The sequence below is a fragment of the Sebastes fasciatus genome, chromosome 6 (genome assembly GCF_043250625.1).
Source record: "Sebastes fasciatus isolate fSebFas1 chromosome 6, fSebFas1.pri, whole genome shotgun sequence".
In the NCBI taxonomy this organism is placed as follows: Eukaryota; Metazoa; Chordata; class Actinopteri; order Perciformes; family Sebastidae; genus Sebastes; species Sebastes fasciatus.
In genome coordinates, this window is record NC_133800.1 from 28710207 (window position 1) to 28998564 (window position 288358).

The following is a 288358-nucleotide window of genomic DNA, read 5'->3' on the forward strand; positions in this document are numbered from 1 at the left end:
AAACAGCCCAGTTAACATCATAGTTTTCCTCCACATCTATGTTTGATCTTAAGCAAATTTGAAGTGTTATCAAGTTGTTTTTGAAAGACAACTGACTGAATATAGAATAATCAAAATATAGCATGCCTTGGTACAATGGTCAGTAACAATGTTAACTATGCTCCTTTAACTCTACAAGTGTTAAAATAGACATGGCCTGTGTTTATGCAAGTCCAATCGAACACTTAACACTCTGCTATGCACAAGCCATATCTCAAAAAGGGCATTAATGCATTGTCGTTACACCATTTTTGCATTAGTAAGTGTCTGGAATTAATTTTATAAATTCCACCCACAGCACTAAGCTGTCGGAGCCGCATTGTCAAGTCCAAGGCTGTTGAAGTAATAGAGGCTCTTTGCTGAGAGATGGAAATTTGAATTTCAATGTTATCAAAGATGTTTTTTTCCTCACAGCAGCATAATTTCTGATACATAGAAAATTGCAATAAGCAAAGAGAAATTCAGTAGACAACCACCAAACACGCCTTGGATAATGGGACTCTGATGCATTGCAACAGGCGTACTGTAATAATATCAGTTACACTAAGCCCCATCTCTCATACAAACGCACGCACAAAACCGACAAGCTGGTAGACAATCCCTTCTATATGAAAAGATGATGTTGACGACTTGTGGGACCTGGCCATTGGCTTGTTAATGCCTCCGATGAGCAAGCATGTCGTGAGCAAAAGAGTCCTCAAAATAAATCACACAAACTTCTTATCAGCTTAAATCAGCTCGTATGGATTTTTTACTGCATATTACTCAATACCTCTGAGGATGTAATGCAAGAAATATCATAATCTGCAGTAATGCCGCGCATCAGTCAGATCCAGATTCATGCGCGGGCTTTTCCACGGCCTCGCCTCCAGTTTGCTCGGCCATCATTCTGCCATCTCTCCCGGTTGTCCGAGACCAACGCTGGGACTTTCCTGGTGAATATGACCAGCCTGTAAACCAACGCATCCATCTCTCTGTGGCAATCCAGCTGAGAACTGTCACCTAAGAATGCATTATGAATTGGAATTCATAAATAATTGGCGAGAAAACACTGTGAGGCAATCCGCAGGAGGATTCAGACGGAAAGTGCCAGAAAACCGACGGAAAATATCTCACCCGTGGGGTCTATAAATATTGTGGTGAAACAGCTTTCCAGGAATGTATATTCAGGAACTATTGAGCGAGCTGATATCCAACCAGTCATTTGAAGTAATTGTTTGTTGATGACAACAGATTTTTAAACTGGAAGCCAAACGCTGCACATAAATTAACAGCTAATCCTGGCACATTACAGCATGCAAACATCTCCTTGTAGTGTAACACCGCCGGCGTCACACAGCCCGCCGTCTCGTAAACAACGGCGTGATGCATACCCCCGCCATATGCTGGCAGAGCTGATGGCTGAGCCAGTGAGGGGAAGGGTAATGGATGTGTCAGACAGAGGTGAAGCAGAGATTCAGGTCAGGGTGTCTGTGCAGAGAGACACATCAGGGCCAGCGCCTTGCAGCATCTCAGCCGTGGTGGAATATATTAGCTTAATGAAATAGCAAGGCATAGACTGGCACTGACTGTAAATTCATCCAGCAGTGCCCACCAGCCCTGCGCGTGCTGCAAGGTGATAAAGTGGCGTCTCGCCGGCAGTACGAGGGTCACATAAAAGGGTCTCAGTTTGTGTAATCGACATCATATATCCAATCTCACACTTCTAGGACACGGGCCTTAAATTACTCAGAGGAGCCTTTTTCTTTTTCCTTTTTTTCCCTGGCTCCCACAAAAGATGATCATGACAGGGTGAAGCACTTATCCACCACAGTTGATTCCCTTATTCTAAAGCATTTTGTGCTAATGGTGGGACATACTGAAAGAGCCTTGGGTAAATGGTTATAGAATGTTTAGTAAGTGGTTTAAACTGTCTGCAATTTGGCTTTGTAAGGAATCCAGAGGAAAAAAAACAGTTACACTTTCCTTGAACTCTCTATCATTGCCTCAGATGCCTGCCAAGCTGTCTTCACATTTTTACAACCTCTATATAATGTATATAAAGAGTAATGAAAGTTTGACTACGCCGTAAAAAGAGAAGCATTATTTTTGGCCGTTTTACACAATGTGCCTTTAATAGGGCCTATTCCTTTTTTTGTGTCCGGAGAAACGATTAAGTGTCATTGGTGTCTAAAAACATCCATTTCTTCCACAGTAATCCTTTCGGAGGAAAGTGTGTGACATTTATATATTTCAAACTCACAGCTTTGAGGGAAAGCAACAGTATAACGCATTGCTTGGCCGATACAGCTTGACATTGCAATCCCCTTGCCGTCGAGTCCTAAATTCACCCGGCAAAGTTTTCCCAAACCGAGAAGTAGAGCATTTTTTTTTATTAGACAGCGCGTCTGCACTTTGATCCTCAAAACTTACAGGGTTCAAAAGCTGCATAAAAGAGGGTTGTATTCCCTTTGAAGTGGCATCTATTTTTAGGCAACATTTGACATCTCACGTTTGAAAAACATCCAATGTCCAGTTTCAAAGGTAAAGTCATTCTGTTTAAGAAATGTTGATGATTAAGTTTTGTGTGTTTAAAGCTGCAGTAGGCAGAACGTTTTTGGCATCATTGGGCAAAAATTCCATTATCACTTTTCAGCATATTGTTATTCAATGTTCTGAGAGAAAACTAAACCTCTGCATCTCCTCATTGCTCTGTTTTCAGGCTTTAAAAAAATCGAGATTTCAGCCAATCACAGCTAATTTCAGAGAGAGCATTCCTATTGGCTGTGCTCCAGCTGGTGGGCGGTGCTTGGTATTTTTTCAAATGATCTCAACATGGGTCACAAACGTTCTCATTTCACAGCTAAACAGTAAACTAAAAGATATTTATGAAAACATTTTATGCGAGAAATAGGCATTACAGTAACAGAATATTGATTCATATTTGATCAGCGCTGTCTAGTTTGACCGTTTGATCGGAGTTTGAGAGTGATTGACAGCTGCTCAGAGACGGCAGGCTCCAGATCGGCTCTGATTGGTTGTTTTCCTCCGGTCTGTGAGACCTTGCAGATGCCAGTAGGAGCACCGGAGGACACAGAGGCACATGATTTTTTTTCAAATCACCTGTCTCATGCACTACTGTCAGGATATAGTGACCGTTTTATAAACTAACTTTTTTATATATTTGCTTCAATCTTGCCTCCTGCATATTGTCAAGGTTTACTCATCTGAGAGCGTGATAAAAATAGTCATGGCGACAAAGATATTTTTATCGTAAGGTGTCGGAACAAAAAGTCATGTTTTGTCACTGGAGTGCCAAACAAGCTTGTACTTGTAAATGAATGTCCCCGACCATGTGACTAAGAGTTGCAGAACATATCAAATAATCTCTCGCCCAACAGAGGAAGCTGGGCAACGTAAGACATAATTCCCAAGTGTTCCCAAGTAAATGTGTTTAATTTCCTCTTTGAATACTGCAGTGTTTGCCACAATGAGGAGAAGGCTGGGATCAATAGCCCTGCCGTTTCATGCAATTTCCTGAATGCTTGCCTTGGTGCCAGTTCATTTTCTTAATGAGCATCAGAATGACTAATTCTGATGCTCATTAACAAAAGCATCCTCACAATTAACCCTTGAATCCCATAGGGGTCCTCAGGAGAAACATGAAATCCTCTGCATATTGTGACTGTGATTGTTAAAGCTGCAGTGGGTAGAAATGGAGCAAATATGATTTAAAAAAAGTTATTTTTATAAACTATAAATCTCTATATCCTGACGGTAGTGGGATGAGACAGGTAGTCTGAAAAAAATCATGTGCCTCTGTGTCCTCCGGTGTCCTCCGCTGCTCCAAATGGCATCTGCAAGATTTCACAGACAGGAAAATAAACATACAGAGCCGAACTGGAGCCTGCCGTCTATGAGCAGCTGTCAATCACTCGCAAACTTCGACCAAACGGTCAAACTAGGCAGCGCTGATCAAATATGAATCAATATTCTGTTACTGTAATGCCTATTTCTGGTGTAAAATGTTTTCAGAAACATCTTGTAGTGTACTGTTTAGCTGTAAAATGAGAAAGTGTGTGACCCGGCAGCCATGTTGAGATCAGTTGAGGAAATACCAAGCCTCGCCCACCAGCCGGAGCACAGCCAATAGGAACGCTCTCTCTCTGAAACCACCTGTGATTGGTCAAAGTCTCCTGTCATGGGCTACATCTTTTTAAAGCATGAAAACAGAGCAATGAGGTGGTGCAGAAGTCTAGTTTTCTCTCAGAACACTTGAATTACAATATGCTGAAAGGTTATTATGGAATTTTTAGCCCAATGATGCCACAAATATTCAGCCTACTGCCACTTTAAGTAGACAAACTGGGTTGGTTTGATAAGAACTAGGGGGCTTTGTCACTCCACTGAAACGTCAAATAAATCACATTATGATGGAGAAGGAGGCTTCAAGCTGAATGCTAAAGTCTATTTAGAGCTTGTGAAGCATATATGTCTTTGCATAAAACAACCAAACTACATAGAAATTGTAAATGCAAATATCATTTCTATCTGTACAATATTGCAGATTTCAGCTGCTAGCAATGTAAACAAAAGGAATCCTTGGGGGGACAAAAACTAGGACATTTAAGGCAGCTGTCATCCCAACGACATATTGCTGCTGTCATACGAAGACCTTTCAGAATGATGGATGAACTCAGACAGAACAGCGAGATGGTCAAGATGAAAACAAGACTGTTTTCCACAGATCCTGATAAAATGGCACCGGAGATATGAGGTCTTCACACGACAGCAGTTGATCATCAGTTTAAGATTCGTCTTGAGCAGCTAATTGTCGCTCTTGATCATCTGACGCTGAAATGATAAATTAAGATTGCTCACATGATTGGTGGCGGGACAGCAGCTCTCATTTAGAGCTCATGTTATTCCTTTGGTTATCCCTTTGGTTTGAGCAGGGATTTCTCTTATTCAGCAGGGAGCGTGTCCTTCACCAGGCAGCAAGTCTCTAATGATCTCTCAGTGGAGCCGGCAGTCACACTTCTCATTATGAAATAGCAGCGCCTGCCCACTAGTACTTCACTTCCACACTTTAAAGACATACAGTACAGTTTTCTTGGAATTCTTCTCTGTAAAACCTGAATATAAAAAGAGTAAACACAAGGTTATATATAGGAATTAATACCACGTTGAAATTGAAGCTACAGTGTGTTTTTCAATGATGTATTTTTGTCAGTAAGAGTAAGTGGGCTAGGGGACCTTTGTCGTCATGGTTACAATAATGACCACATAGGGACCAGCATGTGGTCATGAGTAACCGACGACATCTACTGTCAGTAAGAAACACACAGCAGCCTCTGGTGTTAAAGTACAACCTTACCTTGTTTTAAAGGGGACATATCATGCTCATTTTCAGGTTCATATGGATTTTAGGGTTTCTACTAAAACATTTTTACATCATTTAATGTTCAAAAAACACATTATTTTTCTAATACTGTCTGTCAGAATATACCTGTATTCACCCTCTGTCTGAAACGCTCCATTTTAGCGCCTGTCTCTTTAAAAACCCCTTCTGAAAAAGCCCAGTCTGCTCTGATTGGCTTGTGAGAAAAATATAGTGCAGCTTTACCGGAGTCTTCTACATGCTACTAGCTTGACATCTGTGAGTACTAACTATAGCCATGTTTTAACGTTCATAATGATCATTTTGTGGAGTGGTTTTGGAGGGAGGCCTGAAGCGACAGACTGTCAGTGTTGCCGACTTGGCAACTTTGTCGCTAAATTCAGGGACTTTTGGAGCTAATGCTGCTAGCTACTTGATTTAACATACACTTGCTAGTTTCTTAATATTACCAATCCTAGCTTTAACCTAGCATCTGTGTTTCCAGGTAATCACTCTGGCACTCAGCGTTTAGTAATATCACCATAAAAAAGTAGATACACGTGTTTTTTTTCAGGTAAAACATACGCATGTTTGGGATTTTACTTGGCGATGGTAATTTGTTATTGTCAGTGTATTAAAAGGTAATAACTAAGTATTGCCTTGACCTGTGGATCAGCATCCAAAACTATGTTGAGACCATTCATCTTTTGTCAGATTTGCCCAATTCCAAGCCACATATTTTGTTAACTTCTTCTAAGTAAAGTTACTTCGTTTGCCAGAGGTACACCAAAAGTACAAGGCCAGAGAGTGCGCTCTTTACACATCAGATCGAACAGAGCTACGGCACATTTATTAATTCTTAAAATGTGTATTTATGATGGAAAACTGTTTGCGGCAGAATGTTGTCTCTCATTTTTTTTCCGTGTATTCATTGGGGCCAGTTACCCTTGACATGCATTTGAAACACTAGAAGAGAGCGTAGCTGCAGGTTTGCTGTGGCCAGCATCCCTGAGCAAAACAACTTAATGGTCTATTCACAAGCTGATGCGTGACCTTGTCTTCTATGTCCTCAGAAGTTCCAAATACAGCTGGAATCGCCCCTAAAAGCCAAAGGGATTGCTTTTCCATTAAAAGTGGAGTGACACTGGTTTTATGTTTTTCTCTCTCCTTTGTTACAACCTCTGCAAGGGCACGGTGCATCTCTAGAGTTGTTTATGAATGTTACAAGTGGATTTAAAATAAATCTTTTTGTGAGCACTTCCCACATACTGTATCTGTGTGAGTCACTATGTTATTCCACACTGCAGCTGTTTTTTATTTCAGTCCTGCAACATGGGTTACTGTTTGATTCATGGATTGGTTTTAGAAAAACCTCCCTGACTCCTCTTTGCTTCGCATTCCTGTCTTCGTGACATTTTGTGATCCTGCCGTCTTTCACATCTCCCAGTAGACCCTGTAATATCTCCAACATTTTATTTGCTAATGTTTAACTTGTGTACGCTCTAAGTGCTGTCATGTCCACCCACGCGCTAATCCTAAAGTAACATGTAGCATTAAGACAGAACAATAAAGAAAATATGCCACCTCCCTTCATCTCTTTCCCCACCAGGCAACTTAACGGTTTAAACATAAACAGTTTATAATAATTGTGTGCTGCTCCCAAATACAAACTAGCTTTCTGTTTTAAAGCTTCTCATGCAGGTGTTTGCTGCAGTAATTTGCCTGCTTGCAGAAATGCCACAGCGTACTGCGGCTCATTATAATGTACAAAAATACCTGGGGAAAGAGATGCAGATGTTCTATAAGAAGCAGCAGCAGGAGTAGGAATAGCACCGGTACAGTATCTGATGACTTCAAAGCCAAAATAACAGACTGAGGAGGATACAGGTGTGTGTGTGTGTGTGTGTGAGTGTGATATGAAATGGATGAAACGATTTAGAAACACTGTAACCTCAAACGGTATCTGGACATTGGGACTTTTATTTTCTCAAAATGCCTTCTGGATTCCAGAGGGGGAAAAAAGCTTCAGATCAAATTCAGCCGGGTTACACTTCATCAATCTCTGTTGTGCAGTGTGTTTCAGAAGATATATTGTGATTAACTGTTGTAATTTACTTTCTGGTACACTCACTTTCTGCTTTGTCTTTACTTCCTCAACACCACTTCTTCCACACCTCCCTCAATTCCCACAGTGACTTTTGATGACCTCCAGAGAGCAGATTTGAACTTGTTGCGCTAAGCTGTGGGGTTGTACAAAAAAAAAGCAAGTCTGTAATTTTCTTGTCGGGATAAAGTAAATTGTGTCCTTAACACAACCTCTTCAGGGGCTGCATTGCATGCTGGTCTACTGGGGCCTCTGTGTGGAGAGAAATTAGTATCTCTGACTCTACTACAAAGGATTTCTCCTGATTATTGAACAGCGGTCCAACACAGTGTGTTTCGAAAACAAAAAGGCTGTGCCTTTTGAAAAGGTTTCTGCTATCAACTTGGGTTGTAGCGGCACAGTTGCACCAACGTGACATTATGTCATGTAAATTTGGCGAGTGATCCACAGTACTAAGAAAAATACTGCATGTTATAATGACAAAATATGTCTTGAGCCCAGGTTTTATTTAAATCACTAAAAACAAATAGCTCTAAGAACAAAACCTCTTTGTCTTTAAAGTATTTATCTTGAATATTTTCATTTAAATAACAGTCCAGTGTGTAGGATTTAGTGACATCTAGTGGTGTGGTTGCAGATTGCAACTAATTGAATAATGTAATGTAAATAGGGATGTCGTAAATGTGTAATGAGAAGTAATACATATATACAGAGATGTAAACAGGTGTAAAAACAGTAATTAAAAGTATAGAAAGGTAAAGTTGCAATATAATGGTAAAGTGACAGTGTCAAAGTGATGAGCTCAGGAGATGAAAAGTCCTATGTCCTATGGGACAAAGCTGTCCCTGAGCCTGTCTGGTGGTGCGGGACCGGATGCTGTGGTCCCATCTGCCAGACGGCAGCAGGCAGAACAGTTTGAGGCTGGGGTGGTCGGGGTCTCTGATAATTCTTTTGGCCGTCTTCCTGCATCGCCAGGTGAGGTCCTCCTTAAAGTGCCATAGAGACATTTTAGTTCCCAAAATGAGCAAAAATTGAGTTATTGACAGAGCAACTGTTAAACTTTTGATGTTATTTTCAGCAGCTCTTCCAGCCAATTATAGACAATTATATCGTCTATGACACTGAGAACAGCACCACCAGCTTTGGTCTGCTAAGTCACTGTAATGTGGAATTAAATAAATGAACCAATGAATAAAAGTAAACAGCTGACACATAAATGTGTGGTATCCAGCAGAAGGCAATTTGTTAAATTCTAACAGGGGTGACGGGGCTGGTTTGTTTTGTCCCCACCCCCAGAAAAAAGTCACAATTACAAATCAGTCTGCTACTTCAGCGACACGGATTCAACAATACACAGCACAGGGACAGCTGTGAACACTTCTGTTAATGTGCTGCATATCATTGTAGACCAGTTTGTGTTTGTTGTTTGAATGTGTGCATTGACCAATATTAACAACCGAGAAGTAAATAGACGGGAGCAGGTAAAAACAGGATGTTCGGAGAGAGGGAGGTAATGGAGGTTATTTTGTCAGGGACCTAATTGTAATAGATAATGAAAAGGTCAAAATGTCAGTGGAGGAACTGCAGCTGGGTTTATAATACTATGTTAACCATTGCTATCTGAGGAAATTGATTCAATTACCCACTTAACTTAAGTGTGAACCCAGTCAGAAGGGAACACATCCCTACCATTAGCCTCCATTCAACAAATTACAGCTTTGGCTCTTTGCACCAATACATTAATTTGAGTCTCCGTGCCGTGGCAGAGATCTGTCTGAAAACGTGTTTGTGAAAAGACAGCAAGCCACCAAGTGCCACGAGATATGCAACCAAACTGAAGTCATTAATAACACAGAATCTGTCATGCTGAGGTGGACTGAGAATCTCCAGAACTGCTCACATTTCAGATCCCATTTTTGCCACCTCACAGCAAGAATTTGCCGCCACATTCAATCCTACCTCCAAGAGAAATAAACCAATTAAGGCGGTCCAATTAAAACACAATTCCAGCTGAGACCAGCATGCCTTATGCCTAATTGTTGTGTTGTAATTAGCTCCAGAGAGATAGGCCTCCGGGATGCACTTTTCTGGACTGTTACACATACACACACACATGCTCCATCACTTATTCTGGGCATATGCTATTACACCTTGAAGGGTATTGATCTGGAGGAAAAAGTTTTCAGCAAACAGTGGCTTTCTTGCAATGTCATGGTGGAAAAGCTGTCATATTGTCAGAGCTGTAACACTGTAATTGGCTTTCTCATATACACCCACATCCTTTTAAGACATGAGAATATCTGTATAGTATTTGCACACACAAAACCGCCTTCAGTCACAATTCAAAAGAGATAGAAATCAAAAGAAAGCGAACCGGGCTTCATATTTCCAGCGTGGCTCTTTATGAGAACAGATGACTTTAATGGCTGCTGTATATGTGGTCTGGTCACACTCAAGGCTGTTAGTCGGCAGCTGCCAAACGGAGGCGAAAATTACATTTTCACCTTTCACATATGTGTTCCGCTAAATGATCAGTATTGATTGGGCGCTTCATGTAGCAATACCTGCATGATAATAAATTCCCCTCAGGGCCGTCACCACGATATTACTCTCATATTCGCCCGTGACCTCGCGGAGGGGTCAGGTTTAGACGAGCAGGGGTAATAATTGAGATAATTACAGTCAAATGCAGGCAAAAACCAAACAACACATGCATCATACAGTAGGTGTGTGGAGCGATTGTGAGAATTCATTGTGCGGTGGCGTGCGCCACACGATCAGTTATGATTTATTGATTGCCCCTCGTGTAATGCGTAATGCAATTGCTTTTTATTGCTTTACATAGGCCGGGGCTAATAAAACATCCTGACAGTCAACACAACGTGACACGTGAAAAGGTCTGGGAAAGTGCTGTGAGATTAAGAACAAAGAAAGAGTTTGTGAGAGCTCACAGAGAGAAGAAACTGTTGTTTGAATTTTATTGATTACTATTGAAGTTCATATTGAATCCTGGATTCCTTAGGTTTTTTAGTTTCATATGATACCAGTACCTTCAATCTAGCTTTAAAACTGAGTCCGTAAGTTGCGTTAATGCGTTAAAGAAATTATTGGTGTTAAAACTAAGTTGCATTAACGCTTTATTATCGCATTAACTTTAACAGCCCTAAGTTTTACACAAATCCAATTTCAATTGTATAAAGTGATTCCTCAGCCACAGCGCTATTTACTTTGTGTCCAAACAAGAAGACAAAATCTACTTTCTTTATATTTATTTGATGCATACTACGAAATGACAAGCAGGCCCAAGAGTCAAACTACAAATCTGAATTTCACCCCATTTTGACTTATTTTTTAGATTGCATTCTTCAACTAAAAAGGAACTGTCATAAAATCCTAGTTTCCTGTGGTCAGTTCTTCTAATGGCTACTGCAAGCTCATATGGAGCCATTGTGGTTACATGCTGCATACCCAGGATTAAATAAACATGTTTCCATCTTCAATTGACTCAAACTAAACAGCCTTAAGTTTGACTAAACTCTTCCAAACATGATCGTTATGAACACGCTGTGGGAGATTCTGCCGAGAAAATAAAAGGAGAGGTTTGTTGGTTTTGGCTCGCTGATAGTCCCTCTGGTTCCCCTTTTCATTTCTTAAAAAAATGCTAATGCGTCTGTGTCTGGGTTTGTATGGAAGATCAAGAGGAGGATGAGGAGGATGGGGGCGGCTGAGGAGCGGGAGAGTGAGGAATGCGTCGGTGTAGGCTCCTTTCATTTCGCAGGGAGCCGACGTGGGAGACACACAGCCGTCAGGCTTGGGAAGTTGAGCTTGGAAAAGGCTTGACAGCAGAGCCCTGGGCAACAGAGAGGAGTGTATCCTCTGCTATGGTGCCATGAGAGAGACAAAAGAGTGCGAGTACAGATAGAGGAGTGAGAAGAGATGAAAAAAGGGAGATGGAAGAGTGCTGGTAGGGGGGCTTAAAAAGAACGGTGGTGTGAGAAGTCGTGGAGGGAAGGAGGGAGGAAAGAAGGGGAGAGAGAGAGGGGACTGTGTTCTGCAGCCATCTGGCCCATTCACTGATCCAGAACGTTGACACTGGCAGCTGAAGAAGAGGAGAGGAAGGGAAGTCAGGGAGCTGAGGAGTCCTCGCTTCTGTGTCTGAAGAGAGAAGTCTGTTTGTATTACTTTAATCTTATTCAGAGGGCTACACACACAAATACATGTATATAGTGCACTGTATAATATTAGGTGGCTTTTTTTAATCTCAGACTTTGCCAGACAGACAAGTGACACCTCCGTCATCATAACGACAACGAGCCGATCCGTTCTCTCGGCTCGCAAGAAACTTACAACTAACCACACAGGTGAAGATAACACCTTTGGCTGAGGCATAAGCTCGTCTTTTGTGTGTGAGTTTGAATTAATTCTAAGAGAGAGCAGCGGTGCGGTGAGGCTGAATTGCAAAGATATGTTAACCAGAGTCAATAAAAACTTGCAGAGCACATGTATATCACACCGCACAGCAGGTAGTTTTCCTGTTGAAAAGGCGCCACAGTAGTATCAAGGGAACCTTTTGTGAAGGAGGAAAAAGGCAAAACAGTCTACTTTCTCTACACATTGTGAGCAATAGCGCGAGTTATCGTTATTTGCCTCCGCCTGGCGACAAGTTGAATATTCATGATTTATAATTCCATAATGGAAAATTAGGATTTATCCTCCGCTTGACATTTTGAAATGAGATAAGACTGGCAATTAGGTTTTTGTTTGGTAAGATAGCCCCGGTCGTCCACATCAGTCAGCGCTTAGCCGAGGCTGGATTCAGTCGAGGGTTGTTCACACACAGGATCGGTAAAAAGGTGGCCTATCTAGACCAAACAGATGGCCTGCGTGTGTGTGCATGAATGAACACACACAAGCATATACAGCCACCCTACACATAAACACAAACACACACACAAGTAGAGGCAGTACGAGGAGATAAACAAGGTGTAGTGTCCAAAACCAATCGAAGAGTATATGCAGCCAAATGTGAACAGAAAGATTGGAAGGAAAACAGAGTAAATGTAATCTCCTACAATGTTTACATGGAAGAATAAACCGAATGAACCTAACAGGATGTCACAAGATATTACACGAAGATTAGTAAACTGAATATAACCAGTGAAAAATAATGACGGTCATAAAGAGAGTGCTCAGCTGTGAGAGAAAGTCATCACTACAGTCGACCTAATTGGAAAATTCTGGCAGGGCTAATTGTCGAATTATTTCCTCATCTTGCGGAATGATGAGCGAATATATGGATGGCTGCTAATCTGATCGCACCTGCTTATCTTCTTAATCATATTTCACGGCTGAGCTCTCTTTCTTTCTACCTGGATTTATCCGGTATAACCCCTGAGATGAATCCAGTACCATCTAGAACGCAACGGTGCCAAATTTAATTGCTCCTATGGTTTCAAATCTGGGATAATATCTTGATAAATGTCACGGGAGCAATTAACGGCTGCATTGTATTGGTGGCCGAAAGCTCAAAGAAAAACTAATAAATTCAATGGGCTGTTTCGAAAGCTACTAATGCAAATTGAGCTAACAGGTTTTTGCCATGCAAGACCACGACCGAAGGTCTCGGTGGTGTTAAAATATCTGAAGAGTTGCAAAACATTTAATTTCATTCATTAATTGGCCGCAGTGTCCTTCAAATTCACTAAAAAATGCATGACTAAAATTCGTATAACCTTCTGCTCACAAGCTAGGAGCTCCTGTTCTGTGAGTTGTGCTGGACTCAAGGCTGTTTAGAAGGTCTCTGCCTCAAACAATGTCTAACTGGGAAAGAGCCAGAGTGTTGTGGTGTGTCTGTATTCTCATTAACAGGCTATGGCTAAGTAACAACTCATGGGACCCAGAGGAAAATGTTTTTCTATTCTGGAAAAACTCTTAAGGCTCAATTAAAATACAATCTACCAAAAATATTATGACTAATACGCACAAGTTCAAGTCAAAGCAACAACTGTGATTGAAGACTAGAAAAGTCTTTCATGTGGATGAGATGCGAGGAGTCAATACTAATTAAGCTTTTACAGTTGGTTTAGTGGCGATCAATCTTCAAATAACCATAGAAATAATGTCTCTCTGTGAGCTTTTGATGCAGTTTGCAGAGGGGAAAAAAAAGGATAATTCGCATTTGTCGAAGCCACATCTGTTCCGACTACAGAACTAGACCTACACTGCTCGTATGACCTTTCAGTTCTGACATGGCGCTGTACTACGCTCACTGTCACTATTCACTGCTCTGCTTTTCCTCTCATTTTTGTCTCTTCTGCTCATGTGGGATCAGTCTGTCTTTGTGCATGAAGGCTGGCAGCTCTCAGCCATGTTCACCACCCCTGAAGGAGACGCAAGCCTGTCCCAAAGTCGCTGAGGCGGATTAGTCCGTCCTCTCTCTCTCTCTCTCTAAACATTTTGGAGGGGCTAGGGCTGTGGAACAACAACAAGCTTATAGGGTTGCCAAAAGTTTATGCATTTGTTGAGGTGACTGAGGGCCTCTGTGTCTTTCATAACACATAAGAAATCTGAAATACTTGTATAGATTTGGATTCTTGATATTTCCTAGTTATAAACTAATAAGACACAGTTGTAAGTGTATCTGAATGAAACACTAATTGGCTGCGATTGCTGGCCTGACAATATCGTAGGAGTCAAGAAATACAGCCATCACATCCAAACAGCATTCTCAAGATGCAAAGCATTATGGTACTGTGAATTGTTGGTAGATATACAATAACAGATAGCATTCGTAGATCATCCAAAGGTAGCCAAAATGACCTGGCCCAGCTTTGGACCAAACCCAGCATGCCAGAAGAAATAAGTCGTCTGGTTTGCAACTCAGTTGACACTCAGGATGAATGACACCCCAGAATCGGGCCAAATAAACTGGCCCGATTCCGGCTGCTGACACTGCCATCATTGGGCCATTATCAAAAATAACTTGGCCCAGCATCGGCCCAAACTTGGCACGCCAGACGAAATAAGTTGGGCCGCGTCTGGTTTGCGACTCAGCTGAAACTCGGGATGGATGACACCACAGAATCGGGCCAAACATATTTGGTATATTTGGCCCGATTCCAGCTGCCGACACTGCCATCATTGGGCCATTATCAAAAATAACCTGGCCTTAGCATTGGCCCAAACTCGGCACGCCAGAAGATATAAGTCAGGCCACGTCCGGTTTGTGACTCAGCTGGAACTCGGAATGAATGATGCCCCAGAGTTGGGCCAAATATATTTGGTATACGTGGCCCGATTACGGCTGCTGACACTGCCATCATTGGGTATTTATTATTATTTTGCTATCAGTAATAACGTAAAGGTTCCCTATACGGAATTCAGAGCAGATCTATTGCCTCTACACAGCTCTCAACATGGTGATGGCTGAGCCGGTGGATTGCAACTAATAGTGCTAACAGTGCAAACAATGGCAAAAGTGCTGGTAAAGCTAACAGTGTTTACCTGGGGTTTAACCTGAGGGTGAGTGCTATGCTTCCACGAGAGCCGTGGGTCGAGATGGCGTTATCAGCTATAAACGCCATACAAGAGCAGTGCACTAAAAGGCATGCGTGGCCGGCCCGGCGATGTCAACAAAGCAAGGAGAAGCTCAAATTACAACACACACAGAGGGAGAGTGACTTCATTCTCTGCTCAGGTGGACATTACTCCTATATATTTTTAAATAGCAAACAGTTGTTTGCTGCTATATTAATGCTCTGGATATCAATTTTAGCACCTTTTAATGAAAGCTATATTTGTCAGAGGGGAAAATTCCCCTCATCTATGTCTATGGGATTGCAACTGGCTACTGTAAGAGCTGGACTATCTGTATTCCTCATGCGTGAATTCCTCAGCCGATATGAGAATGGCAGGGGAGCAGGTGAGAGGGCCCGGTCTGTGTTCATGGAACCATGGTTACAATATGCAAGGCGGTATCCTTTAAGCCATAGGTCAGCAACAACCCACTCAGGCCTGATTGACTGATGGACACACCTTATCCATCCTAGCTGACATGTAGAAGATGGTGTTGAACAGATGTCTAACACAAGGTTGGTCTCGGTGCATCACATTAAACGACCACGGTAAGGTGGGGAAACACATGTGGGTCGTATACACCCACAGCTGCTACTCAGTATTAATGACCTGAACACATGACACTCACTATCAAAGACGTGAAACTTGGTAGTTTAAGTCACACAGAGCAGGTGTCAGCGAACACTTAAGACACAAGCATCTGTCTCTTACCCCGTCACGTCTCTTCCTTGAGCAAAACACAGACCCTTAGAGAGACAAAATCATGTTGGGTATCTTCAACATCCAACATCTGACAGCAGGTGATCAATAACAAAAGGCTTAAAGATGCAACCAGTTTCTTTCCTGGATCTTCCTGCTAATAAGAGTGGCAGTAAAGTCCAGGTGGCAACCTCCGGGTCTGAAAAGTGAAGCCAATGCTGAAGTGCCTTAAACTTGAATTATTTCTAACAGCCAGCAGGGGGCGACTCCTCTGGTTGCAAAAAGAAGTCCAATTGTATAGAAGTCTATGACAAAATGAGCCTACTTCTCACTTGATTTATTACCTCAGTGAACATTGTAAACATGAGTTTATGATCTCAATCGCTAGTTTCAAGTCTTCTTCAATACAGCACGATGTTCATTTAGTAAATTATGGTCCTATTTAGAGTCAAATAGACCATAAAGCAGGGGATGCTTTAGGGCGTGGCTACCTGGTGATTGACAGGTCGCTACCATGGCGTTGTCCGGTCTGGGAGTTGTCTATGTTTTTGTCTTACAACTTTAACCCTTTCACAGTGTGTTTTCAGTTCATGAAAGTTAATTGTAACACTTTAGTCACCTAAAACTGTCTTATTCAGCGTTCGGTTGTACTTTGCTCCACCCTCTCGTATCACTTCTGGTACCAAAAACCCAAGATGGCAATGACCAAAAACCAAGATGGTGACGGCGAAAATGCCGTACTCGAGGCTTCAAAACCGTAGTCCACAAACCAATGAGTCATGTCATGGTGACTACATTTACTTGTTACATACACCCTATGGGTAAGTCGCCAAAATTGGTCACCTCTACCCTACTGGTCTGGATGAAACTGAAAAAGAAGGGGACCCCCTTACTGATAAGGGGAGACCTGACTCTCCGGCACCATTGACATTGTTGGACGCCAAAGTAGACCAGAAACCGTGCTCAAGAATAGGTTATTTTTGAGGCAGCCATAGTCATGAAAGACACCGTCAGAGGGCAGGAAGACTGATTTTGCCATTTTAGGTAGAAATGTTGCTCTTTTGTGACAGGCTGCCACTGTCATCCCATCTCCCAGAGGACAAGGATAGAGGGCTGGCCTTTGGAGGAACTTTGCTCTTTAATCCCAGAGAGGCAGAGGGACAATCACTTCCCTGCTGTCTCAGGAGACATGGGCAGACAGCCAGCAGCCAACCTAACACTCTTTACTACCTTTGGGTCGTGACTCACTGACAAGAAGGGTGGGACTGACAAAGCTGAATGGATGACAAACCCTCCTAATCACCTCCAAGCGGCATTTCCTCCATGTCATCATCCTTATGGGGTTGGAGAGATGGGTTGAGCGGGCTTCAATGCCAATGGCAGTGGCCCTCAAGCCGAGGTGACAGAGTTTGCGGACGCAAACTTCCCCAACTGTCTTAGTCATCGTTGCTGAAAAAAAAAATTGTCTGACGAGGTTTGATTAATTGGTTGAGCATGCACATAATGTAAATGTGAACATGGGAAAGGAATGAATTTTCTTGCCAGAAAATGTATTTTCTCACCATTGAGTGTCAATCAAGTGTCAATTCCAGGAACTAATTAGAAAACATCTCAATCTGCTACAGTGAGCTAACCGCAGCTCGCAAGTAGAGTCACACTAATTACGAGACACAGCCAGACTGTGAGTCATCATCCACTTTGTATTTCAGATCACAGTTACCACTGACCTTAGCTGCTCCTTGATCAAGCCCGATTAGTCATCATTCAACATCTAAGTAGAACTTATTATAGAACAGATTACTTTTTAGTCTGTTATTTCTATGAAGTGTCTTTTAGCTAATATTTGGTGCCACGGATCTCTTTGGAGAAACGCCGTTGCTTGTTAGACTTGTCAAACTTTTAATCAAAAGCCAAATGAAAGATCATGTTGGATTGTAAAGTTTTCAGATAACGTAGGTAAAGGTCTGCTTGAGTTTACCACTCTGTTGAAATTGCAGGAAGGTTCGGTTGAATTGAGGTCTTCTGAATGCCTCCTTTCATGTATTCGTCTGACAGGATAAAGATTGCTTTTCCGTCAAAGATTCTGCCGTCATTATTTCAGTCAATTAACTGTTTTTTCCTGCCAATGCAAACAACTGTAATTAAAAGAATCGAGGGGTAAAAGTAAATAACATCCGTGCTCAAATGTTAACAAATAGAGAGAAAAGTCTCCACCACACACACCGGTAGGTGGATAAATATTCCACTGCTCCGAACATCTATTAGCTTAGCCTTATGCCTGTGAGGCTGGCCTCGAGTTAGTGAGCAGAATACAAATGTAGAAATGATATTGTGACCTCAGTTGTCATTAGCTCAGCTCTGGTCAGTTGGACATGGTGTGGCATCACCACCAAGCATATCCAGAATTAATGACAGGGCCACTATGCAAGAGCACACGCAGCCAATCTGCGGTGTTTTTCAGACAGCCCACCAAATGAAGACACTAAGTCGAGTTATCTGTGTACACAGCCTCCCAAAGTGGTAGCCAGTTATTCCTATGCATGTCCTCAATTTGATTTAATTCACAAGTCTCATTTGAAGAGATGAGTGGTGCCCCGAAACCCATCTCCCCTCTAACACATCATTTGGCCCGCCACCAATCACATAAATTGGTCAGCAAAAAGTTTCATTTTGTCCTTGTGAAGTTAATCAACTCATTGGAGCACCCATAACCCGGGAAGCAGCCCATTCATTGCCTCTGAAAGGGAGATTTTTCTTTCCCTGGCCTCCATGGCAAATAGGCGGAATCGCACATTAGTTTTCTCTCCGGGTGGACTGCCCGTTTTGTTGTGGGCTGGAGCCTGGAGTGATTGAATAGCTCCCCGAGGAGGAGGCAATTTTCACAATGCAACCATCTCACCACTGAGAAGTGCCAGGGAGGCTGGGAGTGGACGTGTCCGTATCAGGGGGGTGACAGGTGCTGTGTGATTGTGTGTTTAGTGACGGTGGTGGCGCTATCCAACTGGGGAAGCTTCGGCCCCTGACCTGAGATGCTCCCAAAGGGAAACAGGGTTAAGCCTCCCTTCAGATTTGTAGAGGGACTAGAATAGAACACCTTAAGTTGGGAGGGGTGGCATGTGTTCAGGTTGAGTGTTTTTTTCGGGCAGAAAAGCGCTGGCTTTCTGAAAAGTCAGAGATTTTCAACCAGAAGCCCTTGCAGTGACCGCACAAAAATGTCGGTGCGCTCTGAAAAAAGACCCAGGGTGCACCGCTTTTTCTTTTTTTGTGCGATTAATTTGCACGTCAATATATTTTTTAAAACTGTTGTTTTCGTCATGAATACTTTCACACAACATGAATATTAGGTGGCGAAAGAGCAACATTTTGGGGAACAAGGTTGAGTTTTTTCTGCTTTCGTATTGTGAATAAAGACATCAACCAATTACGTTGTGCAGAGTTGTGCCTATATACTGTATATGAAACATGGAGGCAACATGGATGTCCTGCTATATCCGGTCGCATTTTGCAGTATGCCAGCCAGCATGCTTTTCTGGCTATTCTGACCCACAATCCTCAGCGCAGCAGATATAGTTCAAGGCAAATGTTATGAAGTAGCATGTCCCAATTGTATACATACTGCATGCAACAGTGAATACTTTGTATTGGCAGCTGCAGTATGTACTAAAAGTAAAAAGAAAAAGTATGCAATTTGGAAAATCACCATGTCATTCATACGTCATTTTTGTGAGACCGGGCTGTGATGCCAGTAGATTGTGGAGGGGTGAATGCACATTTCCATTTTGCTTGGTTTGCTTTGATATTGTTTGCTTATTTTGTAGTGACCTCAATTAACAGTGTACACCCAGTGTTCTTGAAACGTGCTTTTCCAACTGCTACCACTGGAGCTTATGTAATTACTTTGTAGGACTACTGAGGATAAACTTGTGGTGTTGATATTCAATGTTCCTTCTCTACCTCCCAGTTGGACCCACCCACCACCAATGACCAGCTCCAAGCCAGCCAGTTCGTTTGGATATAGAAACAAAACTCTCGGGACTCTTTCATTTAAATAGTGCAATCTTTAAATTTTTGTTTGTTTGTTTGTTTCGAAACATTCTGTACCCAATAAATGAGTTTTAAACTTATTACATTAGTTTGGGTGTTGTTTGGGCCAGAATGCTGCCTTGCAGTAAGTGTTTCTCCTCCTGCAGAGGCCCAGCACACTTACACAGGTGTTTTCAATTAGCCAGCCTTATTAGAACTCTAGTCAGGTGGGAGTTGAGCAGAGCTGCTTGGGAACTCTGTGTGCTAATAAAAATAATGAAGGTTGTAAGTTGTCCCACCCTAACAAACCCAACATAAGGGTGAGAGAGATGTCAATCAAGCACAGTTTTAACATGCCTTCACCGTCCTGAGAAGAGGTCTAATCATGCAACAGAAGTTAATGAAAATGATCTCCGTCCAGACAAGTGTTTTAGGGCATTTCAGAATTAATCTCCATCCATACTACAACACCTGAAAACGCATATCACATGACTATTCATGTACACTGGGCATGCCGGTGTAAACAGGAAGCAGCACTCTAATAATAGATTGCCTCCCCCACATGTAGGCAGTAGTAGCACTATAAAATGCAGAATTTAACTGCACAACAGCTTCTAGCAGAGACAACAAGGTCAGCAACGCTTGTACCTTGTTATCCATGTTGAAATAACCACTAGTGGTCGAGGGTGATGTCGTCTGTTTTCTTCCGGAAATGGTTCACGTGATGGGGCGTGACGAATCAGGAAAGGACACATAGTGACTGATGAGACCCAAACGAGAAGCTAACGTGGGTGTCTGCGACATCATTTTCAAAGGTCTACGTTTCTGTCTGTCCAGACTAAAACACAACCCTGGAGCTTTAAAACTAAAACGGGGTCAGCAGCGTTTTCAAACGTCTTTGTTTTAGGGGCTCAAAAATGACGGAGTAGTGCGGACGCTAGGCATAAACATAGAAAAGGTAATGCGTTTTAAAACGAAAATGTATTAGTGTGGATGTAGCTTTAGTTTATTCCCTGTTTCCTCCATTCTTTTGTTCCTTTTTACCAGGCTGCCAGACGCTCATAGTTTCGATTCAATTTATGGTATTATTTCGAATAAAATGTTTTTGCATTTTTAACTAACTCTCGGGTATGGTGTCCTCTGCATATGTTGCTGGTCACGATGTTGAGCCAAATATTTTCCTGTATTGGCCGTAACAGCACGGCAAAAAGAAACCCCAATTTGAAACCACCCTGTTGATAAATTGCCCACGAGCTCTGATGTTTGCTGTGGTGTTAACCCTATTATAGGGTCATCAGTACATTCCAGCATAAAAGTGAAAATTGAAAGAAATATTTTTTTCCTCCTGACCCTGTCTAAACTCTGATACATCTAGACTTCAGAATGTTCCACCTTTTTATATGAAATATACCTTTTATGTTGAAGAATAAATGGTAAGAGACGTATGCAATATCACCTCTGGCTTCTTTTGAAAGGAATGGAAACTGTGGTTGTTTCCTTTCGCCCTCTGCTCAGACACCGGTTTCCTTTTCACAAATCAACATTTAACCAAGTACACAAAATGAAGAGTCTTTTAAATATTTAACAGGTCTCGAAATAACAGATCATTGGGTGACAAATGTCTATGTGGCTAATTAAAACAACAAAGCACACTATTAAACTTCCGTGTCATTATGAATGTACATAGCTAGAGCTCGCTACCACAAGATCTGAAGATCTCTTGGTACTTGAAGTGCTTTCTACCCAGCGTTGTGACAGATCTTTAATTCAGTCTAAGTAAACTCCTCAGGCTGCGTGTTCTGCCTCTATTTTGAAACAAACTCATTTTGACCTTTTTGTTTGCTAACCTCCGACTTTTGTTCTCTCTTCCACCTCACCCCGTAGCTCAGAGACAGTTGTGCAGATGTGGGTAGACAGCTCTTTGTACATCGTGCTTTTTATTCCCCCGGAGGTGCAGAAGAAAACACAGCTCCCAACAACGCTCATGAGTAAGATTTGGTGTACTTTTAAATGGCCTCTGTGACGTTGCTAAACGGGAAACATTTTACTGAAATAACTTTGAAAGCATGAAAACTTTCTGAGGAGAAAATAAGTGTCTGGCCCTGTTTTGCCACTGTCAGGATATTTAGTGGTATTCTTTATGTAATTTATTACCTTTTAATGGGTGACTCCCGACAGCACTGACAGAACTGATCACCCCCTGAGTTATCGTTTCCTGTAATGACATTAAACAAACATTAAAGTCACAATTCCTCAGCAGATATGACTAAGCAACTGCTGCACATAAGCGAGCTAATTAGAGAGGAAACCCAACAAAAATGTCTAACGAAGGGATAATGCAGTGTATCTCAAAAAATATTCCATAATAACTCTGCTTTGCTGTTTCAGCTTTAAATGTGTTGTGACTAACCATCATTAAGTTCTCAGAAATGGGTGTTGTGTAGGAGGGTTCAACACATTCTCACTTCCAACTCATCAAATACTGCCGCTTGGTCAGCGCCCCTCAGCATCGGAGACCGACGCACGGGGTACCACTCATTACTTTTGGACACGTCAGGGACAATGTGTGAATACACACTCGTTATATGCATAGTGTCCTTTCAAAATAGTTTAATAGTTTTCACAGGAAGTTTAGGCAACACCAGTATTTCAATTCAGCATGTTTCCTTAATCTCTGATGACATGTAATGGTCATTTTATGATTTATTACAGTAATGTATTACATATTGGTCCTTCAAGCAAATTGCAATCCCACGACTGCAATTAAATTGAATTAAAAGCTGTAATAATATTTTTTATTTTTATTTTTTGTAGAACAACAAGAACATTTACATTAGGGATTCAGCGATCCAACTTTTTCAGTCCCGATAGCGATACCTGGGCTTTGGGTATTGGCCGATGCCGAGTATCAATCTGATAGCATAAGATGTATGTGATTGGGATCATTCTTTTATGTGTTATGCAACATCAGGCTTGATTTAAACATTGCTCTCTAACAAATAAATACATAGATATACATTTGCTGAATTGTTATTTATTATTAAAATAATAAATCGTACACCAGCAACTTGGTTCAGATGTAAACCTTTTTAATGCAGCAAAAAATTGGTCAAAACTGTTTCCCGTTTAAAAGGAATTGAAATTCCAGTATAAAATGTATATAGTATATAAAGTATATAAAATAATTTAATTGAATAGATAGGCCCCATTGTCACCGATACCAGATGCAGCTATTTCATTCAGTATCGGCCCATCCCTAATTTACATAATATCCCCTTATGTAAAGGTGAACATATTAAATGTTTAACATTCACACTCCTTTAAGCTCTGTTTTGGTCTACACCAAACCCTGAGGGAAATATCTGGCATTTTAACTTTAAAGATGCTCCACTATATGTTAACTGTCGTTTGGTACTGGCCAGGTTGCACAAAATGACTTTGTCCAGGTGATAGGAAACGGTTGTGGTTGACATTAGCTTCACTGACTAGCGATATACGTGACTCACGTGACTGACAATACCGACGAGTCACGTGACTGATGACCGACGAGACAGAATAAGTCAACGTTTGCTCCGACTGCCGAATAACGCTGCGGGTGGGTTTACATTGGAGTTAATTGAAAGCAAAGTTTGTCACATACTGTCACTAAAGGGTGCCTCCATGCGTTTGTTTCTGATGCCGAGGGGCGCTGTCCAATCAGCGGTATTTGATGAGTTGGGAGTGAGAACGGGTTGGAGAGTTTGGCCAAAAATGTCAGCAAACTAAACATTAACTCACAGTCAATGATCAACTACCCATCAAACGCCTGCAGACATAATATCATTTTGTTCTACGGGGTAGTAAAAATCACCAAAAACCTGCTTCTGGGTGACAAACAGGACATTTCATTGCTTCGTGGTCAGGGAGAGATGAGCAAAGGGTCAACACAGGACACTTTATTGCCCTGCGTGTTTCTCAATGGAGTGCAAATGTCACCCTCCATGCTTGGGGGGATTGTTTACAAGACTCATAGTTCAAATATGAAACTGAAAGCTGTTACTGTTCCCCTCACCTCTTTTTACCTCTGGTCCCCTGCTGAGAGCAGCAGTAGTTTCGCAGAATGGTTCAATGGCAAGTAAAAAGCTTACAACTTCATGCCGCCGCTAAGCTTTCGCAGTAACTCAGCCTCTGTGGAATCTGAAAGGCTCAGGCGGAGAATACAAAGCCGCACCTGAGCTGCTCTGAAAACAGACAATGATGCAATTGATCCAAACTTTTTCAGATCTGTGCAGAGATTTGCATCGGAATCGCATTAAACCAGGGAGGTGTAAATTTCGCGGGTGAATATCTATCAAGTACACACACTGTCTGTTTGCCTTCCTGATAAAGGATATGAGACAGATGAAGACAAAAGACTTGTTTGAATACTCGGTAATGACAAAAGGAAGATGTGATACGTGCGTAATCTGAAATTGAATTTTCCTGCAAGAAGATATTTGCAGTAGATTTTCATTTTAATTTTGCCCTGTAGAAGTACAAACCTCACCAGAATCTTTTCCTATTTAAAGGGAGAGTCTGGAAAGCCTCTTTGATGTCGCTGACAACTTAGGAGTAATGAGGAGATTGCTTTTCTCAGCGAAGCACAGCAAATCAAGTAATCAGGGGGTCAGTTTCTATCCTCAATCAGCAGTCACTTCTCTGAGAGTGTGGAATGGACAGCAGCGGCCACTGGATGAATTCAAATGGTTTTCAGGCCAATTAATCATCCTTCAAGTGACAATGAAGAGCAAAACTCTCAGATATGTTAGCATGGAAGGGGGAAAAGAAGCAGAAGACTTAATAATAATTCTATTTAAGCTCCCATGGATGCAATTAAATTGCAGTTACATCTGCAATAATGGATTTTTTTTGTGAAACAACAACATTTACATAATATCACCTAAAGGTGAATACATTAGTTGCCAATGTTTCTGGCCACCAGATGAATGTAAGTTCAAAATTCACCCTTGTTTTAAAGCGGCAGTAGGCAGAATGTTTTTGGCATCATTGGGCAAAAATTCCATAATAACCTTTCAGCATATTGTAATTCAAGTGAGAAAACTGGACATCTGCACCTCCTCATGGCTCAGTTTTCAGGCTTTAAAAAGTCTAGCCCGTGACAGGAGACTTTGGCCAATCACAGGTCATTTCAGAGAGAGAGTGTTCCTACTGGCTGTTCATTCAACGGAGGTAGCTGTCAATCACTCGCAAACTCCGATCAAACGGTCAAACTAGGCAGCGCTGATAAAATATGAATCAATATTCTGCTAATGTAATGTTTATTTCTTGCCTCAAATGTTTGCTCCGGCTGGTGGGTGGTGCTTGGTATTTCCTCAACCTATCTCAACATGGTGGACGGGTCACAAACTTTCTCATACGTCTCCTAGATATCATACGAACTGTTCTATGAGGATACGCTGTCTATATCTACTGGATGTGTATGTAAATGAACCATCAAGTTCACCATATCAACTTAAAAGGTGACAATATGTCAGCTTGTTTCTGTTGCCCCCAAAATGGCCCAAGAATCTCTATTGCAAGTTTAAATCACTTTTCTTCTTCAGAAACATGCAAAGTGTGAGCGTTTTTAAATGTCTGTGAAATCTTGCAGATGCATGATTTTTTTCAGATTACCTGTCTCATGCACTACTGTCGGGATATAGTGATCATTTTATATAAATAAACTTTTTTTAATCATATTTGCTCCAACCATGCATACTGCTGCTTTAATCTCTGTTTTGATCTACACCAAACCCTGAGGGAAATATCTGATATTTAAGCTTCAAAGATGCTCCACTATATGTTAACCATAGCTGTAAACTGTCCTTTGGTACTGGCCAGGTTGCACACAATGACTTTAGCAGCAGCAGGCATGTTTCAAGTGAAAAAGCCTGGATAGAGACGAGGCTGTTAGGAATTTTAAAGCTCTTAATTTTGAGTCTGGGCCAGAAAAGCAAAACAATGATAAAAAGAAAAATAGACGAAAAGGCTCCCGTAGAGCAGAGAAACGCAGAGTTGGGTGATAATACTCTGTGGTCTGTTGATGTGGAAAATGTTGCAGCTTTGAACTGTTTAAAGTCTGAATTGAAACTTCACAAATCTGACAAAGCAGCATTTGAGCAAATTAAAGTCTTGACTATGTAATTTACTGTAGCATCCCATCAGGACTAATACTCAGCCCATGTATTTTTTAAACAAATCAGGCTTCATAAAATCAATTCATTGAGCTCCATATTCTTCTGTAGTGACCAAAGGTGCTTTTAAAATACTTTGTCTCAAACAAAATGCTTCTAAATGCTAATCAGCAAGAATATTCGCAGATGAATTGATCAAATGGGATCTGATGACAGCCGCCTCTGAGAGCCTCCGGCTTGGCACATGGCATGCATTTTTTTTTTTTTTTACAGATGTATAATAGCGGATTATTCTCAGCGAGACGGGTACAGCAAGAGAGGGCACAAGAGCACGCTTGCTATTTACTTGAGGTTAGTTAACAGAACAACCTTCTGGTGGGTCAACAGACCAGAAAAACCCAAGCACCCCTCATACAGCCGAGCTTCTTTATCACAACACCCCAGAACCTTGTGGAAGAAACACTGCCACAGAGTGTGAGTCAATACAGAGTATGAAGAATAAGAGAGTGGAACTACCAGGAGGAACCAGTCATTTACATTTTGACATGCAAATAAATAAGCATACTGTTCATTTTCTATTCCTGCAGTATCACTTCAACTGTAATACTTCAATAAAGCCAATGAGCTCTGACTAGTCTTGCCCAGTGCCTGTGTTACTCTTATGTATAAAAATGGACTAATAATGAGGTTATTATTAACTGTATCACATTACCCTGTGACTTTGTGCGGGGCATTTATGCTCCTGCGCTACAGCGCCATAAAACACAAATGTCATTCAGTCACACTTTGATTCATAGTTTCAATTAGTTTGCTGCTCTTACATGACACAAGATCATGTTATTATGTTGCCTTTGTAAACACCAATAGTCTTTTCAAAAATTTTCTCTAAAAAGGGGCTTATGATGGGAGTTAATTTACATTTAAATTGAAACAACAGTGCCAGAAGAGCATGTGGTTTCACACTTACTGTGAATTCTGGGAAGTACAAAACACTGTGCCAAACAAATATGCCACATAAATACTAACATTTTTGTATTTGCAAAACAAAAAAAAGAAAAAGTTAAGCTAATACAGGGCTGTAACAGAAAAAACAACAACATTGACATCATGTCCATGGTTAAATCAAGCCAACTTGCTTTTTTACAGCTGCTATAATCAATATTTTATGGATCAAATGTATGTGAAAGGGGTTGCTCATTGTGACAAACCAACAGATAAGTATCACTTCAGTCTGCAGCTCCTCTTTATCTCTAGTATTATAGAGTCTTTCAGTTTATTGTTTTGATTTTCCGGCCTCAACTTAAAAGCTTTAAAATGTAAGTCATTTTAGCGAATAAACCCACTCTACGCTACCTGACCATCACCAAACGACAGACAGACTAAGTTAGCAATTAGCTGGTGAACATAGTGGAGCATTTAGCAGCTAAAGAAGCACTTATTTCCCTCAGGAGTTGGTGAAGGGCTAAAAGGAGAGTGAATATTGGATTTATATCCATCAGGTGGCCAGAAACACAACTCCAAATTGCACGTTGCTGGACGTTTGTAGGAAAACTAATGAAAAATGAGGAATAACTTTTCTTAAGATATTATGCAAACTGTTATATAAGGACACGCTGTCAATATCTACTGGATGTGTGCGTAAATATACAAATTAACAAGTTCACCATATCAACTTAAAAGGTGGCAATATGTCAGTTTTGTTTCTAACGTCCCCAAGTGGCCCAAAAATCTGTACCGCAAGTTAAAATTACTTTTTTCTTTAAAAACATGCAAAGAGTGAGCATTTTTATATGTCACCTTGAAGTGTCGTCACCTCGCACTCTGTCAGAAATCACATTAGTGGAGCTCTGCGGTGCATTGTACTGTTAAAGCATAAGGTGCTGAACTTCTTGCTGAATGGTGAATATGTAGTGAATATTTGTAAACTGCAGAATTCCCATGAATAAAACCCTGGTGTCCCTGTGCCAACATGTATTTCTGCACCTCTGTGACTTTGTTGTTATGTTTTGCCCGAGACTCATTGAGAGAAAACCGCTTCACATTCATTGCACTCTGTGAATTATTTGGCTCTGATTCAGGATTCTAAGCAGTTAGGATTTGTGTCACGCTTTACCGGTACATTTTTCTCCAATATTTCCTGTGCCTCCCACTTCTTTTCAAAAAAGCTTAAACTGACCTGTCAGGTAACAATTTATCAGTCAGTTCCTGTGCACAATGTGCATTTGTTAATAATGTCAAGAACTCAGCCCTTTCTTTCTCTAGGCACTAAATACTGCGCTCCGAGGGGAAATCAATGCTCTGTGGTTTAATAACTCAAAAAGAGGGATCAGTTGAAAAGAGAAAAATCTCAGTGCCCAGATTTCTTTCTACATGTTTAATCCATGAAATGCTTGTAAACCAGTTAATAAATTATAAGGTTCAATGTTTATGGAGACAAACTATATTGAGCTGATTCACTGCTGTGAGATCAGATCTCAGACCTGCTAATCTGTAATTAGAACAACAGAGTGTCATATGAGCATGAAAAAACATCTAAATATGTGACATTACCAACATACCTAATGGAAATACACAATAAAACAGCAAACGCCAACCATGTATCAATGGCGGTGCATTTGATCCAATTTAGGTTAAACTATGCATCTCAGCACTACAACAAAAAGCATTATTCAGATATAACTTAAAGAACAAATGTCTTAGCTTTCCAACTCATCCAAGTGCAACTATTTATCATTTCTGTATTTAGTAGTGATGTGTCGGTCGCGAACAAGCCGGCTCCGGCTCTTTTAAGTGAACGATGGTAGCCGGCTCCCGTCCGAGAGACGTTTTTTTTTTCACGGGCACTCCATGCACTGACTGTGACTGAATGTTGTGTTAATGACGTCTTTGCCACCAATCAGGTGATGACAGACAGGCGGGAGTGTGCGGCAGGCTGACGGTCTACAGGTACAGAGCAGGAGGGAGAGGAGGAGAGAAAGAGAGAGGAGTGTGGTGCGCGAATAGCAGACAAGATGAGTGACAGTCGGAAACGAAGCAGCATTGAAATTTTAAGGTTTAGTATAATTTATATTTAGTAATTTAAGTGATAACTGTGCACACATACTAATCATAGGTCAAAACAGCGCTTAATTTGGCTGAATTATAAAAGGCAGAAGCGGTAAAACGAAGAGCCGTTTGTGAGCCAAAAGAGCCGGCTCTTCTTTGTGAGCTGAGCCAAATGATCTGGCTCACTAAAAAGAGCCGTAATTCCCATCACTAGTATTTAGACTACATTCATGTTTAAAGAGTGGGTTTTAGCCCCATAACTTTATTATTGTTGCCATAACTACACTGCAAATGTCCATAACATGTGTTTTACCAAATGCAGCCTGGGCATCACTATAGGTTATGATCTCTCTTAGTTTGGGGTGTGACATTTATTGTAACATAGGTGTACAAAGTAAATGTCAATCTTGGTGCACATCATCAAGAGTTCACATGTATCACAACCTGATCTCCTAGAAATTGCATTCCAATATTACTAAAGTGCAGTCCAGTGTGAAACCAAATTAACCCAAACCATGATCTTTTATAAACCTAACCAAGTACTTTTATTGCCTAAACCTACACGTAATTGAGAATGCAGTGAAATGCCAAAAGTGCCACGAGCGATTAAAACATTATAATGATATACACATACGTAGAAATGTTGATGTGAAACTTATTTTTGGTTCAGAAATGTCAAGATTCAACGTATTCGTGGTTTGCAGAAACGTACAATGCCAACGTTTTATTTTGGCGACTGGGTTGTGGAAAAGCAGAAATTTGATCACATGCTCTCTGAAGCAGCACATCATGCATCAGATAATGCGACACTACGTAATGTGGTTTATTTGTGTTGCGTTTAAGGCTTCTTTTTGACAGACAATTAGCTAGGCTTAAAAACGCATAACTCGTTTAATAGATATCAACTAATGCATATCTTAGTCATTAGTCATGTGATTTTGATTCATCTTTTGACGCAATCTGTTTAGACTTTTCTCAAACTTTGAAAATGCTGTGGCTGCTAGAAGAGACTGTCCTTACCAGAAGCACTGGCCGCTTGTTCAAACGTTTGAAATAACATGTCTTGACAAGCGACCTTTTGTCGATTTTGTTCTCTCATTAGTAGCATGGCATTGTTATGGTTCCGCAGAAACTCTTACGGAGGTGTTTGGGGTTGATGGTCGGTTGTGTGTTAAGCATGTCAATTTGACACTGGAGGCTGCGGTTCATGTTCTGTCTCTTTATTTAGTCCCTGAAGGTACTAAATTCAAGGCTATTCTTAACCATTTGAGCAATAGATCAGGAAAAAAAAAAGGCACACTGAATTGTTTCGTCCTATAGGTATGAGGACTTGCTGGCTGTATTAAACTTTGAGGGATGATGCCTCTCGGTTCTGATTGGTGCACAGGGTGCATTATGTGCAGGTGATGGTATGTTTACTTGTAATATGCGAAGCAACCTTCCAGAGAGAGACTTTGAATGTTTCTCATTCAGTTTCAATGGCTATAATTTCTCCATTGTTCCAAGCTCAGTGATCTGTAAACGGTAGCACAAAGTGACTCCCTTCAGCTGGTAGCAGCTCCATTGAATCTCTTTTGGAGTTTGGTAATAACATCTTTAGAATGGAGAAAAGTGGTTTAAGAGGAGGGAGAAATGAACTGGAAAGTGAAGTACACAGTTAATAAGAGGATACAAAGAGGGAGTCAACGATGCCTGAAGACTGAGAAGACATTTATTTAGGCAATTGTAGGCACTCAATTCCACTTGATCGACAGCACGGTTCAAACTCAAACACTCCTTTAGATTGGCCAAAACCATCAAATATGTGCTTGCAAAGAAAGAACCGGCAGACCTTTTTTTTTGCACCTGATGATTGAATGACCCCTGTTGGTGTCCGTCTGTTGATCTGAAGTAAAGCGTTGAATGCCTGTTAGGGATCCGGTGGAAGAGAGAGATGTGTGAAAGGTGGAAAAAGGTAATACTTTCCTGATAATAAAGAATCTGACTCCTGACACCTCCATTCATTTACGAGCTTGACGTTTGATGGGGTTTGATTTGATGTGACTCATCTCGCTGGAGCCGGAGACAGCAGGGTGCGAATGAAAAGTCGATGCGTCGCGCTATTAGGACCGGAGAGAGGATTCGGTGGGAGATTAGCTATGATTGTGTCTCTGTTGGGGGGAAGACAATTTATATATTTTTTTAAATAATAATTTGTGGTAGCTGAGTTCCATACTTTAGACTGTTGAGTAGCATCAAGCGTAGCGGTGATGCATTTAGTATTTTTTATGACTTACACGGACGATTGACTCTTGTTTTTCAATCTCTGTATGAGGCTCCATCAAACCAGTAGAAGATGAAACAACAGAGGCAGATATGGCAGCACAGAAAAAGCTTCAAAGGACAACACATTCAGTACAAGACCGCACATCCAAGAACTACTGATACACTCACACAATTCAAACATGACTCGATTACAATGACAAGCGACGAAGAATAATGGTGGATAATAATGGATATAATTATAGCCATAATTTGTTTGGCAACACTTTATCAGTCACTTTATCACTTCACACATTTGGTATTTCATGGCTATTAATTCCTCATTACTTACTTTTTTACCCTTTTTACATGCTGTTCCTTATTTAATCTTCATTTACTTACTTGCCATCCAATCAAAAATATCTGGAAACCTTTACCGGCAACAGTTAAATCCTCTTATTTTTAACTCTCACAGTTCATCACCATACCAGAGTATACAGTATGTGTATTTGTTCTTTTTGTTATACTGTACCTTTATTAAGTCTTTCCTCTTGATTTGTGAAACGGGGAGCGCTGAAAATAAAATATGTATTTTCTAGGGCTGTAAATCAATTAAAATATTTAATCACTATTAATGACATGATTGTTCATAGTTAATCGCAATTAATCACAAATTAATTGCATATTTTTTTTATCTGTTTTAATAATTTAATACTCTTATCAACATGGGAGTGGGCAAATATGCTTGCTTTATGCAAATTTATGTATATATTTACTATTGGGAATCAATTAACAAAACAAACCAATGTATTCCTTTGGTACCAATGGATTCCTTGGGTTTTTCTAGTTTCATATGATTATGAGTATCTTCACTCTAGCTTTAAAACTAAGCCCGCTACAGCCTAAAAATTGCAAGTTGGATTAAAGAAATGAATGGCGTTAAAACTAATTTTCATTTTTATCACTTTAACATTGACAAGTCTATTTTCTAGGGATGGCCAATGTCAGACTTGGTTGATCTATCACTGTCAGCTGCTTTAAAAATCAATGGATAACATGCTCATGTGTTGTTATTTTAAAGTATTCCTTTCTTGTGCAAAAGCAGCTGTAAAATAAAGTTGTTTATTATTTTCTCGTTCTCATCATTAGCGGTAGGGGTGGTGGCATTAGTAGCATTAGTGTTACTATTATGGTAATTACTCTCTGAGAAGCCAGCGCACACACACCTGTATTTGGGTGGGTAGTGCATTTGTGTAATGCAGTCGACGATAAAATTCACACATTGTGGAAGCACTGCGGGTGTTCTCAAAATATCTTATCATACTGTACGCACACCGTGAAATGAAATAATTGTTTTCCTTTGAAATATGGTATGCTATTCTGTTGACTCACAACTAGAGAGCCTCGCAGGTAACATCAAAAACACATATACAGTATTTCTTGCCTGTTTAGTACACATGCAGGCATTTGTTGCAAACATAAAATCACCATAATATGCAGTGGAAACACAAAACTAATTTAATGTCACATTTACGGTGTTCAAAATGAGTAGTAGCCCGTGTGGTTTGGAAATTTTTTTTACTGAAATGACCTCAGGATAATACACTACATTTGTTATTCCAGAAAACTAGTAAACAGTGCACATTCTCTAAGGTCTAAAAGAAAGGCAGAGGTTTCTTTTTGTTTCTCCTTGTCTTTTTTTGTGATTTTTTGAGGGATTTAGCAAGCAAGAATCCAACAGCTAATCAGTGATGATATCACTTTTTGAATATATTCTGCAATCAGTAAATTTTATATTATAAATTAGCTGATACTAAAGATATAAAATCTTGAAGTCAGAGGTCAAGGGATCCCTTTGAAAATCGCCATGCCAGTTTTTCTTTGTAACATTATTTAGCGTTCTTGCCGATAAGCTTCAGTATTACATGATATCAGTATCTTCACCTTATAGCTTGAAAACTCAGCCCACAACAACCTCTGAAAGACATAATAGCAGCCAATCAGAGTGTTAAACATCATCTATACACAAAATGTACGTGCCAGCATATTGGCTTGTGCATACAGTTTGCTGGCGCTACACATCGTCCTCATCACATAGATCATTCCTGATGATGTGACCCAAATATCTCACTTTGTTCACCACATTTAGCGCTTGGTCTGCCAGTTAAAATTAAGGAACATATTGCTTCTGATCTTCCTTGGTTTTAGCATAACACTCTTTTTAGAGTTGAATTTAATATCATAACTTGAGCAGACTGTGAGCAGTTGCTGTAAGCCAGCACTAGTGAATATCAAGTGTCAATTAGTCCAGTTATAAAGTGGATTATGGCTGCTGAACATTTCTTTGAGTTGACTTTATTCAGGTGAAATACAAATAACACGGGTGATAAATGCATAAAGCAGACTTTGTGCCGGTCTGTCTAGTCTGAAAGTGAAGTTAAGCCAGCTTCTATTTTTCATGTGAAAATTGGTTGTCATGACAGGACTAAAACTTAATAAACGAACTTGAACTTGAACTTAAATGACAGATGATGCAACACACAGCTCCTCAAAGTATAAGTATAGATTGTTTTTTAAACTCTAGCTATTAATGTTTTCCACTTCACTGGCAACAGGTCCCTGCTTTATTAAAACTGATCATTGAAGATGAGAAGGTGAGACACTCAACTGGTGGTAGACATAAACAGTAAGAGGCTCTATTATATATAAAATCTAATTTACCTCTGGTGTATTGTTGAAGAAGTTTCACGCTGACTCTTTTAGAAAATTGCATTATGCCTGGGTGCATGTAAAATGACTGTGTGTTCATATGCTTTTAAAATATCCTCCATCAAGCAGTTAAAAAAAACACAATTGCTCAAATGCATCCCAAAACCATCTTGCAGCATTTGAACCGACACTTTCCTTCACTCAGCAGGTTTGCCTCATTTGAATGAGACAAGCTGGTGTTTTGTGCCAGTCAGGGTCCATTATTGTGACAGTTCTGCCTGTGAAGACTTCCTTTCAAAAGACAGACTTTTAACTAAACAACAGTTATTTGCAAAACATCATGTGGAAGATACAGGGGTGGACACACCATCATGACCGCCTGTCCAACTCAATGCAATCCAACACAACAGCTCTGTGACAAATGGTACCTTTTATGAATTTGTAGTGTTTTTCTCGACTGTATTCTGTAAAGGTGTAACTGTGCTACAATTCTGGTGAAGGGAAGAAAGAGGGCTGATATGTCCTGTTGCCAGTTTTGGGCAAGTTACCTGGAAAATGTAGTCAATTACTCATCTCTCAGCCACCAAACTGACCCAAAATGTTGGATTAACCAATGAAGTAAGTTCTATATGATTCTGCATTTTTGTCAGCATTGCTTCGCAGCATCTTCCCACCTTTCTCATTCATTGTTACATTATAGTTGGAGATTCTTCAACAAGTGAATCAAGCAAGATGAAAAGCTGTCCTTCTGGGAACTAATTTGTCTCGTAGAATGTACTTTATCCTGTATTTTATCGAAAAACTACTAAACAAATACAGCTCTAAATGTGACATACAACTGGGACTGTTATATATATTCAAAGTATAATTGTAGGTACAATTTAAAGGTGCTAAATTTGATATCAAGAGCATTAACATAGCAGCAAACAACTATTTGCTATGTAAAGATATAGAGGTGTAATGAGTACCTGAGCAGAGAATGAAGTCGCTCTCCCTCTGTGTGTGTTGTAATCAGAGCTTCTCTGTGCTTTGTTGACATAGCCGGGCCGGCCACACATGCCTTTTAGTACATGTTAGAGCATGTGATTCCCAAAGTGGGAAAGTATAACATCTGAAAGCAAAAATCCAATCAGATGGGGGACCCTGGGACAAAATCTTATCAGATGCGGGTCCATGGTCTAATTTGTGTCAGTTTAAGGGTCCATGACTTGAAGAAGTTAAGGAACCACTGTGTTTGTGCATGTGAGCGTGCCCCATTGGCTCTGCACTGCTTTCATACGGCGATTACAGCTGATGACGCCGTCCCGACCGACGGCGTCATCGTAGAAGCGTAGCGCCCATCCTCTGGTTTCCCCTTCAGGTTAATACTGTTATCTCTGTCTGCACTGTTGTCGTTGTTTTCACTGTTAGCGCTGCTAGCCACGTTAGCTGCTCAGCCGTCTCCATGTTGAGAGCCGTGGGGAGGCAATAGATCTGCTCAGAGTTGCGTACGGAGAACCTTTAAAGTCACCGTGCTGCACACTGAAGCTTCCTATAGTATTATAAGTAGGCCTAGTGAACCATAAGGTAGAGTCTCAGAAGGGATGAGGCCAGTGATTTATTTTAAACTCTCCCTCCAGAGATGTACAGGTGGCCTCTAAAGGTATGCTGAGGTGTCATTATTGCCCTCATTAGCATACTCCCGGAGACTGCTGCTGACACCTGCAATGCCCAAAGAAAAGCAAGTCTCTCAGTGAATGAATTACATTTGACTCTTTGACCAACAGAGGTTCACAATCTCCCCCCTGAAGGAATTACGAATTTCACTTCCTATTCAGTCTCCTGTTTCTGAGGACTAAGCTCTCCTGAGCAGCCTGATGAAGCAAGCACTGTGTGATTGAAGCGTCAGCATCTGTTTGAAGTATTGTCAAAAGTTTGCTCGTTAGCTGTAAAGCAAACTTATCTATTAATTCTATTAGCTGCAGATGTGTTTTCAACACTTTGGCAGCTTTGTGAAAATGCTGCGTGGTTCTCTCGAGAATCAAATGTAGATATTTTCACAGCCACATATTGTATTTTTTTTTTTTTTCGTGACTCTTAATCCAACAGTCGACCCATCTGGGGAGTTTTGTTGTTTATGTGACATCATCACCACGTTCCATTAAAACTGTGACTCATCAGTGTCTGAATGTTTAATGCAACAGGAACCTAATTAGTGCCTGAAATCCAATCCACCATAGACTGATTCATGACCTGCTGAACCAGGGACAGATTTAAGACACACGCTTGTGTTTTTGTTTACTTTAGCAGCAGCACGCCTTGAATGTAATTCTAAACTCACATTAAACTGTCACTCTGACACAAGCAACTGATCCAAAGTTACAGCTAATATTTGTCCCTTTTATCATAAACATGATTGATTGTGCTTCTGGGAGGCCGAATCAAATGGGAGAAGTATTTCAAATAGCTTTATAACTTTAATAAATGTGACTTAACCTTGGCCTCATACCAGCAGTGAATATGCCCACACATAATGTGCACACACAAATTGCACCAACACACGGTGAATAACCAATTACTACACTGGTGTTAAATGGAAAATTTGCTTAATCTGTGTCCTTTGTAGTTAGTTTCTTCTCAGTTAATTTCTTTTTTTTGTGGTGGAAGGACTCAGTGATGACTCACTCTCCATCATGGTGCCTCGGGCATCACAGCAGTGACCACCCAATGACGACAATGACTTTATTTTCATCCGTTAAAAGTAATGGTTCACCCAAATTATGAGGACATATTTCCTCACTCATCTAGTCACATTTGGACACGCAGGTAGTTTTTATTTGCCAGAGTTTTTATATATTCTTACACATAAAGGGCAGACTATCAGAAAAACGTATTTCACACGACTGTACTTGTATAACCGGTGTGATAATAAACATCTTGAATCTTGAATTTATTTTATTTATATTCTTCTATTGGGGCGGTTGAGGCTCAGGAGGTAAGAAGATCGGCGGCTCCCCCAGTCCGCTTGTCAAAGTGTCCTTAGGGAAGATGCCAAACACCAAATTGCTCCTGAAGGCTGTGCCATCGGTGTGTGAATGAACATTTAGATTAAATGCTGATGGACAGGTTGGCACCTTGCATGGCAGCCTCTGCCATCAGTGTATGAATGTGTGTGTGAACGAGTGAATGATGACATGAAGTGTAAAGCGTTTTGAGTGGTCGGGTTGAGTTGCCATACTTCCTGCGTTCCAGACTGAGCCATGCAGATAGTTTTCACTTCAGAGATTGCTGCCTCCAACCCATGTAGTTCACTGGCAAGGGCCACACCACAGTGAAGTCATTTTATAAAGGTTTAATAAGATGAGGAAGTATAGGATGTTGATGGATGAATGAATGAACGTGGGGGAGGAAGTTGTCCGTTCAGGCCGAGTTGGGACAGATGGGCCAGGGAGGAGGAGACTCACTGTGGGGGGATCTGTTTCTGGACAGGCTGTTCACTATTAGACTTAGTAGCTAAACCTACAAAAAGTAATGCACTTTAATTCGTATATACTGTGTATCCCACAAATTAATTTTGTTTTTAAGCAATGCAATTGTGAACCAGGAATAAAGGGCGACAAACACAGTGTAGGGTGGATGTTTGGATCCAAAAAACAAGACAGTATGCATATAATGAGCGGAGATTGACACGTGTTGCTGAACATTCATAGGAGAACACACACAAAATTAGAAATAACTTTTCGTAAGATATCATACAAACCGTTGTATGAGGATATGCTACATTGCTCTAGAGTAGTGTCACCGAGCCAGTTAGGGGCCCCAGTCAAACAATACTTGTAAAAAGAGGTATGCACAGGACTGAATAAAAGGGGATGAAGGGAAGGAAGAGAGGGTGGATGGATTGGAATAGGGATGGGCAGAGGGAGGGATGGGGTCAAGAAATCTGAGACAGAAACAGTGCAGGATGATTAGAGGTGTGGTTGAGGTGAGGCCCTGCTCCCAAACCTAAGTTAGCTTCATGTTTATTGAAATTTGTTTGTGGTACTCACATCAATAAAAAATAGTCTTTTCAGAAATTGTGTCCCCAATACGCTGGATAGTTCGCAAAACACACAGTTTAAAGACATTTTCTCTAAAGCTGGGTTAATAATTTAGGTTAACTGACCCTTAAAATTGTTCGTAGGTGTGCAGGACGAGTTGCTTTCTAACATGGATGCACAGACATTAAATCTCAAGTCAATAGAAGGCCGCTGACTTCTCTGCTCCGGTCTATAGCAGAAGCTCGGCAGGTAGGAGTATCCTGCAAAGCCCGTGAGGCTTTCACCGTGTCGATGTTTTCGCTGCACCTCGGGGCACGGAGGAAACTGTGCTGTACAGTACATCTGCGGTGACTGCCAGGTTCTGCGGGGTCACAGCGACAACAACAATCAATAATCCAACTGACACGTGTCACCGGTGGGACTCATGCACACTCACACTTATGAATGTGCATATTTTTTCCCCACCATATATCACACACGACCTGGTATCTTCCTCCTCCCTCTGATTCTCTCTCCTCCCCCCTCCCCCTCCTCGACTCTCTTTCTCTCACACAACACGTTGTTTCCCCTCACATGACCATCCCGCTCTGAGTCCTCATTACCAGCTTATTGATCGCCCCCATTGCTTTTCTTCCTCGTCCTCCCCTGCCTGCTCTGTCGCAGCGGTGTCTGTATACGATAGCGCCTGTCGATATCTTCGCTTTTCATGTAGGAGCAAGAAATGATGTGTAGGTGCTGCTATCTCCTTAGCAATGAAAAAGCACATAAAATAAAAAAAGCGAATGAAGGTAGAACGTGTGTTTGTGTGTGTGTGTTATTGGGGATGTGTCGAGGAAACAGTTGGCAAGCCGCAGATAAGCAGATGAAATACAAACAAAAGCAATATTCATCCATCAAAAACAAAGACGAGATGCTGTCAAGTCTTGCCGTACCTCGCTCTGTGCGTGCGCTTGTTTGCTCACGACCGAATCCTCAAAACCTTGTCACTCCACCGCCGTTTCTCCACATCACTGAAACTCAGGTGTGTATCCAGCTGACTTACCTCTGCCACAAGAATACACGCATTAGAGGGGGGGGATGAAGGGGGAAATAAGGATCAATACCCCGCCCCCCATTCCCCTCTCAGTTTATTTCAACCACCCCCAGCTGAAGCGTCTTCACAACATATGACAGGGATAGTGATCCACAAAGGACCTAAGCCTCTCATTCCATCCATGACAGAGAGTGCAGGAGAGGTGGGCGTTGAAGAGAGGGCTTTGTGAATACCTGATGAGTTCAACCAAGGAGATTCAATCAGGCCTAGGTGAGGAGAAGGAGAGGAGAAGGAGAGGAAGCAGTGGTGGTGGTGGGGGGGGACAAGGCCGTCTCATCCTGAAAGGTTTCCTCCTTCCTACCTCTCCTGTTCTCTCCTCTGTGGATATCTCTTTTTTCTCATTCCTTTCTTCCATTTTTTCTCATTTATCCATCTGTGCAGCCTCACGCTCGGCCTCCCTCTGTCGCTCCATCACTCTCCGTCTCCTCATCCCCTGCTCGCCGCAGTCCCGAGAGGGCCACTTAAGCTAAACAAGGGATTTGAAGATCAGAGGCCAATCTGCCGAGATAGGTAAACACAGGAGACTTTTTTCTGTCCTTAGAATAGACGCGACGACTGAGGACGAAAGGTATCGACTGGGCATATTCAGTCAATTACATGTAAGCGGTATTGCGGCCGATATGAGTCATTGGCAGTTCTTAAATTTGAAAGCAGCATGAGGGAAAATGAATGAGAGATGGCGGCGTGTGGATTCACAGTTCTGTGCTCTCGCTGTTCACTTTGTTCATTCGAGTCATGAAACTCGAGCAATATAATTGAAAGCGAGAACGAAAGAGGATTAAACTGAGGCTTTCATACATGGTGTTGTGCAATAGACAGAGTACGATTCCTTAAATAGACATATTTTTTAGTACAATTTAATACAGATTAGTACAAAAACAATTAATCCAGAAAATGATCGATTCATCTTGAGCGTGAAGGTTCATTCTTGACCTTTTGAAATCGTAGCTTAGCTTTGAACCCCATCTCACAGTCATTATCAACAGTCAGACCCCATTTACACTTAGTCGCCTCGCCTCATGAATCTTCTCTAATCAAAGAAGTTAAGTGTAAAATCCAACTGCACTCCAGCCAAATATCGAAAAGGTTTAAATGCATCCGTCTTTCCAACAAGACACACAAGTTTTTACTCCTTCCAAGTGTAACTACGCACTAAGTGCTTTGTGGAAATAACCACTCGCAGGGTTTATCTTTTGTGGTCACGCCAGCTGAATTACAGTAACATCACAGTTGAATTAGCTGTCGTTCTCCCTATTTCATTAAAGTGACCGGAAAAGGCAGCTCCAGCTATTTCAACACCTACGATCAACTGAAACATGCTGTTACAACATTTATCTGATTCCTGATCAGTTCAACCACTAAATGATCTGAGTAAGTGAGAGAGTGATATCAATAGACCAATAAGAGCCCGTGAAGGGGATAAAACTCGTCTATAGCAACGAAAAATCCCCCTCCGGTACAAAAAGCATTTTCCCCATCGACCACCATTGTTGACAGGACACCTCCAACTGAAACAAGGTCAATTATGACTCTTTCTATTATGAATTGTTTGATCCATGGAGGTTTTTTATTTGTAAAACTTTTCTTGAGCCAAGGAAAGCGATTTAAAAATCTTTGACATCATCACAATGTAAAGTCTATAGGCCGAGCGGGAACTCGCAGGTGGGGCCAGCGGGAGAAACACTACTGCACATATTCAGTGACCCGTGTACCCCGGAAGGAAACTCAGAAGCTAGAAATCTTTTTTGGCGTATGCGTCAGGCAATTCTTATTGGACCGAATAGGCGGCATCTTGGGGTCCGGTAGTTCTTATTATACATGCATGAGCTAAACTGCTAAAGTGCACATTCTTCTTCTGGCAGTTTTGGCAGTTACTAAATAGCCTCTTTATTTGCATGTAGTCTGGGACCTGGCCTGACCATCGAAGATGCATGTGTAAATTAAAGTTTATTAAATCTCATCAGGATTTTATCCGGGTACCCGCCCTACTCTGCCTCTGGTTGGCTTACCCTGATATTCTTACCATAGACCTAACTAATCTTACTCCTCATGCCTAAACCTAACCAACCAACCATACCAACGAATGCATTCAAGGCAACGAGATGGGAAGGTCCGATGACGTCATTTTGCATAATAATTATCCACGTGCTTCTTTATGTTGCACGGATAGTGTGTATTTTTGGAGCAATGGGACGTCAGAAACGGCAGGTACAGCTCCGGAAAAACGCATATATAGCAAGGTGAAACACCATGTGGACAAAGCTCGTTCCAGAGTGAATCTGGCGTTAGCTTTCTCTCTCGCTGTTGTATGTGATGCTAAAGGTGGTACACTAGGCTGTGTTTTGGCAACCGGGGTCAGGGGGCGCGCACTTTTAGTGTTGTTGAGCCGCGGAGGAGAGGTCAACTTTGAATGTTGATGATTCTTGCATACTACGCCTGTACTACTACCTGCAATACTTTACTATGACTCAGTTGAGATGAGGTTGAAAGCTCCAGAAAAAGCAAAAAAGTGGACCTTATGTCAGGATTGTTTTATCAGACTAATCAATTAATACCTTAAGTTATCTTTCAAGGAAAATACCAGCTTCCCAAATGTGAGGATTTGAGGCTTTTCTCTTATTTATATCATTGTAATTAGAATGTATTTGGGTCTTACACTGTTGGCTTGACAAAACCAGCACTATAAAGACATCCTCTGGACTCTGGGAATCAGATGGACATTTTTCACTATTTCCTGACATCTTGACAGGCTAAAAGATGAATTGAGCAATTGGAAATATAATGGATAGATTAATCCATCCATCCATCCATCTGCAACCGCTTATCCCGTTAGGGGTCGCGGGGGGGCTGGAGCCGATCCCAGCCGATAGATTAATCATTAATGTAAATATCAGTAATTCCATACCTCATACTTGTGCAAAACGACCTTGCCACAGGTCACATTAAATATTGAGAATTATATGTCATGATATTCACTAAACAATGTTGTTTTCCCCTTCGACTTCAAATATAAGTGTTGTGTACCAAACAGATGTAAATTGTTTCTGAGTCAGTCGTGTGAAGATTAAAAAGCAAAGACCAACGAAACCACATTTTCCGCCGCTTCATTAAGAAGATGTGCCTTGACATTCTCAGTGATCCAAGATAACAACAAAAGGAGCACGGAGCCCTTTTGTTGCAGTTACGTAAGAGCGCTCTACTGTAAAAGGTTTGCCGTCGGTAAAGGAACCGCGACCGCCGACGTGCCAATGCCACTGTGTCGTAGCGGAGCACATGAGAGGCAACGTGATGCAAACGATGTCTGATGTACTGAAAGTTGTCTGTTCACCTGAGGCTTTCTTCATAGAAGAAAAATGATGTTATTTCAATTTGATGTGAGACAAAGATCTAGAGTAAAACGCTTTTTTTATGTAGTGCACTAATGAGGTGAATCCAGCAAAAACATCATCCGGTATTGATTTTTCTCATTGAAGGAGGTTGACGTAAAGTGAAGCAGACATTTCTGATAAGAATGATTGATTCAAAAGGGGCTCAGCATCAGGGATCTACTGTACATTCAGCATATGTCACACCAGAACTGCATATTGTGAGCTATTATAAGTATTTAACACTGCGTTAGCTAGAAAAAGATGGTGTCACAAAGAATAAACTTGCTAATGAAAGATGATTCCTGAAATACCCACTGAGGAGATCCCCACCCACGCAAAGGGTTCTATCCCCTCTGTATTTATTCCTAGGCCCACGTGAACCCATGATGCACCGCAGCACACCTATCCCCAAATCCACCAAGATAACTAAACCCTTCAGCTGAGGGTCGGCCAGAAATGGGAGAGGTGTTGGCGAGTTGCAGATGAGATCGGAGATGGAATATGCAAAGGGGGGAGATGTGAGAGCGTGACGGAGATAAAGGCGGCGAACCATCAGAGCAGGTGTTAATTGGATACATCTGTGTACTGCTTTTCCACCCTCTTGAGTGTTAGAGCAAGGGAGCCGCTGCCGCAGGAGGAGCAGTGGCGATGTGATGGCTGTGGACCGCAGCGGGGCATTGATTATGCATCGTCTGATCCTGGGGGAGACAGCGGCTGCAGCAGGAAGAGGCTGTGTTTAAAGAAATGCTTCAAATGCAGACCCAGCCTGTTTTTATATGTGGGCGTGCAGTGCGGTGCGGTGCTGTGTTTGTGTGCGTGCACGGCGTTCACAGTTTTTTCCTCTAACCCCCGAGGGATCAGTCTCGGGACTGAAAGGTGTTTTTTGGGAAAGACTCATTATGATGGAGGCTTGTGAAGCAGCTACTGCGTCTCCACTGATGTCTGCTAGTCCTCCGGCAACTAATTTTTATCAGTTACCTGTCCAAATCACCATCTTCTCTGTTCGGCGTGTAAACACAGCCTGTAATGACATACAGTAGCAGCCATAACATCTCTCCCAAAGCAACCATTATTTCTCTTTAACAGCAGCGCTCTCTTTCTCGGATGGCTATGGCATTTGTCTGCTGTGCTGTGAGCGAAAAGTCACGACGAGTTGTAGGGACGTAATCGATACTCATCGCTCGCTATAACATGCAGGGGACAGCGATTCAAGCATTCATTTAGCTCTGTTAATCAGCGGGAGTTTGCGCGACAGACGAGGCAACAACCATCAGAGGCCCCAGTTGCCACATGTCATCGTTCAGCCTGCAGGAAATGGATGTGCTTCATTTCGCCGACCCATAATATCTGCAGGGGTAACCACACAACTCCCCAGAGGGCATGTGCTGCTGTATTAAAACTGTCCATCGTCTTGGCGGTCATGTCTCTTGCCTTTTCCCGACCGAGAGCCGAGGGAGTTAAAGGTTCACGCCGAAGAGCAAGCCGTCTCTCAGCTCGAATATTGCTCGTCTCGCACAGCAGCAGTGGCGGTTTGAGTCAGTCGCCTGCCGAATGAAGTCGCAGAAACTTGCGGTGAAACGGGCGATGACACGCCAAGGGATTGAAGTCAAAACATGTCAGAGTAAGATGCGAGAATTAGTTGCTTTTCTTAAGAGAAATGGCGCTTTTTTTCTCTCTCTCCCTCTGGGTTTTGGACTTTATTGAAGTTCATGTTTGAGCATGAATATTATACTGATATTGCTGTGCTGCATCTCTGTATCGGTGACAGGTGATTTGCTGCAAACAACCGAGAACGCAAAACTGTTTGAGCAGCCTAGGTCTGAGGGATAGAAAATATTAATCTGCGTAACTCACACATGCCACACCGATTCTGCGCAAAGTTTAGTTTGCGAAACACCCGGTGATTATGACAGCCACGAGCAGGTCACTCTCCGGCACTAATACACATTAAGAAGTGAAAATGGGTCTCATATCCCTGAGTCATACAATAACACCACGGGTGAAAGCACATTATCAGTCTGCATGTGAGGCGGGAGCTGCAGAGGAGGTTATGCACTGAAGAGTGTTTAGGGTGAAAGAGCATGCAGCGCACAAACAAGACATCCCACCTGGCTCTGCATTCATTTTCAACTGTTAAGCAGCAGGGTGCTACGAAAATGTTTGCTCGTTCACCTCTATTGTTTATTCATGCAGGAGACCGAGTCTCATGGATGCACACTTTAATAGGCATCTCTATCAAAAAGTAAGCACAACTACACAACTACTACCTTTCTGTAGGCCTATAAGGCAAGAATACTTAATTATACTTTTCTTAAGTTTATCTTGATCAAAAGATTAAGTACAAGTAGGTCTATAAGCCAGGTATACCTAGACTTTTCTGTATACTTGTCAATATGAGCCAAGTATACTTAGACTTTTCTGTATACTCGTCAGTATGAGCCAAGTATACTTAGACTTTTCTGTATACTTGTCAGTATGAGCCAAGTATACTTAGACCTTTCTGTATACTTGTCTATATGAGCCAAGTATACTTAGACCTTTCTGTATACTTGTAAATATAAGCCAAGTATACTTTTCTGTATACTTGTCAGTATAAGCCAAGTATACTTAGACTTTTCTGTATACAGTACTTGTCAGTATGAGCCAAGTATACTTAGACTTTTCTGTATACTTGTCAGTATAAGCCAAGTATACTTAGACTTTTCTGTATACTTGTCAGTATGAGCCAAGTATACTTAGACCTTTCTGTATACTTGTCTATATGAGCCAAGTATACTTAGACCTTTCTGTATACTTGTCTATATGAGCCAAGTATACTTAGACCTTTCTGTATACTTGTAAATATAAGCCAAGTATACTTTTCTGTATACTTGTCAGTATAAGCCAAGTATACTTAGACTTTTCTGTATACAGTACTTGTCAGTATGAGCCAAGTATACTTAGACTTTTCTGTATACTTGTCAGTATAAGCCAAGTAAACTTAAACCTTTCTGTATGCTTGTAAATATAAACCAAGTATACTTTTCTGTATACTTGTCAGTATAAGCCAAGTATACTTAGACTTTTCTGTATTCTGTATACTTGTCAGTATGAGCCAAGTATACTTAGACTTTTCTGTATACTTGTAAATATAAGCCAAGTATACTTTTCTGTATACTTGTCAGTATAAGCCAAGTATACTTAGACTTTTCTGTATACTTGTCAGTATAAGCCAAGTAAACTTAGACTTTTCTGTATACTTGTCAGCCAAGTATACTTAGACATCTGTATACTTGTCAATATGAACCAGGTATACTTATGTATACTTTTGTTAAGTATATCTGATAGGTACATAAAAAGTAAACTGAGAGTATAGTCTCTTGTTTTAAGTTTAAAAGAAGTATACTAATAGCACAACAACAATAAGACATAAAGACAGTGAAGAGTAAAGAGCAGTGTCATTACATTCAGCGGTGAATATGTATTTTTTTGTCATTTTATTAACAGATTTATCTTGATTACAATCACACACATAATTGCAGAGCAGCCTCAGCCACACATAGAGTGAGCAGCACCCATGTTGATTGTACTCAATATTTTGATCCTTGATTAAATCTCTTCTTTGATTAGATCCTTCCTCTTATTCCTACATTGTCCTTTGTTGTTGTGTTTTTTTGGTTTCATCAATTTTTTTCCCAGGGAGTAATGGATAACATCTGATACTCATCTATAACTCTCACAGCTGCCCTAAAAATGTCATCGCGGCACCACCATGTCTCCCCGAGGGCCAGTATCTTTCCCCACGCTGCACTAGCGAGAGCCTCATCTTCGCTGTGCCCTCTCTCTCTCACTCTCACTCTCGTCTCTTCCTCGCCTTCTCCGCCCTTTCAACTCTGGCTGGCTGGGAGCTGAGGCCCTCTAATGCTTTTCTTTTTTTTTTTTTTAAAAGCGCATCACGCATGATCAGACTGTTTTTTAAACAAAAGGCTTCAAAAATGATGTAACTTAAGGTCTTTGACTCGATGTCGCCTTTGTTGTTGACGCGGAGGCCACGGCTTTGTGTTTCTTGTTAGTGATGCATCACAGCCCGAGTAAAAAGAGGGTAGAAGTTGCGATCAGGGTTTCAGCAGCAGTGAAGCAACTTTGGGGAACGCCCACAAACACATCACAGTGACATCCAAACTGAAAATGTTCATACAAACGTTACAGCTGCCGACAGCCTTTTTATTTCCACGCTGCGCCATCGCTGTCTTTTTCGAAGTGACCTGATCGTATCAGTCAAGGTCACGAACCGTTTGCTAACAGTGTCTTCCATCTTATTGTTTGCTCAGCTTCCCCGTCCCTGCGCCACCAGCTCCTGTTCTGATTACTGACAACTGCAGCATATCATCCTCTGCAGAGGGAGAGGACGCCTCGGAGTGAACAATCTAATTCCTTTTGCGGTGGCATCAGGATAGATTAACTGCTGCGAGTTTAGCTTTCATCAGCTTCAATTCTACGACACGTTTGTATCGTTTTTTTTAATTCTGTGAAGTAAAAGCGCCACGTAGCTACACGATTCCCTGAGGTGATGAAGTGTATTTTTAGCAGCAACTACGCCTAACTATTGTTCCCAGAATAGGTCTGTGATGGACATACCCTAACGAGATACCGGCCTAGTTGTAAGGTTGTGTGATTTATTTTTTTCCGAACACTGTGTGAGCTGGTCTCCAGCACAGACCCAGTAGGATTCCAATTTATCCGGCACAGCTTGATGCCATTGTTCGATCAGCTCTGTGAGGAATGCGCCAAGGCTGACTGATTCTGCCCTTCATCAAGATATGCAGGAATAAAGTTGCAGCAATACCCGGAGTTGTAGGTATGTCATGAATAGTGATTCTGTGCATATACAAGCGAGTTCTGTTAATTCCAGTCACAGCCGGCGTAGCAGGAATATAGCGCCGTTAGATGTCCGTGGCTAGAGGAGAGAGAAGGAGTGCAGCTGCAGAATCACCTCTATGGCCCTGATTTGTCTTCCAACCCATCTCTGGGGCTCCCTCAGGAGTAGCTTGTGCTGCAGTCTCTACCCCGGTGTTTGCTCTTGCTTTGTTCCCTTTCTTTACCTTCCTTAGCTCCTTTACACTTTGTTCTCACCTCTCCCTCATTCTGCCTGTCTTCCTGTAACTCGTAAGGTTCATCTTGTACCCTATAGGCTTCATACAGTGTTGGAAATGTAAGCTTTGTGTGCTTCTTAATTGTGCATATATATGTAGTATATGTATACCACCGTCTGCAGTAGCCCATATTGCTTCTCTTTGATCTTTCCCTGTGTCCGCCTCCCAGGCATAGACTGCATATATAAGAAGTAGACGTAGTCACCGTGACGTCACCCGTTGGTTTGTGGATTACTGTTTTGAAGCTTTGATTTCAGTATTTCGGGCCGTCGCCATCTTGGTTTTTTGCAACCAGATGTGACACAAAAGGGTGGAGCTAAGTACAACTGAACACTGAATAACACATTTTTAGGCGACCAAAATGTTAAAAGTAACTTTCATGAACTGAAAACACACTGTGAAAGGGTTAAAGTTGTAAGACGAAAACACAGACAACACCCAGACCGGACGATGCCATGGTAGCGACATGTCAATCACAAGGTCGCCACGCCCTAAAGCATACCCTGCTTTATGGTCTATTCTACCGGTCTTACTCAAACAAACACAAAACTTTCAACCAGAAGACCGCTGTTCGTGTCCCGTGTGAAACTAAAAGTAACGTTGACTTATTTGGCACGTCAGTCGTTAGTCACGTGACTCGTTGGTATCGTCAGTCTCGTGAGTCACGTGGTTTGGAAACGGTTGTGGTTGACGTTAACTTCACTGACTAAGTTGTTGTGTTGCCTAAACCTAACTTCCTGTGAAAGTGGAAGTTTATTTTGAAATGACACTACGCATGTAACGAGCGTGTATTGACACGCCGTCCCTGATATGTCCAAAAGTAACGCAAGAGGGGTATCCTGTGCATCGGTCTCCGATGCCAAGGAACAAGCGGCGGAATCTGACGATTTGAGAGTGAGAATGTTTCTAAATGGGACCATAATTTACTAAATGAACATCATGCTGTATTGAAGAAGACTTGAAACTAGCGATTGAGACCATAAACTCATGTTTACAATGTTTACTGAGGTAATAAATCAAGTGAGAAGTAGAGTTATTACTCATAGACTTCTATATAATCAGACTTCTTTTTGCAACCAGAGGAGTCGCCCCCTGCTGGCTATTGGAAAGAATGCAGGTCTAAGGCACTTCTGCATTGACTTTCCTCCTCAGAGACGGAGGTTGCCACCTGTTCCCAGGTCAGAGAAGACGTCATGTTGTAACCCCGGAGAGTGAGTGCTGTTGTTTCAGACTTGTTCAATCAATCAAATGAAGGCTTTGCTAATTAGATTTCAAGAAAGAGGCAAGAGAAAGTACTGATTTTCAATTACTTCCAATATGAATCATTAGTCATCTAATTTGCTAATATTGGATTAATGCTGCTACGGAAAATGAATGCCTCCAGAGGTTTTCCCCACTAGAAGGGCATTCGCATCAAGTGCTGCAGTGCTGAGCTTTCGCCTCCCTTATGGTGCATTTCAGGGGTCAATGGAAACCTGAAGAGGGCATCTGCTGCTCTGAACATGAAAAAGATAAATGAGATGTTCAGCGGGTTATTTATTTCTTTGTTTGGTTGTTTGCTTATTCAAACAAGCGTGCATATGGGCTGCGAGACTCAGTGTCCTTTTGTTGTTCAGAGCACATGACAAATTTCCACTTGCCGCCTTCCTGCGATGTATAAAGAGCCGATCATTGTGACCCAGATAGATGGTCGACAAGCGTTGCAGATGTTGGGCTTGTTTAATTCCACTGAGTCATGGCCCGCTAAAGAAAAATGCAGACATTATAAAGAGATAGATCAGGCTCACAAGACTTCTGGCTCCCCGGAGAACTCACTGATAGTTGAGGGGAATCCTGTTAAGATCCTGGCAAATTACAGTTGCAGCTATATAGCCTTGAGGAATGCGCTGCTCCAAAATAAGAAACGCCTTCCTTAGCGCTCGTCGAGGATGCATGATTCAGTGGCGATACAGCATAATGACTCTCACTCCGGGGGACTGAAAAATGCTTTGACTATGATGCTAACCTGTCCTAATAGATTTCGGTGCGAGGAGCCTCTCGGAGCGCGCAGCGGAGATGAATGGAGTTTAGTGCAAACTTTGCTTAAGGGAAGTAACACTCCAGCAGTCGGGTATGTTGTGCTGTCGTCTCAGTTTGCTGTTACGTGAAGTGAAGAGAGTGTTCCTTTCTTTGACTCGAGGGCAAATAACCGCTGACACTAATGACGTTATTACTGAAACACTACAAAAGAAATGGGGCAAGCCCAGACTTCTCATCTGTGTACCCAAACTCCGACTGTTTGATAGTAACCCCGACTCATATTATAGAGCAGCGACTGCATCTCTGACTGATCTGTTAGCAACACCTGACTGTCTCTGGCAAACTCCAAATAGAGGTGATGGAAAAATCCCATGACTTTTTGTTGAAGGAACCCAGTGCGATGCTAACTTCCTGGTTGGCCTACAAAAAATATGTCATCCCTGGAGCACTCTATTGTCAATATAAGAATATTCATTAGTGCACCTTTAAGTACATTTTCCTGATAAAACATTTCTCCTACTGCTATTACCACACTGGTCTACAAATGTCCAGGCTGATAAATCTCAGTAAATCTGCATCCCAGCTCCTAAGACCTGTGGACAGCCAAAGTGGGATCTATATATAGAGAGACCCCCACAGGAGGGATGACAGGCGATGCGGCACAGTGCATTATACTCTCTGATTAGGTTAGAACCGCAGACTACAGGAGGCAGTTAATTTTCAGCAGAGCTGCAGCGTCTTCTGCCTCAGCTGCACATTTATTTGAGTAAGCCAACACCGCTGAGCGGCACACGGCAAACACCAGCGATGGAGGTGTGATAATGAAAGTAAAACAGTGGCGGATAATTCCTGTAAATTGTGCCTGATCGGACCGGCGCCTCCCTACTCCCCGGCTCATCAAGACTAATGTAATGTACCGAGCAGGGAGGAACTCAACCTGTGACAGGATTGTTAGCGCTGTTCTCTGCAGTACGTGGTAAATATCTCCTGCTACTTCTCAGAGGAAAGCGGAGAGGTTTGAGCTGCACTCCTCTGGTGACACCATAGATGCAGCTGTTTGAGAGCAAAATAGTAGTTTATTCAAAGCTCTATTAAACTGACTACATAAGAGAGTGTTTGTATGATCAGTATTTTATATAATTCAACATGGGGGTCATATGATTTCATTATAAATTCATCCTTCAAATGTGTGATCAGTGTGAAATAAAAGTGAAAGGTGCACGCTTAGAGCCAGCTAACAGGCTTTCAATAGCTTTCACAGGTTTGTCTGAATATGCAACGATGCACAAACATGCATGATAAACTCTACTTGTGCTACCCGAGTCTTCAGAACAACATGATTAATTAATCAAAGTGAAAGTAGCATTTTGCAATCTGCATAAATAAACCTGTCAACACATTTTAGTGTCATACAACCTTGTAACGTGTGACGTCTCTGTGCTAGCAGGAAATTAATTCGACATCAATGTGTGCTCTGAAAAAGGATTTGGTATCATTAAGGGGCAGTGACATTCATTTTCAGCTGTGAAACATCTCTTTCTCTTCTGCTTTTACTGCAATCCAGTGTCAATGAGAGTATTGATCTGAGATTTGAAACAACCCTGAGTGTTTATTCAAGTGTCTCTTTCATCTATTTTTATGTTGAACGAGTAGCGTTTGAACTGGTGAACCACAAGGTGCTATTCTTTTCTTGATTTTGGTGACAACTGTGGTGCGAAACAGTAATTTCTGTGATGTTTTCTTCTCACTTGGCAAAGTGTGATATGTTGTGCATGGATTTTCAGTCAATAAAGTTTGACATTCTGTATATTTGGCACTTTTCCTGTTCTTTCCACGGTATCACTACTTATGCATAGAGCTGCAAATAAACTCCTTTTGCTACTGCAGGAAACATAAAATGCATAATTTTTGGTGCACTGGAGAATCTTTCCCAGGAAAGATCTCCTCAGCACCGGGTATTTCAACGCTTAGAGACCCACATAGACCTCTTTTTTAGGGGAGGGAGGTATCAGGTCAACAGGATATGCCACATAGAAGTGGTGTACAGTACATCATCTGAAAGCTGGGAACCTGAAGATTAATTTGAAACAATGTGTTTTTTGGTTAGGCACCTATTCAAATGTTAAAAGTATAGAGTGTATAAGGATTTAGGACATTTCGATAGAAGTATATGATGGTCATCCCCATGCTCTATTATGTCTCATAAGTTGATACAATTTGTTACACAAATTTAGTGCAAAATATAACCATTGTTGACTCCTCAAATTAATAAAAATGATCAATAATCCCTCCAATACCACATTAAGACACCAAGACCTTGAAAAAGCCATGCTGTGATTTGGTATCAAAAACTTTTGACATTTTGAGATTTCTGCAGGACTTGCAGTTTACAGGGATTGGATGGTGAGCACTCCTGTTCTGGAAACTGCTCAGAAACCCTTATCGTCAATCTACCAAGGAAAACCATCCATCCTCTGAATACTCCATGTCTGTAGTTTATGGTTGTAAAGTTTCATGAGGCTGTGATTATCCTAGAGGTCACCATGGGTCATTTTATACAGTGAGGTCAAATTTAAAAAAATGGTCTCACTATATGAAATGGCTACTATGGAGACTAACATCATCACACATGAATACAATTGGGCTCATTGGATCCACAATAGTCTCAGCTTCACAGTGATACCCAATGTATATAATTACAAAACTGTTTAGGGACCCCAGTATGCAGAAATATTCAAACACACCATTTTTAGAATAGGCGAAAATAACACATTTATAATGCATACAAAAAACTGCATGGTTTTTGCCCGAAACTGCATGTGATTATCATAGAGAGGGCATGTCTGTAAAGGGGAGACTTGTGGGTACCCATAGAACCCATTTTCATTCAGATATCTTGAGGTCAGAGGTCAAGGAACCCCTGTGTATATGGCCATGCCAGTTTTTCCTTGTCAAAATGTAGCCTAACTGTGGAGCGTTATTTAACATCCTACAGCCTCTTAAAGACAGTAATGTCGGCTGGAAACACCAATAAAGTGGCTTTCTTGAACTATACTCTATTACAGCATTATTATTCAGATTAAGCTATTGGGAATTATTGCTGTGAATTGTTAAAATCACTATAAATTGCCCAAATGTTCAAACTAATAAACGACAGAGCTACCACAGGAAGCAAAGTGCTGAATTTGGGTTACCTCTGTGAGTTTCCAGCTTAACACTATTAGTTTCCTGCTACCTCGCAAAAGTGATGTTGCCAGTCTGACAGCAATTATCAGACACAGTCGTGTCGCATCTGAAAGTTGCAGTGGCTCAGCACCCTATGTCCTAGTTGGCACCCTATGTCCTAGTTGGCGAGATAGATTTTCCAGTTTTTAGCTTTTACACACGTTCTGTCACATGAAAGGAGACATGGTAATTGAGAACATCGGGAAGATGAAGAATCATTGGTTTGTGCTTCATGTTTGTATTCATAATAAGCCTTATTTTTCTATAGTTGGTCTTAATAATGGTCATGGGGAAGTGTGGTCTCACCATCTATCTGTGGGCCACTGTGTGCATGAGAGAGACAGAGAGAGACAGATATCACAGGTGTGGATGCTGGGAATGAAAGGGATCCGGTCTGATAATGGGTTGAGAATGACACCTCGACTCTCCAGAGAGCCTGTCACTATGGCCGTTTTATACTCAGACTTCCCCACACGCACCTACACACACACACACACCGTCACCCTCGCTCACTGCTGATACATTGAGCACTGGAAGGGAGTCATTAAAACGGCAATCAGTGTTTCTTAATTACTAGGCATTGCAGAAAGATATTTGGTCTGGGGGGCCAAACTCCTCTCCAGTCCATTATGCGGGTCGAGTGTTAAAGACTTGCTCCTCTATTTCCATTCTGTTCAAAAACAGACTTAATGAAAATGCCCGGGTATCCCAAAGCCTGGGCCTTGTTAGAAGTCAAAATGCAATCAACGATAGACCCTAACTTTAATTTGTGTCGGGCCTTGCTTTAATCGCCTCCCACTAAATTACCATCAACAATAGTCCAGGGAGTCTAAGCACTACTCCGGGCCGGCTTTTGAAATAAGCTTTGAATGCAGGTAAATACCTTTTAAGCTTCATATGATAAAGATGCTCTATACATGCAATCAGCATTGCATTCTTGCAAAAGAAGAGAAATAACTTCACTTGCAATTCAATGAGCCAATTTGATGGAATATGGCCTGAAGGATAGCTGCATAATTAGCAGACATGTCTTAAAAATGGGGAGTCTGCAGTGTTGCCTCACTCCTCGCAGCTACTGATAAACAGAAAGTTTCTCCTCACACGGCCACAAAAGAAGCACATATGTGCTCACAGGGACAGCATGCGCTGCTAGTCAAGGACACGTTCGCATAGAAACTGTGTCCGTGTCCCCATCGTATCACATTCTCACACTCTGCATCAACAGGCGCAGCGGGAAGTGTGCCCGTCCACACAGCGCTCGTATCCTGATTAGTGGTGGCAGCTTCTGTGAGTGCCAGAGAAGACAGCTTGGAGGGCTTGTTTGGAATAAATGCTCCTCTCCAGGTCCAGAGGTTAAAAATCCATTCGGATAGTCACAAACATTGTCAGAGGAGATTTAGAGCGCCGTCACATCGAGCCTCGAGGGCGTGGGAGGCAAGGGTGACCTCATCATCATTTTAAGAGCCAATCAGGCAGTTCAAAGGCAATAAGTATATTTAATCTTTAAGTGGGCAATCTCTGGGTCTGAAAAGTGAAGCCAATAAACCTGCATTCTTTCTAATAGCCAGCAGGGGGCGACTCCTCTGGTTGCAAGAAGAAGTCTGATTGTATAGAAATCTATGAGAAAATGAGCCTACTTCTAACTTGATTTATTACCTCAGTAAACATTGTAAACATGAGTTTATGGTCTCAATCGCTAGTTTCAAGTCTTCTTCAATACAGCGTGACGTTCATTTAGTAAATTATGGTCCCATTTAGAGTCAACTAGACCATAAATCAGGGTATGCTTTAGGGCGTGGCTACCTTATGATTGACAGGTCGCTACCACGGCGTTGTCCGGTCTGGGTGTCAACTTTAACCCTTTCACAGTGTGTTTTCAGTTCATGAAGATTAAAGGTGCTATTGATAACATTCATCTACTAGATGTCACATTTTGTCTCCCACGTTCCATTGAATTTACTTCACAACAAGCTGTTGCCAGACACTTACCATCAATCTCAGCTATTTATCTGTTTTTTTCTGCACTAACTGACAACCCAGAGATACCTCGTGATACCAACGTTGTTTTACTGTTGCCTCAAAAGCCTTGTTAGAAGTGGGAACCAAACATCAGATATCTTGCAGAGATAAACAAAACATTCATTTTTGACCCGCCAATTTTTTAAAAATGATTAATTCACAATCATGATAATTTTTTTCATGAAAAGCCATTCTTTTTATCGGCACCTTTCTAAAGGCTCTGTAAATGTATTATTGTTTTAAAATATTCGTCTCCATAAAAATACTATCAATAAAACCTTTAAGCAAACCAGTGTTTGACGACATGGTGACTACATCCACTCCTTATAGTAAATACCTTGAACACGTTACTTCTTTTTTTATCTGATGCCCAATGAATTTTTAAACTAAATGTTATTTAACAATGTTAATTTTATGATAGCGGATATAGTTACAACAATCTGTTCATACAACTGAACTGTCAGAGTTCATTTTGGTCAAATCTGTACGACCACTTGTAGTGCCAGAAGCTGGACATTTCAACCATTTATCCATTACTTTTAGTTTACTATTTCAATTCATTAATTATAAACTTAGTTGAGCTGCTCTACAATCTGTCCAACTGGCAAACGGTAGAAGTAACCCTGGGGTACAGCTACTCCTGCTTAGGAATCACTGCTTTGCAGCACCATAGCTGTAGAGAAATATATTTGATTTACTGAAGCAAAAAGTCACACTTTAAAAGAAAAGTTGACCCGAGGAAAGCTCAAAACATCTTTTGAACCTCTCAGTTCAGCCTCGGCTTTGGTGCCTGTTGTTTTCTGACTTGTGTTAGAAGTAGCCCTTGTCTCATTGGGCTCTTTCTGTCCGCTTGTTTACTCTCCTTTTGGTTGCTTTGTATTAGAATGGGCACTAGTAGCCGGCCTCTGTCTGTTCCCAGCGTGAAGCAAAAGATCCCAGCATCTCAGCGTCTCAACTCCTCTGGAGATGAATACATGAATGTCCAAACACACTGCTCTGAAAATTCCTGGGAGTCAGCTCTGTTTTCTTGCACATTAGACAAGGTCAAGGTGTAGTCTCATGAGGAAGAGGGGCGGGGGTGAGTTCCACAACTTTATGAAACTCAACACGAACGCTAATAAGGCGAGAGCTCAACCCAAGGAGACGGAGGGCTTCTTGGAAAAAAAAAATGATAAACGCCTATCAAGAAGTTGCTGAATTATTTATCACCTCTGCTCTGCTGTCAATTTGTTCCTGCCATTTGGTTGTGCTGTACATGAAATCTTTCTGAGCCGCAGATGGAATTCAGACGAATGGCCCGCAGTATAAGAAGAGGGGGATTATGCCTTTCTTTTGTTTGACTGGGAGTTTGTGCAACATTACCAAAGCCTCTCTGCAAATAGAATCATCTCCCAATGAGCAATTGGCAAACAGCATAGGCTTTACGAGATTTAATTACGTCTAATTGTATCCGTTTCACTGTGGTCCCATCAATCAGTCTGAGCCGTTTTATGCATATTTAAATAGACGGGATCCTGATTCTTTGATAACGATGAGAGGATGGGAGGAGAAAGAAAAGAAGCCACGCTTATATAAGATGCAGCTTCTATACTGAACATATCAAGGCTTTGGGTGAGTGCACCATTGATGTTGTTGTGTTTGATCAGCCGCTGCCATCGCTGGGATTCTGTATGATGCAACCACAGAGAAAGCGTACAACGTTCCAGCCCGTGGCGTTAAAGAGTGGCACGCCACCAACAACAAATGTCACGGCATCTGCCCTCCAGACTGTTATCTGCAAACCTGTTCCACAGCCTCTGCTCTCCACGCGCTTCTGTGACCGCCTGTAAATGATGTCCCCTCAGACTGAGCCCCTGACCGCAGGATTAGTTCCACCTCCTCTCACTCCCTGAAGTGTTCCCTCTAAAGGGCTTGAGCTTCTTTATCTCCCTTGCGTTTATAATGTACCAGTATATATTTGTGATGCTTTGGGAAGTGCTGACCCCTTCTGCACTTGTTATTAAATTCCTGCAGGTGTTGGAGAATCTCCAGGATGTTGTCATCCCCGATGAAACGGCTGCTAAAGTGGCACTAATAGATGTAAGATCCGTGACAAATAAGACTTTTATTCTACATGATTTTACAGTCTCTCAGAGGCTGGACATGCTGCTTTTAACTGAGACTAATACTTTTAACTTAGCCAAAGCCTGGTGAGACCAGTCAGCTCGCTAAACTGTGGAAACTGGGATCCAACTCCCAGCCACAACTGGGGGGCCCAGTTTTTTTTTTAGCTCCATGGCTTCGGAGCCAAGATGTGAGTCTTTGTGTGGGTCGCTAAAGGGCTGCAACCAATGATTCATTACATTAGTCAATTCATTATTTAGTTTATAAAATGTGAGAAAATAAGAACAAATCGTAAGTTCCCAGAGCCATAGATGTTGTCTTTTAATTGATTATTTTCTCTTAACGACAAAACAAGACTCAAAGGCAAACTCACAAAAGATTTGTGCAGCTTTTGCGGCCGCTAAACCTGCACGAATAAGACAAAAAAATAAAATAAAAACATCATTCTCAAAGCACCTGCAAAGGGTGAAATGCATCCCTAACTGCGCTGCCAAGCAAATAGCATTTTAGTGCTCCTGTGCTATATTTGCACATATTTAAATGAGGTAATATGAATTCATTTGGCACAAAATTGGCCCCTTTCTATGCAAATTAGCCTAATTGCGAAATCAATCCAATTCACAAAGATCAGCGGTAATAGCCACACTCAGTTACAGTGGAATTATTAGCGTCCTCAGAGAGTTGGTGGTAACTGAAACACATTTATAAGGGGTGTCCGCTCAAACTCATTTATTTTGGGATTGCAGTGACATGTGTGTCATGAAAAATGTAAGAAAATATTAAAAAATAATAAGGAATAATAATTTTTGAAAATACATGAAAAATAAGTTTATTATTTAATTGAATAAACTAATTATTTCTTCCTTCTCCCTCCTTTCTCTAAATCACAGGCTTACATGTCTCCCTTTTCTCTCTCTTAAATGCCTTCAGGGAGGTTTGGATCTGGCAAGCCCCGCTCAGGCTGACTCTCACAACCGACAAATGGCCTCAAGCACATTTGTATTTTGCCACACAGATAATTGCAATCGGACACAAAAAGAAGTCAAATTCCACTCGGCTGTAAAACTTTGTGGGCTTGTTTACGCTGTAATATCATTAGCGCAGTAGCTTTTGTGAATCGGATCTTGAGACGGGGTTTAGTATTCGCAGATGATGTGCAATTCATGGTGCCATCAACATGACATGATAGTGACCCTGTGAGGCTGAATTCATCCAGTAGAAGTTGAAATATCTCACTGGACATGAGAAAATTAATGACGTCAGGGGATCACCAAAGTTATTAGGATTCATCCTCAGGGGAACCATGGATATTTGTGCCAATCTTATTTTATGATCCATCCAATGGTTGTTGAGATATTTCACTTAACACTATAGAAATGTCAACCTAGGAACAACCAGGTGAACATCAAAGTCAGTAGGATGTATCCTCTGGGGACCATGACTGGCGATTAAATGTATTTGATTTACTTTTTTGTGCCTGTTACATTGTGTTTGTTTGATATTTTGTGCTTTATCAGTTTTATTATACAACGTTCCTGTTTGTAAAGTAAGTCTTTACTTACTCTCTCCTGTTGTCTGTCAGTGGAAGCCTCAGCTAATGGTAAGATGTCTCCTTATGGTTTGTTTTGCCCCCCGTGAGCACATTTCAGTTTATTACACCCTGCGTAAAACCAACAAACAATTACAGACATGCAGGCAGCTCAGCTCCCTATCAACCCCATGTAACTCTACTCAACAGTGAAAATGAAATGAGTTGTCATTCTTTCATCTTTTTTTTTTTTTTTTTTTTTTCAACAGGGCCTCTAAATGAAATGTGCCTTTCCGCAGAATTGTTTCAACTTCTGCATATTAAATGATCTGCTGTCATGTCAGCCGGTGTCATGTGGAGGTGGCATGTTAAATGTACTACTTTTATGATTACAGCAGCAGTACTTGTCATTGGACCCCCTAGCAGCTCCCGCAGCCTAATGATACTGGCATACTTATCCTGTCATATTCCGAGTTACTGACATTAGAAAAAGAGACGGCCGGGTATTTTCAAAGATGACTTATGCAGCCATTACTTTCATGTTCCACGTGTGTAGGGGGGGAAATGATCTGCTCCGGAAACTGATGGCCAGTGTGATATTTCAAAAGGTTACGCTGCATCTTGCTCAGCAATTGTTTTCTGCGGATTTATATTTGTTTAAAGGGGGGGTTTGCGGTTGTCAGCAATAACAAATGCACTGACAAATAACTGGGCAGTGTGCCATTTGGAATTCATTTAGCGAGACAAGGTAGAGATAAAGGCGCCACCCCGACTGTCTGCCGGCGACACTTCGTAAATCAGAGAGCGGCGTGGATGAATTACACTGGTGAGAAAGTCTCTCTTCCGAAGGACAACAGCAGTGTGTCTATTTACAAGCAGCTGGCCTACAGCATAGGTCAGCGCTCACTCCTCCTCCTCTCTCTGTCCTTTGGAAAATGTTACACCAGGCCGAGACGCGGGGAGCGATGAAGGGAGGAATACAAATTCAGAGTGTCACTTTAAGGCTGGCCCACACTGAAAGAGATCTCACATATAACGACATGTTATGTTAAATTTGACAGTTTATTCAAGTGGTTCAGGCTATTCAAGTGTTTACTGGGAAGTTGATTCACCTAAAAAAAAAATGATCCGCTGAGTTAGAGACGTCTCTTTCCCAATGTAAGTCTATGGGAAAAAGTATTTTTGGGTCCAATGTCATCACATGACGGACACAGAAGTTGTAGTACCGCCGTTTAGCCACTGCGACGACCGGCGCTCTTCCTGGGGGCTTGCCGCGGCCGCAATGACAGCGGTGGTTGTCCTTCTTTCTTCAGTCAGCTTGGTTCTCAACTGGCCTTAGTTCTTTGCCACATGACTGCGTCATCGGCTGTCCTCGGCTGTCCCCACACACAACAGGATATCTGATCGTAATTATTGAACAAGTTCGGAATCGGCGCAGCAAGGATGGACTTCCTAGTCAATCAGGGGATGTAAAAAGCACTCTTAAGATACCTCACACCACAGGAATATCTGGAAAGACAATCTTTAGATCACCAATCTTTTTGAAATATAGAACTTCTACTTAATTGTAATAATGATAGCTTGACATTTTGATCTTGTTGTTTGAGTTGCTGTTAGTAAATTAACCAAGCAGTGTTTTTAATGTGCAACTTTATATACTTATGATCATGTGCCCTGATCATTTATGGTAAGATTATGAGTGTTTTCCTTCAATAGTGATGTATGTTTGATGTTCTTTGTTTGACATGTATTTTTCTTCTCCTCTCTTCCTGTTTTTTTTTTCATGGTGCAATGGATATGTGATGATATCACTTCCTCAACCAAAAGGGATGGCGGACACTTCCAATCATCCAATCACATTGATTTGGTGGTGTTTAAAAGAACACACACCACCATTTTATCTTCTTAATGTCCTGATGAAGGTCCTTGTTGACCGAAACATTGACTAATAAAGCAGAGAAAAGTGTGTGCGGGAGCAAGTCATTTTTTTTTTAAATATAATCTTTAGAACCATTAAAAAATCAGGGCTTTGCTGATGATTGTCGGGAGGGGGAATCGGGCCCAAAATCGGCTTGATTCTCATGTAGGGTGTACCAGGCATTAGCTGCTTTATAAAGGCATTTTTTGCTGGCTTTGTCTGTGTCTTATCACTCATTACTGCCCTGCGATCAGTGTGCAAGATCTCTTAAATTACACAAGCAATAAACTAGCAACCGTATATCTCTTAGTGATGGATACCTGAAATCAAATCAAGATTTATTATGTACTCGGGAGTTATACGACACCTTCTTGTGGTAAAAATGGATTGCAGTATTGTGGTATTGTTTTACAACAGTGATATGGATGAGTAATTATAAATGGATCTATCCTAAATCCATTCAAATAATCATATTACGGGGCGAGACAGTGATATTTAAATGCATTATCTGTATTGGAGAAAAAGTCAGTTTTTCCATTAGTATAGAAGAGAAAACAAACAGCTCGTTTTGACATCAAGCTCAGTTTTTCATAAATCACTCCGCCGCTTTGATTTCCTGCTGAATACAAAATATGTTTAAAAGCCTTTTATAAAATAATTTCCCATGAATAATACAAGCCACTATATGCAAATTGGAGTATTTTCGGGGCCAAGCAAACACTCATCAAACAGAGTGCATTGCGCACAGATACAATGAGGACTCTTCTGCCCGTTGAGCAATTTTAATCGTGATTGGAGAAGCGCCTTCCGACGAGATGGAGCAGACTTCCTTTTTGTGAGCTCGGGCCAACGTCCGAGCCAAATGGTCTGTAATAAAACGACGTGATTTCAATAAACTTTGTTGGACCAAGAGTGGAAATGGAAAGTTATCTCGACCTACAGAATTCAGTGGAAAACTATCAATATGTTAAAGGGTAAAGACTTCTGCTTTATAGCCATTATCTCAACCTTTCTTGGCCCAGTCTCCTCCTGTGTATACCAAACATCAGGACTGCTTTCTAGTTTGGTCAACAAGCCTAGGAGGGAAAAATCTGTTACACAAATTAGCATAAATTAAAGTCACTATGTGCAGAATTTTTATGTGATTGCATCCTTGAAATTATTCTGTTGGCATACGTTTCTGTTTGTAGAAAAATGCTGGTGAAATGTGTTGCTTTCAGTCCATTCAGCTCCGTGTCCCCGGGTCAGATCCATTGTGGAAGGTGTACCAAGGTCTTTTTTTTATATTATACCACTGGGGGGTAAAATCCTATTCATATTCAGCCTGATGATCAGACTGAACTGTCATTTGATTAATTCAGCACCATGTCGTGTTCAGGGTAGCTGATTTATATTTTGGGGGGTTTGTTGGTAGAGGCATTAATTGGGTGTTTTTCAGGACCAGGTTTATTATTGTAAACTAAAACTGAAAAATATTGTTAGTAAACTGAAACTAAATAAAAAAGATGTCCTTTAAAGAAAAACTAGAAGTAAACTGAAATGTTATTGCCTGAGTAAAAAATGAATACAAATGAAGGTAAATTAATTTCCGATTTAGTCTTTTTAGCTGTAATATAACTCAAGCGGAAAAAGGCGACAGTAAGAATTTCCGTCAAATCTCGTGACATCGAACCACAGAAACTGAACGGACTTCACCTTCCAGGAGAAGGCACTATGCTGCAATTGCTTCACATCGGACACTAAAGTAGCTCAAAGATTAAAGGTGCAGTGTGTAGGATTTGGCAGCATCTAGCGGTTAGGTTGCAGATTGCAACCAACTGAAACTTCTCCTGTATGCCAAGCATGTAGGAGAACCAGGGTGGCCAACGCAAAAACACAAAAACGTGAATGTCCCTCTCTAGAGCCAGTGTTTGGTTTGTCCCTCGGGGGCTACTGTAGAAACATGGTCGTATCAAGAAGGTAACCTGCAAATTGTGAAAACTTGCAAAAACTTGCAAAACTGTCTTGTGAGACTCGCTGCCCAATGACGTATCATAACCATAACTATTTGAGGTCAATGCCTAACCTTAACCATCTCACGAGAGGTTCGCAATTTGCGTCTTACCTTCTAGCCATGAAAGTGAAGAGGACTCGCTCTGTAGATATAAACATCTCATTCTAAGCCAACGAAAACACGATTCTTATTTTTATACACTAAAATAAAGCTACTTATTAATATTATATTACATTTCTGCCAATAGACTAACATTAAACATTATGGCCATTCCTACACAGTTCTCCAACCATGTATTTTGTATGTACTATATATATAGCTACACACTTGTGAGACATTATGGCTGGCCCTAACAAAAACAAACAAAAACGTAACTTAAACTAAATATATAAAAACTAAAATGAAACCTTTCTGAAAAACTGAACCTAAACTAAAACTAGCAAACGCACTCTGAAAACTAACTAAAACTAAACTAAAATGAAATCTAAAAAAAACTAAAATTAAATAAAAAACTAATTGAAAATTAAAAACTATAACCTTCTTCAGTATGATTAAAGAAACAACTTACAACAACTTGTACTGCTGCAATAATCTCATCCGTCAGGACTATTCATGGATATCTACGTTCAGCAAATTGCTAATTGGCTTCCACAGCGCAGTATGTGTATTACATTTTACAAAAGTCTAATTAAAAATGTAGAATAAACATCAGTCTACCTCAGTGATTAATTTATTTTGATGAGGAGTGTACAGTATATTTGCTGTACAGGGCAGATGATGTGTCCATGAAGTTCAGGGAAGCTCAATCAATCCCTAATAAATACACAAATAAGTAAATTAATGAATGAGTGTGTGATTACATGTTTGGAATATGAACATTTAATATTAATGTATTTTTTCCTGCATTAAATATTACATGTATTACAGCCACATTTATACAGATTTCACACAACATATTCTGTTGTAAAAGCAAATCCAATTCCCATACTGTATTACCATAAACAAGTCACAGTCCTGCTGTAAGTGAAATACAGTCAGACGTAAATACTACTGTAATACAGATAGCTGTGGTAACATTGATTGGGACTGCTTGTTTGGAAAATAAAACTTCAACTGATGCAGGCTCAGATAAAATATACGCTCATTCTCAGTGGTATTCAGTTCCATGGGCAGACAATCTGTCAGCTGAGAAGCAGTGAAAGACTGAATACAGACTGATCCATATTTCTCTCCACTGTGTGTCTATATTATGCATGCAGAGTCCAATATTTAACCATACCAGAAACAAGCTGGAATCTGCTGAGATACACAAAAACTGCAGTGCAGCTTGTAATACTTGTGGCATGATTTATTTAAACAGATATCTTTAGAAGAGAGACATGAGGAGAAAAAAAATGCTTTTTTTTCATCCATAAGATAAATGATAGTGTGATGGAGATTTTTTTTTATAATTTTTTCCGCCACTTCATACCCTATCTCGAGCGTTGTTAGTGGACAGACCATGTTGTGATGTATTATTCAAAGTCACCTTACCCTCTGCTGTTTATAGAAGCTGATTCAGTTTGACACAGTTGTGCTATCGGTAACACAACTTTGTCAGTGCATCATTGTAAATCATTGCAGCTGATTTAGTCTCAGGGGATGTTTCCTGGTCCTTTTTGTGTCTTTGATAATCGCTGGCAAGTTCCCAGACATGCAGCGTTCAATTTGCTCAGTAGAAACCTCGTAATTGGTGTTGGAAATCTTTAACTTTATCTAATAAAAGATTGAGGTCAGGAAGTACTTGGCGTAGACTGCCAGCTGAAATAAAATAGCATTTATCTGGCTGTAAGGTCTCAAACAATGCTGGCATTATTATGTATTTTTCATCATGAAAAGACCAGAACCAACAACGTGTTAACTGCCTCTCAATACCTTTTGACATCTCTAACCTGTTAGTGGCACTCAGCCCCGAGCTGATATACCTTCACCTTTAAAAAAGGCTACGCAATTTCCTCAAACGGCTAGGCATTGTAGTTTTTAAACTCCCCCAGGAGTCGAATGGTATTTCAGCCTGGTCTCACTCCCAAGGCATCAAATACAGACACTTGGGCAGTGGCCCAGGGCATCTTGATACCGACGCACAAGGAACCCTTTAGCGCCTGTATGAGACGCACCAATTAACTTCAATGTAAACTATGTAATTTGGAAAAAATGCAATATTCCAACTAAGCTGTTTACATGGCTAATGAAAAATGAATATTCCACTAATATTCCTGTTTACATGCAAAGTTTTCCAACGTTGGCCAACTTGTTCGAACGCAGCCTCCCTCTTTCATTCCTTCAACCACCTTCTTGAAAACGTCGGCGTTGCAATATTTGCAAAGCCAAATTGTAAAAGATACTTGAGATAAATGGAAATGATGCCAAATGTGGCCAGTTTTCCATTTATGAATCAGGTCAGTCATGAAGTCAGTTTATAACAACACACTCTTTGAAGGTTACCCTAAGTATTTCATGTAGGGCAGGGAAAGTGCCCGGCTTTATTTCCTGAGCTGAGTGGCAGATACAGTACAACGCTCCATTGCGCTCAGAGCACTTTACTCTGGGCCCAAGCATGTGGCCTTGATTTAGGTGAATGAGCACATCCCATTTATATTCAAGCAATCAACAATCGCTCACAGAGACACATGCGCGCATTGACTCTCTCTCACTCTTTCTCTGTCCTCTGCTAGCGGTGCTCATTACGCAGCTGAGACGGGTGAGAGAAAGCAAAGCAGAGACAGAGAGACCCCAGTCACGGGGGTGATCTACTCCCACACCAGGTTGTTCACTCCACGCCAGCAGTCAGAGAGCCAGTGATCCTGGCACCAGCTGCATCATGGTGCTCGCTCGCCCTGCTCTTTCTCCTCTCTACCAGGGAGGTCTGGACTGACAGGCCCCCTGACTCCAGACCTCCAAGCCCTACAGCCCCCTGCTCATGCAGTGCAGACCAGGTGCTGAGTGTTCCTGCAAAAGGGCTTCAAAGGAGCAGGATGGAGGCAGCATCAGGAATAGTAGGGTGCACAGGTTACATAAGGACAGGCCCAAACTGACAAGTGAGGCTTCATCTGGCCTCAAGGTTCACATTGTGCTTGTACACATGGAAATAGATGTAGCAACAGTGAAATATATTATAGGGAGGAGGCATACACTAATGAGGCTATATCAGACTGATGGAAACATACCTCCTGTATAGACTAACAAACAGGAGGATGGAAGACAACCCGATACCTCAGCCCTGCTGCAAATAATGTGAAGCTTATTTAAGGATGAGTCCATCTGTGTTTGTTTCCGGTTTTCTTTTTTAGTTTTTTTCTCAAATGGAAACTCCCGCTCTATCGTTAGCAAAAAGTAATGACGTAGGTTACCAAAGTAAGCTAATCATGAAGCTAATCAATAAGGTTATGAATAATGTGAACCCTAGCTCTAGCTGAGTCAACGTTAGCGGTTTGTTCGTTTGGATTTTTGGAAGTGAGGTTGAATGTATACTTTTTCTGCGAGGTAAAATTACTGTTTCTGTCAATGGAGTCTGGTGGCTTTGAAGAGAGCAATATAACAGCTTCAGTTCCCCGTAAGAAAGCGCTGCATGAAAAAAAGGCTCACCTAAAAAGATAAATATCTGTTTAAGTGTAAGCTATATTTTGAATATTTTCACTGCTTTATCCTACCGTCAGACAGCCCTTTACGATGGGGAAACTGAAGCCATTATATCGTTGGCTTCAAAGCCACCAGACTCCATTCACAAAAACAGTAATTTTACCTTTTCCTTGCTTAGCTTCCGTGCTGGTACTCCGTTTCTCTAAACTGGCAGCATGCCGACAGCCAACCAAGTTACTGTAGGTCATACACATTGAAAGGATAAGGGTATATATGTATATATAAAACATAAGAAACACCACTAAGAAGCTACAGAATGATATAAAACCTAAAAAACAAAATTTAAAAAAAAAAATGGATATAGCCTTTAACTCTATGGTCATTTTAACAACCTTAAAGCAGCTATAAATCAATATTTTTTGGATCGCATTGACTAGTTTTATGTGAAAGGGGTCCGTTGTAGTGATGAACCCATCACCCAACTCTGCACTTCCTCCGTATAGCCTCTTTTAGCCGATTGTTTTGGCTTTAAGGTTTTGGTTCAGTCTCACTGCTCTCATTGCTGTTGTTGTCACCCGAGTGGGCAGCTGTTTTCAACAAAAAAGCTTTAAAAGCCCAGTGCATGCCACCTCCCCAGCACCAAACAGCAGACAGACAAAGTAAGCATCTAGCTGGTGAACAGAGTTGAGGATTTAGCAGCTAAAGAACCACATATTTCCCTCAGGAAACCAGAGCTAAAAGGAGAGAGAGTATTTGACTTGCATTCATCATGTTTAAACACACACAGAGAACTTTTAATGAATGCTAATATTGTTCCGTATCTGCTGGGTATTTGCTAACAAGTTCACCGATATCTGCTTAAAAGGTGATAAATTATGTCAGTGCTATGTTCACACTTTGTTCTGTCTGTAGGTTTGAATCTGAACAATTCTAATGTTAGACTACCGCCATCGCACACATGAAGCAATGTTATAATTGAGTGTGAAAGTTCAATCTTGAGCTTAGAAACAGAAAGATTTTTTTGTCAAACAACATTAACATTAATTTTGAATCATGTTTCTGGAAAAAGTTTGAATGAAAGTCCAATATTGCCTGTAATTATAGCTCTGTTTTGGTGTTTTGGACATGCCAGCAAGGGGCAAAATGCCTGTTGTGACTGTGCTTTATCCTCCTGCTTTTCTTCTCTCTTCCTCCTGTTTTCTCTCCAGGTGCTAACAACATGATTGGTTTCCACCTGTGCAGTCCGGCCGTGCTGCTCATTGGTTCCCTCAGACTTCAAGCTGGCCAATGGTCCTTCAGGGCTGTCAATAAAAAGGAACACTCTGTGTTTTGCGCTGTTTGAGCAACCTTGTTAATTAAGTATTTCACTGCTGGAAAAATGGTCTTTTCATTAAACTGGGCTGTCTATGCAGTAAAAATGTGCAAATCTTTTTTTTTTTTAATTGGTAATTGGCTTTGGTGATGTCCTTTTTTTAGATAAGCAAGTTAGGTCATTTGTTTGCGTTTTTGTTTTCAGTGGTAGGGATTGGTCAGGCCTAGTTTTGTTGTATTGATTTCTATTTGTTTGACACGACCTTTGTCCTGTCCTCCCCCACATTTTGTGAACCTTGTTATGTTTGCAACTATCAAGATGAGCTGAAAATAAATAAATACAATTTTCACTTATACTGGAACTCCTTCAAATTCTTTGGGTGTTGTTATTGTCCCCCTATTTTATAAAAGGGGACAAAACAGTCTCCAATATCTGGCTGTGCAGCTGCTAAATGTTTGACTTTATTCATCACCTATCACTAATTTCTTGTCATTTGGTAGAACGAGTGTAGGAACATTTTGCTGAACGCTGCCTGCTGGAAATGGGGTTGATAAGAGTTGAGCCTCTCGGCAACCTCCGGGTCTGAGAAGTGAAGCCAATGAGGAAGTGCCTTAAACTTGCATTCTTTCTTTCAACAGCCAGCAGGGGGCGACTCCTCTGGTTGCAAAAAGAAGTCTGATTGTATAGAAGTCTATGAGAAAATGACCCTACTTCTCACTTGATTTATTACCTCAGTAAACATTGTAAACATGAGTTTATGGTCTCAGTCGCTAGTTTCAAGTCTTCTTCAATACAGCATGATGTTCATTTAGTAAATTATGGTCCCATTTAGAGTCAAATAGACCATAAAGCAGGGTATGCTTTAAGGCGGGGCTACCTTGTGATTGACAGGTCGTTACCACGACATTGTCCGGGGTTTTCGTCTTATAACTATAACCCTTTCACCGTGTGTTTTCAGTTCATGAAAGTTAATTGTAACACTTTAGTCGCCTAAAAATGTCTTATTCAGCGTTCGGTTGTACTTAGCTCCACCCTCTTGTGTCACTTCTGGTTCCAAAAAAAAAAATTTGGCGACGGTCAAAATGCCAAACTCAAAGCTTCAAAAGGGCAGTCCACAAACCAATGGGTGACATCACGGTGACTACGTCCACTCCTCATTGTATATACATGATGTATTCTATACCTGTGGGTCATAAAACTGGAAAAAAGAGGTTAAAAACCCAGAGTTGGGGGACAGTTAATCTCCACTTGTTCATCATGTGCGATTTCTTTTCCCATTTCTTATTAGAGTAATAATTGTATCCATTGAATTCAGAAAATAATTAGTGGAGCTTAAGTATACAAATGATACAAATATAGTGGTGTTGTTTGTATAAATACACAGTAGGAGGCAGGCAAAATTAAAAACCTCACACCTCAGTGAATTCCATCAGAACACTAACCTCAGCTTGACTAATCAACACCTCTTTGCAGTCTCAATATTCAAATTGTAAGCTTCACAGAGGTGGTTTTTATTGCGCTGCTGCTGTATTGCATCGCATTAAACTGAGCAGGTGTTCAAGACCAAGATGGTTGTTTTGCCCAGATGTCGTGAGTCATGTGGTTTTCAATTACAGATGTTGCAAAACATGGATGTAACGCAGCTTTTTCGACAGGCGTGCTATGCTGGTGGCATTTTAACGAGAGTAAGGAAGGTAGACACAATGTCATATCAGCTCCGTTGGAAAACCACAGGAATTAAAAGCCTCGGTGCTTCTGCAGAGTCATTGCTGTAATTATTTTTGGGTTAAAATTTGATAGCAGCGGGATTAGAAGTCATTCTTTTTTTTTTCCTTTTCTTTTGGCAAAACTCGCTCCAATTCCTGCAGCTGTCTCCCTAGATACGCACTTCACTCACATACACAGGATTATTATAGGGAGCTGTCAGCGTGGAGGATTATGTTAACAGCTTAATTAGACCATTGCTTTGCTTGCAGTGTTGATAATAGTCATTATTGTGTGTATGTAATTGTAGCCAATGATCAATTAAATCATCTATTATGTTGTGAAATTGAATTACATTTTACAATCTGTATTTATTAGGAATTATGATTCTTCTAATCGTAGGTGTGTTACACTGATATCAATTACATTACATCATGATATGATATGATGATGACTGCAGTACATGACGCCTTCCTTTTCCAACAGTTAAACAAATGAAAGCAACATGGAGGATTTCTAGACAGGTGGAGATGGAGAGATTGGCTGAGATGACAGGCTCAACACTGAGGCTTGCAAGTGAAGCTCGATCTCGCCTCGGGGTCGTATCTAACCATCAATCTGGGCTTGTCCACGCTGACATACAAAAGAAGACAACAGCACAATACCTGACAACAGTGCAGTTAATAATAAATGACGCACTAAGTGAACAACGGTTCAATGTGCGATATGATCCTCTCAGTGAGCAACACATTTAGAATTCAGCTTCAGGTAGAAATTGTGTGATTCTTCTACTAAGAATATATAACTATATATACAGTATTAGCCCGGTCTCACCAAATGGCGAATGAGTGACACGGTAATTTATGTCATTTTGCATGCAATAACCACACCTTTGTTGCTTTAGGCATGTCATACTCTGTATTTACTGCAATTCAAACACATCTGCGTGAATATGCTACGCTCAGAGCTAATGACGTAGAATAAAAAGTAAAGAGAGACTGCTTTTGGAGGACGGGAGGTGGATGGGTCCAACAAACACAGGACTTTCAACCAGGAGATCGTGTCCCAAAGAGTTGTTTTGAAGTTACGTTAATGACGTGTTTTCTGTATTTATGTTACGTTGTCTATGTATGTATTTTACCTAGTTTACATAGTTATTTTAAGCCCAACCGTGATGTTGTTGCCTAAACCTAACTGCTGCTGTTACCGTAGTATTATTACCCAAATATAACCGTGACCATTTCACGTTAACGACATGGCATGAAATGACATGTGAAAAGCCGAAAATGGGCTATTTATACGCCTTCCCATGAGATTGGGTTGATATATATTGTATAAATTATAGGGCTGTCGAGTTTACACGATAAGAATGCGTTAATGCAAATTTGCTTTAACGCCACTAATTTCGCATTAACACAGCTTGTGATTTTTAATTAACCTCTTACAAATCTGATGGGACACTGATCTTTCAGAGTTTGTAACAGGCTCAGTTTTAAAGCTAGAGCGAGGACACTGGCATCATATGAAGCTAGAAAACCAAAGGAATGTCATACTAGCTTTGACGCAAAGGAGGCTAAATAATGCTCCAAACTTGAGCAAAACTTTGGCGAGGAAAACCTGGCATGGCCATTTCATAGGGATCCCTTGACCTCTGACCTCAAGATATGTGAATAAAATTGGGTTCTACGGGTACCCACGAGTCTCCCCTTTACAGACATGCCCACTTTATAATATGCTGTTGTTGCCTGTTAGGCCTGTGTTTGCAATGTTGTGATTTGTGCATATTTTTTATGCTAAATGCAGTACCTGTGAGGGTTTCTGGACAATATTTGTAATTGTTTTGTGTTGTTAATTTCCAATAATAAATATATACATACATTTGCATAAAGCAAGCATATTTGACAAATCTCCCTTTAAGGTCCATTTGGAACAGATACAAAATTTGCAATTAATTTGCGATTTATCGTGATTAACTATGAACAATCATGCGATTAATCGCAATTCAATATTTTAATCGATTGACAGCCCTAGTTATCACTGAAGTGGCTATTGCATAAAAATGGAGACCATAAATAGTATCAAAAATGAGATATGATTTCATGAAAATCTCAAGGGTTAAGGCAAATAAATAATTTATCCAATTGACAGCCCTAATATATATATATATATAATATATATATATATATTATATATATATAATATGATTCTCCATTCATGCCATGTGAGAAGAGGAGGAAGAACTTTCTTGTTGCTACAGAAAGCTTTGGTTATTTAATGTGAACACTCAATATGGGGACAGTGAGGTCATTTGTTGTTGACAAACTAGATTAAAATCAGCTGCAACAGAGAGCAGTCGATTTCAATACGTGCACTTGATTGCATTAACAGATTATTTAGATTTTTATTGCCTTGGATGGCTGCCATCAATGAGATGCATCTGCAAAAGTACATTATGCAAATATACAAATGAAGGATAAAGACACATGAGCATTGATTGATGAAGGTGCAGAGGACACTAAAGAAGACCACACACACACATCTTGTGAAAACACCCCATTACACATACTGTATAGGTCATGTTAAATCCATCACGTCGAGAGAAAACATATCGAAAAGCATGTATCTTCCACACATTTTGGTCCCAGCAGTGTTCCCGCTGTGGATCATACAGGCATGCTAGAGATGCTTGGACCCCCACAGAGGATAGATGGAGCAAATGACATTTACTGTCAACACCGCAATACATGTCACAGTGTCAGTAAAGGATGTCAGCAGCGATACTACAGTCTCGGGGTGCTCTGATGAGTGCCAGAGGAATTGCAAAATATTGTCAAGGGTTTACTCACTCTCCGCATGCCTTAACAACCAGCAGCACACCGAGATAACAACGCTATAAAGAGTCGTATTTTTTTCACTCCCATGCAGGAGCCTTCTTAAATGGAAATAAGACTCATTTTGAGAATTCGTGTGTGTTATTCGTTTGGCCCTGGAAAGTTCATGCAAGGTTTTTGTAAAAACTTTTCCTCCAAAGCTTCAAAACGGGAGTGCTGAAACTCTAATCTGCATTGTCACATCGATGTACAGCCTGGAGCTGCTCCATTAACTATGATAACAGGGAGGAACAAACTCTTTTCTCTTGTTTCAGTCTGTGGCAGACAGCACTCACTGTTCACTAATACAGGCTGAACTCTCCTAGGGCAACGAGATGACACATTTCAAACCTCAATGCAGTGGTTCTCCTCTTTCTATTCCCACCACCTCGGAGGCTTTAACACTTTCACCGTGGAATTTACTTATTTTAAGAACAAGGCTGAGTCTTCCGGGGCAAGAAATTGTAGTAAATGCTTGATTTATTTTTATTTTTTAGCGTGATTCTTTAATGAGCATGATTCAAAGTAAACTCCCCCCACCCAGAGAGCCTCGCTGGGAGCTTCCACAGTAAGATCTTGTATCTAATGTTTATTGAAATTCTCCGTCCCGGTGGCTCCTCGGAGAGAGCGACTCAGCAATGCAACCCTTTCCTCAACTCTCCCCTAATTTCTTTTGTCTACCGTCACAGGCACGCAGGCATTAGTCAAAGCTGTCTGTCACTTTATTTGAATTTCTGTTTTATTATTAACAGCAAGGGAATACGGTGCAATATTGTATTTAAAAAGTCTGTCATTTTAAAGATTAGATATTTATAGAAGTAACACAAGTCTATACATACATTGTGATATAAAAACCCATTTCCCCAAGTGCCACTAAAAAAAGATATAAATGGTGAACATGTTACAAACTGTGTGAAACTTGAATCAAGTGAAAGTAGCAATAGATCTGAACCATATAGACTGTATATAAGAAGTGGACGTAGTCACCGTGACGTCACCCATTGGTTTGTGGACTGCTGTTTTGAAGCCTCAAGTTCGGCATTTTGGCCGTCACCATCTTGGTTTTTGGCCGTCGCCATCATTTGTAACCAGAAGTGACACAGGACAACCCGGTCTCACTCCCAACTCGTCAAACACCGCTGTTTGTTCAGAGCCCCTCGGCATTGGAAACCGAGGCACAGAGGCACCCTTTAGCAACAGTTTGTGACAAACCGGGCTTTTAACTAACTACAATGTAAGCCCACCTGCAGCGTTATTCAACGGTCTGAGCCAGTGACGTAGTATTAATAGCATGAAAGTCCGTTCAGGGCGGGCGTGAGGGTCAAACAAACACAAGACTTTCAACCAGGAGACCACTGTTGACTTATTTTGTCACGTCAGCCTTTAGTCATGTGACTCGTTTAATATCGTCAGTCCCGTGAGTCCCATGAGGTTTTAGTCAGTGAAGACAACGTCAACCACAACCGTTTCCTAACTCTAAGTGGATGTGTTGCCTAAACCTAACTTCCTGTGAAAACAGAAGTTTATTTTGAAAGGACGCTATGCATGTAACGAGCGTATATCGACACGCCATCCCTGGTCCGTCCAAAAGTAACGCAAGAGTGGTAACCCGTGCGTCAGTATCCGATGCCGAGGGACACTGACCAAGCGGCGGTATGTGACGAGTTGGGAGTGAGAAAGAGTTAGTTTACAATGTTTACTGAGGTAATAAGGCTCATTTTCTCATAGACTTCTATACAATCAGACTTCTTTTTGGAACCAGAGGAGTCGCTAGCTTCTGGCTATCAGAAAGAATGCAAGTTTAAGACACTTCCATTTTGGCTTCACTTTTCAGACCTGAGAGTTGCCCTCTGATCTGAACGTATGAGAATCATGTCTTCACTAAAATCCTCTGTCTTCAAACAGCTTAAACATGCTCCATGTGTCTGGCTATTTCCTTTCTACTCAGCCTCTTTCTCCATCACATCTCCTCTTTTCCCATAAATCTATCTCTCCTGGCTTGTTTTGGTGTTCCCCACTGCTCAAGCCTGCTCTCCATCTTTCTGTCTCTCTTTGGTCCCTTATCTTCCTCTGTCTCCTCCCCTTTCCCTTCACCTCTTCCGCTCCAGTCTATCTCTCCCTCGATCCCTCCCTCTTTAAGTCTTAAGCAAAAATCCTGGCTCCCATCTTATCTCCAGCCTCCATGTAGCGATGCCAACCATGACCAAATAACAGTGAGGACTTACATTTCCTTGGCTGGCTGCCATCTTCTCTGCCTCTCTCCTTCCCCCACGGCTTCGGCGGGGTCATGTATCTGCCTGCCAGCGAGCGGAGTGGATAAAAAAAGAAAAAAACAGGCAAAGTGTCTGCTTTACCTCGCCTTGAGTTGGCAGATTAGCACCTTCAACACCTTATCTCTTCCGAAGTTTAAGCAGTCGGCTCGGCTATCACGCATGTGTACGTGCCTGTATACAGCGTGTGAAGATTTGTATAGAAAGGCAAAACTCAGTTTTTGAGTGACCTGAGGACAGATTCCCAAGAAGTATTTCATGTTGCCCTCAAGATTTCTTCAAAACGGCACTAAAACTTTATGAGAGAGAGGTTTCTCTTATTTATAGCACTGCTTATAATATGCAATATGCCCAGAGTAACTGGTTGATAGGGGGACCAGTCTGTATCAGGGGATTTATCAGACAAACGCAATAGTAGATTAAATTAAAGAGTCTACAGCCACGTTCGCGGCTGTCTCAGGCTATAAGGTAGGGGTATGCTCAAAATGAACTAGTTTGTGCAAATTGTCATTCAACCACATCTGAAGGTTTTTTGCACTTGGTTGTACTTACTCAAAGTGACAGAAGTAATTGTGTGAAGAATGAAAAAGGAGAGCTTGAGAAAGATCAAACTCTGTCTACTTTCTCACCTCACAACATCTCGCCAATCACTGTGACAAGCGGGTGTGAGTGGTGGTTTCGGAAGAAACCTGTGAAAGCAGCCTCCTCAATTACCACGTATTCCCAAATTAAGAATTATGCAGTTTCAGATGCTTTTCGACCGTCCGACGAGCAATTTGGCATGCTGAAACCTTTGGGTACTGAGTTGCCTCGACCTAAATGCTAATGCCAGTGTGTAACGGCGAATTCACACTAGAGCAACGGCGAAGTGCATCCTGTGGCGAGCCGCCATGCAATGTCTATAAGAAGCTTCAGCAGCCGTTCTAGAGCTCTGCAAGCTGCAGCCGTTTGATTCTGATGCAAAGTTCATCGAAACTAAAAGTTGGGAAAAATTTAACTTTCAGCGACAAAGCTGAGGTTGATGGGGTCAAGTTTTTCATCATAAACTAAAGTACTGGAAAAAAATAATTTGACAAAGAGTTGTCCTGATAGTGGTGTTAGATAAAAAGTCAATAAGAATTCATCCTTTGGGGACCTTGAATATTTGTACCAAATTTGATGGTACTGCATCCAAAAGTTGAAACCAAAAACCTCAACCTCATGGTGGCGCTAGTGGAAAAATCAGAGAATCACTGAAGTCAGTAGGATTTATCCTCTGGGGACCATGAATACCTGTACGAAATAATGCAATCCATTCAGTAATTATTGAGTTCAGTCAGGACCAAAGTGATGGAGCAACCAACCAACATTGCCATCCCTAGAGCAACGTCGCTAGCAGGGCTAAGAAGAAAAGCTAAGTGAACATTCAAAACAAAACAATAGCCCAAAATTGTGAAAGTTTGCATTTCATCTTCATATAACTGATGTTTTAAATTACAAAATAACATTAAATAGTAACTACTTGGCCAAAGTTTGAAACACTTTCCCAGCAGTAGCCACATTTGGGAAAGGATATGCGTCAATCTCAGTTTTTCTTGGCTGCCCTTGACTTTTCACAGATTAAGAAACTAGACATGGGGCACTGGAAATACTCCCAGACCAAAAACGCAGGAGTCTGAACTGACTGATTTTCTTCAACATCGACCTGTTGGAAGCTGTACTGTAAGCTTTTAAGAATTTCACCTAAAAAAATAAGTTCCTAACTAGACTAAAAAGCTAACACAAAGCCTCTTACAGCTCCGACGATGGCTCCTAAGGTGAAAAACTTGTTAAGAAGGATCCTTATGGAGCTTTAGAGTTTTTTAAGCAAAATGTCTACAGGCAGCAGAGACGGGAGAAAAGTACTACAAAACTCTTTAACAACTGCAAGTTAGAAATGTCATTAGAGATGTATTTGGGTTACTTTGTCGCCGTAGTAATCCTATCTTGTCACGAATGTTATTTCAGCCTCGGTTTCACCTGATGTGTGCGAGTCGACAAATGAGTATTAATGGATAGACGCTACATCCCTGCTGTGCTGTTATGTTGAGGGGGTCACTGATGGGACACATTTGCATCAACGCTAGTCTGCTTTCATTTATGAAACCCTGTTCACAACGGCGGAGAACCGTGTTCACTACATTCCAAGTATTTAATCATACTAAATATTTGATGAAGAAAGATTTTCATTTGTGAGGGAATCACAAAACCACAATTCAATATAGCCTAAATTGTGTTATAATGGATTCATGTGAGCGCTCATGAAGGGAGGCGTGCAGAGATTTCTTGATCAACAGAGACTGGAAAAGAACAAAACGCCTACTCAATTAAACAGATTTTGTCGTTTCCTTGCTCCGAGTCAGTGTGAGAGTGCTCCTAAATCACTCCTACGCTGAGACACCTTGCTAGGATTTGCTTTTAGGCAATGTCGTGAGCATGAATATGAATATTGCCCCCTCCAAAAAAAAAGTCCTAATCACATTCATGACGGTGAGAAACATTCCTCATGTTGTGTTTGGAAAGCATCATAAATCGCTGCGTGTGCCCTGAAGATCCACGGTGGGCTGCGATGATCGATAAATGCATTTACCATGGGTGCTGAGTGACTCATGAATTTTACATAGATAGAAAGTCTCTTTCCCGAAAGTCAATATGTCATTATGAATAATTATTTGTTTGGGAAACCTTCCTCGTAGAAAAAAATCATGAATGGAGAAAACAAAATGACTCTGGTAGCCTGGTGGACTGTGGGAACGCATTGGATGATATATTGACAGATATCTATTCCAGCCCACAGACTGATATAGTATTTGAAAATCATGTTATTGGTGAAATAATGCTGTCTGCAGACGCCGGCTATCAGTGCCAAGGCACAAACGAAATGTGTCTTGACTCGGCAGCACTGGGTACTGCAACACACGGCCAATACCTTCTTCCTGTGTGTTTGTAGCAGAACATAATTATGACACCCACGCAGTGACATTATTGCTACCCGGCTTTCTATTCTACCCAAACATGGTGAGCCTCAGCATAATAAATAATAAACAAAACTGGGAGGAAAAAAAAAAAAAGAAGAGACATAGAAAAGCCAAACCATATTTGCACTGGAAATGATGAATAATTGAATCTGGGAGGCATACACACAGATGCAGACACAGACTGTGTGCACACACATATTCACATGCACACACACACACACACACATGCGGGGAAATAGTCCACTGGGTCTCCAGTGCCATCTAGAGTTGGTTTGCAGAGATGTGCATAAGAAATGCTAATATTAGGATTAGGATTTTAAGAGGTTTTGTGGTTATGGTGGCTCAAAGCAAGAAAGAAGGAGTTTGCATGCTTTCAACAAGTTCATATGTTTTTCTTCCCATAACTCAAAGGCATGCAATTACCATTAGGTGACAATCCCTCCCATTATGAATATGAGTGATTGTCAGTTGAAGGATCACTCTGATATCAAAGAGGCAGGTACAGAAGAGTAAATGCTGATCTCTTTTGGGCTGGATGTCATTAAAGCTTGTTAAGGAGGAATTAAGACTTTTTCATTACACCTACAGTGAGTGTTCATGCTCTTTGCTCACCAACAGCAGAGGGCTCGCCGGAGGCCAGCATGCACCGGTCCATGTGTGTATGTGGCAGCTGTGTGGTCTCCCCATATGTTCCCCCACCGCAATAATGAGTAGATGTGTCGCTCTTCCGGCTGGCCGCTCCTGACAAAGCGAGAAGTCATGCGTGAAGTTTTTTTTATCAACTTGTCGACACCAGCAGAGTGATTATCCCTCAGTGCATCGCTGTTGTTACATGGATTGACTCTTTCAGTGCATTTTTTGAAGACGTTAACAGCTTCCGCCATCGGTTGACACTGACTACGGGGGTTCTCCTCTCACTTCTCTCTCTGTACAGAAACCTTTCTCTTTCTCCTGACTGTTTGTCTTATCAAAAGAGGTTTTGTCTGGTAGAGACATATCCTATTTTCTGTCAAACTCAACTTCAAATGTTATTTCACTGTAAGACAATACAGATCAAATTCTTGTTGTTTTATGTTGTGCCTACTACAGTCATGGGTCAAGTACATTTACTCAAGTACTGTACCTTGAGTTTTTCCATTTTATGCTATTAAATCTACCACATTTCTGAGGGTAATATTACATATTTTACTCCACTACATTTATTTTACAGCTACAGTTTGCTTAACATTTTTAAAGGTGCTCTATACAATATCCAGAGCATGAATATAGCTGCAAACAACTATTTGCTATGTAAAGATGTAGAGGAGTAATGTCTACCTGAGCAGAGAATGAAGTCTCTCTCCCTCCCCTGGGTGTTGTAATCCAAGTGTATCTGTGCTTTGTTTACATAGCCGGGCTGGCCGCGTAGGCTTTTAGTGCATGTTCGTGTATCTGAGCATGCTCCACTGGCTAGCTCACGGGCGCTGCTCTGCACAGCTGATAACGCCATCTCGACCCATGGCACCATTGCGGAAGGGTAGCGCGCCCTAATTGCTACACACTGTGCCTAAAGAACCCAACAATATATAACTTATATAATCAGCTCCACTTTGAGTACAACATGGAAACGCTGCATTGCTTTTTTTGTAACAATCCAATGATATAATAGAATAACACAAAACTTTGAATTCTGCCTAATGACCACTTTTACTTGATACTTGACTATATTTTGCCAATGATATATTTTTGCTCAAGTACATTTTTGAATGCAGCACTTTAGTGGTACCCGTCTACCACTGCTGTTTTGTTATTTTCTGCAGCCAGCAGTCAATAGGAGCACAAACAAACACATACATTCCAGGAACTTTAAGAAGCACACATCATATCTGCCAACCGTTTTCCCTATGGGCGCTGGCACAGGAACACACAACATAAGCATCTGTTGTTCTCTCCACCGCTATAGACGTTAATGTCGAGTTTCCCGTTGGCAGTACTTCAGATGCCACTGGCAGAACCTGTGCTCTGAACATGGCACCGCTCCAGAGGCTTTCCATCCCTTTGCCATTTAGTGTCTCTGCCTGCACTCACAGGTCGGGGTCATTTTTCCCTCACAGGAGATCGACTACGCTGGGTACGAGTGGAAAAAGGTACGGCAGGGCAATTTTAGTTAGTTATAAAAAATCACTGATGCTGAGCTTTGGACGCTCTCCTCTCCTCTCCTCTCCTCTTCTCTCTCTTTTCCTTGCACAGCAGAGATGAAACTGAAAAAGAAGAGCCAATACTGAGAGGCAAAGGGGAACTTTTAATTGGCTACACAGAGCACAGCTGTGGTTTGTTGTCCCCCCCTCCCAAATTCCATTTGTCAGAAGTGCAGAGCACTGTAATAGGGAGGCAGCACCTGAAACTAATACTTACTGTAAACAATGGTGACAGGATTTACGGAGGGGCGGTCACCTTCCAGAGCCATCCATCCGATTTCCTGTGTAAGCTAACTAACCAATACAACACTGAAGTTGTAAGCTATCCTATTTGTGAAAATGACGGGGGGGATATGTAGCTACTGAATGTTTGAAGGAGGCTGCGTCTGACCCAAAATATCTGCACAGGCAGCATTCCAGCGTAACATTTACTTTGATATGTTTTATTCATTCTCCTTGACTCCAGAGAGGGGAGGAGGGGAGGCGGTGTTGGGAATCAGACCGTGTTTCCAATCAACGACAGCATTGCCTCATTTCACTAATCATCATTCAAATGAGATTGATTTGCTTCCCCACCCCTGCGCCGAGTTTCAGTGTAGAACAGTTTGCAGTGGAGGGATTTGTGTCGTACCCCACTCTCCGCTGAATTGCAGCTGAATGGTCCCCAAGTTCCCAACAATAAGCTCATGAATACTGAAGTAGTGTTTTATTTTGCTGTGCCTGGCTCGATTCTATTCACTGTCACAAAAAAGAGAAAAGAAATCCACTTGAAAAGGAGGCGTTTTGGATCATTTGCATGCAAGCTCAGCCCAGTAATGGAATGAAATATGACACACCAATTTAATTACCGCTTCGGAATTGTCTCGCCTCACAGTATAAATATTGATTCAGGCCTCTCTCTCTCTCCTCGGATTCACTTCTTCCTCTGCTGCTACTGCTTCCATCTTTCTCATAAAGTATTCCAGTCTTTTTAAAACGCTCCCTCTCTTTCTCTCTGTGACACACACTCAGTGCTGCTGCCTCCTCCTCAATTTTCCTCTCTTAGCCCATCCACCTCTCATCTCCCTTCCCCAGCTGCCCGCTCCCCAGTCTGTCCATCCCTTATTCTGCTAGCATCAGTTGATGCATGTCATGTTGTAGGGGGCGAAGACTGGCAACGAATATGAGATTCTGCCCTCGGTGCTCTTCTGCTCCAGTGTGATGATAGTAGCGCTCTATATGCATGCCTGCACCCTCACCGTTAACGGCCCCTGAAATTACACGCAATTTTCATAGTGATAGGCTTTATAGAAGGAAAATGTGTGCCCGAGGGGGGCCCGGCCACGCCTTTACAGCGCGGGACAGAGCAGGGGAAAAAAGAAGATAGGCAGCGTGTGCAAAAGCACAGAGGAGGAGTATTCCCTCCCCCAGGCATCTCCCATGCGGACTTCTATAAACTCTTTGGCCCCACCGCTTCTCCTCGAGTGTGTGATGGGTCAGCCTCATGGCAAACCTCAGCTCTTAGTGGGAGGGGATAGCGGCCCAGAGATGTGGCCCTGACTGCGAATTCGTCGGCTGTGTTTGTGGCTGTCTGCCCAGCCAGCTCTGCCACAAGGCAGCAGAAGAAAAGAGGTAGAAAATGCTGGTGAAGTCAAACAAACAGAAAAGCTGTAAGGAATGAAACGCACTGAGCTAAAGATGCCCTTTTAAGCATTTAAATGGAGAAGATCAGAGAGCGGTGCTCTTAGCTCCTTGGACCTTTTTTCCCCCCAAAGCTTTTCTGAGTCAAAGGGAGAAAAAAAAAACACATGCAGCATCCGTAAAAGCCCAGGCATTTTGTAAACAACAGATCCGTCCTCTCAAGGACTAAGTGTTTCTCATGTTTTCACAGAGCTCTTAACAGGCTGAATGCCTAACAGGGGTGTCCAAACAAGAGACGGAGAATTGAAGCCTTGTCTGTCGGTTTATCCATGAAAAGTGTAGCATCAACAGCCTCCTCACAGCTCTTAAATGGGTTTTATAAGTCACACAAGATGCTAACTTTTTAATAAGTTTTAATGAAGCCAAAAAAAACAATTAAGAAGATGGATCTGTCAAAGTGTTTGTGCACCACATAGAGATGGTATGTGGGCTATTAGGCCGCCTGCCTCTCAGAAAGCCCTGCACTTTCAACCCACTCGCTTTCCTCCTCACAGGGTCATGAAAACATCCAATTGCCTAATGGCTCACTCATGCGAATCATCGCAATGTAGCCTAAAGAAATGGTGACAGCGCTGCTCGGGCTGACGCATCGTTAACGCTGTGTAGCTGGAGCAAAGAGGGAAGGCAGAGACATGACCTGCCGGCAGATTAATCCACCAAACAATGAATGTAAGGTCAGCGCTTCAGCCGCGGACACCAGCGCAATACAGCAGTAATCACCAACGCTGTGAGGCAGACAGAAATAATGTGACTAAACTTTTTTGCTTATGTGGAAGGAAAACAGTGTTGGGATTGCTGGAAACAGAGAGAAGAACGTGGAGGGAAAGCAGATGTTGTGTTCCTGTGATTAAACATCTCAGTATGCAGGGATCTCACCGGCTACGATTATGCGACAACTGCAGTCTCTGCTTTTTGTCTTCGGCCTATTAAAGTACTGGAAGTAGTTTGTTTGCAATGCTAGTGACAAAACAAAACAAAGTTTCACTCATACCTGCCAGCAACGTTGAGATTTTTAGCTTGACAGAAACGACTTCCAGCTCACGACAAAACAGAGTGACTCATTAGAGACCCCCAACTATCCCTTTAAGGGGGCAATAACTGTTTTTTACTGCCCCATAGCACAAAACAAGCCAATGCGGAAGTGCCTCAAACTTGCATTCTTTCTACCAGCCAGCAGGGGGCGACTCCTCTAGTTGCAAAAAGAAGTCTGATTGTATAGAAGTCTATGAGAAAATGAGCCTACTTCTCACTTGATTTATTACCTCAGTAAACATTGTAAACATGAGTTTATGGTCTCAATCGCTAGTTTCAAGTCTTCTTCAATACAGCATGATGTTCATTTAGTAAATAATGGTCCCATTTAGAGTCAAATAGACCATAAAGCAGGGTATGCTTTAGGGCGTGGCTACCTTGTGATTGACAGGTCGCTACAGCGGCATCGTCCGGTCTGGGAGTTGTCTGTGTTTTGGTCGTAGAACTTTAACCTTTTCACAGTATGTTTTCAGTTTAGTTGAAAGTTGATTGTAATATTTTAGTCACCTAAAGATTCAGCAATCGGTTGTACTTAGCTCCACCCTTTCGTGTCACTTCTGGTTGCAAAAAAACAATATGGCGACAGCCAAAATGCCAAACTGGAGGCTTCAAAACTGTTGCCCACAAACCAATGGGTAACATCACGATGACTGCGTCCACCTCTTACACACCAAGCAATGAATGTAAGGTCAGTGCTTCAGCCACGGACACAAGCACAATACAGCAGTAATCACCAATGCTGTGAGGCAGACAGAAAAAATGTGACTAAACTTTTTTGCTTATGTGGAAGGAAAACAGTGTCGGGATTGCTGGAAACAGAGAGAAGAACGTGGAGGGAAAGCAGATGTTGTGTTCCTGTGATTAAACATCTCAGTATGCAGGGATCTCACCAGCTACAAGTATGCGACAACCGCAGTCTCTGCTTTTTGTCTTGGTGTCAGCTTACAAGGTCTCCCGTTGAAATGTTGCGTTTGATCCTTCAATTAGCTTTTGCAGATCGGTTTCTTGTAATTTGTACATAAAAAAAAAGGGAATTCAAGGATAATTTTAGGGAGAGATCTGCATTTTGGGAGGCAAATCTGATCAATCACAGACAGTCACAGACAGTCTCTGCAGTCCAATTAAAAAGCACTTATGCCTCTTAAAGTAGAGGAAGTAGTTTGTTTGCAATAGTGACAAAACAAAACAAAGTTTCACTCATCTGAACCAGTGCCATTGAGATTTTTGGCTGGACAGAAAAGACTTCCAGCTCACGACAAAACAGGGCAACTCATTAGAGACCCCAACTATCCCTTTAAGGGGGCAATAACTGTTTTTTACTGCCCCATAGCACAAAACGACCATAATATATCTACAGAGGGTTGATAGGGTTATGCTTTAAAAACTCATTTTCTGCCTCATACTCAAAACTTTCAAAGTCCACGGGCATTTCAAGATATTGAAGACATTATATTGAGGTTTATTTTTTATTCTAGCTGTCAATGACAAAGCACTGTTTATATTAGTTATTAATGCAATTTCCATCGGGATATATTACACATCCACGTGCTGTTTCTGTGGGATCTCTGCTTTAATTACTTAACTTACTTATCTCTAATGGTTTGTCTATTCCAGTCGACGGTCCCTACAGAGTTTGAGATGGGTTTAGCGCGGGGTCGGCTGTGCTGCAGTGATTTGTCAGCGATGCTGTAACTCCCACTGCTCGTCTCCAGAGGTGGATTTAAGTCATTGAGTACCAGATACACCTTTAAGTTCTTAAGCAGCTTTTGGGGTCTGATGAAAATCATGTTTGGAGAAGGAAGCCAATCAAAGCTCCATCAACCTGCAACTTTGCTAGTAACACTTGTTTTGCATGTGCAAGCACAGATGGAAAGAGTTCACTGCAAATGCTGCCCCAGAGATCTCATCAATGCGTGTGTGAGGAAATGTTAAAATTTAACAGAACCATTAGATTGTGCACCAAACCTTCTGTGACTCCACTTTTGAAAAACAACTGCATGAACAGGAGTCTTGTAAATCTGCTGGCCAGCGATTAGTCGGACCATTAGAAATGTTTGGGTCCCTGTGCATCTACTGCGCTCTATTATGTTAGCTGCTGCACAATGTAAAACCTAAATAAAGGCAATTATATGATAATTGAACGTGTGTAATTGGGCAATAAAGTTGAGGGTCTCTGCCCGTTTGTAGAGAGAGAGAATGCTAATGTATGTGCTTTCCATACGTGTTGGGATGAAATTAATCAAGATGCGTTTGATCATTTAAATGTTAATAGAGCGTAGGTGGCAGCTTGGGTCATTTTGTTTACAAGAGCTGAAAGAGCAGAGAGCAAACATTTTGAGCCCATAAACTGGAACAAATTTAATTCTCTGGCATTCTCACATTGAGACATAGGGCCCCTTAACCTTGATGAATATTTCATTTTTCTATTCAGATAAACTGGCGAACTCAGTGCACTACAAGTTGCCCTTGCGTGGTCGCAAAATATAGAAAACATGTTTATCTGATATGGGTTGGAGATAGAGAGAGACGAACAGTTAAGAGATCTTTTTTATCAGTATTTTAATATGCATTCTGATCATTATGCAGCAACTTGTAGGTGGAATGAATAATAAGTTGCACGGGCATTTGTAGTAACTTCATACACATAGGAAATAAATATTGCAGTATGTGGAATATCAGGTCTTTTCTTTTTTTTACTTATCATAAGACTATATTTCATATTTAATAGAGCAGGGTCTCTTGCTGCTGGTGTGAATAAAGACAGAACGACCGATCCACTTGGACAGCAAATCCTCATCTTGATAGACTGTGTATCTCAGCCATACCCGTAAAAACTATTAAATATTAAAGGGGACTTATCATGAAAAACTCACTTTTTCAGTGCTTGTGCACACACATTGTATCTGGAGGGCCTACCAACCCACAAGCTGTGAAATAAGACAACCCAGTCAGTTTTTTGTGGGCTGCCTAGATCAGAAAACATGTGATTCAACAAGCCATTCTGATTTGTCACCCTGTCCTATGTCACATGCAGGCTCATTAGAATATATCGCCCCCCATTTGAATACCTCCACCCACAGCTTGAGAACTACTTTTGCAACAGGCGGCAACCTCCGGGTCTGAAAAGTGAAGCCAATGCTGACCAATAGACCATAAAGCAGGGTATGCTTTAGGGCGTGGCTACCTTGTGATTGACAGGTCGCTACCACGATGTTGTCCAGTTCGTACTTAGCTCCACCCCCTTGTGTTACTTCTGGTTGCAAAAAACCAAGATGGCAACAGCCAAAAGCCAAAATGCTGAACTCAAGGCTTCAAAACCGTAGTCCACAAACCAATGGGTGATGTCACGGTGCCTACTTTCACTTCTTATATACAATCCATGCTTTGCAAAGGTGCGCCATGCCAATCAGAGCAGACTGGGCTTTTTCGGAAGGAGGATCTTAAAGAGACAGGCGCTAAAACGGAGCATTTCAGACAGAGGTATATTCAGACAGACCGTATGAGAGAAATAATGTTTTGTTTTTTTACATTAAAGCATGTAAACATGTTCCAGTAGAAACCCAAAATACAAGTATGAATCTGCAAATCAGCACGATATGTCCCCTTTAATTAAAGGTCACCATGTTGACTTTGTAGTAGTTGGGTATTGTATGTATGTATGTATTCATTCCTAAATTTTGACGAGGCATCCCAACAAAACTTGTTTGACATTTAGGGGAAAGTTTTTTTCCATATTCCAGGTCACCAAAGCTTCAATTTATTGGAATCCCTGTTAGTTCACAGCTGGTCTTTCCAAGGTCAACCCAGCTAGTCAAATTTTGTGGGTCTAGTAAGTTTTCACACCTGGCCAAACCAACTCTCTATCTCCATCCCTTTAAATACGCGTGGGCAGCGGGCAGAAAATATGTTTTGGCTAGCAAGTCAGAAAGCTTGTCTGGGACATAATGAAGCAGGCAACATCCTTAAGCCTCCCAGTTACCAGTGCAGAGCATTTCTCTCTATCTGAGCAGCATGTTGTCCCACGCAGGCTAATGTCAACTCAGCTGTTACATCTGCCCAGGCTCTCCAAATCTCCTCCTTAATTCCTCCAGCAGGCAGCTGGAGGCAGCCGAGGGGACACACCAGAGATGGAGAAGCAGGTGGCAGCCTTGCAGCCACTCACAACTCTTTATGTATTTTCAGAAAGTTACCACTCTGAAAATAAAACCTTTTCTGTCATTCCTTTTTCATAAAGTGTTCTCTTCAGAGCAGTAACATATCGCTATCAGTGATTTTAATGGTTACTGCATATCTATGCAATAATGTGTGCTTGATATGCCTGCATTTACATTTGCTCTGCCAGGGGACTAACCAGTGTTGGAAAGTACATCAGTGAGTGGAACATTTAAGAGATTTCAGGCAGAGCTGTGAAGATAAGTAGAATGGCTGTAATAGTATACTAATCCAATTACAGCTATTCCATTACATTAAATTACAAAATTTCACTTTAATAAGGTATTATCACGGGAGGGGTCACTGTGCGGCTGGGGTTTCCATGGCTACAGTCAGAAGCACAGTTGAATTAGATATAGAGTGGAATATAACACCCACGCACACTACACGGCTTCGAGACTTCAAAATATTTCCCCCATCGACTGCCGAGTATTTGTCAGGCAGAGAAAACAGATGGAGTCCCACTATAAACCCATACAGTACCACTTCATGTAGCTGATGGACACGTGGAGGATGATACTTGTCTGCAGGCAGGCAGTAAATGTACAAGTAAGATCAAAGAAATGAGAGCACGTTTTTATGCCTCCGTGTCGGAGACAGCCGTGGCCAGAGGCATTATGTTTTCGGGTTGTCCGTCTGAACGTACGTACATCTGTTCAGTCCATTCTTTTGAACATGATATCTCAGAAACGCCTTGAGGGAATGTCTTCAAATTTGGCAAAAACTTCCACTTGGACTCAAGGATGCACTGATTCGATTTTGGTGATCAAAGGTTACTGTGACCTTACATCTGGACCATTCTCATGATATCTCAGGATCGCCTTGAGCAAATTTCTTCAAATTTGGCACAAACGTCCACTTGGACTCAAGGATAAACTAATCGAGCGTAGCGTTAGTTCAGGCAGGCCATGATGTCAAGCTATGCTCATACGACAGCTATCAGCTGATAGCAGCCGATCTTAAGCCAGCCCAATCAGCTGATGCATCAGCTGACGGATCAGCTGATTCCCCTCTATGCATTCATTGGCAAATTTCATACAGGGCGCCTTATTTAAGCTGCTTCAGCCTGCCTACCTTTGCTGCTTCCTCTACAAGCCACTCGCAACCCACCTCCACCCCACCAGCTCCTTTTAATACTGTATCTGACTTAATCAATGTCATTTCTGTTGTCATTGATGCCGGCTCTATTCTGCACCCGGTGGGGGGCTATGCTGCTGCTCTCCCTGCCTTTGGCTTTTCATGTATGCACGGAGGCAAGGAGAGTACACATCCTTGCCTTATGCTACCACGTAGGCACGTGGATCCACGTATGCGTGTGGATGGGCAGGAAGGTCCCAGTGCAGAGCCATACCGCCAAATATACTGTATATATTACTGCAAATGGAATAAGTTTCTTTGCTCCTGACTGAAATTAGGTTTTGGTGGTCAAAGGCCAAGGTCCCTGTGACCTTACGTCCGTCCCATTTTCGTGATATCTCAGGAAAGCCTGGGCAAATTTCTTCACATTTGGCACAAACGTCCACTGGGACTCAAGGATGAACTTATTAGATTTTGGTGGTCAAAGGTCAATATGATCTCACGTCCGTCCCATTCTTGTGATATCTCAGGAACGCCTTGAACAAATTTCCTCAAATTTGGCACAAACGTCCACTTGGACTCAAAGATCAACTGATTCGATTTCGGTGGTCAGAGTTCAAAGTTCACTGTGATCTTACGTCCGTCCCATTCTCGTGATATCTTAGGAACGGCTTGAGTGAATTTCCTCAAATTAGGCACAAACATCCACTTGGACTCAAGGAAGACCTGATTTGATTTTGGTTGTCAAAGGTCAAAGGAAGGTCAAAGTAACTGTGACCTCACACAAATGTCTAATAGGATAAAATGATGAGGTGGTGATATTTTGGACAGACATGGATGTAACTTGGTTGGCGGAGGGATACATCCGCTAGGCGGTAATTCTAGTTTTTGTGATTTTCTGGCGGAGGGAGGACTGCAGGAAGAGAAAGGGAGATGGGGAAAGATCCATACTGATACGCCAGATGAGACCGTCTGCTGGGGAAAATCATATTTCCCATGACCTGCACTGTCAAAAATGGACCCAATGGAATGACACTGACAAACAAGTCAGACACCTAGAGCGTAAAAACAAAGACCAGATTTATTTTCTTAATTTCCTGTAACTTGAATGACTTCCATTTCATTTCAACCACATTGTTCTTTGAGACCAATTATATTAGACAGTTTGCAAACATTGAGTTTATTACATTATTAATTTTGACAAGTGGCCCAAAGAGGGTTTAATTTTATTATTATTTATATGGTTTTTTTTTATATCTGCGGTATTTTGGAGGGTAATCGTGGCCAAAAGCAACAATTTTAATTCCGAATACCAATTAAATGTAGTAATGTTGGCAATTTCTCATCTTGACATATGGCTGAGTTATAATAATAACACCAGTGATTCTTAAATTAAGATTCGAAATGTTTCCCACTAATTGATTCAATTGTGTCATTAATTTCCATTTAGCTTGGCAAAAAGGTGTCTTCTCCAGAAATCTGTGCGGAAAGATAAAAACCCAGGAAAGAAGCAGGACTGCATTCTGAGCTGTCAAATGAAAAAGAATAAGATATCCTAAAAGTGTTGTTTACCTCTCAGGCAAGCCCCTCGAGAGGCCTTGAAGTAAACATCAAGTTTGTCCAAAAAAAACAAATCAAGGGGAGGTGGCGATGTGTGGAATGACACCTGCTGAATAAGCTTCTTTTTTTTTCTGCTGCAGGTTTGACAAAATATTATGATGCCTTCTCTTCCCGGCTGAAACCTTTTTGGATGCGCGCTAGAATGAACTTTGTTAGCTTGAGATGTGTCAACAGTTTTGCTTAAGCAGCATGAAGCTGATCTGAGGACACGGTGAGCCGGCGCTGGCAAACAATCCTCGGTACCGCTCCGTAACGAGCCTGAAATCAGCTGCAACTTCCTGACAACACGGCGGGTACAGGCGGCAAACCTCCACGCTGATGCTGACACCTCAGAAAACGGGTCCTCGCTCAAACGATGACTCAAAAGTATCATCACACTTAGAAGTGTGCCAGTACATGTATTGTCTTTTTTTTACACAAGCCTAATCATTGTAAAGATTGAGGGCCACTGAATTACAGGATACAAGCATCATCAATCTGTCACTGTCTCTGAACTCCTGCTCTCCTGGCACACATTCAGGCAGTGAATTAATCAAAGGAACCGTTATTGCCAAATTACTGACATGGGTTCAAAGATAAATGTCTCCTGGCTGACGCCGACTGACAGCCCCGAGAGTGATTAATTCCTCTCCACTTCGGTGATTGGCAAGAGACTCAAACTGAGGATGGTGCATCCTAATCGTGCCTCGCATCATCTCATGTCGAGTCTGGATTACAGCAGCAATCCCTATTAGTCTGCGAGCCGGGGCAGTGGCGAGGTGGACAACACATTCTTGGGTGTTTTTAGCTGAAGAGGCACTGAGTGAAGCCCAAGGGGTCAATGGCACAGCACTTTCTCAAAGGCCTCAATTTGAGCTGGTGACAGGGTTGAGTTATGTGGTCCCTGTCCTGTCAAATGCAATAAGGAAAGCAAGGCAGTGAAAAGCCCAAGGTTTTTCTTCCTTGGTGCTGGAGCTTCATAACACAGAGCCGATAGCTGCTGCAGGCAATAATGCAGCCATGCTTTCATAATATATGGAAGGACAGGTGTGCAACTTTCCCTGAGAAAGAGATTAACCTGGATATTAGCATGAATGTGACCTCCCTGCAAAAGGTCCTCGTTGTAATGCACATTCAATACAACATGACAGCCAGCTTAAAGTGGCAGTAGGCAGAATGTTTTTGTCATCATTGGGCAAAAAATCCCATAACAACCTTTCAGCATATTGTAATTCAAGTTGTCTGGTAGATAACTAGACTTTTTACACCTCGTCATGGCTCTGTTTTCAGGCTTTAAAAAATCTAGTCGGTGACGGGAGACTTTGATCAATCACAGGTCATTTCAGAGAGAGAGCGTTCCTATTGGCTGTGCTCCAGCTGGTGGGCGGTGCTTGGTATTTCCTCAACAGATCTCAACATGGCTGCCGGGCCACAAACTTTCTAATTTTACAGCTAAACAGTACACTACAAGATGTTTCTGAAAACATGTGAGGAGAGAAATAGGCTCAAAACAGAATATTGATTCATATTTGATCAGCGCTGCCTAGTTTGAGTGATTGACAGCTGCTCAGAGACGGCAGGCTTCAGCTCGGCTCTGATTGATTGTTTTCCTCCGGTCTCTGGACACCGGAGGACACCGAGGCACATGATTTTTTTTCAGATTACCTGTCTCAGGCACTACTATCAAGATATCGTGACCGTTTTATAAAACTATTTTTTTTTTAATCATATTTGCTCCATTTCTACCCACTGCAGCTTTAAGAAATGCAGTCATAATTCCAACACACTGTTCAGACATATTCAACTGCGGCAAATTTGTAAGTGGAGCAAAAAAACATTATCACCTTTTGATCTTTGCCTGTTAGCCTAAACACCCCTATCAGTCTTGATATCAATCCCGTGGAGAGAAGCGAGATCAATCAAATCCCTTCTGGCTTTTGCGTTTATCACGCTTTAAAGTTGCAGCAGGGGCTGGCGTTGTCATAGAAACAGCTGCAGTAGGAAAAGGTTAGCTTGTTGTTGAACTTGGTAGGATGCATGGAGTAACGAGAGTCATCATTATGTGAGATATCAGCAGCACAGGCAGTGAGGGCACTGCGTCTTTTGTTTGCTTGAAAAGCAAGGCCTTACAAATTAATGTGCGCCAGTGACGGCAAATTCTCTTCCCCCCCTATATGAAAATGCAGGAGAATATGGTGTCAAGGCAATATACTGCCACAGGTGCAGGGATTTGGCTGAATTCCTGCATAGTAATAAATCTCAATGAAAGAATTTTGTTTTCAGAGCTCAGAATTGTTTTTTTACTTGCACCACATTGCAATCATCTCGTCTGGCCTTCCTTCTGAAATGAATCCTGTCTGGCCTACCTGCAGTAAAGCTGAGGCACGATGTGATATCTCTTTGCTTTACACATTAGCATTCACGCCAACCGGTGAGCTTGCTGAGCGTCCCCAATACTGCTTACAATCTCCAACACGTTGGGCTGTTTGTTGCGCCTCGATTCAATTTTACAAAGTGAAGAGAGTTACAAATGTGACAGCGAAATATCTGCGAGTCATTTTCACACATGGGAACCACATTATTGCCTGGTACGTTTATCCAGGTAGGGGAGGACATTTTGTATTTGATGCAATATCATCTCCAAAGTCTTGTTTCCATATCAATTTCATGTAGTAAATTGACAGGTCTAGCGTTTTTTGGGGTTAAAGCTGCTATAGTCAATATTTTGGTAATAACAACGGATCAAACAATGATGCGTAAGTGAGAGGAGACACTTATTATCACTTGACTCTGTGATTTGCTTCAGCTTTATGGAGCATTTTAGTGTCTTTCAGCTCATTGATTTTGTTTTACAGCTTGCAATTTCACTGTTTCACCCTCACCGCTCTCTTCATCGTCACTTTCAGCCAAAGCAGGCAGCTGATTTCAGTAACAAAAACTCTATAAATTCACTGTACCATAACTGTTTTGGTACACCCTAGTAACAAGGTGCACATTTTAAAGTATCGCATTAAAAAGCTGTTTAACAACGGCAAAATTCTATAAAATTTCCTCAATTTCCCCAAAAGGTTTTATCAAAAAATAGTTCATGTGCTAAATGGATTATGGAAACACTTTTGCCGAATAAGTTCTGACGTAGCGAACATTTAAAGGCCCTGACATACCAAGCAGACGGTTGGCCGTTGGACAGTTTGGGGCCGTTGGTGAGCGTCTGTCGGCCTTTTTGCGGTGTGTTCCGCACCGTTGGCTCTAGTCTGCCCGTGTCAGAGGGTTTTCGGCCGATTCAGCATCTGACGTCACTACGCTGTAGCCGAGTTTATTTCCTCCAAACCAGTTGATGGAAATGCGCCTAATTTGCATTTTTTCAAAAGTTTGCTTAAAATTTGCTTGACAATTGAATGTAAACTGTACAGCTATAGACAGACATCTAAAAAAATTCACGATACAGGGGCATCATGACAAAAAGTTCCTCTGTTTCTTCTTTCCGAATCACATTTTACGCTTGGTGTTGATGGCTGCTCTAACTGTGACAAGAAGATGTACTAAAAAGTGGTGCAGGGTGTATTAAGTTAGTTTTCGGAGCTTTGTAAAAGTTTTTTTGCCTTAAGCCATTTAAGTTCATGAGGTCAGAGTGGAATCAGAGCGGAATTCAATGATTCAATGCTGTGCAAGGTATTCAGATGAGATGAGAAACCATCAGGCCAGATCTGAAACGTGGACAATGTGATTGCTGTGAGATAGGCAGCGGGAAGGATCCGCGGCACAGGAGAGGAGAAAGGTGAGGAGAGCGGTCTCACCAGAGGCGAGTGGTTTGCACTCAACTGAGCTGAAAGTGAATGACTGATCTGTTTCCACACGCATACATCTTGTTTAAAATCACTGGTTCTTCGCCTTCAAAGTCTTCCCAAACTCAAGAACCACAAAGGGGTCTTTTGAAGCGATATCTCCTGGTGTTTCAGTGGGACAGCCGAGCGCCCAAAAATCCCTCTTAACTTGCAGATCCACCTGCAACCTGCTGCTTCAGAGATGTTTAATTAAAACCGGACCCCTCTTTTTCCTTGGGGATTATACCCCCCGGAGCTGGGGAAATGTTGTAAACGTTTCACATATTTGACTTTGTAGATGAAAACAACATATCAATTTGCATTCACTGGGTCTCCTGTTTTTTGCATAGCCACACCTCCAGGTGAAAAGACTGCAGCTGTAAAATGTGGAGTATCAAGACCTTGCTCAGTTTGAAATAAGTTTCTTGTACAAGCACTGGAATATAAAGTTTGGTTTGTTTGAACACCTTGCCATCCTTGAAAATTCAGTGGAGAAAGTTTGAGTTACATTAGTGAACCCATTATTAGGAATGTATGCCATAGAATAATATGCTGACATCTACAAGCAATACAGGCTTTTGCACAGCCATAACCCAACCCGATCTCACAGGAAGGGGTATAAATAGCACTGCATTACAGTACAAGGACATTCCTTGTGTCATGAACACACATTTTAGGCTTTTTGCGTGTCATTTGTACACCACGCATCAATATTACGGTAACGTCTGCAGTTAGGTTTAGGCAAAAAAAAAACATTCACTTGTTTTTAGGAAAAACGTCATGGGCTTCAAAAAAGTACATAAACTAAGTAAAACACGTACCGAAACAACATAAGATAAGTACGGAAAACACGTCACAAACGTCACTAAAAAACATATCACAAACATAACTCACACAATAAAACACCAGTCTCAAACACGGGTCTCCTGGATGAAAGTCCTATGTTTGTTGGACCTATCGACTTCCCCTTTCATTCCCGTTTTATTCTACGTCCAGCCCAGTCGCACAGCATTTGAAAAAAGCGAACTAAGTAGTTTTTGTCACATAAAGTAGTTTTGTTGCCTGAACCTAACCAAGTTGATCTATTCCTAAACCTTTCTAAGTAGTTTTAATTTGAAAATACTGGAATGGAAATTGACATGTGTGTCACATGTTGCTGGACATTCATAGGAAAACGCACTAAAAATCCGTTGTTGAAAGTCATGCTGAGCGTCAATAAATTAAAAGGGGGAAATTTGTGTCTACGTACACGAATCAAATAGACTAGATTTAATTTTGTGACTATTTCACAAACTGCCGTGAGACTGTGTTGCTACGTTACCAGCTCTTAGCGTAGCATATTTGATGCGTTTACAAAGCAGCCAGTACAGACTACATAGCATACACATGACACACCAAAAGCAAGAATGCCGTTCTTATTGCATGCTAAATGCCTTGCGAATTATTGTGTCATTCAAAAGCCTTTTCATGCGACCGGGCTGTGTAACCAGTAGCTGGATCATGAGTTTGTTTTGTCAGCAAACAAGAGAAACCTACTATGCACCACTTGGCAAATCTGACTGATCTGAATTATGAAAAGAGATAACTAAAAAAACTGCCACCTTCTGTTAATCCTGTAATATACGGTAACATCAGTGAGCTGCTAGACATGACTGGTGCAGTGTACCACATCAAATCCAATATAATTTGGAGGAATACATGTGACAAGAGGTTCAGGAAAAGACAATTGATAAGGGGATTACTTAACAACTGCTTTTTTTTGTGGGCCGATTACCCATTCTGGGAAGTCAGAGGGATTTGGAAGATACGGCGGCTCTCGATTCAGGTCTGCACAAACACACAAACATGCCACGTCCAAATGCACCGTCCTTTTGCCTCATATTGCTGAGCAGAGCAGAGATTCCCCCAGAAATCTCTCTCTGTAGGGCCTATATCAAAAGCTTAGAGGAGCGGCTCGGCTGCTGCAGCGAGGATCACCTCTGGGAATTCTCCCCGCAAACATGTAGCCGAGAAGAAAGGCGGTTATTGTCAAAGCGTGTTCTGATTTGACTTATAATTATACTCGATGATGAAAAAAAAAACAAAGCAATCTGGAGTGTTTGAGATATCGCATCCAGAGTCTTAATGAACTGATCCCTCTTTTAAAATTGAGATATAAGATGTTAACATTAAGCAAAAAATGGAGGCAATAGTCAGAGAAAATAGATGAATGCTTCCCCGCATGTTTAAAGCGCAGAAGAAAAAGAAAATAGTATGATGCCAGCTTCTTTTTTTCCCCAATATGTTTGCTAGTATAATATCACATTAGGAGACATACAGTATGAGACATGCCAGGTGTTGTGTTGTTGTCACCAACAGCAGACAGTGTAAATAGCAGATTGCTACTGTGCTCTTGATCTTTGTGAAGACTGTCACATCCCTCTGTCGACATGAATCAGTGTCACCAAGTCAAGCAATGAGTGGGTTCAGACAGAAAAATCAAGAATATGCACACTCAAAACTAAGCAAAGAAAAGGCAAACAAAAATCAGAGAGCACATTTGTAGAGTAACAGGTTTCAAAGTGGGCTGTATAGTTCAGGAGCTTTGAGGGGAGGCAAAGACACGGCTTGATAAAGATGTGAGGCAAACAACATAAAAACACGGATTAAGGCCGGGAAGAAAGCCTAATAGCGGTAGATTATAACGGCATTACTACCCGGTGAGACACAAGTACACACAGCAGGCTTGAGGTATCTGTGGGATGATGGGACTGACACTCACCGGCTGAGTCACACAGAGGCTGAGCGGAGGGGCGAGGATCATAAAGACTGCCGGCTCGGCAGCGCTCAGCTCCAGTGAGTCATCCTCCGTTGACTTTTGTCAATCAGACCTTTCATTTGCTGCTGTTTGTATCCATAGTTGAAGGTTTCTCTATAGATCAGTGGTGTTTGAACGCCACCATCAAAAGACAAATAGTCTATAATGAGGAATTTTTCCATTAGGTTTCTGTGAAGAGTACTGCGTTTGTGTGTCAGCGGCCCACCAACGTTTCAGTCTTAATGTGATTAAGAGAACATTATGATTAAGACATGGGTCACGAGAACACATTAATCTTATTATGATATTTACGTTAAGGCCATATGGAGATGATTAATACTACAATTAGGACATGCACTATTAGTCACGTTGTTGGAGGCTTATTTAGACACTTTATTCCAGGTAAAACTGCTCTCCAGTGATTTCACAAGTTACAACACTTGCCCAATATGCCTCTAATCATTTTTCACAGGTGCTACAGCTGGTGAAATGCAGTCATGAAATGAGACTCAATTTGGGTCGCAAGAAAATAACATCCCTAATACAAAGGTTTGTGATGGTATCAAAACTGAAATACAAAATAAGCCTCACCTATTCTGTTTTTCCACATCAATGAAAGGAGATATTTAGTATTAATGCAGGTAGACAGTCTCATTATTACTTCCACAGTGTTAAAGGAATGGTTTGAAATTTTGGGAAACACATGTATTTGCTTTGTTACTGAGAGTTATACAAGAAAACTGATATCACTCTCATATCTGTCTGTTAAATATTGAGCCACAGCAAGCAGCTTGTTAGCTTAGCTTATCATAAAGACTGGAAACAAGAGGGCACAGCTAGCTTGGGTCTGTTCAGGTAAAAAAAAAAAACACACATAACCAGCAGCACATAACCCTCTGTTAAAATGCAAATTGATGTTTTTGCACTGTGGTTTTAATATGGATTAAACAAATGAGATATAAAGTAAGGAGATTAAAGGGGACATATAATAAAACACTTTTTCAGTGCACATACATTTGGGTATTTGGGCCTACCAACGCACAAACTGTGAAATAAGAAGGGCTGTCAATTGATTAAAATAGTTAATCGTGATTTATCACAAATCAATCTCACATTTTTCATCTGTTCAAAATGCACCTTAAAGGGAGATTTTTCAAGTGTTTAATACTCAATCAACATGGGAGTGGGCAAATATGCTGCTTTATGCAAATGTATGTATATATTTATTATTGTAAATCAATGAACAACAACAAATATTGTCCAGAAACCCTCACAGGTACTGCATTTAGCATAAAAATATATGCTCAAATCATAACATGGCAAAATGCAGCCCAACAGGCAACAACACTTGTCAGTGGGCTGACTTGACTATGACTTACCTCACACTGCATCTGATTATCATAAAGTGGGTATGTCTGTAAAGGGGAGACTCGTGGGTACCCATAGAACCCATTTTCATTCACATATGTTAAGGTCAGAGGTCAAAGAACCCCTTTGAAAATGGCCATGCCAGAAAATTTAGCACAAATTTGGAGCGTTATTTAGCCTCCTTCGCGACAAGCTAGTATGACATGGTTGGTACCATATTTTTCTTGCAAGCCAATCAGAGCAGACTGGGCTTTTCAGGAGGAGGTCTTAAAGAGACAGGCACTAAAACGGAGCGTTTCCGACAGAGGGTGAATACAGGTATATTCAGACAGACAGTATGAGAAACATGTGTTTTTGAACATATAAGTATGAACCTGAAGATGAGCATGATTATGTCCCCTTTAATATTTGGTGGATGGACAAGAGTGGACTATAAGAATATCTATCTTCTCATCCAACTCTCAATAAGAAATTTAATAAGCTAATTCCCTAGAAATGTCAAACTGGCGCAATAACTACCCTAATAGGAATTCTATTAACTGGGTCACGTAGGCCTTTACAGAATGTTTGAACTAACCCAGTGCACCGTGACCAGTGCATGGTGGTCGCATCTACCTACAGTAGCTCGTTTTTCCATCCAAGTCAATTTCACAGCCCAGCTGTTTTTTTCCCCTCTTTCGTCTCTTTCAAACTCAATTTTAAAGAGTTGTGGGAGACAGCAGTGGCCTCAGTGTTGGTCGATCAGATTTTCTCATTAATTCAAAGGCGCCGTAGATGCCTTCCGATTACGACATGAATAATAAATAGGCCTGTTAGTCTCCTTGTGGTGGGAGAAGCCCTGTTTAATTCAATGTCTATCCATGTGTATTAGGGAAACTGCTTCTCCAAGGTAAAAAAACGAAAACCGCCTCAGACACATGACATTGTTGTTCCAGCCTTAATAAACAACCAGTCAGGATGTGTTACAGTGGGATGGTGTGGGGCACAGGAAAAACAGTGTCAGTGTAGCACCACTAATACACAGAAAATGGTTTAAGTTGTGATGCTAGTGTGTCTCAAATAACATTTTTCATATGATACGTGATCTGATGGTTCACTGCCTGCCATCAGATTAAGTGGCGACTCCCCTTATTTCAGCGTGATTACACCTGTATCAGTTTCTCGGATCAAAAGCCACAACGTGACGGGAGCTCCAATTTGCAAAGTAATTACAGATTATGACTCTATGGTGTTGAAAAAAACAACGTAAATGAGGGAGAAGATGGGTAAATTTACATTTTGATGCACCTATCAGTGTGCTGCAGGTGTACAGGGTCAAAGTTACATCAATTTATGAGCTAGAACTTTACACAGATCTTTGGCTCATCGAGTAATCGTCATTCAGTGGGGTCTTCCAGGATCATAGCATTAATGCGGAGCCACCATAAATAATTCAATAGCTTGTCTATCCCAATAAAGGACTTCCTTCTGGTCTCATATCCAGTTTGTACAGCATGTACTGCTCCTCTGCATGATGCTTGTCAAGGTGTTATGTCTCCACCTAAAGGTGCCCTGAGGAACTGACCGAGAGTCCCGTTTCTGTGTGCTGAACTGATAGGCAGGATAATCATATAAACACTCTGAGCAGCACATTTAATCAGAGCCAATTACAGATCTCTGTCATATTTAATGATACATTAGGTACAAGTGGATGTGATTAGGCTCGTGAAATTGGTGGGATTCAAGGGTGATACTGTATGCATCCAATTACACTCTCATATCTGTACAGTTTTTAATCAAAACACAGCAAATTAAGCACAAATCACCATTAATCCAGTTGTGTATGATGCATTACAAGCTGTTTTATTATTCAACGTGAACAATAGATTTACATAATCCCGAGACAAAAGTAGAATAATTTCTGTGCTTCTGTGCAAAACTTTTTTAAGTAGCTAAAAATATGAAATAAAGTGACACTAGTAGTGGGGGGAAAATTACATGAATTCAGAAAGTTTTTCCTTCACTTTCTCTTCAATGTTTGCGTAGTATTTCATTTGGGCGAGCAAGGCTTTGGCGGCTTGAAGCTCTCCTGATAAAAAAAAGAAAAGAGAGAGAGTGCATAAGAAAGTTCAATCACTGACTCACTCAGTGACTTAAAGGAAAGCTTCAGCATAGATTACAAAACAAACAAAGGAATGAGTGGGAGGAACAGAAAATGTTTCAATGATGCGACGTGTGAATGTAATACCTTTAAGAAGGACAGCGTCTATCTTCTCTGTCAACACCGCCAGCTGCCCTGCAAATGTGAGAAGGAGACGAGATCCAGTTCTGCACGTGTTAACAAGACATGGCACATATGGTGCTTTCTATTCCTAGAAGCTCAAAATCACACTCGCCTCGGAGACTAATTGTAGTTCTAATCCTTGATATTTTCATGAAATCGTATCCCATTTCTGATACTATTTATGGTCTGCATTTTTGTATGTATTAGCCATTTCAGTGATTCTATAATTACCTTTCTATATAGCAGTTTTCATCGTTGGTGAAAACCATTCCTGTCCTGGATTCGAATTGCCTCAAATCCCCCCCCCTTAATTCACAGAGTCAGATATTAAAGTATGCCGGCTCTACACATTGTTTTCCCCCCGCTGTATCTCTGGCCCTGAGTGACCACTTGTGATCCAATCTCACGTTCCTGCTCTATATGCAAATAAACATGCAGTAAACACATGGAAATACAGCAGACGTTGCGATGTAAGCCAACAAGAATGTCTGTAGTAATATCCTAAATATTTGTGAATTTGTTGTGTACTGCCGACACCGAACTCCCCGTGCCTAGTCTGATAGTCTGTAGATATATATAACCTCTCTCTCTGCCCACTGAGCAGCGGCGGAGCTGCTCTCGATCTTCGGAGGCAGATCATTAAATTAGCAAAATAAAATGACAAACATTGCCCAAAAAAGTGCTCAAAAAAGCCATCCGGCGATGTATTCAACCAATTGCTGATAGCCAATACATTTGTCCAATTGCCATACCCTATATCAAACCCATAGAAATAGAATAGGAGTAGAACGGACATTGAAGTGCTTGCTGTGGTTATTTGACTAGTTCAAAAGAAAATGGCGATTGTTGTTAGTTGTTATGGTGACAACACACATCAGTAAATTGTGTCACACATTGCTGCTCCGCCGCTAAACCGCCCGTCTGTGTGCACGAGTGAGTCCCGGTGAGTCGATTCATACAGAAGTTTATGTAGAATAGCCGGCTACGTTCTTTGCAATGGTACAGCTAAAAAAATGTCCACCGCTCTGACCATCCTGCTACGTTGATTTGAAAGGGAATGTCCGTTTTACTCCTATTCTATTTCTATGATGAAACCACACTTGCTGTTACCATGGTAATCACAGGTGTCACCAAATCAAACAGAACTGAAACCTCAAGGATTACAACTTTAACCCTTAAAACAAAGAATGTCTCAGCCAGTGAGCAGTTCAGCCCCAAAGGGATTTTCATTGTTTGTATTATTTCACTTTAATAATAATAACTAATCAAAGATTTGAAATAGCTATATGTCTGTTAGGACTAAATAGCCACGTAGATGTACTCGTCCACCTGTGCTTATTCGGCTCAAATCACTAAACCAGACTTTCACTCCATTAACTAAACTGGCATATTTATTTACCTTTTGTGTCTTGGCCGATCTTATTGGCTTCCTCTGGAGTCTGTGCTTCATCAAGGGCTTCATTGATCTCCATCAGCTCCATTAGGAACTCCGAATCAGCCCCGGACTCGGTGCCCTCTTCTATACTCATCCCCTTCAGCTCCAGCTGAAACACAGGACGAGAGTTCACCCAAACTAAACTGCTCCTTTAAATCCGCGTTACTACTTTTGACTGACAGATGGTGAAGACGTTTCTCTTGAACAGGCGATCAGACAGACTGAGCTCGCAGTTATGAAAATAAACTATTCATTAGAAGTTAAGTCAGGGATTTCAAACTCACCATATAAAGACCGCGACTCAAAGGCTTAAGCAGAGTCTGGTACGCTTTGTTCACAAGAGCCGAGTGGCTTTCTGAATACTCCTGTTCTTTCTGCAAAAAGAGGATTCAGTCAGGTTTGCTTCTAATGATGTTCAGTCCATATTCATTCATTAAAAAAGGAAAAGGACGATCTCTGTTATTGTGACTATTAACTAACATGCATTTGGAACAAGACATTATCCACAGTTTCACATCAAACTGTCACAAAAGGGAATTCCATCTGAGCTATTTTACACCTTGTCATCCCAATCTATACCGCTGTCATTTTTTTAAACACCAAATCCTCGGTGATACTGACAATTAGATGTATGACATACAGCTCCTCTTTTGTAGTCGAGCAGTTTGGGACCCTTCAAGGGATCCAGGTGTAAGTTTGACACGACAGACGCGTGGAAACAAGACGGAGAGGAAAATATCTTGGAAATGGTTGGCAGATCCGAGTACCTATCAGGTCTGTCAGCTCTCGTGAAAATCAATAGTCTCGAGCTCTGGCCCATGGGCCCATCGTGTGGAGCTGTTTCTGTAATAACAACCAGTGCAGTAGGTGGCTGCCTTGTAGCCTTGTATAAGTAATGAGTTTTCTATATATGATGACGACCCCCCGGGGCTGGAAGATGTCTAATTAAGAAAAAATGGCCAGAGGTGCTGATAAATAAAACAGACTCTGTACAATGTTGGACAGGTTGTGTGTGAAGAAACCATTTAGGATACCTCTCCTCTCTCGCATTCTGCTGAATATGAGTTAAAGCTTTCATATCATATCATGACAACATTATGCATTATGCTTTTGCACCTGGGTGTACAAAATAAATTACGTGCGAAGCAACACACCTCTTCTCCTCCTTGTGCTCATAATGCTTATTCTTCTAAACTGCCAGGCAATTTTTATAATGATCCGCGAGGGGGGGGGAAACGAGTCAACTATCTTATAAAACAACCTATAAACACATTCGACTTTGGACATTTTGGACACGTCTTATTTCAATCTGTGACATTTTTAAAGCTGCTCTAGTCAAGGTTTTTATGTAAAATATAAGCCTATCTGTCTCATCAGCCTAACTGTGCTTCGGGCTGAATGTGATTCATCAAACCTATTTTCCTTCGCAAGATTCTGGTGATGGAAATGTAGTCGTTATAGTGGTTGAAAAGTAGTTGTCTGCTTAAAAGAAGTGACAAATCAAAAGTGAAGAGGACGAGAAGCGCAAATGTCCTCAACAGCAGTGAGTGAGTGCTCCATTCAAAGACAAGTGGACAAACCAAAATCTTTCCTGTCGTTTCCCTTTTAGTGTCTTTCAGTATGAAGCATCCCCGTGAGTTTGCTGTGTGCATTTTATTAGCATTCTATATAATTACTTAAAGGAGTACTCAAAGCAGCAGAGGCTGAGATATCCTTACTTTTAGTCCTTAGTAAGATAAGATAAGATAAGATAAGATAATCCTTTATTAGTCCCACAGTGGGGAAATTTGTAGTATGGGCCAGGCGCCAAAAAAACTGCAGCCTTTATTTCCCATGATGCAACTTGGTACCACCTCTCATTAGACCCTCCATGCTAGCGACAAGTATAGAAGCAAAGAGACGAAACTCTGGTGCTTTTTTGACGACAGCACCTAGATGGCGCTGCGGTAGCGCTGCCGCCATTTTGGACTGAAAAACGCCAATGAGTCTGTGGTTGTGGGTTTTGAGGTAAATCAACTTCCCAGTACGAACACCTGAATAGCCCTCATTTAAATAACTTGGATGTACATTCTATTGTATGTTGTGCTTTTATGTAAATGTGTTTTTAATGTGTCCTGTCTGGATGTGATATGATAATGTACCGTTTTTAATAGCAGATTTTGCACATGCAAACTGAAGACAAATTGCTGCCTGACAATAAAGTACTTTCTATTTCTATTCTTACCCATGTTTTCTTCCTTTTAGATTCTTACATAGATTATGTAATAGACCTTTTTTTCACAGTGGACATCTTAACATGTCATAGCAAGAAGAGCACAGGTGTATTAATAGCAGTAATAAAGGGTTAGATAAACTACAATCCTGGTATTGTGCATGTTGACTTACTGGAATCGCCTCCTGGGATACTTAATGGAACTGAGCCACCACTAATGTCATTAGATACGTCTGTGCTTTTCCTGATACAAGTCAAAATAGCATTGATCATATTATACATTTTTAAATTTCCTTTTTTGCAAGTTTTCCTCCTCTCTGTCTTAAAGCACTGCTATCGTCTTCTTGGTTGTTTTGCTTTTGATTCCTTGAACTTGCTTGCCTTGCCTTGCCTTGCCTTGACCTTGTTTTCCTGGTAGCTAAATAAGCTGCCTTATGAGGGCCTAAATTTGTCAGTGTCTTTTAAAAACCCATCTCCAACTTTGCCCAGAGTTTCTGTTTCCGTTGACCAAATCACAATGAATCACACTAACAAAACAAAAATGCACAGCCAAAGTGGCCTAATAGGAACAAAGGGTCAAAACCCATTTCCTGTGTCACACTAATAGATAGGACAGCCTCAGCTGACTCATGAACCATGTTACTAAACTGATCTCTAGTGAGATTCCCCTCACATCCTCCCCGCCCCCTCCCTGCATACCACAGATTTCTGGCTGAAGTTGTCTGGATGTAGAGACCGCTGGAGCTGCAAGTATCTTTTCTGCAGCTTGTGTGTGTTCAGTGTGAATGAGTAGTCACTGAAAAGAGGCAACACATGGTGACATGGCATTTTTTTGCACACAGACAGACTTAATAAAATGTAGGGATGCACCGATCTGACTTTTTCAGGCCCGATACCGATAGCGATACCTGGGCTTTGGGTATCAACCGATACCGAGTATACCGATCCAATACTAGTGTTTAATTAATGAGCTGTATGCCTCACTGTGTGGGAGTGACTGGGATCATTCTTTTATGTGTAAGGCAACATCAGGCTTGACTTAAACATTACTTTCTTAAAGCTGCAGTAGGCAGAATATTTTTGGCATCATTGGGCCACAATTCCATAATAACCTTTCAGCATATTGTAATTCAAGTGTTCTGAGAGAAAACTAGATTTCTGCTCCTCCTCATGGCTCTGTTTTCAGGCTTTAGAAAATCTAGCCCGTGACGGGAGACTTTCACCAATCACAGGTCATTTCATTGAGAGAGCGTTCCTATTGGCTGTGCTCCGGTCATGTGACCCAAACTTGGCGTTCCTTAACCAGATTTCACAATGGCGGCGGCGTCACAAACTTTCTAATTTTACAGCTAAACCGTGCACTACAAGATGATTCTGAAAACATTTGAGGAGAGAAATAGGCATTAACGTAAAATGATATTGATTCATATTCGATCAGCGGTGCCTAGTTTGACCGGTTGGTCGAAGTTCACGAGTGATTGACAGCCGGCTCTTATAAACAGCAGATGGACAGCGGACCTCAGGTCAGCTCTTACTGCTTGTTTTCCTCCGGTGTGTGAAATCTTGCAAATGCCGTTAGGAGCACCGGAGGACACGGAGGCACATGATTTTTTTCAGGTTACCTGTTTCATGCACTACTGTCACGTTTTATAAAATAACTGTTTTTAATCATATTTGCTCCAATCTCGCCTACTTCAGCTTTAACTTTGTAAAACAAAATGTAACAAATAAATATAAATTTACTGAATTGATATTTATTATTAACATAATGAATCGTACACCAGCAAATTGGTAAAAAAATCTTCAAATTTAACAGGAATTACAATTCAAGTGTAAACCTTTTTAATGCAGCAACAAATGACTCAAAGCGTTAACAGGAATTAAAATACCAGTATATAATGTATATGGTATATAAACATAGAATTGAACTGAATAGATCAGCCCCATTGACACCGATACCAGCTATTTGAGTCAGTATCGTCCCGATATCTGATCCAGTATCAGTATCGGTGCATCCCTAATAAAATGTCCATGAGTAATAGACAGATGATAGTGGGTAATGATGAATAAAACACTCACCAATCCATGATTTTAAAGAAGGATATCCCTTCTTCTGGGGGCTGGATTACTTTGCATGCCATGCAGAAGAATCCAGATGTTTTGTCAAGAGGCTGTTTGCAGTTCCAGCAGTTTAGCTTGACTTGACCTGTGCAGTAATTCTTCCTGTGTGAACTGACTGCATTAGTACAGTAGAGGAGCTTTCTTTCCTTTCCCAGTGCTTTGAGGTTCCTGTTGCTGCTGCACCATTTGTCCTTCTGGAGGAAGCTGGCAGACACACAATGAGCTGAACATGTAACAGTTTTATAAGCACACTGTTGTCGGTTCTTCATCAGCAGTAAAGCCCGGGATGAGCACACAATCCGCAAAGACAACATTTCCAGTATTAAAATACACTATTCAGAGTTGTTGAGCAGTCAATCACAACATAAGATCCTCTCTCCTTGCTGTCAAAACATGAACATCTCTCTACTACTAGAAACAGACAGGAAGGGAGTTCTTCTTCTACGTTTTGTTAAACGCGCCACACTGCCACTCCTCATCCTGGCGGCGGAAGTGGAGAACTTTTTTTTAATTTTTTTTATTGAGAAATTTACTTTACAATATGGCATCGTACACAACAGTCCACAACTACAAGGGAACAGACAAGCCTGGAAATTGGTGCACAGTTCATAAGAGTGTGGATGAAGAGAGAGAGAAAAAAAAAAAGTAGGGAATGTGGATATAGTGTTAATAGTGCTAGGGCAGGGGTCACCAACCTGCGGCTCCAGGGCCACATGCGGTCATAATACTACAAGAATAAAGTCATAATATTACGAGAATAAAGTCATAATATTATGAGAATAAAGTCATAATATTATAAAGTAGTAATTTAACGTGTTATTTAGTTTTTTTTCTCCTAATATTACGACTTTAGTCTCGTAAATTTATGACTTTATTCTCGTAATATTACGACCTTTTTCTCGTGAAGTTATGAATTTATTCTCGTAAACTACGACTTTTTTTTCTCATTAAGTTATGACTTTATTCTCGTAATATTACGACTTTTTTTCTTGTAAAGTTATGACTTCTCGTAACATTACGACTTTTTTTCTCGTAATATTATGAATTTATTCCGGAAATCTTTGATTTTTCCGTCTTTTTTTAAATTGTATTTATTTATTTGTATTTTCTTCCTTTTCCTCATAACAAAATTAAATTAAATTAAATATGGAAAAAAGACAAAATGGAGAGAAAAATAAATTAAAGAAAGAAAAAAAAAAAAATAAATAATAAATTAATTAATTAATTTAAAAAAAGAAACAACTTTAAAAAAGCCAACATAACTGGGCAAGATCAATATCATGTGACTGTGTGTGTTCACCTGAGAAAGGTGTGGGTGGCTGGCTGTCAGTCAGGGTGCAAATCAAATTAAGGCAAGATTAAAAATAATAAGATAAAATAAATTTAAAAAATAAATATATAAATAGGTAGATAGATAGTGTCACTTTAATCATAGCAACCAAATATAATATTTCTATAGTACCTCCTTCGCTTTTGGTTCAAATAGGAAATTTAAAGAATGTGGATCTTACCGGAACCGGAACCGGAAGCTGTCCCGGAGGTTCCTGGAAAAGACAACAGCTAGCCAGCGGAGCTGCAATGTGTTAGCAACTACTGCTATTTAAAGTAGCGTTGTGATCGCAGCACACCAAACAAGTAGTAAGTTGGGCTTTATAGTAGCTGTAATACATGTTAGCAACGTGTCACTGTGATATATGAACAACAGAGTTTGTAAACTTTCCGAGAGACAGAGAGCCGGCTGTAGCGAGCTAGATTAGCTCACCAGCTAGCAGCAGGCTAGCTCAGTTTGCTAACGTGTTTTTTAACAGCATGCTTGTTTGTGGTCGGTGCTGAGAAGTCGCTTGTTGTCAGATACGTATACTCACACATATTGTGTCACAGTATTTAATTGTATATATAAAAATAAATCAGCCAGCTTCAACTTTCTTTCTGTTAAGAAGTGCTTGCTCAGCTGCCTTAGCCAGATGACAAAGACAGCTTCATGCTAACGTTACAGAGTGGTGACAGATGGATGGACAGTACTCCCATCTAATGTTAAATTAATATATGTATCTGATGATGCAAACATATCTGGCGCGATCCTCGTTAATAAGAGCAATAACCCGTAAAAGAACAGACTGTTTATTGTAAATTAGTGTTGTTTAAACATAGAATATAAAGCTTTATTGTCATTATTGTATTAAATACAACGAGATTCACAGTTGCCACTTCTGGTCAGTGCTTTAAAACAAATACTTGACAAGACTAAACGAGGCAGATAAAGCATATAAAACAGGTAAAGTAGATGTAATAAATAAATATAAACTACACTAGAAGTATAAAATATAGAAATAGATGTAATGTAAACAGAGGTAATTGCACTTGTAAAATAGGTAGGGTATAGATGTAATAAATAAAATGTAAACTAAGGTAGTTGCACTACAAAGGTAGTTGCATAACTTTCTTTACGCTTTTTGCTAAAGTGTGTCACTACCAAGTGTGTTAGAAAACAGCTGGAACCACATAAACATCTCCTTTTATCTTTTTCAGGTATTTATATTTAACCCCATGGCGTTGAGAGAGGCAATGGTCCATGAAGAGTTTTGGTTTCACAGGGAGTGGCTGGTCCACCAGGGTCATCATCAGTCACTGGAGCACAGATAACACCTCTAAACTGGTCAGTATTTGATTTACCGGAGTGTGCTTGTTGTGCTAAATCATCTACCCATACCAGACTATACTGGAATAGTTGTGTGTGCAAAGGTTTCTCCGAACCGGGGCCAGTGTAAATACTGTACGCTTATTTGGCCAAGGATCAGACTAGGCGTCTTGACTCCTCGTCTTTACAGTTTCCTAACAAAGTAAAAGCTCTGATGAATGCCAACTCCCTACTCTTGTTGTGTGTGTGTGTGTGTGTGTGTGTGTGTGTGTTTTGGGGCCGATAAGGGTTGCAAAAGGTGACGGTAGAGTATTCCAGAGAGACACTGGTTGGAGACAGCAGCTTCTATAAGGTAAACAGGATCTTGTCCTGAAGGTTAAGGGAGGTACTTCTCAAGGCCCTCACAGACAATACTCTGGGTATTATTAACGGAAATGGCTAAGAATAGAGATCAGGGGAGCAAGGTGGCTCCGCTGGCGGCCGTGTTGTTTGGGTTAAACAAGCCAAAACGGAATATCATCTTTAGAAGAGAGATTTCTCAAGCTTACATGCTGGGTGTGTCACACTCACACAAGGCTAAGGGTTGATTTGGAGGGCTCTATCTTGTTCTGATGTGCAGCAACGACAAAGGAGTAGTTGTGGATCACTCTTGACCGTTTACGTATGGAGTTATTGTGCTTTACGTTTTGGATTTGTAAGTAGAACTATTTTTCAAGTGTGTTCAGAGCCTTTTTATATATCTTTACACACAAAATATGTTGTTCACAAATGTGCTTTTTTTTTAAAAGTTGTATTATATTTCATACCAACAACTTGGAGTAGTAACTTTAATGTGTCTTGCTGCTGCTTGTGTATCAAGTGTAGATGTGAGGTTGCGTGGACACATATACGACTTAATCTTAATTAGGGGATCACAGTGTATGTATTTTATTTCACAATATCAGTATCATGACAAAATGCATTTTCTGGAACATAAATTCAACTTTGTTAATGGATAAAATAACCACACAGTAATATCATTATTTTGCCCACTTCTAGCTAGGGCTGGGCAGGTTGGCCAAAATCTTCTATCACGACATAGCTTAGGTCATTTCATATCTCGATAACGATAGATATCACAATATAGCATGTTTTCTGGTAATTCAATAAATAAATAGAAGTCTATATGAAATAACTTCATGGTAAAGCCTATTTTTGTATACTCCTTTGTGAATTAAATACTTGTCAAATGAAAAGAGAGTATTTTCTAATTTTATTAAGATTTTTAGTGAAAAACAAACATAACTGTTTCAAGTGAAAAAAATATATTTCCAGCTATACACTGAAATGTTTACATGCATGCACACATATACAGAGTAATCAGATTAATTAACTACCCTGGGGTATTCCCATAAACATAGTTTTTTATAAATTCAGATTTTTTGAGAAATTTGAGTTAGTATTGGCTTATTACCAATGTAGGCGGCTACATAATTGTGATATCTTGATATATGATTTCATCACATTATGATTCCATTGAAAGACGATAAATTATCCTATTGAATTATCGCCCAGCCCTACCTCTAGCCCTAGTTGGTTGTGATGCATCTATGCAGTACTCTGGATCAGTATCAGCACCATTACTGACACATTTGCCAGTTGTGACTGAACTGTATCTATATTCCTGTTTTGTGACTTTTTTCAAATTTTCCTAATTTTTAAAATACTTTACTGAGTATCAGTGTACTTTATACAGTTTGAAGCACTTAGTTTATAGGTGTCATAATTTAATGTAATTTAATCTAATTTATTTTTTCAACCTTTATTCAACCAGGAGTAAAGACTACACGGTTGCAGACATAATACAAACATAATTTAAAACAAAGAGCAAATTACAGAATCAGAAGGTATTGAAAAAACATTCATCTGCATTCAAAACATCTACAGCTAGACGTGCTTGACAGCCAGATGGGCTTGATAATCAGCATCAGAAAAGGAAAAGTGGGCTCAATGCATCCATGCTAATTAGGGATGCCCTCCCAATGAAAATCAGGCGCATTGGTTTTTCTTGATTAATCCAATCTGAAATGATTGTTCTGTTAATTTACTCATTTATTATAGGCTATGTATAGCCTGCATACACTGCCTGTGTGATATTTGTATTATTTGTTCTTCTTCATGGAGACAACCCATTAATTCTCCACCTAAATCTTGTAGGAAATGAAAATGCAGACAAATTGACTTCATATTTTATCAAAGGCTGGTTTGCCATTTTAAATGCTATGTCCAGTATGACACCCCTTTTTGAAAGTGAGATTAATTGTGTCTGTTTAACAATAGTTAAATCAATAACATGGTAGCCCAGTCAGTAAAGTCAATCAGGCAAATCTTTATCACAACAAGCGTGAATCTCTATTTCATTACTCCTGGCAGCCTTCAAATTAACCGTCTGGGATGTACTGATGTATGACCTTTTTAGTTGGCATCGTAGGATTGATTTTTTGGGCTTGGTATTGTGTTGTGGTTCAGGTGAAGGCTGTTCTGGTACTAGAGGGAAAGCACTTTTCTTTTTAATTTTGAAGAAAGCAATATCTGTAGTGTATTGCTGTTTGGCAAGGCCGTATAATTCCGTATATCACTGTACTCCATTATGAATATGTCCTCAACTCTTTTTTTCCCCACAGATAAACCATGATCCCCATCACTGAGCTGCGGTACTTTGTGGACACACAGCCGGCATACCGCATCCTGAAACCATGGTGGGATGTGTTCACCGACTACATCTCCATTGTTATGCTCATGATCTCCGTGTTTGGGGGCACACTGCAGGTCACACAGGACAAAATGATCTGCCTGCCCTGCAAATGGGTGGTCAACGAGACCTGCAAGAAGAACTTCAATTCCACCCTCGCCGCATCAATGTTCATGGAGCCCAAAGGGATCCAGTATGATCTGGACCGTCACCAGTACAACTATGTGGATGCTGTGTGCTATGAAAATAGATTGCACTGGTTTGCCAAGTATTTTCCTTACCTAGTATTACTCCACACCCTTATTTTCCTAGCTTGCAGCAACTTTTGGTTTAAATTCCCACGGACTAGTTCCAAACTAGAGCACTTTGTATCCATCTTGCTGAAATGCTTCGACTCCCCATGGACGACTAGGGCGCTCTCAGAGACAGTGGTTGAAGAGAGCGACCCAAAACCGATGAAAATGAACGGCTCAATGGACCACAAGGAGTCGGTTATCAGTGAGGACGTTGAAGCGAGTGTTCCTATGCTCCAAAGGACAAAGACGCGCTTTGAGCAGGGCATTGTAGATAGAACAGAAACAGGGGTTTTGGACAAGAAAGAGGGTGAACAGGCGAAAGCCCTGTTTGAAAAAGTCAAGAAGTTCCGTATACACGTTGAAGAAGGTGACATCGTGTACAGACTGTACATCCGTCAGACTATCATCAAAGTCATCAAGTTTATTTTGATAATCTGCTATACAGGGTATTACGTGCATGATATTAAATTCAGCGTTGACTGTTCGGTGGATATAAAAACCCTGACAGGTTACAGCGTGTACCGCTGTGCTCACCCGTTGGCTACACTTTTTAAAATCTTAGCCTGTTTCTACATTAGCTTAGTAGTGGTGTATGGGTTGATCTGCATGTACACACTTTGCTGGATGCTTCGGCGCTCTCTAAAGAGGTACTCTTTCGAGTCGATACGGGAAGAGAGCAGCTACAGCGACATACCCGATGTTAAGAACGACTTTGCATTCATGATGCACATGATCGATCAGTATGACCCTCTGTACTCCAAACGCTTCGCCGTGTTCCTCTCAGAAGTGAGCGAAAACAAGCTGAGGCAGCTCAACCTCAACAACGAGTGGACGCTGGACAAGCTCCGGCAGAGGATTACCAATAACTCTCAGGAGAAGTTGGAGTTGCACCTTTTCATGCTGAGTGGCATTCCAGACACAGTATTCGACCTGATGGAGCTGGAGGTTCTTAAACTGGAGCTCATCCCCGACGTCACCATCCCGCCGATCATCGCCCAGCTGGTCAACCTGCGAGAGATGTGGCTTTACCACACGCCGGCCAAAATCGAAGCTCCTGCGTTGGCTTTTTTGCGCGAGAACCTGAAGTCTCTGCACATCAAGTTCACTGACATCAAAGAGATTCCCTTATGGATCTACAGTCTGAAGAATCTCAGCGAGCTTCATCTAACGGGGAATCTCAGCGCGGAGAACAACCGTTACATCGTCATCGACGGGCTCCGGGAGCTCAAGAGGCTCAAAGTTCTTCGTCTGAAGAGCAATCTCACCAAGCTACCTCAGGTGGTGACCGATGTGGGCATGCACCTCCAGAAGCTCTCCGTCAACAATGAAGGCACCAAGCTGATGGTGCTCAACAGCCTGAAGAAGATGATGAACCTGACGGAGCTGGAGCTCATTCGCTGCGATCTAGAACGCATACCGCACTCGATCTTCAGCTTGCACAACTTGCAGGAGATCGATCTGAAGGACAACAACCTGAAGACCATCGAGGAGATCATCAGCTTCCAGCACCTTCATCGGCTGGTATGCCTTAAGCTCTGGTACAACCAGATTGCCTATATTCCCATCCAGATTGGCACACTGACCAACCTGGAGAAACTGTATCTGAACAGGAACAAGATCGAGAAGATCCCCAGCCAGTTGTTTTATTGCCGCAAGCTGCGCTTCTTGGACCTGAGCCATAACAACCTAACCTACATCCCGACAGACATTGGCTTCCTCCAGAATCTTCAGTACCTGGCAGTTACAGCCAACAGGGTGAGTACTCGAATAAGGTTTTCCATCATTTTAATATTTTTTTTATCCGTTATGTTTTATTTGCTGAGAAATGTTTAAGTTACAAATTCTAATTCCTCTCCATTTCTCCCATCATGACACCCTCCCCACCTTGAAATAAAGATCGAGAGCCTGCCCAATGAGCTGTTCCAGTGCAAGAAGCTTCGCACTTTGAACTTGGGGAACAATTGCCTGCAGTCTCTGCCATCGCGCTTTGGAGAGCTGACTGGGCTTACACAGCTAGAGCTGAGAGGAAACCGTCTGGAGTGTCTGCCCGTGGAGCTGGGCGAGTGCCGACAGCTGAAGAGAACCGGCCTCGTGGTGGAGGAGGACCTCTTCAACACCCTGCCCACGGAGGTCAAGGAGCAGTTCTGGAAAACTGACAAAGAGCAGGCTTGAACAGGTCTGTGGCTGTGAGTGAAAACAGATACTGACCAACTGGCCCCTGACACAAGAGGAACGCCTGTACTGTCTCAGAAGCAGGCAGTATAGTCCTGCTGCAGTGTACTGCCAGTAAGGTTGGGTATCGATAACCAGTGCCAGTTGGGCAAAACCAAAATACTGATAGCTTCTGGTTGTTCTCTTTGATTTTCCTTCCTCTACAAACAGCTTCTCAAGCCTTTCCCTTATAACCCAGTAATGCTTTTTTAGCATTGCTATTGTAATCTGCAGCGTGTGTCAACTCTGCTAAAGATGTTCAATTACTATAACATCGGGTTCTTGTCTAATCAAGATAGAATACATTATTAAAATAACCTATCCAGTATTGATATTTTCACAAATGAGATAGCAAGGTGGTCTCTTAAGACCTCAGCCTCATAACATGCAAAGTAATTAATCATGATAGGCTAGAGGCTGTAACTCTTTTTTTTTTTTTTTTTTTGAGGAAAGATTATACAGATGTTTGCTTACAATTAGGGCTGTCAATCGATTAAAATATTTAATATTAAATATTAAAATATGAATCCCACAATTGTCCATAGTAATTGTGATTCATTTATTTTCTGTTCAAAATGTACCTTAAAGGGAAATTTGTCACGTATTTAATACTCTCATGGGAGTGGGCACATATGCTTGCAATGACAAATGTTGTCCAGAAACCCTCACAGGTACTGCATTTTAGCAACCTAAAAATCACAATTTGTGTTAAAGCAATTAGTGGCGTTTATCTGCTGTTTTTCTGGCCCTCAGATACCTCCATATTTGCTTAGTTTGAAATTAATCGGAAAATTGTCAATGTATGGCACAAAATAACAAATCAGGGATAATTAATGATGAGTCATGTAAAGAAAGGTTATTGATTCTGAGATCCTTGTGTCTGAGAGGATGTTGCATAATGTGGAAGGGTCACTGAGGAGACTGTTAGTTGTGCAAGTGCTGTAGAGAGTGATGAGTTGTCTTTGGTTGAGTCTTGGTAGCACTACAACATGTGGTATTGAGTGTGATCCTTACATGGAGCCAGTTTGGCAGAGCGGAGGGGGTTGATGGCCTCTTTCTGGGGAAAAGATGTGGAGTGTGTTTGACCGAGTGCTTGAGGAAAAGCAATTATTCTACTGAATGCTACCCAGCGGACTAGTATTCCAAAACATCACCCCCATACACAGCGGAGCATCTTATCAGCAAGCGGATACCCAGCCCTTACTGCCAGTATACTCCTCAGTGGGAATTGAGCAAAATCTGTGTCACGGTCATGCTGCATCCACATTGTTTGTTTGTAATGAATTGCACAAAACGAAATGAACAAATCTGGGGGAAATGCTGATAAGGTTTTGAATGAGATGAGTCATGTCTGCATCAAAAGAATTAAAAGGAAGCTTATACAGGATAACACAATGTTGACATTGAAATGGAGCCTCCCAATATTAGTAATATGTGTCAAACCAACACAGAAGCTTACCTGAATGGTTTATTACTCTTTCTTTGGGGGGTATGAAGTAAACACTGGTCTACTTTTGTGCTCTGATAGCTGAGTGTTATCATCTGCAAATAACAAGTAAAAGAACCAGACATGTTCTCAAATGTGTTTTTAAACACCTGGCCTTGTGTTCATTTCAGTTTGTTATTATAACATTATAGGATTAATATGATTCTTATTCTTGCTGAACTGCATTAGTCAAAATATGGTGCAATGTTCAGTGTAGATGTTCAACTGTGTGAGATTACAGCCATCTTTAATCTATTTCAATTGCTATATTGGATTCATTTAGATGAGGTTAATATAATTTTTTTATGTGAAAGAACAATGCAATAAGGTCCAAAATGGCCATTTATGAAACTTGATCGTAGTGAAATTTAAAATTTAAGCTGTTACTTCAAAAAGAGTAAAGCTTTTAAAAAAACAAGCTACATTCCACTTTATGTACAGACACGTTGTAATTCCTACAAATTAATTTGTCATCTGCAACAAAGATTAAAAGCCAGGGCTTTCAGGTCAGTTGCCTTAACTTTAATTCACTCCTGTGTTATGTACTGTTTCTGTTATTTTTGTTGAGGCAAACAAATGACTCTTGACCATGTTTTGATGCAGATAATTGTCTTTAGAGCTGCACTAGACCATCCACGCCCAAATGATAATGGGAGTAACAGGACAGTTTTCCTGTTTGTTTTATATTTTTGCTCTAATGTTTCATTTCATCACTTCCTGTTGACTCTTCACAAGTGACCATACTTGACACAAGTAATTAATTTGGGCAAATAAAAGATACATATGATGTCTCAAATGTGATTAATGAGACATTCTTTGTAGCCTCACCTCGTCACATGTCTGTGCTAACTTTATTTCTACTGCTGACAACTACTATAGAGTGTAAAAGTCAGAAGGGCATTAATGATTTAAATTATCCAGTAACATTTCTACCAGTCTTATTTGCAATAGTGATCAAGAAATTTAGCATTTTAGATTTTTATTTTATTAATTATTGACGGGCTGATTTTGGTCATTTTTTTAAATTATGTAATGGATTTTCTGTTTGTGTGGTTTTTCTTTGTGCCAGGTATACTCACCTTATGGAAACCCATCCTTGTCAGAGAGATAAAGAAAGACAGAAAGCTAGAAATGATTTTAATTTTAATTAAAAATCTAAGTCTAAATTATAAAGTAATATCTTATAATTTCGTTTTACTAAACTGGAGCTATGGGAGAGTTAAAAATGTTGTCTTAGTTTCTCATAATTTTGACTTGGTGTCATATTATACTGATTTATTTTATTCATAATTGTGGGAGATGTTTATTTTTATCATTCTTGTTTTTCTTTTTTTTTTCTTGTCGTAAATGGGCCTCCATACTTCAGGTCAGATCATCTAACTGTTGTCATTTATTTCTCTGGTTTCAACGTGTGTTCATTTGTAGAGAAATGTTCGATACTTTTTGCCTGAGAGTGACTTTTCTGCACTTGTGTTTTTGCCACAGTAAGTTCCAGTAATAAAATATGGAATTCGAGGTCAATGCACAGCTCTGACACAGCACAACACATAATAGGGGTTCTTGTGTTTACCCCGAGAACAAATAAAAACATCAGTTTATGTTTTAATAAACCTAACTGCAAAGAAAACTTGGACAGTAGCAATATACACTACAGCAACTGGGTTTAAAAGCATAGGAATAGTTTAAGCTATGTGCATTTACTTCAGTAACATGTTTAACTATGCTACATTGTGCAATATTGCCTTTATTTAAACTATGTAAAGGTCAGTAGTGATGTTTTCTAATGTGCATGGGCATTCTTTTTGTCACGATCATTTTACTAAGGTGACGATGAGGATTTTTGGTCTCAGAAAATGCTTGCGCACTATAGCACCTCTCCCACAAGTTACATTTAGGTAAATGCAAATAATGGTATACAACTTCATGTATCAAGCTCATGTTTTTTTTATGTATTTGGTGTGGGAAGGTTCGACTGAATGGCTGCCAGCCATGAGATTGAATTAGATATCAGGTATTAGATAAGTATTTCAGCTTTTTTTTTTTTTTCAACTACATAGAAAAACCAATTATTTACCATTACATCCCAAGTTGAGCATTTTAAATGAACACCTCAGCAATACACCACAGATCAAGACAATCAACTACTATAATTAAGACTGAAGGCAGAGAACCTTTTGTCAAATGTAAAGTGTTTCAGTGAGCACTGCAAGTAAATGGTCAGTACATTAAAGATGCATTGTGCAGGTTGCTAGTAAAGTGGTATCGATAAATAGATTAGCTTTTATCTCATAGTTATTATTAATCTTTTTGTTCTGTGTTTTCCCTCCTTTTTTTTTATAATTTTGACTAATTTTAGTTTGACTGCTATTAGTGTTATTACAATATAACTAAATTTCTCAGGAAACCAGCTAGTACTCACTTCTTGTTTGAGTTGATTGCCTATTTTTTTTTTTATTACACCTGGTATTTTTTATTAAGTTAAACAATTGTTTTATACAGTTAGTTTTATATGCATTTCTATACATTTCCTTTTTCTAGTTTGGTGTATTTAATATTGACTGCTGGTTTAAAACAAAATGTGTTTTGTGTTTTTAAAAGAACCACTTAGTTTAACTGCGTTTTTCCTCATTGACCACGTACAAATTGAGCTGTGTTGTTTCAGAATTATTGTGTCCTCGTCGTGATTAGCACAGATGAAGAGAGTGTGAGAGTGTTATCCGTGTGTTGGTATGTTGGTGTGATGAGACTTTCTCACCCCATGATGTTCATCTTTGTTCTTTCTCCTCTTCAAATCATTAAGTTTGGGTACAAAATCTTTTTTTTTTTTCAAATGTTTCCCAACTCAAATCCAATCATAGGTGATGTACACATTTGGCTTCATGCAATGTTGGGTTGCCAAACGTTTTTCATTAATAAGGAAATCATCAGTGCATCAGTATTGACATGAATGATGTGACAGTGAGTATTTTGTTTGAACATGTGTCCCATCTTCTCCTGCACACCATCCACTAGAGGTAAAATAAAAAATAAACTTGGTTGACCTAATTTGTTTTGGTGTCTGTTGGGTGTTTGAATGTTGCAAATGACTCAATTCTCTGTTGTATTTTTGGTGATGGTAGAAAATCTGCCCAGGTATCATATTAGATATTGGGATAGTCATATTATTATTAAGAAGTAACAGAGAACACCTGTACAGGATATATGTCATGTTTGATGACCACTTAATTGCTGAAGAATGCAAAACCAGGGGCTGTCTGGTTATAGGACAGTCTCTCAAAACACAAGCCCACTTACTGTTAAACTATAGTAGCCATTTTCAAAGTCTATATTAACTCACATATGGATAATCTCCTGAAAATGTGCATTGGAATAGGACTGGGTGATATGGACAAAATCTTCGATCACAATATAGATCATTTCCATATCTCGATAACTATATATCCCAAGCATGTTTTTTTGTAATTCAATAAATAAATAGTCTATATGAAATAACCACACAGAGCCTATGTACTCCTGTGAATGAAATACTTGACAAATGAATAGAACTGAGCATTTTTTCATTTTAAGAACTTGAGTGCAAAATGAACATAACAGTTTTAAGTGAAATAATAGCGAAAAATATAAATAAATACAGGCCTAGCCTATATCATGATAGAAACGATATAGAGAAATATATACGATACACATTTTTATATTGTTTTGACGATATATATATCGTCATATTGCCTAGCTAAAGCATCAGTTTACATGATCAGGGCTCTAAGCTGCATCCTGCTTTACTAGCTGATGTTGAGGCCCTGTCTTGAAGAAGGTCCCAGTATCAAAATCTAGTTTTAATAGAAATTAATTATCTTGGTTTTGTGCCTGTATTTTGCATGTTCCTAAACTAATGTAAAATGACCCAAAAACAAATCTGGTTATAGTCAAGCAGAGAAACCATAGAAAAATGCTATAAATTTAACAGAGAATGGGGAAAATTGGGGGGCTATAATGGTCCAGAATATTTGTTCAGGGGCCGTATGTAGCAGGTTCATTTGGCCATATCCTAACAGCATCACAAGTGTTAATACCCTGCAGAGACTGGATTGTTCTAGCTTCTTTGTTCTAGCTGTTTCTATTGAGCTTTAAGGCTTTAACAGCACCGTTCACAGCTCCATAATATCTGTAAATAGCTCAATGAATGGCACAGTATAATAGTAACTACGCCACTTTCATTTTGCCATGTGTGTGCCACATTTTTAAATGACCATGCGGAACCATTCATTACTGGGCTACTGTACCTAGACGGACTTGTTTCTCTGAGACACTTGTTCAGAGACGCAGCGTTTGAAATGGTGAGTTTTTATTGTGAACATTTCCTCCAGATATATCTGTCTAAACTAAAATAACAAACCCGTTTAAGAAGCTATGGACTAATGATATGTTTTAACGTGTATGAGTCTGTTATGAGTCAGTTCAGAAATCTCCTTTATTATAATGAGATCTTTCTTATAGTAGTTTGGCTAACAGGCTAAGCTAACAGTGATGAATGGCTCTTCCTCTTAAAGTTTACATTTAGTGATTGTGTTTGTTTTGTTAATGTGTTTCAGGCTGTTACCCTTCAGACAGATCTGGGAGAAATTAAAATAGAATTGTTTTGTGAGCGGGCACCGAGAACATGTGAGGTGAGTCAACGACAGTAACTTCACAGTTAATGTTACATTTGTTTGTTTGTTTGTTTGTTTATTTGTTTATTTGTTTTGCACAATTTAAAACTATACAACATAACAAAAAAATAAATGAATAATATGCAGTGCAGGAAGAGGCAAAAAACCCACTGGGCTTATCTGAAGCCTCCACCTAGAGACAAGATTAATATAAAGAAATAATATGAATACATAATAGTGATAACAAACAATTAGGACAAGATATATATATATAATAACAACAATAGCAATACAGTAAATAAATATATATATATATATAAAGACATGCTCCATCTCTTTGGCTGCTGGTTTCTGTTCATTTCACAACAGGTACGAAAGTCGCCTTTCAGAACCTTGAGACTCCTAGAGATACAGCAATGCATTTAAGTTGTGCTATTATTATATTCTTAGAAATTCAACAGTCTCAGTGGTGAAAGAAGTACTTTCCCAAATTTGAAACAGCATGTCCTGTTTTATGTTTTTGTTCTGATGTATTTTAGGATGCCTTCTGTAACACCTTGGCCTGGGACAATAGATGACAAATATATGTGTATTTATTATTTTGCACTGTCCCTTTACAAACTAAAATTAAACTCGAGATATAAAATATTAGCATAAACATATACTTAAAGCCAAAAGTTGAAGTACCCATTATGCAGAATGGCCCATTTCAGAATAATGTATATTATACAGTATGTTCATCACTTATTTTAACTACTTTATGTGCAGCAGGGTGGCTTAATCTATTCAAATACATAATCATTTTTTACTTTATGTTTGTATAAATAATCTGACTCTGCAAAGTAGAAAGCAATCAAAGATGTCAAAATTACGATGTGAAAAGTACAATATTTGCCTCCAAAATGTAGTGGAGTAGAAGTATAACGTAAACCTGGCTTTTGTATGATATATTATCACAGACTAGTGTTGTCACCTCAATACAATACCTTAAAAAATATCAATATTTGATACCACAAGGAAAAATGTACACAGCATTGAAGGCAAACAATTTTATATTTTTATGAAAAAGAAATAGTGGTGTGTGTGTGTGTGTGTGTGTGTGTGTGTCAACTTTACCTGTCGAGAGAGAGAAGAGAGCAGAAAGCGAAGCTGGTACCCGTGTTTTGATTCTGTGGAACATGAGTATTGAAATCGTTTCAAACATTCAATATAGGTTTGCTTCACAGTTTTCATGTTTGATTGGTTTCAGTAGAAAAATGCATTGCAGACACTATTTTGATTGGATAATAATGCTAATGTAGTTTTTAAAAGCCTGACCTGAACAGATATTTAAACATATTTTCCCCAACGGAGTCATGAATATCCTAACATCTTTTCACTGTTTCCAGAACTTTCTTGCGTTGTGTGGCAGTGGGTTCTACAACGGCTGTGTCTTCCACCGAAATATCAAAGGTTTCATGGTTCAAACTGGAGATCCTACAGGTAACGGGATTGTTGTTGCATCTGCTGCATTTCAACACTGAAATGTCAGATTTCACATCCTCACTTCATGTCCGTTATTCTTTGTATTTTGATTAAACCATTCAGGCACAGGCAAAGGAGGAACAAGTATATGGGGTCGCAAATATGAGGATGAGTACAGTGAACACCTAAAAGTGAGTACCTACTGACTCTAGCTTGTTTGCCTATGTCAGCGAGAAGGTCTACCTAATATTTCATCAGGGGTCAGTCTTTATTGTAACTTTTGCGTTCTGCTTTCTTTTATTTCAGCATAATGTGAGAGGAGTGGTCTCAATGGCGAACAATGGCCCCAACACAAATGGCTCCCAGTTTTTCTTCACATACGCCAAACAGCCCCATCTGGACATGAAGTACACAGTGTTTGGAAAGTAAGCAACCTCTATACAGATAAACAGGTGTTATGTGAGATGGATATAATGATTGTTGAAATTGTTTTGGCTCTTTAGACAGCCGGTTGGTGTACTTGACAGTTACTGATTGATTAGAATATAATTTATAATTGCAGCTGACATCTTACTCTCTTCCACACGTAGGATTATCGATGGCCTGGAAACACTGGATGAACTGGAGAAACTGCCTGTCAATGAAAAGACGTTCCGACCACTGACTGAAACCCGGATAAAGGATGTGACGATTCATGCCAACCCTTTTGCTGGATAGACCGTTATCTCTTCAAATACGCAGATCGGCCTTTAACACAAACTTGGCCTCTGATATGCCCAAGCCTATTGATACAGTGTATAGTACCTTGCCAAAGTTAAAATTGAATAACTTGTCAGAGGCTAGAAATTATAGGGAAAGTTCCCAGACATCGACAATGAACTAGACACTGAATCTTGCGGGGCAGCGCAGCAGGCTGACATGTTCTTCTGTCTGTCTGTCTGTCCCCATCTACCCCCTTTCAGTTCCCGGGACAGTGCCACTGCCGCACTACTGTACACACATGCATCTCTACACATAAACAGCGATATCTGTCTGAGAATAACTAACAATGTTGAATATGAATAATGTTGTGGGATTATTCCTTATTCCATGGGCTTATTTGGGATATATACATGATTAATAGAGATGTTAAAAAAAATTAAGCATTCGAATACTGATTACCACGACAAAGATCGAAGGTTTGAAGCATTCGGGTCAGATCTACTGTCTTAACAAAATCACATTTTTATACAAGCATTTTCTAATAAGTATGACCCAGAATTTAAATGGCATTTGGCATGGCATTTTAATAAGTTAACACCTTAGTCACTGTCCACGGAGTAGTGCCAGATTTTGTATCTTGAAGCAAATTCAGGAGTATACTCTCTCCAGTTTCTAGCCAGGTGTGATTATTATTTTTTAAGAAATGGTGTGCATCCCCTTCAGACCCATCTTGATTTGAAAAAGCCTTTGTAATGAGTAATTACAGGCTATTCTACTTATCTTCGTTCATTCACAATTCAGTACAAAAAGAAAACACACCCTACTTTGTACAGCTCTGCCTTACAGATTCTGATCCTTTTTTCCCCCTGACAGGCTATGTAAATAAATTGTCAATGTTTTGTACCAAATAAAACTGTTGCTTCAAAACATTTTCTGGGTGTTCAATAATGAATATTTTCAATCAAATTTCACAAAAGACAAGATGCTGAAGGCTTTGTTGGAGGTCTAGAAAAGGAGCAGTGTCATATGTATGTGTATATATATATATAGATGTATTAATTTTTCATACTTTATTTTAAAAGTTCAATACAGTGGTTACACAAAGCACGTTAAGATTTTTTCAATACAAAAAACACAATCAGGGTCTGTTAAACAAATGTATAAAAAATCTGCCAATTTAGAGTTTTTGAGTTTTAAATTTCAATCATAGTCAAATAAAAAAAAATCATTATCTTTAAAATAAAAATATAAAAGGAGGGCATTCTTTTAAGCCATATATTTGTATGTATATAACATTTTGCTAAGATAGTAAATTAATTATGTATATTCCATCTGCCGAAAAACTAATTGTTAAACTTGATTACAAAATCAATGAGCACCTATTACGTCATCACTAGTCGACGCAGCCTGTCGTGCTGGCTCTAACCTAACAAGTTCATGCCAACTACATAAATACAATAAAAAACCCGCAGAAATCATGGCTTCAGACGATGCATTTAAAGTAAGTATAACTTGTTTGCTTTGCCGTTGTGTCCACGTATTTTTATCATTACTTTAAAGAACTAAATTACAGTTATATTATTAACGTACTGTGATTCGTGTGTTTGTATGTGTGCTCCAGGTGTCCTCCCTGAAAGGTAAAGTAGCTCTGGTAACAGGAGCCAGCTCAGGTATCGGAGCAGGAACCAGCATCCTGTTCGCTAAACTCGGAGCTCTGCTGGCTCTGAACGGCCGAGACGTGGAAAACCTCCAGAAAGTAGCCAAACAGTGCACCGACTGTGGAGCTGCTGAGGTAACTAACTCTCACACTGAGCTGTACACTAGTATGTCACTTAACATAACTAGAGTACAAACACTACTGGACTATCTGCACTACCTTAAACTTAAAACACGCACTATCTGGACTATCTGCATCTATCTGCAACCACCTCTCCTAACCACTTGTGCACTTTAAACTTTAAACTTACTTTACACTATATCCCATATACCATTTTATAGACTGCACATACTGTCAGTTTGAAAGGTTGAGGAGATAACCATGGAGGAAGTGAAACCTACGATCACAATAGTCACTCTCATGACTCTTACTCACATTTGGCTCACTTATATAGTGAATTAAATAGTGAAAATAAACTATTCCCCATGTTTCTCCACTATTTTCCACCCCTGGTTGAGAACCACCACTCTGTGACTCGGGGTGATTTAACTGCCCAGTATTACCAAAAAGCATAGAAAGAATCCGAATATAGAGAGGACAAATAACACGTGAAATCTACTTAGATTTTCTCATTTGCTTTGGCTCAATTCTTGAGAATTATTTTATTAAGTTCAAATCTCCGAACGATTAGTTTGTTGTTCACAACAGATTTGTATTTCTCATTCATTCAAGCAAATTGAATGTGTTTTGGCACATGTGTGCAAAAGAGTCAGTACAATTGTCTACAATTTGCACAATAACCACTTGCTGATCAAAACTGATGAGTTAATTCTCCGTGAAATTTTCATACTCTTCACAGCTTCTTAACATTCTTTCATCATTTGAGCCGTCACATGCAAAATGATCCATTCAATTATAAACATCTGTCAATCCATTAACATTTTGTGGCAAATCTTCTGTTCACTGTATGTCTTTACATGAAAGACCAAAGGTGAAGTTTCTGTTTACAGTACATGTAACACATGGCTACACAAATACATTTACTGTGTACATACACATGTGCATATCTTCTGTCTGCGTACCACAGTATTCTACAGTATTGACTTTTTTCCAGTAAACTTTGACCTACTGTTGAAATGGGAATCTTTTAAAAGCTCAGTGCGATACACAGCAGCATTCAGCTAGACAGAACTGATATTATTGTGTAGTACAATAAGCAGTCAGTGTCAACAAAACAGAGATTTGTACATAAGAAACCAGGGTTGACTGCCATGGTGACAAAACGTCTATAAACATTTTGACCAGTACGGCTCACACGATGACAAAACAACTTTTCATTTTGGTGGTATCGGCCAGTTTACTGAAACCATAACTCGGTTTTTCCCATCAAACATTTGTATATCATATCATAAAAAAATTTATTGTTATAAGGATAAATAGCATGTAAAGGAAACTGATAGAGCTATGTGACCACGCCAACTCGCTTGAATATTATAAAAAAAAGCTCAGTATAATATCATAGACAGAATATCATGAATAAATTACAAGAATAAATTAATCTACACAATCTAAATATAGTGGAGGATCCCGATAGAATATTAGAATAAATTCTAAGAAGCAACCCAACAGCAGTTCTTCATTCAACACCTCAGGACTCAGTTTGTAATGTGTGAATCCACTGTGCTTCCCTCTGTTAGTAGAAGTCTGTCCTTATCACCACCCCTCTTTAAAGGATGCATTCACATATGGATCCTATTATGTAACTATGTATTCTCTTTCCCGATTGGTGTTTGTGCCTCACCTGTGTGTATGAAATTGCCATTACTGCTAGAGTGATTACGCTGATGATGATGATGATGATGATGATGATGATGGCTTCTAGCTGAAACGTAGCGTTCGTTTTTTGCCCACAGTAAACAAAAAAAAGACCCTTTATCTGTGAGTGCCGGTGCTTTGTTTCTTCTGTCCCTGCCACTACCGAGCTACATTCCACTGCTATCATTGAGCCCCTATGCATTGTGGGAGGAGTACATAGCTTATTTTAAGCATGTTTTTAAATTTAAGCATATTTAGAAACACTTTACCTTTTAGGGTAAAAATACATTTAATTTGTTTCATGTCAAATGGTCATATGCCACATGGATGTAAATAGATGGAGATAATATAAAGTGCCCATTTTTGATAGTGACATACATGTTAACACATACAATTACATTTCAAAACATGCAAACAATCTTACTTTATCATCCAAACATTACTGCCTTTAATAAAGTGATTTGTTCAGTACTGCCTGAAAACGTTTTTGAAACCTGAAAATGTCTTTAAAGTCAGCACATGAAACCATTGAGTGTCTGTTTGTTTTATTAGCCTCTGCTTGTTCCTGGAGACCTGACTGATGAGGAGACGGTGAAGAAGACCGTGGAGCAAACCATCGCTCACTTCGGCAGGCTGGATATCCTCATTAACAGCGCTGGGATTCTGGCCATGGGCAGCATAGAGACAACCGACCTGGCTCAGTATGACAAGATCATGAACATCAATGTCAGGTAGGAGTCCAAACACCTGACGTCATATCATTATAGAGACGAGTTAGTGCTGAGACAACAGTAGTACAGAGTGTAGCTGGATGAGGTAAAGAGGTAATTTGATGGAAAAGAGGATTTAATAAAAAAATATCATATTTGCTGTTTTAGTATGAATCTCACTTTATGCATAGTATGTGTATACATGTTTGACTAAATCTAGATGTGGCTTTTTTTAACACTGTATGGATACACTATACGTGTAAAATAATAACTTTATTTATATAGCACATTTAAAAACAGAGTTTACAAAGTGCTTTGACAGATAAAGCAAAACAAAAGTAGGATACAAAGTATTAAAACAACAGAAAGCAAACAGTAAGGCCAAACAAAAGCAGGACCAAACTATGGTAACATTTAAACACATATTAAACAGAAGATAAAAACAATAAAAAAAACATAAAAATTAAATAAATACAAACAAAAAGCAATAAAAGCAATAAAAAACGAAACAATAAAAAGACGATAAAAAAGAAGACCTCGCATAAAAGCAAGTCTATAAAAATGGGTTTTAAGAAGTCTTAAAAACGTTTTGCTTCATATTCCAGAACCGTTTACCACCTGACTCAACTCTGTGTGCCCCACCTGATCAAGACCAAAGGCTCCATCGTCAATGTGTCCAGTATCAATGGACAGAGATCAGTGGGTATCACACAGCTGGCCACATGTTTAAAACTAAACCCACTACATGCCTTTTAAGAGTTGTGACACACTGTTTTCTCTCTGTAGTTCCCCGGTGTGCTGGCCTATTGCATGTCCAAGGCCGCCGTTGATCAGTTCACACGTTGTACAGCACTTGGTGAGCGAGCCATCTTTCTCCTTCTACTGTATCTTCAGCTTTGTAAAACTTCACAATATAAATAACATGACTCCTTTTTATTTCAGAGCTGGCACCAAAGCAAGTCAGAGTGAACTCTGTCTGGTAAGTGTTTCAATGAAAAAATATTTTTTTATTTTGTTAACTTCCTTCATATTTCGATGTATATATTATACAGTTAACACATATCCAATGAATTCCTGATTTAAAAGCATCGATGTCAGTTGTTTTTGTTGGAAATTAAATTTGTAATGCCCCATATGTTGTATCATTGCTCCTGCTGCATTTCTTCAGCCCTGGTGTGATCATCACAGATGTCCACAAGAGAGCAGGACTAGATGAGAACCAGTATGCCCAGGTAACACACCATGTCAAGACTGCGTGTTACCATAAGCCGTATGAACATAAAACTATGTGGAGAGCTTCTGGACGAGCCGAAGCATAGCACAGGGGAGGGGTGATGAGAACCAGGGTGCTATAATACAATGTTTACGTCCTTTTTGTAAAATAATTAATGAACTGTTTGTCAGAACCTTTTTAATTTGAGAACAAATATAATTAATGAAACATTATTTACAATTTTATGAATCATTTCCAGAAGAATTAAATGCTCAGACGAATGCTGTGATATGCGTAAATAATAAAATAATAATTTAATTAGTAATAATAATGGTCCAAAATGATGTAAAATTCCAGTTTTAAGTCAAAAAGTTTCACATTTTCTTGGGGGAGGACCCCCAAACCCAATATCTAGTATCTTTTATTCGCTATCGAAATTCAGAATGTGTCTCTGTATAATATGTAGGATCATACTGACTGGGACACTGCTCCTAAAACCTGAATGATACTTTACTATAGGCTACAAACAACACAGGAAAGCACTTTAACTATTAACACTAAACACACCACCTTAACCCTATAATGTTCCAGTTTGAATATTGTTAGAGTATTATAGGCCTACTATAGAAGATGCATAACACAAGTATAATAATATAGCAATAAAATCAAGGCTGATTATGACTGACACAGTATAACATCCTTAAAGAAATAATAAATAAATAGGAATAAGTCACATGCGATTGCGGATACCGGCCGACACACACGCCAACATGTGAATAAGAGAGTACTGGCTCTTACTTTTTTTCCACTTCCAGCACTGACTAAAACGGATGTATGCCTTCATCCTGGCATCTGATAGCACAGAAGACAATAGTGTAAGCCAGTCAGCGATATATCAGAGTAACACTTTGTGTCTGTCGATCTTTCTCACCACCAGTTTCTAGTAAAGTGTAAGCAGACTCACGCCCTCGGTCGACCCGGCGAGGTGGAGGAAGTGGCCCAGAGCATCGCCTTCCTCGCGTCCGATGCCGCCAGCTTCATCACCGGAGTCAACCTACCCATCGACGGGGGCCGCCATGCAATGTGCCCGAGATGAGATCATGTATGCTAAGATACAGCAGTCTGCCAATATAGTTCTTTTAAACTCTAAGTGTGCCTGTGTTTTTGTATCAGGAATCCCCCCCTGTAGCTAACTAAAACCGATCAGTTGTTAGAAAAACAAACATTACCTCAAGGATACAATTTTTCTCCCATGTTTACAATGTTGGTAGCTGTCAGGATTTAACAGTGTGAAATCAATAGAAGGAAGCTAAAAACACGCCGCCTCAAGTAGGCAGTTTAAATGCATTTGTTTCCTCTATTTCGCTACGACATTTGATGAAAAAGAACTGAAAGCTGCTTATCAACATATGTTTCAGACTTTTATTGAATTACCTGTTGAGTCGTTTGACTTCATTCACGCAGCATAAAATGTCTGTACAGACCAAACAGTTAGCTCATGTACTGTGGTAGTGTTGTGTGTTGTAAGAAATCCTCTGAGTTTATACATTGGCCGGACCAACCGCCATCGCTGCACCTTTGAGTGACAAATGACTTCAGCTCCGTACTTAAAGGTTCCCTGTGGAGTTTTTGCCCTGTAGTAGCATTATGGAGCAATCTTTCTATGTATGGGTTTTGTTTATCTTATGCACACATGCAAGCACATGGATGACACGATACACATTACTGACGGTTTCACACTATTCAACTGATCTACAGGTGGTAGTAACACACAAAGATACGCTGCTATGCAATTCTATTTTGAATCCATGCCAGAAAGGCAGCAGTGCTTATCCAACAGTCGTCCCTGGGTATGAGCGGCTCCAGGAGGTCGCCTGCCTGAATCTTCTCCCCGGTCCAGGCCTTGAAGCTCACAGCCCTGGATGAAGGTTGCAGGGAGGGTCCTGCTGCCCACACAGGTGTGTTGAGGCAGTGAATGGTGATGTGCTGCACAGCCTCGGTGCTCAAAAGGTGGATGAAGTTCATCTGGATACGACCCACTCCCATCTCCAACTATAAAGCAAGAATTTATGTTTCTCAAATAATCATAATCCAGAAAATAAATTGGTTGGCTACCAATGGATTCCTTAGATGTTTTAGTTTCATATGATGACAGTATCTTCACTCTAGCTTTAAAAATGAACCCGCTACAACCTCCGAAAGATCGATTGCATTAATGCAGCCCTACTTTTAAGTATGATTGTCTGTCCCCATTATTCCAGTGTGCCTAGAAGCACAAGGCAAAGCCTTGTGCAAAGCACACTGGTCTATTATTCGACGGGCTTATTTCTTATTCTTCATCTTCCGCCACAAAGTTGAGATGCAGCTCAGACGCTATCCCATCTTGGATGACCTACCAATCCTGCAGAAACCTCCTTATTGTAAACCTAGCTAGGAAAGCCATCCATGCTCTGAATGCTCCAGGTCTCTAGTTTGTGGTCAAGTTTCAAAATGGGAACTAACATCATCACACATGAATACAGATGGGCTATTGGAGCTCAGGAGGTAGACACAAACACACACACAAGGCATGGTCCAAGGTAGCTTTGGAGCTTCTTTCCTAGGAAGTCGGAGGTTGAGAGTGACAACATTTACTTGTCCTTGATTTACTTTTACGGTTTTGTAAGGTAGTTTATTCTTTGGAATATCACCCACCACAAGTAGTGATTACCCAATGACATTCAACATCTCTGTCCTCTATCTATATCTATATATATATATGTTTTTTCCCCACACTTGCGTTGTGTTGTTGTACGCTTGTTTAATCTGTTTTCATGGCATTATTTGTGCTTTCCCGAATAACCAATTCGGATCCCGGTAGATCCCAAATATAAAAAGAGTTGTCTTTACTTTGCTGTGATGTTCATGACAACAGTTATTGTCTCTTTATCTGGATGGTTGTATTTTTTTTAATTCTAAACACTTTTAGACAAGATAGAATTATAATAAATATGTAGCACCAAAATAATCAGTTTGTAGCTAAATGTCTGCAAAGAACTTCAGCTACTGCAAAAATCTGTGCCATCATGAAGGTGAATTCATAAACTTTAACACACATGCACATGCCCACACGGGTTCCCATTTAGTGTTTTGACAGTTCTGTGTAAGTCACGCCTGCTTTGAGTAAAATAGATCACTGTGTGCTTGGCAGGACTTTTAGGAGAAGGTGTGTCTCAAGAAAAGAATGTTTTTCTTAATACTTCTTTCTCATGGGAACATGTGTGGGCATGTGTGTGTGTCCTTGTGTGAACTGATTGTGTACGTGTGTGTGTGTGTGTGCACTAATTGTGTAAGTGTGTGTGTGTGTGTGTGTGCACTGATTGTGTAAGTATATTATAAGTGTGCCTGTATCATAGAAATCTAATCCTAAATCTAATTCTAGTTGTAGTTCTTTTCTCCCTCTTCTCACCTGCCCAATTGCTAATTTAGTAATTTCTTCCTGACACTCCTTTATCTCAAGAGTGACTTATTCCAATGCTTATTTAGCACCTCACTCCATCACGCTGTTTCGTACACAATAGTATACTTATTTAAGCAACTATTGTTTCAGAACTCATTTATTCCTTTCAGTGGTCCACAGACAATCGTACCCCGTCCACCAGATCACACTGAGTGCCAATCCGGTATAGGATATAGAGTACGACCTTCTTGCCAGTGATCAGAATACACTCACACACACACACCCTCAGTGCAAGAGGAAATGCGTCTTCTCTACCAGGTCACGTTTAGGTGACGGTCCAGGACAGATGTGCAACTCCTCCTCACCAAAGCCGTAGCTCTGTCTTCAATCACACTCACCAACACACACACTGGTTCTTACCTACTCCAACTATCCTGTAAATCCTTGACCTATTTCTAGATTACAGCCCCTCAGGTGAAGAAACAAGAACTATTCTATATTCTACAGACAGATTACCCCGAACTGCCTCCTTTCCTGAGTGCCAAGGCTGCCTATTAGAATACTTATCCCATCTTGGATGACCTGCCAATCCTGCAGAAACCTCCTTATTGTAAACCTAGCTAGGAAAGCCATCCATGCTCTGAATGCTCCAGGTCTCTAGTTTGTGGTCAAGTTTCAAAATGGGGACTAACATCATCACACATGAATACAGATGGGCTATTGGAGCTCAGGAGGTAGACACAAACACACAAACAAGGTGTGGTTCAAGGTAGCTTTGGAGCTTCTTTTCCTAGGAAGACAGAGGTTGAGAGTATATATATATACATTTTCCCAGCATTTAGTTTGTGACTTTGTTTTTGGGCTTGAGATCTCCGGTATATACATTTTGGTGGTTTTTGGTTTAAGTTAGACACTTCTGAGTTTAGACGGTTGAGCTGGGTGCGACGGCCCACTGCATGGCTGGCCCAGCAACTTCCCCTTCTTTTGTTCATTTAACCGGGATCTCCAACCTTTTGTTTACTCAGTTACATTTTTTATAGTTACTTTTGTCCTGATTTAAAATAAATTGATTGTTATATAGCCTTTGTTTGTCTGAGAGGCCGTAACATATTTGGGGGCTCGTTCACGCGTTTTTTTCCCACACTTGCGTTGTGTTTTTGTACGCTTGTTTAATCTGTTTTCATCGCATCATTTGTGCTTTCCCGAATAACCAATTCGGAAATGGGTACATCCCTAATATAAATAAAGTTGTCTTTACTTTGCTATGATGTTCATGACAACAGTTATTGTCTCTTTATCTGGATAGTTATATTGTTTTAATTCTAAACACTTTTAGACAAGATAGAATTATAATAAATATATAGCACCAAAATAATCAGTTTGTAGCTAAATGTCTGCAAAGAACTTCAGCTACTGCAAAAAATACGTGTTGTCATGAAGGTGAATTCATAAACTTTAACACACATGCACATGCCCACACAGGTTCCCATTTAGTGTTTTGACAGTTGTGTAAGTCACGCCTGCTTTGAGTAAAATAGATAACTGTGCTTGGCAGGACTTTTAGGAGAAGGTGTGTCTCAAGAAAAGAATGTTTTTCTTAATACCTCTTTCTCATGGGAACAAATGTCTGGGCGTGTGTGTCCTTGTGTGAACTGACTGTGTAAGTGTGTGTGTGTGTGTGTGTGTGTGTGTGTGTGTGCACTGATTGTGTAAGTATATTATAAGTGTGCCTGTATCATAGAAATCTAATCCTAAATCTAATTCTAGTTGTAGTTCTTTTCTCCCTCTTCTCACCTGCCCAATTGCTAATTTAGTAATTTCTTCCTGACACTCCTTTATCTCAAGAGTGTCTTATTCCAATGCTTATTTAGCACCTCACTCCATCACGCTGTTTCGTACACAATAGTATACTTATTTAAGCAACTATTGTTTCAGAACTCATTTATTCCTTTCAGTGGTCCACAGACAATCGTACCCCGTCCACCAGATCACACTGAGTGCCAATCCGGTATAGGATATAGAGTACGACCTTCTTGCCAGTGATCAGAATACACTCACACACACACACCCTCAGTGCAAGAGGAAATGCGTCTTCTCTACCAGGTCACGTTTAGGTGACGGTCCAGGACAGATGTGCAACTCCTCCTCACCAAAGCCGTAGCTCTGTCTTCAATCACACTCACCAACACACACACTGGTTCTTACCTACTCCAACTATCCTGTAAATCCTTGACCTATTTCTAGATTACAGCCCCTCAGGTGAAGAAACAAGAACTATTCTATATTCTACAGACAGATTACCCCGAACTGCCTCCTTTCCTGAGTGCCAAGGCTGCCTATTAGAATACTTATCCCATCTTGGATGACCTGCCAATCCTGCAGAAACCTCCTTATTGTAAACCTAGCTAGGAAAGCCATCCATGCTCTGAATGCTCCAGGTCTCTAGTTTGTGGTCAAGTTTCAAAATGGGGACTAACATCATCACACATGAATACAGATGGGCTATTGGAGCTCAGGAGGTAGACACAAACACACAAACAAGGTGTGGTTCAAGGTAGCTTTGGAGCTTCTTTTCCTAGGAAGACAGAGGTTGAGAGTATATATATATACATTTTCCCAGCATTTAGTTTGTGACTTTGTTTTTGGGCTTGAGATCTCCGGTATATACATTTTGGTGGTTTTTGGTTTAAGTTAGACACTTCTGAGTTTAGACGGTTGAGCTGGGTGCGACGGCCCACTGCATGGCTGGCCCAGCAACTTCCCCTTCTTTTGTTCATTTAACCGGGATCTCCAACCTTTTGTTTACTCAGTTACATTTTTTATAGTTACTTTTGTCCTGATTTAAAATAAATTGATTGTTATATAGCCTTTGTTTGTCTGAGAGGCCGTAACATATTTGGGGGCTCGTTCACGCGTTTTTTTCCCACACTTGCGTTGTGTTTTTGTACGCTTGTTTAATCTGTTTTCATCGCATCATTTGTGCTTTCCCGAATAACCAATTCGGAAATGGGTACATCCCTAATATAAATAAAGTTGTCTTTACTTTGCTATGATGTTCATGACAACAGTTATTGTCTCTTTATCTGGATGGTTATATTGTTTTAATTCTAAACACTTTTAGACAAGATAGAATTCTAATAAATATATAGCACCAAAATAATCAGTTTGTAGCTAAATGTCTGCAAAGAACTTCAGCTACTGCAAAAAATACGTGTTGTCATGAAGGTGAATTCATAAACTTTAACACACATGCACATGCCCACACAGGTTCCCATTTAGTGTTTTGACAGTTGTGTAAGTCACGCCTGCTTTGAGTAAAATAGATAACTGTGCTTGGCAGGACTTTTAGGAGAAGGTGTGTCTCAAGAAAAAAATGTTTTTCTTAATACCTCTTTCTCATGGGAACAAATGTCTGGGCGTGTGTGTCCTTGTGTGAACTGACTGTGTAAGTGTGTGTGTGTGTGTGTGTGTGTGTGTGTGTGTGTGTGTGTGTGTGTGTGTGTGTGTGTGTGTGTGTGTGCACTGATTGTGTAAGTATATTATAAGTGTGCCTGTATCATAGAAATCTAATCCTAAATCTAATTCTAGTTGTAGTTCTTTTCTCCCTCTTCTCACCTGCCCAATTGCTAATTTAGTAATTTCTTCCTGACACTCCTTTATCTCAAGAGTGTCTTATTCCAATGCTTATTTAGCACCTCACTTCATCACGCTGTTTCGTACACAATAGTATACTTATTTAAGCAACTATTGTTTCAGAACTCATTTATTCCTTTCAGTGGTCCACAGACAATCGTACCCCGTCCACCAGATCACACTGAGTGCCAATCCGGTATAGGATATAGAGTACGACCTTCTTGCCAGTGATCAGAATACACTCACACACACACACCCTCAGTGCAAGAGGAAATGCGTCTTCTCTACCAGGTCACGTTTAGGTGACGGTCAAGGACAGGTGTGCAACTCCTCCTCACCAAAGCCGGAGCTCTGTCTTCAATCACACTCACCAACACACACACTAGTTCTTACCTACTCCAACTATCCTGTAAATCCTTGACCTATTTCTAGATTACAGCCCCTCAGGTGAAGAAACAAGAACTATTCTATATTACGTTAAACGACTTTTTATGACTTGTTTTATATTATATTATACTATGACTTTTTTCATGAAATTTTCCGACATACTATATTATGATTTTATGTTTCTACTTTTTTTCGGAATACTATACTGACTTTTTTCCATGAAATTCTTCGGCGTACTATTCTATGACTTTTATGACTTATCGGCATTCTATACTATGACTCTTTTTTGTGAATTTTTTCAACATACTATACCATGATTCTTTTTGGTGAAATTTCCGGCATGCTATACTATGACTTTTTTTCATGAAATTTTCCGACATGCTATAAAATTACTTTTTTTCATGAAATTTTTCGACATGCTATAAAATTACTTTTTTTCATGAAATTTTTCGACATGCTATAAAATTACTTTTTTTCATGAAATTTTTCAACAAACTATACCATGATTCTTTTTGGTGAAATTTCCGGCATGCTATACTATGACTTTTTTTCATGAAATTTTCCGACATGCTATAAAATTACTTTTTTTCATGAAATTTTTCGACATGCTATAAAATTACTTTTTTTCATGAAATTTTTCGACATGCTATAAAATTACTTTTTTTCATGAAATTTTTCAACAAACTATACTATGAAATTTTTTCAACATACTATACTATGACTTTTTTTCATGACATTTTTCGACAAACCATACTATGACTTTTTTTTCATGACATTTTTCGACATACTATACTATGACTTTTTTCATAAATTTTTCGACATGCTATAAAATTACTTTTTTCATGAAATTTTTCGACATCCTATACTATGACTTTTTTTCCTGAAATTTTTCGACATCCTATACTATGACTTCTTTTCATGAATTTTTTCGACATACTATACTGGGAATTTTTTTCCTGAAATTTTTCGACATGCTATAAAATTACTTTTTTTCATGAAATTTTTCAACATACTATAAAAATTACTTTTTTTCATGAAATTTTTCGACAAACCATGCTATGACTTTTTTTCATGAAATTTTTCGACATGCTATAAAATTACTTTTTTTCATGAAATTTTTCGACATGCTATAAAATTACTTTTTTTCATGAAATTTTTCGACATGCTATAAAATTACTTTTTTTCATGAAATTTTTCAACAAACTATACTATGACATTTTTTCAACATACTATACTATGACTTTTTTTCATGACATTTTTCGACAAACCATATTATGACTTTTTTTTCATGACATTTTTCGACATACTATACTATGACTTTTTTTCATAAATTTTTCGACGTGCTATACTATGACTTTTTTTCATGAAATTTTTCGACATGCTATAAAATTACTTTTTTTCATGAAATTTTTCGACATGCTATAAAATTACTTTTTTCATGAATTTTTTCGACATACTATACTGGGAATTTTTTTCCTGAAATTTTTCGACATGCTATAAAATTACTTTTTTTCATGAAATTTTTCGACATACTATACTATGACTTTTTTTCATGAAATTTTTCGACAAACCATACTATGACTTTTTTTCCTGAAATTTTTCGACATGCTATAAAATTAGTTTTTTTCATGAAATTTTTCGACATGCTATAAAATTACTTTTTTTCATGAAATTTTTCAACATGCTATAAAATTACTTTTTTTCATGAAATTTTTCGACATGCTATAAAATTACTTTTTTTCATGAAATTTTTCGACATGCTATAAAATTACTTTTTTTCATGAAATTTTTCAACATGCTATAAAATTACTTTTTTTCATTAACAATTTTCGACTTTTTTCATAAATATTTCAGGCTGACATGTTCTTCTGTCTGTCTGTCCCCATCTACCCCCTTTCAGTTCCCGGGACAGTGCCACTGCCGCACTACTGTACACACATGCATCTCTACACATAAACAGCGATATCTGTCTGAGAATAACTATAACAATGTTGAATATGAATAACGAATAATGTTGTGGGATTATTCCTTATTCCATGGGCTTATTTGGGATATATACATGATTAATAGATATGTTAAAAAAAAATGAAGCATTTGGATACTGATTTGGAGTTCGATTACCACGGCAAAGATCGAAGGTTTGAAGCATTCGGGTCAGCTCTACTGTCTTAACAAAATCACATTTTTATACAAGCATTTTCTAATAAGTATGAAACTACCTGTGCCTCAGCTACCTATGGACACTCTCCCGAGGTATACGTCATTGTCTGGTTCGCTCCCCATATACCCTGGACCATCTGACACTGGTCAGGCTTCTGCTCCTGCCTGCCTCTCTGTTCCCCTGCTGCGGAGACCTTCAGGACGGGTGTCACGAGTCCACCCGCAACAGATCCAAAGGACTGACACCGCTCCAGCAGTGCCTGTTGGGACACGGACCGGTGACCCATCAACGACACGTTCTGGAGAACCCAGCGGCTCTTGCTGTGAGCAATCTCTCTCCCACTCAAATGACAGATATGGACTGATTGTGAACATTTATTGGGACACTAGACATTTATTTCCTGATTATTGAGGGTTTGCAAGCAACATTTGCAGATAATCAGTGTTTGACAAAAACAAAAGGAAGCAAATAAAGGTACTAAAAAAGAAAAAAAAAGAAAACCTGAAACAAATGTGAAAAAAAAAGAAAGTTACTTTCCTGTATGTTAATGAAGTTTGTTAAAATGTCAAAATGTGCTACATGTGTTTTATGGTTAAATGGTTTAGATATTTCACAGTTTTGGAAGTACAAATATTGCAGGATTTTTGTATATCTATAATGTCTAGTATTTTGATAACATATGGTAGTTTGTCAGGCATTTATAACAGAATTGTTATTGAATAGGTATTTCCATTCATCTGGTTATATGATGTGTTATTGTTGATGTGTTATTGTTTCCATATTCACTCGATTGTCTCCTCTTTGTTTCAGTTTTAAGACTAGATTTATTTTTCTTAAACTCAGAAATGAGGACATTTCATCTGAAGAGGGGGAAGAATGTAAGATTAGATTTATTTTTGTAAAGACATGTTATACAGTGTACATATTGTATTCTGCTCTTTAAGTTAGAGATGGAGCTATATGGTTTGGCACACCTTGCGTGCTTGTGGGATGAGTGATGGTTAAGATTGGCGGAGGGATATGAAGTGATGTGCCACCTTTTGATTTGTCCTACGCTGAGTTGAGTAATTAAATGTGGATCCTGTTGAACAGACCAAGCTCTCCCTGTGCTCTTGTTCTACCCACAGCCCTACAGGAGTTTAATTCAGTTTAAAGCCTGCCTTACACAAACAACATAAATACCCAGAAGAAATCATGGCTTCAGACGATGCGTTTAAAGTAAGTCTACTTTGTTTGCTTTGCCAATTGGATATTGCATATTTGTATCATTACTTTTAAGAACTAAATTACAGTTAATTTATTCATCATAAAAAGCATACAGTGATTTGTGTTTGTGTTTGTATGTGTGCTCCAGGTGTCCTCCCTGAAAGGTAAAGTAGCTCTGGTAACAGGAGCCAGCTCAGGTATCGGAGCAGGAACCAGTCTGCTGTTCGCTAAACTCGGAGCTCTGCTGGCTCTGAACGGCCGCAACGTGGAAAACCTCCAGAAAGTAGCCAAACAGTGCACCGACTGTGGAGCTGCTGAGGTAACTAACTCTCACTCTGAGCTGTACACTAGTATGTCACTTAACATAACTAGAGTACAAACACTACTGGACTATCTGGACTATCTGCATCTATCTGCACAACCTGCAACCACCTCTCCTAACCACTGGTGCACTTCAAACTTTACACTACATCCCATATACCATTTTATAGACTGCACATATTACATCTATTTATTGTACACTACATTTTTTTATTGACGGACGGTACACTTTATGTCCATTCACTATGTATATTCTGTATTTCTATTTGTTATTGTTTTATAATCTTTTTATTACACCTGTACCTCTGTATCTGCGCTTTGCTGCTTTGACACCTGAATTTCCCCCCAGGGATTAATACAGGTTCATTTTACCTTATCTTATCTTATCTTTTCTTATCTTATCTTAACACGTTGACACTGTGCCAACGTTGTGGTTGAATGTGGTTCTTCGTGGACCAGGAGACGTTTGAATATGAAGAGTTATTAAGGTTCTACATCTTTAATGTGTTTTTTGAATGGAGTTTGGCGTGGCATCCTGTTTGTATAACTACGTAAACTTACAATCTCTAGAGCCTCATATTAAGTTGTCAGGGGGGAAATAAGTCAAAATGGCAGGGACCTCCATCTGAAAAGATTTTGGTTGTTATATATGATTAAAGGTCCCATATCATGCTCATTTTCAGGTTCATACTTGTATTTTGTGTTTCTACTAGAACATGTTTATACGCTATAATGTTCAAAACAACTTTTATTGTCCTCATACTGGCTGCCTGAATATACCTGTATTTACCCTCTGCCCTCTACCCTGTATTTTTAGGGCAATCCCAATATAATATCATAGACAGAATATTATGAATAAATTACAAGAATAAATTAATCTACACAATCTAAATAAAGTGGATGATCCCGATAGAATATTAGAATAAATTATGAGAAGCAACCCAACAGCAGTTCTTCATTCAACCCCTTAGGACTCAGTTTGTAATGTGTGAATCCACTGTGCTTCCCTCTGTAGAAGTAGAAGTCTGTCCTGATCACCACCCCTCTTTAAAGGATGCATTCACATATGGATCCTATTATGTAACTATGTATTCTCTTTCCCGATTGGTGTTTGTGCCTCACCTGTGTGTATGAAATTGCCATTACTGCTAGAGTGATTACGCTGATGGTGATGATGATGATGATGATGATGATGGCTTCTAGCTGAAACGTAGCGTTCGTTTTTTGCCCACAGTAAACAAAAAAAAGACCCTTTATCTGTGAGTGCCAGTGCTTTGTTTCTTCTGTCCTTGCCACTACCGAGCTACATTCCACTGCTATCATTGAGCCCCAATGCATTGTGGAAGGAGTACATAGCTTATTTTAAGCATGTTTTTAAACGTAGGCATATTTAGAAACACTTTACCTTTTTAGAGTAAAAAAATAATTGAATTTGTTTCATGTCAAATGGGCATATGTAAATAAATGTAAATACATGGAGACAATTTAAATTGAGAGTGACGTACACGTTAACACATACAATCACATTGCAAAACATGCAAACAATCTTACTTTATCATCCAAACATTACTGCCTTTCACAAAATGATTTGTTCAGTATTGTGTGAATACGTTTTTGAAACCTGTGCAAAAAAATGCCTTTAAAGTCAGAACATGAAACCATTGAGTGTCTGTGTGTGTTTTATTAGCCTCTGCTTGTTCCTGGAGACCTGACTGATGAGGAGACGGTGAAGAAGACCGTGGAGCAAACCATCGCTCACTTCGGCCGGCTGGATGTCCTCGTTAACAACGCTGGGATTCTGGCCATGGGCAGCATAGAGACCGCAGACCTGGCTCAGTATGACAAGATCATGAACATGAATGTCAGGTAGGAGTCCAGACACCTGACGTCATATCATTATAGAGACAAGTTAGTGCTGAGTCTACAGTAGTACAGAGTGTAGCTGGATATGTCAGATGAGATGGCTCTTAAATGTAGCGTTCAACTGGAAGTTGGCTAAAGTGATGTATGGATGTTTATCAAAAAGGATTTGGGATAGATGGAATATTTTTTTTAAGTTATAGCACCTGAAAAAACCCTGAAATTTCAATATTATTTGGACAAAAAAAACAACCAAATGTTTTGAGTGGAAGATAAATGGAGGTAATTTGATGGAAATTTAGGAAAAGAGCATTTTATTAAAAAAAGTCATACAGGTATTTGCTGTTTTCTGTGAATCTCATTGTATGCACAGTATGTGTATACATGCTTGACTTAATCTAGATATGGCTTTTTTTTAACACTGTATGGATACACTATATGTGTATAATAATAACTTTATTTATATAGCACCTTTTTTTAAAACAGAGTTTACAAAGTGCTTTGACAGATAAAGCAAAGCAAAAGCAGGATACAAAGCATTAAAACAACAGAAAGCCAAACAGTGAGGCCAACAAAAAGCAAATTAAGGTAAAATTTAAACACATATTAAACAGTAGATAAAAACAATAAAAAAAACATATAAATTAAATAAATACAAAGAAAAAGAAAAAAGCAATAAAAGCGATAAAAACGAAACAATAAAAAGACGATAAAAAAGAAGACCTCGCATAAAAGCAAGTCTATAAAAATGGGTTTTAAGAAGTCTTAAAAACTTTTGCTTCATATTCCAGAGCCGTTTACCACCTGACTCAACTCTGTGTGCCCCACCTGATCAAGACCAAAGGCTCCATCGTCAATGTGTCCAGTATCAATGGACAGAGATCAGTGGGTATCACACAGCTGGCCACATGTTTAAAACTAAACCCACTACATGTCTTTGAAGAGTTGTGACACACCGTTTTCTCTCTGTAGTTCCCCGGTGTGCTGGCCTATTGCATGTCCAAGGCCGCCGTTGATCAGTTCACACGTTGTACAGCACTTGGTGAGCGAGCCATCTTTCTCCTTCTACTGTATCTTCAGCTTTGTAAAACTTCACAATATAAATAACATGACTCCTTTTTATTTCAGAGCTGGCACCAAAGCAAGTCAGAGTGAACTCTGTCTGGTAAGTGTTTGAATTAAATTTATTGACCTCCTTCATATTTGGATATATACAGTACATTATATAGTTAACACATGTCCTATGAATTCCTGATTTAAAAGCATTGATGTCAGTTGTTTCTGTTGGAAATTCAATTTGTAATGCCCCATATGTTGTATCATTGCTCCTGCTGCATCTCTTCAGCCCTGGTGTGATCATCACAGACGTCCACAAGAGAGCAGGACTAGATGAGGACCAGTATGCCCAGGTAACACACCATGTCAAGACTGCATGTTGCCATGAGCCGTATGAACATAAAACTATGTGGAGAGCTTCTGGACGAGCCGAAGCATAGCACAGGGGAGGGGTGATGAGAACCAGGGTGCTATAATACAATGTTTACGTCGTTTTGGTAAAATAATTAGTGAACTGTTTGTCAGAACCTTTTTAATTTGAGAACAAATATAATTAATGAAACATTATTTACAATTTTTATGAATCTGCTGTTTTAGGGCAAACATTTCCAGAAGAATTAAATGCTCAGACGAAAGCTGTGATATGTGTAGATAATAAAATAATAATTTAATTAGTCATAATAATGGTCAAAAATGATGTAAAATTGCATAGTTTTAAGTCACAAAGCTTCACATTTTCTTGGGAGAGGATCCTAAACCCATTATCTAGTATCTTTTATTAGCTATCGAAATTCAGAATGTGTCTCTGTATAATATGTAGGATCATCCTGACTGGGACACTGCTCCTAAAACCTGAATGATACCGACTATAGGCTACAAATAACACTTACACTAAACACACCACCTTAACCCTATAATGTTCCAGTTTGAATATTGAATATTGAGTATTATAGGCCTACTATAGAAGATGCATAACACAAGTATAATAATATAGCAATAAAACCACAGCTGATTATGACTGAGACAGTATAACATCCTTAAAGAAATAATAAATAAATAGGAATAAGTCACATGCGATTGCGGATACCGGCCGACACACACGCCAACATGTGAATAAGAGAGTACTTGCACTTATTTTTTCCACTTCCAGCACTGACTAAAACAGATGTATTCCTTCATCCTGGCATCTGATAGCACAGAAGACAATAGTGTAAGCCAGTCAGCGATATATCAGAGTAACACTTTGTGTCTGTCGATCTTTCTCACCACCAGTTTCTAGTAAATAGTCAGCAGATTCACGCCCTCGGTCGACCCGGCGAGGTGGAGGAAGTGGCCCAGAGCATCGCCTTCCTGGCGTCCGACGCCGCCAGCTTCATCACCGGAATCAACCTACCCATCGACGGGGGCCGCAATGCAATGTGCCCATTTTGAGATCATGTATGTTAAGATACAGCAGTCTGCCAATAAAGTTCTTTTAAACTCTAAGTGTGCCTGTGTTTTTGTATCAGGAATCCCCCCCTGTAGCTAACTAAAACCGATCAGTTGTTAGAAAAACAAACATTACCTCAAGGATACAATTTTTCTCCCATGTTTACAATGTTGGTAGCTGTCAGGATTTAACAGTGAAATCAATAGAAGGAAGCTAAAAACACGCCGCCTCAAGTAGGCAGTTTAAATGCATTTGTTTCCTCTATTTCGCTACGACATTTGATGAAAAAGAACTGAAAGCTGCTTATCAACATATGTTTCAGACTTTTATTGAATTACCTGTTGAGTCGTTTGACTTCATTCACGCAGCATAAAATGTCTGTACAGACCAAACACTGTTAGCTCATGTACTGTGGTAGTGTTGTGTGTTGTAAGAAATCCTCTGAGTTTATAGATTGGCCGGACCAACCGCCATCGCTGCACCTTTGAGTGACGAATGCATAAACAGTAAATAATACGGTGTCCTAAAATACAGTTGATTGTCTAGGACGATTTAATTAGAATAAAAAAACAGACTGTAGAATCCTTAAAGCTCCTAAAAATATGACGTTGATGCCTGGTTTTGAACTGGAAAGCTAATCAGAATTTAAATAAAATTTAAATAGAATCCAACGTAGATAATAAAGGTTGCATACTTATAGACATTTTGACAGATACAAAAACTTAACTTATAGTGTCAGACAGTACAAAGAATATTGAAAACGTTTAGAATACTTGAAACCTTGAAAATATAATTTAATGAATTTGGCCTGCGTGTATATTTTTTTACAACCTTCCCTTTTTTTGGTAAAAAAGCGCAGACGTAGCTTTGCTGAGAAGCTGACAAGAGTTTATCATACGAGTGTCAACCGTTGCAGCACCAGGTGTCGCCTCTGTGTCATCCCAGATTATATCCGGTAACGTCTTGTTTTTGTCTGCGAGATGAAAGGTGCAGTACGAGGTAGCATCTTGACACACTTTTCTCGGGTTCACACTGTGGAAAGCTTGGATCCATTTTAACACGGACAGCACCACACAGCAGTTGTTTGTGTACGGATATCTGTATAAAAACGCGGGGCCTCTCGACACTAGACAGTCGGTTCAAAAAGACTTACCTGGAGACAGCGCGCCTGTGTGTCTGAGGCACACCGTATACCTGAATGAGTGATATGATGTTGAAACTGTATATGCCTAAAGGCTGTGGAACAATAACTATTGCACTTTATATTACAATATACAGTACATATACATGTATAAATAATACTTAAACATTAAAATACAAATTATTTCAATTGCAGATGTAAATGTTCCATATTTCTGTACAGATCACTTTTTAAAAACGTTCTAGGTTATCAGGGTATCAGGCCGCGAAGAAAATATGATACAACATGGTCCGAGAGATCATAATACTTCCTTCCAAAAAGGGGCATTCAGGTCTTGTATCACACAAAACAAGTCTCTGAAAAAAAGAAGCTTATTATTGTTTTCCATAGGCTGATTAGTGCTAGAAGTCTCTGCATTCTCAACGGGGCCTTCTCTCTCTGGCGCCCCCTCCTGGTTCTGCAGTCCAAGCATATTTTGCGGAGAGAAAACGGAGGTCCGTTGTTGTGGAAACCACAGAAGCGTTAGTCTCCTCCCGACAACCCTCCTCCATGCAGTCGCTCCTTTGAGGAGCATTCTCGGCCCCTCCTCAGGGCCCCCTATAAGAAGCACACGGGTCCGACCTCGAGGTGATAGCGTGCGCCGGGGTCTGTGGTCGGCAGGTTGTGCACGTCCACGATGGGGAGTAAGTTTGGGTCCTGGGTCTGGAAGATGAAGTGGGTCTGATGCCAACGGCCATCTTTGATCTGAAAGTGAAGGTTGTGTTAGATAGTTTTGGCGCAGGTTTTGAGATCACGTTTGTTTAATGAATGCACAAACAGAAATGTAAAAACAACGTCATGGAGTTACATGCAAGATTCTACAGATATAGTTACAGCACGTAACTACCCGTAAATAACAGAACTTGTTGTTTTTACATTACTTTTTGTGTGCTGATCTTGTGCACACATGCACGCACGTGCACTGATCTAGGGGTGGTAGTAGCACACAAAGATACGCTGCGATGCAATTCTACTTTGAATGCCATGCCGGAAAGGCAGCAGTGCTTACCCAACAGTCGTCCCTGGGTATGAGCGGCTCCAGGAGGTCGCCTGCCTGAATCTTCTCCCCCGTCCAGGCCTTGAAGCTCACAGCCCTAGATGAAGGTTGCAGGGAGGGTCCTGCTGCCCACACGGGTGTGTTGAGGCAGTGAATGGTGATGTGCTGCACAGCCTCGGTGCTCAAAAGGTGGATGAAGTTCATCTGGATACGACCCACTCCCATCTCCAACTATGAAGCAAGAATTTATGTTTAACAAATAAGCATAATTTAGAAAATAAATTGGCTGGCTACCAATGGATTCCTCAGGTGTTTTAGTTTCATATAATGCCAGTATCTTCACTCTAGCTTTAAAAATGAACCCGCTACAACCTCGGAAAGATCGATTGCGTTAATGCAGCCCTACTTTTAAGTATGATTGTCTGCCCCCATTATTTCATTTACAGTTTATGCAGGCATTGAGTCTTACTGTATTTGTGTTCTTATGCACTGTGATGTTTAATTGCAATATGCTATGGCTTATGTATAACTCCAAAACAAAAGAATAAAAGGCGAGATTAAGATCCTAGAGGTTTACGTGCCAGCTGAGCGTGCCTTTGATAGTGACTTGGCCAACAGGACTAAATGGGATCACTTATGGCAAGAATATCCATCAAGCCAGGAAATGAACAGCTGTGCAGCTTAATTTATACCATGATCAACATTCAACTCTAAGCTTTTCTATTTGATAACTTTCTCTACATGCACACAAGCAATCATGCATTTGATATTCATCCACTGTCTGCATAAAAAAGATCCCACAATTGTTTTGTTTTCAATCTAAGTTATGGATTTACGTTTCACTGGGTGTTTTGTCTAGCTGAAGCAAATAGCTAAATAAAGAAGTGATCCGAACCTTGGATACTGTGATCGGCTTCAGGCAAGTCTGTCCTCCACCAGTGAAGTTGCACATCACCTCAATAGTGTCAGCAGCGCAGCCGAGGTTTGGGTCGATCCAGTAAGTGCCTGCCAAAGAGCAGCAGCAGAGGAGGAAACGGCTCTTATTTAACAAGAACAGACTGGATATGTGCACAGAAATGACTAGGTAGTTCAAATGTCTCCTCACCATCGTGCATCCTCTGTTCACAGTTGTACAGGTCTCGGCAGATCCGTGCAGGGTTGTCACGGGTTCCCAGCGGGTTCTTAAGACTCTGGATCAGGGTGCTGAGATGCTGTAAGGTCTTGAAGATCTCTGTGCCCTGGTCTAACATGGGTGGGTCCATGCTCTGATAGTTCTGCTTCAGACATAAATGTTGGCATGACTGAAATGTAATTTCTATACATGTTTATCTTTTATTAGATCAGATTATGTTTTTGGCAGACTTTAGTTGGATCTTTAAATGGTTAAAGTTTATACAGACTCATTCAGATTAATAATACCCACGAGGGGCCCAGCGATCAACAGTGATTCCTTGCAATGAGCAAAGTTTCCCTCAAAACTAACCTCTGGCCTCATTGCAGCATGGGAATCGATGATGACTTGAAAGGCGGCACCAAGAGCCTCATTTCTCTAGCAAAGAAGACAGCAAGGCAATAAAGTAACCACAACCATGCCGTTTTATGATATACTATACTAAGACATTTTTATGACTTTATGACATTTTCCATGTTATTTTTCAACATACTATACAATGACTTTTTTTTCATATTTTCTACATACTATACTTTGACTTATGACTTTCAGCATACTATACCATGACTTTTTAAAAGACATTTTTCGACACACCATACTATGACATTTTTCATATTTTTCCACATACTATACTGTGACATTTTTTCATAATATTTTTCGACATACTATACTATGACATTTTCCTGAAATTTTTCGACATGCTATAAAATTACTTTTTTTCATGAAATTTTTCGACATACTATAATCTGACTCTTTTTGGTGAAATTTTTCGACATAAAAATTTCTATGACTTTTTTTCATACAATTTTTCCACATACTATACTATCACTTTTTTTCATGAAATCTTTCGACATACTATACTATGAAATTTTTTGACATACTATACTTTGACATTTATATGACTTTACATACTACCACCTCTTTATGACATTCTTATGGCATACTATACATGATGGTAACTTTTACTTCTTAGTTTGTACTAACATTTAATCATTCCCAAAACCCTGACTTGACAATAAAGAGAAACAAACTTACAAGTGAGAGGACAGAACTGGGAAGACCCTGAAAACCAAAGAGAAAAGCCTGTATTATATGCACCATGTATACTGACACATTTGCTGTTTTTATTGTTGGCACTTTTGTCAGTGTATTTGTATTCAGAAAACCATTCTGTAAATCCTGATTGGTGGGTTCTGCCATTCTCATTCAATATGCAGATAAGAACAGAAACGCTCATGAACGCACAGCAAAATAAAGCATCTGGCTGACATCTATTTGAATCAGATCACAGTGGATAACAAGCAGGTATAAGTAGTTAAATCATTCTCTAAATAACACACTTGATATGCTCACAGTTTAATTAGGGTGTACATGCACAAATGAGTGTTCCCTCTTCAAATGACTTTCCAGCAGACTAGATGGTGCACTCACAGCCGAGTACTTTTTTTTTCAATGTAACTTTGGAATCTGAATTATGAAAACACTTGTTTGCATCAGTACATTTTATACTTTTATGAATGCACAGTAGAGACAAAACACTAGTCTGCTCTGTGCACTGTGAATCAGTCAGTCAATCAGTGTGTTCCACTCTTTTTTCCTTTTGAAATGAGCTCTCATTGATTTCTGGAAAAAGTTTGGAGAACCTCTTTTAACCAAGCACAATTCTCTTTTGTGATTTTTTTTGTTCCTGTGTTCAGACACTGAAATATAGACTGAATTACATAAAACGAAAATCATTCATACAAAATGAAGAACTTACTGGTGGTCCAGGTGGTCCACTGGGGCCACGAAATCCCTGAAAAATTGCATCACCACATTATCCTTCAAATTATTTAGAACTTGGCCTTTATAGAAGATGATGAAGTAATTTATTAATTTCTTCTAGTATTGAGCAGACCACAGGCCTGTGCAGAGAATAATGATTAAGCTACAGAGGTGAATAATTACTCACCCTTGGTCCTTGCAACCCCTGTTAGAGATGAAAGAAAAAGTAATCAATATTCACAAGTGGACAATCCCACAATAATAGAATGAGTTTGAGAGTAGACCAGATATTATTCCATTATGTGCAGTGTAGCGCCGTCTTTGTGCTTCCAATTCAATAGTCAAACAGTCGTAATCCTCTGTATGTTGAATTGCCCTCTTGCTTCTTTGCCTACACTCAGAAATCATATTTCTACACAGCAAATCCTATTTTCACACAGCAAACTCATACATGAATGTTGCCGTTTTGGGAGTGAGCTCGTGAGATATGCCTGTATACGAAGCGCTTAATAAACCTCTTAAAAAGCTTGAGATGAGCATGCAGCCAACATTTATCACCCTGACAGGAATTCCACAGCAGCTAAGTGTCACTGTGAGTGTAAGAACAAACAGTGGAGCACAATAGGAAATGAAAAGTGCTGAGGGCAAAAGAGGCTGAGTGGTGTGCCGTCTCCATACTAAGTATCCTATTCTGTGCTCACAGTACAGACAAAAGGATTCATCAAAACAGCGCCACGCACCGTCTCCCCCCGACTTCCTTTGTCACCCTTGGGTCCCTGATGGAGAGAAAGGAGACAGAAGATCACTCCATCACTGCCAAAAAGCAGAGATAAGTCACATAGAGCTCGGCAGATAGGATGAGATATGAGGTACATACAGAATGACCGCTGGGGCCAATGATGCCAACGGGGCCCAAAGCTCCCTCCATACCCTGGAAAGCAAGAGGCATGTTAGTGACTGACGACACTTATGATGGAGCATCTTATGGAGCACTGCTTATTTTTCATGTGAAGTGTGCAGTTTGTGAGAGTTCAGTGCGCTGGCATTGGCTGAAATACTACACCGAGTTACCAAACTGCCATCAATCTTCATCTTACCAACAAACCACGTGGTCCTTTTGGTCCCTGTATCCCTGCTGGGCCAATGTCTCCCACGGGTCCCTAGAAAGACAAATATTTGTAATTTATAATGGTGGATAAGATATGGTAAGTTTAAAGGTTAAACCGATATTGAATAATCAATGACCTTTGTCGACCTCCATTGGCAACAAGCAGGATTTGTTACATTGACAAAGCACCATGTTGAAGGTGCTAAATACAAGATTGGGAGCACTCTATTGCCTCTCAACATGACGATGGAGAGCCGCGGCTTGTACCTAACGGTGTTAACAGCGGTGTAAACAATGCGGAAAGTGCTGACAGAGCTAACAGTGTTAACCTGAGGGTGAACTGGAGAGTGGGTGCTATGTTTCTGCAGCGACGCCGTCGGTTGGGACGGTGTTATCAGCTGTAAGAGCAGTGCAGAGCAGTGGCCGTGAGCTAGCTCCTGGGGCACGCTCACATGCACTAAAAAACAATAGTTCGGATTTAAAGAGCTCTACAGCTGGTTTCCACCTGGCGCCACTGTGCTGCGTTCGGCTGCGACCCGGTTTTGTTCCTTCCTCCGTACGGCTTCAGACGACACCACGAGCATTTCAGAAGCAGAACAAATGTCCGGTGTTGTCACAAATTTATTAAGCGGTGGGAACATTTCCTCACTGTAGCATCCCAAATATTTACATAGCAAATAGTTGTTTGCTGTTATATTAATGCTCTGGATATTGTATAGAGAACCTTTAAAGTTGGCTGAAAGCAGTCGCAGCCTGTTACTCTCAGGGGGGTGATTGCCACTTACTCATCCCTCCTCACCGTTATCTGAGAGCTGTAAACCCAAACCCAATCTTCAAAATGCCCCTTCAGTAACTGTGTCACAGATGTTTTATATGGTGCAATGCTCCTACATTAGTCTACGGGCAACACTATGCAACACCGTTATGTTAGTGTAGATTCTGTATGATGTAACATTTTCATACACCCCTACCAAGCAGCTACCCCACTGCTTAACGACACATGTGCTACCAGTTTTAATCTACTCTTGATATAGCTGTAAAAAAATAAATGGTTTGCAGCACGGTGCTTTCATCATAAAAATATCATAATAAAAAAAGTTTGATTAATGTAATAATTCCAAGCGGAAAGTGAAAAAGTTTTATAAGAAACTAGTGTAAACAACTTAATCTCTCCTCTTATCTAGAATATGGTCAATATTGTTGCTGTTAAATTGTTGATTACAACCATTAAACATCACTCCAGGACAGGAGATGTTTTGTTTTTTATCTCCTTACTAATTATCCTTACTCATTGCTTCGGAGTAAGAAAAATTATTATAAACTCCACTGAACACTAAGACAAAGCTCATCTGCTTCACACTCCTGTTCAACTCCCACAGTAGGAAAGTATCCGAGATCACCCTCAGGGTTTTAAATTAAAGAGAGAGACTCCGGGAAAGCCTGTTCTGTTTCTTCAGCTGGCAGTAATGTATAGTGCAGCATCGCTGTAAGTAAAGCAGACTTATGGTGCAGCAGATGTCATCCTGGGGCATGTTACAGTAATACATAACAGCTTTCATATCATTTTTTACTGAAGACAATATAATGTAATGCACCTCCAGACAATGTTAGATGCTCAAACTTGACAAAGTACTTCAACCAAAAGGTGAGTTAAAACGCAGGACTGACATTTTGGGTCATTTTACTGTCTCAGAGCCATATCATCAGTCTGGCCTTTGTTCAGACTTGAAACTTTATAGGTCTGATTGACCTGAGGTCATCATTTTGGTTTTGCATGGAGCTTAAAGGGTGCACATACCTTTGGTCCATACAGACCAAACACCCCTGGAAATCCTTGTCCACCAGCATCCCCCTGATAAACAGAGAAGGGAAAGTTAATAATGGCAATATTCATCACTGAGCAAGCAAAAAAAGTTGTCATGTAAAGGAATTTTAATTTATTTGACAAATCAGTGCTCACTGGTTGTCCTTTAGGTCCCTGGTCTCCTTGTTTTCCTGGCAATCCCATCCCGCCAATAAAGCCTTTTTTTCCTGATGCACCAGTTTGGCCTGAAAGACCCCTCTCACCCTGGAGAACACATATAAATACACGTAAACACATGCACATCCTCCTCACATCCCACCCAGTAAACTCTGAACAGACACCCAGACAAACCAGTCAAAGATTGTGCAGGAACAAGCTCATGGTCCCTCTCTGGCTTCCCACCAACGGGCACTTGTAATTGCATGAAGTGGGGTAGCAAACCAAGTAGGAAGCAACACCGCCAAGAACTGAACCTTTTATCTCAACTGTGCTTGGCTGATGCTTTTCCCCTACATCACTATAACATCAGTTTTGAAAGTTTCATTATCGCAAGATCCAGTAGTAGAACAAAACTACAGTTTACCTCATGACAATCAGTCCAAATCCAATACATGTTTGCACATAGATCACCGACATATGACCAAATCACAATGCAAATTTATTCCCTAACCATGAGGGTACAGTGAGGGGAAAATAATAATAAAATAAAGCCTCTCTGTATTTTATATAATATTGGCAAATCCCTGCAAATCAAGACTGTGCCAACTCATTAATAATTGCGACACCAACTTTCCTAAAATTATTGCTGTGAAAACGAGGTCTTTAGAGATACGGTGTAAAGACTTAGTGCACAGTTTGGCATTTGAGATCAGAAAACACTCCGAACAAAAAGGCAGCACTGCACTGTGGCGCCAAGGGAGGCAACAGTGGCAGATTAAAGCTGAGTTGGCAATTTCCACTTGATACTGGCAATAAAATTGCCTGCATTGTGATCTATCAAAAAGCTGTGCTATAACTTTACATTAAATTCTTTTTGAATAAGATCAAAACGTTGCACTCTCAGCTCAAGCTACTAAAATAAAGTAATAAACAAATTGTTCACCCATCATCATCATTCTCACCTTTGGCCCAAAGTAGCCTTGACTTCCAGGAAGCCCCGTCACACCAGTTGTACCCTGCTGCCCAGGTTTGCCAGTTAAGCCCACAGCTCCGTCTTCTCCTTGCTCCCCCTAAACACAGTTTGGTGAACAATAATGAGAGCTGGTTTCCTTTTTTATTCATTTGTGAGTTTCACCGCTGTGTCCTCACCTTGACTCCTTTCGTTCCATCTTTACCGGGCAGTCCATCCATGCCAGGCGGACCCTCAAGTCCCCCCCTGCCCACAACTCCCCGTGGGCCAAGAGGACCCTCTGGACCCTTAGAAAAGATAATCAGAAATGTTTATGTCAAAGCTTGCATTAGTTTTAAATAGGGCTGTCAAAGTCAACGATAACGCGTTAACGCAAATTAGTTTTAACGCCACTAATTTCTTTAACACATTAACACAATCGATCTTTCGGAGGTTGTACTGGGCTCAGTTTTAAAGCTAGAGTGAAGATGCTGCCATCATATGAAACTAGACCTACTGAATCAATTGGTGCCAACCATGTCCTACTAGCTAGTCGGGAAAGAGGCTGAATAATGCTCCAAACTTACACTAAATTTGGGCGAGGAAAAACTGTCATGGCAGTTTTCAAAGGGGTCCCTTGACATCTGACCTCAAGATATGTGAATGAAAATGGGTTCTATGGGTACCCACGAGTCTCCCCTTTACTGACATGCCCACTTTATGATAATCACATGCAGTTTGGGGCAAGTCATAGTCAAGTCAACACACTGACACACTGACAGCTGTTGTTGCCTGTTGGGCTGCAGTTTACCATGTTATGATTTGAGCATATTTCTTATGCTAAATGCAGTACCTGTGAGGGTTTCTGGATAATATTTGTCATTGATTTGTGTTGTTAATTGATTTTCAATAATACATATATACATACATTTGCCTAAAGCAAGCATATTTGTCCACTCCCATGTTGATAAGAGTATTAAATACTTTGAGTTGTCGACTCTGAGTTATGTCGGATTATATAGTAAGACAAGAAATGCATCCAACTCACTGGAGGTCCTTTGGTCCCAGATGCGCCTCTCGCCCCTGATTTTCCTTTCCGACCCTGGAGCATAAAGAGTTCATGTTCCACAGCTCTGACATGGTTGCATGGTGGAAAATACAATCCAATAATATTGTATGAAGTAATTGAGTTTTCAAATAAAAAAAAAAAAATCATGCCACTTTTTATTTATGTCCTTACTTGGTCACCTTTGGGTCCTTTCAGCCCTGGTTGTCCCTTTGGTCCAGGATGTCCCTAAAATGATCATTACTGTTTACACTATAGACACTAATCATATCGGAGATTTACATTTTAAGAGACATAAATAAGATACTTACAGGAAGCCCTGGGGCACCAGCTTCGCCTCTCTTTCCATCAACACCTATTTGACCCTGGAAAGTATAATTTTCTGTATTTCAATATACAGAACATCACTTAAACATAATTGAAACTATACCTGAAGACAAAAGCAAACAACGTGTTAGTATGTTTATTTCACTTACAATGTGTCCGGGGTCACCAGGCTCTCCTCTGTCTCCTCTGTTTCCAGCAGGACCCTGGGTTCATATGCAAACAAATCAATTAAACAATCCAGACCACCGCTAAAAAACGACACAGGAAAAACGGATACGTGTAAGAAACTCACTCTGTCACCTTGGGGACCTGGAGGACCTTCGACCTTGCTGTCGTCTCCCTGTTCACCCTAAACAAGCAATACAGACAGACAACCGCGATCAATGGAATTTCCCCTCGAAGCCAATGACCTGTGCAAAATCAATGCATGTTTTGTTTGAAAGAGTAGAACAATGGCAACACATTGCCCCGCTCTCTCTTTATATGAATGGCAAATCATTACATGCGTTATTACCCACAATGATCCCATTTCACACAAATGGAGCCAATCTCTGTTCCAGGGTCTTTATTGGACTCATTAAACAATAACCACGGATGTGTGCACGATTTCATGTGTTGTGCATGTGTCAAATTAAATAAACAATTGAGGAGCCCAACAGGCATCTAAAAGTAGGAGAATAATTAGTGATGGCTGGGGGCCGAGCATAACTGACACTTGCGGGGATGAAAGCAATATATTGTAGCATTAGTGCTTTTAATATAACTGTGATACAGTATCTGTATTTTATCTGCAGCATGTTCTAGTGCCAGGATTACCTGTTTCTCTCAATTGACAATCATGCATTTTGCAACGACCCGTGTGATAGCTAGATACAGATTTAATTAGAAAGCGAGCGGAGCCATTATTTTGTGTATATTGGCAACGAAAAAGTAACAGATATCCACATCCAGATGGCTCCTGCCCAGGGAATAAAAAAAATGCAAATTAGCGTCTCACTAAACTCTAGTGCAGTGTGTTGTATTTTGGGCTGCTCCTGTCAAATAAACACAAATTATGTTGCTAATATCCGCAAAATCATGAGCAGACCAGGTGCTTGGCTAATTATATACATTTGACAGCAGCACTGAGTTAATTGGACGTGTCCTGGTTCATATCATGGCTCAAATTAGGGATGACTTAAGGGGCATTGCAAGGACTAGGCAGACAGAGGACGCACTAATTAGGGACACAACTGAAGTACCAATGCATCAAAAGACTGACCACTCAAAGACAACGAGCTGCACGACAGTTTTACATTGTTAAGTAATGCAACCATTACCAGCCTCCAGAGCTCATTAGACACAATCAAAGTGCAGACGGCTATTAGGGATAGCAAGTAAAAGTCGTTATTTACCTTTTCACCTTTTGGCCCAGGAGGTCCCAGGGGGCCCTGCGGTCCCGTGTGACCCTATGACAAGAAAAAGAGTTTGTGACTGTAACCCTCCTCAGCCTTCACTCCCAATTTATCGTGTGAAATATTACGTTGGGAGTCGAGGAAGAGACAGAGAGTGAGAAAACTTCTGTAAACTGAAAATGCAACAGTGTCATCAATCAACACTTCATCTTTTGCTGCCATGGAGAATGCAATTTTAGGATCCATCAGTCAAGTCGTGGTTATTTGTGTCAACGATTTGATTATACTGTAGTCTTAACGCTGCAATGATTGATTTCTCACCCCCTTATCTTATCCTGAATCTATTACACACGTACACAGGTAATGACCAGTAATATTGCTTTTCTCTATATTGTCGCTTTGCACAAGAAGTAAAGAAAAGTTTGTTAAAAATCAATGAAAAGCTTCTCCACCACCCCGGAACTGGCAAAGAGGTACATCTAGCTAGCTGCAAGCAGACATGGTATGTTAGGAAACAACACAACACTCATTTTTAAAAAACATTTTTGCTTGTATTTGTCCTTGTATGGCCTCCATAGCACATAACAAAGTTGTTCTGATGTCTACTTTCTGCCCTCTAGTGGTCAACTTTAAGGCAAAAACATAATTAAAGTTGTATAAGGTTTTTACCTCTATTCACAATGCTATTAATCAAGATAAGATGGCATATTTTACCCTGGTTTATACCTTTAAATAGCAAAGAATCATGAGAGAATTCAAAGTTAAGTCATTGGCTGAAGACAGACCAGTGACTTGACCTACATCAAAAAATGAAATTAACCAAAAATGCACATGAAAGTAGAGGATTCCCCCGACTGTGGAGCGAAGAAGAGGAAGAATAAAACACCAGCTATTGAGATTCAGCCTGTGATTCATCAACAGCAGAACAATACAAGCTAAGTATCTACTTGCAAGTCAATAATATCATTCAATAATGTTCCGCATGAAAAATAAACCCAGATGAAACTCCTTACAAAAAAATCAATCCAGGCTTTTGGGTTGTGAGAGAAAAAACGTGCTTAGCATTTCTTGGTTAAAAAAAAGCAGAATAATATCAAGAAAAATTCCCACACACACTAAACGGACCCCAAACTGATTTATTGATTACACGCCTGATATTATATTGTGCATACACACCAGTATGTGGCATAAACATAAAAATAAAAAGTTTTCTTTCAATATATGAAATAGAAGTAGAGAAAGAAAGCTTTTACTTTAGACGCTTACTAATGTTGATTGTCACTGTTTTTACATTTATGAATTGAAACCAGATTGAAGACTTTTGTATGGTTTTGCTTCAGGTCCCTCACTTTCATAACATCCTGCGTTATTCCATCACTGCTCTCACCTCGTAACCTGATATGCCTGGATCTCCTTGTTGGCCCATTCTCCCCGGAGCACCCTGGGGAAATATATACATTTAGCCCACATCCACCAACAACAAAGCAAGTCCTTCAAACCATCTGTGGATGTCTTACCACCGGCCCGATGGTTCCTCTCGCTCCCTTCTGTCCGACAAACCCCGTCTCTCCCTGCTCGCCGGTCGGCCCGGACTGACCCAGGTGACCTTGGTGACCTTTGCTCCCCTGGAGAGACGCCGTCAAAGAGCAGGTATGCAGTGAGAGAACAAACTTCCCCCCGAACAGTTGTGCGAGTAGTTTGACAATTCAAACATTTAATACTGAAAGTCTATTTGACATTCTTATGGAGGTTTCTGACCCGTTACTGTTTGTTTACCACAACAGCACAGAACTATTCAACCGCTTGTACAAGACAGCAAATTGACAGACATCCAAGAACGAATGGTGTTTTTAAGCCCCGAGCAAGTGAACTGACGAACCTTTTCTCCTGGTTTTCCTCTTTCACCAATTTTGCCAGGTTTACCCTCCTGACCCTGATGAAAGAAAATCAAACGGGGTTTGTAAGCGGACAAAATGAGCTGTCTTTTCATGGGAATTGAATGAAATTTGGAGTTGGCTGCTGTGACACTCACCCTCACACCGACCAATCCGGGAGGCCCAAGGGGTCCTTCTTTTCCTTTCAGACCGATTTCACCCCTGTCTCCTTTACCGCCTTCTTGACCAGCATCCCCCTTGTCACCCTGAGGAGAGTAGTACAAGTCCAATGAAAAAGTTGGTCACACAATTGAGTTACCGTAGCCAGGATTTTGGCCTGTTTGAATACGTTTGAATAAAATATTCAGGCTGGAAGAATTTTTGTTCATATCCAATAAAAACTTTTTCACAAGTTAAAAATAAAGGAATAAATGACAAACAACCTTCACTACATTAAATACATCCATGAAAGGTCTTACAAGTTTTCATGATATTCCACATTTAGTGACCAAATGTCTGCAGAAAGGTCATTGGAAAGCCGGGGGGGTTCGCAATGACAAAGCTCGTTCAGTTAGTAAGGCCTGATCCGATGATTGCAGAGTCCTCCTGTCTATAGTGTACAGCATTAAGGGTCAACCAGCGGCAGGTAATTAATAAAATCTTAAATTATATCCAGTATTCACAGGCCACAAAGACATGAGGCCGGGACACGGGAGATCTCAGCTCTAGAGATCTTAATGCAGCATCCTCAACAAGCTGCAGTTTCTACAGAAGCAGCTCAGGCATGTAAACAGAGTTACAGTAGTTTGGCCAGAATGACACTAAAGCATGACTGATTTATTAGTGGGACACAACAAGCTGTAATTTGGAAATATTTCTACATCGAAGATGGAAAAGAAGATGTCACAGTAGCTTGACATGCAAGGTTCATCACTTGTTGCCTGAAAGTGGGTCGAGGCTCAGCTGCACATTTGATAGATTATTATCAGAACTGATCATTCAGTTACGTTGTAATTTTACTGAAAGAAATTGTTGGCCAACCAACCATTCATAGCGGACAAGCAGTTTTGTAGACTGCTAACATGTCTTAGATTAGTTTACGGGAAATATATAGCAAGTCCTGTCTGTGTAATGAGTAAGCAACAAAACCAAAAAGGCTGATGGTCTCTCCAAATGGAAATATGTGATTAAAAAAACAAGACTGGACAAATAAATGAGCCTTTTGGAACACAGATATAGGGATAAAAAGTAGCAGAAGAAGACTGATCAATCAGCACTGTCTCACGGCAAAGCGTGTAATAGACCAGCCTGTCCACCGGAAGAAAGCTTGTCAGTGTCACGTTTTGTGTCGCCGAGACGTGAATATTACATGCCCCGCATGAATGTGCAGTGTTTTGTAGTGACGGTTGTCGTGTATTGTGTAGTGACGGAAGTCTAACTTCAGAGCAAGTTACTCAGTATATAAAGTGAGAAAGACCACTTTTGGTGCTTGGGGGGGTTGACGGGTCCAACAAACTCAAGACTTTCAACCAGGAGACTCGTGTTCGAGACCGGTGTTTTGTTTTGTAAGTAAGGGATAATGTACAGCGAGCTGGTCATTGTTGTGAAATAAACCCCAACAGGGCGATGCAAGAAATCCACCCCTCTACATCGAGAAGGGGTTTATTTCACAATAATGACCTCTAGCTGTACATTATCCCGCTTATTACACGGCTACTTACTTAAGAAATCAATAATTTGGCACAAAAAAGGTCCGCCAGAGTCCGAGATCAGAACTGCATCGATAGCAACGGTCTGTTATACAGAAATAACAGACAGTAGAACGCCGTGAGTGACCGATCAGAATCGAGTATTCAACAAAACCGTGTAATAAGTTAAGTTAATGATGGTTGTCACGTGTTTTCAGCACCGACGTTACGTTGTTTCCATATGTGTTTTACTTAGTTTACATACTTATTTTAAGCCCAACCATGATGTTTTCCCTTAACCTAACTAAGTGTTTCTCTTGCCTGAGCCTATGTCTGTGGCTTTGTTGCCTCCTGTTGGTACTGCACATTAATACAGGCATGTAATATTCACGTCTCTGCACGGCAAAATGTGACACTGACACGCTATCCTCTGGTGGACAGGCGGGTCTATTACACACTTTGGCGTGATAACAGAATGGATAAATCCATCCAGAAACTGAGAAACACCTGTCGGGGAGACAGGATGAAAATCAGTGAAGTGTGGTCCCATCTACTGAATATTCTAGTGATCAGCATGAAGTCCACATCGCACTGAAAAAAACTGCACTTCAATCAGCTGTTAAGATACGGTTTTAGTGTTGACTTCACATTAAATATTCAGTAGCTTCTGCTGTTTTTCCAAGTCCTGTATCCAAAAACTGTTTGTTTCCATCTTGTTTCTCTTCCTTTGGTGTCCCTCTTTCTCACCCTTTTCATGGCCTCCTGCTCAACCTAACCAAACCTAATGGAGATTTATTAAGAAACAAATATGGCTTCTCTGTGAAGCAACTGATATTGCAGATATTCAATACAACAGACTTTCACTATTTGGAAAGAGTCACTCACAAGAATCAGATTTGCTACAGACTGCTGGAAGGAGGCAAAATATTGTTGGAATCCTCTGATTATTTGCTGAATTTCAGTTTTAAATTTCACCACATAATACAACAATGAACAATGACAACACTCTGATTTCCATTCCCCTAACACTCAACAGCAGAACCTGCAAATCCCCCTTGAGCTGACGTTTTCCATCCAGAAGCTGCACCGTGGCCAAGAACCCCTCAAAGTAGTTTACTCTCCTGACTTAACAGAAAACGTCTCGCGCAGCTCAGAGCTGGACAGACTCTCAGGTTGAGTCTATTCTAATCCTCGCTGTTCTCTGTGCTCACATTTTACCACCTTCTCTAAGCCAAATGTTGTTTGTGGGTCTGTCAGCCATACTTCCAGGCTCTGCTGAATAGGCAGGCTTTTTGTGCCTTTCCGTCTTTTTTTTTTCTGTCACAATACTTGCCAGACGTTAGAGCTCTTAAAATAGCCCCACTATGTGTTTTCACTGAGCGTCAACACAATGCAGCTCCAACTGTACAAAGGCCAATATCTCACAAACAATAGCCGCCTTGCCCTAATCACAGTAGGCTGCTACAGTAAACTGGAGAGTTCATTGAGTTCACAGACAGGAATCAGGATAGTAATCCGTGTTGAAGTTATTGACAAAAATTTGATTACAAGCCAAAGTCTTAAAGCAACGTTTTACTATTTACTCTGGGCCTTTACAGTAAGAAGACACTTGGCTTTTTAAAGTGATGAATAAATCAAATTTATCTTTTGAACTTGCCTTGGCTCCATCAGGTCCACTTAGTCCAGCCTCCCCATCAATGCCTGGCTCACCCTGATAGACAAATCATAAAAAGTATTGTGGTTGCAATATGTTTTAGTGTTACAAGTACAGTGATCACAGGAAGCAAAAACAGATGTGTAGTAAGTAGTAAAACATTGGCCAAAACTGTATTTGAGTACATTTTGAAAACAAATTTACCACTCGGTTTACTCTGTGGTGCAAGTGACGTGTCTACTTTTGCAAAATTCAGTGCACTTTAAATCATTATGACTTCACATAAAGACAACATGGGATACTTCTACAAATACCTGGGTGTTATGATAGATGCCACTCTATCATGGATTCCTCACATAGATGTTATTAGTAGGAAGATACAGCAGTGCATTTACTTTCTTGGGTAGACTAAGATATTTTGGTGCCAGTAGCCAAATTATTTATCTGTTTTTCACAGCCGGGCTCTGGTTTCATCTGTGAAACTCAAAACTAAACTATATAATCAAATCCAAATTTATACAAAGATTATTGGCCAACCTGAGCACGCTCAGACTTGCTAACAGTATTTCTTCTGACTCCTCGCATTTCTTAAACAGTGAATACCAACTTCTGTCCTCCAATAGGTGATTTTGAGTCCCTTCATTTTAATGCAACAGGCTGAAGAATTCTTTTATACATCAGTCTATGCTGTTGCTAAACCAAAAACACTGTTCTGCTAAATAAGATCTGAATCCAAGGATATAATGCGATGTGTCTAATTGTCATAACTGTGTTTTGTACGTCTATGAAAGTGTCATATGTGTTTCATTTAACCTGTATGTAAATTTCTTGAACGGAACTGTCTAAGGATGCAAAATGAATTTGAGTGCAAACTGACTATAAAGACGTATCTTATCGTATCGTATACTCACTCTCTGGCCATTCAAACCCTGCTCCCCGATGTTGCCAGGTAGACCAACGTCACCCTGTCAGGAGAAGAAGCATGATAGTTATGTCACTGGTGATGTGTTTTATCTCTTGATGTACAAACTTTGCTCCCACCATGGTTGCTTTTTTAGTACATTTTGAGTACAGAAAAATAAATAGCCACACATAAGTAGTTTGGTCACATACCTAGTTTCATTATCTTCCATGAAATTTCACTTAGAAACTTAGCTTAGTTAAGAGTAGATACTTATCATTCTCCTAGTGCTCATACTTCCCTAGTAACCAAAACTCCTGATAATTTCTTCATAAAACATAATTTATGTGCGTTCTTTTTTTCTCTCAGGATTGGGGCACAAATATATTTCCATAAAAATAGGAGGTGCAAACTGCATGTGATTATCATAAAGTGGGCATGTCTGTAAAGGGGAGACTCGTTGGTACCCATAGAACCCATTTTCATTCACATATCTTGAGGTCAGAGGTCAAGGGACCCCTTTGAAAATGGCCATGCCAGTTTTTCCTCGCCAAAATGTATCGTAAGTTTGGAGCGTTATTTGACCTCCTTCACGACAAGCTAGTATGGTATCATGGAGTCCTTATGTTTTCTAGTTTCATATGATATCAGTATCTTCACTCTAGCTTTAAAACTGAGCCTGCTACAAACCTAAAAATCGCAAGTTGCATTAATGCGTCAAAGAAATTAGTGGCGTTATTATCGCATTCACTTTGACAGCCCTATGTAAAACACAAAGTAGTACACATCCACCAGCCCAATATCTTAATAATCAATGAAAATTTCAACAGCATATCGTCATCTTCACCTTATCTCCCGGTTCACCAGGCAGTCCTCTGTCTCCAGCCTTCCCCGGTAGCCCCTGTCCAAGACAGCAACAGCTTTTAGTATTAGGTGCTAACGGAAAAGTCAATGGGATTTCTTACAGCAGCTGTGTGATCAAACTCACCCTTAGCCCCATCTCCCCCAGTGGCCCAATCGTTCCTGGTGGCCCTGCTGGTCCCTGCGGCGACAGAGCAAAGGCACCAATAAAAAGGTTAAGAGTACTTTCTAATCTTGGACAAATGCCTCTGAAAGTGACAGTAAAGGAAGAAAAATGTGAAAAGAAATAAGAACCAGGCAGAAAGTGCGGATTCGGAGAGATAAGTTAATCTGCAGGGCTAACAGCCTTCAAAACACTGAGCCAAAGCTTCTGTAAGTGATGGAAACAGGCCTCCTGTTATAGAGACACATTCAGGCTACAATAAAGCTGCCTCTCCAGGAAGGGGATGGTGTAAATCAAATTGTCTCAGACTCACTACTTCTCTGCTTGTGTCTGTGAGACTTGGGCAAAATGAGAGAAAGTCGATTAGGTTGTTCAGGGCTTTTTGAGCAGGATATGGGTTTCTAGGAAGCACTGAATAAAAGGTGTCAAAGTGGAAATTCAGAAATGGGAAAAAAATGGAAATGGAGTTTATATGCAAAGGGGAAAGAAGAGGAGTTCACAGTTGGTGCAGGAGAGCCACAGGCCATTATAGATTAAAAAAAATAAATGTCATAGTAGACTTTGCCATAAAAAAAATCTTAAAAATGTCATAGTATAATATGCCATAACAATGTCCTAGAAAATGTTATTAAAAATGTCATAGTATAGTATACCAAAATCCTACAAAATTTAATAGAATCATATGCCATGAAAAGTCATAACAAACTCATACTGTAGTATAGAATGCCATAGAAAAGTCATAGTATAGTATGTCAGAGTAAAATGTCAATATGCAGTATGCAATAAAAATGTCATTAAAAAAAATCATAGTATAGTATGTCATAAAAAGTCATCCAGAGTATGCCATAAAACAATTTAATTAAAAAAATCATAGTACTGTATAGAAGGCTGTAAATAAATGTCATAAATAAAAAAGTCATAGTATAGTATGCCATAAAAAAATATATGGTATATAGTAATAATATATAGTCTGGTATGTCATGAAAAATTTCACAGAAAAATTATCGTAAATTATGCCATAAAACATCCTAAAAAAAGTATAGTATGCTATGAAAAATGCCATTAAACGTCATTAAAAAGTCTGATATGTCATAAAAAATGTCATAGTAGTGCATGCCATAAAAACAATCCTATAAAGTATAGTATTCCATAAAAACGTCATAGTACAGAATGTCATAAAACTCTCGTAAAAAATTGACATGGTATAGTATGCCCGATGAGATAGTATGGTTTCTGCCTATATCATCTTTAACAGATTCTGCACAATTTTATATAATTGGACCAGATGGAGTAAAAAACAGAGAAAAAAGAAATTACCATCCAGTAGGTCTTGGGGGTCGATTCTCAAATACGGAACCAAAATGAATGTAAACAAATAATAAACTCACTGGCTCTCCTTCAATTCCTTTAGCCCCTGGAGATCCAGAGGGTCCTTGAATACCCTGAAAATAGTACAGGCGTTTATAACACACACACACACACACACACACACACACACACACACACACACACACACACACTATTGGTATTCATACTCATGTTGAAATGCTACAACACCCTCTAGAGTAAAAGTGTGGCACACAGGCCTCACTTATCCGCCACTGTTCCCCAAAATGAGTCCACCCCAAAAATCAAGACTGACCTAAAAGAGACCTCTGTTAGCCCCAATCACTTACTGGAAATCCCTTAGGCCCCGCTTCACCTGGCTCGCCAAGCCTTCCCTGCAGCAAAATGACACAAAAGGAAAAATAAGTCCTTCAAAGTTCACTTTCATGTGTGTTCTTGAGGTCGTCCTTTAGATTTTATATATATATATATTAACCAAGCAATGAACTTTTATCCCTCTTGCTCGATAAATGACTTTAAATAATCAGTGGTGAGAAGTAACGAAATACATTTACTCAAGTACTGTATTTAAAGGGGTAGTTCAGGTGATTTGATGTGGGGTTGTATGAGCTACTTATCCAAAGTCAGTGTATTACCTACAGTAGATGACGGTCAGCACGCCCCCAGTTTGGAGGAACAGACAAAAATATTCTAAATATAGCGCACTCTTAAACTGATATTGATCTTTTTTAGGAGGGCCTTTCTTTTAGGTGGCTAAAATACGTTTTGTTGCAGTAGATTGCTTTGCTCCTGTGCGGTAACTCCAGTCTGCTTCTCTAAACTGGGGGCGTGCAGACTGTCATCTACTGTAGGTAATACACTGACTATGTAAGTGAGTACCTCATACAACCCCACTTCAAAATACCTGAACTGTCCCTTTAAGTAGAGTTTTAAAATACTTGTACTTTACTTCAAGTATAGTGTGAAAATATATACTTCTATCCCACTACATTTCAGAGGGAAATGTTGTAGCATTGACTCTACTACATTTGTCTGGCAGCTATAGCTACTAGTTAGTAGATTTTGTATATAAAACATATGATCTTGTATAATGCATTGTTGTAGCTTAAACTACCCAACAATATATTAAAGTAGGTAGCATTAGCACCACTTCAATCAGCAACAATAGTAACTTACACATGAATGCATCAGTAATATAATCCATTAATATGATTTATAATAATAATAATAATAATAAAGAGTCTCAGGGGTATTTCTTTCAGCATAACTAGTACTTTTACTTTGGTACTTTCAGTACATTTTACTGTTAAAATATAATAATGTGATTTGAAATGCAGGACTTTTATTTGAAGAGGACTATTTTTATATGTGGTATTGCTACATTTACTCTTCCACCACTGAAAATTGTTAATTGATTACTTGACTCATCATTTTGCATTGATTAAATATCTCATTAGCCAGCCGTGGATGCACCAAATTGTAACCTTACCAACAAGAAATAATTGTAAGAGACAACAGCAGTTATACCAGATGGAGAAATGAATGAAGACATGACATATCTTCCCATGATCATGTACTACATGCATGCCAAACTGTATGACTGCTTCTCCATGCAAGCTTTAATGAGATAGTCATTGTTTTCTTCACTAGGACAAAAGTATCACAGTCTATTTATCCTGGATACTAATTCCTTGCAGACTTCAAAAGGTCAAATGTAACCAGGCTTGTGATAATACTGCTAATAAAGTCATTACTGTTACGAGGGGAAAGTAAAGTTTTTCAATTTTTTCTTACCATCTCCCCGGGGAGGCCCAATTTTCCTGGTGGACCATCAGGGCCCTGCAAAGAAAACAACCAACTCAGTTAAGTGAGCTCTCTGAAATCCCCCAGAGTTAAAATGTTCCTGACTGCCAAGCACCACCAGCACCATCAATATTTTAGTCCTCTTTGATTTAAGGTTCTGTTGTTAGATTTGCAGCTCACAAAGAGTGTCCTCTAAAGAGTCTTCAGATGTTAAAAATAGTCAATAATTACAGTCTGCTGAACAAAGCTGCTTTTAAAAGTTCTGATTTGTTTTCCCTGTGTTACATAAACTTCGGCAATTTTGTTTATCCTAGCTTTCTGTGGGAAAGATTTGATGTGTGCAATTAGGAAGTTGAAGGCCGGACATTTCTCTAAGGCAGTTTTGGCATGTAAAGTAACATTATCAATTAAGAACCACACAATGAAACTACATCTGAGACTCTGAAAATGTTTTATTAACCAACTTTCTGCTCACCTTTACTCCAGTGGACCCTTTTGCCCCCTCTAGGCCATCAGGACCCCTCAGACCCTATAGAGAGAAATAAAGTTGTCACTGATGAATAGCTTGGGAACATTTGGCCTTTAACAGACCCGAGGCACACGTTGTTTAACATATTAAGTCAATGAATTAGAGCACTTAATCTCCATTTTTGTCAACCCTACTTAGTGGAGCCTGGGAGGCAGCTCTCTTTGGTTTCATGTGGTTTAGCCCACATCGGAGTGACACCATCGAATATTGTGGCTATTTAGCAAATACTTGGCATCTGCGATTTAGCTCCGAAGCATGCCCAATCCGCACTGTGTAGACTTTGTCCCCATCTTTCCACGATCACACAAAGTGGCACCGCCTGCACACTGGGGTTATTGTAACGACGCCTGGGGAAAAGGTCACAAATCCTGTAGCTGATTCATGCTTGCCTATAAAATTGAACTAAACTATTCACTGTCAGAAAACATTAAAGGACCGACTTTGTCTTTTGCTGGTTGTTCATGTAGGCATCTTATATAAAAGGGATCTAAACAGACCCAGAGCAGAATACAGCTCTGACCTATACATGGCCTTAAAATGTCCCTTGCAGTTTGGTAATAACAGACAGAATAGTTCAAGACCGTTGTTGAGAGACTGACACGTAGCGGGGTTTAATTATGAGGGAAACTATTTCTAATTGTGACTGCGCATGATTGATGACAGTTATTATCAGAATTGTGAAATGTATGTTGAAGGATAACTTTGTTTTTTTTCAAACTGGACCCTTTCCTGTGTTTTTTGTGTCTAATTGAATAATGGGAACGACAATTTTTGAAACTGGTCCAGTACTGAGGGAGAATGCTGCAGCCACTAAATGGGCTGCAATGAAATCGCTTGGGGCAACCTGGCACCGTCAGTTTTAGTTTTGCCACTCAGATGTTATTGTCTGTATGTGTCTGACAAAATTATGGAAAGGACCCTTTTTCTTACCTTCGCTTCCTGTTTGTCACTGTGTCATGTGACTTGTTGCCAGAAGAGACAACGTGGAAACATGAGAGTGGAGAGAGGAGTACCACGGGACACCGGTGTTGTCAGAGTTTGTTTCGTTGGAGTACAGAAAGCATAGCTTAGAGATATCTACAAGATTTTCAATGTCATGGCTGAATATTTAGCTGGTTTCGACAATGTGGGGGTGACTAGAGATTTCCGACTTCTCCGAGCGAAACACACAATAACAAACAGACCGGATCAAGCGAAAGGCAGGAAAAACGTTTTATTTCTCTGTAGGATCCTTTCCATAATGTACACTTATAATAAATGACACACATAATAACAATCTGAGCCTGTCAGAGGCCAAATCAAGCTCTTTTAGTGGACGTAAACTGATGGTGGCAGGTTGCCCCAAATGATTACATTACAGCCTAAGTGGCTGGCGGCTGCAGCGTTCTCCCTCAATACCGGACCAATTTAAAAAAATTGTTGTTCCCATTAGTCACTTAAACACAATAAAAAACATGGGAAATAGGGTCCAGGTTAAAAATTACCTTAGTTGCCCTTTAAAACATGAAGTCAAAATATTAATCAAATTTAATAAGCTTGAATAAGCTCCCAAAAAAGTATTCTGAATCATTACATAAATAAAGCTGACCTGTTCATGTCCTTTTCTGCCTAATTTTCACACATAAAAACTAAATCCACTGGGGAAAAAAGTAATTCTAGTTAATTTAATGACCTGTTTTGTTTAATATTGAGTGACATCTGAACATAAGAGTTGATAACTTTACTTTTTTCCAGTGCAATTTAAATTTTCGCTAATCAAGTCACATCTTCATGGCACTAGGGGAGTAATCTGTCTTATTTTGAGTTATTGACAATCTTTAAAACATTTTTTTGGAGAGGAAAACAATATTGACTATATGTCTTATTAAGATCGACGTGTTTTATAGTGCAGATATGTACCATCCATCCCTCTATAATCACAGTGAAAACCCATGAGAAAAAAAATATGCTAATGACTTGTTTACATATCAGAGAAATTCATTATGACTGAAAAATTGCTTAAATTCAGTGGACTCAGTTTGGATGAAGGCATGGGAGATTCAGCTTTTAAACACAATTGATTGACAGGGTGACATGATGCTGAAGTATGACTGACGTACGACTAAACTCTCTCGAGGTAAAATTAAAAAACTTAAGATATGAGAGCAAACAAGAAGTAAAGTAACAGGATTAGATACATCTTCCAAATAGCTGTGAGTGCTTTTCTTGGAACGCTACGATTCATTTATTGTGCTGCACATATTGCTTCACTTCTTACAGGCACATACACACAGACCATATTTTTAAAATGTGTGTCCAGAAGAATAAAGCCACTATCTTCTTTTTTCAGAGGCAATATCACAATTTTTATGACAAAACTTTGGGCACAGGAAAAGGTTGTTACCGGTTTTTCCTCATTTTATTTGACTGGGAATCACTTCAGAGAGTGTAATAAGGAGACTGGAGTTTAATCGCGCTGGTCTTAATTATATTTTCCAAAGCCTTGATGTAATTTTCAGCTATTATACGTATTAAATATTACATTTGCGACTGCTTGTGATATCAGGGGAGCCGTGTAAAACCAATCAGAATGAAATGCCTTAATTATACCACTTATTCATGTTAGATCAATTATTCATTCAGTCCAATGATCCTGCTGTGCAACCATGGGCGATTTTCCCAAAGTAGAAAACTCAATTATGGAAAAGCCAGCGAACACTGGAATCATCCTGAGCTGGCAGACACAGCAACGCTCACACACATTTACATGTACAGAAACTCCAGGGTGTGTTGTAGCGACAAGCTTCTCAGCATGTTAGAAATCACGTGCTTTACTAACACGTGTTCAGATTCAACTTGCTGTTACTATGTACTAGGGCTGTGCAACGAATCGAATTTCAATTACGATTTTGGCTTCCAACGACTATGAAAACAAGATAATCGACATAAAACTGTTATGCCGCTTTCAGTTTTGCAATGTGCTCTCATTTTGGGAACACTCCCCGGCACTGGCCGGCCCGGCTAGGTTGACTTGAAAAGGGTGAAGGTGACGCTTTACAGCACCCCTTGCCCGGACCTCGCCGCTTAGTGCACGCTGTGCCCTCTCTCCCTGCGGGGAGGGACTGAGCTTTCTGCCCCCAGCGTCAACCAAGGCGGAGTGTCCTCAGTACGGCGATGTCGACAACCCACCAGACCCTTCTCGAAACACAGATCCCATCTCGTTTACCATGCTTTCTGGGTGTTACATTTTTTGGTGTCATCACCATTCATACAACCAATGTGTTTATGATTAAATTGTTTACAAAATCTCGCCTCTTAATTTAGCTCTCAAAGTGCACCAGATTGATGCATTTAACTTTAACATGTTCTTTCTAAATGCATGATGTTTCCACAGTCAATGAGTAATCAAGTTAAATAATCGCAATCTCAACATTGACCAAAATAATCGTGATTACGATTTTTGCCATAATCGAGCAGCCCTACTATGTACAGATATATATTACTTTATATGTTTATGTTACAGGTCTTTGTTTTCTTTGGAGAATGTTGCTAAGCTATCCTTGCTCTGGTGTTTTTGCTCTGCACTTCTTACAACCCTCTATAGCCAGGCAACACGCTCACAGTGACAATGCCATCATGCTGTTGTTTGGCAGGCATAATGTTTATCATGTTCAACATCCTAGTTTAGTGTGTTAGCATGCTAACATTGGTTAATAAGCACTAAACCTGAAAGGGAGCTGACAATTGGGACCATGAATGTCTTCACAAAATTTCATGGTGATCCATCTGATAGCTGTTGACATATTTCAGTTTGGACCAGAGTGATGAAGGAGAGTGATGACGCAAATTCAATGAGTTGGGTGTAAATTGAATTGTTGTGTCATATTATTCGGTAACAGACGGTAGCTTTGTGTCACTTAACAGTTATATAATCTTATAACACAGACTTAAGTTACTTACCCCCCTGCCTTTGGGTCCTCTGATGCCAATGGATCCCAGTGAACCAGGAGGCCCCTGAATGTGAGTGAAAAGATATTCTTTGAGTTTGACTGTAGCAGACGAAAGATAAAAGATAAAAGGCACAGTTGTCTGAGTTTCATTCCTATCTTTATTCTCTTGTCTTATCTTTTTACCCAGCCTGTTTTAACAGTACTCAGCAGTTCCATTTTTTAATATAAATTCGACTATCAAAGGCTGCTTTTTTTAGTGCCTTTATAGAGGCTAGACTGATATATTGAGTCAATAATGGGTTTTTGTTCAAGAGTAATTTAACACTAGCTAAAATCTTATTTTTGCTGAACTCCAGTGGTTTAACTTCTCACTTTACTGCAGTGATGTAAATGTGTCAGTACACTGTGACATCACAACTGCCCCTACACGCACGTTGTGAAAGTGAAAGTGAAACTTAACGTTGTGAATTGAAAGAAAAACAACTTTAGGTTCAAGCAACAAAACTACTTGCTTAGGTTGAGGAAAAAACACTCAACATGGCGTTAACAGCTGTAACCGCCACATGAAAGCAGAGCAAAGCAACGGCTGTGAGCTAGCCAGTGGGGTACACCCCCATGCATGAACATGCACTAAAAGCATGCGCGGCGGCTATGTCAACAAAGTGCGGAGAAACTCGGATTAAAACACACACAGAGGGAGAGCGACTTCATTCTCTGCTCAGGTAGACATTGCTCCTCAACATCTTCGCATAGCAAATAGTGGTTTGATGCTATATTAATGCTCTGGATATCAAATTTAGAACCTTTAACTAACGCTACATACATAAGTTCCGTAAAAGAAAAGTACATAAATGAGTCAACGTTGACTTTTGGTTTCACACGGGATACAAACTGCAGTCTCCTGGGTGAAAGTCCTGTGTTTGTTTGACCCACTAGAGGTCGGCGTTGTATATTTGTATTCATATCCGTGATGTGAATAGATGATAACAGCCTTCTGAACCTACTAGTACATGTAGCAGGGCACTTCTAACCCATATCTATGACGCTGATAAAGCCCATTCAATCGGCTGACATCATTCGAGTGGGTGACTTTCCATCAGACAGTGAAACATTGAGTATCAGACAAGATCCAGTTATGTAGACCACATAACAGACCACTGTCTGGTTTACATTCACTGCAAATAAAGCTATGACAAAGATAACAGTAAACTTACTGGGATCCCTTGCAGTCCAGGTGGCCCCGTCGCTCCAGGTATTCCAGTGTGACCCTGATGGATACAACATTACTCAAATGATATCATATGAATTATCAAATAGATCATAAATTAGCCCTCATTTCTGACAAAACTGCATGACCTTATATCATAGCTGCCTATGATTATGGTTGAATAACTTGAATCAGTCTCTCCAAACATATGACACCCCCATCCCTTACGTATGTAGAATTGAATGTCCCCTGGTACGAGAGACGGGGTCCAGACTTACTCCTTACCATCGGCCCCGTTTCACCTGGCGGCCCGGGGGCGCCTGTTTTGCCTCGATCCCCCTGGAGAGCCAAAAGCCACCATTAGGGAAACATTTATGGATTAAATGATTATGCGTTCAGTCTACAAAATATTTTAAAAAAAATAGCCCAAAATGGCAATCATAAATTTGACAAAGCCTAAAGTGATGCCTTCAAATTACTGATCCAGATTCTGACCAACAGTTCAAAAACTCAAAAGATATTTAATTTAATGACATAACACAGAGAAAAGCAGCAAATCTGCACATTTGAGAGGCTGCTCCCAGAAGGCATTATGCTTGATAAATGACAAACAATTCAATGATCCTAAGATTAGTTGTAATTGACTTCTTGTTTCGGCACTAATCACATGCTACATCAACAGAGAGCAGTTTAACTGATTTAATTTGCCGTCGGACAACAAAGACAACAACTTGTGATACCAGCAAAATGTGACAAATTGAGACCGCGCTTACCTTTTCTCCCGTGATGCCGCTCTCTCCAACAGGCCCGACAAAACCAGGCAGTCCCTGAAGGAAAGAAAACACGCTGTCTTAACTGTCTCTTATTTCTCTCGGCGCTATTGAAGTTATATTTCACATAATGGGCTTTGGGACTCCAACAAAACAGACACACAGTGAGCATCAAACAGAAATCAGCAGAAAGAAGAGGAGAGAAAAGCCTTTACCCTCTCGCCAAGCTTTCCAACCTCGCCAGTTATCCCGGTCTCGCCCTACAGCAAAGCAGCCAATTAGCATATCACAAACTTATTCATGCCTTTCGTTTTTAGTTCAAAATCAGTTGAAATGTGCTCGGAGGCCCGTTCCCCTGTGGTAACGGGAGAATTAACATCTAATTTATACATATTCAGATGATATATATTATCATAAAAAGAAAGCCGGGGAGAGAATGTTCAGTTAAGGATGACAAGTGGTTCGGCGGTGGATGTGCGACTGTTGGGTCTGACCTTGAGTCCATCTGGGCCTGTCAGTCCAGGGAACCCCTGCCTCCCAGGCCTGCCCTGAACAGAAAGCAAAAATGACACAGAGAAATGTACCGCAGCTCCGCACAACAAACAATAAACTCCATCTATCTCCTGTGAAAGGTGCAGTCTGCTGTCCCTCGAGAGGCCGCGGCACAAAACAAACCCACAATTGATGCCAAAACAAAAACATCCCTTTTAAAAAAAACTTAATGATCCATAAAACAGAGAGCTGTTTGAAGCATCAAAGGCGTCTTATTACTCACAGAAGTCATCGGGTCATTTGTGTTTGTTTTCGGTAATCACTTGTGGGTTCAACTTTTGGGAGAAGGCGGACCGGAATCAACCGTTGCAAAAAAATAGAGTTTCATTGGAAGAGTCCTCTCTATTGTTTAGCCTGGGATGACTCCAAAATTACACTTTTTTTTTTACCGAGATAGTCACTGTGGATTTTACTCACACTGCAGAACAGTTCAAAGCCTTCCTATTTGTCTCTGATGAAGTCATAACTTTGTCTTTCACTATGTTCTACGTTCAGATGCTGATAATTGAGAATATAATCTATGTAGAGACATTTGAAAAACAAACAACAAAAGGGACTATTTGAGTTATTTCATAGTGTCTCTTGATTCAATAACTTTAATTGCACATTTGACCTCCTGAATAGATACCAATAGAACAAATTACTGTCAGGATTTCAGCCCGTTTTGTCACGGCCATCGGCATTCGGTACCACCGCACACAGCACCCTTTAGCGTCGGTATAAAACGCACCGGGCGTTCCATTAACTATAATGTAATCCCATCTGCAGGGAACCGTAAACGCTCCAAGAAAGTGCACCGGGAGTGTGGCGACGTAGTTTAAAGGGCGAAAGAGACCCAACAGGCAAGTGAGAGGGGAGATGGATGTGTCCAACAAACACAAGGTTTTCATCCACGATACTGCTGTTTGTGTCCCGTGCATCACGTTACAATCAGCTGTTGGTTTGTGTCCCGTGTTCACAACGTTCAGTGTCATGTTCACTGTACAAACGTAGCAGTTTTAAGCCCAACCATGTAGATCTTTCCTAAACCTAACTATAGTGATTTTGATGCCCGAAAATAAAGTGACGCCAAGGGTCGTGACAAAGCGGCGGTATGTGAAGAGTTGAGATGACCAGGTGTTGAGGATTTAGGTTCAAATGTTCCTTTTCCTGTGCATTCATCTTCAAATGAATCAATCATTGGATACAACTATATTTGACAAACAAACCATCCACTTTGGTTTGACATTTAAACAGACAGTTGCTTTTGTTTATGATGGAAAAGAGCATAGCAATTTGCTGACCAATCTGGTAATATGAGTATACAGCGTCCAATAGGAAGTCCTTCAAAACAGCTTTAGAACAATAGAGACTTCAGTCAGCCAAAGGACATACTGTCCTGAACAGGTCACAGTTAAAAAGCTAAATTTAGGCAGAGACATGTGGTGCGCTTGTTGTTTTGTGTGGATCCTAAAAGATAACAGTTATTGTATTTTCTGTCTGGTCTCGAGTCGCAGGGCTTATCCAATCAGCACTCACCTCGAGTCCAGCGAGTCCAGCGGGCCCAAATGGTCCCTCATCACCCTGACAAAAAGAATTGTCAGTAAAGGTCAGCGTATGAAAAAAAAATAAAATCTTTTATTCATTTTAAAAAATATATTAAGTCAACCCCACCTGAAGTCCAGGCGTTCCCCTTGGACCTGGCAACCCTCTTGTCCCCTGCTTTCCCTTTGGATGAAACACTGAGAGTGAACTTTCACTTCATTTCTTCTCACTGACAATTCATATCTTAAAAAGTTAACGTCACTCTGCTAACCTTGGGTCCTTCGGGGCCATTTAGTCCTGGTGGGCCGATGTCACCGGGAAAACCCTGTGAAAATGAACCACAGCTTCATTACCACACAGTGTGGCACACAGTACTGTATCAACTATGATATAATAACATAAATATAATGCACCTAGTCAAAATATAGTACTGAGTAAGAAGAATCTGTCTTACCTCAAGTCCAGGAGGACCAGGTATACCATCAGGACCCAGTTCACCAGGTTTGCCCTGAGAAATGTCAGAATGATCTTATTGTTATCACACAAATCAGAAACCTTAAAATGACTTTAACCAAATTGACAATACCATAGCCCAAATTCCCTACAGGATTTGAGCAGGAAACATGTGTCATGTGACCAAAACAATCTAATATAACCCTGAAAATGCCAAGAAATAAACCTCAAAGCAAAAAAACTGCATCTTCTTCTTTGTGCATATCTAGGTCATGTACTGTATATGCCAGTTTCATGGAAATCTCCTTTTCTTTAAGGTTCAGTATTCCCCATACCAAATTAACCATTGAGAGGTAAGATTCTGATTGGAGGAAAGAGTATGGCCGTTAAGAGAGCGAGTTTTCCATGCTGGAATCTGAAATCAGATCAGAGAGCACTCAAAATATTAAGGACACTTCAGAACCAAGTGCCAACGTTGGTGGATTAGTCTTAACGCTAAGGCAGCATATGCACTGGGAAGTTGCCAGCGCCCTCCTCTCTGCTGGGTTGTTTATGCCACAGCTTGATTAGCATATATTTCTTAGACCAAAGTTCTCCTACACGCATTAGTGCTTGAAGTTTACTTTTGTTTACATTTGAAGATTTCCACACATTTTTCTAAAAGAGCAGCAGCTTCCTAAGACTTACTTTGCCCTCTGAGCACACCACCATGCTTTCAGAGCAAAATTCAGTCTACTGTGTGCTCCATTAGATAGACAGTACTTTATTTCATTTATTAAATCACTTGATGAAAACATACAGGCAACCAAAGCAGTTAAGAATGATAAGAAATTACAAAATAAGTATTTAATACTGTGCAATGTAGAGATAAACTGTGCTATATTACCAATGACAGATTACCTGCGTAATCTAATGAAAAATATCCCATCTCTGCACTGGCGCTCCTGTTAGGTGTTACCTATATGTAGAGTCTATTATGCTGTATTAATGCATGGGATGTACCTGCATGCCCGTATGGGATTTTAATGTCTGAAACTAGATTTTCAACTTTCTTTTTGGTACTAAGTGTTTGAATGTGGGATAGAAAATACCTGCGGCCCAGGTATTCCACAAGGACCTGGCAACCCAGGTGAGCCACGCATACCCTGGAAAAGAAAAGACAGCTCAGTGTAAACAAGACACACAAGTAGGTCAAATGTAAACTAGAATTACAACCACGAGGTTGCATGCCTCCGCCAACCAGTCAAGTTGCAGTTTACATCCATGTCTGTCCAAAATATCATCTCTTCATCCTTTTAGACACTTTGTGAAATTGTCATAATTAGCATATACATTCTTGAGTTATTGCCAAAATCGTGTTTTGTGAGTTCACTGTGACATTTGACCACCAAAATCTATCAGTTAATCAATGAGTCCAAGTGAACGTTTGTGACAAATTTGAAGAAATTCCCTCCTGGCGTTTATGAGATATTGTGTTCATGAGAATAGTTCCGGACAGACGGACAGACAACCCGAAAACATAATGCTTCCAACCACGGCTGTCTCCGGTGAGGAGAAAAACAAAAACAACTACACACATGAACATGCTGCTTAGATACAGAAACACACCAACTACATGTATATGATAGGATTGAAAGAAAAGGTAAATGGACTGCACTTCGATAGCACTTCTAGAGAGCAGAACGAGTTTCCAATCATGTAACCCATGCAGACAAACACACCGACGGTGGCAGAGATGCCTACAAGGCACAGGTTTTATCATCTGACGCAATCCGGAGTTCAGGGTCTTGATAAAGGACACTGTGACATGAAGATAGGAGAAGCCAGGCATTGAACGCTAATCTCATTATTCATGGATGGCCCACTACCACCTGAGCATATAGTATACAAACATAGACTGACCTTGTCCCCTTGGAATCCACTCTCCCCCGGCTCCCCTGGTAAGCCAACGTCCCCCTGAGGAAACACAAAGGAACATGAACATTTAAAAATATATATGTTATTCAATCAACATGCACCACTGCAAAAACTGAAATCTACTAAGATTAAATGTCTTAAATCAATCAAGGCATATGCTTGTTTTTTGTTGGCCAAGATATGGGGCAGTTTTTATGTTCGATCATTTCAATTGTTTCAAGCTTTATTTGCCCTTAATTATCTTAATAAGATATTATAACTTGTTACTGAGAGTAACTTAATGCTTGAAACTAGAATGACCAGAATTGTAAAGCTGTTTGATCAACACTGATATGTACAAAACTGATTTGTCGAAGTAGCGGGGCTGTTAAACACAACAACCGTGCATTTTGTGATAAAAAGCAACACATTTGGCATTGCGAATTTGGCCCCACATCATGGCTGTGGCCTATTTGGCAGCAAGGGGCCAAACAAAATGCACAGTTGTTATGAATAATTCATCTTAGCTGCCTCACTAAAGTCAGAATTTCTTATTTCAAGCATCTTATCCTTTTCATCTCCTCTGGGTTACACAAGCCGTGCATTATCACTTTGTGTTATCTGTTAGCTTTCTCAGGAGTCTGAAATACAATTTTGTGATTTTTCCACCTCCAGCATCCTCATATATAGTAGTGAGAAAAACGTATGCAGATCACCTTATCACCTTTCAGTCCTGGTTCCCCTGGGTTTCCAGGTACTCCCTTGGAAGCAAATAATAAAAACATGATTAAAGATCCTCCATGATTAATATGCAGTCCTGGCGTTTACTCAGGCCGCGGAATAATTTAATTACCAACCACTTGTCACTTCGTCTTGCAAAAGAGAGGTCAACCGCTACTTGGAGACATTCTGGTTAACCAATCAAATACTCCAAATGCACCGTGTTTATATTGGATCCGTATCAAAACCAGACATAACTAGTAAACCACATCATTTACCTTGAGTCCTGGCGGTCCTGGGAAGCCCATAATGCCAAGAGGGCCCATGTCTCCCTGCACACATCAACACACACACAAGACACATCCTTGAAACGCTGAATGTCCAGATGAATTAAAGGGGACATATCATGAAAGTGAACGCGTCAGCTCCATACAGAGTGTCTCAGCACAGAGTAGCAGGAGTCCGATTACACACACGGGACGAGAGAAAGTTGGCAGACAAGATGATGGCGGAGGATTTGGTGTCAAAGCGAAAGCAATGTGGCAATATTTCAGATTTAAACCCAATGCTATAAGGGAACCGTAACGTTAATGAGACAATCGCCGTGCGGTGGACAGAGCGGTCACAGCGGCGCCAGGTGGAAACCTGCGGCCTCGAAGCGAAAAGCTCCACCGAAGAGGCCGGACAAACAGCCATCCAACAGTTAAGATCAAAGTAAGCATGTTCTAGTACAAACCCAAAATACGAAGTATGAACCTGAAAATGAGCATGATATGTCCCCTTTAAGTCTTAAGGACCGGTGCTCATAATACACAACAGACATCTACTTTCTGAGCTGAATGTCTCAATAGGAAGATGTGGAAGAGATAGAAGAATAGTGGTATAAAATTTCATAAAGCAGTTTTCAAAACCATATAACACGCTGCTTTCGAGAAGAAAGAAAAGACAAAGACGGACTAAAAGAGACAGAAAAGAAAATATATAAAAAAACAAGGCACCAAAGTGTTTAAAATCCCAAAACATAAAGTTCTAAAATCAGTGAGAAGGATTCAACAACACTCACAATAAGACCAGAGACTCCACACGGACCAGGAGATCCCAGCTCACCCTAAGAGGAAGAAAGAGGACAAAGAACGAGAGATAAAGAAAAGATGCAACACAATCGCAGTCAGATAGGAGGTGTAGATCTGTAGGGGGAGGATACACATGAAAGCATGTTTCTATATTTTGTTTGTTTACTAATTTCTATCCTCTATCGATAACCTGAGTTATGTATTTCTGCTCTCGTTTTAGCATAGCGAGTGAGCACTTGGCGCTTGACACACAGAGAGGCTTGTTCCAAATGATCTACCCCACGGCCACATGCCATGCCTACATCCTTTCCAAGCTACACATCCAGTGGAGGGGTGGATGACACACAGCCCAGTGTGGCCTTCCTGTCGCACTCCTCTCTTCCTCTACGAATGAAAGGAGATGAATTCAGCCAAATGGAACAGCTCCGTCCTCCCTCTGGAGGCAGGAGGAAATGAGGCCTGGAGGAGGCTCTCAGAGGTCAGCCAATCAGAGTCTAACACTTACCCTGTCAATCACGGGCAGTGAGGGTCAAACTAAAGAAAGAGGAGAGGCGAGTGAAAGTGCTGATGCTGCCCTCGTAGATATCAGTATGGATTATGATGGGGTGAGTTACTGAATGACTGCACAGACTTGCCTCACAGTCAGTTTTGTGCAGGAACAAAATGTTCTTGCTGTAAAACAATATGCCAGTATTTAATGACTGCTTTTACATGAGTGTTTTTAATTTCTTGTAAAGCACACTGTGCTGCATTTTTATATGAAATGTTCTACATTAAAAGGGACAGTTTGAGTGTTTTTAAGTGGGGTTGTATGAGGTACCTATCCGTAGTCAGTGCTGTGGACGGAGCCGGCAGCAAAACGTATTTTAGCCACCGAAAAAAATCAATATTAGTTTAATTGCACGCTTTATTTACAATATTTTCGCCAGTTTACATGCCGTGAGACAGCTATACAGTCTGTGTTTCCAACAGGGAACTGAAGCCGTTATCTATGCTCCTGCCAAAACAACCAGACTCCATTGAAAAAAACTGTAATTCTACCTCATAGAACATTATTGTTGTGTATAGCACAAACAAACTAACCTATTGAGGCAGCAATAGACCAGCAACCCCAGTGCTGTGCGAAGTAAAATTACAGTCTGGTGGCTTTGGAGAAAGCATAGATGGATACAACAGCTTCATTTCCCAGTCCGAAAGGGCTGTCTGACAGCAAGGTAAACCGATGAAAATATTCTAAATATAGCGTATATTTAAACTGATATTGATTTTTTTTTAAGTGGGCCTTTCTTTTAGGTGGCTAAAATATGTTTTGCTGCCAGCCCCGTCCACACCAATACATTGCTTTACTCCTGTGCTGATACTGCTGTCTGTTTCTCCAAACTGGGGGCGTGCTGACTGTCATCTACTGTAGGTAACACACTGACTATATGGATAAGTACCTCATACAACCCCACTTCAAAACACCCAAACTATCCCTTTAAGTCTGAAATATGTTGACATCTCAGTCAGGTGTAATTGTGTGGACTCCAGGATCAGATATGGAGATTTTCACACAGCCAAGAGTGAGTCAATGGTGCATTCATCTACATAATTTCACTTACTGGGTTCCCATCAGGGCCAGGAGGTCCCCTCTCTCCAAAGTCACCAGGAAACCCCTGCGCACACAAACAAACAGGATGGTCATGTAACCAGAGGGGGGGAAATTGAGTGGCTTTATCGTGCTCATACTGTCAAAACACTTGGAATTTATTTAGATATCACATGGTTTGTCAGTGGAGTTATCACACCATGCACAGGGGATCAACAAAGTGTTTCCCAAAACAGAAGTTTGCAGAGTAAAGCCAAGCAAATCCCCTCAAATGCGCTCCCAGCGCTTCATTCCTGGGAGACCGGCAGGAAATTCCACGGCTGAGCGTTTCCGAGCGACCTGTGTGTGTACACGCGCTCTGCAGCCCGCGAACCAAACCCCCAGGACTTGCCTAAACGGCAGAATAAAGCTGCTTGGCCCCAGAAACTGATGACTGCGTCCTTTTTTTTTTTTTTGCTTGGTGCTCGTAATTCCATTATAGAGGCAGAACAAGAGGAGTGATGCAGCCGCGAGGCCACATGCTCAACGTGTGCTTGTCAGGGTGCCACGGTCAACATGCATCCGACCGCACATCACGGCTCAGCACTCGCCTACAGTGGTTAGATTAATGGGAAATGAATGAGGATAGCACAGAGATCTCTCGGTTCTCAGACGGAGAAGAAACGGATCGAATGAAAGCATGAAGACCTCAAGAAGATGGCAGAGATAGGATTGTTTGTGAGGCAGACTGCTGATTTACAACATTAGGCAAATGCGGACAGAGTAATGAGCAGTAATTGGTGCAACATGAAGCCCACAGGAAATGTGGAAAAATTTGCCGTTTTACAAAAATCGCAACCGACTTGATCAGAAACACATGCAAGTCTTTGTTCTCGTATTGACAACAACTTTCAGCGAGGCTGGCGAGACCCTTTTCATTATGAGATCGTTCCGATGGAAATCATGCCATTCTATGTAAAAACTATAGCACTGATTAGATAACTACTTTCCATCTATAAGGTTAAAACAGGAGGAAGCTTTTAAACACCGTAAAATGCACATATATTTCAGCATTTGCTTTATTGTGGTTCACATTGTTTTGGGCTTTGGGACATGTGGATCAAACATGTCATCTCCTTCTCTTATGTGACTTTCCAGATTTTGTTAAACTGCATTACTGCTGACTCAGGACAGAAAAAAACACATCTTGCATAAAAACCCCTGACCTCACTTTTCACCGCAGAGGAAGGGAAATGGCTTGCTCATGACTTGGCTATTACGAGCGTATTTTCTTGGCCTCGGTCTATGTCGCTGACCGCTACTGCATAATAATATCAAAAAGAACATGTACAACCAGTCCAGACTGGGCCTGGGAAAACAGCAGCGGTTATGTGCAGTATTAGTATTTTCCATGTAAGCCTGGACGGATGGGGAATTTACATCCAGGCGCCAATGACGATAGACTTCCCTGATCTGTGGGTAGAGACTCCGGAGAGCCAAACCCACAACTGACACATCACATTATCATATCAGTCTCATGCAACAACAACAAAAACACAGTAATAAGCACAGTCTATAAACGTACAGTGTTTCCTAATCAAATTCAGCCAGAGAAGATTAATCATATAAGATTTATACATGAGTAGTCACTGACTTTAATATGACGCCAGGAATATCTGATTTATAAAAAAGGGATCTGACTGAGAATTTAATCTGCTGACACATGAACATTTGTGTTTTAATACATTCAGTTACACTATTTAGGGTGCATATTTGTCCCCTTATAACAATCCCTATAGTAATCCCTAGCATCACTGTGCCAGTGTGGAAGCTACCACAACTTTTCTTCGGAGATTTACGACTTAAGGCCAAGAGGGGCTTCACGCTGAACCAGAGTCTCTGTCAGAGTAATGCTCATTTAATACACTTTAAAGTAGCTCTGCACTATAGTGAGAGTCCATAGATCAAGACAAAACGCCCTCACTTCCGTGAGGCTGCATTAAAAAATGTTCTCTGAGAAGTATGTTGAGAGAAAACTTTACCGGCCTACCCATCTTGCCCTTCTTCCCATGAACGCCAGGAATTCCCTGGAAACAGGAAAGAAAGAAAACACAGTTGAGAGACAAAGAGAGAGAAAAATGGATAAGGAGCTAAAGGATAATGAAAAAAAACATAGATATTATTAGATAAGACAACTGTAAAAGCCTTTAGCCACACTAGCAGCAGTGTGAGGCTACGATGCTCCTTATACGAGAGAAAACAAAAGAGTTGCATGGAGTAAAAATTGAGATATATAACTTTTATTTTCTTGGATTTTCTTGTGGGAAAAAAATGAAAATATTGATCTTGGCAACAACAAGTCCATTTAGTGGCTTTGTACATTTAAATCTTACATGACAGTAAAGAGGTTGGGGTGTAGGTTGTCTTGTTGTTTAAGGGAGCTTGCACTACTTTGGGCTTATAATAGTGATTTGGTTACAGTATTTCAAGAATCAAATCTATTTCGTCATAAAATGCAACCCAGTAGGCGTTTACTCTCACAGCCACTAATACTCACTCTCTCGCCATCAGGACCAAGAAGGCCAAAAAGCCCAGGGATGCCAATGTGACCCTAGAGAGATGAATAAAAGATGGAGTGGAGGAACAGAAAAAGGCAAAGATAGATGGAAAAGCAAAAGAAGGTGGACAATGAGACTGAGCAGACATGATGGACATTGTGAAGCAAGCATCTAAAAAAAAATGAAATCTCTACAAAGGCTTCAGCTTTGATCTGTTACAGCACCGCAGGCTCTTTTTTGCTACGGTGGAGTGGTCGCGTAGAGCCAAGCCTTGAGGCAAGTGTATATGCCCATGGACTGCATGGTGCTGGCTTCCACGATGTAGTCCAAGGGCACATACCCTCACATCAGGGATCTCTGAAGAAACTCGCTGCCAAACCTGCTCGGTGGAAGAAGAGGAAACAGTGGCAAAAAAAAGGGCAGAGACACACAAATTACACAAGGACATTTAATGAGAAGAAACGTCTGAATGCATTACGGTTATGCTCGGCGGCAGAGCAATATAGTTTTATGATATTTGGCTAACATTAACAAGAACAGCAAAGCACGGACGGGGATTTAAAGGAAGCCACAGTTAATTGCTCCTACAGCACTTTAAATACACTAACAAAACCATCTGTCGTTATCATCACGGAGTTCACAAGGGCAGAAGAGTGGCGTTTATGACATTGGCCTTTTTATGTACCCGCACTGGTTAGGTAATTCATTTAGCAGGCATTTTACAGTTCGTTGAAGAAAGTGAGAGTTCAGAAGCTTTACTACACAGAGGAGAGTCATGTGGCCTTCAGGGGAAAGCTGAGAGGAGGTTCATGACAAGAACATGAAATACAAGTAAACAGAGGAATTTGTTCTGCTTTAAACACCTAGCAGTGTGAGATACAGTATACACTATTTAGTTTTTATTACCAAACATACTGCCTTAAAGAGCTTAATAACCAAATCCATGCTAAAGCTGTCATTTTTCCAACATCTACTTACCCTGACTCCTTTTGGCCCCATTTTCCCTACAGGTCCGGGTAAACCCTAAATGTAACACAAGACAAAACAGATTTCTGTGGTTACAAACTTAATTTGTGTCGCTGTGAAAGTACTTAAAGGGGTAGTTTGGGTGTTTGGAAGTGGGTTTGTATGAGGTACTTATCCATAGTCCGTGTATTATCTACAGTAGATGGCGGTCGGCGCACCCCCAGTTTGAAGCCGTTTTATCTATCTATGCTCTCCGCAAAGCCACCAGACTCCATTGAAAAAAACAGTAATGTTACCCTACAGAACACAGGGGTTGCTGGTCTACCGCTCGTCCCTCGGTCGGAAAGGGTTGTCTAATGGCAAGGTAAAGCGGTGAAAATATTTTAAATATAGCGTACACTTATATACTGATATTGATTTTTTTTAAGTGAGCCTTTCTTTTAGGGGTCTAAAATACGTTTGGCTGCCGGCTCCGTCCACAGCAGTACATCGCTTTGCTCCCGTGTCAGTCTGTTTCTCTAAACTGGGGGCATCATCAACTATAAGTAACACACTGACTATGGATAAGTACCTCATACAACCCCACTTCAAAACACCCAAACTATCCCTTTAAGTGGGAAAAAAAAGAAAAATGTTATGATGTATCGAACAAAATGAAAAAATCTCACTACTTGATGATAAGCGACTTTATCCAGATTTTTGCATTTGCAATTCTAATTAGCCTCTTGGCATTTGCAGTGTCAATACTTAAAGGCAGAATGAGTAGAATTAGTCGGTTGCAGTTTGTAAACACACATTCAAAGTTGGCCTCTCCTGCCCGGCTCAACGACAACAGAAGCGCACGCCCCCTGACCGCCAATGGCCTGGCCAGGGGCCTCAGGAACCCCAAGCTTAAATGTAAATGTAATATCAGGGTGTTCCTAAGAACGAGGGTGCTGTAATTTATGATACAATGGTCACATCCTGCTAAATCAGTACATAACATCACTGAGAGTCATCCACCAGTAATTCTGTTAGAACACCAAATTCATACCGGGTCTTTGCCTGTGATGTTTGCAGGGTTTTAATCGAAAAGACTGATCTTGTCGTGTCGCCGCCGTGCACACAGGCCTACATGACCTAGCTTTGTCTTGACTTATTGTCGTCATTTTGTCTTATAATAACGAGTTTCATATTCTGTTCACTGATTAGGAGGGCACTCCATTCACTATTTGTCACTTCAAGTAATATCAAGGCGCCTCTACTGACCGCAGTTAGGGTTAGGGTGCTCACTCTCGTTCTAGAACTTACTTTGTCCGCTTGCCATTTTACCTCACACGTTAATTCTGCACAGTGTCTGCCATTATAGCTTCTTCTTGGATGCATGCTTACGATCTGGCACCTGGTCGCCATGTTTTTAAATGGAGGCCGACACCCAGGAACATCCCAAACACAGCAAATTAAGAAAACACAGGCAGAGAGAGCTGCAGGGTCTCTGCAGATACAGACACCACCACACACTTCTAGTGGGTCGTAAGCGATGATTGAGAGGGGTTATTTTCATATGCGTCTATACATAGTTTTGTTTTTTTTTTAGGAAAATTCTTCTCGTTCTGCCTTTAAGCAACATCCACTAATTACATCCATTAATTTCCCAGAGACACTGCCAGCAAATCCACCAGTGCAGAAAATCTCCCCCCTGCAACTTTAGAGATCAACTCTCAGCTCAGGAGAAACTCCCCACAGCAAAGTACAACGCCATGACATAAACTCAGCCCTGGTGATTCACAGCCCTCAGATGGTAGGGGGTGCTAAAACCTAATCCATCACACACAACTAAGTGTCTACAGGGATCAGAGTGCTGTGACATAGTGAGTGCACTAAAACACAGAGGCAAACACCCAGACCCGTGCCTGGTCTCCACCTTATCATAAACATTCAGGAGTGGGCAACTGAGCTGTGCAGCTATTTATGGAGTTTACGTTTACTTAAATTTAATAGGACACATGTTTTTAATGCAGAGAAACTCCACAGCTTTGACTTCTTAAATTAAACACTATTCCTCGAAGTGGAGAAAGGAATGATGATCACAGTTTGGAAGGACAGAGGAAGCTTATTTGTACCCGAGGAGCTGTGGCGTTAATCACACTTTTATTACCTTTTCTTTCTTCGGAGCGGTGCTTACTATGGAAACCCTTTGACATTTTATTTCCTCGCTAGACCGGGGGCATCCGTCGCTGAAACTCCACTGAAAGGTGCTTCTTAACAGCTTAGAGCCTTTTTTCCCTCTTTCATAGCCGCAACAAACTTTTTATTTGGATTTACCAAATGAGATTGAGACGCCGACGGCTCAGATTCTTCCAATATCTTTGAATTGGATTATTTTATAGCTGCAGAAAACGTACAATGATTCTGTGTTTCCCTAATAATTCCCCTTTTATTCATCATTCTGACAATGAACAAAAACTTACTAGCTGAAATGTGATTTAAAAATATTTTCAAAAAAGGTTAAAGAGCCTCAATTTATTATTTTGTGTGTGTCTCAGTGTCGGTGTGTGCGTGTGTGTGTGTGCGTGTGTGTGTGTGTGTGTGGCCCTGCTCAACCAGCACCGCAACACTAGATTTACTGCACCTGCCTGCCAGGATAGCCTTTGGCCCCGAGGCTTCCATCATCTCCCCGTTCACCCTGTGGAAAGAGAGAGAGAGACAGACAGAAGAGAAATCAGCACAAGAGAAGGGCAGGAGACTAAAAGAGGGAAAAGGAAGGGAGAAACCATTGAAGGATGGAGGGAGGGAGGGATGCAGTAATCTGTAGGAGGAAAAGGGAACTTATTGTACAAAGGTAAAAAAGACGGAGGTCTTGGTGCCATAGATCTGAGTATAAAACTAAAGATATCCTTCTGCAAAAACATTGCATCCGGTCTTAAAAGAAAGGCGATGTGGATCAGAGAAGCACTGAGTTGGACTAAGGAAAAAGGACGTCCAAGAAACTCAGTACCGTACAAACTCGTCCATAGTGATCATGTGACAAATGTTGCACACTTAAAGCTTCAGTAGGCAACAGTTTTTTGGCATCATTTGGCAAAAAGTCCATAATAACCTCTCAGGATATTGTAATTCAAGTGTTCTGAGAGAAAACTAGACTTCTGCACCTCCTCATGGCTCTGTTTTCAGGCTTTAAAAAATCGAGCACCTGACGGGAGACTTTGGCCAATCACAGGTCATTTCAGAGAGAGAGAGCGTTCCTATTGGCTGTGCTCCGGCTGGTGGGCGGTGCTTGGTATTTCCTCAACTGATCTCAACGTAGCTGCCGGGTCAAAAACTTTCGAATTTTACAGTTTAACAGTACACTACAAGAAGTTTCTGAAAACATTTGAGGTGAGAAATAGGCATTACAGTAACATAATATTGATTCATATTTGATCAGCACTGCCTAGTTTGACCGTTTGGTCGGAGTTCGCGAGTGATTGACAGCTGCTCAGAAACGGCAAGGCTCCAGCTCAGGTCTTACTGCTGGTTTTCCTCCGGTCTGTGAAATCCTGCAGATGTCATTAGGAGCAGCGGAGGACACAGAGGCACATGATTTTTTTCAGATTACCTGTCTCATGCACTACTGTCAGGATATACAGTAGTGATTTTATAAAAATAACTTTCCTTAATCATATTCGGTGGATTAAGTGGAGTTGCTTTGTTAAAACGAAAGAGTGCCCTTTTGATATTTTTGTGATGAAACTATTGAACGCTTAATTCTGGAGTGCCAGAGGTCTAGAGGTGTATGGGGAAAAAATGGCAGGTGTTGGTTTTAATATTAATGTGAACTATAATGCAGTGATGTTTGGTTTTTTTTTCTAGAAAATCTGCCCAAGTTGCAGCAAGAATTATATTGGATGATAATATGTACGATTGTAACAAAAATATGGAAGACAAGGTGTGCAGTGCTCCTTCATCAAGTCACCATCTCTAGTGATGCGGTTTTCAAACAAATTATAACTGAATTGAAAAGAAAAAGAACACTGGACGTCAGACAAAAGAGACGCACACCTTGGCATTTGATAAACTTGTAGCTTTTTTTTCTTGTGTAAACTCAATAAAGTGTTACTAAAAAGTGTAATCTGTAGGAAAAAAAGGGTTCTTTTATGCACACATGGTTTCTGTTGGAGCCCCACTGATTGCAATAATAAGAAGTTAAGAAAGACGGTATAAAAATGGAAAAAACAAGCACTTTATTTATGAAGTATAGAAGAATTTACATCTCTCAGCTTTTCAATAAAGACCTTTTGTTTAGTCGAGTCAGTGCTGCCTCAGGAAAGAGGCGCCACTGTAGACGTTACCACTCAAACCATTCGGTTAATCCGACACTAAGAGCTATTATAATGGGGTCGAGCCACATGCTGTTAAGACTACTGTGAGCACAGTTTTGCCTTAATATGTTTATCCCCATCAACGCACGGTATAATGCATGAGTCATTCCTTCCTTGCGGTGAGACCAAACCAAATGAGAGAGGAATGTTTAATTCTGTATGTATGGGAAGAGTAAAACAGGATTAGTTCGTTAGTGAAGGCATGCAAGAAATTACAGGCTGTCCATACAGTGAAAGCTGGAAGCTCACCACAGTCATTATACACTGGCGACAGTTATGTTTCTGCACAAAACCAGATAATGAATGTGTTGTTAAAGATCAAAATGTTAATGCATTATTAAAAATGATATGAGAAATCTTGTAAGTGGCCACAGAGAAACAGTAGTCATAGTAGCAGTAGTAAAAGTTTTAGTAATGGAAGCACTGTTGCAATAAAAGGAATTATATTATTATATATTTTGCAGCAGGCATGTTATTATTGCAAAATAAACTCAGAGAGGGTAAGGCGAATAATTATCTGGTTTATTAAAAGGCGGCTAACCAAGTACATTAAATCCTTATAATTTAGTTTCATAGGTAGCAGGCCTGCAATTTCGTCATTTTAGGACACTTGGCCTTTGATGTTGTCAATTTTTTGAGGGCACAAAGGGAAATAATAAGTTAATATTTATATAGTATTTACGTTTCAGAAGCCAAGCGTTTTGCCTGACGGATTTTGTTTACTTACACATTTTGTTGATTTGGTCAATATTCCTTTATATTTGTGCTTCTACCATAACTTAAGTAGGCTAAGTATACGTAAATTGTTTCTTTTTTGTCTTTTTTAACTGTGTTTATTGTTGTTATTTCCTACTTTGTTGTGCTGTAGCCTACAGTTGTTAAAAATACATTCATCCTCATAATTATTTCATATCTATATTTACATACAGTGCCTGTTAGCAGGAGGAGAAGGAGCAAGTTCTGGGTGCAAGAAGGAGCACAACGGCCATGGCCCTCATGGCCTCTTTGGGGGTTTCTCTTGGATACGCAGTTGTTTCTATCTTATGTTCTACTAGTACAATGGCACACATATATGTACATGAGCACACAGGTGAGGCCATATACGTTCCTGCTGTCTGCAGAGGGTGATAATGCAAATGTTTTGAGCATGCAAACCACTCTATTCCATTGAGCGACAGTTGGTGGCAGCAGCACGCCAAGAAACGTAGAAATGTACCAGTTAAAAGGCAGAGAAGAAGACTCGCCAGCCGTCGTGAACGTGGACTGTGTCCAAAAATGACTCCCTCGTTTACACATTCACTTCTCCCTTTATAACAGACACTCAATAGTTTACTTTACAGGGAGCACTAAATCAAGATGTGGACACTTAATCACACTGACAGGTGGAGAGTAATTTCCGCATCAATAAAATGCAGCAAATGTTGGATTGTTAACAGAAGGTAGTGTACATGCCATGGAAACTCTTTTTCTACTGTGGGAATTTGTGAAGGCCCTAAATAGTCCAGAACGTACGCACTCAAATAAAATTACAAAGGGTAAAAATGGTGCGCTGTATGGGAAATAGGGAGTCGTTTCAGACACATTTGAATGCGGGTTTGAGAATATTAAAAATGTGGTTTGTGAGGAAGAAAATGCATTCAAAGCCTTAGTTGCACACAATGCACTATGGTGGGAAACACTGAAAATAAGCATGTTTGTTCATAAGAAAACTCTTATAAACTCACTTAAATGATATACAAGTTCCACCAATTAATAGTCAATCAGGAGTGCCTTCAGTAACCAAGACGTAATGTCTTTCTGGCACAAGGTGTCGCCAGTTATCTTCACTGGATTACAAAACAATTAAGTCGACTTCACTAACGAAAATATACATTACATGCCCAATCACAACTGACTGCTGTGCATGTTAAACCATGTGCTATTTGATTTCTCCCACAGAACAGAGTGCCTCGTCTGAAGAGAGAGAGCGCGCTGGCGGAGACAGGAAAAGTTTTCTCTTTTTTCGTTGTGACACAGCACATTCTTCTCAAAGATAGCACACAGGATCTGGACTCAGGAAGGAGGGAGAGAAGGAGGAGGAATGACCTAGGGGTGTCCAAACTATTTAGCCCACTTGTACCTCTGCCAAAAATCTCTCCATCCCATTTCCCGCCAAGATTCCCGAATGTCTCTTCTCTCTAACTGTAATCCCCAACCAGCCCACACCTCTTCTTTTTTTTAACGCCTCGATGTGTCTGTGTTAATATTTTCTCCTGTTTTGTAACTATAAATGGAAAGACATGCCGGAGTCTCACGGGAACTGTCTCTGGAGACTCTTGGCTCTTCTATTCGATGAGTAAACATACAGTTTTGACGTACAGCTAACACAGCGCAGCCAGCAGACAGACAAACAGCATGCAGTGGATTTAGCCAGCGTGATAATACTTCAAAGAGACGGAGGAGGGATTGTGTCAGAGGAACCAGAGGAATCACATTTTAGAAATTCCCTTTTGGTTGGCTCATGATTGTTTTTAACAGCTGCGATAAGACTCACCGTCTCACCTCAGACACTATTGATCAGATTTATAAAAGGATTAATGATTCATCGCATCTCAGGAGTTTGCTGTATGCATTTTCAAAATTGCATTCTAGCACTTTCCTGTTATACTTATTGACTTAAATGGGGCGCTACTATTACAAACATAGGAGTTACCGATGAGTTTATTACAGGGTTGCCCAAAGGGGAGCGACACTGGCGAGGATATTGAGAAAGACATTCTACATATTGCATGTTATGCATAAGACAACATGTATGTTATACATCAAACTGTAGCCATGGTTACAGAGAAGTAGAAAGATTAGTACTCACAGGTTCACCCGGGAAACCAGAAGGACCAGGATGACCTTTTTGTCCCTGTTGATAGAGAAACAGTAAGTTAGAGATTTGCACATCCAACAATAAAGTCTGAGTGAAAATACCATGGTATCTTATTCAAATTCTGACAAAGTCACAGGGAAGTACAATGCTAAATGATGCACATTGGAGAAAGAGACTATGTCGGTCTTGATAAGAGAAAATTAAAGGTACAGTGTGTGGGATTTCAACAGATTGCAACCAACTGAGTATCCCCTCCGCTCATTCCTCCCTTTCCAAGACTGCGGTAGCGTAAGCCGGCGAGTGCAAAACTGTGGTAACGCCGTCCGCTTTGCTCAGAGTCCATCCTTACCATAATAACACTACTTTAGGAGCAGCTGAAGTCAGACGGCGGCTGGCGGTACCACGGTTTTGCACTCTGTGGTAGGGATGTCACAATACTACTTCAACATCCAATCCTTTATTACCATTTGCATACTGGTTTTTGTTCGGAAGTTCAATAGGTCATAATTCCCTCTCTATTATCTATTTTATATTGCTGTGAAAACATCACCTTCAAACTACTGTATTTTCAGCCCTGCATGGAGCTAACAGCTGACTTTAACTAGCTTTCATTCTGCTGATATCAACACAGATTTGTTGATCGCAATGTAGCATTATCAGAGGGAAAATAGTGAGTTTACAGTGTCCAAAACACATTTTCTATCGTCCCCGGGACAACAGGGCACCATTAGTCTCGAGCCCCGATGGTACCTGCGGTACTGTAGAAAAAACGAGAACCGCCACGTTTTCGCAATTTTGTCATTGACTTGTTACGGAGGTGATGGTTCTTGTGACATCCCTACTCTGCGGCTCACGTTAACGCAGCTTCACAAGAATGTTTGAGGACTACGGTGGCCTTCAGGTAACGTAAAAACATGAAAGGCTCTCCCTAAAGTCAGTGTTTGGTTTGTCCGTTCTGGGCTACTGTAGAAACATGACGGACTCTGTGAAGAGGACCCGCTCCCTATGTAGATATGAAGGGCTCATTCTAAGCTAACGAAAACACAATGATTCTTAGTTTCAGGTAATTAAACACTAATGAAAACATAGTTATGAATATTATATTCCATTTCTGCTAATACATCCCCCAAAATGCTACTCACTGGCCCTTTAAGTCAATGGATAAATGTAATCTAATTTTTGTTAAGAAGTTTATCACCTTCTGTTGAAGAGCATCTCTGTCAACACCGCAGGGGCTGAAACTATGTTGTATTTTCCAATTGCCTTAGAGAGGACTTGACTTTGTTTCTAAATCAAATTAAATAACTTAATAAACAGCCGGAAAGTTTAGTTTAAAAGGGTCCACAGCAAAGACAAATTTAATCGCTGTGAAACCGATAGCCCACTTATCAGTAGCGTTGGCTGGTTAACCCTGAATAAAACACTTCTTTACGATTTCTACGCAACACAGCTGCTTGGCTAGGAGACTGATCCTTGCCACCAATGCACTGTGACAAAACAATTCAGAACAGTCTCGCATTAATTAAACCAATAAACCAATTAGACGGGAACAAGTGGAACCCAACGAGGTAATTAATGGTCACCTTCATGCCCTGTGGTCTCAAATGAGCATGCCAGCCGGTTACAAAATGTATTAATCTTTTCACAATCAAGGCCTACAGTAGAGTAGATAGAGTCATGTGCAGTCATCTCTGAGGGAAGAACACGTCCATCCCCTTACGTGTGAAGTCATTAGCCACCAGCTGTGTTGGGCTGTCGGTAGCAGAACAAGTAAACCACAGGCAGCCAGAGGCTGATGTAAAAAAAATAGTATCAGTGTAAACAAACAAGTCTCCATAAGAGACCCATACCGAGCTCTCTCAAGTCTGCAGCCAGAGTGTATACATGAGGATTAAAATCTCCCTCTGCAAACGTCCTGTGAGACGTTTGGTAGTATTGATGTAAAGCAGGGCTCAACTTTAAAGGCTACTTCACTGAGTTTATGCAGGCCTGGTTGACAGTGACAAGGAAGGGGAATGCAACTAAATGTAAGATTGTTTTTTTATCAGGATTTGGCTCATTTAAATGCTGTAATTGGCCTCTTTTTGTGCTGATATTCAGTCGTTTCAGAATGCAGCGTGATTCTACCTCTTGCCAATACCACAGCCTCTTAAACCGAGATTTTCCACTTTAAATTTCCCTTAAAGGAATAGTTCGACATTTTGAAAAAGATCCACTTTCTTGCTGAGAGTTGAGGCACTTTGAACACCAAGTCAATATTTTTCATTAAAAATTGTCGCACGTTTAAAAATGAAATACGACCTCACGTTGTGTTGATCACGTTTACACCACCGACTCCAAAACTTTCATCCATCAATAAAGTCTTCGGAATAGGTTCGATTTTCTGCGTTTTCAATCACAAGGTAGCCACGCCCTAAAGCATCTCCTGCTTTATGGTCTATTTGACTCTAAATGAGACCATAACTTACTAAATGAACATCATGCTGTATTGAAGAAAGACTTGAAACTAGTGATTGAGACCATAAACTCATGTTTACAATGTTTACTGAGGTAATAAATCAAGTGAGAAGTAGGCTCATTTTCTCATAGACTTCTATACAATCAGACTTCTCTTTGCAACCAGAGGAGTCGCCCCCTGCTGGCTATTAGAAAGAATGCAAGTTTATGGCACCTCCACATTGGCTTCACTTTTCAGAACCGGAGGTTGCTCACTGGTATCTCTCAAACACTCGGCAAGAAAGCAAATATTTCCCAAAATGTTCGACTATTCCATTAAACATAGGCTGGTGTTGCGAATCATTTAACACATATTTCTGCACTAATGAAGCTTGACATGTTTGTTATCTTTGGAAACTTTGGACAGTTGATTAAAATTTCAAATGAGGCTTGAAAAACATTTGGCTGCACAACATGAGTTCATAACGATGGACCCACCGGTGGGTCAGACAGGGTCGAGAGGCCGAGGCAGAGCGAAGCTGACATGCCTGAAGCTGTTAGGTGAAATCACGCTGGCAGGCTGACGTCCCATGTTGATCAAAAGCCTAATAGTGGTCTGTGTATCTCTGATGTCATCATGATGTGAGAACTGATCCTTACACCATCAGCAGGAGGCTCAAATTGTGCATTCACAGAAGTATGTAACAGAGATGAAAAACACTCATGAGTTAATCTTTTACAAATGGTCAGTTCCTGAGTCCAATTAAAAAAGACAAAGAAAGAAAGAAGTAAACACAGATTTTGAAAGGCAACTACTTTTTTTGAAGATTTAAATTTTCTGTCACATCTCCTGCAGCTTTTGGACGCAGAGTGAAGCCAGATGCTGGTCCATCGACCACAGTAATTCTATCGGACGCTTTTATACTTCAGTCCTGTCAAACGCCTTATTGATGATTATTTGTCTATTTATCTACTGACAGACAACGCTGCGCTTCAAGTTGGAAATATCTGACGGGATTCTTTGGGAGTAGATGAGTCTCTCGCTGGAGCCGAAGCGCCGCAGCCAAGAAAAGACAAAAGAATGTGTCTGAGCCTTCCAGCGAGGCCGATACAGCTGAGTACAGTAAAAGTAAGAGAAAGGAAGTCTGTGTGTGTGTGTGTGTGTGTGTGTGTGTGTGTGTCGTATATATGAACTCAAAAAAAATTTCACAGTTCTGTAAATCCATTGTGTGACACAAAGATGGCAAAGCATCACATTCTCCATTAGTTCTCCCTCTCTCTGAAGAGCAAACACTTTTAATTAGTGTAACTCACACCAGATCAAGCCTGCAGCCAACAGGCAAAGTGCAGCAGCAGCAGCAGCATACGAATACGTAGCAGACTTTCCTTGGCAGCTAAAAAATAAGTTGTTCTTTCCATAGTTTTTTTTATTTTTCTTACAGCACAAAAACTTATTCCCACCTGGCAAGCCTCCTTTTCCTGGACAAAATCAGACTCAGCAAATAAAGGTACAATATATGAGAATGTTATTATACAAAAGCTGAGGAGGAGTAGGAAGGAACAATCTTGAGGGCTGCACAGCCAATAAAAAGTTGAGCGCTATTCCAGTGTGCCATCATCAGAGCTGGCTGTGTAAAAGTCACACTGGTCCAAGGCTGGTAATACTCTACAGTGTTTTGGTTTGACACACACAATGTCTTACTTCACAGTGAAGCCGACCGCTGACTGACTCCCAGGCAAAACTCCCCATTACATCTCTTACACATTTCCCACAGAGAGAGAGGCTTTCTCTGGCAGTGGGCCAAGGATTCGGCACACAAAACTCAGCGAAAAGGGTCCATAAAGCAGCGGCAGGTCATTGGTTTTACTGGCCAGCTTGGACAAGAGCAGAGCAGAGCGTAGAGAGCGAGCCTCGAGCTTCATTCTGTGGCAGATGATGGAATTTCGTTGTAATTTGAATACAAAAAGTGCCCTGTAAGGAGTTTTGGCTTCCAGTGCCGGAGTATGATCATCTAAGTGAGTTAAGAACAGCTGCAAGCAATGAGGTGTCTGGTGGCGTTCAGAAGAGCCAAGCTGATTGCCTTGCTTTTATTAGCTGGATACAAACTGCATTTTATTACTTTGTATAGCTGTCAGCAGTTAGTTTTGTCTTTAAGGTCAACGCATCCCAGAATCCCACCTGAACTCATCATCAGAACAGGAAACGGGGATCTGTAAGAACCACTTAACCTCGGCCAGAATGCCGATCCCCAATTACCATAAATCAGCGGGAAGAATATCAGCTTTTTCCCATGACTCCACGTTCCATGACTCACTCACAAGGCGAGAAGAGGTCTTCCTCTTCGGAGCTGGAGTCCTCCCCACTACTACACTGAATGGAGGAGCGCGGCGCACCAGATGGTTTTTCACAGTCAGCGCTATCCGATTGCATAACAGATTGTTGGAGCTCCCGCCAAGGCCTTTTACACTCATACTATTGTGTCCCAAATGAGGACAGAAATGTGTGTGTGTATGTGTCTAAGTCAGAGAGAAATTTGCTTACAAAAAGTGATCTCATATTGTTCGACAGTCGTTTTCTAAATAGCATTCGAAACCTGACCTTTCTTTGACCCTTTACTGTACTGTTTTTGTTTCTTTACATCTTCTCCAGAGTATAATTCTGACAGCAAACCACAAAAGGAGTAGTGTGATGATAAACTGCGTAGTGTAATCTAAAAAAAAAAAGCCCTGTCTTTTTTCCACAGCTTTTGTTTTTCTGAACAGATGTTGCTGCACTCTCAGACTGTCAGGTAAATCAGCAGTGATTCGCTTTGCAAAGCTTCTCTTCTTCATTCTCCTTTTATCTCCAAAATGAAAACAGTCTGTAACCTAAAATGACATTTACATTCATTTGAACACCACATTGATTCAATTCCTAATCTAAATCTTGGAAAATCCCTGCAACTAAGTCAGTAGGGTGGGTCCCCCAGCTTGAGAAGTTGATAAGCTTTAATGAATTTCATACATTTGGGTTTCAGTGGAGAGTTTTCGTGTCACATAAGTGCTGTTTCTGAGGTTTCCCACACTGCTAACAAGATGAATCTGGGGTAAATGCTGAATTTGTAAAATATGTGGCATGGAAATTAACTGCACACATCGTCACCCTCTCCGGTGTCGGGAGGTAATTGATAGCAAGTTGTTGTGGAAGATTTTGTGAGGCATGCTATTTACTTGAGTCAGCCATTGTTACAGACAGCTAGAAACCATTCAACTAGACTTGTACTGTTGACTATAGGAGTGAAACTGCACACATGGTGTGAGACGTATCTCTTCCAGTCCATTGGATCTGTTTTGAACAGGATTTTTCAACCTGACAAGATAATCAACATTACTCAGTAGCACAGTAAAGATCTGTTAACGATGGTTGAAGGTAGAGTAGTAGTTGGCATATTATCCTGTTTAAAGCTGGAGGAAGCAGTTTATTTTTCTGCATTTGGCAAGACAGGGGAGGGAAGTTGGGAAGTATTGAGAGATAGACTACCACATTGCTGCTTACTGTGTGGTCTTTTCATGGGATTTGCTGACAATAACAAAAATATAGAATATAGTGAGCTTTATTCTTAATGAAAGAAGGTATTATGTTTTGCGATACTCAATCAAAATGAAAAATATGAATACACGGAAAAAATAACTACTGCAAAAACATTGTCTTAAAGGTGCAGTGTGCAGGATCTGGTGGCATCTAATGTAGCACTGAGGTTGCAGATTGCAATCAACTGAAACTTCTAACCCGCTGCGTATTAAGATATAAACGGTTCATTCTAAGGTAACGAAAACACAACGATTCTTAGTTTCAGGTGTTTATACACTAAAGAAAACATACTTATTATTATTATGTTCCATTTCTGCTAATAGATCCCCCTAAATGCTACACACTGTTCCTTTAAAACAAACGATATGGAAAAACAAAGTCGGTCGGTTGCAGAGTACTATGTTATTTGCACACTCTGCATAGTAGGAAATCCAACAGGCTCTGGCCCACTTGAGATGTGTAATTACTGTGGAGGGATAACAGGCTTTGGGAAAAGGCCAAGGATAAAACGCACAAGGCCATGGAGAAAAACGCTCTGCTGCTAACCATCACACTCTGTCATTACCCAGGTCATGTAAAGAAGTCAAATAATATAGACAAAGCAGGACCAGATTACAGAACTATAACACAATCAGAACTTGCCCTACTTTTTTAGAAGAACTGCTCTCCAGAGAGTGAATGACATAACATGCATTTGGAAGAAGGAGCACGTAAAACTCAAGTTTCACTCGGTAAATTTCGGCTCTCCCCAACATCTTTTTGGAGGAGTGCGATACCGATGATGTAACAGCTTAGATATTCAAACCTTTACTATTTCAAACCCACAAGGGAGCCCGAAACACAGGTGTGCTCCACGACGCCTGCATCATGTTTGGCTGCTTTCCAAACAAGAGCTCAAACATCCATGTTTGGCTGGAGTCTCTAAACATAGCGACTTCACAGATTTCCCAGCTCAAAGGCAGTTCAGGGTGTGTCGGGGTTGAGTCGGTGTACGTTAGATTTATGTCGGGAAAACATTTTTGAAAAGCAGAAACACACATGTACAATATGAACTTCCACACATATGGGACAGGGCCAGCAATATCTGAAGGATATCAGTTACTTCCTTTTAGATTTACACAAATAAACAAACAGCTTGAGTTGTGAGACAAATCAGATTTTCTACCTTTCGTCCATCTTGGCCATGCAGTCCGGGGGGGCCCGTGACACCAGGCTCGCCCTAAAAAAGGACAAATTGGGTCACATTCAATACACCAACATATTTTACATGACTGTCTACTAATAATCGAGTAGTTCCTTGAAAGGAAAGATGGAAATATGCATACTTTTAGTCCTTTTGGGGCTTGACCAGGTGACAGTCCATAATCTCCTTTTTGTCCCTAGAACATAAAAACACAGAGCATTTTATTATTCATACTTTTAGAGACACTTTTCCTCAAGTGGGTACGAGATGTGCACCAACGTTCACTGCATATTTTCTGCATTGCCCTAGCGTTCCACTTCAGTTCACCGTCTGCATTTACACTATCACAGAGTAATGAGTTCATCCTACTTATTGGATGTCTTAGCAGTTGTATTTACACAAAAGTGCAGTCCATTTATGCCCCGCGGGGACTCGGTTTACACCAAGCCAGCGAGAATTGATGGGGACTCATCGTGTACATTCTTCTCCCTTTTCGGGCAGTGGGAATCCTGTCAGCGCTTTCTGGGTCAGCATTCAACGTCCAATCGCACTGGTGAAAGAGTGACCCAGACGGCTTCGCAATTAGAATGTAAGAGGTCCACGGAGAAATAGATCATTTCCTGTGTTAGTGCTTATCATCTAAAGAAATATGTAGAAAAAATGTTGCAGCACTGAGCTGGTTGGACTGTAATCAAACAACAGCTGTTACCGGCTGATTGCACGTGTTCTGACACATTTCATTTAGCAAATTAAATTGCAGAGAAATCTTATGTTTCTACTAGAACATGTTTACTGTGTTGCATCACCTCTTTTCACCCTCTGTCTGAAACGCTCTGTTTGAGCTCCTGCAAAAACATTCCAGTCTGCTGCGATTGGTCAACAGAACCAAACTCTTGGTTTGTTTGGTCTGCGCTCCAGCTCCGCTCTCACTAGCTTTTAGGGCTTTCAATTGATCAAAATATTTAATCGTGACTAATCACGATTGTCCATGATTAATCGCGATTAATCGCACATTTTTTATCTGTTCAAAATGTACCTTAAAGGGAGATTTGTCAAGTATTTATTACTCTTATCAACATGGGAGTGGACAAATATGATTGCTTTATGCAAATGTATGTATATCTTTATTATTAGAAATCAACAACAGCTGTCAGTGTGTCAGTGTGCTGACTTGACTGTGACTTGCCCAAAACTGCATGTGATTATCATAAAGTGGGCATGTCTGTAAAGTGGAGACTCGTGGGTACCCATAGAACCCATTTTCAGGTTACAGGCCTTTGAAAATGGCCATGACAGTTTTTCCTTGTCAAAATTTAACGCAAGTTTGGAGCGTTATTTAGCCTCCTTAATTCCCACCAGGCTATGACATGGTTGGTACCAATGGATTCCTTAGGTTTCTAGTTTCATATGATGCCAGTGTCTTCACTCTAGCTTCAAAACTGGTCTCGCTACAACCTCCGAAAGACTGATTGCGTTAAAGAAATTAGTGGCGTTAAAATGATTTTGTGTTAAAATCGTGTTAACTTTGACATCACTACTAGCTTTGTTTGAGGGAGTGCCAAACTAGCCACTAGGCATGTATTATGCAAATGTGTTACTTGTTGACATCACCACGTTACGGAAGAAAAGGCGGGACTTCAAGCAAGGCATTTCAGGCAGTTCAGGAGCAACTCCCTTTGACGTGGACTTTGGGCTTGTAACTTTGCTGAACTTTTACATGCACAACAAACTATATAACACACTAAAGGAAAGGGAAAAAGCACAAAAGCATAATAGGTCCACTTTAAGAAATTTCAGGGCTATTTTTTCTGCAGACGTCTTAGTGCAAAAGCCAATGGTTCAGTCATAGTGGAAAGACACGCACTGCTTCAAAGGAGTAAGTTGGATTTTACTGGGTTACTGGTGAAAGTATAACAGGAGTTCCCATCAACAGCACATCGGTCCATTTAAACCTACATGTTCGTGGCAGCTACAACTTGGCATTGAAAAGTCTTTGTGGGAATTTTCCCCAGACTGATATCTGAACAGAGCCAAGAATGCAACTTCGGCCAAGAGCAACATGCATTCCCTGAACACTGTGTCTTTTCACTGTCTAAAGGTTTTCACCTCAACTACGTCATCTGAAGAGTTTAAACTCAAAGTGAAGCTACGTGAGGTAATTTCTTCTGAAAGCTGAAGACCCTAATAAGCACTTGTACCTTCCACTGATTATACGTATTTTAGGCCTTCATTTAATTTTTTAAGTCTACTGGTAGGCCACTTACAGCAGTAGGTAACTTTATCATCATTACGTCCAGATAAAATGACATATTCAAAACAAAATTCAGCTAACAGGGAGGTTTTCATCCGGCTTGATCATTTTTCTTAAAGTAGAGAACTGTGCCAGACCAAACTGTCTTCTGTTTGAGGTTTGTGTGGGTCAAACTGAGCTGTGCCAGGTTTGGTAAGGCTCCAATAACACATATGTACGATATAGGAGTTATGTTTTTTCCCCAGGTTAAAGCAGGCCACAGCATGGTATCAATTATGTTGTTTTTAAATGTTTAAAGAAAGTGTGGAAAATGCTGAAATTCAACCCATTGGAGCGGATTAGGTGCAGACTTGAAATACGAGCAATTTTCCATTTTATTCCAGCATATTTTAACACACACACAGACTCCTTTGTGATCTAAGACTGACACATTATGGAGCTAAGCAACCCTCTGTGTTGACAATTCAAATCAGCTGGAACACAGACTGATGTCAAGTACATGCAAATTAGTCTGTCAGAAAAGAGTTAAAACTGCCGCTTTCTCCTGAAGGGAAACAAATGGCTTTCTGAGAGGCTACAAGAGGTGTACTATGAAGCCGAGAGGATCTGACCTCAGACATGCAAACTAAGTGAAATCACAATCAAAGATTGGATGAACAAGAAAAAACACAATAAATACTTGCTCTTAAATTTCACATTGTTGTTTTAATTCCCTTGTTACATCACTTAGATGTGGACCAAAGAAGAGTATTAAGGCTGTATGTACCATAAAACACTCCATATTGTGTTTTATTTACATTATCGTCTCTTGCATCCCCAAGAGGTTGACCCATATCTAGTCCTAGGTCTCCTTAAGGATCCAGTCTAGACTAGTATAAGTTGTGTTTTTACACTGTACTGTTTTCTACCATGCTTTCTTTGTTTTGACCAGTCAGGGGACAGCAGATGTGAATAAGCTCAAAGCTATAATCTGGTACGGTCTTCAAATGGCGACATTTATGTTTAAACTGTACAATATATTGACAATATATTTAGAGTTTTATATAAATGTGAAAAAGTGAAAATTCAGACCCGTTTCCCCGCTGTGTTTTGTGGTGTAAACAAACCACAAACAGCATCAGAAAAGGCTCCTGTTATTCTGTATTTTTCTCCCTCAGCAAATCCCATGAAAAGACCAAAACAAACAGTGTGTTAGTCCACAGCTCAATACGTTCTCACTTCCCTACTCTGTCTGTGGCTCTCAGCCTCAAGCCCATTAGTTCCTACTGAAGATATAAAGTGTGAAAAACAGGTCACAAATATAAAGTTGATAAAACAGCTTGACCCTGTCTAGTCTATTTTCAAACGGATTAATACACATTTGGTGTGTTAGTGATTAATAGCACCAAGATGCGGAATAGACCATGATTGGCTTGAAATAAACTACTGAACAGTGTCAGTGTTCATGGTGATAAAGTGTAATGTCAACCATTGCAACAGTGCAGCTCATTTATGTGTTATTTATCGTTTGTTTCATGGGGTTTGTTGACTAAAACAATACATATTAGTGTCGTTGTTGTCTTGTGTTAGTCTGTATTAAAATACCTGTCAGTCAACTGAAGTGATCTGGGATCATGGGATTGTTCACCCCAAATTAAAAAAATACATATTTTTCTTCTTATCTGTCGTGATATTTATCAGTCTAGATTGTTTTGGTGAGAGTTGCAGTGTTGGAGACATCAGCTGTAGAGATGTCTGTCTTCTCTCTAATATAATGGAACTAGATGGCACTCGGCTTGTGGAGCTCAAAGCGCCAAGAAATGGCAATGTCTCTTTCCAGAAATCATAACCCGGTTACTCAAGATGATCCACAGACCTTGTTGTGAGCAGTTTCGTGCAGGAACTATTTTCTTTCTACCGAACTACACCAACCAACCGTATCACCGTTAGGCTTGCGGTGTTAAAGGCGTTACACGGTGTTCGGGCATACACTGATTGCATGATTTGAATACAGCCCCCACTGTCGCTTTGCTTTTTTTACAGAAATAAAACCCACTAAGTTAATATTCGCGTATCAGTGCCGTGTTATCAATACATAGTCGGACGACGGACGCTACAAACTGAAAGTGTCTGCTCCGTACGGAGTCTCAGCTCAGAGTAGCAGGAGTCAGATTTCACACAAACAGGATGAGAGAGAGTTGACAGACAAGACGATGGCGGAGGATTTGGTGTCAAAGCAAAAAGCAAAAGCGCATGTTTGGCAATATTTCGGATTTATACCCAATGCTATAAGGGAACCGTAACGTTAATGAGGCAATCACCGCGCGAAAGACAAATTTGTCACAGTCGAAAGCTCGACCGGAGAGGCCAGACACACAGACGTCCAACGTTTAAGAGCAAAGTAAGCGCTCTACACTTATTGAGCATCAACTTTTCTTGTAAAATGTCCAGTGTAATCTCTAATACCGGTATTGTCCGAAGTTTATTAACCGGAGGGAAACATCTCTAATCACCGTGCAGAAGGAAGCGTTTATCTACTCATGGACGAGAGGCTCGTGCTCGTGACAGCACGAGATGTAAACAGTAACGGCGTCTTCCTCGGCTGAGCTGTAATGTTAGCTAGCTCAGTAGTGCTAGGTGAGCTAGCAGTGCCGCGTACAGATTCACGCTTCCTTCTGCACAGTTGGCGGGTGTAGTTTGGCAGAAAGAAAATAGTTCCTGCATGAAACTGCTCACAACAAGGTCTGTGGATTGTCTTGAGTAACCGGGTCATGACTTCTGGAAGGAGACATTGCTATTGAGTTTTTCAAATGTAATTTGGGTGCTTTGAGCGCCACAAGCTGAGTGCCATCTAGTTCCATTATCTTAGAGAGAAGACAGACATCTCTACGGCTGACGTCTCCAACACTCTGCAACTCTCACCAAAACAATCTAGACTGATAAATACAGGAATAATATGTCATTTTGATTGTGGGGTGAACTGTCCCTTTAACACTTTGGCTGAAAGAAAAAGACTACAGTCTAGATCCTCTACATATTACAAGATGAGGCTTAGGGTTTCTTTCTCTTCCTAAATACAGACTTAACAAGTTATTGATTTGTACCTTCACTCCAGGAGGTCCGGAACGACCAGGGTTTCCATGTGGGCCGGGAGGACCCTGAAAACAGAGACACACATTATGAGGAAGACACTGAGTAAGGGTGATCATCTGGGTCACGGAACAGGCCTCCATTTCAGCAGCAAAGAAGGGTGAGTTAGTATTGTATGTGAGGTTTTTACAGATGTATGTGCATATTGTATATACGGTCTGCGTTACGGGACAGGTCAGCTGTGCCCCGAGGTCCCTCTGTGTTTGTGTATAGGTGCCTCGTGAGACGTACTGCGTCTCCCGCCTGCCTCGCCTGTCAGCCCGCCCGTCCAAGTTATGACATATGGATGTGATTTTCCTCATCCCTACACTTTTCCACTGGTTTCTGGGGTCCCGCAGAGTGAAGGCCACTCATCCATCACACCATATTCTCCGATGGCTTTGTGCCACAAACTGTAGGTGTCTGTAATATATAACGTGCTTAGATGTAATTCATTGAGCCATCCGTGCCAAATGCTTTATCAAAAAGGACTATCTCCTGCAAGTCGGGCCAGGTGGCTGGACGCACAGGAGCAGAGAAGACAAAAAAGGGGACTATAAATTCAAGCAAGCTGCAAAGAGGGATTGTTTGGAAAAATAAAGCCACAACTTCCTGAGGCATCCAAGTGAGGAGCATTCGGTTCAACGGTCGAAACGCTGAGCATGGAAAATCTTCCCCGGCAAAATTGAAAGCATTGAAACATGTTCAGATGGCCCGAACAGGAAGCTACTGTATCTTCAGCCCGTTCTCGGAGTTGTTCAGACTTTCCAGAAAGGCTCCCCCCCCCCCCCCACCCCGAGCTGGAGGTGAGAGTGAGGGATAGGATTACTCTGAGTCAAACAGACGGAGGAGGCCAAGAGGTGTAAGTGTACGGTTGGGTGATCCAAACCGTCTCTGTTATTTATCTGCGCTAAAGTATCAGACTGTGAAGAGGAGTCGAACAGCCCGAGCAGCTCCCCTCCTCTCGAACTGGCCAGACCTCTCCTCTCGCAGCCGCTCCATGCTGGACATGTGGAGACACTTAACAGAAGCTCATCTACAGATTTCCTCCTCCTCTTCTATTCAGAGCGTTCCCCTTTTCCACTCTCTCCTTATTAAAACGTATGGAAGTCGTTATCCTCAAGATAGGAAGCAAAGGGAGGAGGAGACCGATAGAAAAAAGGGGGATGTCTGGACAGAATATTACAAATTGCATTCTTGCGGTACATAAGGTGAGGAGGCACGGCGCCGATGACAAGGTGGGCGGGCGGTATCCCAATGGAGACGAGCCTAATGGGGAGAATGAGACACGTTGTCCATCTATCTTTGTGTGGGTGAGAAGAGGAATGAAGATCCTCTTTTGCTTAATTACTGAAAAGAGCTCCTGATAAGAAAGCGTATAGAAATCACCAGCAAATACACATGAGCGTTAATGTAAACCCAGGTCAGCAGCACGTACACACACACACACACACTCACAGCTGAGGCCTGCAGATGAAGGGCACCTGTATGCCAGAGCTGTGGTCAGGGTTTACGATGTGGGCCAATGACTTTTACAGGACTGACACGTGGAGCGCTACTGTTTTTATAGGCCATTAACCCTGAACAGACCCGCTAACACCTTCGCTGGACTGCACTGGAGGGAAACTATGTCTTTAGCCTGATGATTATTCCATATAATGTATATTAAAAGGACCTTAACTCTTTTATTGTGGCAAGATCCTTGGTGCTAACTAAGTGCTAATTGCTTCCCTAAGATCAGAAATTCTCTTCTCAGAGAAACGGCGCGGCCAGATGTGCGACTGGGGTTGCGTCTAGCAGCCAGTGTTTTCTTTAGTCTGCCTTTTTTTTTCATTATTAATCTATCCAGTGTATTTTGGCATTTCTATGATATTTCATAGTTATTTGAGTCATTTCCTCACGTTATGTTGATTAGCCACACTGTTTGCCAAAATTCTTCTGACAAATGACTTCATTTTGTGCTCAAAGTTTAAAAACAAAAGGCAGTTGCTAAAATGGGAATATGGCGTATGACAATAGTAGAAGCTGCAGGTCATATATCATCCTCCAAGCTTGTGCAGGTGCACGCGTAATTCATTGCTTTAGCTTACTAACTGAGTGTTTTCATTTTGTCTTTTAGTTTCCCCCACCTTTTATTTTTTTATTTTCAGGTGAAATAAATGCAGTGGATTACACGGAATCCCACCAGATGTCAGGGAGCGCCAAACTTTCAGCCCAAGAGAAAACAAGAGAAAAGTCCGGTTAGAGAAATAAATGAATCACAGTGCAGCCCGGTGCGGTGTGTCGGTGCTGGGAGCTGAGGCGAGAGCAATCGGTGCAGGTCGATGGTGAACCTCCAAAACGTCCTGAAACTACATTTCAAACGGCGGACTTCAGAAACATGTTCAAATGGTGATATTTGAAAAGCCTCAACTGGCAAGTGTCTGTCATTTCTGCTTAATAAAGGACTCATTATCAAAATTGTTGGTTAATTGTTTGTAGATCAATTAATTGACTTCAGTACAAAGTGCATCGGACTTTGGGACCTTGGGTTTTCTGTTGATGAATCATGTTTCTGAAAGTGGTGCTCTTCTATTTTCTGCACTTATTTAAAACAAACTACTCTTGCTGCAGCATGAAATATAAAATGCATCATCTGCTTTGCACCAGAGGTGATACCACATACCAAAAGCAGCAAATATGTTTATTAACTGGGTTAAATGACTGTTACAGTACATTAACATTTAAGTAATACATGAAAGACTGTGTAGATTAAAGGTTTCCAAATCTAGACATTTACAGATGTTCACGGTTTAATGGTCAATGCTCAAGAACAATTAATGATGTTGATGTTCACATCATCTGTGAACCTCCTGCCTCTTAACTTTAACTCTCTAAATGTGCTCCCTATTAGCTTTAGCACTAGAAATAGTGGAAACCTTCAGTGTAGCCAATAATGACAGAAGAACTTAATCAAGCCTTTGAGACCGCTCATTTGTACCTACATATGCAATTCATTTCAGAAGAATCTCAATTCTACAACATACATAAATCAGTTCAGTTTTCTGCACCACTCAACCACCTGCAAAAAAATAAAACAGAGCTCCCACTGAGTCCATATTTCAAGTCATAATAGTGTCAACCATTCTTAAAGCAATTATGCAAATGTTTTCAACTTCACAGAAAACCCAGGATCACATACTGACTGCACGCTGGCCGCTCCGTTTCTCTGCACAAAGCCCTCTTTGATCCGCTCTCAAGCCTCTCCTTCAGGGCCGGGTGAACCCCGGCGCTCTGCCGGGCTTATGGCTGTGTCGAGGAACGTGGACGCTCTCACGTGTACGAGATGCTCGGTGGTGGCAGCGCTGAGACTGTGCGCTCATTAACACATGACACCTCACTGTCAGAGAGGTAAAGCCGTAATGGTGCTGTGCCACCCCCGAGCTTTAAAGCTTTTGTGATGAGTGAGAATGCCCCACACAGGTTGCATTGTTCACATATTTTGTTATCTGTTTCAGATCATATCTTGGTGCAACTCTCTCTAAATCTGATTTGAAAGGTGAAAGTGAAAAGAGATAATGGCCTTCCGAAGATTAGAGTTGCTCACTGCAAATCAGACAATCCTGAGGAAAATACATTTATCGCACATCTTCAATTTCTTGAGGCTTTTTCACTTCACGAAACAAAAGCTACCAAATCTTCTGGTACTGTCCTCCTCAGCAGTCTTTCCGGTACATTTATATTCAACTAAAATATGATTCATGATCCATCTCTATTCACAAGTTTCTGCATGATTTCCCACAAATTAGGGCAAAAATGACATGCTTCATAACTCAAAGGTGCTAAATTCGAAATTCAGAGCATTTCTACTGCCTCCACATGGCTCTCAATATAGCGGTAATATGCACAGTGCTAACAATGCAAACAACGACAACAGTGCTGACAGAACTAACAGTGTTAACCGGGGGGTGGGGGGACCGTAAGGTGGGTGATACGCTTCCGCGACGATTGCCATGGGTCGAAACGGTGTTATCAGCTGTAACCACCATGAGTGCACTAACATGCACTAAAAAGCATGCACAGCCGGCCCGGCTATGTCAACAAAGCACAGAGAAGCTCTGATTACAACACACAGAGGGAGAGCGACTTCACTCTCTGCTCAGGTAGGCATTACTCCGCCTTTGCATAGCAAATAGTTGTTTGCTGCTATTTTAATGCTCTGAATATCATATAGAGAACCTTTAACAAACAAATAAGACTAAATGTTGTTCTACCGTCTTAAGCTCACACAACATTTTGATTTGGTGCATGTCAGTGAAAGTACATCTGTTAACTGTTATCAGTATCAAAGATTAGGGCTGCACAATAAATAAAATATTAATCGCGATCAAGATTTTTGGCTTCACACAATTAAATGAACATGATCAACTGCGATATTGATGTTTAAAATGTGTGCTCCGCTAATAGAAAACTCTTCTGCATAAATCAAGCGCTTCCTAAACTATCAGCTAGAGATGCACCGTCAATCAGCAGCCAATCAAAGCCAGCCGGTTTTCAGCAATCTCATATATCTGAGTCTTTGCCGGTCACACACACATGTGCAGCCGCCACATGCTGGTTTTACGTCGGCAGAACTTTTGACAGTTGGAATGTAGAACAACGTGGAAGTGAACGTAGCGATCTGTATATCTAAATGTGAAATTGCAATAAAAATATTTTGTCCCTAAAATCTATGAATAATCGTGATCTCAATATTGATCAAAATAATCGTGATTATCATTTTGGCCATAATCGTGCAGCCCTACCGAGGATTGAAATTCACATTTGGCCTTTTTTCCAGTAATTGATTAATCTCTAAATACTTAAAGTTCAACACGTCTCCCTTGAAAAATGGACACAAATTGTACAACTGTGTCCTAAGTTATGTTACAGTAGGACTTTTGGTTTAAGGCATACATTTGAAAGACAAAGGGGAAACAAACAGAAAAAAGCAGTTTGTTAATCAACTTTCCGCATATGGAATTATGGCATGTTTAAAATATAAAATCCCCTACTACTGTATAGTGAATGTCGCTTTTATTCCTACTGTTTGTACAAGCAATGCCCAGAGCAGAGTCCACTTTAGAGCTTTCTGTAGATCATGTGTGTGTAGCTGCAAGGTATTTCTTACTAATCACGTGAACTATCCAGGAAAATTCTGATGGTTCAAGAAAACAATCAGCAAAAACTTGAACTGCACCCTCGGGTCCTTTTTTTTTTTTTTTTTTTCGCTCCGAGTCGGTGTGGCCCGCAGTTGGGTCTCAAGAGCTTGATGATGAATGAACTCTATAGAGGTTGGTGTACTACTGCACAGAGCTGCTGAGCTCCAGACAGGGTCTTAAATGCCTTTAATAAGATGGGGACAAAGCCCTCTTTCTTCCTTGTTTAAAGGGATTGGGTTCCCACACAGCCCACCCCCTCTGAGACCTGACCGCGGGGGCACAGTCTCACGGGCTGCGGCGGCAGGTAGCTCGTATGCACACTCCTCAGTAGCGCAAGTCCTCTGCAGGAGTACATCAGCAGGAGCTCTGCAAAAGAGCAACCAAAATGTGCATCTCTCTATTTTTTTTTCATTATTCCGACATGCTTATTTCAGCAACTGTGCCAAATACAACTTCTGCTTTGTTCATTTTCATATAAGGGAGGTGAAGAGGTTGTGAACTACGCACATATACAACCATCAGCTAAAGGTCTTAGAAAGACATTAAAATAACAAACCGTCCCTCGGGACAAATCATCTCCCCGTGTTTTCTCTATTCTTATATTTCTTCTGAAAACATGAGCTTAAAATAACATCTGCTCTCACTCGGTTCGGTTCCATGAGGAGCTCACAGTTGTAGACATGGCATTGAGCCCCAGAATGGGAGATATGGCACTGGAGGACACACTAGAAGCATTCACCGATGTTAACATAGGAGCTATGCCTAATTTAAGTACCAGTTGTTTGTGTATGGGATAGAATAAGTACTTTTCTGGATATATATATATATAGACTCACAAAAGTTACCTTATTTTTTTATGTCCACCTAATACCTACCATATGTGCTCAATTAATTTTACATTGGCAAGCCGCAGATTTGTAGCATGGGGCTGTTTGCTCTCCAGCTTTACAAATGGACCTTGGCAGCAAGAGAAGCACAGCTTGATCAAACCCAGAGCCAAAGCAAACTAACGTCTGGCTGAATAATGCGCCGTAATCCAAAGATGTCACTGAGTGCTTGATCAAAATGCTGCAGAGGTCGTGCATATCAGTGTGCTGATAATGGTGTAATCTCAGTATAATGCAGATCAAGACATGATTAAAGCATCATTAAGATACGGTGAAAGACATTTCAGGAGATTTTGGAGGAGGAATGAGAAGTGGTAATGGAAAAAAAAAAAAAAAAGAGGGAGGTAAATTGGGAAACTTGTCACTGGTTGGGAGAAACTCACCCTTGGGCCCCTCTTTCCTGGCTTTCCTGGCAACCCTGGAAGTCCTTGAAGGCCCTAAAAAGAAAATATAAAATGTGTCAAGGACAGAGTGAAGCGAGTCTATGAATACGGGTTGCAAATGAGAGTTGTCGTGACATTTCAAGGGAGTATGGAACAGCCTTGAATAGTAAAAGAGAGTTTCAAGTGTTCAGAGTAAAATCTGAAAATACATCTTGAGCTTTTTTTTTCTGATTTCATCAAATGACGTTAGGTGAGAGAAAGCACTGAGTGAGTGAGATGCTGGCAGACATGGGGATGTCCTGTCAGAGGCTCGAACAGTCCTGTCTCTTCGCAGCCAATATAACTTGAGCCCAAAACCCACAACAGCGCACAGACTGTAAGGCTGACTCATTGCACTGGCAAGCGGGTCGGCACTGGTTCCAGCCACAGCCAATCACATTAATTATGGGCATAAGCTAGCTTTAAAACAATTTCATACATGGATTAGCAAAGCTCTGAAAGGTCGAATCTAATGAGGGGTCAATCTGAGGAACCTGAGTTTGCTTTGAGACGTTTGATTGTTACTTATTTTCCCATGGCTCCACAAGGTTAAAGACAGAGGAAAAAAGGAAATAGGCCTTAAAAACAGCTCGAGGCAATTCAGCTTAAATTGGGCTACTGTAATAATGTCAGATGTATGTATAGAGAGCTTTTGTCTGACTTGAACAGCAGGTCCAACAGCTATAATTATACCCTTTCAGCCAGCATGCACTCTGAAAGCCAAAATGCTTTCAGCAACCTTTAGATTCTTTAGACTGCAATCATCAGGCTGTCCACACACATGATAAGCTGTTTGAGCTGCAGTCCCTGCTGGGGTGGGCAGAAAGGCAGTGCTGGAGCTCACCTCTTTATAGAATTTATACAATTTTCTAAACAAGATTTGATAGGTTCGAGTCATAATTTGGGATTATTTTGTCAGAAATAGCTATTAAACTATTACAAACAAGATTAAAAATCAAAGTATCGCAGCAACAAGGTGTAAAATCCCAGTGGTGCAAAACATTCAGGGCGGCACTTCTGCAAAGTTCAGATCATCGCTCTCTCCAAAGGCAAAGGATGCACCAATGCAACTTTTCCACTAGAGCTGCAACAGTCTCCGACCGGGTGCCGGTGTCTCCCTCTGGCCGCGGTCGGGAGGCTGAGGCAGGAAAAGCCAACACTAGGATCAGCAGTGATTCATGGAGAGACCTTCGTCTGGTCAGCTAACATTACTGCCAAGCAGGTGAAATATAGAGTGATATTGTGGTTTTAGCTGACGTGTGTCGCCTCACTGTTTTGAGCGATGCTCGTTCATGTCTATGTAGAGCGAGCGCAAGCGCGAGCCCAACGCTGACTTTCGTTGACTTAACGGTTAAATGGGCATATGATATCGTCTCATCGCAGGCCCCTGAATTGAATCGCATTGAAATTGTGTCAGACGTTGTGATAACAGCAAATATCGCATCGTTGTCCAAAGAATCGATTAACATGATGAAACTTGTGATTCACACCACTAATTAAAAGCCTGTATACTTCACTGGTTGAGGTATTGGAATCATCTTAAGGTAATGGGCACTACAAATCAGAGCAGCGGCAGCCATGACTGAATAAATGTAAGTGAAAACTTATAATGACATTGACACAGAAACTTTATTTACTTGTGGATTGGTCACGTCTGGCCCGTTCCGGGTTAATTAGGTCAGTGTCGGCGAAGATAACGATCCGTCCAGCGTTTCGGAGCTGTGCCTCCCTAAAACAATACAATTCGGCTGCTGATCAATGTGTTGACAGCCGACGGGAACCCCAAAAGGTTTTCTTTGAACAACCCCTCCATTAGACTGAAGACCTCACTTGATTATCTAGTCATCAATTTCCATCCTCCCCTCTTCAGAGCGTAGGCTTGTTGAATAATTCATCAGCACTTATGTTATCCATCAGAGCTGTCATGCTGTTTTTAAAAAAAAAAAGTTGCAGTAGTCTCTGTCGCATTTACTTTCAAAGACAATCCTGCTCTTGTGAGCAGTTGAAACTTATGTCTTTTTAAACAGACCATGGCCCACCAATGTCAAACCCAATCCCAGTGGAGGGGGTTCAAAAACTCAACAATGTGCTTCTAGCCATCGCTAAAATGATTCAGAGGACAACATAAAATTGCCTGAACATAAGTCAGAACCCATGCCTGACTCAGCAATCTGTGTAGACTTCATATTAAAACATTTAACAAGCAATACAACAGTGAAAACCCTCATGAAGGTAACCTTTACTATACACCAGGGACTGATGGGCATCGGTTACAGCACTTCTCTCTCATAAAGAAACGGGCTCCGGGGGCAGAGCTGTGGTTTCTCTCGCTGCCAAAGCAGCAAAGCCTTACTTAAAACATTCTTTTGGGTCAAACATGACCCAATGCAAGACAGAGAAGTCCTTTTAACAATGGAAAATGTGGGTAACCATCTTATGTTCAACAGAGGATCAGTGTCTGACAGGCCCACATGAATGTATACAGTCTACAGTCAACACTGGCTGGTGAATGACGAGATGAAATACTTTGACTGCTCTGAACTCTGAAATGTCAGTCTTACTCTGCCGTTTCAAGATGATCCAATGGATTCTCTTCTACAAGTAACTTTTCGGTTCAACCATTTTAACAGTGAAGTTTGTGTTGTGATTCTTTACAGACATGCAAAACCTCCGACCTATAATCAGAACTGTGTTTTGAAATGTAATACTCCATGTGGTTGAACATTCGAGGATGTTATTGTCAGAGGAGAATATTTTTTAATGGATTATACATTTAACTTTCTTTATAAAAATTGTAAAGTCTGCATTTTAAAGTTTAGTCTGGCGACCCGTCCCAATGTCAGCTGGGATTGGCTCCAGCCCCTCCGTGACCCTGAACAGGATAAGCGGTTACAGATAATGGATGGATGGATTTTATAGTTTCTCCATATGGAATTGAGAGCATATCTATTGCCTCCACACAACTCTCAATATGGAGACAGCTGAGCTGGCTGCTCGTAGCTAACGGTACTAGTAGCGCTAACAGTGCAAACAACAGTTACAGTGCTGATAGAGTTAACGGTGTTTACCTGAGGGGGAACCTAGGGTTTCCGCCAGTGTACTGCAAGCCCAGTGGCCTGCCGGGCCTAATCATTGGGTGGTTAACGTTAGCGAGTGTCGGTGTGTGCGGTAGGGAGAGACCGAGAGAGGTGAGAGCGTGCGTGTGCGTGTGTGACAGACGGTGGGTATATAATGTTATTTCTGTGAACGTAGCGGTGCAGTGTGTGTACAGTTTAGGCCGTCGGTTAATAAACTCCCAGGCCAAGTGCCCGTGTCTTGCTTGTCACCTGCAGCTTAAAGTGGAGGGGGTTAGCCCCGAAATTAACGACAACAACAGCCCAGTCTCGCTTGCTTAAAGTGGGCTTGACCTTTAAGGTGGACCAGCTATTATTATTATTTCAGTGACAAGCTAAAGCGACTTCATTCTCTGCTCAGGTGGACATTACTCCTCTCTATCTTTACATAGTAAATAGTTGTTTGCTGCTATATTAATGCTCTGAATCCGATTTATAGAACCTTTAAAGAAAACAAAAGACAATTTTCGATTTCCTACAATTCCCGCACGTCATGCCAACAAGTCTGCGGTGCTTAAATTGCGAAAAATCACTTTTTACCCTAAATGGATAATTGTGCACAAGTGCTTTATCCTTTTTTACCTTTGACCCTACTTTAAGAGTATCCATTGTCTGAGCGGTCACACTCCCTCTCGGAGGAATCTAACACTTCCGCGCCAGCCCCCCCACTCACACAAACACTAACTGACACAGGCCAGCAATGAACCGGACTATTTCTACCACCGCTGCTAAAAAGGAAATTACACATTAATCAGCAACAATTGGACGGGGATAGAAAGCCTTTAACACCACATACAAGTAAAAAAAAAATGTGGGAAATGGAGCAATCCTGAATCCTCAACACAGCAACACACCATTGCGAAAAATAAACAAACATTTCAGACATGCATTGCTGCCAGATTCACAAAACCACACGACCAAAAGGCACGTCAGCAAAACAAACATCATCAAAGAAAGGCATTTCAATAACAAGCTGTCATAATTGTATATCATTATGATCCAGTGATGTAGGAAGTTGGCCCAAAGCGTAGAAATATGGCAGCCAAGACTTAAAACGTGCATCTATTACAATTCAAATGCCCTATTTCTAAAGTTATTCATACATAAAATAAACCGTAAAACACTATACTGTAAACAGGTCATAAATTAAATAACTTTCCTGCACAAAGAAGCACTTATTGTGGCTCAAAGGTGTGACAAACACGGGTTTCAGGAGCAGGTGTATGTTGTGTTTGTTTAGAGGTCGCACACTCACCGGCGGTCCTGGTTCTCCCTTTAGTCCAGGTGGTCCAGCCAGCAGTGAGAACTGGGTCGGTTCCAGGTCAAATGTTTGAAAGCCATCTGTTGCAGCTGGAGTGACTGGAATAAGTGAGGTGGGTTTGACATCCTGCACGCTGGTCACCTTTGGCTCAGGTTTCTTTGGAGCTACTGTGGTCAACTGCTGTTTCTGCTGGAGGTCGACGTTTGAAGGAGCCCCCTGCGTGGACGCAGCTGTGGTGTGGAGGTTTGGCTGCATCTCGGACGGCCGGGTCGAAGCAGGTAAATCCATTCTTTCACCAGAAGGTTTCTGAGAACTAGTATCTCCTTCCTTTGTGTTCCCTCCAGCACTGCCATGTGAAGTTGGTTTGGGTTTTGGTTGCGTCCTGCTGATCCTAAGAGATGTAGAAGCAGTTTGAGTCAGAAAACTAAACAGACTTTCCCAGCCCGGATGAAGCGGCGGAGAAACAGCCACAGCGTCAGGTTTTGGAGTGCTCACAGTCTGATACACAGATGTTTTGTTCTGCATCAGCGAGCTGTCAGTTGGAACAAGAATCGTAGTCCTGGTGTTTTCCTCAGTCGAGGCCAAAGCAGGTCTCTGGGCCTTTTTGGATATCTCTGTCAAAGACAGTGGAGTTATATGAGTGACAGTGATGTTTGGGTCTGTGGAAAGTAGAGGTAGCAGGGCTGGAAACACGGGCCGATACGTGTCGGCTTCTCTGCAATGTTTCTTAATGTAATCACAATAGTTATGAGCTGCCTTGGCAGAGGGATAAATGTCAAACTGACAAATGGCGCCTTCAAACGGCACCGAGTTGTGGTTCATTTTGCCCAGCAGGAAAGAGCCCTCTGCGTCCAGGGCCTCCTCTTTTTTTGAATGCAAATCTGCATGTACACTTCTCTCTCCGCAAGAAGTGTGTAAGAACACCCGGTGGCCTTGGATATCCACGGCCAGACTATGCCACTGGCCATCGTGGACATCATAGTCGAAGCTCACAGAGCTCCTCGGCCCCACGTGGACCAGGATCGACCCCGGTGCGAACTGCACTCCGAGCTGCAATTTCCTTTTCTTAGACAGCACTGAGAAGAGAAAGGCGCTGTTGACGCGGTGAACAGACAGGCTGAGGATCAGGGAGAGATTGGTGGAGCTGTAGGTAGTGGGGATAACAGTGCGCAGAGGCACCTGGACGCGTGCCCTCGGGGTGAGGATAACTCCAGACTTGAAGGGGATGATGCCATTAGGGATGGATCGAGCGCCTGAAGATGACGACCCGCCTGATCTTCGCCCAGAAAGCCCGAGCTGCTGCAGAACATCCACATCTTCAGAGAAACAAGAGAGAGAAGTCAGTGACCTAAAGATACTGAACAAGAACTAACTTTTTTTTTTTACAATATTTCTAAGTTTATAAAACACAAAGGGAATATGTATTTGTCTTTTGCAGGCACCATTTTCTAGGCTTTTTTCCCCCTAAATAACTTTAATTTTTACACTTAAAGGCCCAGAGCACAAAGGGCTTTAACATATAAATGTCAAAATTAAAAGAAAAAGCTAATTGCATAACACATTTCACTTTATATGTGCACTTAATAAGCTATTTAAAAGAGGATACCGTATTAATTTGCGTAACACATCTATTAACAACCTCCCACTCAAGTGCACTGATCTGCATCAAAGTATAATCTCAAAAAACAAAATTGCAGTAATATAATTAGGTTGTGATGCCGAGCTGGGAGTTCACAAGTTTAGAGTTAGACTAATGAAAATCCTGCGGCAAAAGCTATTTAAAAAGGCTGCATAGAATTTCCGATAGGGCCACACATCAACATCTAGTTTTGGAGGTTGCTGCAAATTATGTAATCGTTACATCAGTCATAATTAGAGCAATCTCAGGAAACGGAGGCCGATCCCTGGAGAGGACAGAGTTGGGGTTCTAAGACGTGTATTAGTGCAGAGACAGAAGAGCCATCTCACTTTATCTAGTAATATCTGTTGATTAAAGACGATCGCTCTGACAGGGGCCCGAGCTCGTGAAAACATACCGCGGTGTTTTCTGCAGGTTTTTATTTGCTACTTGCATCTCATGGGAGGAAAATGTGGCCAATTTTCCCACATTACAGTCTTGTGAGTACTGTATATTTCTCCTAATTGGATCCACAGCTTTGTGTGAGGTTTAATTAAATCCACATTTCACTGGAGCAAGAAACAGCCTTTATTTCAAGAGTATTCTTTACAAGAAATTGGGGCTGCAACGCTTATTTTCATTGTCAATAAATCTGTCGATTATTTTCTCGATCAGACTTACACTACACGACTTTAGCCCTGATTTTCTGCTCCCCAACAGTTTTTGGAGCTCCCCGACAAAAGCCCCAGATCAGAGGCCAGTCGGCGTTGGCTCTTGAGCGAACTTATCAAAGAAGCAAGCCAAGAGGCTCGCCGATGCCTCGCAGACACATTCCAGATATCTAGCATGCCAAATATCTGGTCCTGTTGGGGACTCTGGCTATGAGCTACAGCCAATGAGAACGCGAGACACGGTTTGAGGGGAAACCTGGGGGAGGAGGGGTCGCCTATAACAATAGGAGCCTACTGTATGTGCTGCAATTACAACACGGAACAGAGAGGAATAAATAGTAAAAATGGTGTGGAAACTGGTGGAAACAGGCTATTTTGTGAACACGTATGGTATCATGTCATTTATCGTGTATTTCTCGCGTGTGTTTATGTGACAAAACGTAGTTTGGAGACCTCATCGGGGATTCTTCCCGGTGAAAGATCTTGTAGTGTGTGACCTCTTGTCGCCGGTCAGTCATGTAATGTGAAAACCACAACGACTTCAAGACTCTTGATTACAAGACAGCAAGTTGTGCAGTGTGAACAGCACTGAGATCTTGTAGTGTGAATTTGGCTTCAATCGATTAGTTGTTTGGTCTATAAAATGTCAGAAAATTGTGAAAAATGACGATCCGTGTTTCCCAAAGCCCAAGATGACGTCCTCAAATGTCTTGTTTTGTCCACAACTCAAAGACATTCAGTTTACTGTCATAGAGGAGTAAAGATACCAGAAAATATTAACATTTAAGAAGCTGGAATCAGATAATTTTGGGGTTTTTTTCTTAAAAATTGACTGAATATCAAAACAGCTGGCGATTAATTTAATAGTTGACGACTAATCGATTAATCGATTAGTTGTTGCAACTCTAGTGACCACCCATTACAATACGCGTAGAGAAAGGAGAGCATACGGGTTGTGATACTGAATTGACACAATTTAGTATTTCACAACAGGTACAGTAAAGATACAAATTAGAGAAAGAAAATAATGTTTTTAATCTCTAAATCATCTTTGAACTCCAAAAACTGCTGTCCTTTTCAACCCCTAAACCCAACGTGGTGGTCCAAAACCGCAAACCGAGAACCTCTGAAACAACACCACCAAGGTTATGCTAAATCTAGGATATTACTTTTGCAAGCAAAACATTCGGCGCTCTTAGAAAGTCAAATCTGGTTTTGGTTCAAACATCAAAACAGACTGGAAATGTTCCCACTATTATACCATTGTCTATTGTTAGGCACCGGTGCAAGTCATCAGTAATGTCAAACAAAAGCTTTTTTGTTTAGTTTAGTTTAGTAAGGTTGGAAAATAAAGAAGAATTGATCATCCCCCGGCCAATCAGCATATCCTGAGTACAGTACATTAATCTTCACAGTACGTGCAATGTGGAAACTAAACGCTTACATATAGATCTCAAACATCCGCCTTCTTCCGTACTAATATAAAACAAATGTGGGCAAGACTGAAATAAACTGCTAAATGATGAATTACAGCTCAGCAGAAGAGAAACAAGTATAGACACTAGACATGTTGGGGAGGGAAACCCTGCTCAGCGAGTGCAGGCAGTGGGAGGTCAGCTCGATAGAAAAACCCACACATAAAAAAGAAACATCAAACAGAAACTGGAGGAAAAAAAAGAACAAAGATTTTCTTGGGCTGAATTTCACATATAGCGTTTGAATTGTTAATGTGGTATGAGGAAAAGCAAAATTGTTCTTTCATTGTGTGATTTGTGATCTACTTTCAGGGCTTACCCTGCATATCTAAATCTTAGCGGGTAGACGAGACGCCTACGGCTTTTTTGTGACCTCCTGATGAGCTGGAGAAAAAATAACTGAGTATAACACGTCCTGGAGACAAAGCACTGCTAGAGAACAAGCGTATAGCAGAACACAACCTTTCCCACAAAGCAGACACAAGCACAGACTAATGCATTTCCACTATTAGTACGCCGTCAATGCAGACTCAACATTCCTGCAGCTTTAACTTCAACTTTGCGCTGGAAACTAAGTAACACGACTGGTTCTTAACATTTAATACAACTAGATTACTTCCAGCAACTCTGCATCCAAATATGTTTTTGGGTTACACCGGGTTTCTCAAGAAACAGGGAGTGCATTGCTGGCCTCTGACTCAGCACATTCATGCATCCTCTAGCCAGCGGATATTACTAAAAAGTCTGAAACTCAGTCAAAAGTTGTCTCAGTTACACTTTTCCCATGCCACATTAAAATGGATGATTTTTTTTCTTTAAAAAGTCTCAGAGCGAGCAATGGGACATCACGATTCCTCACATCTGTGAGTGCTCTCCCAGTGTGTATGTCTTTATCTTATTACCTATGAATTATTTACTATCATCATTATTATTCAAACCGTTTGCTTTCTGCTTAGATGGCATCAAGGTAGAGGTAGAGGTAGATGTAGAGGTGGGGGGTGTCAAACAGTAACAGTGGGGATGCTGGTGTGATTTCCAGCACAGACATGTGAGCCATCATCTGGAAGCAGGCTGGTATTACGGCGAGTGGTTCAAAGTAGTATATGTACATACATTTTATAACACAAAGTCACTTTGCAAACCTGTTTAAATGTTTATTAGGGCTGTCAGTTGATTCAAATATTTAATCATGATTAATCGTATGATTGTCCATAGTTATTCGTGATTAATCACACATTTTTTTATCTATTCAAAATGTACCTTAAAAGGAGGTTTATCAAGTATTTAATACTCTTATCAACATGGGAGTGGGCAAATATGCTGCATTATGCAAATGTTTGTATATATTTATTATTGGAAATCAATTAACAACACAAAACAATGACAAATATTGTCCAGAAACCCTCACAGGTACTGCATTTAGCATAAGAAATATGCTCAAATCATAACATGGCAAACTCCAGTTCAACAGGCAACAACAGCTGTCAGTGTGTCAGTGTGCTGACTTGACTCTGACTTGCCCCAAACTGCATGTAATTATCATAAAGTGGGCATGTCTGTAAAGGGGAGACTCGTGGGTACCCATAGAACCCATTTTCATTCACATATCTTGAGGTCAGAGGTCAAGGGACCGCTTTGAAAATGGCAATGACAGTTTTTCCTCGCGAAAATGTAGAGTAGGTTTGGAGCGTTACTTGGCCTCCTTCCCGACAAGCTAGTATGACATGTTTGGAGGCGATGACTGCAGTGGCTGAAACGTTATTAAAGGATCATAAAAGTAAGACAGAAATTAAGTCTGTTATTGGCGATGTACAATTTGGTGATATGAGTAGCTCTCGGCCACTTTCATTTTGTCAAATTAGCTCTCAGAGGGGAAAAAGGTTGGAGATCCTTGATCTACAGATCTGAGCCCTCAAATCTGCTCCAGGGATGCTGCACTGTAGCTGACCTTGATGACCCTTCTGAGAGAAAATGCGTACGCAGCTTATGCAAGTGTAGCTATGGTAACTGTGCAAAATGACTAAATTTAAAGGCCTGTGAACATTGACAGTTAAGTTTCCTTCTGGTGTCTGAGGTCAAGATGTAGAAGTAGCAAATAAATGCAGAGGAAAGGTTGCAGTGCACCGGTCTTAAATTAGGCCACCACTCAAACAGAAAGAATACAATAGCTTGTGATTGCACAGACACTTTCCATATGCATGATTTTTCACTGCTTCTTATGAAACGAGCAGACAACATAGAGTATTTATCTTGTATTTTTCCAGTGCACCGTGCTTTATTAAGGGTTTGCAAATGAACACATCCTTACCTATAAAAATGTAAGTGTCTCTAGACACTCAGCGGTTGGAAAATATCAACTGATGAAGGCAGAATTACTGAGAAATTCCCAGAAACAGTTATCATTGAGGAGCGCTGTGGCTCACATTATCAAAGCACATCTAGAAACTTGGAAAAGCTCTGATTGAATATAAGATCTGGCAGATTTTTGACTGACAGCAAAACCAGACACAAACATGCTCATAAGGGTCTTTAAACGGTGTAACAGAAAGCTGACTGCATCAAGGCGCAGCTGAATGTGTGTCGACATGAGAAAGAGTGCACTTCAATTTAGCAGACAAGACTTTGGGAATCAGAGGAGACGGGTGGAAACCTTTATCATAATATAGATGAGACATCAGAGAGTGGTGTGAGGCTTGTTTGGGACTTTCATTGGACCATTTCCAATTAGATCCAACAAAATCAATGTCCCAAAACAGCTCAGAAATGATTATAAACCACATCTTTTTGTTCATATTGTGTTGAATGTACAATGAATGCCCTACTTTAAGCTACTTTTTTATGTTTCTACTGAGAGTATGGGGTGTCGTGAGAGCAGAGTGTGATGTACCTCATGCTCAATTTGCACAGAAAACAATTCCATGAATACTGTAGGAAGGGAGCCATATTCTGAGGGGCGTCTGCATTTTCAAACTAATCCAGTTCAAGTGTTCAGTACACAAACATCCACTTTCGAGGGACAAGGGCGGAAAAAGAGCGGCCAACAAAGACTTAAAATCTTTTCCTGGGAAGAGTAAACATACTGAATCAAAGACTTTGGGCTTGATACTGTAGATCAAACAGTGATGCTGACAGAGCTGTAAATGGAAAATGTAGATGCTGATCACGTCGGTCATAGATAATCTCTGGATAATTTGGATAAACAGGATCACAACAAAGCCACGGCTCAACAATAAGGCTTGCCCAGGGCAAGTAAAATGCCACGTTGGGCTTGTAAATCTAGCAACTCACTTGCCCAATAAAAAAGAAATAAAGTTTTTTTTCCAAGCTGATGTTGGAAGTAGCTAAAGAGTGAGCCTTTCTTATATATTGTATTGTTGTTTTACCACTGTACAGTGTGTTGTATTTAAATGTTCTTTATAAATATGAAACATGAGCCATCTCGCTTCCTTCTCATCTCTGTTGAGAGTTGCACATGCGCAGTATCGATTAGGGCATTCACGAGAAAATGGCGGCGGGAAAAGACAAAGTTTATGAGCTGAAGGGCAAGCGAGCATTTCAATTATCCTAATTGGATGGCGTTAGAGAGGATGTGCTATATGTATTGCACAGTTAGCTACAAGTTTGATAGCAAGGCAGATAAAACATGACAATTACCTTTAGTCTTTGTTGTTATTTGATAACCACTGATAAATAAAACTATTTGAATAGGGGCAAGTAGATTTCTGACCCAAAAACGTTAACATTGAAATCTGTAATGGGTCGGTGTTGGGGTAATGTATTTACTTAAAGTGGTTATTTTCACTTTCTTTATCCATTTTGTGTTCTATAGCCATTCAACGTCATATAATGATAATATTACCTAGTTTATCTGAACAGTCTCACTGAGGTGTAATGCACATGTCATACCTGAACGTGTCACTAACCTCCCATGAATCAAGTTTACATTCCTCTTTCTCTGTGAGGCACATTTGTGACACAACCTGCTCAACAATGTGTTTGCATGAAAACATTCACCCAACCTTGTCCTCCTAAAAGTTGCTTACCTTGTGCTTGTGCGAGCTTTAGAGAGCAGGTGCAACAGAGTATAGTCCACAGAATCAGAACTCTCCTGAAGACAAAAGACAAAAAAAAGTTGAGAAATTACAAATTCTTATGGTAGATAGTTAAAGTACAGATAATCTAAGAGCTTTTTCTTTGCAATTCATGAATCTTTCAAGTATGTTTTGATATCGAAAATGTCAAAAAGGGATTATAAATCCCCATCAAAGGTAACAAGAGCCCTAAAATCCATCCATCCATCTTCAACCGCTTATCCGGGATCGGGTCGCGGGGGCAACAGCTCCAGCAGGGGACCCCAAACTTCCCTTTCCCGGGCCACATTAACCAGCTCTGACTGGGGGATCCCGAGGCGTTCCCAGGCCAGAGTAGAGATATAATCTCTCCATCTAGTCCTGGGTCTTCCCCGTGGTCTCCTCCCAGCTGGTCGTGCCTGGAACACCTCCCAAGGGAGGCGCCCAGGAGGCATCCTTGCTAGATGCCCGAACCACCTCAACTGGCTCCTTTCGACGCAAAGGAGCAAGGACTCTACTCCGAGTCCCTCACGGATGACTGAGCTTCTTACCCTATCTCTAAGGGAGACGCCAGCCACCCTCCTGAGGAAACCCATTTCGGCCGCTTGCACCCGCGACCTCGTTCTTTCGGTCATGACCCAACCCTCATGACCATAGGTGAGAGTAGGAACGAAGATTGAACGGTAGATCGAGAGCTTTGCCTTCCGGCTCAGCTCTCTTTTCGTCACAACGGTGCGGTAAAGCGAATGCAATACCGCCCCTGCTGCTCCGATTCTCCGACCAATCTCACGTTCCATCGTCCCCTCACTCGCGAACAAGACCCCGAGATACTTAAACTCCTTCACTTGGGGTAAGGACTCATTCCCTACCCGGAGTAGGCAAACCACCGGTTTCCTGCTGAGAACCATGGCCTCAGATTTAGAGGTGCTGATTCTCATCCCGACTGCGTCACACTCGGCTGCGAACCGATCCAGTGAGTGCTGGAGGTCGCAGACCGATGATGCCAACAGGACCACATCATCTGCAAAAAGCAGCGATGAGATCCTCAGCACACCGATCTGCAAACCCTCCTCCACCCGACTACGCCTCGATATCCTGTCCATGAATATCACGAACAGGATTGGTGACAAAGCGCAGCCCTGGCGGAGGCCAACCCCCACCGGAAACGAGTCCGACTTACTGCCGAGGATCCGAACACAGCTCTCGCTTTGGGCGTACAGGGATTGGATGGCCCTGAGAAGTGCCCCCCTCACCCCATACTCCCGCAGCACCCCCCACAGTATCTCCCGGGGGACCCGGTCATATGCCTTCTCCAAGTCCACAAAACACATGTAGACTGGATGGGCATACTCCCAGGCCCCCTCCAGGATCCTTGCGAGAGTGAAGAGCTGGTCCGTTGTTCCACGGCCAGGACGGAATCCGCATTGTTCCTCTTCGATCTGAGGTTCGACTATCGGCCGAACCCTCCTTTCCAGCACCTTGGAGTAGACTTTACCAGGGAGGCTGAGCAGTGTGATACCCCTGTAATTGGCACACACTCTCTGGTCCCCCTTTTTGAAAAGGGGAACCACCACCCCGGTCTGCCACTCCTTAGGCACTGTCACCGACTTCCACGCGGTGTTGAAGAGACGTGTCATCCAAGACAGCCCCTCCCCACCCAGAGCCTTCAACATTTCTGGGCGGATCTCATCAACCCCCGGGGCTTTGCCACTGTGGAGTTGTTTGACTACCTCAGTGACTTCCACCAGGGTAATTGATGATGGTCCCCCATCAGCTTCCAGCTCTGCCTCTACCATAGAGGGCGTATTGGTCGGATTCAGAAGTTCCTCAAAGTGCTCCTTCCACCGCCCGATTACCTCCTCAGTTGAGGTCAACAGTGTCCCATCCTTACTGTACACAGCTTGGATGGTTCCCCGTTTCCCCCTCCTAAGGTGCCGGATGGTTTTCCAGAAGCACTTTGGTGCCGACCGAAAGTCCTTCTCCATGGCTGCTCCGAACTCCTCCCACACCCGCTGCTTTGCCTCCGTCACGGCAGTGGCTGCTGCTCTTCGGGCCCGTCGGTACCCTGCAACTGCCTCCGGAGACCTCCGAGATAACATATCCCGGAAGGCCTCCTTCTTCAGTCGGACGGCTTCCCTGACCACCGGTGTCCACCACGGTGTTCGAGGATTGCCGCCCCTTGAGGCACCTAAGACCTTAAAACCACAGCTCACCGCCGCAGCTTCAGCAATGGAAGCTTTGAACATCGTCCACTCGGGTTCAATGCCCCCAACCTCCACAGGGATGCCAGAAAAGCTCCGCCGGAGGTGTGAGTTGAAGATCTCTCGGACAGGGGCCTCCTCCAGACGTTCCCAGTTCACCCTCACTACGCGTTTGGGCTTACCAGGTCTGTCCAGAGTCTTCCCCCACCCTCTGACCCAACTCACCACCAGATGGTGATCAGTTGACAGCTCCGCCCCTCTCTTCACCCGAGTGTCCAAAACATGCGGCCTCAGATCAGATGATACGATTACAAAATCGATCATCGACCTTCGGCCTAGGGTGCTCTGGTACCACGTACACTTATGAGCATCCTTATGTTCGAACATGGTGTTCGTTATGGACAATCCATGACTAGCACAGAAGTCCAACAACAAACGACCACTCGGGTTTAGATCAGGGAGGCCGTTCCTCCCAATCACGCCACTCCAGGTGTCTCCATCGTTGCCCACGTGCGCGTTGAAGTCTCCCAGGAGAACTATGGAGTCCCCTACTGGAGCCCCATACAGGACTCCATTCAGGGTCTCCAAGAAGGCCGAATACTCCGAACTGCTGTTTGGTGCATACGCACAAACAACAGTCAGAGTTTTCCCCCCCATAACCCGAAGGCGTAGGGAGGCGACCCTCTCGTCCACCGGGGTAAACTCCAACGTAGCGGCACTCAGCCGGGGATTTGTGAGTATCCCCACACCCGCCCGGCGCCTCACACCATGGGCAACTCCAGAGAAGAATAGAGCCCTAAAATGTTATCCTTTATTTTCGTACTTAGTCTAATCAGGAGCTTTATGCTTTCATTTATTCATTCATTTATTCAAGTCTGCATAGTGATATGAAACGAAGAAAAGCAAGATTATCTTTTCATCTGCATAATCTTTTGCAATATTGAATCAGAAGTTGCAGAACATAGAACAAGTCTAAGTTACAACATGGAAAGATGAAACTGATAAAGCATAAACTCCTGTACTTCCACCTCCCACAGTGATCAGATCCGCTGCAGAAGAGCAGCATCTGCATCTCTGCTTTTGTTCAAAGAGTCAAACATCTGTTTCAAGACAACAAGCTTCGTCTTATCTTGCTGCCTGACCACCAGATAAGCTGCTGCTCAGCAGGGACACCACTGACAAATCAGCAAAACATTGCATCACCTTAAAACCTACAATTCCACCGAGACCATGTAATCCTTCCAACTGGAATTAGATCAGCTGTTTCCACATGACAACTGTGACATTTATCACCTCACGTCAGCAAATAAACAGCTAATTTTACACAATTGGTTTTTCTGCCGACATTTATTTCTCAACGACAGGTGATAACAGGAGTGTTGATTGTTCACACGTTGGAGTTGATATGGCTCTAAAGGTGTTAAATTATCTCTGATGGGTGTGAACTCATTATCACCAGGATCCTGTTTTTACACTATTGGAGCTAATGATTGATTTGGTTGTATAACTATAGACCAGGGGTCTGCAACCTGCAGCTCTTCAGCTCCTCTCCAGTGGCTCCCTGTGGATTTTTAAAAATGGAAATGACTAACTGTTTTTTGTTTACATTTTCATTTTTATTTATCATTGTTGTAGGTCTATGGTATGACGGTACGGGGGAGTATTAGGGCCATATTGAGGAAAAAAAAAATCTGAGATTTAGAGAATAAAGTCAGAATATTATAAAGTAGTAATTTTACGTGTTATTTTCTTTTTTTCTCGTAAAGTTATGACTTTATTCTCGTCATATTACAACTTTTTTTCTCGTAAAGTTATGACTCGTAATGATATGACTTTATTCTGGAAATCTCAGATGTTTTTTCCCTCAATGTGGCCCTAATACTCCGTCGTACATTTGCTCTCGGGCCCTCACTGCATTAGACTTAAATACTATATACTTAGACTATAAACTGTGTTACCGTCATCACAATGCTGAAATGTTTTGCGGCTCCAGATTATTTTTTGCCTAAAATGGCCCTTTTGATAGTAAAGGTCGCTGACCCCTGACGTAGACCATTCTGTGTGATTTTCTTTTTGATAACTAATGTTATAGCTAATGTCATTTCTTTTCACTTCCATTCACAGTGTGGAGCCCCCCCTGAGGAGGCCCGCCTCACACTTCTCGACCTCTGCACTACGTGAAACTGGACGCCTGTTGAGCAAGAGATATTTTGGAGTGAACCCGGCATCAGTGACAAGTGCCATAACGAACGCACTTATGGGAAATCTATTACATTTGTGGGTTTTCCCAGAGAGCCGCTTGCAGGAAGCCACTGGTCAACCACTGACACACTGACTGGAGCTTTTAAAAGTTTTCCTCCCTCCTCTTTTTACTGCTCTCACACTGACATTAGCAGAAACACACAATAAAAAGGGGGGGAGTGTGCACAGTTTGGGATCAAGTCTCTCATATAGTCCAGCAGTGGTTATATTATATGATGCAACATTTGGACTTTTACTTCCCCCTCCCATTGGGACAGCTGGCCAACCAGCTGAGTGAGATGCACAGCTGGGAGGAGAGAGAAAAGTGGGAGGAGAGGAGAGGACTGTCTCCTCCTCTCATACATCTCCCTCAAATCAGTCCCAGATAGTTTGGCAGCTCATTCTGGTTACAAGCTGCAAAGACTTTCATGAACAGTATACAGCCGGCTACACAATTGTTTCCATAAGCTATATCCTGCTCCTTATTATTAAAAGCACAGAACTACCACCTGTTCAACTGATTAATTTCTCAAATATGAACATTAAATATGTGTAATTTCTCAGGATATATATCTTAAAACAGTTCTGCAACACTAAAATATCACAACTTTATAATCAAGCTATTACCTTATCTATTTGCTATAATAAACAATTTCAAATGGAATGTAATTCAGGTAATGTTCAAGAGCACATGAAAAAAAACAGACATTTAAGTTGTAATATTTAAATATGTTTTAGACTACTCACCCCCCGACTCCAGTGCTTTTCAGTTTGGAGTACGGGGCATTGTCCGGCTCCATCGCGGTTACTTCATGCTTTCTTTAGGAGTTTTTACTACTACAAGTCCAGAGACGATGCAGAGAAAGTTTTTCCATAACCAGGTGCTCCTCGAGGAGTTGAACGTTTTAGAGAAAGCAAACAACCCACAAACGCGGCATTAGCCTGCAGTGAAAACGCTGCTTCTTTCTGTCATTGTCTTCTTGTCTCTTCTTGTCTCTTCTTGTCCCTGTAGTGTCCTTCCAGAAGATGAGACGCTCCACCTGTGCGCTTCCTTGTGTTTGTTTGTTTCCTTCCTCCTTAATTTCGCACAATGAACGTCCAGTCAGGTTTTGTGCAGCTTTCAGTTGCAGGACAAGATGACGACCGCCGTTGTGTGTGTGTATGTGTGTGTGTATGCTGCATGTATGTGTGTGTGTCGACTTCCCCCAAAATGAAAGTTTATTGTAGACTGAGGGAAATCTTGAGAACCGGGAAAAGGGGGAACACCTCCCTCTGTCGCCCTCCGCTGACAGCAGAGGAAACAGAGACGCTGCAGCTTCAGCTGCTGCAGCTGATGAAGGTGTGTCCAACCCTGCAGGGTTCATGCACATGTGTGTGTGTGTTGCTGGTCAGTCAACATGCTGTATAGGTGGTAATAATAAGTGATCTGTCAGACACAAGCAGCTTTTTCTGCATTTTGCAGTCTTTTCAGGCCTGCAGCAAGAATTTTTAGAAATACTGAGGCAATGAGTTCCCTCAGTCCTCCCCACCACACCAACCTGCAGGAAACTTTCCCCACACACCAAAAAACCCTTCACGTTATTACTTAAAGGTCCCATATTATAAAAAAAAGTGAGATTTTCATGTTTTTTTATTAGAAAGCAGGCTTAAGTTTATATAAATACTGTGAAAGTATCGAAACACTCAATCCACAGGGAAATACACACAGTCCGTATTCAGAAACTCTGCATTTGAAAAAAGCTGTCAGGATTTCTGCGCATTCGTGATGTCACAAATATTATATATTATATATATTATTATATTATATTTAGACCCTTTACACAGATTTAAACATAAACATTCTAAATGTGTCCCAGTTTGTTCCTGGTTGCAGTGTATGTGAATGTCATCAACCGACAGGAAGTAAACATGGACCCCTAGTTGTTGCCTAGCAACACAATTCTTTTGCAATTCCGTCGCAATTCCGTCAAAATGCGCTAAAACAAAGTGTTTCCAGACCTTTAAAGGTTTCATATGCTCATGTCATGAGGTTCATACTTGTATTTTGTGTTTTTAGTAGAACATGTTTACATGCTTTAATTTAAAAAAAATCTTCACTTTTCTCATACTGTCTGCCTGAATATGCGTGTATTCACACTCTGTCTGAAACGCTCCGTTTTAGCTCATTGCAACAGTTTGGGTCCATGTTTACTTCCTGTCAGCTGATATCCTTTAAATACACTGCAACCGGAAATAAGCTGGGACACATTAAGAATGGTTTATGTTTACAGCCGTGTAATGGTCTAAATATTGTATATTTGTGACATCACAAATAGACAGAAATCCTAACAGCTTGTTTCAAACGCACAATTTCTGAGTACGGGCTGTACGTATTTCTCCGTATATTGTATATAACGTTTCAATACTTTCACATTATTTATATAGCACTTAAACCTGCTTTATACTATAACAGACATGACAATCTCACTTTTTTACAAAATGGGTCCTTTAAATTGGGCCAAAATTCCATAATAAGCTTTCAGCATATTGTAATTCAAGTGCTCTGAGAGAAAACTAGACTTCTGCACCTCCTCATGGCTCTGTTTTCAACCTTTAAAATATCCCGTGACAGGAGACTTGACCAATCACAGGTAATTTCAGAGAGAGAGTTCTTATTGGTTGTGCTCTAGCTGGTGGGCAGTGCTTGGTATTTCCTCAACTGATCTCAACATGGCTGCTACCGGATTACAAACTTTCTAATTTTACAGCTAAACAGTACACTACAAGATGTTTCTGAAAACATTTGTGTCGAGAAATAGGCATTACAGTAACAGAATATTGATTTATATTTGATCAGCGCTGCCTAGTTTGACTGTTTGATTGGAGTTCTTTGGCATCTTTCAACTTGGACCCTATTTTCCCATCTTTTTGTGTCTGACTAATGGGGGGACAAAAGTTTCTATTGGTCCAGTAATGACGGAGAGTGCTGTAGACAGCAGCTGCTCACAGGCTGCAATATGGTGCTATTGGGGCAAGCTGGCACCGTCATTTACATCCACTTAAAAGTGCTTGTTTTTGCCATGACAGGCTCTGATTGTTGTTAAGTGTCTGACATCTCGTTGTGAAATCTGGCGAGATGACGTGTTGCCCGGAAGACAGCGGTTGAATATTGGAGTGCATCCATGGTGGAAACACAAGTACCAGCTGGCAGAGTTTGTTGTGTTGGAGTAGAGAAAGCGTAGTTTAGTGTTATCTAAAAGATTTTCAGTGTCATGGCTGAATACCAAGATGATTTCCACAATGGGGATGAGGTCTCTGAATTCGATGGCTGCCCATCTACAACGGATATTCAGACTTCACAGCGAGACTTCTCCTTGAGCGATACAGTAACAAACAGACCGGATCAAGTGAAAGGTAAGAAAAATGTTTTATTTCTCTCTAGGGTCCTTTTCATGATGTTGTCAGACACTTATAATAACAATCTGAGCCTGTCGGTGGCAAAAACAAGCACTTTTAGTGGACGTAACATTACATTAACGCAGCTCACTTGCCGTCGCAGCTCGTTTCTCCCTCAATACTGGACCAATTTCAAAAATTGTTGTCCTCATTAGTCGCTTAGAGAGAAAAATATGGGAAAACAGGGTTGAAAAGTAGGCTAACCTTTAACACTCCTCCTGTTTGTATTAAGTTCCACCAAACTACGATGGACATATTTCAGCTGTAGCAAATGAACAATTCATTTCATCATGTGAAAAGTTAAACCAGCGTTTTCCTCCTCCACCTCCCGCTTCACCAACATCCACTTCCGTTCTCACCAGAGCAGCAGAGATCTGGGTTGCACGGCTGCAATGGTTGTGTGTGTGTGTGTGTGCTGTCGTGTGCTGTGAAATTCCTCTGCCAAAGAAAGTCCTCATTGACCCGCCTTCAGCAAACACGCTATGACAGTGTCCAGGGGAGACCCAACAGAGCACCGATTCAGCTGCCTGCAACTGGATCCCTCCTCCTCGCACAGAGCCCCCTCACAGCTCGTCCTCTCAGGGCCAGGAAGGAAGGCAGCTCGCCACCTTGAAAGAGCACTTCCCATGTATACCTGTCTGAGCTGCGTCGGATGTGAGCTTTTGTTACCGCGAGTTTTCAGTTCACAGATAAGAAGGGCAATGTCCTCGCAGCCTGTGGAGGAGCGCAGAGGAAGATCTCCAATCTGTGGGGTGTAAAGTTTCATGGGGTTTGTAATGATTATTGCAGCAGCCTGTGGAAACGGCTCTCAAACTGTGGCCCAGGGACTGCAAACTGTTCCTGACTGCATTCCAGGGGAGGGGTAGTTTAAAGGAATGGTTTGACAGTTTAAGAAATAAGCTTATTTGCTGTCTTGCCGAGAGTTGAATGAGAAGATTGATACCACGCTCACATCTGTACATTTGTTAGCTTAGCTTAGCATAAATACTGGAAACAAGGGGAAACAGCTAGCCTGGCTCTGTCCAAAGGAAACCTACCAGCACCTAGAGCTCACTAATATACACATTTCTTAAATCCGTACACAAGCCGAAGTGTAAAACCGACATGTTGTGGCTTTAAGGTGAGTTGGGAAGTAACTGCTTCTGGCCAATTAAAAAACGTCTGGCATATACGGTTGTGTCTAGAAGGTAACCCACAAGTTGTAAAACTCTTGCAGATGGTTGAGGTTAGGCATTGACCTCAAAAGGTTAAGGTTAGGATTAGGTTGTCGGGCAGCGAATTTGGTGTGCTAGTGAGTATTTACACCAACCAAACCTACCTATTAAGCCAGGCCTTTGATTAGGAATGGTTTGTTGGCATATTTTACATTGTCTTATTCACTTATTATATAGTATTTAAGTTATAAAATGTTATTCTATTTTATTGTTCTTTTATTAATTACTTATTTTATTGTATTTAAGTTGTACAATTTTATTCAATTTATTGTTATCTAATTAATAACTTATTTTATTGTATTTAAGTTGTAAAGTTTATTCTTTTTATTGTTATTTTATTAAGAACTTATTTTATTGATTTAAGTTCTAAAATTGTATTCTATTTTATTGTTATATTAATCACTTATTTTATAGTATTTAAGTTGTGTAATTTTATTCTATTTTATTGTTATTTTCTAATATAGTTTTTATTTCACACTGTTCTACTACTATAACTGTTATAGATTTGAATTCTATTTTATTCATTTTTTTATCATTTTAATGTCTCACGTGTCAAATTATCAAATTGTTAAATTGCTGAATTGTTTTTGTCCTTTCTGTTGTGTTCACGGTCCTCTTTTGTCCTATTTCCGGCTTGTCAGTCATCTGTGAAGCACTTTTAACTGCACTAACCTGTATGAAAGGTGCTATAGGAAAACAGTTTGATTGACTGATTGATTGATTGATTAATGATGCTTTTAATAGTGGACAACTATGCAGCTCTATGGCAAGTTATATCAAGCTTTTGCCACACAGAGATACGTTTGTTTTTTATGCCATTTTTTGATAATAAGAAAAATATCACCAGACTCCTACTTTAATGTGCAATGAATGAAGAAAGGGGGTCAGTAATAGCTGTCAGCATCCATCCCTTCCAGTGTAACGTAGGCTGTAGAAACTTGTGTAATTGTTGTGTAAAGTCTTGCCAGATACGGTTCCTTTGGACACACAAGGGGTTTGTGGTCTGTTTCATATGCCGGTGGTCTTTGACGTGCGGAGCCCTGTGACGCAGCACCTGAGGGCAAGAACACCACAGTTTTATGAGCGATTTCCTACCTGACAGCAGTTTTTAATCCGAGCGAAGACTTTCCTCCACTCTCTATTGAAGCAAGAAGCCTATTTCATGGAAACCGTGAATGAGGTCTGGTTGGGAAGAGAAATCAAATAGAGGAGTTGGAGATCCGGGGGCAAGTTTTTCTATTAGTGTTTAATGAGTTGAATTTCTTCCACTCATCACATCTGTCTGCCATCCTGGACCCCGTCTATAACCATTGACAGGTGTGGATAGGCGCTGTGACTGTTTTTAGTCCAGACCGCTGGTGGATAATAGAAGTCAGCTGGCCTGTATACTCCGACATTACGGTGGATATTAGAAGTTCAGTGTCTGCAGGAAATTGGGGGATTTTCCTGCAGACAGACAGTGTCAATGCCCCTTTACCATATGCATATGAATCAACTTCAGTTAATAGAGCAGTCACACCATTTATGAGCCACTTTTGGTTGTGCACAGTCCAAGCATTGTGTTGATTTATTGGCTGTCATTTCTGAAATTAGCAAAAGGGATTGTGATCGTTTTAGGTTATCCCTCCCTCTTTTCTATTTTTACAACGTGCCTCAAAATAAGAACTTAGAAAATAGCACATGTCTCCTCTCATGTCATGCTCTAGTGATGGGAAGTCTTGTCTGATAAACACAGAGTCTTTTGTTTTACTCCCATGTCTTGGGGAATTGGGGCCAGCTGAATGCAGCAACCTCTGTCCAGGCACAGCTGGATCCAATAAGAGCATGCCCCGGTGCTGTGTGTTTACCCATTCCATACATTACAACAGGAGATCTATTCATTCTTGTTAGGTACGTCCAAATTAGAGCGATATAATAGTATCTCCGTCTGTTTTTAATACGCTGCCGCCTCGGGATGGAACTACTTCTAACTGAATAGGTTTAACGGTTGCATAACAGTTACTGATCTAAATTTACAAACCATGAACTCAAATGAACAAATAAATTAGAGCTGAAACAAGAGTCAATTAAATACAGATGGGAACAATTTTGATAGTTAATTACCTCCACCATGGAGGTTATTGTTTAAGTGATTTTTTTAAGCACAAATCACAAAGATTCAGCGGTTCTAGGTTCTCGAAAGTGCTGCTGTTCTTGATTGATTTAAGATTACATTTATTGGGTATTTGGACTGCTGGTTTGAACCATACGGATGGACAACGCGTCTCCACTTCCTCCCACTGTACAGAAGTGAAGATAAAATATCTGTTTATCTAATCATAAGCTTATTGTGCTACCCCAAAGAGGCCAAAAGAAATCAATGAATGCAGGTTTAAGGACCTAAAAGAAAAAAAATAATAGATCAGATAGCTTTTAGGGAACAAAACAGGAAAAGAGTGCTGGTTTTATAGTGCAAATGAAAAGCTTTAAAAGGACCATTAAGCTTCACAGCTCAAATCAGGGTTTCATGAGGGTCCTGTTCATTCAAATAATGAGTAATGAAATGTTAGGGTCATGTTTTAGGGTCAAGCTGCATGTTAAGTAAACACTTTCAATATTTTCTTTGTGGCCACAGGTCTGTTACATCCATCAGTCATCTGAGGCCCTGTGTTATGCTGCAGCAGTTTACACATTTCCAGCTTTAGGCTTCTGTACAACTTATTTACATCATAAGTCAGAGCATGGAGCACAATATTGCAGTGATGTGGTGAACCAAGATTCTCATTTATTTCCTTAATTCTCCATAAAGTGGTAATAACGATCCTTTGAAAAAGCAAAAGCGCTTGAACACACAAAGTCTGAATCTTTGTGAAGGCCACATTAGATGTGGTAATTATTGCCAATTCCTCGCCCCGCAGAGCTGCAGAAAGGCCGACGCCGCTGCCAAGTCGCAGGCATTGTTGTGGTGACATTTGAGCGGAGGATCAAACCGCCGATGAATAATCCATATTGAAAAGCTGCTCTTTCTGCCAAATGTCAAACAGCAGCAGGCATCATTGTTCAGAGAGCGGACTCTACAACTTTTCATTCATCATCACCACAATGCTGTGTCACATACTGTAGTGAATGTGTCATTGTAGAGTGCACTGAATATACAGTAGTTTATGAATCTGAGTTCAAAGACTAGCATTAGACTCACCATCCGTTATAATTATTATAATGGGCCTTCTTAACTGACTGCCCTTTGCCTTGAATTCCATTATTTTATTTTTATTCACACGTTCATTATTCCGCATTTAGATGGATTTCTTATGTCCTGTAATGCTCTAAATCAGTGGCTCCTGACCTTTTTTGACTTGTGTGCACTTAAAATGAAGAAACTTGTAACTTCTTATCATAGGTTTAAATTGTTTAAAACATTGACTGTGTATAAGAAGTGGACGTAGTCCCTGTGACCTCACCCATTGGTTTGTGGACTGCTGTTTTGAGGCCTCGAGTTCTGCACAGAAAGAATGCAAGTTTAAGGCACTTCAGCATTGGCTTCACTTTTCAGACCCTGGAGGTTATGATAAGCATATATGATTTTCCCTTCTCAGATTGTTGAACTTCAATCATTTTAGAGGCCTGAATGGATATAGCTATAAAATAGCATTGCCTTTAGAAAAAAAAAATATATATATGTTTTTAATTCTTTCCTGTCCCTTTAATCATCCCCTCATTGGGAACCAGTGGTTTAACTGCTGTTGGCTGTCCGTAACCGTGACTATACTAATAATGTAACTGTAGCTTTGCCTGCGTCACCATCACAGCAGTATGTAGTCTATAAATTGCTCTCCTATTCTGGACAATAAAAGGGGATCTGTTATGGAGAGGCCCCACAAAGAGATCTCACTGCAGCGCTACATCTCAAACGTTCACTCTCATCCTCAGCCAGGCCTTTTCCACATTCATCCTCTGCTACACCGCGTGCACCAAGTATGAGCCAACATCAACTTCCTGCTCCTTTCTCGCTGTTTACTGCCACAGTTGAGAAGATGAAGACATTATAATATCTTAATACTGCTCTTAATCAAGACCACATCATCATAATCTCCTGTGAGCGCTGTTACCTGATAAGGTTTTCATTGATATAAACTGGCAGAGTGATTCTATTTAGCAAGCCACAAAGCCAGGCAATGTTTCAGCGCTTGCAGCAAGTCTCCATGTGAATAAAATATCATTGTATTAACAACGAACTGCATCAAAGACATCTGATTTGGACAAACTAGACAAAACAAATTACAGTCAGAACGGAGCGGACTTAAATGGTCACAACAGAGAGTTTGCTGTTTCCGACAGAGGTCCGCCGCCCCCGGGCTTCCGTAAACACATAAACACCACCTGGCTTTCTAAAAGTGGGCTGAAAGCAGGTCCACTGTACACAAACATACTCCCCTGCCCATCCACACTGACTCAGACTGTTCTCATAGCACAGATCCTCTCAGTGGATACAGTCAGTCCCAGCACACGTCGGTGTTGATTTTGATGGTGGTGGAAATGACGCAGTATGGAAGCCTCAATGAGCTGGTGTTCACTGTTTGGAAATGCATTAAAATGCAACCTTGTTGTCTTAATAAAGGCTGTTTGGTCCCAGATACCATTTAGAGGTAGTATTTTATTATACATTTTATGTACATATAAAGATATAACAAGACTAATGGGGCCAGTATGCTTCTTCAGAAGTGATTCTTGGTTGGTCAAATCCATCTAATATAATGAACATTTCAGTCTATCATTGCACCCAAGTACTTATATGAAAGAACCTGCTTGATTTATTCGTAATGGATAACAACCATTGACGTCACCCATTGGTTTGTGGACTGCAATTTTGAAGCCTTGAGTTCGACATTTTGTCCATCGCCATCTTTGTTTTTTGCAACCAGAAGTGACACGAGAGGGTGGAGCTAAGTACAACCGAACGCTGAATAAGACATTTTTAGGTGACCAAAAATGTTATAATTAACTTTTGGGACCATAATTTACTAAATGAACATCATGCTGTATTGAAGAAGACTTGAAACTAGCGATTGAGACCATAAACTCATGTTTACAATGTTTACTGAGGTAATAAATCAAGTGAGAAGTAGGGTCATTTTCTCATAGACTTCTATACAATCTGACTTCTTTTTGCAACCAGAGGAGTCGCCCCCTGCTGGCTATTAGAGAGAATGCAAGTTTAAGGCACTTCAGCATTGGCTTCACTTTTCAGGCTTCTGGTTGCTCACTGATAACAACAGAAACTTTATGAGAGTCAGATGATGAACCAAATAGTCCTGAATCATGAATTTCTGTACAAAATACCATGAAAATCCATGAAATAGTTGTTGAGATATTATAGTCCAAAGGACCGAAATGGTGGACCAACCAACAGACAGGCTAAGAATTCACTAGAAAGATGAAAAAGTTTGACCTACCTGTGTGTGTATCCAGAGCAACATGATTACAAAGACATCAGTTAATGGTCCTGCAAGCAGATACTGACCCCTTCATATGCTGTAAGTGGAAATAAATTGCCTCATCCTGCCGGGGAAACTTAAAGGAAGTCTGAATCACTGAACTCCCCATGAGGGTGAGTAACCATTGTTCACTTCATTTGATTTGTTTTCCCTCTAACTCACAGTCAAACTGTAATCCCCAAGACTTCCCTCTCTCCATTTTCCCCACAGCACAGCATCGTTTGTCTGAAACTTAACCCCAGTGTATCAGATGTATCTATGCTATTTCACAACTATAAAAAAAAAAGTGGTAATACCTTGTTTTACAAAGATTCGGATAAGTAACAGTTCACCTATTAGTCGTATAGTTCTTATCAGAGAAACATTGATGAATGAGCCTGATTATTGGGCTGTACGACAGTGGATACTGCAGCTAAAGCACCAAGAGATACGATACAGTGACCTACAAAGGCCTGAAAGGGGAAACTGTTTCTCAAGCGAACCTGTAAATTCCTAACAGATTGAGCTTCTGTGTTTGAAGGCCGTGTTTTTGGAAGCGCGGTTGAAAGACGCCTGTAACACAGCAGGATTTGATTCAGGCCCCGAACGCAGATAACATTAGCGGACGGACAATGGGGTCACTGATCAGAGTTTTACTTGTAACGGAGAAGCACGAAGGCCTTATCAAAGGACTCGGCGAGTTACAGTGCGGCTCTTTGTTTGCCGGCTTATGCTCGGCCGGGCATGATGGTGTACCACTTAGTTTTGTGTTCAACCTACTGTTGAGATCTTAGAGGATCAACAGTCAAAGAGAAAAGGACTCTTTTCTTTTTTTTTAGTGCTGATAACAAAATCTTATCTGCAAAGATACAAAGGACTGACCTTACAAAATAAGACACCCCAAACTGGAGGGTTTTGAACGTGCGCCACCACAACGCCACAATAGCAGCAGTCTGATACGATGGTGCAGATGTAATCTTCAGGTGTCTCATTTATCTGTCATCCTCCCCGGGCTTTCGGAGAGCGTCTTTATCGGGGCTCCACAGTAAAGGAATTCGCAAAGAACTGCAGATGAAATTCGGAGGGGATTGGTTTCAGCAGAGTCACTACTGGCAGCCCTGAGAGGAGGAGATAATTACCACTTTGACAAGCTTTGATCACAGGTACAGTTATTCTAAAAAATGTCTGCACTGATTGAACAATGAGATGACGGCCTCGAAATTCAGATGCCCTACTTTTTCCATTCTGAATAGAAGCTCTGTCTCGCACACGAAGAGACAAAAATGACAAAATGGGGGTAGTTGACGTAGCTTAGCTGTCCTTAACTCCCTTTTTGATTTGTAGAAGTGGAGAAGGGGGATCTGATGATAGGTACTAAGGGGGGGAGTCGTCGTTGTCGTCGTGGGTAAATCATCCATGACCTGTAAATACTGTGGGAGGAATGAATCATGGTTTCTTTTTTGTCAGGAGGCAGCAAATGATTCAATAAAACGACAGAGGAATCAGTTTTTTAGCGAAGTAGGAGTCAGGAGAGGTAACGCTGGTGGGAATAAGGTAAAGACGAAACCTCGCCACAAAGAAGAAAGGTTCAGTTCATTGAGATCTCTTTGAAAATGCATCCAGACCGCAGCGCAGCCCTAAAGCAAACAAGCCTCCTACACTACCTGCCTGGGCTAAACTAAGCATGTCAGCGGGGCCACCCACTTATAGGAAGGAAGACGTCTTTGTGTGTGTGTGTGTGTGTGTGTTTGAAGGTCAATCAAGTCAAATGAGTCAGTTTTTTTCCCTCTCTTACCTCAAAATGTAAACAATCTTCTCAAATCAGTGTTTATTATGTAGTTTTTTATGGTTTACTTTATTTCACCTCTTCCTGTATCCTACTCATTAGTCCCGCACTGATGTTGTTCTCCTGAAGGCTCAGGTGCGTCAGCGGGAACTGCGTCCTACAAAGCAGCGCCCCCATGATGTCGTTTCCTCCCACGTCGCTGACGCCGTTCCTGTCCAGATCCACCTGCCGCACGCTGGCGTTCTCTCTCAGCATGTCGGCCAGCAGCCTGACCCCCGGGTCTCCCAAGTTGTTCTCGTCTAGGATGATCTGAGCCAGCGAGCTGCTTCCTTTCAGGCTGTCGAAAAGTTCCTTCCACGCCGCCAGATCGGCGCCGCTGGTCTGCGCCAGCCCCAAGTACCGAAGATAGGAGTGGTGCCTTATGTATGACGCTAACACTTTCACCCCGTCGCTGCTCAAGCCGTTTCCCCCGATATCCAGTTCCAGAAGAGCAAAAACCCTGAAAGAGCTCCACCCGGCGGGGAGCTGCAGGAGCACGTTCTGCTCCGATGGGAGGAGCATGGCCTGCTGGACGGCGGCGGCAGCTCTCGCCGTTTGCTCCTGCAGCTCAGCTATGCCATTTAGCAGGGTCAGCATGCCGTGATCACGCAGTTTGTTTCCAAACAAGCTGTAGAGAGAGAAAGAAAAAGTGGTAACCATGGAGATTTATTCTGATTCCTCCATGAACCGCTCACTTCAAAGTCTGTTTGAAATGATGCGACCAGGGTTATTGTTGAACTTTATACGTGCTATACAAGGATGAAAATCATCATCATTTAATAATACTTTTATTCCTTACAGGGACATGTTTGATCTGCTGTACACAATAAAGGAATAGTTAAACATTTCTTGGTTGTATAATCCATACAAGATCTGTGTATAAACTACAGTTAAGTGGGTTATGTGCCAGACTATTTCTTGGCAGAGACCAGTAACTTCCTGGAGTTTCCGTGGGTTTGTTTAACAACTGCTCAGAGCGGTGCTAAGCTAAGCTAACCAGCTGCCGGCTGAAAACAGAGTGGTATTAATCTTCTCATGTAACTCTCCACCCAAAAGCAAAGAAGCATATTTCCCAAATTGTCAAACTATTCCTTGAAGCCCAACACTATTCTTTTAATCTCACACATGTCAGCGTGCACTGTAAGTCTCCACATCTGTCACGAAGACAAGCTCTTGCACATTCACTGTATTTTGTGGGGTAAAAAGGAAATAACTCAGAGAGGTGAGGCGCTGGAGGCATTTCTTATTCACATAAAAGAGATGGATTGTGTAATTCAACAGTGAAAGGCTACGATTTTATTCCGCAACAACGAGGCTGTCCTTGGATTCACTGCGTCTTTTTACCGTCTCTTCAGTTTTATTATATTCTTTTCTAAAGTCATTTTGAAAAAGCTGATGCTCCTGGATCTGCTTGTTATTCAGTGTGTTTTGTGAATTCAGACAAAAACATACCGGATTATCACTCATTCTCAGATTTTTGATGTTAACATGGATCAGCGGAGCCAAGGACTTACTGTAAGCCTCTGACCTGAGGCTTCACCCTCAGGACGTCCAGCAGGATGTGAGCGCCGTACGGGCCGATGAGGTTGAGGTTGAGGTTGAGCAGCGTGACCTCGGACCGGCTGCTCTTCAGGGCCCCCGCCAGGCTCAGCAGAAGGTCGTCCGTCAGGTCCGTGTTCCTCAGCACCAGCTGCTCCACCTCGTCGGATGTACTCAGCACCGTCATCATAGCGTCGAGCTGCAGTTGCAAACCAAAAGAAAGTATGCTGAAGTACAGAATGTGCTGTTATTTTTGGGGATTTGGTTTGGCTTGGTGCAAGATGTCAGTGGAAACTTTCCTCTCCGAAAGTTAAGACATATTTCAAAAAGGTCATAAGGTCAAGAGTTAAAGGGCTGGGAAAAAATGTTGTTGGAGTTAGAAATATTTTTCTGTTCTATAATCCTGTTGGTTTCCCACATGAGGATGCAAGACTGCACAAAGAAATGATACACAAATATCTCATTTAACTTCTAGTTCACCTCAATTGCCATTCGGTGGAACAGACAGATTATTTTTGCCCTCATACAGAAACACATTTTGCATCACAGCCCCGAGGATAGAGCGTTGCGAGTGTTAAGTGTTTCACGTTTTGCGTGTGAGAGCTCGAAAATGTGTCTGGGAATGAGATGTGAGCGGGACAGGTGCTGGAGGTTTTTCTAAACACAGAGACGGGTTCAGCGTCCAGAGAGACATACGGTCTGGCTGTCGGCCACATCCACTCTGCCACTTTGCTAGACCTTGAGGAATTTTTCAGGCGCTGTTGGAAGCTTTTTCATCATGATGGGTGCGACCGAGCCAAAATGCCTGCCTGTCCCAGATAACACCCAGCGACCATTTGTTACAGTCATGTTGTCCTTTAAGTCAGAATGGATATTTTTGTGAATGAATAAACTTTTTATCAGTAAAATAAATGCTGCATACCAATGAGATAATGACCTTTCCCTGTTATTGTAGTAGATTTTTGAGTTTTATATCTAACATTGAGAAGTATAAAATGATAAAACACACTGACACTGAAATACATATTCATCCTTTTTAAACTGCTTTAAATCCTAATATGTGAGCAGAAGACATTTTGCATCTTGAAGTTTCACATTTTCATTGCGTCATTGTGGAAAATTTGTATTATATTTTCCCATTAAAGGTGCAGTGTGTGTAGGATCTGGTTGCATCTAGTGGTGAGGTTGCAGATTGCAACCAACTGAAACTTCTCCTGTATGCCAAACATGTTGGAGAGCTACGGTGGCCGACGCGAAAACGTGAAAAGGGGAATGCCTCTATCTAGAGACAATGTTTAGTTTGTCTGTTCGGGGCTACTGTATTGTATTCATACACACGACAGTTCGTATGATAGTTTACGAAAAGTTATTCCTCATTTTTCGTGCGTTTTCCTACGAATGTCCAGCGTCAATTTATTTAGTTAGGTTTAAGCAACAAAACTACTTAGTTAAGTTTAGGCAGCAAAACTACTTAGTTAGGTTTAGGCAGCAAAACTACTTGGTTAGGTTTAGGCAACAAAACTACTGAGTTAGGTTTAGGCAACAAAACTACCTAGTTAGGTTTAGGAAAAGATCATGGTTAAGTTACGCCACATTGGAAGTGGCATACACTTATGTACGGAGTTTACGTGACAAATAAATCAATATTGACTCCTGGTTTCACACAAGACACGAACAGCGGTCTCCTGTGCAAAATTCTGGTGTGTTTTGACCCACTCATGAACCCGACCTCCTCCCTACGTGGCTTTTGTTGCTATTTATACTTCCTGGTTCACAATTGCGTGGATTACATACAAATTGTATTTGTGGGATATATATATGAATTACAGTGCATTTACTTTTCGTAGGTGTAGCTACCAACGGTGTATGAGGACAGCCTGCCCTATGTAGACATAAACGGCTCATTCTAAGGTAACAAAAACGCTTCTTATTTTCAAGTGATTATGATCTAAAGAAAACATACTTATTAATATTATATTTTATTTCTGACAATAAATCCCCCTAAATGTTACACACTGATTCTTTAAGAGTGAAACCTAAATAATGTTCATCATGCAAAAAAGGAAAAATACTGCATGTAACTACTTAACATTAATGGGAAATGTATCACTTTAAAGGACAAATTGTTTTTGAATTAACACTATTATATTATTTGGCAATTAAATTACAAGTGCTAACACAAATGAATGCACACTGCTGCATAATGCAGCATGGTTATTTCAAGGGCTTTTATGCCAGTGATTTAATGCCAAGAGCTTTTCTGGCAAAAACACAGATCCACCACAGTAATTTGTGTTGTACACACACCTGCGCCTGCAGGTCTTGTTCTTTAACAGGCTCTTCTCTGCCAGCGCTCTGGCTGGCCGTGTCCTCCTCTTCCTCTGGCTCTCCATCAGGCTGCAGGACCGTGTCACTTTCTGCGCTGCGCTCCACATCCGAGCCTGGAGCTTTGGGGCACGATGACAGCCTCTTCTGGAGCCGGCACCTCTCCAGGACTTGGCATGGAGAGGGAACGAAAAACAACTCAGGCACAATAAAACTGTCTCTCCTGAAGCCAAGTGCACACAGTGATATTGATACCCACCGTTGATGTGAAGATGTAATAATAAAATCTAAAATTCAGTTTGAGCATTCGTGTTCAATAGAGATGGGCTGCAGGGAGATTTATGAGAGCGGCCATGTGTGTGAACAATGTCTGCACAACCTGTCCTACACGTCATCCGTCTTCCTTCAAGCAGACAGTTGCTCAGTGTATCACAAATTCAAGCTTTTCTGCTAAAGTGCATTATGTAAATCAGTTACAGCACTCCGGGGGGATTCCTACTGTGCTGCGGTTTCTTTACTCACTGTTTGCCTTGAACCAGTTGTGTTTGTTTGGGCGCTGCTCCAACGCGGCGCTCATTTCCACACATTCTTCATAGAAGTCCTTCAGTCTTTCCCCGTCTCTGTTTTTCCCATTTGATCCCAGCTCCTTCTGTTTCTCTCCGTTCTGCTTAGTCAGTGCCTCCTCATCCTGCAATGAATCTTTAAAAAGGAGAAAAAACTCTTGTTCTTTCCCATTTGTTTTACCCCCACTAAGAATATTAAATGGAAAAACCACATGCAGATGGATTGAAGGGTCATCTTTACTTGAATTCTCCTCTATTTTTCCATCTTCTCTTACAGGAATAAAGGAAAAAAACAGCACTCACCGAGAACTTTGCTTGTCTTGTTTGATCGCGGCTGCAGCTCTGTGACATCGCTGGTTGTTTTCTGCTGCTTATGTTCTCGTCTGGCAGACGATGCTCGGTCTTCACATTTTTCTGTCACCGTTGACCTCTGCGACACCTCCGAGCGCTTGCCGTCTTGTCCCTCTTCCCTCTTATGTCCGGCTGTCTTGCCTTTGCTCTCTTTCTGATTAGTTTGACCCTTGCGTCGCTTCTTCTTGGAGGTCTCTTTAGCTACAGCGGGGTCTTCGCCGTCTGTAGATCCTCCGCCACCTTCCTTGACATGCTTTCTTGTCCTCCTCGTTGTTTTCTTCTCTGGTTTGGCCGGGATAAACAGAGGGGATGATGGACGTGACTCGACGGTCCCTGTATTGGAGACACAAAATGAAAGAGAAATGCTTTGTTGGACATTTTGTCTTTAAAACTAGCCCATTGAAATCAAGGACTGGGCCTAATGTCAAAAAAATGCTGATGAATAAGCTTTAGGAAGTAATGGAAAATGGAGACACTCATTTCCAGGCTTTGTACCGTTGCCAGGGCTCCGCTCTGGAGGGAGAATTAAGTTCTCCTTTGTGCCGTTGTTCAGCTGCTGGCAGGAGCTGTATTTGTTTCGGAGACTTGTACATCTGAAAAAGATGAAAAATATGCTTTCATGGTGACTCACATTTCTCCCCCCTGTACCACCACCAACATCATTCCCTCATGTCATGCAATATGCATCCTTTTTCCCCCTTCTGTCGACCTAACAATACATCATATCTGCAGGAGCAATGGGTTTACCCCTTCAGTTTTGACTGGTACTAATTTTCTGCCAACGCTTTATACTGTGGGATGAAATCTGACCTGTAACAGGGCATCCCACCAGCCAGCCAAGCCAACCTGAAGCAGCTCTTCCTGCCCTGCTGGAAGCCTGGAGCATAGCGGTACTCGCAGCAGGAGCTGATTCTGGCCACCATGATGCCGTTGACGTACACGGTGGCGCTGAAGGGGAAACCTCTGTGTCGCTGAGAGACGAACTGGAACTGCTCTGAGAGATGCAAGGAGGAAAATATTATGAAATGCTCGAAGGTTGGAAATGATCGTGTTTGATCGTTCTAACAGATTCAGCGTGGTTATTACACTGTCTTTGTTTGGTTTATGTTGCCGTGAAGGTCAACAGTTTCAGGGATGGTTTTCCTTGTTTCCTAAGCTCATGGTGAGACTCTTTGGTTGGCATCATCCAGGAAATAGCAAACAGCAGTGGTTCCTAATGTTTTTGACTTGTGCTGCCACTCGCAACTCCTTGTCACAGGTTGCATATTAGAGGTGGAAATCACTTTGTTGATTTGAGGGTGCTTAATCCGTTCACTTCATCACTTCTGTCTTCAGTTTGGTAGTAAATTCAGTGTGTTGCTGATTCAAATATCCTATAAACGCACTGATTATAAGGTTCAGCAGTTCCTTTTGACACTTAACATTACAGTAAAGAGCCAGCGGATGGCACTGTTAACCTTACCCTCTAAAAATGTCATTCCCATTCCCTGGAGCTCAGCCACCACCTATTTGCAACCGGAGTTATCACAACCAGATTGTTTCTGTGGTTTCCGCTGTCTTTTGTTAAACTTTTAACCAAACATCAACAATTTGTATTAATTCCAGCCATCAGTGAGGGGAACTCCGATGCCAAAGCGTCTGATACTGTCAGGGAAAATGATGATTCAGAATCGTCGGTTTGGCTTAAGGATTTAGTGTTAAAGATTTGTTCATACATGTACTGAACATCTGTATTGTGTTATGTCTATGAGCTATAAGCACTACAACCAGAGTGATGTTCCCTTCTAAGATTGTTCTGTTTCAATAGTTTTAGATCCCTTTAGTTGACTGATGCTCTTCTGTATTTCACGAGGAAAAAAGCAAAGATTTGACCAAAAAAGTCTGTAATTTTGTGTTTTTTCCTTTTTTCATCTTCTTGCGACTCCCCATTTTGGGAACAACTGGAATATGGTATGTCAAATTACTTTAAAAAGGAACCAAATCAAGACCAAAATCTGGTTTTCTCAAGTAGGGCCTACCATTTAGGAGCAATCAAGTGGAGTAAGACTCACAGGGAGAGCCAAGTCTGAGATCAGAGCCCAATGAGAGGAAGACTGTTATGTCCCTCTAGCATCATGTTTAGTCATTTGTAAACCATTTTCATTGGTACTGATAGGGAAGTTATATCACGCGTTATTATTTCGTTAACTTTGACAGCCCTATAGTAACTTTGCTAAATCCTATATATTCCTTTTTTGTGTTCCTTCAACTTACACAGATGATTTTGTAAACACATCACACACACACACTTCCAAGCAGAAATCCATCACCTCTTCCTGACACTGTGATTCCCTCCCTGGAGTGGCGGCTGTACACAGTGTGTATCATCATGTACCGGCTGCAAAGATGAAATAGTCTTGTCTCGTCTACTGACTTTATTTTATGTGATGGTTGTCTATCAGGTCGCACGTCAGCTTCCTGTTCTTCTTTCAACTCAAATACTGCCTCGGGCCGACATCCTCACCGTCCTTTTTTACAATGATGCTTTGAGGGCAGGTGAGTAATTAAATGTGTGAAAAGAGGGAGAAGCTTTGGTAGAGCATAATTTAAATCGTATGTCTTATTGAAAAATACGTTGAACTGAACTGATTGAGCCATCTCTACCACTCGGTTTAGGACTGTTATGCTAAAAACAATCCACTAGATGTCGCTGTGTTTTTAAATAGCATGCCTTTTTTAGTTCACTTTCTTACAGGAAGTTAGCAACAAAAATGTCACTCCAGACATGAGGACTGTTTGGTCTCTTTTTCAAAGGTAGGCTAGTCTTTCAACATACCGTAGTCTGAGAGGTCTTACTGAACACAATTATGTAAATTACTACTAAAAAAAGTCCAATAATGGGCAAATAATTTTCTAAAAACATGCTCAACCAAACAGTTCAGTTGTCCTTTTATAGTAAAGCTAATAAATCTAATGATGTAATTAAAATTTACTATTTAGTTCTGATTATTCATTGTTGTTAATATGGTACCTTTTCATGTTATTCTATTATATATATGCAGAAATAATTTAATTATTATGAATTTTCTACTGTCTAAAAACCTGCTCTACCAAACGGTTGAATTGTCCTGTACGGGTAGTGATTTTAAGATGATACATTTTTCATTTTTAAAAACACTGTTGTTAATATCATTTGTTAATATTAAATATTGAATGTTATTTCATTATATATTTGATTAAAAAAATGAAGTAAGTAGGATTTTTCACCATTTCTGAGATGTTTTCAAAGTAGCCTAAATATCTAGAATAAATACATGGAAATAATACTACTACTGGTAATACTACGAATTTCATGGTAAATGATTGACATATGTTGGTATATTAACCTATGACTGCATAATAACAGTACATGGTTTGTATTTTTCTTTTACCATCTCAACCGTTTGGTAGAGGCCTATATATTAAAAAAACTGTGGGGTCTATTAAAAGAAAAACATTAAATGAAAAAAATGCACAGCGAAAAGTTTTCCATTGCTTTTTTCTTAGTGAGGACATTAAAGGGTTAACACCCGCAATTTATTAATTTGTGGCCGTTCTAGTAAAACAGCTTTAAATGCCTCAGCTCCTACCTCCTGGAGTCACCACGCCTTTGAAGACACAGATATTCTCGCCTCCGTTGACTTGCTGGAGTACTTTGAGCTCATCCTGAGTCGACCCCAACCCTGACCCCCGACGACCTTGTCCGAGGTAGGTCATTGTCACGCTGACGTTGGATTTCTTTGCCTCTTTTCGTGCCTTCAGGTTACTCTGATGTGAAGAGAGAGGAAAAGGGGAAGACTTTGAGGACTTTGAGAAGAAGTTGCGATATATATTTCCACTGGAAGTTAAACAGATGTGAGATGACCTCTTTTTTAGGGTGACCTCCAGTTCGCTGAGAGGCAACGGAGGAGAAGGATCCTCTTCTCTTGTCGTACAGGTAAGGACAGGACTGACTCAGAGATCCTCTCATTGAGTTTAGATTTGACGCCTTCGTTGTGATGGCTGGGAGGTAAACGCCGTCTTTACCAGTTCTGCCAGGACGGGCTGTTGCATCATCCAGCTGTGTTGGGTACATGCAGTAATGAAAAGGGATGAATCCATCTTACATCACATTTAACCCTAATGTAACCTTCTTTAACAGCACAAAAAGCATACTATGTTTTATCCGCATTTTACTACATGACTCCTCCTAATCTTATGAAAACTGCTCATAAACATGATCTTGATGCGATGACGTGAATGTCATGCTGACCTTGTAGATCTCCACGGTGTCGGGGTTCTCGAGGACGAGGAGTTTGCTCTTGGCTCTGATCAGGCTGGCGATGGAGTGGATCATTTTAGCATCTCTACCAGGCTGAGCTGGGATCTGTAAGTTAAAGAATCATTAATGGAGTTGACGGTCAGACATGGGTCAGAAACATACTAACAAGACACGTACAGGAGTATCTCTGTCTCCTCCGTGGACCCCCTTGTAGAAGAGATCCTGGAGGAGAGCCTCGCTGTTTCTCCTGATTCGTCTCATTGATTCCTTCTGAAACAGCAACATATAGATTTTAACATCTTAAAATATACATTAGAACAGATTGTTTTTATATCAGAGTGAGTAGAGCCTGTGGGATATAATTCAGTCTGGCGAGGACGATATAGAATACTGAGGTGTAAATTGGATTATGCCCTCTACTATTCGTTTGAGTTTTAAGGTTTTCCACTGTAAACTAACAAGCCTCCATTGTTCCCTGCACAGCCTGTCAGTGACTTACAGCATCTGTAACCTAATCACTTCTTCAACATGCGGCCATGTCATCTGCTGGGCTGAGTGCCTCAGGGAGGGGAGGCAGCCGGCAGACAGCCATGTCCTGAGATTAGCGGCCTCATGTATGCATGAGTGCACCTCAGCTTCAGATGGTAAATAGCAACAAAGATGGGACTCGGGTGGTGTTTGAAGTTTGTTTTAACTTCCCCCAAAATGTTCATTTTAAGCACTTTACTGCAGTTACCGTACAGTTTCTTGCACCCTTAAGTGGCTGGAAAGAGAAACTTTTCTACCAGGAAATAGAGCTGCGTGTGTTTGTGATGAATCCTGAGTTGTAATCTAGTCTCTCTTTAGTTTTGAGGCTATTTAACAGTGGTGGAAGAAGTATTCAGATCCTTTACTGCAGTAAAAGTACCAATCCCACAGTGTGAAATTACTCCATTACAAGTAAAAGTCCTGCATTCAAACCTTACTGAAGTAAAAGTATTCAAATATTATCAGCAAAATGTACTTAAAGTATGAAAAGTAAAAGTACTCATTATGCAGTAAAATGTTCCCTGTCAGTGTTTTACTGTTATATCTGATGTTTCTGGATTAATATTACTGCTGCATTAATTATTTACCTCTGAGGTGTAGTGGAATAGTTTAAAGTGTAAAGCTGCGTAAACTAGAAATACTCTGCTATTTAATTATCTTAAAACTCTGTTTAGAAGTAACCAAAAGTCATTCCTCACTGCCTGTGAAGTATTCAGATCATTTACTTAAGTAAAAGTAGCAATACCTTATTAAAAAGTACTTCACTACAAGTAAGTAAGTCATACAAATCAGATTTTACTGAAGTAAAAGTACAAAAGTTTCAGCACAAATGTACTTTAAGGGTAAAGTAAAAAGCGTTAGGGAAAAAAGTTAAAAAAATAAATAAAAATTAAAAAGTAAATGAATGTGTATGTAGCATTTTAACGCTGGACCGGGTAGAAATAATTTTTCTTTTGTTGCAATCTTAATCTGCAGTAACTACAGCTGTCAAATGTAGTGGAGTAACAAAATACAATATTTCCTTTTGAAATGTACCAGTTTAGGAGTACAAAGTATTATAAAGTAAAATTAAAATACTCAAGTAAAGTACCTCAACATTGTACAGTAAGCACCACTCTTCATTTATTAGTCATCTTTATCACCATTTTAAAAAATGTGTTTCTTTAAATCTAATCTACTAGACTAATTAATTACTTAACTATTCAACTACTGAATAAAAACAGATATACATTTACATCTCTTCAAAAAGTTTAAAGGAATTACTCATAGTATCCCTTATTATCTGTAATAAGGTGTTTCTATTTTCCCAGCTCACTAATTTTCCATTAAAGCCTCACAGGACGGAGATCTTACCTGTCGTCTTGTCCGGGTATACGGAGCTGAATGCGTCTTTCCACCAGGTGATCTGATACGTCCTCAGCTGTTGATCTCCTGTTCTCTGCTCTCTCTTCACACGGCCAGCCAGCGACACTTGAGCAGCCGACACCTATGGCACCGGGCCCCCCCCCCCGCCTCCTGACACTGGTTCCTCATCCATCTTTAATCGGCCCTGACCTTAGCTCAGTGCGCTCTGGCCTCTGATAAAGTTATGAACCTATCCTGTAAACAAATACATTGTAACAAAAGAAAAAAAAACAATAGCAAATGTGATCAACAAAAGGCTGTTTGGCAAAACAATCCCAACTCAAGGTCGGATAAAACGAGAACTCCTAAAACTGCGTTGGATAAAATCGGAACAGCTACTGAGCTTGTGTGTCAACAGATCCACGATCAGACTTTGTGATACGGATGAAAGCTCTGGAAAAAGCTAGTAAATGGAGCTGGAATTGTTTTGTCACACTACTATCTGTCAATGGCAATATTTCCAAGTTCAAGAATGAACTTTCATGACAAGAAAAGGTTATATTGCTGTTGTCAGAAAGGGACCTCAATCATATAACGTGGTCAGATATATTGGCAGATTATTACCATAATTAGAGCCATGGAGGTTTTGACTGTACACGGCTGGTGGACAGACACACCGAGGAAAAATACAGAGGAAATTATCTCGTTCATCTGCGGGATTAAGATCATTAGTATTTCTGCCAGTGGATATAAAACATGTGAAAACAATTGAAATGTCATTCTTTTGTGCTATAAATAATGGCCATCAACGTGCATCTCTCTTAAGTCTGTGCAGTCCTCGCCGTCGTACGGTGTTATTGTTATATAACAGCTATTTTCCTGCTGTTGCCCCATAAAGACCTGCTCATATTCTCTCTTTATCTCTCCTCTGTGAGCTGTCTGAATGGTTGTACTGTGTGCACGCCTCAGCTCTCTCAAAAAAGCCTGACCCTCTGTGCATGCACACACTGGCTCCATGCAGTTTCTTATGGCACATCCAAAGGGCCACTGGAGGCCAACGGGCTCCGTGCCTACTGCTGGATCCATTACATTCATAAACTGATAGGGGGGTCTGAGTGTATTTGGCTTGGCAGTCCAGCATTTCCTTCCTGCCATGTTCGCTGAAGCAATGTGTCAGTTTATTATAGGCTCGCCACACTCCTCCGCCCTCCGGCGTCCATCATGAGACGCATTATGCGAGTCGTGATTCGTCATTTTCCTCTGCCCAGCACCTTTTTGAGGATCCCGAGATTTGTAAAAGTCATCAGTGATCAATGTGGAAATATAATATTGCCGCGGTGAATATTTTGGAAGTGAGACCAAATTGATTGTTGACGTTGGAGTTTATCAGCTGTGTTAAAGCCATCGATCACTGTGTTTTATAGACAGCTTATGTAATATCCTGCTCTCGGGGGACACTTTAGATTACTGACCATTCATCCTGCCTCTCATTGTGAGAGCCAAAGACGCAGGATATATTTCATTTCCTCCTATTCTTCCTGTTGTGATTTGTAACTAATATAAAGCAGCAGTGGCGTATAGCAGTAATCCACAAACGTATTTGGCAGATGAGATGGCCTTCATGGAAGGACTAGCAACATTTCACATGTTCACAGTGGCTACATGTCTACACATGTGAATACATGATCCATGGCTGAGTTTGCATTAGACCACTTATAGAGTGGCAGAAGTCGGGTGTTTTAACTATTTAATCTGTCACTTTTTTAGCTATACATTTAGATTTTTTTCTAGGTTGCTAACTAGGTTTTTTACACCCTCAAAAACACTTGGCATTAAAGGGATAGTTTGGGTGTTTTGAAGTGGGGTAGTATGAGGTACTTATCCATAATTAGTGTGTTATCTACAGTAGATGACAGTCGGAATGCCACCAGTTTGGAGAAAGACAGGATTTACCGCACAGGAGCAAAGCAATGTACTGCTGTGGAATGAGCCGGCAGCAAAATGTATTTTTTGCCAGCTAAAAGAAAGGCCCATATATATATGGGCCTTTCTGTTATGCGGCTAAAATACGTTTTGCTGCTGCCCCCGTCCACAGCAGTACATTACTTGTCCAAACTTGGGGCATGCTGACCATCATCTACTGTACTGAATGGATAAATACCTCATACAACCCCACTTCCAAACACCCAAACTATCCCTTTAAGGTGTTACATTGATTCTTAGCTGACCTAGCCCACAATCTTTATAAGTACTCCCTTGTAGCTGCAGAAGTAAACAAGTACCCCAGGTTGGGAATTACTGGCTACAAAAGCAGCATCGTGACCAGAAAGTCATTCTCTGGAACAGCAGGACAAATCTGGGGAAAGTAAAAGAGCAGTGTTTCCGCTGCCACATTCAGCAAGGCCTTTAACCCCCAGTGGAGAGAGTGGATCTGCTCAGTGGTTTTAACGGGTAGCCTCCGAGTATGAAAGTGTGCAACTGTGTCAGTGTCAACAGAACTTTCTTGAAAAAAAGAGCTTTGCTCTCAAAGATCATGTACAGAACATCAAACACAAGTTTGGCCCTCAATCATATGTTATATATTGCTTATTTAGAAGCCAAAGATCTTTAGTGAGGACTGATATTCTTCCTCCAGCCACTCAGGAGGAAAACAGATTGTGTGAGCTGCAGTGGAATCCCATTTTCTTTTGTGCTGTACACACTATGATGATTTAAGAGAGTAATTTTTCCATGAAATGGCTCTACAAAACCATAAAATATATTGCTGTGCAAAATGGAATGGTTTAATTTTGATGTATTTCAGTTTGCCAACTTTGTCTCAAAGGCCTGGAGAAGAAGGCAAGATGGAGTTTTTAATTAGTATTTACTCTGATTTCTCCAGTATTCTATAGCAAATTTGTTCGCCAGTGATTTATGAATATTGTTTTAGACAATGAAGGTCTAAGGACATGATTATGAAAGTTGATCGACTACTTTTTTTTTTAGTAGTCTAGATGGGGCATATATATATATATATATATATATATATATATATGGAGGACAGAACCTTCCAAAATCAAAAATAAATAAATAAATGACTCGATAAATAAATATAAAAAATTATAAAATATTTGCAGCAGGTAAAGTTGCAGTTTGAGGTGCTAACGTCACTTTAGACGCATTTCTTCATTTTGTGAGTCGTTATCAGAGGGAAATATTGTACTTTATGTATTTATTAACTACTTTAGACTTGCTTTGTGTCTGCTGGATGTGGAAGTAGGCAGCTGCTGACAAGAATTAGACAAAAAAAATCAATTAAAGCAGTTTTAAGTGTAAGAAGCCTGACAACAACAATGAAAACTTAAACAAAATATTTAATATTTGTTGAGAAATGTTTTAAATTGACATAAGTTGCATTGGATTGTATCGCATCATGTATAATTCACATTGTATGTGAGTCAATTTTCCTTTATTTTCTGTTGAATGTTGAATGTAACGCAAGTATGATTATTAATAGATTTTAATGGATGGATTTCTTGTACAGATAAACACTCCCGCTGAGGTATCGCTCCTCCTTCTGCAGGTCCTTGACTCTGTTAATGTTCAGATGTGGGTCTTCCATGTATTTGTCGGACAGTTTGAGTCCTACTGGACTCCACAGTCCCTCCTCCTCCATCAGCTGCAGCTCTCTCTCCAGATCCTTCTTGTAATCATTTGCTGGTGTTCCTCTGTGGTCGCCTCTCACCATGCAGACAAAACCTCCTGCAGAAAACACACAATTTATTCACTAATAGTCACTAGATGAAGCAGATTATACAAGACAAGACTCAACTCTGTCTCTTGGAAATAGTATTTCTATTCCACTAATTTACAAGAGCAAATGTGTTTTGAGAGAACATAATGCTGCCCTAATAATGTTTCTTTCTCAACATAATGAGGAAAAGTTTATTAATCAGCAAAGCAAATGTTAATACTGAACGGATTTGCAAAATGTTCAAAAACACAAACGTTTCATCTGTTTTCCTGCAATATCTGTTTGTAGTAATTTGAGTGTGATGAATGTTTTTATGGCTCTGATTAGAAAAAACAAACATAGAGACACAAAACAATGAGACAAAAAACGACCACAAAGAGACACAAAACAAATAGACTAAAACGGAAACAAAGAGACACAAAACAAAGAGACAAAAACAGCAACAAAGAGGCAAAAAATGACCACAGAGACAAAAAACAACCACAAAATAAAGAGACAAAATTGGATACAAAGAGACAACGAACGACCACAAAACAAAAAGACAAAAAACGGACACAAAGACGACAGTGGTCACAAAAAGACACAAAACAAAAAACGGTCACAAAGAGGCAAAAAACAACCGACCACAGAGACACAAAACAAAGAGACAAAAACGGCCACAAAGAGACAGAAAATGACCACAAAACAAAAAGACAAAAAATGGACACAAAGACTACAGAATTTCTACTGACGATGCTACCATGGCTACTAAATGTGGTTGTTAGTTGGTTACCTGGTTTGGCGGCGGCACAGAGCTCTCTGACAACACTGACCGGTGCAAAACCAACATCCAGAGCACCGACGATGATCACCACATCAAACATACCTGAAACCAGCAGAAGAAGAGGAAGAGGAGCCAGGTTCAGTTTCGAGAAATCAAATTTAAACTGTCACAGATGAGCATTGAGTGAATTAAGTGTGAGTGTAGTGTACAAGTCTGTGCAGGCAGTGGTTCTGTTCCCAGTAAGGCCAGTTTAAGGTCCTGATAGAAGCTGGTTTTAGCAGCTTGTTCCAGCATGCGTTTACTGCCGTCCACTCCCACAAAATTCCTGAAGCCCAGTTTAACCATCTATAAACACAAGAAAAAGAAGACGACCAACATTAACACTGACTTTTTAACCTCTAAAGACTGACATTATTGTTCCTAATCCTTCACACTTCCCTGTAAAGAACTCTGTAATTTAGAATTAACAATTGATGGTATCATCAAAATAACATACATATAGCTTACAGTTCAATAGGAGCACCTGAAATGGACTTTGAGCATGAAAAAACATGTTATATTTAATAAAAATGAAAGTGTATCTGCCCTATCAGACTTATAATATCCATTTCTATGCAGATGACAGTCTTGTCTGTATGTGGTTCTCTTCAACAACAAACTATATCAATTTAGGGGTCTGGTGTGATCGTCCTTTAGGTTTTATATTGTTGTATCAACGTTAGACTTTCAAAATAAAGTCTAAACAAAATGTATTCTTGTGTTGACTCTTCTGAGTTGAAAGCAACGGTCTTACCAGTTTAGCGACCCATCCAGACCCACAGGCGACGTCCAGAACCCAAGCTTCTTCTGGATTCCCGGAGAACTTATCAGACAGGAATTCTACTGCAAGGTGTGGTGCTCTGTAGCTCATCAGGCTGTGATCCTGTTTAAAAAAATGTGAAATTCTCCAGTTGGTAGTTTCTCCTTTGTGTTATTTGTTTAACCTGCATTCAGTCCCCATCAAACCTGAACAGAGACCGGGTTCTTTAAACTGACCTTTTCATAGTTTTCTGCCCAGCTGTCGTAGAACTGCATTCGGTCTTTTGCATCAGGACTTTTACAGGACTGAAATGCAATCCTCGCATCGACCTCAGTTCTGCAGGAGTCAGCCATGATGAGAAACCTGCCATGAGACAGACCATAGATGTCATTACATGGGATTTTATTGTCAGACAATGAAACTGTGACAGTAAACTGAGCAGATACTGCAGAGATTGTTCCCTGAAAAACTCCTGTTATAACAGCAGGAAGCTCACCTGTGATGTGTTGGTCGGTACCTGAGTGTGTCCGTGGAGCTCTGTGGACAACTCTGGTGACTGTGTTGATGTTTAGATGAGAACAAGTAAGACGAGAGGTTAACTGACATCAACTGTGGCTCGGCTGCAAGTTTTAACAGGAGGGGGTAGGGCTAGTGGAACCAGTCCAGTGAAACCTGAATCAAAAGAGGCTGGTTTAAGTGTATGAAATATGAAGCCTGTTCTAAATGCACCTCAAAGGGAGATTGTCAAGTATTTAATACTCTTATCAACATGGGAGTGGACAAATATGCTGCTTTATGCAAATATATGTATATATTTATTATTGTAAATCAGTTAACAACACAAAACAATGACAGATATTGTCCAGAAACCTTCACAGGTACTTAGCATAAAAATATGCTCAAATCATAACATGGCAAACTGCAGCCCAACCGGCAACAACAGCTGTCAGTGTGTCAGTGTGCTGACTGGACTATGACTTGCCCTAAACTGCATGTGATTATCATAAAGCAGGCATGTCTGTAAAGGGGAGGCTCGTGGGTACCTATAATACCCATTTTCATTCACATATCTTGAGGTCAGAGGTCAAGGGACCCCTTTGAAAATGGCCATGACAGTTTTTCCTTGCCAAAATTTAGCGTAACTTTGGAGCGTTATTTCACCTCCTTCATGACAAGCTAGTATGACATGGTACCAATGAATTCCTTAGGTTTTCTAGCTTGATATGATACCACTATCTTCACTCTAGCTTTAAAACTGAGCCGCTACAACCTAAAAATCACAAGTTGCGTTAATGCGTTAAAGAAATTAGTGGCGTTCAAACAAATTTGCGTTAACTCCTTATTATTGCGTTAACTTTGACAGCCCTATTGTATATGTATATATATGTACATATGTGTATGTATATATGGACTATATATATGTGTGTAAGTGTGTATTGTGTGTATATATATTCCCTGTTCTGTTTGTACCACTAGGTGTATAAAAAAAAGTAATTATGATAAAATGTGACGTAAATTTATATTTCTGTTATAATTTTCTTCTTTATTTATTTATCTTTTTATTAATTCCCTTGTGTTTAATTTTCCCTTTTATTCATCTATGTATTTATTTTATTTATTTATTTATTTATTTATTCATTCATTTATTTATTTGTTTATTTGTTTATTTGTTTATTTCTACACGATTTTCCCCTTGCATTTCACCCAATTTATTTCCCCAAACTTATTTATTTCTGTATTCTTTTCTTTATACATTTCTTTACACATAACGTTTTACATTTCTTTATGCATTTCTGCTTCATTATGCAAATGAGGGGGATGTCACTCAATGTGTGTCATGGGGTACATTTATTTTGAATATTATTTTTGCTACATTTAATGACATATTTATTTATTTATTTATTTATTTATTTATTTATTTATTTATTTATTTATTTATTTATTTATTTATTTATTTATTTATTTATTCATTTATTTATTTATTTATTTATTTATTTATTTATTTATTTATTTATTTATTTTTGATTTTAGCAGGTTCTGTCCTCCATCTATATGAAGCTGTGGTGCGTTGTAAGCCAATGTCGGCTGGGCAAAAGTGAAAACTTCATTCATTTGTCTTCTTTTCTGGTGATACACAAGTCTCTCCAGTGATTTCTTTTTTTTTTTTTTTACAATAATTATGCTAAAATTCCAACAGTATCAGCTATTCAGTGATTGTTTATGGAGCAACTTCAGGTCGTTCATCTTGAGGTCACAGCTCTCAAATTTCTTACTTTCTCATGCCTTGTGGTGCTGGACGCTTAAATTACTTTCCAAAAGTGAATATCTGTGGATATCATATTTCCCGGGTATATCACAAAAAACGAAACACATAGTTAATGCATAGCAGAGCTCTGGCGCTCGTCTCCATAATGGCATTTTTTTTGTGTTTCTTTAGTTTTTGGTGAAAGTTCACGGATTGTCTTTGTGATAGAATAATTGATTCACAAGTTAACTTAGGAAGGAAGAGGTCCCGGAGCTGATGATGTCTTACAAGGTTTATTGAAGCTTGATCAAGAAGCAATTGTCAGGTCTCCACATTGAGATGCTCTCTGCGTGAAGGCCTCACAACTCTGCCCTTCCTCCCTGGTGCTCAGTGTCTTACCCCTTATCATGTTTTGACTTACTCCGTTCCTCTGGCATCTCTGACCCATGGTTGCCCTAGCGACTGGCTCTACGGTCCCCACTACAGACACAGCTGTACAGATAACGGTGGCTCCTCTAGACAGGACTCCAACCCAATAATGTCAACAGAGGGACACTCTGACAAACACTCTGACCTTTCTACCAATAAGAGAGGAATTGATGGAAAATTCCATCACAGTCTTCTCTAGAGAAGACATCCTTAACCTCAGGGAATCCACCCCAGCAGATCTTTTCCCCAACTTTCTGGCCCCTTCAGCGGATTTAATGCACTTTTTACTGGGAGCTGTGGCCCTCGGCCGAGCGGTGAAGCGCAGGAGAGGAAAGCGCTCCGGAGCGCTGGTTCGCTTCAGACAGAGAGGACTAAAATCTCCTCTGCCCGTGATATTCCTCTCCAACTACTGTAACTAAGTGCTACTGTAACATCAGAGACGCATATCACGCCGTTCCCCGCGCTGCGCTGGGAAACTCCGACCACGTCTTGGTCCACCTCATCCCCTCTTACAGGCAGAGGGTCAAACTGGCTAGACCGGTTGTGAGAAGGACCAAGAAGTGGAGCAGCGAGGCAATGGAGGATCTGCGTGAGTGCCTGGACTGCACGGACTGTGAGATGTTTAGGACCGCCACTGACAGTCTGGACGAATACACAGAGGCTGTGACGTCGTATATCAGCTTCTGCGAGGACAGCTGTATACCGACGCGCACCAGGGTTCACTACAACAACGAGAAGCCCTGGTTCACAGCCAAACTCAAACAGCTTTGTTTGGTTAAGGGAGAGGCATTTAGGAGTGGTGACAGAGAGGGCTTTAATGAGGCTAAATATGGGTTTGGCAAGGCAGTGAGGGAGGCCAAACGGCAGTATTCAGAGAAACTAGAAGAGCAACAGGCTCTTCAAAGGACAAAACCCCCGCAAGGCAGCCAGCCTAGACGCTGTCTCACCTGCAACCCTCAAACACTGTGCATACCAGTTGTCTCCAGTGTTTACAGGGATTTTCAACACCTCCCTGGAAACCTGCAGGGTGCCTGCCTGCTTCAGAGCCTCCACCATCATCCCGGTCCCCAAGAAGCCAAGGATCACAGGTCTTCAGGACTACAGACCCGTCGCTCTGACCTCTGTGATTATGAAGACCTTTGAACGCCTTGTGCTCCACCACCAACCCCCTGCTGGACCCACTACAGTTCGCCTACAGAGCCAACAGATCTGTAGATGACGCAGTAAACATAGCCCTCAACTACATTCTCCAGCACCTGGACTCCCCTGGCTCCTATGCCAGGATCCTGTTTGTGGACTTCAGCTCCGCATTCAACACCATCAGCCCAGCTCTGCTACAGGACAAGCTTTCCCTGCTGAGCGTGCCAGACTCCACCTGCAGGTGGATTACAGACTTTATAACAGATAGGAGTCAGCACGTAAGGCTGGGGAAGCAAGTCTCCGACACACAGACCATCAGCACCGGTGCCCCCCAAGGCTGCGTTCTCTCCCCACTGCTCTTCTCCCGGAACACCAACGGCTGCACCTCCAGACACCAATCTGTCAGGCTCCTTAAGTTTGCGGACGACACCACCCTCATCGGCCTCATCTCCGAGGGTGATGAGTCTGCCTACAGATGGGAGGTTGACCATCTGGCATCCTGGTGCAGCCAGAACCACATGGAGCTGAACGCCCTGAAGACAGTGGAGATGGCAGTGGACTTCAGGAGGAACTCAGCCCCGCTCCCCCCCCTCATCCTGCGCAGCTCCCCAGTCAACACAGTGGAGTCGTTCCGTTTCCTGGGCACGACCATCGCCCAGGACCTCAAGTGGGAGCTAAACATCAGCTCCCTCATCAGTAAGGCCCAGCAGAGGATGTACTTCCTGCGGCAGCTGAAGAAATTCAACCTGCCACAGACCATGATGGTGCACTTCTACTCGGCCATCATCGAGTCCATCCTCACCTCCTCCATCACCGTCTGGTTCGCCGCTGCCACCGCCAAGGACAAGGCCAGGCTGCAGCGGGTCATCCGTGCTGCAGAGAGGGCGATCGGCTGCAACCTTCCCTCCCTCCAGAAGCTGTACACCTCCAGGACCTTGAGGAGGGCAGGGAAGATTGTGGCCGACCCCTCCCATCCCGGACACCATCTATTCCAGGCTCTGCCATCTGGCAGGAGGTTACGGTCCATCAGGACCAAAACCTCACGCCATAAAAACAGTTTTTTCCCCATGGCAGTGGCTCTCCCCCTCTTTCATACACTCTAAATAGCACCCCCTACTGTATCCCTCTCTCTCCCTCTGATACCTGATTATTTGAACTCCGGCAATATTTGCACTATCTGTTTATATCATGTTTATTTTTGTTTATAGCTTATTTTGTATATTGTATATTCTTAGAATTTAAATTTTTTTTGATTCTATTTTATTCTAACGTTTTTATCTATTCTTTTGTTATTATACTGTTTGACTTGCACCAACATAACCAAAGCAAATTCCTAGTGTAAATCTTTTACACCTGGCAAAAAACACAATTCTGATTCTGATTTTGATTCTGAAGACATGAGCTGCCATGTCTTCTCTCTCATCCTGTCGTGTCAGCGTTTCACCACTTGAGGGTGCAATCAGACCAATCCCATCATCCTACTCTCTGTCACATTATATTCATTGCATATAGAGGCGTGCTGGCAGCTCCTCTTGAAGCTCTCCCGGTGGTCTGTTGTTCCTCTGTGGCTAATTATCTCTCTGTCTGAAGTGCTGCATCATCTCCTCCTGCTGTCAGACACACTAACTCAAGGCTGCTAACTGGCAGGTACAGTTGAGTTTCCACACAATACTGGACCTGCAGCACACGCTGCTGTTGTTGCCAGGCAGTCTGGGGATGGAGCAGTTATGGTTAAATTAATTTAATACCAAAAAGAAGCAGTATATCACATGGGGGAATCGGAAAAACTGGGAATTGGCAGATGGGAGAAGCAGCGTTTATTGCATACTGATTTCACACATTAGGAATTAATCCCTAGCGTGCCAGCACACACAAACACACACAATATTCTCTGTCAGCAACTTTGCAGTGTTGCACTTTTTTTCACATTAGGAATGATTTTCTGGCAGGTGACCTTTACCCTGTGGCTCCAGCTTTTTACCTCCTGGGGGGACATAAGGTTAATACACTGTGGCGCTAAAGATTTATATCTTTGCATGAATTAACACCTGAACAAATGGACACGTTTACAATGACTTCATTGTGCTGAAATCAACAAGGTTGACCAGGCATAGCTGCAACAGATGGGCCCAGGATGTTTTTTTTTACACATTTAACATCACATATGTATCCAGTTTAATCAAGAATAATGGTTTATTGGCTAATTCATTATGCATTTATATCAATTAAAACAAACTACGGCTGTCAAAGTTAACGCTATAATAACGCATTAACGCAAATTTGTTTTAATACCACTATTTTCTTTAATGCATTAGTTTTAAAGCTAGAGTGAAGACTGGCATCATATGAAACTAGAAAACCTAAGGAATCCATTGGTACCATTGGTGGCATACAGTACTAGCTTGTCGCCAAGGAGATTAAATAATGCTCCAAACTTGCGATACATTTTGGCGAGGAAAAACTGGCATTGCCATTTTCAAAGGGGTCCCTTGACCTCTGACCTCAAGATATGTGAATGAAAATGGGTTCTATGGGTACCCACAAGTCTCCCCTTTACAGACATGCCCACTTTATGATAATCACATGCAGTTTTGGGCAAGTCATAGTCAAGTCAGCACACTGACACACTGACAGCTGTTGTTGCCTGTTAGGCTGCAGTTTGCCATGTTATGATTTGAGCATATTTTTTATGCTAAATGCAGTACCTGTGAGGGTTTCTGGACAATATCTCATTGATTTGTGTTGTTAATTGATGTCCAATAATAAATATATACATACATTTGCATAAAGCAGCATATTTGTCCACTCCCATGTTGATAAGAGTATTAAATACTTGACAAATCTCCCTTTGAGGTGCATTTAGAACAGGCCTCATATTTCATCCACTTAAACTAGCTTCTTTTGGTTCTGGTTTCACTGGACTGGTTCCACTGGCCTTACCCCCTCCTCATCAGACATGCAGCCTGGGGCCACTGTTGAGGAATGATAATTAAGTGACGCACCCTTCTGCTCAGATAATGATCTCAGTTAACCTCTCCTCTAACTTGTTCTCATCTAATCATTTAAATTCAACACAGTCACCAGAGTTGTCCACAGAGCTCCACGGACACACTCAGGTACCGACCAACACATCACAGGTACACATTTAAGGTACATTTTGAACAGATACAAAATGTGCGATTAATTTGAGATTAATCGCGATCAACTATTTTAATCGATTGACAGCCCTAAAGCAAACATCTGTGACAATTTGTCTTTATTCATTTTTTTTCCAGATGATCACAGCTACTGTGTAAATCACAATTGCAGCTATCTTAACTTAACTATATTTATACTGTATATATATAAATATATATTCTTATATTTCTCATTTCTCATTTTTATTAATGATTTATTTGATGCTACATATATTGTGTTATATATTCTAGCATTTTGTTCATAATTTGCATTTTACATACCTTTATTTCTATTTTTCTTATAATTATTTATGCTTATATTAAGCTTATATGCTTAAGATCCCCATCCCATAGAGTAACACTGTCATTCAGTTTAACACTACACCCTGTTATGCATCATTGGTGTGTTGTTGTTCCACCAACAAAAATCCATTTGTGTTGTTTCTTTTAACGTTTCTTTTTTTTTATAGAGGAATTTCTGCTAATAACAACGGTGTTTGAGAGCTCACCATACATAAGGTTTAACAATGGGACCTTATGTGATGCCAGCCGTCTGGGATCTTAAGTTAACACAACATCCGTGTAAGGTGTCAGTGGATGGCACGAGTGGCCCGTCCCATCTGTGCAGAGCAGCCGGGGTGCCGGAGCTGGTCCCAGCTGGAGACGGGCAGCGCCATGTGGCAAGCTGGCAGCTCTTTGACTAGGACATGATGCAGGCTGCGTGTGAAGGAGCAGCTAAAAAAAAAAGGAAATAATGCTGCCTGAATGTTGTTTAACCCCTAAAATTATGTTCCATTATTCATCAGTCATAAGCAACAAAAACAAGTTTTATCAAAGAATATGAAGTTGGTGTATGAGAGCCTGTTATAATGGTTATTGAAAACTATAATATTACTACCCAATAGTGTTCATGTTCCTACCTTTCATTCACTGAACCTTATTTTCTGCATATGTCACATGCTAGAAACTGATCATTGGATTATTTTTCGTGCTTATTGCTTGTCATACTTTATCACACGCTGTAGTTATATTGTGTGAAGTGTTGCCTCACAACAACATGTTCTCAACCCACCTCGTCACATACAGTATTGATGCTTTGTCAGACCCCTCGGTGTCACTTTTCGGTCGCAGTAAACACGTGCTTAATGTTGTGAATTCAACAAAAACACTTGCTTAGGGTTAATCAAAGAAAAACTTAGTAAGGTTTAGGGAAAAAACAACATGATTGGGCTTAAAATGACTACGTTTGTACAGTGAAAATGTGACTTGACTTGTGAACACGAGGCGATCAGCTGATTGTAAAGTGAAAGTGAAATGCAAGGGACACGAACCGCGGTCGCCTGGATGAAAGCCCTGTGTTTGTTGGACCCATCCACCTCACCGCCCGCCCTTCCTGTATGTCACTTTCGCTCTTTAAACTACATCACCACCACACCATTGTCCCTGTATGTTGACTGTTGCTGCGGATGGGTTTACATTGTAGTTAATGGAAATCCCGGTGTGTCGCATTGCAGCACTAAAGGGTGCCTTTGTCATGGTCCTGGGTTTTGGTTGTAGTTTGTTTCCTGTTTCATTTTGAAAGTCACTCACCCCTTGTGTCAGGTCTGGTCTTTGTGTTTTCCCTCATTTGATTTTTTGTCTGCCTCGCCCTAATTTGTCCCACCTGTGTCTCATCACCCTGCTCTCCTGGTGTATTTAATCTTTTCTGTTTCTTGTTAATCGTTGCTCCTGGTGTGATGTGTTTCTCCCTTGAGAGAGTTTTTCTAGTGTTTTGTTCCCTTCCTGGCGGTCCATTTGCATTTTTGTATGTGGTAAGTTTTTTCATTATTTAATCTATAGTAAGTACTGTACAGGTCGGCTGGGGTTTGCTTGGTGGTTCAATCTCAGCTCATCCTGTCCACATGGTGAACTGAACCCCAATAGCTCCTCCCGATGGCCAGGCCTGTGTCTTACAGTTGGTTTTGTTTATTTCATGATATAACATATTTCTTTAATTGCATTTTTATTATATTTTTACCCCGCATTATCATCCTCAAACCTGTCTGCACGGTTGACAATCAGATTCTGAATATGGGCTGGATTTAGTAACTCTATCCTGTACAGTATACCATTGTGAGAGAATGATTGATGACGTCCAAGCTGCAGGTAGAATAGAGGGGTGATTATGTTACTGCTGTAAGTTTGACCTTAGTTTCCAAGACACCTGAGAAACCACCATGGTAACAGTGTAGCTTACCATCGCTGGCTTATCAGACAATATGATAACAATAAGAGCGCTAATTTCAAGTGTACAAAGAGTCAAAGAGGGACTACAAGGTGAACGATTAAATCAAAATCTTAGGTCATTATGTATCTGGACAACTGTTGCTAATTAACTTAAATTATAAATGTAATGACAAAAAAATTACTGTCCTTATAAAAGATAAACAGTAGCTCTCTTGGAATTTCCCCCACTGAGATCAAGATTTAAATCCTCATATCTGAGTTCTGAATCTCAAAATAAGATGGAAAAAGTGAGAGTATAAGACAGGTAGAAGCAGGACAGGCAACCTCAAACTGTCCTCATCTCTTAGATGATTTCTGCCTGATGGGAGGCGAAGTGGAGTCATCGGTAAATCCCTGCTGGAGTGTTACCGATGGGAGATTAGTGCGTATGAAGTGAAGGTGTGCCTCCGGGGGTCTGTATCTCCATTTATCACACAGCAGTGTCCTTACCCAACAAATATCTGCTTTCTTTTTCCAAACAGACTGAGCGGAAGAGAGAAAGATCTGGCACACAAGAAGAAACTACTCTAATTATAAAAAAAAATAACTATATAAGCTTTTAAGTATCTTGTATTTCAAGGATTATTTTTTGGTGGTGGTTTTCTTTAATACTTTATCCAAATGTGTTCAATTATGACAACGTATCGAGTATTAAAACTGGACAGTCACTTGCTTTTCTTATTTTTTTAAGTCTGAGTAGTCATTCAGAATGTCAAGGTCATTGGAGACAACTCCAAGTTCAGTCTCAAGTCTGTCAGAGCAAGTTTCAAATCAACTCACAACTCTCCAAGCAAACTATAACTCTTTCAGGTCTCTGTCTGCTGATCATTAACAAGAAACAGCATGTCAACATTATGTTTTTAAAGCTGTGAGAATAATGCTTTTTACATATAGTGAGACCAAGACATCAAGTTTCAGGCGCTTTCTGTGACTTAAAGAGGACCTATTATGCTAATTTTCTCTTTACTCTTTATTTTTCTCATACCGCTTTTCACCGTCTGTCAGAAACGCTCTGTTTGAGCTAATGCCCCGCCCCCAAACAGCCGAGTCTGCTCTGATTGGCCAGATGACCCACTCTGTTGTGATTGGTCAACTAAACAAACTCTTCAGACTCCGCTCTAACTCCACTCTAACTAGCTTTGTTTGAGGGCGTGCCAAACTAGCCGCTATGGTAGGTATTATGCAAATGTGGTACTTGGTGACATCACCATGTTACGGAAGAAAAGGTGGGACTTCAAGCAAGGCATTTCAGGAAGTTCAGAAGCAGTGTTTCTGTGGGGGACTTCGGGCTTTGTAGCTTTGCAGACCTTTTACATGTGCAAAAAAAACGACATAAAACAATAAAGGAAAGCAAAAAGGCACAAAAGCATAATACAGTAGGTCCTCTTTAAGCTCACCTACAAGTCCAAGTCTCACGTATCGAGACTACAGCTCTGCAGTCAACATTAATATTATCTTCTTTTGACATATCAAATCAAATCAAATCAATTTATTTTTGTATAGCGTCAAATCACAACAGAAGTTATCTCAAGACGCTTTATATATAGAGCAGGTCTATGACCGTACACCATAGCTTAGAGACCCAACAGGATCCACCAAGCGCACTGTGGCCAGGAAAAACTCCCCGATTACTGGGAAGAAACCTGGAGCAGAACCGGGCGCAGGGCGGGCGGCCATCTGCCGAGACCGGCTGGGGGGATAGATAGATAGAGAGATAGATAGATAGATAGATAGATAGATAGATAGATAGATAGAGAGAGAGAGAGAGAGAGAGAGAGAGAGAGAAGCAGCCACAATAGCAGTCTAGCAGCTGTAATAGCTAATACAAGTAGGACTGATAACACAAAACCAATAGTGGTGGATGGAAAGAGTGATAATACAACTATCGGAAAGCCAGCACTGTCCAGCATCTCTCCTCAGTACGTCCATGTGTATTGGTGTGGGACGTCCCTGCGATCGATGCCCGTGCGTTGGTTCCTGCAGCATCAGCATGCTTGCTGGGAGCTCTTGATGTCTTTGGCAGTGATTGAGAAGTGTTATTCTCCAGGCTGCCACATTGTCACTAGGTGTTGGAAATCCCTCGTTAGCATTGGTAGTCCCTCGTACAGACGTAGTTAATTAGGGATGGTAGCAGTTGGTGTCAAGCAGGCACCGACGCGGCAGCAGATGCAGCCACAATACCGGAGACCACCAAGATCCAGGTAAAACCCTGCTCCAAGTGTACCCATGCTCCAGGTATAACCTCGCTCCAGGTGTGACCCCGCTCCACGGTTAGCTGCGAGACAAGGAGGCACAAGGACTCCCGGGAAGGAATGAAGTGAGTAACAACATGGACATGGGACATGAGTATATACATAAATACATATACATATGACACCTCAGTGTGGCATATACAGGAAGAAACATCCCCAGTATATATTTTAGTATACCATCTAGTATGAAATATCAATTTATATCAATCAAATATCAATTTCTCCACTGACAGCAGCTCTGATAGACCAGAATGCAACATTGCTACAGTGACTTTTCTCAACAGGAAAAAACTCATTTGCCAAATTCAAATTATCTGCTGGAAAAGTCATTATGGGACATGTAGGAAATTGCTAACTGAAGGAGAACATATGTTGAGGGGTGGAGGGCACATTAAAAAGTCTTCCAACTTTGAGCACATCATGCAGTCTGCAGTATAATTTGATGATACAGTGTATAATGATGTAAAAGTATCAACGTGGTGCTTTTTCCTGTAATCTCTCATCACACCCCTGTGTAATATAAGCTAAAGGTAACACTATAGCACAGAGCCGCGTGCAGGTTTATAGCGGCGCGTGGGCTGGATACTGTATAAGGCTCTTCTGAGAGCCGTCAGGGAAGCCAATAACGACGTGAATGTGATTACTAAACCCCGGTGTTTCAGGAATAACACACTAATGAACTCCTGATTCTGGCTCGCTGTGCAGCATTAGAGCTGCCCACACTCGGCTGGAAACAGGCTGTCTGTAATGGATTTCGTTGATGGCTGTTTGTTGATTGATTAGCAATGATGTTATTATAACCATAATAATACTTCCTAATCCGTATGTGCATGCAGAAAAACAGAGTTCAGGGTATTAATGATATTGTAATGAGGAGGTTACGGTTAGGTTAGAATAGTTTGATGAATGAAACAGGTCAGGGGATGCAGTGATTGTGAGTTTGTTTGGTTTGTGTCTAGATGGTCGAGCTCTGTCTGTATTTTCTAGCTGCACAGGCCGAGGAGAAGGGTAACGGACTGCTGTCAGTTGTTTGCTGAGGTGATGACATATTTTTTTACCAGTTATATTCCCTTTCATTTCATGGCTTAGAGTTATCTCTGACTTTCCGTTCTGTGATTTGGAAAGAAGGTCGTAGGTCACTATCTCTTTTAAAGGCACCATTTCACATGACTACACTGTACAATAGTTACTGAAACTTTGCTAGAAATAACAACATAGTATGTCAACACGTTCTCATCCCAACTCGTCACATATTGACGCTTTATCAGTCCCCTCGGCGTCACTTTTCGCTCGCAGTAAACACATGCTTAATTTTGTGAATTAAACAAAAACACTTGTTTAGGATAGAAGCAACAAAATCACTTACTTAGGTTTAGGAAAAAACAACATGGATAGGCTTAAAATTACCATGTTTTTACAGTGAAAATGTGACTGGACGTTGTGAACACGGGACACGAATGAACAGCTGATTGTAACTTGAAGTGAAACGTAACTCACGGGACCCAAACAGCGATCTCCTGAATGAAATCCTTGTGTTTGTTGGACCCATCCATTCACTCTTTATAATACGTCACAGCACTTCCCCTGTGCGTTTAATGGATGGGTTTACATTATAGTTAATGGAACGCCTGGTGCGTTTAATACCGGCGCTAAAGGGTGCCTTGTGCAGCGGTATTGAATGCTGATGGCTGTGACAAAGCGTTGGTGTTTGACACCCTGGGAATGAGAGCAGGCTGAGTATGTACGCCCAACTATCCAAATTGTTTTTGTATTTTTTAAATGAAAGCAGACAAGCAGGATATTTTTAAATGTTAGGGTATACTGTTACTTGTGTCTCCTTTGCAGCAAACATTATAAAATGTTATAATAACTTTTCCTTTCCTATATTGTAAATATCTTTGTTTTATTGTCCTCCATTGGTCGCCATAATAAACCAAGAATTAGCAGGACACATGCTGAATATCTAGGCCTGTGAGCAACTTTACTATGAACAGTTTTTCAGTGATAAAGGTCCAAATATTAACAGATATGTTTAAAGATTCTCCGTGTTGCCTTTACTCTAACCTCCTTATAAAATCCAGTTCACACCAGATCCTCTGTCAAAAGTGACACCAAGCCAGGCAGCTGTTAACTTTATAGTGTCCTCTTAAAAGGCTCCTCTTATTGAGGTCCATTTCACGACCTCTATATCACTTTCCCCTCAACTGGGTTTTTGTGTCTGCACTTTTTTTACAACTGCAGAAAGACATGTGACATCTCCACCACCTTTAAAGTTCATACGTGGCATGCAGGGTCATGGCCGGCCCAGCACCGGCTTAGTTTGTTTCTTTAACGGGACTGGGGACAACTTATTTATGCTCATTTTAAAGGAAGAGGAACTACTGTGTACGATCAATAAAGATATATATTTTTTAATTTATATATCACACAGCAACAAAATTATTTCCATTAGTAAGTATTATGTCTAAGGAATCCATGTGGGATAATACACAAGTATATAATGGCCAATCTCACTTCACTTCTTACTAACCTCACCTGTCTAGACCGCCTGTGTTTGTATTGGTACTGCAGGAAAGTTTGTCCTCCTCCTCGACCAATTTAAAAGTGAGGATACATCCAGGAAGATATTTTTAGTACTCCATCGCGGCGTTTATATCAGTCAGCACTTACCCTACTTCTACTTGTACAAAATGTACAGTACATGGTGTGAGCGTTTTAGTTAAGGTGAGCTAAGGCTGCATTTATACCGTACCTCGGACATGTACATAAACATGACCATATAGTAAGAACTCACTACCTGAACCCAAATCTGATATGATTTAGTAATAATCATCTTTAAATGGTTGTATGTTATAGTTATATGTTTGTAATCTTAAATGGTTTGGTTTAAATCTGTCATAAAACCATATACAGGACAAGACATGCTTTAAAAAATGTACACTATATAAAAAAAAAGATACCAAAACAAAGTGCAACGATCCAATAGATTATGGGTTATTTACTGTATATGCAAATACCAAAAAGAAAATTTGGTAGGTGGATGTGTCAAACAAACACAAGGCTTTCATCCAGGAGACCGCTGTTTGTGTCCCGTGCGTCACGTTACAATCAGCTGTTCGTTCGTGTCCCGTGTTCGCAACGTTCAGTTTCATTTTCACTGAACAAACGTAGTAGTTTTAAGCCCAACCATGTAGTTCTTTGTCTAAACCTAACCATAGTCCTAACATGACGCCAAGGGTAACTATAGTGGTTTTGATGCAGAAAATAAAGTGACGCCAAGGGCCGTGACAAAGCGGCGGTATGTGACAAGTTGGGATGAGAACATGTTGCAGCATGGGTATGCCTACTGTATATGCAAATACTAAACATAGAATTTAAAAATAAATAGAATATAAATAGAAGATGTTGTGCATAAATATGGAAGAAAAAAATGCTAAAAGTTACCATAACTCATTTCCATAGTGGTCCTGGCCTGTCAAAATCATAACAACAAAAACTTCTGTGAACGAGATCTATTAAAGACTTGTAGACTCATCTCTAGACTTCCTTTAAGAGCTAAATACATTTATCTAATCCAATCCTCCCTTTCTATGCTTCCTCATCCCTTCCTTTTTCTATGAAACATCTTTACCCAGCAACACAAATACCCAATCAGCCTTCACGTTCCTCCGCTCAACATATTCCAGAGTAAATCTTGTCCCGCTGTGAGGGGGGATGACGTGTTAAGGTTGAGGATCACTTACACGCCTTATTGTTATGACTTATGATTGGCAGGAGAATCTCCAGAGACAGCTGCAGGAGGTCTAGTGTGTCGTCGGCTGGCTGGGTGGCAGACAGTTTCTCTGGCATGTGGGAAGTCCAACGACTCCGGAGAGTCAGCAGCCTGACGTCCTCCCTTCTGCATGACCAACATGTACTTTAAACTACGTCATGTCTTGATTGAAATGATGGAGGGTCACCTTCAGTGCCTAATGCATACAATAAATATGTTTTATGCACATTTTCGGTCCCTCAACCCAAAAACTAATGGTGAGTACATTTGTTGCATTAACACCTGTAAAAAAAGGTTCATGACTTATGATCAAATGGCAGGACTTCCATTTATACATGTGCATTGGCAAACTATCTGAGGCGGACTTAAAGGAACAGTCAGACATTCAGGGAATCACGCTTGTTTGCCATCAAACCAACAGCAGAAAAGTTCAAAGTCAGCTGAGTCTCATCCCCCCAAGGCATTCAAGGGTCACCTGGCTTTTGTTCGGAGTGCGAGTACGGGACTTTTCAAATGCTTCATGCATTCACTAGACCCAGCTGCTGGTCAAGAAATAGCTTGAATGCTTGAGCTACATAACTTCTTTAAAATAACATCTCATCTTCTGTTTCTATTAGGGCAAAAGTCAGACTTAATAATAGGCAATAATAACACGTTAACGCAGATTTATTTTAACGCCACTAATTTCTTTAACGCAACTTGCAATTTTTAGGTTGTAGCGGGTTCAGTTTTAAAGCTAGAGTGAAGCTACTGGCATATGAAACTAGAAAACCTAAGGAATCCATTGGTACCAACCATGGCATACTAGCTTGGCACAAAGGAGACTAAATAACGCTCCAAACTTACGCCACATTTTGGCGAGGAAAAACTGGCATGGCCATTTTCAAAGGGGTCCCTTGACCGCTGACCTCAAGATATGGGAATGAAAATGGGTTCTATGGGTACCCACGAGTCTCCCCTTTACAGACATGCCCACTTTATGATAATCACATGCAGTTTGGGGCGAGTCATAGTCAAGTCAGCACACTTTTATATACATACATCTGCATAAAGCAGCATATTTGCCCACTCCCATGTTGATAAGAGTATTAAATACTTGACAAATCTCCCTTTAAGGTACATTTTGAACAGATAAAAAATGTGCGTTTAATTAAATATTTGAATCGATTGACAACCCTAGTTTCTATGTGTTAAGGAATAAACAAAAAAAGACAGTTATGAAACTGTTAGTGAGGCTAACTGTCTCCCTTGCATCCAGGCCTTGAAGTATCTCTGTACTGGCAATAACAAGATGGAAGTGATACAGATGCTCATATTAGAATCATATAGTGTTAATCGCATGAGGCTTTATCTCATCCCTACCATGACATAGATATGGAGAAGATTGCAGACAAAGATTCTTGCTCACCACCTGTTGTGGGTTGATGTCCATCAGTTACTTCCCCTCTATGATGCAATGCTTTTAGAATAACTACTTTTCTTTCTTTCACTTCTTTTGCTCATTTTAAATGCCATCTGCATCTGACCGAGCTCAAATTATGTCTGATTCATACTTATTTGGGTTTCTGGGTCGAGACTATTTAATTGAAAAAGGTAGCAGCTTTGGGACTTTGATTAATTATCAGATGTCCACCACAAATCATAATGATTTCTATCGGACGGCTGCAGCAGTTTTTTGAAAAGAAATGTTCTATCCAGCGACCCACATCCGCTGATGTTTTTCAGGTCAAGGAAGAAATGCGGACTCTTTACATGGAGGACCTGTTTATGGTCCAGAAGGCAGCCTGTCAGCAGTTTTTTTTATCCTCACAGACCTAAATAAACCTCCTGACATCCTAAAAATTTGGGATTTTACAGCCGAATGGCTCAAGTGGCCCCAGGCGGGCGGGTGTGACCGAGCTGCCAGGGTCACAAAGTGGCAAAATGAAAGCTGCCAGCAAAGTGATTGGGTCTCCCTGATGATTCTGAGGGGAGTTTGTTCTGGACGTCTCAGAGGAGGAGGAGGAGGAAACTTTAATCATCTCAGTAGAGAGTAAAGTCTCAGCTACTCGCATCTGGATAATTAGAGGGAACTATTGTGTCTCTTTATACCTGAAGACCTCGGATTCATCTCTTGTTGGATTAACTCTGAAGGCCTCGTCGACAAGAGCTCAGCAGCTGCTTCTCCTGGTGTGTCTATCTATCTATCTATCTATCTATCTATCTATCTAACACTATTTAAAACTACCTAGTTTTATTCTTGCTATTGCCGTGCTTGAGATGAAGGACAGAAAAGGTGAAATATGTTATCAGACCTTATGTCATGAAGAATATTCTCTCATAAGATGAAAATGTGACAAAATCCAGGAACCAAGTCAAAAACTCCAAAATCAAAAGTAAAAAAGGTCAAGTCAAAAACTAAATGTGACTTTAAAGTGGGAAAAGACACGTTTTTTTGTTTTACTGTAATCATTATGAAGTGAATGTTGATAGCACAATGTAATGGTTATAGAATAATGTCCCCATTAGAGTTTTGATTGGTTCCTTATAAGCTTCGCTTTCACAATGCTGTTCTGTCTGCCACGGGAAAGTGAAGGCTCCATTTTTGACACAAAGGAAGAGCATCAACTATTATTATCAAAACAGGGAGAGGATAGTGCATTTGTTTTCCCCGGTAGCTATCGGTAGCGATCCTCAGTTACTATAGAGTATCAGTGTTAGTTCTTTGCAGTTACTATCCCTTGTAATGGGAATGGTGGAAAGTGGAACAACCAAAGTGACCCCGGAAAACAAAATGCAGCGTGTCCTGTGTTGTAGGTTAATGTTACAAGGATTTGAGGAAAATGTGATCTGGCTGTCTTTGCAACAGCGGCGCCAACAATAATACCACTTGGAAATGCTGGCTTTAACCAGTGGTGGAGGAAATATTCAGAATCAGATCATTTACTTGAGTAAAAGTATCAATACCACACTTTAAATATACTCCATTACGGTACTTTAATGTTGCAGTTGGTCGAGGTGGAGCTCATTTTAACTGCTTCATATACTATTGGCTATTTAATGTATAAAAATGCATCATATTTTTTTAACCGTTTTGTTTTTAAAGTCTTGCAGTAGTTGTTAAATAAATGTAATGAAGTAAAAGTACTAAATATACAATATCCATTTGAAATTTGGTGGATAAGAAGTATAGCATAACATGGAAATGTTCAAATAAAGTGCAAGTACATCAAAATTGCACTTCAGTACAGTGCTTGAGTAAATGTACTCAGTTACTTCCCACCACTGGCTTCGATTAAACGGTTTAAAATGAAGTGATTCAATACAAATAATGTTTGAGAACTGTTCATCTACTTTTTATCCATCTATCTATCTATCTATCTCTCTATGTATAGAAGCCGTGTACTGACAACAGAACAGCGGTGACTTCATAGAATTTGTATTTGACCTATCTTCTTTGACCTATGGGATGAATCACTATACCATCTGAGGCGTTTCCGCTGGACACAGTTATAAATATAGGCGTCCTGCAGCATTGTAGGTAGTCACGCCAAGAAGTGATGGAAGGGGTGAGAGATTTGCAGGAGGGAGCTGACAGGTTCCTTTTCAGACAGTAACAGATATCTGGAGGCCTGTGGTGAAGACAAATGCTTCTGTCAACACTAATGGTACATTCACAGTAAAATAGAGGCAGAAAGCCTGAACAGTAACCAACACAATACCTCAATCTATTGACCCTCCACGATATATGGTCGCCCGTCCCCAGTCTAAACTTATAGGACACGGATGGAGTCTCCTCTGAACCTAAAATTAAGTACATGTCTACCATTCCTTCAGCATGACAGTTGTCCAAAGGAAGCTGGAAGAGGGGCGTGTGAGAGGAGTGTTGGGTTTCAGGCTGCAGGATGGTGGGATGAATCACTTGGAAGTTGAGGAAGCGGGGGTTGGTGGTGTTGCTAAGGGGTGGGGGATCTTCTCCTCGGAGCCGTCAAGTACAACCGAGCGGAAAGCTGTGACAGGCAATAGTTTGAGGACAGACTGCAGGGTGGCAGAGCGGCGTGTAGTGATAAAGCACAGAGACCTGACTGACACTAAGGTGCTGCTGTGAGGCAGAAGCACAAATCTGGACTGCAGACCCTGAGCAAAGCACTGAGGACATAAAACATGGGGGTGTACAATGAGCAAGGGTAAGATTATTCATCCTGATTACTAAGAGCCTCTGTGCTGGTTGACTCTGAGGCATTTATTAACTTACCATCTTTTATTATGACTGGACATCCCATATTTTTACAGTAATAAATGAATTTCAAGTTCATAGTTAATTCTAAATTAAATGTACAAATTATGGTACTTTTTATACTTGCATATAAAGTTATACTTGATATTGTTTACCTTTTGTACTTTACATACTGTTTTACAACCTGTTTACATCTCTGTATATGTATATGTTTATTACATCTCATTATGCATATACATTTACTATATTCATTCAGTTTATTCATTTTTGCAATTACTGTAGGCCTATCTAACCTCAAATTTATATTATATTTTTTATATGTATATTTTATAGGGTTGTCAATTGATCAAAATATTCAATTGTGATTAATTTCAAATTAGTCGCACATTTGTATCTGTTCAAAAAGTACCTTAAAGGGAGATTTGTCACGTATTTAATACTCTTATCAACATGGAAGTGGGCAAATATGCTTCCTTTGTGAAAATGTATGTATGTATTTATTATTGGAAATCAATTAACAACACAAAACAATGACAAATATTGTCCAGAAACCCTCACAGGTACTGCATTGAGCATAAAACATATGCTCAAATCATAACATGACAAACTGCAGCCCAACAGGCAACAACAGCTGTCAGTGTGTCAGTGTGCTGACTTGACTATGACTTGCCCCAAACTGCATGTGATTATCATAAAGTGGGCATGTCAGTAAAGGGGAGACTCGTGGGTACCCATAAAACCCATTTTCATTCACATATATTGAGGTCAGAGGTCAAGGGACCCCTTCAAGAATGGCCATGCCAGTTTTTCCTCGCAAAAATTTAGAGTAACTTTGGAGCATTATTTAACCTCCTTTGCGACACGCTAGTATGACATGGTTGGTACCAATGGATTCATTAGGATTTCATATGATCAAAGCCTAATACCTTAGGTGGTATTGTTATTGACTGTTTCTCTGTAAATGTTATGCACATGGCAATAAAGAAAACTTTATAATGAACATGACAATTTAAAAAAAAGTATAATTGAAAAATTGTATATCTCTGAATTTGCTTAATGAGAACATTTGATGAATAGTTCTCTCAAGAGTAAGTTGTGACCTTGTAATCACTGCACTTTGTTCATGTTTCAGGGCGGCCCTGGACGAACCAGTGTCTCGCCATACGATGATCAAAGAGAGCAAAGGAGGGCGCCGTCGCCGCATGTCACCCACTGTCTCCCCTCGCAGACAGCACAGCAAACTTCCCCCCAAAGACGTCTTCAATGACATGATGTTTGTGGGTCAGTGGCTGCATTTGGTGTTCATCTGACAAGTACAGTTCCTGATTTTAAAGAGTACTGAACTTTTACTTTTAAGTGCAGTTTAAACTGTTCTGGTTCTGGATGGAGGATTTTGAGGAGCATTCTTTAGAAATAACGAGAGTTTGAATGAAGTTTCAAAGAAGTTGGTTTTTACCAGGCAGGGGAAGTCTAACGAAAGATGTTCTTGAGTTGCAATATGGGAAATGTACCAGACACATGAATTGATTGCAAGAAGGGCAATTCATTTGCAGCTTTCCCAGTCCATACACACAACTTCAAAAGTTCTGAGGTAGCTAAAGTGTAAACATGTAGCTTTAAAAGGAGTATATGCAGGAGTATGTTCTTCAAATTAATGTATCTGTTGCACCACCTCACATCGCGGTCTTCAAAGACCAATTTAAAGAGCAATTCATGCTGGATCTTACAGTGTCTGTACGTACACCATGCTGTCTAGAGAGCACTGTGGTTACCTTTCACTGTAATTGCTCCGGTCTGCTAAAGAGGATCTTCTGTTAATATTTAATGGCTATACGTAGCTAACATATAATACTCAAACAACTTCAGTCTCCTGTCAAAGTCATTATCGACATCACGGTTAATAATGAACGTTATTATAGGACCGCCACTAATAGGATTACATACTGTAGCCTCTATAGTATCTAAGCAGACTGCTGATCATATTGTATGAGAAAGGGAGGGCTGCTTTGGAGGATTAAATTAAAAGGGTAAATAGAAGTAAATAGAGGTGAAACCCTGAAGGCGAAACAAAGACTATTAAAATCATATTAACAGGTGACAAATTAAAGGACAAACTTCAGTGAATGAGTGGAGAAACATAACAAATGCTCTCATACAGGGCGCAATGTTTATAGAAAATGATGTGAATCAAATGGCCTTCGCAAACCCAACTGAAAGAGAATGGGAGGTTTTGTTAGACAGCACTCTCTCTACCACCACCATCAAAACACTACGGCTCGTTTAGGGCACTGGTTCCCAACCTGGGGGGTCACGACCCCCACTAGGTGTCACCAAAGCTTCAACGGGGGGTTGCAAAGCCTTCTTGATTTTAAGGGATATGAGACAACTTTTAAAAAATATTATACAATTGTCCTATATCTCAGCATTTTCATTCATTTCTTTGAAAAAAATTAAATGAAATTGTTATTTTTAAAGTTTGGATTATTATTTAAGATATGAACAAGATAAAGGCTCAGTGAAGTTATAGTCACAGAGCCTTCTCTCTCTGCTAAACAGCCTCGTCCTGCATTAGAAAAGTACGCCGTTAAAACAACCAAAGAGCTGATAGAACAATGGACAAGCATCAGGGAGAAGAAAACACTGAATTTTTTTCAAAAAAAAGAAGCCTATCAAGCATAAATGATTGTTAAAATTTAAAAAGAAATACACAATACAGGGAATTGTATCAAAAGTCCCTAAAAATAACATGAAAACTCATCTATGATGTAATAATCACAGGTAATAATCTGCTCAAAATTCATCCAAATCGTTCGTTTTACACAAACTTCCTGCAGTTATTGCGTTCACTATTCGGGTTAATTGTACAGTTTATAGTAGTTATTCTGTACTGTTATTGTCATGCATTGAAAATAATATGAAATATCCATAAAATATGTCTCTTATTAAGGAGTCGTTAGTTTACTCAATGATAGAAAAGGGGTCCCTTAAGAAAAAAACACTGATGTAGAGGGCTCCTGATGGCCCAACACCTTTTACCATGTTGTTTTTTTCCTTTAATTTGTCACCCATCTGTTCATTTGCAGTCTTATAAATTACTCATATTTGTGAGTTCAATTTTTCTATATTTTTTTCACTTTCCTGGATCGCACCTCTTTCTGCCAAGGATCACCATGGAAACCAGACAAAACAGCTCAATACTATTGGATCCATGCCTTAATGTGTTTACTGCTTATGCATATAGATAACTGCAAAAAAAAAGAAGTGTGATATGATTTTAAAAAAGAAGCCAGAAGAGGAAGTTCTGTAAAAGAAACCTCTTCTTCACTGCCTGTTGCAGACTGATATTTCTATTTGCTGATTAAAAGGATTCTGTTTTACGTCAATTATTCTAGGAAAAAACATGTGCAGCACCATAAAGACAGGTCTGGTGTTCACCAAGCAGAGAGGAAGAAGAAGATATGTTTGGTCTGAGGATTATAATAAAATAATGAGGGCTCTGTTTTGTGTTGGCAGTTGGGGGATGGACCCAAAACGACCCATCCTGTTTGGTAGAACAGTTCTGTCCAGAGTACAACGAATGGAGAACAGCAGCACGCATGGTCAACAGTCGTGGCCAAGTGGCGGTGGGCACACTGGATGGAATGATCTACACCGTGGGAGGGGAGGATCACCTCCGCTGTTACAGCAGCGTGGAGAGGTGAGAGAGCATCCTAAATGTCTTTTTTTCTAACAATTTGCGCATCTTGAAATGTCAAACTTCAAATTCTCTCCCATGGTATTATCACTTTAAGCTCCTTGAAGCGAGGGATTTCTCGCTGTAAGAACCTCATATCATCATCTGAACACATTTTGTTTGTTTGAATTTCATGTTCAAGTCAAATGCAAACATCAAACTGCTGATGATTCACGAATAGTTTCTTTAAGTCGATTTTCTGGTTTATTCAAACTGACATTTCATTACATCACAGCAGTTATCACGGTGAGGGAAAGTGCGAGCAAGTTGTAGCTTTAGGGGACAGTTTGAGATACCAGTCATATCTTAAGGTTACAGTCCAAAACAGGGAGCTACTGCACTTCACATAACCTCTGTCCCACTGTTTATATAACGTTATTTAACCAGGAAATGAGCCTCGTGAGATTAATAACCTCTTTTATATGAAAGTCCCGACCAAGATAGCAACACTGTAGAACATAGAGACCACAAAACATAATGGACAGACTTTTATAGCCCAAAAGACGTGACTACTTCTTGGACTTATTTCACCCATTAGCTGCAATATTTCATCTGTGCAATACTGTCATTAATACTGCATTTATACTGTATATTCAAAAAATATTCTTATTCATTTCTTATTTATACCATTCTGGCATTTATAGTTAACACACTTAATAGATCACACTTCATTTTGTGTTTACTTATTTGCACTGTGGTTATTTGTTATATACTGCACCTCTTAATGCAAATATTTATTTCTTCTATTCTCATTTTCTTATTTTTAATTTTAGTACTTACTTATATTTTTATATTTTTACATATATTGTGTTTATATTGTAGCATTATAATTTACATGTTACACACTCCTTTATTTATTTTTTCTTACATTTCTTTATGTTTAAATGAGGGCAACTGTAACGCCCCCGGGGATCAATACGGTACTTCTGATTCTGATTCTGTGACAGAGTTAACTACTAGTTGACTTAAATCTACCCTGAATATAAAATAATATCCACATGTAAAATGTAGATGTTTTACAGATATGTTCAGTGAACATTGACAATACACAAAACATAACCTGGAAAGCAAAATGCATCATGAAAAAAAACTATAATATGCATTTCTCACTTTCTTCAGAGCCCTTCACTCAAAATGACATGCAGCCAAAACGACTTGGCTTCCACTCACTGTTCTCTTTAAAAATATTACTTAACCTGAGGTTTGCTATTTAACTAGAATAAAAAACTCACGCTAAAAGCGATTCTTTTGACCTCAAGTTGTATATTTTATCACTAGATTTGTTGGGAGAAAGAAAGATCTTGTTTTTATTTATTGTTGTTGTTCACATCACTGAACAGCAGATGGCAGCATTAATGCAGAAATTAAATGTAGACCTTCAGACATTAAACCACAAGCCATCTTTTTAGTGAGCAAGAGACCACCCAAAATCCTCACTTTGTGGGATTTCCTTATTATTTTTCAATTGCCCCACAGTAACCCTGCCACATTTTTGAACTTTTTTTCTCTTGGAAAACAAGAGAAAACTTTAATTTCCCTGAAACTCTCATGTTGCCGGGGTATCTATTCCTCAGAAGCAGACAAAAATAAACTCTCTTTCACACACACACACACACACACACACACACACACACACACACACAGCCGTGCACATCTTTTAGAGGACATTCATTGGCATTATAGCCCCTTACCCTTTCCTGAACTTTAAAACCAAGTCTGAACTTTCAAGCAGGCCTTTGAAGGTCTCTCCGAAGGTGAGGACCGACCAAAATGTCCTCACTTTCCAAAAATGTCCTCACTTTGCAGGTCTAAACCTCAAATTGGTCCTCACAGAGATAGTTGGACAACACACATACACACATACTCTCCTGTTTTCTCCCATTTCCTCTCCTCCTACTCTATCCGAAGTCTCAAATGAGCTGGCTCTGCTCCCACTTCCCACAGACAGACACTCCTTAACTGAATTCCAGACAGTTGACCCCATAATGATTGTGCTCTGCTGGCTGCAGACCAGCAGGGAATGACCAGCACTGCCCAGCAGACTGATCAGCTGTTAATGGCCAGAACCAGCTCGCTGTTATTTTGGTTATCAGAGTGCATCTGATCTCTGAGGGGTAGATACTGTGTCTCTAAGAGTATTTCGGAGGAATTGCTGACAAGATCTTTGCCAATTAGAAGGAAGTTCTGTTTTTGATGGATGTTAGTTTTCATCTAATGGCCTAGAGAAAACTATTTTCATAGCCTTCCAGTGGAGAGGAAACACTGGCAGATGTTTATACAGCTCCAAAACTTTCTCTCAGTGTGAAAGTGTTCCTCAAACAAACACACACACTTGCAAAACAATAGGGTGTCAAATTGAAATTGATGATAACACGTTAACGCTAATTTGTTTTAATGCAACTGTAGCTAGAGTGAAGATACTGGTATCATATGAAACTAGAAAAACCTAAGGAATCCATTGGTACCAACCATGTCATACTGGCTTGTCATGAAGGAGGCTAAATAACGTTCCAAACTTACGCTAAATTTAGGCGAGGAAAAACTGGCATGGCCATTTTCAAAGGGGTCCCTTGACCTCTGACCTCAAGATATGTGAATGAAAATGGGTTCTATGGGTACCCACGAGTCTCCCCTTTACAGACACGCAAGTCATAGTCAAGTCAGCATACTGACACACTGACAGCTGTTGTTGCCTGTTGGGCTGCAGTTTGTCATGTTGTGATTTGAGCATATTCTTTATGCTAAATGCAGTACCTGTGAGGGTTTCTGGACAATATTTGTCATTGTTTTGTGTTGTTAATTGATTTCCAATAATAAATATGTACATACATCTGCATAAAGCAGCATATTTGTCCACTCCCATGTTGATAAGTGTATTAAATACTTGACAAATCTCCCTTTAAGGTACATTTTGAACAGATAAAAAATGTGTGATCGATTTGCGATTAATTGTTTGACAGCCTTGCAATATACATTTCTATGAAAGCTTGTGTTGGCTCTACTCAAGTTGTTATTACCAGCAGCACCTGATTTAACTTTCCACCAACACTTTGACATCCCCGCTCCTTGACCCCTCCGTCCTGGCAGGTACAACCCCGACACAGACAGCTGGAGTACAGATGTAGCACCCTTGAGCAGACCCCGCAGCGGAGTGTGTCTGGTGGAGATGGACGGATACCTGTACGCTATTGGAGGACACGACGGCATTGCTGCCATAAATACTGTGGAGAGGTACTGAAGCATGAGTGCTGCAACAGGTCAATGTCTTATCTTGAAATTAACTGTCAATCCTTTTAACACAAACTGTAAACAAATGAGACTGTGTTCAAGACATCTAGTCATTATTTTCCCCATAAAATCCTGCAGTCAAAAGGTAAATAAAGTAAGACTAAGGAGCTGGTTATAGTGAGTCCCCACAATGCCTGTCATATTTAGGAATATAAAAATATATATATAACACAGGCGAAACAAAAAGTCTGACGAATTGTGTCTGATACCTTTCATCTCCTTTTTAAAGAAAAAGGAAGACGCTATAGATCCACCGCAGCAACCAAGAACATTTACAAAAAGTCTTTCATACCAAATGCAATAACTTGACTAAATTCATAAACACCATTCACACTTATTCACTGTGATTTACTGCATGTTGTGCTATTTACTGTATGTATTGTGATGTACTATGATGTGTTTTAACCAACCTGTGAAGCCCAAGGCAAATTTCCACATTTGTGCACAATAAAGATTATTATTATTAAAGAAAAAAATCTTTAAAGCACATTTCCATTTTTCTTTGTGAGACAAAACTAGGCTGCATCATCTAAAATGAAAGTACCAATGATTTTAATTAGCTGACATCTCACATTACTGTGAAAGCAGTCTGAAGTGGCTGACTCAGAGGAAGGGAGACATGATTCATTGGAGTTAAAAACATGAATGACTGACAGATTTGTTAAATTAGTCTTGCTAACCCATTGTTGTTTTTTTTTTTTTATTCTAGGTATGACCCCAAAATGAACACATGGAGCAAGCAGGCAGCGATGCTGACCAGACGCACCAGAGCAGTGGCCGCTGTGCTGGAGGGTCACCTGTACGTGATCGGAGGGAATGATGGTGACATGGTTCTGAACTCAGGTGAGAGATGAGGTTACAGATAAAAGACTGTCTTTGACGCTCAAAAATTGTGAGCCCAACACCCAAAGTTAATCAATCTGAAATGATATAAAACAGAAAAATCCTTCAAATCTTCACATTTGAGAAGCCGGCACCAACAAACGTCAGGCATTCTTGCTTTGATAAATGATTTAAAGTGTAACTAAGGTATTTTTCGACCCTATTTTCCCATGTTTTTGTGCTAACTGACTAATGGGGGACAACAATTTTTGGAATTGGTTTTGGTATTGAGGCAGAACACTGTAACCAGTAGCTGTGAAATGAGCTGGGAGGGCAAGTGAGCAGCGTCAATGTAGCATTACGTCCACTAAAAGTGCTTGTTTTTGCCACTGGCAGGCTCAGATTGTGATTATAAGTGTCGGACAACATCATGGAAAGGACCCTACAGAGAAATAAAAGGTTTTTCTTACCTTTCACTTGATCAGGTCTGTTTGTTATTGTGTCCAAGTCCCGCTCAAGGAGAAGTCTCGTTGTGAAATCTGAATGTCCGTATACTCTGGCTCAAATAAATGCGGCAGCCATCGAATTCAAAGACCTCATCCACATTGTGGAAATCATCCAAATGTTCAGCCATGACATTGAAAATCTTTTAGATAACACTAAGCTACGCTCTCTGTACTCCAACACAACAAACTCTGCCCAGCTGGCACTCGTGTTTCCACCATGGATGTACAGTATGATGTCCTCCGGTAACACGTCACCTCGCCAGATTTCACAACGAGACTCCTCCTTGAGCGAGGCTCTTTCCATAATTTCAGATATTTATAATAACAATCAAAGCCTGCATTGACAAAAACGGGCACTTTTAGTGAATGACGGTGCCGGCTTGCCCCAATAGGATTACATTGCAGCTTGTGAGCAGCTGCCGCCTGCTGCACTCTCCCTCAATACTGGATCAATTTCTAATATTGTTGTTGCTATTAGTCACTTAGACACAAAAACATGGAAAAATACAGTAGGGTCTACGTTGGAAAAATACCAAAGTAACCCTTTAAATGATTCATTGATTCTCAGAATTGGCAGTGATTCATTTTTCTTCTAACGACTAATTGAATTTCCATAGGAAAACTCAATTATAAATGCAACTACATGCACTTATTCTTAATTGTCTGCGAGTGCTCATTGAGTTTATATGTGACTTGTTACAGCTGGCACAGATCATACAAAGTAGCACAACTGTAAAAAGAATAATAAATGAAAGAGGCTTAAAGTGAGGCAGATCATTTATTTATGTGGGAATGCTACTAACAAATACAGTCAATTGTTATTTAGTGCTTGGGGGTATTTTGTGAATTGACTTGTTCCCATAACTATATGAAAAAAAAAAAAATCTCAGCTGTGTTTGACAGCTTTTTGACGTGTGGCAGGACTTAAGTCACGTAACGACTAGCTTGACCTTTTATTCTAGCTCATATTCACACACACACACACACACACGCACACACACGCACACACACACACACACACACACACACACACACACACACACACACACACACACACATTCTTAAGCCCCGTGACCTTGCCAAAGATAAACAGGGGTCATGTTGTGCTGCTACTTGCCACTGACTATTTCAGTCTGTGAGAAGTGCACGTCAGTGAAATTCCCACAACCTTTTTTGGATCCCATCAATCTATTATTATTATTATTATTTCTTCTCATTTTAAAGAGGCTTTTTATTGAAAAAATATATATATATATATATTCACATCATTTGTATCTTGCTATCTGACAGACATTTCCATCTTTTTATGTTGCATTCAATGTACCCTAGACATTTTTGTATATAAATATAAACACAGCCTGTCTGTAAAGTAGTGTTACTCATACAGAGTGTGTATTATATGGAATATATGGCCTCTTTTGACTCCTGCTGTCCTCTAAATGTCCCCCAGTGGAGCGGTACAACCCTGTAGACGGTAGCTGGTCGATATGCGCCCACATGCTGAGTCCCAGGGAGAATGCCGGGTGCGCCGTGTACCTGGGACGCATCTACGTGGCCGGGGGCAGAGACGAGCTCAACCTGGAGCTCTGCAATGCGGAGAGGTTTGACCCGGACAACATGAGGTGGACTCCTGTCAAACGCATGAGGAGCAAGAGGGACAATGTGAGTAATGGATCACTAAGACACATCAGATGTCAAGCCTCCCTTCAGATTTAAGGTCCAGTTTATTTTTACATCCAAAGATGGAGAGAAGTAATACGACTGACACGACTGAAGGAAGGACATAATTTCCCTTAACAGATTACCTAAATATTTCAGTAGAGGTTCAGGGTGTCATTACTATTTTTGGATCCCTGAGTCAAAATGTTTGTTGTTTTTTTTCCTCTACAATAGCAGGGGAAATAATGGTAAGACATTTTTTTTCTGGCATGCCATGGATGGATTGGCAGGTATAATCTAAAAACACCAGCTTAGTTTAGTGTGTTAGCATTTGCCAATAAACACAAGGCACAGATGAGGCTGTTGGGGATACTATTAGTTTTGCAAATATTTGGTCCTAAACCAAATATGGAAGAAATGAACCATTTTGACCTGATGATGGTGCGAAATGAAACATTAAGAGATCACAATTCATCCCAAAGGGGTCACTATTGATGATGAAAGGTGTCTTGATAACATATTTTGTGTATTCAATGGTAAAACTATTGACTTTATGCTGTTACAAAAGTATATGATGGTGCAGTGTAATTGTTTAACTCTTTAAGGAACCCCCCTGGATTACTGATGGTTTGCAATATTAAAAAAAATAGTCAATAGAATATCTTTTTTATTTAAAAATGTCATACAATTCTTTCATACTCACTATTGTATATTGTTCCTCAGATGTCCCTTGTTGTGTTCAACGGCGCCTTGATGGCTGTGGGAGGCTCTGATGGTGTCACCAATCTGAAAACAATAGAAGCTTACTGTCATGACACCAACACGTGGAGGTAAGATGAAAAACCACCGCCGTGACATCCTCGATGCTGCTTAGTGCTCATTGCGGTGGCGTTTTTTAAAAAACTGGGCTTCCAAGAGATTACTCATCATTCAAATAATGCCCTGAGCTCAAAGATATGTTTGTTTCCATTCTCTGTTGATGCGGTTTGCAGAAACCATACTGCCAAAACAACACAACACAAGGATGCAGGGATAACCAAGCCTTGAATACAGCAGTGCAAAACATACAATATATTGTATCAATCAATATTGAAGCATTATGATCTACTGTTTTTTTTTATTATTAATCAATTTAAAGGGGGAAGTGATAGATGAGTTTTCCTGATCCACTCTGTTTTTTTATCAGCAGAGAGGGGCTAACTAAGTAACAGTGAGATGGATAAATAATCATATGTATAATCGGATCACACATTTGTGAGCAATAAAAAGTTTCAATTATTTACAATTGTACTTAGTCTGAAAGTATACAAGCCGCAGTGTGGTGCTGTAAAAGGAAAAACATGTTGACTCTGACTTTGGTCAAAGAGACGAAGAGGCAAGACATTTCCTAAAAAGCGTTATGATGAATAAGGAAAAGGAAAATAGCCTTATCATCCAGAGTAATTAAATGAAACATTACATTAAAGCTAGGGTTGGTAGTGTTCTTAAAAAAAAAAAGTGTTATATTTGTTGAAATTTTCTTTACATCCCGACAGCAATCAATAAATCAAATGCTCTGACATAATCTGTGTATCTGTGGCTGTTGCATGACTGTAATAAACCTGTCCAATCATTTAATTTGGCCCAAATGTAATGATTAGTGAAATAGTCACAACATTTAATGTATTGATTTGTGTACATAGACAAAAATTTAAAAAAAAAATTGTGATGTTCAGCACAAAATCAATTCGTATGTAATCCATGTAATTGTGATCCAGGAAGTATAAAGTGCAGCAAACGCAACATAGGGAGGAGGTCAGGGTGGATAGTTGGGTCAAAAAACACCAGACCTTCGCCCAGGAAATCGGTGTTTGTGTCCCGTGTGAAATCACAAGTCAGAGTTGATTTATTTGTCACGTAACTTCAGTAATTAAGTTACGGCACTTCCGGAGTTATTTTAACCCAAACTGCTATCATTGCCTAAACCTAACTAAGTAGTTTTGTTGCTTAAACCTAACCAAGTCGATCATTTCCTAAACCTAACAAGTAGTTTTTGTCATTTAACTTCCATACTTAACTTACACCACTTCTTGTGTTATTTTAACCCAAACCACGATCTTTTCCTAAACCTTACTAAGTAGTTTTGTTGCCTAAACCTAACTAAGTCGATTATTTCCTAAACCTAACTAAGTAGTTTTGTTGCCTAAACCTAACCAAGTCGATCATTTCCTAAACCTAGCTAAGTAGTTTTGTTGCCTAAACCTAGCCAAGTCAATTATTTCCTAAACCTAACAAGTAGTTTTTGTCATTTAACTTCCATACTTAAGTTACGCCACTTCCAGTGTTATTTTAACCCAAACAACAATCTTTTCCTAAACCTAACTAAGTAGTTTTGTTGCCAAAGCCTAACCAAGTTGATCTATACCTAAACCTAACTAAGTAGTTTTCTTTTGAAAAGACTGGAGCGGAAATTGACACATGCGTCACGTGTTGCTGAACATTCGTAGGAAAACACACGAAAAATATGTTGTCGAAAGTCGAACTGCCGTGAGACTGTGTTGAATAATTGAATGTATAATCAAATCACACACTTAAGATTTTCACAATTGTATGTAGTGTGCAAGAACACAGGAGTAATTACTCCTATTTATTTAAATTTAAATGTAACATTACATTAATTCATGTTACAAATTACGGTCTATCTTGCCATTATGATACAGTTGTCGGATGAATTTCAAGCTTAAGACAAAAATACTTAACATCAAGAAAGTCTGCTGCTTACAGCCAGACAAATAGAGTCGCTTTGTGATTCATGTACCGAGCTCATGTAAGGCTCCTATATCTTATATATGCCTTCAGGCTCCGCTGCTCACTGAATCGGAGTGCTTCAGTGTCTGACTGTTTTCTCTCTCCATCTGTTTTTAGACACTTTGGAAGCATGAAGAGCAAGCATCCAGGAGGGAGAGTGGCTGTGCTGTGCTGAGACTCAACAATGCTCATATTATATGAGCAGCACAGAGGTGTTAGAGAGAACTAGCCTAATGAATGTACGCCGGGCTCCAGGACACATTGTGATGCGGTTCAAGTAAGGCTGACTGAATAATTGAGGAGTTCACTCCAAAATGAGACATCGCTGCATTAGTCAAAGCTGGCAGCTGCTCTTACAAAATGACTACGAACATTAAATTAAAGCACATTATACTGTAGGCTATACCAGGTACCATTAAAGTTATGGGTCTTTTTAGGTCTCTCGCTTACAAAACAGACCTCTTTTGCAGAGATGAATCAGCGGCAAATACATTTCAAGTTGTATTTTTTTTCCCGATTCGATCGGATTCGGTTACTGTGAAGTTACAGTTAAATACAGTGATTCTACAGCAGCATACTGCTAAATCACAGTAATGTGGTGGACATTTACTGTGAAGTTACAATTAAATACAGTGATTCAACAGGAGTATACTGCTAAATCAGTAATCTGATAGACATTTACTGTGAAGTTACAGTTAAATACAGTGATTCTACAGCAGCATACTGCTAAATCACAGTAATCTATAAACATTTACTGTGAAGTTACAGTTATTACAGAGATTCATGAGTTTATATTAGACAAAAACATTGCAATGTCATGACAAAGTGATGGTGTTTCAAAAAGTGTTCCACTTGTAAATATTGTTATTTGTGTACTGATTAATGATTGATGATGGAGTAACAGGTATGAGCCATAAAGACAGAGGTAGACATGGAAATAATGCAGGAGTTTGGTTAAACAATGTGCTGGATTTGTAGGTAAGAAAATAATCTTTTGAGGATTAAGTAGTTTGAGTAAATTTGAAATTTGGTGTATTGTAAAAGGATGTTTTGATGGTGAAAATGGTGGCTGTTGGACGTGGAGAAAGTGTACTGAGTGTTTTCAAAGTGACATAATAGAGTGCTACAGGAATTATATTATTATATTATATATATATTATATAGTTAATATTTTAGCATTTCCGGTTTCCTCCTTTGGAAGTCAGTGGGTTTTTTGAATGGGTTTTTAGTTAGATGCCTGAAATAAGGTCTGTGGTTAACACAAGCTTAAGAGATTTTAATGTTTTGTTCTACGATTATACAAAATACATTAATAAATACCCCACTCGAGAATTTTTAAGCTTTTACTGTATATGTCTTTAAAAAAGTTGGTTGCTAACAAGTGGCTAAATGAGACTAATAAATGACATCACGCCGACTCGTCCTCCTTTACAGCCTTGTTGTGTATACATCAAAAATCATAAGAGTGGTGTTCATTTGTGAAGATTATCTTGCTGAACAAAACATAAAAGTATCATAAACGTGTGTTTACCACTGAGATCATTTTCTGCAATAATCCAAAACCCAATGGAAAAATCCCATTGGCTTTTTGTTGAGGGAACCCAGGGCGATGCTAACTTCCTGGTTGACCAACAAAAATACGTCATGGAGCACTCTATATGGCCTGGTAAAATGTCATAATGGTACAGAGTAATGATGTGTTTTATAAGTTATGAGCCTTTCTGAATTGCTCCAATAATTTTTTTGTCTTTGAAATGTTGATGTTCATCATGTATTGTATTTTTGTGTCCTCTTTAATATCTTCTGTTTGCTGGTGTTGTGTGACAAATGTGTTGACAGGTCTAGCTTTGTAGAGTAAAATCTCCCCATGGGGACAATAAAGCATATATCTACGTATCATATCACCACATTTCATATGTACGTCAGCTTCTGTGAATATCTGTGATGCCCGGCATTGACTGTAAACAAATAACTCCATCATATTCTTGTATAAACATTCACCAATTAGGCGAGGCAGCTACAGAATGGGTTGTAAAAATTACTAAATGGATCAAGTTGTGGAAAAGAAAATCTGTGGGAATCAAGATCCTGAGTGCGATAAACGAGTGAGTGAAATCTGACTGCTGGCATGGGAAAGCATAAGTGGCTGTGTGGGCTTTTGAAATGATGACGCTCTCAGAGCTCTTTCCTCTGGAGAATAATGGGATGAAATGTAGAGAGGCTGAGCACAAGGAAAAGGCACACAGAGCTACGCGGCTTTTTCCAGAGACACACACCAGAGCCAGCGGTGTCTCCCCATCAGTCCCTGAGAGCACACAGAATGAATATATTTTTCAATTTGAGGGGGACGATTGTGAGGCAAATAGCAGAGGACAGATCTCTTGCAGGTATGTTTTAACAGAAGATAAAAAAATGTGGATTTCTACAAGTTGCCAAGACTTTGCATGCACTGTATACTTCATCATTGATGTTATGGATATTATGAGAATAAATAACTTATCATTTGAGGACTGTTATGGTCTAATTAAAATGTCTACACAGGCAATTTAAAGCATTGCATTTGTTTTTTACTGACTGATATGTAAATGTTATAGCATTCACAAGTACATACAGATTTCCACCACCAGATGACTCTGACTGATGAAGACACAGTGTACATACACTGGATCAATACTAGCACCATTACATTATAGCTTATAAAACAGACAGTCTAATTTGTCTAGACATACAGGCGCAGTCTTGCATCTTTACACAACACAGACTTTATTTAGCAAATGGGTTGAGCATATAATCATGACGATGCATAATTTCTATTCTTAGGTTTTATTCATTTCACTAAAAGCCTTTTTTTATGAGAAGTTTCCTGTCAGCATCAAACATATCCATTTCCCCTCAGTAGTCAAAGTTATCCGGTAGATGGCGAGGGACCAGTGAGGTGACTTGAGATGCTGCTCTGTCCTGGGGAGGAAAGAGGATGCTGATGCTGACAGAAAAAAACCCATGGAAACCAGCTACATGATGTCCTCATTTTAGATGTTAAGAAGCGGTACTTACTGTGATTTGTTTTAAAACCAGGGGTTGTGATGT

At 40.7% G+C, this 288358-nt stretch overlaps 10 protein-coding genes across 33 annotated transcripts in view; 6 read left to right on the plus strand and 4 right to left on the minus strand.

Annotated features, from left to right (window-relative positions):
• Positions 1-98726: 98726 nt before the first annotated feature.
• hscb (HscB mitochondrial iron-sulfur cluster cochaperone) lies at positions 98727-105374 on the minus strand. The gene is made up of 6 exons (XM_074639011.1): positions 104889-105374; positions 103509-103605; positions 100882-100971; positions 100562-100706; positions 99127-99174; positions 98727-98967 (listed from the first exon to the last, which is right to left on the minus strand). Exons 1-6 carry the CDS (start codon positions 105242-105244, stop codon positions 98873-98875), a joined length of 831 nt encoding a protein of 276 aa, XP_074495112.1. The 5' UTR covers positions 105245-105374; the 3' UTR covers positions 98727-98872.
• Positions 105375-106422: 1048 nt separating this feature from the next.
• On the plus strand, positions 106423-117337 carry LOC141769690 (volume-regulated anion channel subunit LRRC8A). 2 transcript variants are annotated; one of them, XM_074639013.1, is made up of 5 exons: positions 106423-106568; positions 107460-107586; positions 107855-107920; positions 110232-112350; positions 112492-117337. In XM_074639013.1, the coding sequence occupies exons 4-5, from the start codon at positions 110239-110241 to the stop codon at positions 112765-112767; spliced, it is 2388 nt and encodes a 795-aa protein (XP_074495114.1). In that variant the 5' UTR covers positions 106423-106568; positions 107460-107586; positions 107855-107920; positions 110232-110238; the 3' UTR covers positions 112768-117337. The 2 variants fall into 2 exon arrangements, with proteins under 2 accessions (XP_074495114.1, XP_074495113.1); XM_074639012.1 differs by lacking the exon at positions 107855-107920.
• Positions 117338-118489: 1152 nt separating this feature from the next.
• ppil3 (peptidylprolyl isomerase (cyclophilin)-like 3) lies at positions 118490-122031 on the plus strand. Its single transcript, XM_074639020.1, has 6 exons — positions 118490-118626; positions 118882-118956; positions 120327-120420; positions 120526-120593; positions 120709-120827; positions 120993-122031. Exons 1-6 carry the CDS (start codon positions 118624-118626, stop codon positions 121117-121119), a joined length of 486 nt encoding a protein of 161 aa, XP_074495121.1. The 5' UTR covers positions 118490-118623; the 3' UTR covers positions 121120-122031.
• Positions 122032-122460: 429 nt separating this feature from the next.
• Positions 122461-127649, plus strand: LOC141769692 (3-oxoacyl-[acyl-carrier-protein] reductase FabG-like). The gene is made up of 8 exons (XM_074639017.1): positions 122461-122605; positions 122726-122896; positions 125129-125307; positions 125892-125985; positions 126073-126142; positions 126229-126265; positions 126455-126518; positions 127437-127649. The coding sequence occupies exons 1-8, from the start codon at positions 122582-122584 to the stop codon at positions 127593-127595; spliced, it is 798 nt and encodes a 265-aa protein (XP_074495118.1). The 5' UTR covers positions 122461-122581; the 3' UTR covers positions 127596-127649.
• An 8773-nt stretch (positions 127650-136422) lies between these two features.
• On the plus strand, positions 136423-142047 carry LOC141769693 (3-oxoacyl-[acyl-carrier-protein] reductase FabG-like). Of its 2 annotated transcripts, XM_074639019.1 has the most exons (9): positions 136423-136441; positions 137247-137337; positions 137474-137644; positions 139334-139512; positions 140298-140391; positions 140479-140548; positions 140635-140671; positions 140852-140915; positions 141835-142047. In XM_074639019.1, exons 2-9 carry the CDS (start codon positions 137314-137316, stop codon positions 141991-141993), a joined length of 798 nt encoding a protein of 265 aa, XP_074495120.1. In that variant the 5' UTR covers positions 136423-136441; positions 137247-137313; the 3' UTR covers positions 141994-142047. The 2 variants fall into 2 exon arrangements, with proteins under 2 accessions (XP_074495120.1, XP_074495119.1); XM_074639018.1 differs by lacking the exon at positions 136423-136441 and having other exon boundaries at positions 137174-137337.
• Positions 142048-142303: 256 nt separating this feature from the next.
• col27a1b (collagen, type XXVII, alpha 1b) lies at positions 142304-226595 on the minus strand. Of its 3 annotated transcripts, none has more exons than XM_074639015.1 (61): positions 225578-226594; positions 220362-220426; positions 212549-213870; positions 208142-208195; positions 201667-201720; positions 196475-196528; positions 196315-196368; positions 189134-189178; positions 184557-184610; positions 181958-182002; positions 180979-181032; positions 180464-180508; positions 178456-178509; positions 176845-176889; positions 176060-176113; positions 175778-175822; positions 175068-175121; positions 174257-174310; positions 173167-173220; positions 172984-173037; positions 172842-172895; positions 172707-172751; positions 171131-171184; positions 170852-170896; positions 170640-170693; positions 170152-170205; positions 169874-169927; positions 168670-168723; positions 164677-164730; positions 164193-164237; positions 162728-162772; positions 162440-162493; positions 161016-161069; positions 160875-160928; positions 160038-160091; positions 159130-159183; positions 155943-156050; positions 155790-155843; positions 155428-155535; positions 155298-155351; positions 153911-153964; positions 152809-152865; positions 152666-152719; positions 152501-152554; positions 152364-152417; positions 152172-152225; positions 151324-151431; positions 151137-151244; positions 150172-150279; positions 150010-150063; positions 148201-148263; positions 147981-148034; positions 147844-147879; positions 147291-147308; positions 147099-147134; positions 146375-146401; positions 145652-145717; positions 145274-145442; positions 145064-145173; positions 144181-144399; positions 142304-143876 (listed from the first exon to the last, which is right to left on the minus strand). In XM_074639015.1, exons 1-61 carry the CDS (start codon positions 225628-225630, stop codon positions 143730-143732), a joined length of 5115 nt encoding a protein of 1704 aa, XP_074495116.1. In that variant the 5' UTR covers positions 225631-226594; the 3' UTR covers positions 142304-143729. The 3 variants fall into 3 exon arrangements, with proteins under 3 accessions (XP_074495116.1, XP_074495115.1, XP_074495117.1); XM_074639014.1 differs by having other exon boundaries at positions 145274-145445; XM_074639016.1 differs by lacking the exon at positions 145652-145717 and having other exon boundaries at positions 145274-145445; positions 225578-226595.
• A 9175-nt stretch (positions 226596-235770) lies between these two features.
• Positions 235771-247835, minus strand: LOC141769696 (uncharacterized). 2 transcript variants are annotated; one of them, XM_074639021.1, is made up of 12 exons: positions 247696-247835; positions 245992-246084; positions 245806-245919; positions 245419-245613; positions 245144-245321; positions 242346-242529; positions 242031-242128; positions 241488-241868; positions 241144-241320; positions 240604-240791; positions 238272-238495; positions 235771-237385 (listed from the first exon to the last, which is right to left on the minus strand). In XM_074639021.1, the coding sequence occupies exons 2-12, from the start codon at positions 246073-246075 to the stop codon at positions 236788-236790; spliced, it is 2421 nt and encodes an 806-aa protein (XP_074495122.1). In that variant the 5' UTR covers positions 246076-246084; positions 247696-247835; the 3' UTR covers positions 235771-236787. The 2 variants fall into 2 exon arrangements, with proteins under 2 accessions (XP_074495122.1, XP_074495124.1); XM_074639023.1 differs by having other exon boundaries at positions 237220-237385; positions 238286-238495.
• A 3186-nt stretch (positions 247836-251021) lies between these two features.
• On the minus strand, positions 251022-281056 carry LOC141769704 (methyltransferase-like protein 27). 4 transcript variants are annotated; one of them, XM_074639058.1, is made up of 6 exons: positions 280790-281056; positions 253218-253344; positions 252976-253104; positions 252392-252527; positions 252192-252284; positions 251022-251427 (listed from the first exon to the last, which is right to left on the minus strand). In XM_074639058.1, the coding sequence occupies exons 2-6, from the start codon at positions 253332-253334 to the stop codon at positions 251186-251188; spliced, it is 717 nt and encodes a 238-aa protein (XP_074495159.1). In that variant the 5' UTR covers positions 253335-253344; positions 280790-281056; the 3' UTR covers positions 251022-251185. The 4 variants fall into 4 exon arrangements, with proteins under 4 accessions (XP_074495159.1, XP_074495160.1, XP_074495157.1 ...); XM_074639059.1 differs by lacking the exon at positions 280790-281056 and adding an exon at positions 277901-278078; XM_074639056.1 differs by lacking the exon at positions 280790-281056 and adding an exon at positions 253478-253651.
• On the plus strand, positions 272162-286398 carry LOC141769703 (uncharacterized). The gene is made up of 8 exons (XM_074639055.1): positions 272162-272426; positions 273609-273757; positions 275990-276173; positions 279297-279440; positions 280207-280340; positions 282276-282487; positions 283208-283314; positions 285389-286398. The coding sequence occupies exons 1-8, from the start codon at positions 272404-272406 to the stop codon at positions 285444-285446; spliced, it is 1011 nt and encodes a 336-aa protein (XP_074495156.1). The 5' UTR covers positions 272162-272403; the 3' UTR covers positions 285447-286398.
• A 515-nt stretch (positions 286399-286913) lies between these two features.
• The window catches only part of kcnt1b (potassium sodium-activated channel subfamily T member 1b), a 117592-nt gene continuing 116147 nt past the window's right edge, over positions 286914-288358 (plus strand). For 7 of the 16 annotated variants that reach the window (XM_074639038.1, XM_074639042.1, XM_074639039.1 and 4 more), the window contains exon 1: positions 286917-287658. In XM_074639038.1, the coding sequence (XP_074495139.1) occupies positions 287592-287658 (67 nt within the window). In that variant the 5' untranslated portion in view covers positions 286917-287591. Of the gene's footprint in view, positions 287659-288358 lie in introns of all 16 variants that reach the window. The other 9 variants (XM_074639031.1, XM_074639032.1, XM_074639037.1 and 6 more) reach the window with 3 other exon arrangements.

Bases quoted from the DNA above. Each gene is read 5' to 3' on its own strand.
- ppil3 (XM_074639020.1), top strand. The intron at 118,957-120,326 runs GTGAGTCAACGA...CACTGTTTCCAG, and splicing joins GGGCACCGAGAACATGTGAG to AACTTTCTTGCGTTGTGTGG. The intron at 120,828-120,992 runs GTAAGCAACCTC...TTCCACACGTAG, and splicing joins AAGTACACAGTGTTTGGAAA to GATTATCGATGGCCTGGAAA.
- LOC141769690 (XM_074639013.1), top strand. From the start codon at position 110,239: ATGATCCCCATCACTGAGCTGCGGTACTTTGTGGACACACAGCCGGCA. The intron at 112,351-112,491 runs GTGAGTACTCGA...CTTGAAATAAAG, and splicing joins TGGCAGTTACAGCCAACAGG to ATCGAGAGCCTGCCCAATGA.
- LOC141769696 (XM_074639021.1), bottom strand. From the start codon at position 246,075: ATGAGACGAATCAGGAGAAACAGCGAGGCTCTCCTCCAGGATCTCTTC. The intron at 242,530-245,143 runs GTAGGAGCTGAG...TGCATCTCTCAG, and splicing joins AGGCGTGGTGACTCCAGGAG to AGCAGTTCCAGTTCGTCTCT. The intron at 238,496-240,603 runs GTGTGTGTACAA...TTGCAACTGCAG, and splicing joins AACAAGACCTGCAGGCGCAG to CTCGACGCTATGATGACGGT.
- LOC141769703 (XM_074639055.1), top strand. From the start codon at position 272,404: ATGGGGGTGTACAATGAGCAAGG. The intron at 276,174-279,296 runs GTGAGAGAGCAT...CCGTCCTGGCAG, and splicing joins TGTTACAGCAGCGTGGAGAG to GTACAACCCCGACACAGACA. The intron at 283,315-285,388 runs GTAAGATGAAAA...ATCTGTTTTTAG, and splicing joins CATGACACCAACACGTGGAG to ACACTTTGGAAGCATGAAGA.
- hscb (XM_074639011.1), bottom strand. From the start codon at position 105,244: ATGTTGTCTTTGCGGATTGTGTGCTCATCCCGGGCTTTACTGCTGATG. The intron at 103,606-104,888 runs GTGAGTGTTTTA...GCCTCTTTTCAG, and splicing joins TTCTTTAAAATCATGGATTG to TGACTACTCATTCACACTGA. The intron at 99,175-100,561 runs GTAAATAAATAT...TCACATTTGCAG, and splicing joins GATCGGCCAAGACACAAAAG to GGCAGCTGGCGGTGTTGACA.
- LOC141769704 (XM_074639056.1), bottom strand. From the start codon at position 253,587: ATGTCAGTTAACCTCTCGTCTTACTTGTTCTCATCTAAACATCAACAC. The intron at 253,345-253,477 runs GTGAGCTTCCTG...GTCTCATGGCAG, and splicing joins TACCGACCAACACATCACAG to GTTTCTCATCATGGCTGACT. The intron at 252,285-252,391 runs GTACACTACACT...TGCTGGTTTCAG, and splicing joins ACCACTGCCTGCACAGACTT to GTATGTTTGATGTGGTGATC.
- LOC141769693 (XM_074639019.1), top strand. From the start codon at position 137,314: ATGGCTTCAGACGATGCGTTTAAA. The intron at 137,338-137,473 runs GTAAGTCTACTT...TGTGTGCTCCAG, and splicing joins CTTCAGACGATGCGTTTAAA to GTGTCCTCCCTGAAAGGTAA. The intron at 137,645-139,333 runs GTAACTAACTCT...GTGTTTTATTAG, and splicing joins CCGACTGTGGAGCTGCTGAG to CCTCTGCTTGTTCCTGGAGA.
- LOC141769692 (XM_074639017.1), top strand. From the start codon at position 122,582: ATGGCTTCAGACGATGCATTTAAA. The intron at 125,308-125,891 runs GTAGGAGTCCAA...TTCATATTCCAG, and splicing joins ATCATGAACATCAATGTCAG to AACCGTTTACCACCTGACTC. The intron at 126,143-126,228 runs GTGAGCGAGCCA...TTTTTATTTCAG, and splicing joins CACACGTTGTACAGCACTTG to AGCTGGCACCAAAGCAAGTC.
- col27a1b (XM_074639014.1), bottom strand. From the start codon at position 225,630: ATGGAGCCGGACAATGCCCCGTACTCCAAACTGAAAAGCACTGGAGTC. The intron at 175,122-175,777 runs GTGATCTGCATA...GTGTTTCCTCAG, and splicing joins CAGGACTGAAAGGTGATAAG to GGGGACGTTGGCTTACCAGG. The intron at 148,264-150,009 runs GTATGTGCACCC...TTGTCTTTCTAG, and splicing joins TTGGTCTGTATGGACCAAAG to GGACCCGTGGGAGACATTGG.